We start from the raw sequence: 288358 nt of genomic DNA on the forward strand, positions 1-288358 counted from the left end.
TGTCCTCCTTCTCAGGCACAATCCCACGGGGGCACCACCATTCCCACAGCAGGATTTGCTTTGCAGAGAAAAGACATGGGGGACTCTTGCTTTGTAGGCAAGATGCAGGGCATGACCTCTATTGCAGGAGAGACACCCTGGGGCCAGTTCAGCCATTCAGGATTAGCTCTGTTAGCACTGCTTGGCCTGGCACAGAGCAGAGATAGTGTGGCAGGGCTGTCCCCACCCTGGCTGTCCCAACAGCAGGATGGCAACCATGCAAGAGCTGCTGGCAGCTGTGGAATAGTGCCTGAGCATCAGCATGGGATGCAGCAAATCCTCTGCCTCCACATCCAGCAGCACAGCTCTGCTTTAGATCATGTATTTGTTATTTGTACCCAGAGGAATCGGTCTAGGGTGTGGTAAGGAAATAGTGAAAGTTTATTTTCCATGGAAAATGATGAAACCCACATGGAAAACCAAAAGCACACTGACACCTATGCTGTGCAAATCCTTGGCATAGAGCAGCTCTGCTTTCTGTCTGTGTAAAAATATGTATATCTATTTACTATGCTGAGTTCCAGGCAGCACTGTGGTACATCCAGAGGGCACAGTAGGCATCTCAATTAGGCTACAAGCATCAGTTCAGTGCATTTTTTGTATATAGTTACTGGCAGATTATAGGCTTACTAGACATTTCTTCTAACTGGCACAGGGAGAAACAAAGAGCTCAAAAGCCATTTCATAATAAATCTCTCTTAACACTTACGTCTGCCCATGAAAGTTATGGTCTTTTAATCTGTCTCTGACGTACTGAACTTCTGCAACATGCTCATTGTTACTGATTTACAGTTCTTGCAAGTGCATTCAGGGCTCACAAAAAAGTCCAACAAGGCAGAGGAGGGCAAAGCAAAAGAGGCTGCTGCAAGCAAGGGCTGCAGGCCCCTTCCTTGAAGCAGCCACTGTTCCCAGCTTGGGGGGTACATCACGTAATGCCGTGGGCTGTGCTCATGCAGCAGCTCTGGGGGTGAGACAATGCCCTGCCCTGGTCCTGGGGGGCTGTTTCCAGTCTCCCTTGGGCACCTGACTGTCCACTCAGGATGGGCTGCACCTGTATCCCTGGGAAGCATGAGACCTCAAATCCTGTGTTCAGTTTTGGGCCCATCACTGTGAGAAAGACACTGAGGGGCTGAAGCATGTCCAGAGAAGGGCAAGGAAGTTGGAGAAGGGTCTGGAGCACAAGTGCTGTAAGGAGCAGCTGTTGGCACTGGGGCTGGTCAGCCCATACCTTGACTGGCCAAGCCAGGCCAATGAAGAAAGCTGCTCTGTGGCCACCAGCAGGTTCCAGCTGTGCACAGGCACTGTCTGTCACTGCTGGCAGGGAGCCGTGGTAGCAGCACTCACATATCTCCTGTGAGAATACAAACACTTTACTTTTCATCTTTAAGGGTCTTGATACATCAGGGTAACCTCAGAGGGGGCTTGGAACCCTGAGGAGGGCATGAGAGAGGTGGAAGTGTTTCCCTGTGCAGTGGAGGGGTTTGGAGTAGGTGCAAACCAGCAGCACCTTGCTGTGGACGTGACTTGGGCCGACAAAATGCTATTACTGGATCTGGCATTTCTCCAGGACCCCAGGATTAATGATCTGATTCACTTGAAACCTATTACCACCCCATAAATACTCAACAACATTTTAAAGAGTTAATTTATTTTCCTCTCCTCTTGTCTTCTTCTGCAATTTGCATTATCTGTTGCTAAATATATTATGGTGTGCTTTACCCCAATTCACCACTTCAAAGACCTCCCTGTAGCATTTCATAAGTAAATCACTACTTGATCTTATAACTCAAGCACATAGTGTCAACCACAGGAATTTTATTTCAGTCCAAATCACCATGTTTTTGAAAGCTAATATCCATTATTTTCCTCTAGTAGTTTCATCTGCTCTACAGCAGTAGAAAAAAAAATTCTGTCTAGCTGAAACCATTAGATCTGTTTAAAGGAGGCATCCCAATGCTGCCTGTTAATCTCTCCTCTGGAGCTGAGGTCATTTGAGAAATATGAGTGTTTACTTTCTTCACCTCTCCAATCTGAGGCATAATTTCTTTTTCCTCATGGACCCTGGAGCACACAGAAATGATCATTGTTTAAGCACATTGGGCACCTTTTCTCCAGGGAAAAAATATGATGTGAATTTATTACTCAGGGATCCTCAGCTCCTCGCTGGCCCACAGGTGACTGATGTGGTGGCATGCACCACAGCACCAGTGACCACCTTCTGTGTCAGGCAAATCAATATCTTCCCACCTTTTGACCCTTTTACAACACCAGTTGGCCTTGTACCAACCAAATGTGCTAGCAGTTGTCAAGGCTCCTGTAAAAAATAGCTTTGGAGGTGGTCCTGTGTTCTGAATAGAGTCTGGCCTTTACCTCTCCAAGTAGCAGTGCCAATATTTTATGCTGTTGGCAGTCTCTTGTGCTTTCTCCAGCCAGAGAATGAGAAAAATGGCTCGTCTGGCCTTTGCTCCTGGACTGCTCCACACTGAAGTGCACCTGGCCAAGTCACAATTATCTCACAAGTGGCCGAGCGGCCGGCACACCTCGGCAAGGGAGCAGCCCCAGAGACAGATGCTGCTTCACCAGTCACCACCTAGAAAGGGGCTCAGCTGCTTGACAGAGAAATTACTATGACAACAAAATTAATATGGATTAAAATCAGCATGAAACAAATTTTAGCTAGGAGGAGAGGGATTTCTCTCTTGGCTCAGCACAGGAGCTCACAAAGGCCCATGTACTTTGGTGTGGGGGAGTCAGCAAGAGCTGCATGTTGTATATCAGTAGCCTGCACTGATTTATGATGACAATCATAAATAAAAGTGCTTTTCAAGAAAATAATTAGCTCTTGAAGAAAAATATTTTCTGTTTTTCATGATTCTGTACAGTTTTTAATTCCTAGGCTGCCCAGAAAACCTTGGGAGGGGTCTTATTTAGTTTCCATGGAAATATTTTCAAGATATTTCTTCAGCAGGAAATTCTCTTCCTCATTGGTGTGCAGAGTGTCCAACCAAGAGGGGCAGCATTAAGAGCACAAGTGACCACCACTGTGCTACGAGGTTGCCTACCCCAAATGTCCCTTCAGGGCTTGCACAAGGCTGCATTTATTCCAGTCTGATTAAGATGAGGTGAGGCAAGTTTTGCCTTGATGATACACAACTACAGAAAGGAATCAGGTTCTAAACATACCCAAAAGCAAGATTAAAACACAAACAAGGTTAAATGATGGTATTCTAAGTGATAATTCAACTTTGTTTTTTCATAAAAGAGGAAGGAAAGAGACAAAATAGTAAGGTGAGAAATACTGAGAGTAATTATGGGAAGCACAGGAAGGGGGTTACCACCACTGTGGGCCCAGCATTGGCTTGTAGAGTGCAGGAGGGAAGATCTGTGTTGGGTGGGATCCCAGCAGGGCAAGGCACGGCAGCCTGGGACCAGCAGCACAGACAGCAAAGACTCTGACACTTGGCAGGTTTTGCAGCAGCCTCTGGCAGGCAGGGCACTTGCTTACAGGGGGTTTTGAGAGCAATTTCCCCTCATAACAACAGCACATCAGTGGAGAAGTTCTTTGCCCCATCGAAGTTCACTGACTGCTATTTGGTACCCAGGGGAAATTGACCTGGTGTATCCAAGTGTTCCTTGCTTGTTTGCATGAAGTATCAACTACAAGGCCTTTAAAAACCTTCACACAGGGCCTCATTTCCTAAAATGACAGTTCAAAGCTTTAACTTTCAATCCTCCATCTTCAAAGAGACAGTGGAGAAACATTGTTTACTTTTTACTCCTTCACTACAGCACTTCTCCCTTTCCAGCACTGGGCACTTCCAGGAGTTGGGAAGCTCCTGACAGGGTCCCAGCAGACCCCACTGCTAAATCCAAATTTGCCTCCTGTGAGCTCTCTTTTTCTGTTCATCTGTTCACCAGTGTGTTGGTCACAGGTTCCTCCTCTTGACTCACATATAAAACCTAAGGTAAGGTATTGGTGAGATGCCTGGCTCACAGTTTAGTGCTGAAGGGGAGAACCACAACTACACATTTTAATGTTTGCCATTAACCTTTAATAATTGCTTCCCTCTTATGGGGCCTGTCACTGCAATAAATTTCAATATACTAAATACTCGTGTTAAATCCTCTCTAACAGTTCCCTTGTTAGGCTGAATAAAAGTCAGATTTCTTCAATATGTCCCACCAAGATCCCTAATCATCTCCATTGTTTTTCTCTTGGCTTCCTTAGTATTAACAGTATGCAGTTGAAACAGGAACTGCCAGCTTCCTCATCAACTTTAATAACAAGTGTTTAATAATTGCAGGTATAATTATTCATAGCACTGACAAAATTTGCTATTCACCACTAATTTCTTCAAATTACAGAAAGCATAAAGCAAAAATAGACTAGTTAGAAAGACATTATTTTTTAATCATTTTCATTACTGTTGTTTAATGAACAAAATCTGCAACTCAGCGTTCCAACAGTATTTCAATACAATATAAAAAGAAAGCCAGCAGGATTCTGGGTTGCATCAACAAGGGCATCACCAGCAAAGATAAATATGTCATTATCCCACTTGTCAGGCCACATCTGGAATACAATGTCCAGTTTTGGTCCCCACTATGCAAAAAAGATGTGGACAGGCTGGAGAGGGTTCAGAGAAGGGTCAGAAAGTTTAGAGGATTGGGAAGCCAGCCATAACAGAAAATGCTGGGAGAACTGGGTTTGTACGGCCTTGGGAAAAGAAGGCTTAGGGGACATTTTATTGCCATGTCCCAGTATTTAAAGGGTGGCTACAAAGAAAATGGAGACTCCCTTTTTACAAAGAGTCACATGGAAAAGAGGGGAGGTAACAGGTATGAGTTTCTTCTGGTGAGATTGGACAAAAGAGGAAAATTTTTTCACAGAGAGAGCAGTCAGTCATGGGGATAAACTCCCCAGGGATGTGGTGGACTTCCCCAGTACTCAACATTTTTAAGATTCAGCTGGACAGAGTGTTAGGCCATCTTGTCTAGACTATGCTTTTGCCAAGAAAGGCTGGATCAGGGTTCCTTGCAAGCTGGCACTATACCATAAGAAGAATAAAGATAATGGTGATCTATATGCACAATATGCTTTGGACTTGGCTAGAAACACTTATCCCAGACCTCTGTCAGGGTGTGTGCCCAGACCAAGATGGTGCAGTACCAGCCAACATTGTATTTCCTCATCTTGGTTTTATCCTATTTGTAAGCTTTGATTAATCCCACAACCAGAAATCAGGCAGACATGGCACAGAACCCCACACAAAGGACTGGCATAAACCCAAGTCTCCGATGCGCTGTCACTTCCTCCTGTCTTGGAGGTTGGTGCATCTGAGAGGACATTTCCCACATGTTCCCACCTAGAACCCTTTTCCAAAAGAAATCTGGCAGCAGGGGTGCAGCTTCCAAGTCACTCCAGGAATGTCAGTGCTGGATGATCTCTCCCATGGAATCTTGGCTGCAGCACCAGGTAGGAGCAACATCACTCGGTTTGGGGAGGCGCGCTCCTGCCTGTCCAAGAACCAGCCAAAGCTGAGCTGTCAAACACCACGTGTGTCCTAGCAACAGCCTCAAACTCTTCCTGTGTGTTGGACCTAACCTGAACCAAAGTGTTTTCTATCCTAGTGAACTGCCTTGTGTCCTGGTCTGGCTTGCCATGATTCTGTCTGGGCATCACTATGGCAGGGAATTAGGGATGCAGGGCACAAGTCCAGGACCACAAGGTATTTCCCAGCCTATAAACACACCTTACCCAGGGGATGTTTCAGATATTAAGGGTACAGTCTTGTAGGTGTTTGCAATTTCAAATGTGGAAGCCCAGAGGGATGACTGAGGAGGTTAGAGTTGACAGTCTCTTGTTCAGAATATCCAAGCATTGCAAATTCAGCTGTAAAATCAGTGTGTAAGATGGATAAATACATAAACATTTGTTTTCAAAATAATGTCCAAAAAGCTTTTTTCCAGGCATCCTAAAAGATACAAAACAATATTAAAATCAATATAATCCTATAAAATATCTAGGTAGCAATACTGAAGTGTAACAACACAGCTTTCCTGTCCATTTTTTGGTAGCAAACCCTTTCTGCTTCCCTTGCATTTCCAAGGAGCTGCTGTGCACATGACAATTATTTCATTCATCTCTTCAGATGAGAAGAGATGCCCTGCTGTGGCTCAGTGAAACCCCATTGCTGCCAGAGGGAGTGGTAGCAAATCCAGCAAAATTGGGCGTCAAGTCTTGGCATCCCTGAACACATGGCAAATAACAGCTCTGCTTTCTCAGGGAAGGAGGCTCCAAAATGAAGGCTCTGCCTTCATGCCTGGAAACCTGGTGGCATTTATTAAATCCCTAGCCTCCAGCACGGCTTGTCTCTGCTCCCCTCTGGAAACAGCTTTGGGGGACAACTTGCAGCTCCTGCAGATGGCTGTAGAAGTTTATGGAACTGGCTGATTTTTGCTGATCAAATAAAATTAATAACAAAATGAATAATAAAATTAATAATCAAAAAATCAATTTCAGGGACCAAGCAGCTCCAGCTGGAAGTCCTCTTTCGTTCTGAATGATGGTGGCAGTGGCTGAGCAGCACTGCTCCATGCAGTGCTCTCTGCCTTTAGATATGAGAGGTTGGAAAAGACAAAAATAAAAGGAACGCTGACAGCAAGTCAAATAAACTGTCTCTACAGAGAAAGAACCCTTGGAATGCCCAAAGCACTTCAACTATTTTTTAGGCAGAAGTGTCAGAAAATCAGTCTCCTGTGAGCATTTCTTCTAATTAGCTCTTTGCAATTCAGGAGGCCTCACAGTTAGCAGGCAGCTCCCTTCCCAGCGGAGTCCTGGCTGCTCCTGCAGCCCCGCGCTCAATTTGCTCAGCTAAGGGGTGTTAATGCTTCAATATGCAGCAGGCATTTCCTTAAATGTTGAAAGACTTAAACAAATTATAACCATCCTATAATTTGGCAGGTTAGAAAAGAAGCTTTTAAAGAGCCTTGTAAAACGAATGACTTAAACCTTCACCCCAGGCTATTTTTAAAATTCATTTGTCTGCAGTCCAGCAAGAATGAAGGCACAAATATATGCATGATCCACGTCTAAAATTTTTATTTCTGAATTAGTTAGAAATATGCTTCAATCTTTGTGGCAACTCATAAATGATTTGGGGAAATGGTGTTGTTATACTGGTCATGGAAACAGCCACAGCTTCATACCCTTTCTCTACTGAGCAAGGCTTGAAATTAGATTTATGGAGGAACTTATGGCAAAGGAAAGAAGCCATAGCACATCACCTCCTTGCAGTAGAATCTTAATGACTAACTTTCATGCTCCTTTACACTGCAATATATGTGCTTTTAATCACACTGATTATGAATTGCCCACTTGTGATGATGCTGCAAATCAAGATAGGCAGAAAGAGCTACACAGAAGTTTACATAAAAAAATAATATTGCTCTATCTATCCCATCCCATAAGGCACTAAGTGGGATAAACTACTGCTAGAGAAAGCAGAGGCCCTTCTCTTTCCCCAGGAAACAAACAAAATCCTTCACTATGTATGAATGCATTTGGTGTACCCCCTGTAAAAAGAGTTCCTGTAAAAAGAATTTGAATGTGCTTAAAACTGACATCTGCAAATGCTTATAAAGACACACCTCAATGACCATTAATCCCTTGACCTCTACAACAATTAAATCAATATAATAACCCGCTATTTTTCTGTGTAAAACTTTTAATGCTGATATCTTCTTTATGAAACATGAGGCAGGGAGCACAATTAGAAATAAGCAGTTCTCCATTCCCATTTTCATTCCTAATGTATCTGCTTTTAACTGCATACCTGAAACCTCAAGGTAACATCTACTATGGAAAATAAAAATATATTAAGTCTGAACCTGCAATCTGTGGGTAGCAGAGTTACTAGAGGGAAGGCCTTCAGGTTTACATTACTGGTATCATCAACAGCTTTACTGAGTGAAAGATGTGGCAACCATTCAAAATATTTTTGAAATAGTCTTTGAGACCTCCATCTTATTCCTAACAAAACCTGAATGTATCACATCACCCGTGCATTCATCCTGCACCACTAACATCGGTGGGACCTCTCTCTGACAGGACATGTCAGACTCTTGGACTGCATTTGGACATTGCACCAACAACTCTCCTTGACAGAGATGGCAATCCTCTCCTCTGGAAAGCTCCAGACCAGATATTCCCCTTCCTTTTACCTTCCCAGAACCCTCAAAGAAAAACTATAGGAGGCTTTACAATTACAGTAAGAATATGAAGCACCTCTAAAGCACCTCATTGTTTGCAGGCCCTAAGTCAACTGTAGAAACAACAATGAATTTGGTCTTTAGATGAAACACAAAAAACCAAGCTGGATTTTACATCATCAGGCAACATTGACATAAAAAGACAAAGTACTTGGAGATTAAACCATCCTCAGAAGCCCAAGGGCTCAACTGCATGCTCTTGACATAAAGAGTAAAATAGATTTTAACAGAACATATCAAATTAGCATTCACTGCCATCAAGTGTAGATCAGACACAATGCAAGTACACATCTCTACAGTTAAAATCTTCAGAGATGGCATCGTGTCACCTGTCAGCATTGCCCCAGACCTGTGTGCCACCATCCTAATCCAGGCAAACTGAGGTTTGAGCTCTGCAGAGAATGCAGCTATGGCCCTGCTAACGTGTTTCACCTGCCATACACCAGCACCTACCCTTGTCAATTCCCCTTTGCCAACTGTCCGCTCACACACAAAAAAGCTGCAAACTCATCTGTACACTTCTCCCTGCAGTTGCAGTTTCCAGCTCATGATGCTCCTGCACTGGTCCCCAGTCCACAGCCGTGGTCTCCGCTCTAGCCCCCAGGACCATCCTCCCAATCTCAGCCTGCACTTCAGTCACTGCAGCACTGCAAACATTACCCAGATTACACCTTCAGCCCAGCCACTGGACCGTAGTTCATACTTAGCTCCTCAGACCAGGGCTGCTCTGCCCTCGACCTGGTTTTCTAACTGGTTTATGTTTCATACCCACCCCTTCTGCTTTGCAGAAACATGATACAGAATCAAACCCCAAGTGAGAACATCCTTCTGCAGTTGCTGCATGCTTCATCCACCCAAAGTGCCAAATCTAGCTGCAAATCAGAGCATGGATCCAATATTCCACCAGAAGCAGATCAAGGGCTTCACTGGAGCAGCAAGGACTCCCCATAGCAAGTCTTCCTGTCCACACAGCCCTCTATGTATAACATCTGACAGCAGTGGAACAGCAGGCTACATTGTTGCATGATGGAGGTTGTCACTTCAGTCCTGTAAAAAAAGATCCATTATTACAGAATGTACTGTAATAAGGCAAAGATAGTACAGCAGAAAGAAAAAAAAATCTAAGTTTGTTTTAGAATAAAGACAAAAGTATAATGAAATAGCAAATTACTCATCAGCGTTTGGAAAGGCAGCTACTCCATATGTGTATAATATAAAGAGTAAAAACAAACAAAATACAATAAAAGCAGCTAAGAGGGATAAGCCAAGACCTTCAGGAAACAGCATCTCTAGTTTGTTTGGAGAAGAAATCAAGTGAGTTTCATTGCAGCTTTGAAACTACCCCAGCTCTCTCCTCAGCGTTGCTTCTTGCCCTCTCTCCGGTGGCTGCTCCACATGCAGCAGGCAATGGCAGCCCCAGGTGCCCAACACCCTCCACCCCCTGCACTGCTCTCTCTCTGGCACTGGCTACCAGCCCCCCCCGCTCACAAGCCCACCTCTGCATCGCCCCACTGCCCCCACCCCGAGCAGGGCTTCACCCTCTCATCCCCACACCCCTCCTGTCCGGGGCAGTTTCTCCTTTGCCCCACACAACCCACACTGGCCCCAGCATCTGAAAGGCTTTGGCCTTCAGGATTATTTCGCCTCAAATCAGTGACTCCAGTGCGATGAAAAGAAGAAGCACTTGTGATTGATCAATCCAATTGTTTTATTTTCACCTGTTAAGAGAACCCTCTGCCTACTAGCAGAGTTGAACATAGATAGGCAGACAGACTTGAATACAATTAAATACAGGAAAAATTTAACTATATACAACAAGACAGACATCTACGTAATATAAAGATTTTTTTCATTTTCTATGAGTTCTTGTCAATGTGAAATATTGCTGGAACTGAAATACATCAGACTTTTTCCCTTGAAGAAAAAAAACATATAATGAATTTCCAATTTTTTTCCCATGTACTGAGACATACTGTTTTGAGATGCACAAAATTTGTGGCACTTCACAGGGTACACAAAAGCTAAAAACTTTTTGTTATAGCTTATGATATCCAAATTTCAATTAGATCTATTTATTGAGACACTAACTCTAAAGTGGTATTTACATGGAGGAAGTTGTGCAAAATCATTTAGGCTATGGCTAGTAGACTGTGAAAGATGCGCGGTTAAGTGACTCATCCTTATCCTCAGTAGTAATCCCTTAAATCCTCTTCTGATCATTCCTTTCACACAGCAGCCAGCCCAGGAAAACCAGACATTACTGCTTCTTTGTTAAGCTACTGGGACAAAGTAGTTTCTGTGACCCTTATGGGTCTATACAGTTTTAATGTTGGGCTGCTACTCTTCACACAATTATACTTTAAGCATCAACTCTCCGCTTTTTTGGGACACAAATGTAGCCATCACTGGCACCACAGTATTCTGAGATAGCCACAGTCCTTGGTTGTAATTTATCTTACCCATGGGAGCACACAGCAAGTACCTGTGTGTAACTCTGTAGGAGTCACCCTATTGCCACAACACAGAAACTGCATATTCCTGCGAACAGCACTGAACCAAAGCCAGTCCAAACCAGGGTGGGGAAGGTACGGCATTTCTTGAGACAGCCTTCATGTAACAAAATTCCCTATTACTATATTCAGAAATATCCTAATTAAATAAAAAAAAAGTCTACGTTGGGTTGCAAGGCAGCTGGAGACAGCTAATTTAGAAGAGCTTCTTTAATTAAAGGCTTCCTACAGATCCCAAGGTTAGCAAAGACACATGTGTTATCAACATTAACTAAACACATCCTTCAATTGTGCTGCACCAGGGCACAGAATAGTTCTCATAATGGTTTTTATAAGCAACAAACTGCCAAGAGATGGCCAAGTTTAATTCTGGAGTTTTTCATAGATGCACCTACCACAGCTGTAGATCATAAACCACTGATTTTAATTATCTTGTCTACATCAGCCTGTTTGTATCAGCGCACCCTGGATTCCACATCAGCTTGGACATTTTAGCTGTAAGTTTAAAACAGACATTTAGAACTCAGTCCTGGGGAAAAAATGACTGGATAAGAGTGCATAAACTGGTGTATTCCTGCCTTCTAAACTAGAGGAATTGTCTTTCCTAGGATATCTGACTTTGTTATTAAAACTGCATTTAAAGAAAACTGGACAACCCTCAGAGCAAAGGGAGACGAAACTTTTCTCTAACAAGCTGCCAACATTGCTACCAAACGCTTTTTAAAGCCTCCACTCCATAATGGCAGTACAGTTATTTAATTTTCAATCCTATTCACCAGGCTACATCCAGTCAGGTGTCAGTGTAACCACTGAGAACAACAAAGTGAACACACTGAACTTAAAGCATTACACCAGGAACAGCTGATACAGTAAGATGATCTGTAGGTAGTTTGGTATTCAGCATATAGATGAATTTTCTTCTTGTTCATCACTAGGAAGCCTAGAGAAGACTGTATTCTTGATAGTTATTAGGAGAGAGTGTTACACCACAATTAAACCCAAGAGAGCATCTCATCATGTTAGAAAATAAATTCAGTGTTTGGATTAAAATACAGGAATTATTGGCAGTTCAAACAATTAAGGAATTATGTTCATATTGTACATGCTGCAATGTGTCTATGTACTTGGGATCTCATGGAGTTCATAAAAACATCTGCATGTTCATATCTTCTGTCCAAAATACATGACTGCTGGTTAACAGCAGTTTACTTTATTGCATAACCTTTGTTGTCAATTTAAGACTGATTTATGAAAAAACAACCCATCAGTACAGAACACTCTACCTGGGCAATAATATGCAAGAATGCAAGAGTCATGAGCTTCTTACAGGATGAAAAAAAAAACGGTGTAATGAAACTGTAAATGGCTGATCTCTCTTCTGAAAGGAAACTATTCCATACCTGTATGTGAAGGTAGGAATAATTTACAAGAAAGAACAAAATATTCAAACTCCCTCATTGAAGCATTAAAAAAAGTAGAAGGAAATGGATTAACTGCTTCCTTCCTGGTCTAAGTTGCTGGTGTAGCTTAGACACCGTCATTGATGTAGCATGATAACCAGGAACATAACAAGAAGTAACTAGGACCATAAAAAAGCTGTCTAGATACGTTCAAGTTGGTCTCAAAAAAAAAAAAGTTTTATTTGGATTTGTGCACAACCTGCTGCTCTTTAAATCTTCAGAGCACTGAAAATATAACATTTCCCCCAAAATCCATTTGAGTCTGTCCTGAGAAATAAAAGTACTCATATATAAATGGGATGATACTGTCTGTGAGTGAGTTTCTTCCTGCAAGTTGGGCAAGAGTTGGCATTCCTAAGGGAATCACGGAGGCACTGACTGCAGAAGACATGGCCACATTTTGTTGACACAATCAGTCGTCCACTTTGCACAATCTGGAAGAAAAGAAACCACAACAGGCATTGGAAGTAGAGAATTCAACTTTGCTGGTTTACTGCCATCACACAAACAGGACTTAGAATATCTGGAACTGTCCTTTACTCTTAGAACACTAAGGAACCTGAAGATCTTTAAGTGCCATCCTGCCAAGGGTTCCCTCTACCCCCACCACCACCAAGTGACTTAGACTGACAAGCTACTGTGAGCTTCAAAGCAAACTCTGTGCTTCAAGCCAGCTCTCTGTAACATCCCACACCAGCCAAGTGAGTTGTGCTCTCTCCCTCAGCCCCTTTCTCCCTCACACCAAATATAAAGAATGACAGCATGTTAGTCCTTACCTCTGAGTAGACATCCATGCAAATTGGACAGCTAACAGTACCAGATGGCCTTGTGGTACAGAGAAAAGAGCAAGAAAGAACACACAGCCATTAATTTCACTGCACAATCAAGGGTTACCCACACACAAAATGTCACGTCACCATCAGAGTGCACTGACCAGCCATAATGCATTACTTTTCAAGATTCCTGTGTATCTTTAACTGCTCAGTTTGTGGCATGTAATAACAAGACTGGGTCTCCTTGTCCTAAAGGAAAGATTTTCCCTATGGGGAAGATGCACTCAGTCAACCTGGTCTAGCAGAAGAACTCACAGCAGTCTTTTGCTCTAATCTCCAACAGGCCATCAATGACAGCTCTGTAACAAAAGCACTGAGCTGTGCCTTGGAAACGAGTCATACTAGAAAGGGAAGAGGCTGTCAGAAGTTCGAAAATCCTCTGCTCTAATTTAGCAACAGCCCAGTAACATACACATTCCAACAACTCCTCCTTATAAAAAGTAGGTCAGGAATACACTAACATGAGGAAATACTCAACCCCAAATTTCTAGTTCTGAGGTAGAAAGACTGACTCAGTGTCTGTTACTGAGCTGTGGTTACAGACGTGCCTCTGCTGCCTTCAGCCTCCAGGACAGCAGTACTGCACACACACGTAGCAACAGCAACAGCATGGCTGCCTAGGGAACATGAGCCAGCCCAAGTGCTGAGTAGTATCAGCTAACAAAAACATGAGCTTCCTGACCCTTCTCTTTACAAACTAATCTCTAGTTTAAACCTTCAGAACTCTTTACCCTAGACACCTGGCTTTCTTACATCACCACCCACACTGAATCACAGTTTTTTATTTATTAATCAAACATGGATAGAAAGCATGAGATGGCCTTTATCCCTTTATCTTCAATTCAAGCAGGGAGCACTACTAACATCTACCTCTAGTTTCACCTACAGAATTTAACTCCACTAATTCTCCCATTTTTACTCCTCAAATTCTTGAGGCACCAGCTATAACACTTCAGAAACAAACCACAATTGATGATAATCTTAGAAGGATGTAGAGTCCAACACTGCAGATGGCTCTGGCTATCCCCAGCACCAGGAAGGACCCTTTTGTAACATCAAATGCTGAAGCACTGAGTACTTTCAGCCTTATCTACACAGAGCAGGAAGGTGCAATCTTTAACAAAGGAGGCTGAAGGAACAAACTATTACTTTCTTACATGATCCAGTTAGTGGTATTTATTCTCTGAAGTACTTAACAACCAAAATTTCAACATTTACAACTCCTCTGGCAAAGCACACTATGGATTAGAATAGCATAGGACTTTTTGGTAGCCTATTTATGACCTGGCACCCAAAAACTACATACTCAAGTTCTCTCCTATACTTATTATTTTCAGTAATCCAAAAGGCTTAAAGCACATCAGCTTTACTTAACCCAGTATTTACCCTGCTCTCCACAAAAAAAAACCCAAAACAACAAAAACACTTTAAAATAAGTTTATACCACAATTCTTATGTACTTCTGATGGTTGGGGAGGCTACCTAGAACAGAGGCTAGACAAGGTTAAAACAATAAAGTAGGTATTTATTAAAAGGTCTTCAAAGGATAAACCTTGGGCAGTGCAAAGCCTTGCAGACGCCACATCCAAAATGGACAACAGTCCTGAAATTCTCAGAAAGATATGTTTGGTCTATTTGCATATCAGAGGTAATTGTCCAATTATAGTTTCAAGTAATGAAATGACATTTCCCTGGTTTGCTTCCCCCCAAATTCATTTTTGTTTACACTTTCCAGGACCTGAGGCAAATGGTGCAACCTTGGCTCCCAGACCAGAAGTATTGTTTAGTCTGACCAAAATGGGAAGAAAGCTAACTAGCACTCTCTATAGAGAGTTCAAAGTTACACACTAATGCAGTACAGAATCTGAAAAATGTAAAGCCAAACAGTTAAGGCATCACTTCAACCTGCATAGTCACATAGACACCAGATTTCATTTCCTTAGTCTAACTCGCTGCAGCAGGATTTACTCTTTCTCTGCAGAATGGGGTCTTTACCGACTCAAACAGAAAGACTCCCATCCCACATGCAAGCATACCCATGAGACAGAACAAGAATTGACCATAAGAGCATAACCTTCAGGATCACCTCGCAAGTATACCTAGGCAAGGACTGCAGCTGCTTTGAGAAAGGCAGCAATTGGCACACTATGTAAAAAAAGCAGGGAAGGCATATGTATTTTTACCAGAATTTGCCAGTCTGCTGCTTGCCAGTCTTGTGATACCAAATCTCAGGGACACCAACGGAAGTATTTTATACTTCCAGTATAAAATACTTATATGTTACTATGTCCAGTAACGTAACTACTGGAGCTTTGTAGGAAAAGGAAATGCAATATATTATGAGCTCTGGCCTGTGACTAATCCTCACTTCCTTGCCATACCCCATACTCATCTTTAAGGCTGAATACAAAGCTGTAGATCTGTTTTGGGCTGGCTTTTCATCCTGAAGTGAAAATGGTATCACTTGACTGTCATGCAAAATGGGATGTCATACTCATTAAAAGAGGGAACTGAATAAGTGAAGGCTTCAAAGAAAGTCAGGTGTCTCAAAAGAAGCTCAACTCAATGTTGGGTAGGTCATGAAGCATACATACTTAGAACTTGCAGTTTCCTCTTCCAGTGGTCCCAGTTCTTGAGGTGCTTTATCAGCCACATACACATCATTATCTCTTGTTTCATCTTCATCATCACTACTGAGTACACAGCTGTCTGACTGTCGCTGGCTTCTTAGTCTGAGATTTCTCCTTTGTCGTTGGTTCTCTGTAATTTAATTTTGTTAAGTTAGCTATACCATTATTTCTCTCCCTAGAACTATCCTTAAAATGCAAGAATAGATCCTATTCAGCTGGGTTAAAAGCAATCTTAAACAAACTGATTTCCAAATATTAAGGCTGAACATGTTCAGGCATTGTGAATATTCTGCTACATACTGACACAAAACACTTGCTCTCTTCACCCTACAAACAACTAAAGCTTAACATTGAAGTTCCTCAGTGTCACACATTCCACGTAATTATACTACCTGTGAATTAATCTCCCCCATAAAGATACTTCTTCCAATCCTTACTGACAGAAACTGCTACAAACTGCAACAATTGCTGTGCTCTGGAAGGGAGAGGACTGAACTCAAGTTTATCTCTGCAACTCCAGCATCCATGTAGAAATAATCAAGCTACTAGTCAATGAAACAACAAAAAAAGTTGCAAAATTAAAACCACTTCCTGCCTAAGTGTTCAGCTACTACTTTTAATGCAGGCATTTTTCACTTACTCTTGCTTCATTCAGAGCACAGGACAGATTACATTCTAGATAAGTAACTGACAACATACTAATACATCTCCAATAATGTAATCAGAAGCACATCTGAAAGATGTAAAACATGAACTTCTTTAGACCTGTAACTATTTTAACATCTAAAGCAGAAAAACAGTTAATACTTCTCACTGCAAAATTAGAGGCATGTTAGACTATTGAATACTATGAGCACAAATAATTTTCTTTAGTTCCTTCACTGCAATACAGGTTAACAAAACTTCTGACTTTTTTTTCATTCACAACCCATATTCTAGTGCTAAACAAACTTATGGTCAACTTGGGGCTTAAAGAAATTCTGTCTTTAGAAAATAAGAAAAAGTATTTAGAGCAGCTTTTGATATATTTTATTTCAGATACTTTCTACAAGCTCTGATACTAACAGAGACTGGATTCATTCTCTAAGGCACTGGCCAGATGCTTTAGCAATGTCCTTGGCCTTTTGCAGTTTCAATAAATGCTGCTCAAATTCATTGGAAAACGCAAACAAAATAATAATAATTATTACATTTAGGAGAATTCTGTAAAAGCTGATGGAGAGATGGGGACTTCAGATGGCTTTTCTTTATAATGCTGTTTATTCCAGAGACTAGGTAACAGCACAGGATTGTGGGTCGGCCTACAGCTGCTGGCTATAGGCAAGCCCTGTGTCCTGAAGCCCCTTTGGTTCTGGTTACAATGCATTATATCTCTTTCTTTTGCTGTGCATATTATTACATAACAACCAATCTGCATCATACACAATACTTTTACATTTACATATAGCCTATCAAAACTACTAAAATTACCAAACTATGTTAGTGACTAACTAATCATCTGAGTTAGTAATTACATGTTAAGCTTTGAAGCTTGCTTTGCAGTGGAAAATTATTTTTGCTTTGGTAAAAAACATCTGTCTGCCTATGCTTTTTTACTTGGTAGCAAACATGATTTGTTTGAAGGTCATGTAACCTGCTGGACTTCAGCCATAAAACTTCCTTCTGACTAAACCTTTGCTCTAAACCTTCTAACCTGACTAAACCTGTGTTCTCTCAGCTGTTTCAGCATCAACTATCCCTAAAGACATCTTTTTATATATCAAAGCTCGCTTTCATTTTTAGACCATCTTCTGCTAAGCATTCATATCCACAAAACTTTTCTGTTAAATTCTCATCCTTCCCAACAGAATTCCCTTATCAATTTTAAAATGTCAACTCACCTTCAACAATCTTGCATCAATACATATGGGAAGGGAGAGAAAAGAAAATACAATTAGACTTTGTTGTGCATCTAGGCATGGCAGTTCCAACAAAACAAGCTAAGAGTGGTAGGCTTATTTTGATTAAGAATATTAAAAGTAGTATATTAAATGCATTACTGTACAGAACTATGTGGATGTTGATGGTTCTGCCCCACTGCTCCAAAGAGGCAGAAATACAGGTAACTTATGAATCACCTGAATCCACTCCTCCCTGCTCCCCCATTTTAGTTCCATGCTTTAGGGTTTTAGGTGATTCTTTCCCTTTTTCTCCTTTAACAGGCCAGTTCAGCAGTGATGTCCATAAACACTTCATATTATGCCAGCTGCTGAAGAAACCAAATCCCCAGCCTGCTCTTGGTGGAATTGGAGCAGGGTAAGCGCAGATTTTGTTGTTAAGTTTGAGGCCTTTCCTTTGGAAAAGCTCAGGAATAACCCCAGACAGAAATACTCCCTATGCTATTCCTGTTGCTTGTTTCTGCTTGGCACAGCAGCAGCGGCATCCCAAAACCAAGGGAATAAACACTGTCAGCTGGAGTGAAGACCATCCTAACTTTCAAAAGAGCAGAAACAAAAATAATGTTTTTAAAAGGCTTCTTGGAGTATTAATCTGAACTTCTTATACTTACTCTTCTTTCCCTTGGCTTTTTCTTTAAATCATTGTCTTATAGGGCTATTAGAAAAAATTCTTCACCAAGAGTTGTTAAGCATTGGAACAGGCTGTCCAGGGCAGCTTGAAGTCACCATCCCTGGACTTATTTCCAAGACATGCAGATGTGGTGCTTATGGATATGGCTTAGTTGTGGGTTTGGCAGTGCTGGGTGAATGGCTGGACTCGATCTTATAGATCCTTTCCAACCCAAACAATTCTATAATTCTACCTTTAATACATCTAGAAAAACTTCACCTATCAACTGCATCTCTTTATATTAAACTACTTATGACTGATTCATATAAAGTAGGTTCTGGAGCAAAAAGCTATTTTATACTACCCTATCACTAACAGCAAGTGCACCTCCAGAACCTTTTTGTTATCTGTAATACAGGACCTTCATGCCCTCACAAGCCAACTCTGAACTTAAAACTTATCATTAAAATCAGATTCTATCAGGCAACACACGACAAAACTAATTTGACTACAATATTTAGACAAGTGTGCTATTCACTACTTACCACAACAGAGTCATTATGAGTTAGATCTACGACTACAGGATCAGAAGATTCACATGTGAGATCTACTACTTCTTCACCAGCTGAAAAACAAAGTTAGAATCAAGGTCAGAGACTGCAGAGGAAGTAAATTGCTTGCCACAGTGTAACAGCCTGAGATTCAACCATCTCCAGTCCATCTTCTCTTCAGGAACGAGTCCAACATTTCACTCAAGCTTTGCCCTCAGCAATCCACAGAGAGCTTTTCCAGTCCTGTTTTCAGAAAGCTGAAATGCAAAAGAGCAGCTAAGCTCCTCACATTGTTCACATGTTGTTGTTGGGTGACAACAGACAATTCATCTGACACAGGAGAATGTTTATCCCACAGAAATATAACATGAATCATATAGGATTTAATAGTACTGTGCTGTGCATGTCCCCTTGAGGGATAGTGCAAAATTAATGATAAAAGGTTTTCCTTATTTTCAAACTTTGGGAGTTCCCAAATTTAGTTTGTCACTCTGTATAGTGGCAGCTGCTGTAACTCCCATCTCATCTGAACAAACATGCAGATGTTTGAGCAGTTCTTGAGGACCTTTCCTGTGCAACTCATCTATCACTAACAGTGAATGCACTGTAGCTCAGTAACCAACCAAACCAATTTTCAGTTGGCTTGTTGTTTAGCAATGCCATACTAGGCACGTCCTAAAATCATGTCTCCCTTCTTCTCCAGTAAACAGCCTAGAAACTGGCAAAACACATTCAGTTGGACCCAAACCCTCCAGAAGTACTTTCTGTCCTTATCACTTCAAAAGAAAGCTTACCACTTTCTTCAAGTTCTATTGGTTCTGCTTCTGAAGCCATTTCAGCAGTAGAAGCCATAAGCCTGTTTCTTTTTTGAGTTTGCCTAGAACTAACTGCTCCTCCACGGCGCTTCCGTTGAGTCTAAGAGAGAACAAAGAATTAGCATTTTCTGTGCAAGCAATATTAACATAGCCCTCAATTTTGCAACACCAAGGAAAGCACACAAGGGTACAGAAAACACTCCTGGAATGGCTGTAATGCTCACCAAAAGGTGGTATGGGTTATTCTTACCTGAATTGATTCCAGCAAGGAAAAAACATCAGCCCAGATACAGATCTCTTACCAGCTGCCTCACCAAGAAAAAGCTTATCATGATAGTTTGCAAATGAGAAACTAGTTCAGAATTTATCAGATTCTGCTGACATTGTGAGCATTTTGGTACTACTGCTAGCACCTAGAGTGATTAAAAATCTTTACTGAACTTACATGAAGATTCAATATACTTATGGTCCTGTGTATTAGCTATGAACTCCTAAAACAGTTTGCAGAAATACAATGGAAAACATGTTTCAAGGGTCAGGTTTGCATTGAGTAGCAAAATACTTACTGTGCTCATAGTGTTTCTTGATCTAAAACGACTGAAAAAGTGGTACAAACACCAAAAAAGTAATGGCAAGGAAGCTACAGCTATAATTTCTGTAGATTCCTTTACATAGCTCTCTGATAAGAACTCCAGGTTTCTGAAGTTCAGAGGATGCTGTTCTTCCAAACCTATCAAAGAGAAGGGAGAAGGTTAGCTGCCTGCAATGCTTGTACTCTCCAACACCCCCTGCTGCAAGATTCCCATTCCTGAGCCACCAGTTTCTGCCAAAGTCAGAGGAGGGGAAAGACAAGTTCAGTACCTGCAGCGGGGCCTGAAGCCTCATTTTCACCCATGAACTAAACACCTGAAAAAGTGAGTTTGACAGCAAACTCAAAGAATATTAAGCAATCCCAATGACAATGAGCTGAAAAGCAACTGAATGATACTCAAGGCAGTATCAGTGGGAATTTTGTCATAAACAGCCATCTTCAGAGAACCTAAACTCTGGATGAGCAGCTTTCTTCTGCAACCCATCTCCAGATTTCAACAGCTGGGAGCCAAACAGCTTGAGAGGAATTTAAAGCAAGTGAAGCAGACAACTTTTAGATTCAAGATACTTGCTGATGTGCAGGAGAACATGAATTCACTGTAGCTGCTCTGTTACCTGCACGTGTGCATGCCCAGCCAAGGAGGAGAGGTGAAAAGCACAAGGACAGCTCTGTGTAACTGACTGAAGCTCCCATCTTGGAGCCTGGCTGTGGTACAGTTATAGTTACCACCTGTCCAACACACAGTATGGAGCTGGGGCTGGGCACAAGTGTACACAGTGGAGGGACCAGGAAAGTAATAACTATGTGTCTTGGGGGACTGTATGGTCCTGTATCCCCTATAGATATCCCAATATCCATATCTGCTCTGTGCTTAGGTATGAGTCCTGTAGCTTCAAGTTAGAGCTGAGAGAGAGGGGGAGAAATAGTGGAATTATTTTTATTTTGGCACCTGTGTTCAAAAACACAGAGATAAGCCTCTCAGTTTCTCCCAGCTCTCCACTTTCTTTCTCCAGGGCGAGAGAGAGAGAGAGAGAGAGAGAGAGAGAGAGAGAGAAAGAGAGAGAGAGAGAGAAAGTTTTTTTCCTGGAACTGTGGCTTCTTCTTCTGGAACTGTTCAGCTTTTCTCGGGTCAGAAACAGAACACTGCCTGGCTCCCCACCCCCAGCAGCCTGGAGGGGGCCATGATGCACCCCAATGCCAGAGAGAAACAAGCCACACCTACAGAAAGGACTCTGAATCTACCATCTCAGAGCAGTGAGAGGTTTTATTATTTAACATTATTCATTCTTTTTTTCATGCCTGTGGAGCAATCCAATTGTTAAATAAACAGGGTTTTTTTCACTTTCTCCAAGGGAATTCCTTTTGAACTTGTGGGAACATGTGGGGGAGGGGTCGATAAAATCAACCTTGTTAGAGGAGACACCCTTTTGGGATGTTTCCTCCTAAATTTATCCAAAACCAGGACACTGATTTTTGCCACATAGAACAACACACACACTGTAGCCTACTCCCAGATGGGGAAATGTGTGAACGTGCAGTGGGATGGAACAGCATTGGTAGTCAATCCCAGCCTTCAATTAAAGGAAACCTGACTGATCTTTTTCTGCTTCAACTTACGCCATTTCTTAAATCACTTTCTTAAGAGACTCATTAACACTGAACTGTGACATTATTAGAACAAAATACACTTGATAAAAATGCTTACACTAAATTTGGTACTTATTACGAAGCCCAAAGATATAGTTATGTATGGTTTTAAGCAGCACAATACATCACTCATCAATTTTCTCATATTTTATCATTTTAAAACCAGCACAAAAGCCAAAATGAAAGTCAACATGCCTTTGTTTTCCCCCTAGTTGAACCACATATGCCAGACATAATGCTTAGTGAGTCCACGGGCAAAAGAGATCTCATTTTCAAAACTATTATGCGTAACACTCCCAGTTTGTTTTTTTTTAAATCTAAACTGACACGTTCAGCTTTTCTGGTAGATAAGAAATAGTCTTATGTTGTCACCTGGGATGTTGAAGAGTCAGGCTACCAGCAAAGGCAGACTGACTTCAGTCTCTTGGTTCTTCAATGCAGGACTCACCCATGCAATCATTTCCATAACATTTTGCATCCAGCTAATGAGAATTCTCTTTTAACATTTCATCTCACTGTTCTTGAGGTCTAGATTTCATTTCACTCGTTAAGAAAGCAAGCTTCTCAGCTAGCCTTATCAGCTTTCTTGGGAAGATCCTATTTTACTCACTTTACTGAGTTTCTGGGATAGAAGACAAGAACTTTTAAAACCAGACCATGCCTAATGCTGCAAGCATACAAAAACCCAACAAAACAAAAACCAGAAGAACAAAGAGACTGTTCTGTGAGCATATTTTCTAGGTGCTATACAAGCTCCTAGTTCCATATGACTATTATTCATGGGTTTGGAGGTTTTAGGAGACCAGGGGAAGAGGGAGGGGAAGGAGGAGACATAGCACAAGGGATGAGGGACAGAGGCAAGGGAGAGAGCCATCCCTAAACCTTACATACCTGCTCTTTCAAAATAATTGTTTCAAGACAAGTTACCATCTCCACTGACCAGCTACAAATGAAATGAAAAATTACTTAGGTAAACCAGTTTTTTGCACACAGAAAGAGGATGAACAGGACTGAGCAACAAATGAGGTATATTAAGAAGTCAGGCCATTAGATTATTTGTAAGTCTTTTTTCATCAAGAAAGCCAAGAGACATTTTCCTTGTTTCTCCTCAGATACTGAATTGGAAAAAATACCTGGACATTAAAAAGCTGGGAAATCTTAGTTAGTGCACACACCTGACAAATATAAAGGAACAAACTTTATATAAGCTTATTTTAAATTATAAGTTGTCAGAACTGATTTTAAATAGAATCTTTCAGAACAACAATACTGACATACCTGCATTGCTGAAAGACAGCAAAAAATAAGCCTACTGTATTCATCAGGCAGCATAAGTTTGCATGTAAAATACCCAGAAGGTTTCACAAGACCTGGTGCTTTTCAGACTTAACACTGAATACAACCCAGTGCAATGGTTTCAGCTGTGATGACTCCAAACAAAAACTTGCACTGATTCTCTTTGGCTATGAGTGACTTAAATGCCAAAGGAGAGCTGTAACAGAAGAAAAAATGAAGCCAACCAACCAACAAACTTAAATCTTAAAGTTATGGTGAAACCTGAAGTAACACACAACAGAAGACATGTTCAGACCATCCTATCCACTTTAAATACTGTAGTAGTTTAGATTTGCCAATGCAATAAATACCCACAGGGAAGCTCATCACTGAAAAAACTACCTCAAATCATCAGGTAGATTAATCAATATGGCTCATCTCAGGAGAGTCCTGTTTACTAAGAAAATCAGACTGCTGGAAATTATTAAGACTCTGGAAGAAGTCTTATGATCCTGTAACATTTTCGTTTTGTAAGAACAAACATTTTCTGAGTGGCTATAGACTTCCACATGTTATTGGCTTACTTGGGGAAACCTCATTGAACATCAGCTGCCCAAACATTCTGAAAACAAAGCAGAGTTTACTTTCTTAAATACACCACAGATCAAGTTTAGTAACGTACAGGAACAGGGTATACACACTGCATATTAAGAGATACGCTAATTTCAAACAATTTGTTAAAATTCAAAACTGCAGGACCACTTAACAACCAAGTTTGTTACACAGGACTGGACAGCCCAAGTTCATGATAAGACCTATAACACCCTTCTTCCAGCAGTCACTATGAAACCAGACAGCACCAAGACTCCCAGGAGTTGATAATAGAAAAAATTACAGCAGCAACCTCCCCTGCCTCAATCCACAGACATCCAGTGACCTCAGTCACAGCTTTAGCTGCAGTTATCTGTGAGACTTCCAGCAAGATGCATGCAGACATCAATTCGAAATTCTAAAATTATGACCTTTTAAAAAGTAAAAAAAACTTTACTTTGTGTAAAAATTTAGCAGATCAACTTAGCAAGGCAATACTTTCAACTATAACACACTTTCTATGGCTTCACTGCAGGATGGTACAGTACCAGGCCACTTCCCTTCCTGTCATATGCAGAGTTCTGCACATGCAGTTATTGTTCCTAAGCAGTGCTACTCTCAGAACAAATAGCATTTCAAAGACTACAAGTACCAACTTTTCTCTGTACCTGAGAAAAATGAAGATCAAACTATTTAAATTAAGAATGTTTACACTAGGAGTGGTAACTACTGCTATTCATCATTGGTCTTGTTTTTTTCTCTACAAAAAAGTCAACATTTTCACTGAGTTCAAGCTGAGCTAATTAAACATGTTTTAATTACCACTCCAAAACAATTCTCTAGAATACTGGAAACTGTCTGAAGCAAGAGATAGATATTTTCCCTGTCTCACTAACACAGACAAGACTTAAGTTCATATTCATCCTAAACATGACAAATACACTGAAGTACCTACTTAAAGACGCCAATGTCAGTCCAAACCCTGGGAATGTGCCAGGCACAGCTAACAACACATTTGTATAACAATCATATGTTGAATTTGGTGAAGTGGGATATCTGAATGATGCCTTAAGTTACAGTTTTATATTTTTCAGATCCTATACTGGGTTAGTGTATAACTCTGAACTTCATATACAGTGCTAGTAAGCTCTCATAACAGTTGGGTCAGACAAAACAATCCTTCCAGGCCTGAAAACCAACTCATCATCACAGCCCCAGGCCCAAAAATTACAAACAAAAGTAAATTGGGGGGGAAGCAAACTGGGGGAATGTGACTTCATTACCTGAAGCTGTAACTGGACAATTAACCCCTGATATGTAAACAGACCTAGCTTAGATCTGCCCGAAAAACTCCTGACTGTCCTCCATTTAGGATGTATCCTCTGTGAGACTCTCACACTGCCCAAGGTGTATCTGTTAAACACCTTTGATAAATACCCATTTTATTCCCTAACTCTTTATAGCCTCTCCTCTAGGTAGCCAGTCCAAGACATCACCGTGCCTTTAAGACTTTGCACCTCGTTTCTACTACAGATGTTTCTGTACTCCTTACAAGATACACTGTATCAAAGATGCGTCTGCATAACGACATTTTTGTCTTTAGAAGATGCACATACCAGGCACAAAGCGCTAGTCTCAATTTTTTTTTTACTATGCAGAACACTAATTTTTCACTCTTTTAAACCTTCCTATCCTGTATTTCCAGTACTTTTAAAGATGCTCTCATTTTCTCAAATGCACTACACCAACTTTAGTGAAAAAAGAAACTGAGTCGCTGTTCCCCAAATTAGGTAAAACCTTCCCATACTTAAAGACCTTGGTGAGAGGCACCGTAGAAAGAGTCAAGATGAGAAATAACCAGATATAAACAGACACACCAGCCTGCCTGCTCTAAGCAGGCAGCTATATCTACAGAAAAATACAACATGTTCATGAATAACCTAGAAAACCCAAAACAATTCCAAAAACAACCAAGAAATCCAACAAAACAACCAAATCCTCCCACAGAACAAAACAACACACTAAACCTTTTCATTGGCCGTATGTCCTATTCCAGACACAGAAAAGAAAAATGGATACTGGCCAGAAAAGCTCATTGCTCTTACTTGCACAACTTTTTGCGAGAGACGCCACAACTCACTTTCGATAGTCCCAAAAACAGAAGAAAGCAAAAAAAACTAGTTGAATCTTTCCACATCCTGTAAAGAAGTGCAGGTGCGGGCTGAGGTAGGCGAGGAACATTCTCCCCACTCCTGCTGTCACACAAAATGGGAGGGCACAGCGACAACTTCATGCAGCTACATCCACCAAACCCCGGCGGAGAACAGGGAAGACGGGACAGGACCGGCGGTAGCCCAGCCGTGCCCGCACCTCGGCGCTGCGGCCGCCCGCCGGTTCAGGGCAGGGCACGGCAGAACCGCCGGGGCCGACCCGCGAACCGGGCGGCGGCGGAGCCGGCCCCGGAGCACCCGGCCGGGCCGGGAAGGGCGGACCCACCACGCAGCTCTCGGCGGGGGCTGTGGGGAAGCGCCTCGGACAGGGCCGCACCCAGGAAAGGGGCTCGGGCACCGTCCTCAGGCCGGAGCGGGGGCGGCGCCGGCCCAGCCCCGCGCACCGGCAGGAACGGCCGCATCTCCTCCGCTCCCCCCACTGCGGCCTGGAACGGCTGCTTCCGCTTCCCCTTCCCTTCCCGTTCGTCTCCCTCACCTGCCACCCCGGACCCTCAGGCGACCGGGAGGGACGGACCCGCTAGCGCCGCTCCCCCCGGCCGAGTCCCCGGCCCGCCGCGCTCACCTCAGAGCGGGCCGGCAGCGGCGCACGGCAGTGCCCGCCCCCGCGCGCTCACCATTGGCGGAGCCGCTGCCCTGCGCTCTCCGAGTGGCTGACGCGCACGTCAATCAGACTACGACTAGACGAGCAGCCCCACCTCCTCTGCTGCCGCAGGGTGTGCTGGGAGTTGTAGTTCCGCGCGGGCGTGGGGCCTGTGCGGGGTTATCGGGGCCCGCTGGGTTCTTTCGCCACCCCTCGGGAAAGGTCTCCTGGTCCTCGAGTTACTTCGGCCCTGACAGACCCTGAAAGGGGCGCGCCAATCCGTGCTTTTGCTGTGTTCTCTGGAGCTGGAGTTCTCTGGAGCTTCTGGGGTGGTGTTCCCCTCCCCCGACTTCTGGGAACGTTTCACAGAATTTCAGAATCGTTGAATCAATTAGGTCGGGAATGATCTTTGAGATCATCAAGTCTAACCAAGTGACTGGACACTGCCATGTAAACCAGAGTGTTATAAACTGCTCATGCAGAAGAAACAGTTAATTGAACTGTGTGGTTGTTACTGCACTTTGGAAGGAGCCAAGTCAGCCCAATCTAGTTCCTTCAGAAACATTATGCAGCTTTTATACCAAGGACAAAAAACAACACTGTGTGTGGGAGACCACCAAGGGTTCCTAGAGACCCTCGAGAGACCCCTCTGAGGCTCACTGGACAAACCCCAGCAACTTCGTATCTAACGCTTCTCTGATTATGTACACCACAATATAAGGAAGATATTAAACTAATAGAGGGTATCCAAAGGAGGGTGACAAAGGTGGTGAAGGGCCTTGAGGGGAAACTGTCTGAGGGGCAGCTGAGGGCATTTGGTCTGTTCAGCCTGGAGGAGACTGAGAGGACAGAGACCTCATTGCAGTTAGAACTTCCTCATGAGGGGAAGAAGAGGAGCAGACATTGATCTCTGCTCTTTGGTGAGTGACAGGATCCAAGGGAATAGCATGAAGCTGTGTCAGGGGAGGTTTAGGTTGATTAGAAAAAGGTGGTGGTTGGGCAGTGGAACAGGCTCCTCAGGGAAGTGGTCACAGCCCCAAGCCTGATGGAGTTCAAGGAGTGTTTGGACAATGCTCTCAGGACATGATGTGATTCTTGAGGATGGTGCTGTGCAGGGCCAGGTGGGCTCAATAATCCCTGTGGGTCCCTTCCAACTCAGCATATTCTGTGATTCTGTGATCCCTGGCTAATAAACACATATATCATCTTAAGCCAAGCATGAACATTAGGCCAAATTACCCCCTGGGCATCTGGTGCCATAATAAAGTAATGTCTGCTTCTTAAGGAGTTTTATTCTTGATTTTTGCTGATAATACCATGGCTGTGTCCAGTCTTTCCATAAACACCCCAGGGATGGTGACTCCACCACCTCCCTGGGCAGTCCATTCCAATATCTAATCACTCTATCTGTGCAGAAATTATTTTTCTCAATGTGTTTTCAAAAGACTGAGCAAAATTCATCTGAGCCATCAGCATGGGAGATTGTTACCTCTTACCCATGGAATAATTACTCCAGATCCAATGTCTAACTCATAAACATTTGCAGAGGTTTTTCAAGGCCTTCACCTTACTATCAAAAAGGGTTTTCCCCAACAGTTTTACCTTAGTGCAATAAGCAGCTGTCCTTCTCTGGATTCTTACTGTCCTGTGCCTGACAATTGGGCTATTTGTAGATGAACTGGTAGCTTGCCCTTGTGATTTGTCTTCCCTTCTCCTCCTCTGGGTGCGGAGTGCTGGAGATTTGTACTAGGTATTCTTTTTCCCTGCCATCCTAACATAACCATCTCTGTCTTTAACTTCATTTAAATAATGGCACACTTGTGTTCTCTAGGGCAGCTTGGATTACCCGGCATGACAGTCACTAAGCGTGAGCTTTCCCCCATTCCTGAAGCTGATGTGGAAGAGGGAGCCAAATGCCACCAGCAGTGACTGTGTTACCTGAGTGGGGAGTTCCCTGTGTCCAGTGCCTGTCATATGGCAAAACCCCTTGGTCTTCCTCAGGTAATCTGGGCTTTGTTACACCTCCTTACACTGTAGTGGCATGTGAAGGCTTCTGTGGTCTGGCTGTTTGTGCTGAAATGAGAGATTTCTGGAATGTGCAGCTTCTAGCACTATAAATGTTTCCTTATGAGTCTGTCACTATGAGTGCAACCTCTGATTTTGGTATTCTGTTTTGATGGATTATTTTGGAGTCAGCCTTGTTCACTCAGGCTCCTCTTCTCAGCTGCAAATGGTGTAACAAATGTGTAAATGAATGAATCATGAATTATTCATCCACCTGTGTTTCCGTGAAGCAAGTATAGAGGCACTGCTCACTCAATTTTCTGAGTGTGGCTGCACCAGGTGGTGGATGGTCCCTGCCACAGACACCAGCTGAGGCAGCAAGTCTCAGTGAGCTGTGTGGCTTCACAGCTTACCTGGCTTCAGTGGCATTGCAGCTGCTTTTGTAACACAAGACTAACAAGTTCCACCAGTCCTTTGATGGCTCTGCATTGCTCACCTCAGGTTTCCATACACCACAAAGGAATACTAGGAAATGTGCTCTAGAAGCCAGGGGAAGAGGGGTTCTGGATATGATCTGCTGTGTCCAGCATCAAGTAATACACATTTGTCAGGAGCAAGGTGGTATTTTTAATGTTATTGTGTATTCTATTACAAGGCCTGCCATCACTGAAAAATCAATAGGCTATATCGATACAAAAATACCATATAGAATTATATTGGTATTTTCTTCAAAACACATTCTTCTACATTCCTCAAAATGTTGATTCTGAAGATGACTTTATGCATCAGATCCCAAAGTAGCAATAGGGCTACTTGTGACCTCTGAAGGCAAAAATTCCACAGTTGCATTGTTGGGGTTCCATTCCTCAGTCTTTTCATTTGTGAGCAAAGAAAATATGGAGAAGGAAATAATTCTGAATCATCTTGATTGCAATTCAATAAGAATTTTGAAAATTTGGTCCAAAATCACAGGGGAAGAAGCCTGAAGTGTGATGGGGTTTTGAAATTTCGACAACCTCAATATCTGTTTTATGATGCTTTTTTTTTTCTTTTTTAAATTCTTATGAAAAATTTTGAGAACTGTTCAGCCATGTAATATCCTAGACCATGAGTGTCAGCTGGTAATTTCTGTCTTCTGGAAAATCACGGTGTTTGAGTCACCAATTTGTTGCTGTGGAACACAGTGCAAAAGAATGCTGAGCAACCACTAAGGAAGACAAATTCCCTGACACCAAGGGTTTGTCATTTAAAGATATGCAATAACATACTAGACATGGTATCACAGTTCCCTTTTCTGTGTAGTTCTACTTCTGTGATTCCTTCTCTTCACTCACCTGTGTTCCTTAACTCGTGCAATGGAGCATGAGCCCTACCTGCACTGCCTTTGTGGACTATTGTTGCATTGTATTAAGACACATGGTATATTCCTGAGGCTCTCCCTCTGATGTGTAATGTGTTAGTTCCTTCCCGGTCACCCCTCCCCTTTGATTCTTCCTTATTGGTTGTATCCTGCCCTCCCTACCCCCTTCCCCTCGGTTCAAAAGTCAACGCGGGACATGATTCTTCCTCTTTTCCTGTCCTGGACATCTTCTGATTAAAGCTGGAACTCCGTCCCACCAGGAGAGAGCCTCCTTGTATCCCTAGTCCTTGCTATATTAACTCCCCCCTTCTCTGGACCATGGCTGGGCGGACGGAGTCCCAGAGGTCAGGGGGATTTTAAAATAGCAGACTACTATAGCATATAGTATAGCATTTACTTGGAGTGAAAAATACAGCACATTTTATCAACTTGTGGGTTGTGGAAGTGATCTTCACAGCTAGATGGCAATAAAAGAATTCCATTAGACCTCCTTCAATAAAAAGTGAGAAATGCAATGTGAGAGCATTAGAAGCAGCTGCCTGACTCTAATGTCAGTGAGTCTCCTTCAATTTAAATATTTGCAATAGCCATAATTAAACACTTAGTAATTGGCACTGAGTTAAAATAGAAATACATTACAGAGTCTTACTGCTTGGCAGATTTTAATTCTGATTTATATCATCCTTGGCTTTGTGCCTGGATAAGTTTTGTGATTTAAAGGCTGTTTTACACAGTATAGAAATTGTCAGAGGGCGAATTACCTTCTAGGTGAGTAACAGAATTTTTACTTTTTCTGGAAGAATCTCTCTAAATAGATTAATGTTATGTTCTCCTTTAACTGTTTAAAGACTGAAGAAATTTATGTCTGCAAATAGAGGGATGGTCTGCCTGGGTCACTGAATCTAGACTCTAACTTCTGGAGGCTTTCATGAAATCCAAACCTTCTAAAGAGTTTTTCCCTCATCCTCTAAAACAGTATTGAAACTGGCAATCCTCTTACATAGTTACTGTCATGTAAGAAGACATGTTAGGAAATTGAGCTGACCATGCCTTCTGAAAAGATGCATAATGTAAACAAATATTCATTTGGATTTGACCTCACTTTTATTCTTTTGGAAAAATGAGTGTAGCAAACCATGGCATAGTATACAAAACCAGAAATACAGGTCTCAACATTCTTACACAGATATTTGCCATTATGCTGTAGGAGCTCTGATGATAAAGTTTCAGTTTTTTGAAGCTTTTGATTCTAGCAGAAAGAAATCATTATAGAATTAATTATTATATAAAAGAACATAAAAAATCAAATTATATTACAACACCCCCCACCCCCCATTTTTACTCTGTTGTGCCTGTAAGACCCACATTTTCCTAGTCACACTATAAAGGTGAAATAAAGAATAAAACTCAACCTTGGATATTTCCAGCAGGCCTGAGTTTGTTCCAAATGTATTTTATTTTAGATCAGAGCGCAGTACACAGGCTTTGGCTCCACTTCTTGCTGCCACAATGAGCTCTCTTTTCTGAACTGCTTCTCTGTCCATGAAGCCATGTTGTAGGGCTCTGAAATGTCTTTCCCGACTCTCTTCCAGTTCTTTCCAATGGTTCCATTGCAAAGAATCCTGTAGAAAAGACACAGAGATGATCAGATTGCAGGTGATACAGTGGTTCTCTTTAGAGAATACAATGAACTTCTATTTGATAATCCTGCTGGCTGACAGCATGGTTTGTTTGCTAACATGATTGGGAAACTTGTTAGCATCGAACTTGGTGTGGTGAACAGAAAAGTGAGCGGAGTGGGTTGCCCAGTTTAAGATGACTTAAACACTGCTGCAACTCTCCACAAAAGCATGGGAATAATAAACTGTAACATGCCTTGGGTGGGAGAGGGGTGAGCATCCCAGTATGGTGTGATGGGACGTGTGTGATAGGAAGCTGGGAAAGACAAGAGTTGGAGATGAGGTAAGATGCTGTCTTGATGGAATGAGTGTGTGGTGGTAAGAGTGGAAAGGCAGGTGTTGAATGGATGAGCACTGCTCTGTAATAGCAGAACATGTGAAAAGAAAGTGAGGTCAAGGCCATGGCTGGAGAAATTGTGCCTAGGCAGGAGGCGGGGTGTTGCCAGCCATGTATGGCACCATCTGCCTCTGCCTCCTTGCCAGTGCTGGCAGTTGAGCAAAGGTCTGTGAACAACAGGTCTATTGCAGAGCTTTTCTCCTTATGTAATAACCAGACCTTGCTTGACACGATTCTGGTTTTCTTGGGGATAATCTTCAAGAGTCCTGCTTGCTTTTTACGTTCCATTGTTTTTTCTACAATCTTCTTCTGCAGGTTTAAAATGCGTTCGTCTTTCATGGGCCTTTCACCAGGCTGGAACTTTTTCTTTTCTTCTTGCCTGGAAAGCAAAAAAGAAACAATGAGAAGATAAAATAGTATCATGCCACAGAGTAAGTCCATCTGAGCACATATTACCTTGGTAATAATGAATTTGCTCTTGCTTCTGAGAACCAGTTAGACTCAAAGGAGATTTAAATCATATAACTTGCATGTGGTACTCACAATTTGCCTCTTCTTTACTGAACAGCATTACTAAACCACATATATTTTTTTCTCACAGGATGCCATGATGACAATATCTGAAGTACATCAAGCCTGACATAACATTCTTTAGAAAAAAATGTGCAAAATCTGGGACACTACTGCAGCTCTTTGCTTGTGTGAACTATGGAGTTTGCCTTATATGATCATTAGTATTCATCTTGATTGATGTATTCCTTGGCAAATAAAAGATATCTTTTTATGTGTAATCCAAATGCCCAGATACAGAATCGATGGGATGGTGATATATTAATTAAGGTTAGTTGTGCTGTGTGAGCATAAATTGATAGCAGCATGTGCAGCATAAAAGTAAGACATACCAGAGGTGTTATTGGATAGTCTTCCTTTTTCTCACCTTTCTATTGTAGCCACTTTTCTGTCCCCTGGAATTTACATTTTGTCTGGTTTTACATATTTTCATCTAATTTACTCACAACTTCTCCATGTAGGTTACACCATGCTACAGAGTGACTCATTTAATATCCAGCTTTCTCTTTTATTCAATATTGCCCTCAAATTTAGCTTAGTAAGATCAAATCATAGAGTTAATATTATGTCATGAGCAGCTGTGATTCTCTGGCTAAATTCAGGGCTAAAGCATCAGATCTTCCAAGGAATGTACACAATTGTATAGACACGTTAGCATTGCTAGGTGCAGCTGGCAAAGGGTAATTTCATAAAATATCTTTTTATGTTGCAGTGGTGCAACATTAAAATTGCTTTTATTGGAAATCAAATAAAGACTCCAAATGACCCAGAGCAGAGTACTGCACAGGGGCACTGTCCAGCTGATTCTGTAGCTGTCAATTTGTCAGTGGCAGGACTAGCTTCACAGTTTCAAGTTGCCTTTTGAAAATAAATGTTTTACAATTGAACTCTTTTCTTATATATTGGGTGTTTTCAGTATAAGACACACTTTGCAAGAGGCTGGCAGATGGGGAAGAAGGAAGAAGTTCCTTCTGATGCTAAACCCATCAATTTGCCTTTAAAAAGTGTCTGTATCAAGAATCCAAGGATCCAAACACTTCTTTCATCTTGGGAGAGATGGCTTTTGCCTGCCTTGTTAGCTTCATCTCTGCTTATAGGAAACTCTCTGTGACATCAAGTTTTCTTCAGTACAGCCATTCCAGACTAGAGGCACCCAAATCCTTAGGAACTGGATGAAGGAGAAATATGACCTGTGTTACATTCTGAAATGTGAGTGTGAACTCTAAGTAAGGGACACAGTTAAGCTTGGCTTCTCATTTCCAATTGCTTTCCTGAGACACTCCCTGAACCCCTCTGCCCTGTGTCATGCTATCTGGTTAGGATAACATTTCCTTATCCTCTTTAAGCCTGTGATTTACTCTGCTACACTGCGATTAATTTTTAACACAGTATTTTAAATCTAAAAATTGTGTACTATCACTTAATCTAATTGAGGACGTGATTTACTTCTATTTGCACTGTATCAAGGCATTGCATTCCAAAGGATATAACAAGAATGTAACAGTAAGGTTTTAAGTAAATACTTGATGATTAAATCTTGTCAGATAGAATAAACAACAAAACCTTTCCTTACATGCAAATCCAGATTCTTGTAAATACAATTAAAGGAAATACAGCAAGAGGTTTAACATCAGGAAGTAGCAGCAGCTGCTTCTATATTAACATTGTAAATTGTTGTTTATTTCCAGAGTAATATTAATTCCTCTTCTACATGTAGTCTTGTGCCAGCCATCTACACTATTCCAAAAAACTGCCTATCCCATAGATTTTCAGATGCCACATAACAGAAACTCCAAGAGAGGAAGGAATGAAAAATAGAAATTCTAAAATTCTGGTTTTCTGTCATCAGTTGAGAACTTTGAGGGCTCAGGATAGAAAAACCTCTTATGATCTCTGTCACCTCATGTCACATACTTCCTAAGGAAGTAAGGTAACAGGAAGGCAAAATGGGCTAGCACACAGAAAAATCCCCTCCAGATCAATAGAAAATTATGTGATAATTTATGAAAATTCTTCTCAGCTATATTTTAAAAATGGGGAATTTGAAGATCTGCACAGAGGTTTCCTCCTATAATCTATATTTGGCTCTTCATTTACATTTTCAAACTCCAGCTTTGCATCAAAAGTATGAAGAGACGTATTTCTTGATGTCAGCTCTTAACTGACTCAATACTTGCAGGAGGTTGAGTAAAAATGACCACTTGACCATTCTAGGCATTAAAATATAAAGCAGCTAAAGCTGTATTCATAAGCTCACCTTAAAAAATGAAGTCTTGTACAAAAAGCACAAATATTTTTTTAAAAGCAGAATCGCTTATAGTGCAAATAGCAATATTTTAAAAAAGATTCTTGTAGCCTCAGTGAGCAGGGCTGCCTGTACTTCACAGTACCTTGCCTCTTGCTGTCCTGCAATATATAATTCTAATCTACTGCAGTTAGCAAAGTGAATGTATCTGTTAACTGTTCACTATTAAGGCAGTCACTATTTTGATATTTAAGAACACTACACTATTAGACTGATTACTACTTTGTACTAATGTGAGTGATTTAAGCACTCAATATCTGACTCCCAAAACAATTAACTTATTAAGCACCTAATTTTAGGTGGGGAAATGATTGTCATTCACAACAGTGTTTTCCTCATTTGAAGTAAAAAAATTTGAAGCTGCATAATCAAACTTCAGTTCCTGAATCAGAGAATGGCTGAGTCTAGAAGGGACCTCTGGGCGTTATCTTGACCACGCCATCAGCTTAAGCAGAGCCACCTTGAGCTGCTTGCCCAGGTCTGTGTCCAGATGGCTTTTGAACATCTCCAAGGATGGAGACTCCACAACTTTTCTGAACAGCCTGTGCCAATGCTTGGTCACCTTCACAGTAAAAAGTGTTTCCTGATACTCCTCTTGTCCTCTCAGTGACCACCGTTGAGAATAGCCTGGCTTTGTTTTTTTTACAGCTTCTCTTCACATCTTCATATTTCTGACCCATCATTATTGATAAATTTCCCCCTTCTGTTTCAATGATAGTGAAGAACTAATTACCTCTTCCTCCTTCTTCTCCTTCTTTTCCTGCTCTGGCTGCCTTCACACTGTGCCCATCCTTCCACACCTCAGGCTAAGAGAGAGAGATTACCCTTCTCTCCGTGTGTGTGGTCAGTGCCCCTTGTCAGGGAGGGATTTCAGCACTGGCAGTGGCACAGTGTTGAGATGAAAAATGAGGGATGGGACCACCATACTATTTAAGATGATTTATTGCTCAAGTAAGCCATATAAGATATCAGTCTCAAAGGTGTGAGATTTGGAGAGAAGCAACAAGTCAGCCATAGCTCAAGGTAGTCACAGGTTTCTTCTTCACCCAGCAATATAGAACATTTTGGTCCAATAGACAGTTAACACGAAACTTGTTTCTACTTAATAAGCTATCACCTTTGCTTAATTCTGTGGCACTGGGTCTGTCTTTCAGCCAATAAACGGATAGATCATGTACCCCCACACACCTCTAGTATAGCTTCTAGATCCTTAGCCTACCTATAAATCACACTATTACAGCTTGAACTATTTTACCTAATATAATTTCTTACTTACTCAAGTAAGTATATATTCTTATGTACAACTATAGGAACATAAGTTTATAATTTTTCTAGTAAATGTTTGTGTACCTTTATAATTACATTAACCCAAGCTCTTTCCAGGGCTGCAGATCAAACCCTTCAGCATCTGTGGAGGTTTCTATTTTTCCATTTCCCACAGCAAGGAGAGAAAAAGGAGTACTCTGCCATTTTGGCAAACATACCATCATTTATAATCCAGTGCTGGCATCCCAGCATGCTATACCATTACCACAGTGTGAGGTGGGGATGTAGGGACCTTTTGAGTTGGTGGGAGTCTGTACATCTTCCTCATGTACAAGGAAGTCAAGGACAATTAATGCCACTCTCCTCTGACAGCTTTAGATGACCTGAAGGGTGAGATTGTCAAAATCCCAGACTTTGACACAAAGTAACTCTCCCCTCAAACCACAGATAATGTGGATGGGGGGAGCCTCAAACCACCTGGTTTGAACTATTGTGTGATTCTTAGGGCATTAGATTCATTGCAGTAATAATGTCCCTCACTGGAATGAAAGGGAGTTGTACCTCAAGTACACAGGCAGGTAACTTGAGTACATTAGCATGTATTCAAAGACACGCAAATCTGCTGGTGCTCTAGTTTGAAAGCTGAGAACAGAATTGCTTGTCCACTTCAAATGACAGTGCTTATTTTCAAACTGTGTGAAATTCTAGCAATTAAAGGGATGTCCTGCATATATACCATTCTGCAAGCACTCTCAAAGCCACTGCTGTGATAGATGTCACGGCTTGTAGTCTATTAAAGGCCAATGTTTCTGTAATTCTTCCTGTTCCATTTCCTATTTTGTGTAATATAGCTCATTATATGCTTGCACAATGTGCCTCTTTTGTGTTGATGTACGTCTGTAAATGATATTGAAAAGAACTTGCTTGGTAGGGACCCAATTAAACCCCAGCTGTCACTAAAGCAGGTTTGTTTAGCAGAGTTTAGCTGCCATACTTTAGCTGATTAGCAGTAGCCTTCCACATAATGCAATTTAAGATATAACACATAATTTTATATTGATGGATAAGGCTAACTTACGAGTACCATTGGTAAAATTTTCTTTTCTATCCCTATAATGATGAATCAATTCTGTAAACATAAAAATTAGCTTTTTATATCTCCTGTGCAGCATATCCAGAATAGAACCCAAACAATTAATCACTCACACTGATTTGAGAGGTATTTCAGGATTCAAGATCTGCAAATAAGGTTTAATACACAAAGCCCATAGTTTGTATAGAGAGAAATAAAACCTGTATGGAAGTGTCTAGCATTTGTAAATGCCATGGTCAGCATGCCGCAATTCTGTATAAATAGAAATAACACCAGAGATTTGGATTCTCTATGAAAATGCATGAAATACACTCCCAAAGAACAACATTTTTGCTATACTATAATGATGCCTCTTTATAGGAGTTACTTCCAAGTTACATACATAAATTGCCTAGGAACCATGGAAGGAAACTATCTTCTAACATCTATAATGAAACATTTTATTTCTTTATTTAGAAAGCACACAGGGCTTCATTAAAATTACTGTGTAACTTATCAAGAATCTGACCAGATTGACTGATTGATTCACAGGCTTGAAATTTAGTGTATAATTTAATTTGGATTCTACTATCTTTGGCATGTCTGTTCTAAAAAACATTTCAAATGGCAGAACAGAAAGTGAATCAAAGCTTCCCATTCAAGCATAGCTTATTTTGGGATCAGAACAATTTTACTTCTGAATTAATCCAAAGAATCTAGTTTAAAGGAACCTAGTCCTATACAAAATGCATGCACTGCATATCTAGCAGAACAGGTGATTCTTTAAGCAGGTGCTAGTGGAACAGATTTTATGTAGTTCTTAATGCTTAGTTTGCATCTCTAGTGGAAAGCAGTGGCTTGAGTTGTTCCCACAGGCTTTCACAGTACTGAGTGTTTAGCAAGAGGAGTTCATTTCCAGCTCCAGCTCCATTTCAGGTTCTTAAGTCTTAAAATCTTTTCTTGATACATGCCATAGAAAAGAAGGTTACTAATCTGTGCAGTCAATCCACTGCAGCTGCACTTATCGATTCATTAAAGACATTAAACTATCTTCCTAACTACTAACATAGTAAAACCCCAGTCTTTGGAGATTAACTATCAGCAACAAACCAAATTAGAGCTGAGACAAGTGAAAACTAAAGGAATACATCAATACTGCCTTCTGTAACTGAGATGTAGAACTGGAGGATAAATGAATAACATGAATTGATCTCTGAGAAGGCACCTTTGGCTATAAATGTGAATCTAAGACACATCTAAAAACATGTGTTTGTAGCCTGATAGAATATGTCTTCTGAATGTCAGCCTGAACATCAGTTAGCAAAATAAATATGGCAAGACACAGACTTACCTCTCAAAGTCACAAAACAAAAAAGATGAAAGACAATTCAAAAGAAAATAGTGGCAAATATTTAAGATGCAATAAAAATGGTACAAGATCAAGAGGCATGCCATGCTGTGTACTTTTACACAGGCTTTCTCCTTCTCAGCTTTATTTGTAAATAGCTTTACCTTAGATTTGAAAATGTTTGTGGAAGGGACCTATCTTCTGCATATCTGAAGCATCTAAGATAGCTATGGATCCTTTATGACAATGATTAATAAATATGATAATTAATATTAATAATGAATGCATAAGTTGATCAGAGTCTGCAAGAAAAGAATTTCCTTTTTTGATCTAATTCTATAACATATTTAATTATAACTTATTGTCGCTATTACAAAATCTTCATCCTAAAATATTTTTAACTTCTAGAATAAAACCTTCTTTTTCACATTACAGATAAAATTCAAGGAAGATAACTACAGCCCTAATATTGATTTAGATGAGAATGAGAAACAACTTCAAGTGGCAAGCTAGAATGATTCTAATAACATCAAATTAGTTCTGATTAGCTGAAAAGGAACAGAAGAAAGGCAAAACTTCTTTCTAAATATATATTATTGGCTCTGAATCCTGGGGCAATACTGTCAACACTTGCCTATGGAGTGTCTTCAACCATAAATAATGAAAACGATTTGTTTAATCTGATGAAAATTATTTTCAAGATTTAAAAGGAAATTCTGGCCCCAGTGTAATCCTTCACAAAAGTCATACAGATTTATAAAAGGGCTGTATTTTGCTCTCTACTTGTTCTCCTCAAGGGCTGGTAAAATAATAACGAAGTTGCAATGTCTTAAACGTCGCATGCTGTTTTATACTGACTTTAAAGCAGCTTCTCGTCCAAGTTCTGCTCTGAATTGGGAAATCTGGTCCAGTGTGTCTAGAAGAAGCTGTTCCTTAGCTTGTTTTTCATGAATTATCTGGTCTCTCTTCTCTTCCTCTGCTGCCTTCTGTGCTTCCTTGAGTAGGGCAAGGCGTTCACGCAGTTCCACTATTGACATTTCACCAAATAAACCATGGCCACCAGTCTAGAGAATGTGAAATGTAGGTTTAAATAATATTGTAAATACCAAGGGGAGAGTAAATTAGTAAAACCAGAATATTTTGTGTTCCAATTCATGCTAAATATATTCTGATTTCTAGAAATATAGGGATGGTCCTAAACTAATTGGTACTTAAAAACTGTTTTTAAAATCTAGAGCATATATTTCATAAAATGTTTAAAGAAAAACATTGGAAAATATATAGAAGAATAATCATAAATACAATATATCTGCTGTCAAAAAAATTCTACTTGACTTTTAGTTTTAATTAGACTTTTGAATTTTTAAAATGTGTAAAACTACTTTGTTTTTTTATGTGTGAAACCAGAACAGATTTTACACTAAAAATATGCACATTTTGTATTTATCTATTTCTAAAGTATGCATTTGATCTATAATGGTATCTACTATTTTTATCTGAAATGACTAGGACTAAACAATGTTTTGTACCCAGAAAATCCAGATCATAATGCCCAAATTTAAAATATTCAAACCTGAATGTTTAATGAAGGCTTTTTAATATCCACTTTGCAAGGTGAATGATAATGAGATTTTGACATCTAAAGAGAGACTTCTGCACTTTAGTTTGCAAACAAAGATGGATTGTTTGCAAACAGCTTTGTGAAGGCTTTAAGGTTTTGGCCCTTGCTTTTATATATTCTTTTTCTTTCTTTCAAGTCCACCATTAAACCATGTCCTTAGGTGCCACGTCTCATCTCCAGGGATTGCAACACAACCTCTGCCCTGGACAGTCTGTTTCAAAGCATGACAATCTTTTCTCATAAGAAATTTTTCCTAGTGCCCAATATAATCCTCCCCTGGTGCAATCTGAGGCCATTTCATCTTGTCCTATTGCTTGTTACTTGGGAGTAAAGAACACTCACCTTGCTACAACCTCAGTTTGCCTGCATGTATGGAAAACTTGTATAAACCTACACAAATAGTGAGCTCCTGAGTAGCTTTCTTTGCAAAATTTAATCCATTTCACTCCAACTAATATTATTTTGTCTATCTCGACATGGTATTGGTACACACCTTTAGTGAATATCTTGTACCAAAGCACGTTAAAAAAATCCCCCTCTTATTGAATGCTGAGTGTGCTGTTGACAGAATAGTAGTGATCTTTCTGTTTGTGATGTTTTCTCAAAACTGAACATGAAAGGGAAGGAAAAGAAGCTAGAAAATAGAAGGATGCTCCATCATAGATAGATACTCAGACAATTCAGTTTGCCTTGAAGAACTGACTGCAATTCCCTCTTCCCTGGTCTGGGATGCCATCTAAGCAGACTAGTCAGGTGCTCATCCTCCAGTGATCATTGCCTGGCTCTTCCAAGCATGTCCATGAAACAGATGGAAAGCCAAGAGAGATGAAGAAGACAACAAGGGGACTGGGGGATAAATGGCCAGCAACAGTAAAGACACAAAATAAAATATGACAAACAACCAGGCTTGGCTTTCTCTGCTATAAGATTTCCAGTAGTTTTGGTCTTCATAGCTTCTTTTCCTAAAGCTTCAAAAGCTGAGTTAGTAAAAAGAGATCATCATTATTTTTCATTTAAAAGCTGGTTGTGTAATATTGTCTCAGTGGTTTCTGCTTCTGTGCTCTGTGTGTCTGCCAATCACCTAAACAATGATTACCAGTAGCATCAGTAGATAATTGGTAAAAGAGTTCAGTGTTAGGCAGTCTTTATTTTTACATAAGAATATGTATTTTTGAAAAAGATGTACTACTATAGGTTAATGAAATAGTATTATGATTGTTCTGGGTTGACAGTTGGACTGGATAATCTTGAAGGTCTCTCCCAGCCTTGCTGATTCTGTGATCTTCTCAGCTTTCACCTGAGAGTGATTTGCAAATAGCAAGTGCTATAATACTTTGCTTCTAGTTTAAACTAGTCAATGACCTTTGAGTCATATTCACAGCAAGTGAAAAGGAAATGTTTTACAACAGGGTATATATCTATATATCTGTATATCTATATATCTGTATGTCTGTATCTATCTATCTATCTCAGTGGTAGTGTTTGAGCATGTCAAGCAGACATCAAAGGCATCTAGGAAAGAGAATTTGCTCAAGGCATAGAGTGGTAGAAGCTGAATGTTTAGAGTGTCTGCATTTCAAAAATGCTCAGTGAAGCCAGTGAAGTGGTTCCTAAAATAAGAAAAGTTCTATACTTATGCAGCAGATACTGCTGGTGTTTAAGCAACTAAAATGCCATGAAGAGAAGAACTGGTACTTTAATAATTAGGAGAATGAATGGGAATTTTATGGACAAATACTTCATTTCACTAAGCCTGAAAAAGCCTTTTGTAGAAAGAAAAACAGGGCGAGCTATCACCAAAAGTGTGCCAATTCACTAGAGTCCTGCTGTAGTAGTAGTATAAAAAAACAGTGAAGTTGTGATACAGAACCACAGAACAATTTGAGTTGGAAGGGACCTTAAAGACCAGCTAGTCCAAATGCCCTGCCATGGCCAGTAACATCCACCTGACCTGGTTGCTTCACGCCCCATCAAGCCCAGCCTTGAACACTTTCAGGGATGGGGCATCCACAACTTGTCTGGGTAACATGTGCCAGTGGCTCATCACGTTCATTGTAAAAAATGTATTACTTATGTCCAATCTGCTAATCTGCTTCTGATTAAGTTAACAAATAAAATAACAGTTTTCTGGATGCTGCCTAAGTCTTGGCATTGCAGAGCCCAATCTCAGGCATATGAGTTGTGCATCAGCAGCAAGTCCAATAAGTTTGAGATACAGTTAATACAGTTACTATAAACTGTAGACTTACACACACAAGTCATTTACACAGAATTGTAACAGCTCAGTAAGTTTTGGTTCTCTTGACAATCTCTTTCATATACCTGAATGTAGACAGTTTTGAAAGCAAAGGAAATTAATCTTGCTAATTACCATGGCCATGGCCATCACCACTGCAATATAACTAAGTATACATCAGTGCAAATTTTGTGTTGACCCAGTTCTTACCCTGACTGACAAATCTTTGAATTTGTGAAGGTGCATAGAACATCTTGTAATCACTGTCCAGTCTCTTTTTGGAAGATATTGGGAAACTCAGATCCTATTGGCAAAATTCAAAGAGGGTTCAAGAGGACTAAGATTTCACTTGCCATCAGAATATTCTTCTTGATAAAATTTTCATTTTATAGACTTTGTTAATGTTCCATTTCAGATCTAACTTTTGTCATGCAATATGAAAAAATACGACATGTATGGCGGTCACTTTGTATTTCATCCATCCAGACAGTGATATATCTGTAGTACACAATCCCTCTGAATATGTGAAACATATACAGTACACATTTATGTAAAACCAGTAGTTTTTCCTTTTGAGCTTACCTCTGTTAAATCAACAAACTTGTGTCTGATGGTAGGTATAGACTCAATAGCTCGTATTTGTTGAATTAGTTCATATCTTTTCCTATTCTTTTCCTCCTTTTCTTCTAAAGCTTGCCGGAGAAGTTCTTCACTTTCTTCACAAACCTGCTGAACTGAAAGATAAGAATTAATCTCAGTTAGCTCTTTGCCTATTTTAACAAGTAGTCCATCTAGAGGAAAATTCATATGCATTCATGAATAATGATAACAATACTGATCTAAAGGTACTTGAGGGAACAGTCTGGTATTGGTGGAAGGAATCATTAAAGAAACAAATGAGTACTTCCCATCCTCACCATCTATCTTTCTATTCAGCAGATAAACATACTATATACATACACACTTTGAATTACTGCTTTGTAATTTCTGTTCTCATTTGTACATATGGTTTCATTACTTAATAAAAGGATATTATAAAATAGAAAATATTTGTAGTCTTCTGAGCTATGTATCTCCTTGAAATGACTGAATTGCAAAGGCTGGTAGGCTCTGCTAGTCCATTTTGGAGTGACTAACACTCTTTGCCTGCCTTAATCCTGGTGAGTACAAGTATGAAGATACACAAGCAGAGAAGTCTGCATTTGACAAAAAGTAATCATTTACATGTACTACTTTTAGATGGAAGGGAAACTGTTTGCAGGACATTAGTGATGTATTTATCCTGTTTAAATGCAGAGTGATTCCCATGACCAGTAGCTTAGATATTTTGATCTACCCATTACTAGCTGATTCCTGAATTCATATTCATACATTCATGGATCTTTCCCTCAATTTCACTTTCCCTTCTGTAAAAATTGTAATTGGTCCACTAAAAGAAAGATAAAGTTAGTTTGGGATATTTAACATCACCTCTCATTTTTTTGGCAATATATATACCTATCTGTTGTTTGTATTCCTGGATCTTTGCTTTTACTTGCTTTACATTCTTGTGTCCTTCCATGACTTGTTCCACCAGCTCCTTCATTTCTTTCTGTTCCTGTAGACGTTTCTCTGCACACAGGTGCATCAGTTCTGCTTTCTAAATCACAAACAAACAGGTGAATACAACTCCTGATAAGTGGTGATCAGGGTGTCTCAAATCATTGAAACAAGGCAAGGACAATTGGATTCAAATTATTACATCATCCACAAAAGTAGTGAAGGACAGTGGCTGGGGACAAGAAAGAGACACATTTTTCTCATTTCAACAAGATAAAGAAATGAGTTATATATTGTTGATTTCAATGCTAATAGTGCTTAGTATCTCAGTATCTGTTCAAAAAGGATTCGTATAATGACAGAATATAGGAGAGCATGCTTTGACCTTCTGCTTTTATTCAATTTACTTCATAAGTGTTAATCAAATAAAAAAAAAAAACTTGTAGAAAGTACTTTCATGTATAAGCATTTCTGTATCTGGAAGTTATAGCCCTCTTTTTCCTTTGTTTGCAGACTCCAGTGAGTAAAGACACGGCATAGAATTTTACACCTCTAATAGTAGGTATCATCCGTGCTATGATTTGCACAGATTGGAAGTCATTGAAATTTGAGCATCCCTGTATGTATTACCTCTTCTCTCAATAGATCAGCCTTCTTCTTATTTTCTTGGATTACATTCTGATGGGCTAGAACTGCCTCTTCATAACTTAGTTTTCCTTGAAGCCTCCTACACTCTATTTCAGCCAGCTGTTCTTCCAAATCTTTTCCACGCATCTGTTTCTGCCATTCCAGGAATTCAGATGGGTCTCCAGCCCCTTGCTGCAAATTTTCAATTCTGCAAGAGAGGAAAAAAGTATACTATTTTAGGGATCTGGCTTCATAGCCCTGCCTTGGTTACTAAAACCTTTCCAGTAGCCTTTGATGAAAAGTGTTTGATCTCTGCAGAGAAAAAAGGCAGTCATCACAAAGTTGTTTGACAGATGTATTTTAATTCTGGTCTAAGAGGTGTTCCTACTAGGTGTAAAGCCTGAGAAAGCCAGAATAAAAAAAAGTATATGAGAACATGGACCTGAAAGTTTTCAGTAAAACAAAGCCCCAAGAGAGGGCAAACTTTAGCTATGTAAGGATTCTCATAAAGAGCAGACAGAATCAGGGATGTACATTTTCTCAGAGGACTGCTTTGCTCAGAGGTAGAAAGAACAAATAACTTTTCTCTTTGGCAATCTTCTTGTCAACTTTAACACTGAGAACAAAAAACTTCTGCTTAACACTATTTCTGTTTTCTATTTTTTCAATTAAATAATATTGCTGTAATGAGGCAAAGAAGTATTCAGCTGTTAAGAAAAGTCACATCCCTATTTCTTGTGCTCAGCTGAGACAGAAAAACATAGCAAAGCCCTGGGGCAGGCCCATCTAAGTCCTGCAGCAGAGGAGGGAATGAGCCAATAACTAGGGCAGAGACACAAACATGGAGTGAATTGCCTCCTAATGCCGCCCCCCAATGCACGTACATGTGATACATCTATCTCTCCATATATCTATATATATATTTATCTCTCTCTATATGTGTGTATATATATCTATGTGTGTATATATATCTATATATCCATATATCCATATATCTATATATCTATATCTATATCTATTTATATATCAGTATTTTTGTTAAATTAAAGTTGAAGATTAAAACTCATTAAGATAAAATAGTATCAAGTTATGGGGAACTATTCCTTAGTGATTCTGTGTGATTCTCTGATTTTGCTGAGTGGAACAAATTCTGCCAGCTGGAGTGAACAGTAGCATATGTAATATGGAAGAACATCAATATATATGAGAATAGCTGATAACAGAACCTGAGTGATGTTTAATATCTACCTGCTAAAATCCTGATGCATGAATCAAAACCTGCTAGGTTCAAAGATCAAATCCAAACTTACACAGTCTTTCCAGGACTTAAAATACCATCAATATTTAGTGCTTAGCCTGCTAAGACAGGTGGATTTGAAGTTATACTAAAGCAAGATAACATAAGTTTTATCTTCGTGAAGTTTTTTGTGAAAATGTTATGTGATTCTAGCTGTAGAATACAACCTTCAGTGGCCATCCAGGATTCATCCTCTCCTAGTAAACATCCTCTGAAAACCTGTGTTGCTGAATAAGGAGGAATCCTAATGTCAGGATTTCTTAGAGTGCTAAATGCACAAAAGGACCTGCAACCTCTTATTTACACCCCTTCCCTACTGCTCTGGATTCAATGCTTGTGTTCAAAGACAGTTCTGCAGTGTGTCTAACACTGGATGGGACTGGAGTGAAAAGAACGGTGTTAGGAAGAGCTATGAAAAGTTCTGGTTGGTATGCGTGTAGTTTCTTCCCAGGAGACACATTTGAGCCTGGCTTAACAGCCTTGGTCCTTGCCTAAGCTACTCTATAGATGAGCCTGCACCCAGCCCAGGGCCGAGTTGACCCTGCCTTGTTGACTTGGCTTCCTGGCTGGACCTTGGCCCAGACTTGTCTCTTTGGACCCTCATAGCACCCTTGGCTGACCCTGCTGTCTGTCCCTGGATCTGTCCTGCCGCCTGCCACGGTACCATGGAGCTGCTGTCAGGGAGGACACTGTCCCTACATGTCCTGCTGTCACTCTCAGCTCTTGGCTTATCTTGCTTTAAGGAACAGCACATTCTTATTGTCCTATATCTTAATGTGATAGAAATGGACAGGTATTTTTATGTACATATAAACAAGTTCAACTATCAAACTTGGCATGTAGCTGACCACAACCATTGAAGAAAATGGAGATATATGAAATTATTTGGCTTGATATATGCATCTTGTACAAAGGACACAGAAATAGATGTGTATTCGGGTCATTATTTAGTCTGGAAGATTGGAATAAATATAAAAGTGATCCCTCTTGGACTTTGCAAGTGGACACTAGCCAGAGTGCTAAATCAGTAACACTGTAGAGCATCTACACAAAAAAGAATTACTTTACTGTACACTTTTTCTTCAGTCCACTTCAATCCACTTCTCTCTTCATTTGTCAACTTTTTTTATAGAATGGAACGCCCTACAATAGATCCATTAGTTTAGTTTACCTGGAATTTACATAATTATTTTTGATGTAGTTCATTATCCTATATCCAGGGATGTGAAAAGCAATCCTAGGTGGAGCATGGTCATACCTTTTGAGCTCCTCTTCCAATTTCCGCTGGTAGAGGGCACCCTCCCTCAAAATAGCTGCTGTGTTTAATTTAATGGGTATATTGTCAATCTGTCAGGAAAGGGAATGTATATTCCATAGTTAGTGATGTAAACCATAAAACAGAGTATAAAAACATCTCAGTGGGTTAAATAAATTGACCCAAGACAGCATAAATTTTGCTTAAAGCATTCATCTAGCATTAATCTGACATTCACAATGAAATTGCATGCTGTTCATAAACCACTCAAGCTGCTTAAGAAATCAGCAAAGTCCCCCAAGTGGATTATAAATTTGTAATCACTCTTGGACCATGTCAAATCCCATAGAATGTCTTCACTTCCTTTCATATTTTCCATTGCTCATATACATTGTGCGGAAGGATTTGATCTGTTTTGGACAAAAACAATAAACTGCCTCTCTGTAAGAGTCAGTTAGCCAAAACACTGAAGTAAAACAAAAGCAGCACCTTTCATAGGAAGATCTTAGAAAAAATTTATAAATAATCACTACTACAATGTAGAAGTATTTCCAAGACAACTGGAATCACCCATTGCTTTATCTATTTTCTTGACAGTAGAAGTGGAGAACAGTCCTCAATGACTTTCAGGCCTCAGGGTGGAGGACTTGGACTAGATCCTGTGGCTGCTTTGTTAACTCTTCAAAGTATTGTGTTAAGAATGACTCCCAGACAACTTCTAAATACTGAGGAAGGAAAGGATCAATTTCTCTGCCAGTTAAAATTGTTCCCTGCACAGGTAGGGTATTCAGAGAAAATGGGTCACCTTTGCAGACACATGTAAGAGACCTGATCTGAACCAAAGCAAAGCAGTGCTGCTGAAATAAGAACTGGGATCATTCCTGCAGAAAACAAAGCTTAATCATAACACGTTTGACTTAAATCCAGACAAGTTCTGTGTTCAGAATTCAAACATGTATTTAAATTCCAAATGAGGAACTTAATGAGTAGCTGAGAAATAGATGCACAGAATCACTCAAGCTACATGCTGCAAATATTGTATGCAGAAATATTAACTGAAGTTTCCTGATATACATAACTGAAAAAAGCATATGTTATAAATTATATTAATTAAGTAGGTTGAGGATTGCAAACACATTCCATCACCTAGAATTCACTAAGTAAAATTACTGTTTTTACATTCATAGCATATTTTAATGCAAAAAATGAATTACCTGTCAGTTTCTTGACAAAATGATGATAACTTGCAGAATTTAGGAAAGAATCCAAACCAATGTATTTTGTTTATTTTGTTTGACTTACTATGACTTCCTAATGTCCAATGTCATTTTACCTTTTGATCTGCATCTCAACACATCTCAAAGGCTTCTGCATTATATGAACAGTTTGTATTTTAAGCCTGTACTGTGTATAACATGTTTCCTTAATGAAGACATTTTCTTTGACACATGTAGATGTTTCCATACTTTTGACAGTTTTCTGTGTACACAGATTTCATGTTCTGTATTTACCAACTGTAATTTGGATAGAGAACTGAACAGTTATGGGAATACCTTAAACTTCAGTTTCACAGTCTATTGGCCAGAAATCTGTCTGACAATGAAACAGAAATACAGTGATATAGTCAAAATAACTAGGACTCCCAAGACATGTGCAAGCAGGTGTAAGTAAAGTAAGTGAATAGATTCCTCTGTCATATAGTATCAAGGAAGTTCTGAATTTTACTCATTCTCGTCCTATCGTGAGATATCTTCCCTTTTTTCATGATGAGAAAATGGAAATAAGTGGGAAAACTACAGAACATTAATTCTTGTGGAAAAGCATCATATTCACTATTGCCACCTAATGAACATGCAACAGCTCACTAAAACAAATAAATATGCAAAGAGCAAATATGATATGAGCAAGAGGCAGACTGAGACAGAGTGGTGATATATTTGTACTGTCTCATTCTCCCAGTGAAAAGGATGAATAGATACTTTGGAACAGCAAGAGAAATAATTTGCTGCTACACATAATATATTTCTCTAAAAAGAAAAAAAAGTTCATATACTGTGGGTGTTCTAAAAATAGGAAAGCAAAATACTAGTTGGTTAAAACATTTTATAATTTCATTAATTTGAAGATAGATTAAAATTATATATATATACCTTGGATAAACCATCCTCTTAGGATTTATCTACTCAGAGAGTTGCACAGGCAGGAAGGCAACAGGAATAGAAAGTATTTTAAAAGTCAATAACAATATGCCTATCTCTGCTTGAAAGTTACAGCAGCATCTTGAATATCACCTAAACAACCTTAAGGCAAATGTGTTTAGACAAGATAAAACTGTTTATGCATCTAGAGGAGATACCAGCAAGTTTTAGAAGTGGCCCTAATCAATAACAGAGGATGCCAGATCCATATTTTTCTTGATGCAGTTTAGTTAGATGTCTTGACTCTTGTTAAGTCTGCACTAAAGTTTTATTATTTTATATTATCAGGAAGGGCAATGGGATATACAGTTTTGAACTGAGCCCATGTAATTACAGGTCACATGTGTTTAACTATGTAAATATTTCCTGTTTTGGGGTTTTCTCTTTCTTTTTGTGCAAAATTAACTAGGATCTTATTACCTTGCTGTAATTTAAATGCTGCTGGACTGTAAGCAAGCAGACTGAGTAGCTGATACTGTTACTAAAGATAACTTCAGTGTGTGATAAATGCCAGAAAGGCTTTAGAAATACTTGCCAGATGCCCAGTCCCCTAAGTGGAGAACCAATCTTCTCACAGCGTTTATGAGCTGTACCTAAATACATAGTTTTAAAGAGTAGGCAGACCTGCTCACAAGATATTTGAGACTACAGTACAAGCACAGCTGAAATTATTCTGCATAAGAACTTGAAACAAATGAAACGTGTCAGATAGAACAATATAAGGCTGAAGATTATCTGTAGTGCAGTTATTGCAGAAACAGCAATGTGAGTTTTCATGTGTTCCACTGTTAAAGCTGAATGGCTCTTTTCCCATGTTTACAATTCTCTGACCCTTGAAAATTCTACAAGGGAAGAAATCAGGATAGTGGATTTCATGACCTCAGTGTGTGTCTGAAAGAAACAAGGCAAACATCCAGCCTGATTGTATATTGTGTATCAGACAGTTGTTAGCTGGAATGATTGCTCAGCATTCTTTAGGATCTCATTTTGAAACAATGATGTACTGATGCAAGATTCTTCAGTCCTTATGCTGAGTTCTTAAACCAAGGTTCCACATTTCTTTTTTTTGCTGGAGACAATTCTCATTTTATACTATTTTACATAAAATCTTCTCCCTTTGTAACTGAAAACACTGTTATGGTTACATTGTGCAACTGCGCACAACTTACTTCAGGGACCAAAAAGGTTTTGATCACCCTGACCAGTCTCACCCAGGACCTTCATCTACACCCTCTAGTCCCTGGCCTGGGAGCACCAGTTGGACTCAGAAATGGGCTTCAGTTTCCATTATGCTGGGAATTCTTCCACTCCTGGTTGTGTCTCCATTTCTGTCTCCTGCTGTCATGGACCTGGGTTGCTGTTGTAGCTTTGTCTCCTGACTCGAATTTTGGGGGGACCCCAAACCTGATTTGTTACCTTGTTTTATCCAAGGGTGAGTTGCTGTCAGCAGAACCTGTCACTGCCACCAACCTCCTCACATTCAGATACTGTGTCCTGCTTGGTGAGGGCACTGCCTGTGCTCTCATCACCTTTGGCTCCTTATTTTTCTTTTGTCATGGAGTAGCCCTGCTCTTGTCACTCCCTGACCATTTCTTTACAGATTATTAAAGGTGCATAGGACAAAATCTATTAACCATAGACCCAATCCATCCCATGCTCTTGGCCAAAGACCTTAGTGTAAAACCATGGATTTAAGTTGAGTTTCCATCATCACAAGATTTGCATGAGTGCCAAATTTTCAAGTACATTTGACAACAGTTCCTTAAATGTTGCTTACCTTGCTTTGGATCCTTTGAGCCTTGAATGCTGGTTTACTCTGCATACTCTCAGGTATGATCTGCAGTTCAAACCAAAAATACATTATTTAATTTCAGAAACAAATTTTCAATTACTCAGCAGAAGATATTACATATTTATCAAAACTAGCACTTGAATTTTCATCAAATATTTTTTTGGAGAGTAACAAATACACAGGGGACATATCTTGGAATTGTAATATACTCAAAAACGTGCTATGTACACCCAACCTAGTGGGAATATGACCATACAAAGGTAGGTCCAAATATTGACTAAAATAATGCTAGTGATTCTTTCTTTGACTATGAAATATTACTTACATATACATATATATATATATATGAATATATTCATCTTTTAACTGAAATAGATACTGAGAGGACAAAATAGGATGTCAAAACACACTTCATGAAATTATTAATTAGTGGTAGAATTCTACTGATGCTGATTAATTTAATGATGTTAGCTATAGATACTGATGTGAAACTGTCTGGTATCATGGGGATGAACACACTGAATAGAATATGCAGCACTGATGCTGAAATGAATATATTACATACATAGTTTGGTGACGAAACTGTGAACTGGGAATCAACCAAAGCAAGGATTTTGTATGAATGGGACCATTATTCCCTCAGCTTGGCTGCTCTGTGGCATCAAAGTTAATGGAAAAATAATATGAGGATTTAGAGAAATATTGCCAGTTTGGAGATTTGTTGGAGCAGTTTCACAGGAAGGTTGCTTGTCTCAAAATTAAGAAAATAATAAAGCAGCACCAGAAGTATAAGAAAAGGGAGCAATGCATTATGCATACAAAGAGGCAAATGCTGGCATAGGGATGTGAAATGACACTATAGCTATAAATCATAGCACATAATTCTTAGGCTCAAATAAACATTATTTTTCTAATATTCTAAGATATCTTTAAATACTCCAGTCATTTTTCATCTCACTACTGGGGGATTCTTGGGCATGTGTTTTTCAGCATACCTCTCTCTTTTCAGGCTTGATGGCTGCACAACGGAACTGGTTAGTATTTGCTTCCAGGAGCAGATCCTAAAATTACAACAATTGTCTTAAAGAGTGTGGTACATTTAAATTCTCTAATAATAAACTTATGTCTCAAAATGTCTTGTAGCTCCAACCACTATATTCACAGAATCACAGAATGGATTGGGTTGGAAGAGACCTTAAAGATCATCTTGTTCTGAAAGAGACCTAAAGATCATCTGCCATGGGCAGAGACACCTCCCACTGGATCAGATTGCTCAAAGCCCCAATGCAAACTTGAACCCTTTCAGGGATGGGACCTTTGCAGGTTCTCTGGGCAACCTGTGCCAGGGCCTCACCACCCTCATGGTAAAGAATTTCTTTCTATCTAATCAAAACCTACCCTTCTTCAGTTTGAAGCCATCCCTCCTTGTCCTGTCACTACCTGCTTGTGTAAGAAGTCCTTCTCCATCCTTCTTGTGGGCTCTCTTCTGGTACTGGAAGACTACAGGTCACCCTGAAGCCTTCTCTTGTCCAGGCTGAACAATTCCAATTCTCTCAGCCTTTCCTCATAAGAGAGGTGCTCCATCCCTCTTGGTGGCCTCCTCTGGACTTGCTCCAACAGGTCCATGTCCTTCCTGTGATGGGGCCCCAGAGCTGGATGCAGCACTGCAGGTGAGGTCTCAGCAGAGCAGGGCAGAGGGGCAGAATCCCCTCCCTCCTCTGCTGCCCACGGTGCTTTGGATGATCCCAGGGCAGGGAGGTTTCTGGGCTGAGTGCCCATGGCTGGATCATGTCCAGCCTCTCACCCACAGCACCCCCAAGTCCTTCTCAGGGCTGCTCTGGATGTGTTCATCCCCGGCCTGTGCTGACCCTGGGAGCTGCCCTGACCCAGCTGCAGCACCAGCACTTGGTCTTGTTACAGCTCATGAGATTCCCATGGGCCACTTCTTGAGCTTGTCCAGGTCCCTGTGGATGGAATCCTGTCCCTCGGGTGTGTCAGCTGCACCACCCAGTTCGGTATCACCTGCAAATGTGCTGAGGGTGCACTCAATCCCTTCATCTGTGTCATTAATGAAGATGTGAAACAACACTGGTTTCAAGACTGATTCCAAAAACTTGACTTAGTATTTACATAAATTTTCACTCCTGATTAAAGACCTGAATTAAGCAAGTATTGATTTTCTACACAGTTCTGCCTAGATGTATCCTTTGCACAGGACATCAGGCCTTTGATAGACCTGCCCATATAAAACATATTATTTGTTCAGATATCAGCTTAAAAATATCATAATTATCCATGGCACATCAGTACCATAGGCAGTAACTGCCAGACAGCTGACAAACAATGGCTTTGGTTTGAAGTTACATTAGAGAATTATGATCAAGGGATCACTGCATTAGGGGTTGATTCAATAGGCACATCTCAGGCATTAATGACCCAGTCATTATATAGGAAGTACAGGCAACCACATTTCTAGTTTTTGAATATTTATTTTGGTTTTAAACCAAATCTCTAATCAAAGTTGTGAAACAGACTAGATTTTTTAATGTCTTTCTGGGCAGCAGCTGATAACATCTGTGTTTCTATAACTGTCTAGAGTGTGGCTTCCAGTGTTCTCATTCCTCACAGATGCTTAGATGTAGTTCTTACAGTAATAGCTACAGCTTCTGCAAAAATGCTATGAAGTAAATGGCATTTTTCATTCATATTTCTGCTAGGACCCATAATGTGAGCTTGCTTAGCAAACAGTCTAGAGGGAACTGACCTTTGTGAATGCTTTGGATGCCTTTAATAACATTCCAGAAGTGATAAAAACTGCCGTTATTGCAGCTATAATTTCTGTGATGGTTTATCTTTGTTTCTTGTATTAATGCATTTTCTTTACTGAACAATGTGGCTGGTTGTTAAGTGATTTTACAGTTGTCATAGATTTTTGATGGCATGTGCACTGTGCTTTTCTTTCCCAGTTTTTCTAGAAAGTTTTTAACATGCAAATAAGCACACAGACAAACAGATGTGCTTTTTCCACAATATTGAAACTATAAAAGAATAAAAAAATAATATCTAATTGTTTATAATGAAATATCAAGCATAGGTAATGTGATGGGCTAGGAAAAGGAATGAAAGGTTTATATCCCTAGAATCTGTCAAACATTACAGCTCTTACTATAGTTTAGGAACAGAATCCAATGTATCTTTCACATGGACAAGAGGACAGCCTAGAGCTGTAATGAATGGACTTGACTGGCTAAAGAAAACTGGAGTCAGGCATTTTCAGAATGGGGGTGGGAGACTGCTGATACAAAGGAGTCACATGGTATATCTTTAATCAAGTTTATATTGTTATTTGACTGGATATGGTGACTGCAGTGTGGGAATGGGGAAAGTGGAAATGAACATTCAATTAATTCCTTTCTGAGGAGAAGACAACAACAATCTGCTTAAACTATGAGCTACTTCATTGAACAAGATTCGTGTCAAAGTTTGGATCAAATACCTAGATCTGTTTGTATTTTCCCTTCCCTCTCCAGGCCCTCCCTTTTCCTGCTGTCTTAACACACAGACCATGTACTCTGTTTCTTTACAAACCAGGATGACTTTACACTCTGCTGAATGGAATGTATTAAGAATATGTAAGAGTATGAAGTCTGCACAGAAAAGAGGAATCTGCTGATATTTTACAACAGTGAATAACATGTGGTTATTTTTAAATTACTACAGAAGAAAACTCCAAAAATACTGAACTTATTTTGTAATTTGAAGCCTTAATAAATAAATTAATACCTTATATATCCACATGTCCATGGGACTAGAAGAACCATTGTGAAGAAAAGAAAGTAATCATCTTCTCCTACTTTATATGACTGCTTGAAAAATTTCTCATATGGTACTTATACAGTGAGTAATAGGAGGACCTTGTCCTGGACAATTAATAATAAAATAAAGAAGGTGGAAAAAGAGTGCTAAAACAGAGTAGAGGATACAAACTTCATGATTCTAGAAAAAAAGCCATGAGCTATTTAGTTGCAAAAGCAGATATGTTTCAGGTAAGTTCTAAGATTTGTGAAGATGAAATAATACAGAAGAACCAGTTTAGAAAAAAGGAAAGAAGAAGAACAAAATACACTTACTTTTGCTTTTTGGATATTTTTTGTTTTGATTTCCTCTAGTTGCTTTCTTTCCTTTGGAGGCTTATAGGTGCTTGGAGGAACCTATATTAAAAGACAAAAATCTCTAAAATATGGGATATAAAACGTTTCAAGTGACACATTCTTGCAGACAAAAAAAAAAGCTCATTCACTTTTATTGTAGAACAGCAGTGTTGGGTTTTTTTGGTTTTTTTTAATATTGATTCTTTTCTATTAGTGCTACTCTAGAAGACAGGGGCAGATTCCAATTAGTTGGAACTATCCAGCTTTTCAGTTCTGTTCAATATAACATAACCCCATGTCAAAAGACCAGAAAAAAAGACAAATTTGGAACTAGTACAAGAAGGGCTAAAGCAATAATAAATCCTGTGGGCCCTATCAAAAGGAGTAAAATGTTTCCAGAATTGGAGCAGTTCTGTTTGCCATTTCATAAACTTCACTTTCAGAGCAACAACAGCCAGATAGGGCAGCTGAATAAAGTTAAGCTGTGGCACTGTGTGTGGTAGTAGGAATAAGTTACAGATTCTAAAGAAGTTCAGGGGAAAGAAATCCTTTAAAATTTAATAAATACCCAGGAACTTCATTGTAATTGAGGAGGTCTTTCAGCTGAAATAGTGGGATCCTGAGAAGGAAGCTGGAGAAAATCAGCAGATGTCCCATCCCTCTGGTCTTCCCAGACTTCAGTGTTTAAGCACTGCTGGAAAAGATACACTAGGAAAAATGGGCCTTTGGTCTGGTTTACCATGGCTGTCCCAATGTCCTTGTAAGGGAAAACCATTGGAGGTGTGGATTAAATGTTTAGGAGGTAAAGGACTCAGAGTGTTTTTGTAGCATTAGTCAAAGATCCGGGAAAGCAATCACACGTCAGCTAAAATGACCAGGACATGACTGGCTGTCAGCTGGATCAGCAGGACACTAGGGACTTTAGGCTGATTTCTGTATTTGCTTGAGTAATAAATTTATCCCAGAGTAAGCCCTGAAAAAAGACTGGATGTCTCCTTCCTATGTGGGTGAGATAGTCTGACAGTTTACTGGACATCTGCCTAAATATTTGTTTTGATAAAAATGTGCTAGATCAATTAGAAGTTACAGAACTAGTGCAAGAATTAGTGGGGAAAATATATATTCTGTCTTGTACTGGAGGTCAGTTCAGGGAACATGGGAATCCCATCTAGCTTTATTGGACTACATAATGAACTACTCTTTCAAAAAATCATGAATCTGACGGCCTTTACACCATATTTGCTATGTGACATCTTTAGGAACAGGTAAAACAGCACAAACAGAAGAAGCTAGGAATTAAATGCACTGGTGATACTGCTCAGATTTTGAGAGCTTTTAAAGTGAAGTAGCAGTGAAAGTATTTCCCAGAAGTATCTAAGAATTTTTATTATGCTTTTATAGATGGAGAAATGAAAGCCCAGAGGATTTGCAAAGGGCTCCACAGGCAGTGAGTATCAGTTTATTTCACTCCTCTTCCTACTCATGTGCTTTACCTACAAACTGCACTCATCTGCCAGAGTAAGCTGAAAATCTCTCCTCAGAAACTGCTATGCTTATTCCAAGTAATTGAAGGAGGAGCTGTTTCCATCAGCTGTTTCAAAAGCATTCTTTGCCTTGTGATGTAGCCCACAGGGATGAGTACCAAGCAGATAGACAGACAGACAATACAGCAATTACCCAGTTGTTGAAAGAGAATAAAAAGTCGCTATAAATAAATTGTAAATTAGGGCAACAGAGAGATCAAAAAAGGCCAAACTGTAGCTACTTATTCCAAATGTGAAAAAGGGGGTTGGGAATAAGAGACACCAACTTTGCTTTCCTTCCCCAGGCAGTGGTCAGCCTCACATAGCCTGTGTGACATCCCTTAACCAGAGGATTATTTAGGGAGTAGGTACCACAGGAGGTTTAAGGAAGAAAAAAAAAGAATAATCACTTGGAACTTTGGTAATCATCACTCTTCAATTTTTTTAAGTTACTGTCATAAGATGAAGAAGGAAAAGCTAATGCAATGCTATTGTATTATGGGTTTCTATTTTTATAGATAAGATCACAAAAATATTGGTGGTTCTGTATATTTGCAAACAAAATCCTCTGTACTGGCTAAATGATTTCACCCATTTAATTATTTTGAACAATCAGCAACTTCCCTCATGAAACACAGCTGAAATAATAGAAAATATCTAAAAAATACATTAAATTTGGATGAATGGTGTTACAATAACATCCCATTGCAGCCTTTTTTTTTTTTTAATATATGACTGGTTTACAGAAAATTTAATAAAAAAATAATTGCATAATCTTATTATTTTAGTATAGTGCTGATATTAAAAGAATGGATTTTGTTACTCTAGGCCAAGATACCCAAGAAGGTTGAATGTTTCTAAATAATTTTGCATGTTATCAGGTTTATGCACCTGTCCTCATTTGTTTCCTTTGCAAACCCCAAGGTAAAGCACTCATTTCTCTTTGTAGAATTGTATTTATTTCCTTTCCTTTTTCCTCGTAGAATTGTATTTATGAATGTGTGCATGAATATGGGCACGCTTGTGTTTGCATCCATGTGCATGTGTGCCAGGGCCAGTGGAGACACGAATTTATAACCTTTAGACCAAATATTTGGAGTGAATTGTTTTATTATTAAATCTCAAAATTAGAATGTTTTTCCTTTTTACCTAGTGACCCCCATTTTTGATGAACTTTTGTGATGATGAATGATTATCCAAAGCTTCTAGGCTTACGTTACTCCAAGGCCAGTTACTTTCCAAGGCCAGTGGGGAGACCTATCTCATTACAGGTCACTAAGACAATTTCCTGCCTTCTGCAGTAGCCCACAGCCCAGCCCTCCCCTGGGAAGGCAGCGAGTTCTCAGTGCACAGGACAGCAGTGCCATCCCAGCTCCTGACCCAACGTATGTGACACATCTCATCTTACTTGGAAAGGAATGCCTAGAATAAAATTATGCTAGAAAGCAATACCTAAAATAATAATCCTGTTAATCAGAATGAACTAACTGCACCACAGGGATGCAATAACCTATTGCTCAAACTCCAGATGCTTCTGTAGAGTTCTGTACAGCTGTTCCAGTGTGGAGCAGTAACTGTGGGTAGTGACTGCAACAGTCCCTGCTGATAAACCACATGACAAGTTCTTTGACAGGTGCATGAGAACCATGAGTAAAAAACTGATATCCCATAAAATGAACACTTTTGTGAGAAAATGGATGAGAACATTTCTGCAGCAGCTTATGGGATGTAACGTAGAAGAGCTTTATTTCTTTGTGTTCCTCTGAATTACAGACAGCCCTCCACCATAGAAGAGCCACACCTATGGCTGGCTCTCACCTTACTGAGCCTTTCCTGCCATGTGTGCTTTCGGTCTCTGTTCATTTCACTGTGTAAATTGGTGATACTGGTAACAATGTGGCAAGGTAAAGCGAATTCTAATTTGCTGAGAGAGGTACAGAAATGAGTAGAAGATATGTCACTACTTAGATTCACACAAGCTTTAAATTTGCAAACCTGGACAGAATGTAAACCAAAGTTAATATAATCCAAACAACACAAACTTCACTAAATGCATCTGCATTAAAGCAAATTTATTCTAAGAGGGGCTGCACAGCATAAAGTTTTAAAATGACAGCAACATGACTCATTCCTATACTGATTAAGTAGTTATTAAATACAATTTTTCAGAGCCTGGTATTAAGCTGTTTCAATGTAAAATCCCATTAACTGTATAACACACTACCATTAAATTGCTCTGCCATCCTAAGATGTAAATGGTTTCTAAGAGCATTCAACACATGTATTATTTAAAACATGAAGTGCTAATACAAGGTGGAAGATAATGCCCAAAACTGTGACTTCAAAGCTCACTTCCCACTGCATTTAAATATAGATGATTTTGAAGTCTTTATTAAGTTGGTCATAGTAGCTTGATCCCAGATCCTGTTTGCTTTACCCCAGTGAGATAACATCAGCTGTGGGTCTCTAATATGTACCAGTGTAACTAAATCACAATCTGAGACAATAACAGCATTTCAAAGACAAATATGATCTCATTTTTACATAAGCAATGAATTTAAACTGAAAGCTTTAATTTTGGAGATTCAGCATTAAGACAAATAAAAATAAAATTCCACCTTCAAGGAGGAGCTGCAAACTTAGAGTCCATCTCATTTCCAGTGAAACTGCTTCTCCATTTATTTTAATGAGAATTCATTTACAAAAAAATCTAAATTTATGAAACATTTTCATTTGATTATCCTTTTCTTACTTCCTTCAGTGCATTATCCAAAGAAAGCATCTTAGAAAGCCAAGGGCAATCAGAAACACTCATTTCAATATTGTCATCAATTTATACCCATTTTATAGTTCTGCTTCTGAAAGTCAAAAAAATGACTGCAGGAACCAAACTTTTCCCTTTTCTCTGGTTGGCTTATAAATCGCTTACAGAACACTCACTGAAATGAAAATAATTAGTTTGTTGTTTTTTTTAAGAAGCCTGACCTTTAATAACATAGATAATTGCCAAAGTCCTGTTCAATCTGTCAAAAGTTGTAGATTTTCTATAATTGATTTAAAGAGATTATTAATTCCCCTACCAAGATTTTGTGCACAAGCATACATGAAATTTAGTGTCTTTCAAAAAATAAACCAACTTACAGGTTGTCTTTTTGGCAGTACTGGCAGAGGTGCTGGTGAAGGTGGAGGAATGGCACGTGGCTTGGGTACAGTCAAATTAAATTCCTCTGGCTGAGTGACTCTTGAAGTCTTGAGAATGGTGGTTCGATTATTTAATTTATCTGTGAGCTTTTCAATCAGTTGCTGCACTTTTGGCTGCCACCTTCAAATAAATCCAGATTTTTCAGTTTTATTTTGTTTTTCTGTTTCATAGAAACTTAGAAACAGTATATGAGGTTGGCATTGGTGCAAATTCTGTAATGCTTTCTGCCATTCAATTTTAATAAAACTGACCTTTGAATTTGTATTCAGGATTTAGCTACACTGTGTTACTTCACCTCTTGATAGATGCTATCCACCCAGATTACTAGTAATGAAATAGCCACATTTTTTACTAAATAAGCAACTATCTGGCCAGTTTGTTTTGTGGCAGGACCAGATTAGGAGTCAGAAAAGCAGCTGCCATAGGCTGATTACACAAGTAATATACTTAGATGAAGAGACTATGAACAGTGGTCTGAATGTTGCCACATATACCAAGAGCACATGCAGATCAATCTTGAAGCACAGGCAGTTCTAATAGAAAAAAAAGAAAGATCCAAGGAGTTTGGTGAATTATCAAATGAACTCTGAGTGAGCCCTGGGGACAGACAGGAAGATTTTGATTTCTGCAGCTTTGGTCTTGTATCAAGGTTCAGACTTCTTCTAAGGAATGACAGGAAGATGCAGATTAAAGGTAAAACACAGCATATCACACTCTAATTACACTGACAGCTTCATACCAATTATTCTTCCTCTATATTCCTTATATTCTTATATATTACACATGCAATGGAACTTTCCTAGAACTTAAAAAGCAGATGACAATGCAAACTCACAGTAAATTGTTTATATGACTGTTACCTTAGGTACCACTGTCATTACAGAGTAATGCAAGTAACTTATGCAAGTAATGAAGCCCCACTAAAACAAATAACACTCTTTATGTTAACCTCACTGATATTAGAAAGAGGAACAAAAATACATATTTAAAAGAGTTGCAGCAACAGAACTGACTAAATTCATCACTGCATCCTCAGACCCCTGAAGGATATTTCAAACCCAGTAACCAAATCTGGTCTTTAACATTCTTGTGTAAACTTAGATTTGCCACTTCCAGGCAAAATGTTTCATTACACTGAGTGTAACTGACTGTGAAGGACAGTTCCAATAAACGTAGTGCTAATGAAACATCCTCAGCCTGCATGAATGTGTATGTGCAAGAACTGTGTGGGTATGGATGTGTATTTCCATACCTCTCTATGCATTTTTATACTATACTAAGCATTTGCTCTAAATAGAATTACTACAATGGAATATTTTCAGTCAAATTCTGACTTCAGCTATATCAATGTCGTCCCTGTAGAACTTGGAGTAGTGCAAGCCAAATCTGTTATATATTTGCTAAAGTGCTAATGAACTACACAGTGTGAAAGAATTGGTTCTAGGGACTTTGATATGAGAAAAACAGATGAAAGTCCTTTTCAGCTGATATTGTTTGTGGCACATTTTTTTCTAACATTGTTTGCCATCATCTGGTTTAACCTATACTGCATTGAGAAGGATGCGTGACTAAAGCCACACTGGTGTCATTTATCTGTTCTGGGTAAAAATGACAACAAAAAGTGACCCAGTAGGCTGCAGTTACTATTGCTCCACATGGAAATGTTTCTGTTTGGCAAGGGTACAATTGCTACCATAGCACCACCTAACCAATAAGCAGATGCACCTCAGAGCATTTGAGCTGTTAAGTGGTTCTGCAACTGTGTAAATAATAACTTTAAAAGACTTGTTTATATGCTTATCTGGTTTGCTCAGAAGGGATTTTATGGCCATCAGTATTAACAAGTCTGTCCATAAATCCAAAATCAGGGAAGGCAAACATTTTTTCAAATACCTAATGTCATACAGATGTTGAAGTGACTGATGAGACATGACTCTAAGATAATTTGAACCTTCTATTTTACTTTTTTTCAGAGTATGACGTTTTATCTATTCAGGGACATCAGGGAGCAAATGTACAACAGCTGTGAAAAGACTTTTCTGAGAGAGAACCTTGCCTCTGGGTAAGTAAAAGGGATTGCTAAAGACTTGTGTAGACAAGAAATGTTCAGAGTGACTTCAATAGGAGAAACACTTGAAGAGAAACGTGAGCTTTCAGTGGAAGCTTTCCCCTTCTTTTAAACTTTGAGGAGGCCAGAGGCTACTTAAATACTACTTACCTTAGCAATGGATCAATCCAGTTCTCTTTTACATACACTGAATCGTAGAAGTGGCTCCATTCATCTTTTATCCATGTGTTCAGATACAAGTCATTGAAGAAGAATCTAAGAAACTAATAATAAGTGGTTTCTGTTGAAGAACTTGCTTGTATTTGACCTTGTAATTACAAACATAAGATGCTTGGTATTTTTAGGTTCTTATTAACTGGTGGACAATCCCATGTGTTTTGGCTCTACTTTGTGAAATGCTAATAGATAATAAAATTTTTTTTGTGTGAAAACAAAAAATGAACTAGAGGCTACAACATAGAGATGTGTTGATTCTTTAATTTGCTTCAAAAATTGTGAAACAAAGGTTTTATTCAAAACTAATTACTACAGGAATACACTGATTTTAGCATAATTTACAATAGAGTTTCAGAGTCTAATATACCCAAGGTGGACTTCTGATTATGGGTAACTGAAAGACCCGTGAAGCCCAGAAATATGTCAGGCCTGGCACTGCACCTGAATGACTTAAATACTTTTCATCTCCATGAGAACTGGGCAGAGAGAATTGCTGAAAACTATAGCAAGCTCTATACTATGTGCCTTTTTCTTTTATTGAAATATAATTAATTTGCGTATTCCTATTAAAAGAAAAGACTGAAATTCGGCACACTTATACATTGTAGGGCTCTACATCCTGGATAACAACTAACATTTGAACTTTTGTTTACCACTCCAGTTCACCAGAAGGTCAAAAACCTTTCTCTAAATTTTGAAGTATGTAAATGGCCTTTTGAAACACTCTTGAAAAATGGCACTCAGATTCAGCCTGTATCATTTACAGCAAAATAAATTCCGAACTTGAACTTTAGCTCTTCCATTAAAATTCTTGGAAATGAAAGTACAAGCATGACGCTGAAATAATCACAGTAAAAGCAAAAAGCTCCAGGAAATAATTTTGACATTATGGGACATACTGGGGAGCAGTGCACTGTCACTTTGAGAAGCTTCAGATGGAGACTTGCAGAGCTTATTAGATTAAACTTAGCATCAGCCCCATCTCAAGTTTTTACACAGAGCCATAGAGTTCTTTGTATTCAGTTTTTAGTTTTGCCGAACTACCAAGGAGCTTCTTAATTCAAATGCAGTGCCAGGCCCAAGGTGCCTCAGAATAATTCAGCTACAAACAATTCAGATTTGACTCAAGGTGTTTGCTGCAGACGTTCAACAGGTCTAGAAAACCTGCTACTTGAAATCCATAGTCTTGATATAATAATTTTGAAGGAATTAACATTTAAATTTAATTATATTTGAATCTATAGTGGTTTTGGTAGTCAAAAGACTGATCAGCACTGCAGGGCTAAATGAATATTACCTTTTTGGATTTCCATTCTTATCTAGAAACTACTGCTGTTTCCTAAATTTGCAGGAGTCAGCACCATCCAAAAGAAGTTATTTTATCCCTAAAAGCTTGATTATACACTAAGTGCTGAATTATGAAGAAGTTGGGGTTTTTGATGTTTCCGGATTCTGTGGTGTTTAATAAGCATATGGTGAGGGATGCATTTTACCCCAATGGTCTAGAAAGAGATTCATTGTCCTTAGAGAGGATCTTCCACTGTAGCACATGCATATTGGATTCAATTTGTCACCTAACAGTAATGTGTACTTCTGCAATGTGTAAATGCAATGTCAAAAGTCTAGACTGAATTCCTACCTTCCACCAGAAAGGATGCACAGTGTAGACACTATTTCAAATGGCAATATAGGATGACTGGACATCATTTCTGACCAGAGTGTGTCTGGGCCAAAGGCAACAATCTTAGTTTTGATAATCCCTATCACAGATGGCGATAGGACAATAGAAACTTTTGTGTTTTGTGAACTGAATTGATAGGAAAAATCCCTAATATTTCTATTTTGTCTTTGGCCACATATGACACAGGTGGAAAACCCACTATCAGCAGTCATTGCTTTTACAGCAGCAGAATGGGGCTTCTCTCAGATTTCTCTTTGGATGTTACCGGGCTCTGTCTCCTTAGCAAAGTCACAGGCTGTCATTTTGGTAACAGCATTATTCTGCTTACTTCTCTGTCTTGAACATTCCCAAACTCTCACTACTCAGACAGCATGATAATGAAGATCCATTTCCCTTTTGGAAGTGATGGAATTACACCAGCAATGAATTGTACCCATGTTTATATTCTAATGTATACTCTGGCTGTAGTAACACAAGTGTGCATAATTGAAGACTATTTTGTAATGCATTTTTACAGGTGGACTGAATTAATATAGTGCTTTTGAGAATTTGAACTTAACTTGGTATTTTTAACACACTTTTACACAGTGGGATCATACAGATTTCTAGAAAACAAATAAAAAATGGGAAATTTCCTCATCTGGTATTACCTTTACATCCATGCAGGCATTTGCAGAGCTGAAATGCTTGCATTCACAATATAAGCCTTTGACTCTTGAGTTAAGGAAGTAACTGCAGGAAGCACCATTTTCTGTTTCTCCATACAGATCAGCCACTGCCTGAATACATTATTGACCCAACTTGGACTGGTTTTACCCACCATCCAGCATGAGGCTGAACATGTCCTGCTATTCCTACCTCATCTTAAATTCTATTACAATGCCCAGTTCTTATGTAGTGATACTCCTTTGATGATCTCAGAAGTTCTTTAGAACTGCTTTTAGAAGAAATCAGAACATGAAACAGAAAAAACAGGTTCTTAACTGCTAGAAAGAAAACACTATATATTTTGTATTTTTTACAAGACAATTCAGAAATTACAAAGCTGTTTACTTCAACTTTTTATTTCAATTGTGTATTTTCTCTAACACACAAATCCTTAAATTTTAAAATAAATATAGAAGAATAGTCTGTAGAATAATAGAATAGAAAAATAGATTTGAGCCAGCAATGCATGGCTAATTTCTTAAAAGGATAATCCCACTAAAGTTACACAAATGGGTTTTATCCTGTTGTTCTGTAATTATATCACCATAAATTTTTTTTTCATGTGTTCTTAACATTACAGAATGAGAGCTTTTGATTTTCTGTTCAAGCAGATGAAGATGTGTAAGCGAGGTAGCACTGTTATTCTGCCTAAATGAAAATATGTGAACATTCATCAAACATAGGGAAACAAACTGTGACTTTGAGTTAAGGAATTCCATCCTACAGGTCTTAAATCTCGCACAGGTTGACATCGTTCACCTGAAGATTATTCATTTGAGTGAAAATTCCACTCAGCCTGTGATGTGCTAAATTTATTTTTAATTAAAGTATATCTGTCCTACACAAATACATGTGAATATTTTTTCAGTGTCTTAACTAAACTCAGACACAATAGTCATCAGGCAAAATCTGGAGTTCAGCATCCTGAAGGAGGATCCCAAATTTCTGATAACTTTTGTTGCTAAGGCTGCAGATCTGCCTTCTGCTCTTTTGTCTCTGTTGCTGGGGGGACAAAATGCTGCTTCTAAATCCTCTTCTGCAGGTGCATTAATCTAATCTAGCATCACTTTGGAGACAAAGAAACTGTTCTAATGGAAGAGAAGAAGAACTAGGTACCATGGTGATGAGGATCTGGTAAGATTCTTAAAGAAACCAAGTCATACCTGCTACAATGATAGCAGGTGCACGACATTGGAATATGCTGCACCTCCCTATCAGAAAAGAGTTATTCCAGACAAGGCAGGCAGTATTATCTAAACCAGAACATCAGGGCACTGATGCCTAAGCCATATAAAGCTAGATGAATGGAATCAACAAGAGATAATTGGCATGATGTGAGAAAATTGTGTTGCTAGCTGAATGAGCTCAAGATGCATCCAATAGCTTGTGTCTAAGATGTTTACCAAAGAAGGGGCTGGGAGAGCATTTTAGACAGAGTGATTTGTCTGTCTACCAGATTATGATAATTCTTCCAGCCACTCCTCTGTTCTTTCTAACTGTTAATGAAATATATAATTTTTGTCTCTGAATGGAATTAATAATAAGCATTCCATAGTAAGTGCATCTAAAACCAGACAACTTAACCTACTCTGTCCCTCCATATTGCAAAACAGCTCTACTCATTAAAGAGACACTGGCATCCAAATGAACATTCAAAGTAATCACTATAAGGATAAACCTTAGCCTTTTGAGCATTAATTATTAAAATTTGCCTATCTCCTTAATTCCATCTTTGTTATTCAAATAGCGTGTTCGGACTATACTTGGAAACATCTGGATAATCAAGGTTACAGATGCTGTGTCACCAGTGATTTAATTTTTAGCCCATTTTCCTGAGAAAACAGGGCTTATGAGAAAGCACTGCTGCTCAGTTTATCTCTCTGCTCCTCTGTACAACAGAGTTTTTAGGATAATTAGCACTTTCATTTTGAAAGAGAAGCAGAAGATAATTATATTTCTACAGTTATAATGAAAAATAGCAAACAAATAGTGAAGCAAACCCTGAATTTATTACTCCAGAAAAGGACAGGGAAGCAGAATTTTGTTGTCCTGCTTTTTATTTGGCAGCAGTGGTTTGGCCAGTTGCATGTTGTACTGGGGCAATGGGTACATGCATAGCTCCAAGCCAGCCAGTGTTTCTTGGGAAGGAGAAAAAGTGATGGAAGCAAAATAGGCTTGATAATGAACGTGGCAATGGGATGTTCAGGGGAAGGAAGAACACTAAACAACAAGAACTGCAAGTTTCAATAGATTTATTGCATATGAAAAAAACATCTCTTGTCTAAAGTCAAAGAAAGAATGTGAGCAGAGGCAAGAGTGAGTGTAAATTATATAAATTGTATATTATGTGATTATTTGATCTCCTCAGATTATATAAAATAGATTTTTAATTTATATTTGACTGAATATAAGAATCACCCTGTAAGCAAAAAAATTGAATGGTTTCTTGATAACAAAATACTAATTTAATTTCTGAATTTTAACAGAAAAAACAGTAATTTCTCCATTTAATTTATTCCCAAGGTTGAGAAAAGCCATCTGATTAATTAAATACAATGAACAGATAATTATTTGTTTTAAATGTTTTGTACTTTGATTACCTGTTGCATTTTTGCAGTGTCCAAGGATTTCACAATTCTGCTGAAGTGCTGAAGACCGATCTCTTCTAGTTGAAAAGTAGCTAGATAGCAGATAACTATCAAAAGATACATATATTTAAAAGGTATGGAAGGCAGGAAGCAGGAAGTTCTAATAAACCTATACCCTATACTCAACATATTCTGGGATTTAGACTGTTACCTTAATTTTAAAGGGTTTTGATAATGAATTTTTCAACATACTCTGGTTTTAATGTTTTCAGAGAGGATAGCTCTTACTCTTCTGTTACAAATTTATAGTCTATTATTCATAACAATATTATAGTTAACAAAAAATTTAAACATAAAATTTAATATTTCTAGTATTTATTTTGCTTTGTTTCTCCAAGTGACCATATTGCCTAAAATATTGTAACATTTGTTTTTATTCTGAATTGGAATAAAACCAGGTTTTTAAATTGTGAAATTTCAAACCTGAATCTTGGACCCTCTATGGCAAGTACACAGTTCAATGATCTTAGAGGTCTTTTCCAACCTAAATGATTTATGATTCTATTCTATGATACAGGAAGAGGCACAGTCAGTACTGTGAAATTTTAGTAGACCTGTAAAGTTCATGGGCTCCTGTATCAGCTTTCATTTGTCCCCAGCCACTTGGATCAATCAGGCTTCACTTACAGTGCAGTGTTTTAGCTGCCACCAAATTGTAATGATAGAATCAGGAAATTCTGACCAATGTGCTACAGCCAACTCAGTGTATCTTTAGGCTTCAATCTCATGTGCTTTAGTACAGCAACGTATTTAATCAGTCTTAGCAGAATATACATTTATCTCCTACAAGCTTTATTAAATTCAAATCTGCTCACACATAGCAACAGCCTCTATAAGCAGCTTTGATCATTTAAGTGTCAATGCAGCTTGGCAAAGGGAATCACAAGCAGCTTAAAAAAATGTAAGCCAATGACCTTAGACTCTCAACTTGTTGATAAAGGAAAATTTTCTGTTCCTACCCTCTGCCTATGATTAATGGAGGCTTTTGAGTGGACCAGTCCTGACAATCCAATTATAGCAACACTCAGCTTAAAGGTATAATTTATGTGCCCCAGACAATGAAAAACATGGCTCTGGAGAAATGGAGACAATGAAGCATTACCATTTAGAATAAACTCAATACACTAATAATTTCATCCTCGACAGTTTAGGCTCCCTTTTGTTTGTTGTTTGATTTAGATCTCTGTGCTTTTCCAGATTGTGACAGAAGTGATCAGAATTGTAATAAAAATTTAGTAGCTTTTAAAACATAAAATATAGATAAATTTATATTACATAAGTTTGTATTTCTCAACCACTTTGAATTAACTTGTTTTTAAATATACCTAGAAAATTTCAGAACTTATCTGACTTATAGAACCAGTGACAGGGGTATTTGTGATTCCAACTTATTTAGGGACTTAGTAGATCAACCTCAGCATGTGTGTATTAAATAAATAGCATAAATATTCTTAAAATTAATTTTTCATGTGCTTCTCGAGACCTGAAATCATTTTGGGAGTAGTAACCAACCTAATTAACTGGCTCATACTATCAGATATAGTTGTATCAGAACTGATTCTAACCAAGTAACTAATAAAATGAAAATAACTGACCTTACTCCTGGAGACAGATGGAAGTTTACTTATGTCATTGTGATGGTCAGTAATGAAGAAACCCATGTATGGATAGAGACAATTGTCTCTGCATACTGTGAGATGTGCTGTGTTCCTCAGCACACAGAGCTTTGCTACACATTTTTGTATCTGAATGGCAGAGGTGCTGGGTTGCATAGAAGAGAATAAAGGGAAATCACTGGAAAATATTTTTGAAGGGATGGTTAAACTTCCAAGATGCCTCTTCCAGTCACTGATGCTATTTTCCAACTGCATCTTACCTTTCTTAGGTAAAATTCCAGTTAACACCTGTAAGATTATAGACTAAATAAAAATTTCATGTTTTGGACTTCACACTCATTAGGATGTTGGAAAAGGTCCTGAACTTCACACTGCACTAGGTACAATGACAATGCTTCCAATGTAATATAATACCAAGACCTACATTAGTAAAATTATACTTTTTTAAATTTTGTGGTAAACACATTTGGTACTGTAAAAACAACTTACCTATATAAAGATTACGCTCAGAAATTGGGCAGTATCTCCCATCCTGAACATAAAAGGCATTGACAACCACATCCAATATGGATTTATATTCTGTGCATCCTGCTAGTGTATCCAATACAAATTTTTCTTCTGTTACATTAAGAGTCTATAGAGATACAAATTTAGAAATTATTAATGTACTCTGGACAGAAAATAGCTCTGTACAAAAAGTACAGTCATTTTGAAGTAACTGGAAAACATGAACAATGAACAGCAGTGCCTTTGGTAGGGCTGCTGCCCTTCAAATGCTATCAAATAGGGGCAGTCCTAGCAAACTAATGGCCCTTGTTAAGTAAAACGTAGCTTTCTCCAATGTTAAGTGTTCATTTTACCTGCTGACATAAGCATTGAGTTAAAAGACCTTCATGTGTGAATGTCAGTAGTTGATGCAAAGAAAATCTGAGGTCTCTGAGCTATCAGCAGTGATTAACTTAGTCAATAGTATGAGAAAGTTTCAGTAAGATTTTGTTTTCCCTCAGGAAACCTCTTCTTTGTGGGTGAAATCTGCTACATAGGGAGACTAAACTGAGGGGAGAAGCTGGACAGAGACTATGGAAAAGACTCTTAACTGGTACTGAAACCCAGCTTTGGAGAACATGACTAGTTTAAGCTAAACCAGTGAGTGTCAGGATTCTTTTTAATGCAGAATCTTTCTTATCCAGCTAATGCTCCTGGTCACTTGTAATGTTCATGCAGCATCCCAAGAGAACAGGACAGTAAGATGTTCACTGCCTTCTGGATCCTACCCCATAATCCCTTTAAAAAGTCTGAATACTCCTCAACTTTACAGAGTTTCAATCACAATAAATAACCTATGCAATATCTGCTACTATATGAGAAAAACTTCTTGTATGAACCACCTCTAAACGCTGCAGTAAAATTTGAGGCCCAGAACAGTTTGTTACTACATGAATTGAAAATGGCCAGCTGAGCTATGACAAAATGACAAACAATAATTATTGTTTGATTTAAGGAGGTTAGACGAGAATCAAAGAAAAAAAGGCTAAGTGCATCTTATGAAAACGTGTAGTCCACATATGATGTATGATCTCTGCTAGAGCTCTGAGGTGTGGGAACAACTGAACTGCAATAATACATCAGATAAGACATTCACCTTGCCTGGTAGGCTGTCTGCTACCCTCTTGATTGCTTTATTTCCCTAATGTGATTAATTTCCAGTTTATGGGTATTATTAGAGGTTGCTAGATGGAACTCTATGAGTTTTCTGATGAGTGATACTATACAGGGCTTAGAGATCAAGCAAATATAAGGCAAACTTTAAAATTACCATTCTAATATTTAAATGTAAATAATTATGCAGAAGAATTCAGTGTATTTTCTCAAGTTGTCATTCAGAGCAAGCATACATTTTTTTTCACTACTCCTGCTCAAAACCCAGATTTCCTTTTAATTTTTGCATCATCACCAGGAAAGATGAGGAAAGAGACTGAAAAAAACTTAAAATATGCAAAAAAATTTAAATATATGGGAAGTATGGACTCTATCTTGCTAAGCATTGAGGATTCTTGTTCATTACAAATATACCTTTTGTGGATGAAGATTTATGTCAGTTCTTTCATGAAACTAACAAAGAAAACCCATAAATCTAAGCCCCCACTAAATTATCATATATATATATATATATAGAAGATTTATGTCAGTTCTTTCATGAAACTAACAAAGAAAACCCATAAATCTAAGCCCCCACTAAATTATCATATATATATATATATATACATACACATACATACATACATATATTTAGATATATATAATATTTGATATGAGCTCTCTGAGAATTTACTACAAAAGGCAAAAGCAGACCTAAATAACTGAATGGCAAAGTCAGAGAGGACGTAGTTCCAGCGAAAGCAGGATTGTGACATTTTGAATCTAAAACAATTGCTTCCCTTGAGCAAATGGTGTTATTTATGAAGAAACTGCAGAAAATAGTAGCTCTGTTAATAAACAGCAAGTCCATCGTAAAACTGGTCAAGCCTGTTGGAAACAAGGCCAACAGAAACTCTCTCAACTACCTCTGCTACAAAGCTAAAATTTCAGTTGTTTTGAGGATCTTTTTTAGATTAGAAATTTTGCATTCATGTTCTGTGTAATTTGATATAAAATGCTATGGCAGCCCTGTGCTTTTCAAATGTACTTTGGAGAGGTGGCCAAAAGTAGACAAACAGGTAACAACAGGACACCACTTGTGCCCAAATCATCTATACAGTGGAGACTACAGCATAAAAATGCAATTACCTGTCTACATTTACTCTACTTTTACTGCTCTGAGTTAACAACTGAGTCAGAAGTGTTAGGATGAACACAGAAGTTCTTGCTCTTGCTTCTACCTTGAGCAAGAATCTATATAATAACTACATGGCCTTGAGATAAGCAACAAACAGGGTGACAGGAAGAGCAGCCTGGGGACAGCTGTGCCCCACAGCATCAGTACTGACTGGCAGTTTTGGGGACCACGGGACAAAACTTCTTGTCATGAAACATAATCAGTCGAATCTGCTTTCAGCCACAGAAGGTATTAAATGTTGTGTTTCTGCATGTAAAAATCGAGAATAGTTGAGCAGCTGTGTCACCTAAGGAAGTGATCTCATCCCTACTCAATCAACTAAACAAGACTGGGCAGGAGGAGTACTTGAATAGGGAATCCCAAAGATGAGGATTGTTGGTTAAGCCCTGCAGATAATCTAGTGAATCAAAACCCAAGCCAGTGCTCTAAACTAGTTAGGATACTCTCTCAATAGAAAGTGCATTGTATCCTCTACAAATTTCACCAGGGATATTTAGAGTTTATCTGTGTATCTGAAATACTAATGGCTTTGGGAAAGTAATGTGTTGGGGAGGTGTAATTTCTAACACTAATTCTTAAATGCATTCTTTCTGTAGAGCTTTGGGCTGTGTTTTGTCAGTGGGATGTATTTCAGAGTGGGTCAAGTGATCCTGAAATGATATGACAGATTGTATGTTTATAGTAGCTTTTGTATGAGGTTTTCAAAACACTTTACTAGCTTAAATTGTATTTAATGAGATTGCTTTTGGCTAATATAATTTTGTACATGCAGGAACTATGGCATGGAGCAGGTAAGAGATCTGCCCCAGGCATCACACTAAATCATTGATGCCAACAAGAATTAATAAATGCTGATTTGTGAGCATTTATTCTGTCCATCAGAGCAACTTTTTACCTTTTTAAATATACTTTAATCACGTATTTCATGAAACAACTAGCAGTTAGCAATGATGTGTGAGCCCTTCAACATAAGGAAGGCCAGATAATTTACAGTGAAAGTAACACATGCAGTGATCATCTTCTGTTCATTGAATATTAAAAATATCAGAAGACAAAACAGATCTTGAACAGATACAAATGTCTGACAGTATTCTCTCTATAGCATCCAAGTCCAGCTTTTTCTGTTTACTAGGTGTTTAAGTTGTAAAAAAAAAACCTGATTCTGTCTGAATGTATCCTGAATGGTCCTGGTGAAAAATGTGGTTCTTGTCTAATTATGTGCTGATTGGCGTTACCTTCCCCTTTTGGGAAAACCCAATTCCTGCAGCCTGCTTCCATGGAAATATTTTTTCCTGCTCTCTGACACACAGCTGTAGCTGGAAATCAGTCAAGTTTCCTCAAGAAGAGGAGAGTCTGGGTAAGAAGAGCTTTGAACACAACTTCCAGCAGGGGTTAGTAAAAGAAATAGCATGAATTAAATGGAGAAATATCTGCAAAAGGGAAGCTTTTCCACCCTGGCTGTATCATAATAAGGCTGATTACAGTGGGACCTGTTTGAAGGGGCCAGAGAAATCAGAAAAGGAGAGAAAGGAAAGCTCTTCTCTCTGGAGAGAAAAAAGGAAAGAAATACCAGCCATGCTCTGTTTGAGACTTCTCAAGCAGAGGACATAATTTAGGTGAAACAAACGTTTTAGAAAGAAGATAATATTTGATGAAAAGATAAAATAGCTTTCACCTCCTGAGATAACTGTGCAATAGTATGTAGTGAACTTGTCTTCTTCTAAGAAGAACGTGCACATTTTGCAGATACAGTCTGATTAGTTTAGAGTGCTTCAGTTATCAGTGCTAGTCCTCTCCAAGGGTCTAATCAAAATGCTGTGAAAATGAAAGAAAATATTCCTACTGACGTAACAGAACCCAGTTTTCTTTCAGAAGTCAGTGGGGAAAAACCCCTGGGATCTTTGGATATAAGTAGGAAAATATCCTGCTTCTTCTATTCACAATCTATGTTGCAGTCACAACCTAGTATTTTTCATTTTCAGCAGACAGTGCTGACCAATGCATCTACTAAGAGGTACCCTGAACATTATTTTCCCTTGTACTTAATATTAAGTACCAGAACATTGCAGAAAACTCAGATTCCATCATTTCCTTGGAAAGATCCTAATTTGGATTTATGTCAGTAACTAAAAATACAAATTAAAATTCTATAATTTAGTACGATTTTTTTTTCACCAAATATATCATTTTTACATTACATTGTCTTCATATTTAAAGCTATGACTTTTGAGGATTTTATTCCCAATTGAATAAAATCAGTTGAGTGGGCATGTGTGAGACACAGCTGAACCAGCACAAACGAGAACTATGAAGAGTTGTGCCAAATCACACCATGTTCTTGTGAAATGGGAAGCTCACAAACAGGCTTATCTTGCTATCAGCATGACAAGGATAAAGGAGCAGAACAGTGATTTTGGGGTAGCAGTTCTGGTTTTACAGAAATGAGCTTTTCTGTAGCTGGGATGTATGTAGGAAGATCAATATGATGGGTCTGATCCTGCAACTCTGATTGAAGCAGATAATTCCACTGAAAATAAAGTGAGTTATTCGCATAGAGGAAGGCACAAATATTGCATGGTAAATCCTGTGTTAAATCTATCTCTTGTTATCATAGCCAAAGCTTGATTCTAACAGTCACAAGGAAGAACAATACCTGGGATGCTTCAGTTAGGTACAAAATTAATTTTTTTTTCAATATGAACAGATACAGTCCATTTCTATAAAAGGTCTGATGAAATGATATCATGTACAACATGCACTGGATGAAAAATCACCTTTGGATATGGATCATTTTTGATAGATTAAGTAAGGAATGCTTAAAAAGAAGGGGGTTTAGTACCCAAGAATTAAAATACTATCTGGACATCTTTTATCATACTGGGACATCATCAGTATGACAAAAGGAATATTAAAAAGCATTTAGGAAGCTAAACAAGGAGAAGTAATCTGGCCATTCAAATGAAGAACAACAGGAACAGATGTAAACTTGAATGTGTATATAATAATTTAAAGATCAGAGACAAACTTAAGAATTATTTTAATTTAATGTGTTATTCAGGTTAATTCATATTGAATTCTGTTTTAATAGCAACAAGGTCACACTATTGAAGCAAAAACATTTAACTGGACTTATTTGTTTTTAGGAGGTTTGAGTGAATAATATGATTCTTTATGATTGAAGGTGAGGTTTTGTTTGTTGTAATTAGGAATCATCCATCATATTGCTAATGAATCTGTAGTTTTATTAAAAATATTTGCAGTGAAAAACAAATCCAATTTTATGTCATAAACATTGTAAATTACAGTACAATAAACATGAAGACTGTAAATAACTAAATTACAACTCCAAGTTCCTAGAAGAACATAAAGTCTGATCACTCACTGAGAACAATAAACAGAAATTCCTTTTATGATGTAAAGTTTACATGTAGCAGAAATATATGCAGTTTAACACCTCTAGACTGATTTTCATCATTTGACATTCTAATTAGAGGAAACTGTGTTATTCATGTCCCATTATTCAATAATTAAAAATCCTTCTGTATTTTATCTCTTTTTCCCTAAAACAAGAGGCTAATAATCAGTGAGTTTTTCTCACTTTACTTTTATATAAAAGGCTGAACTAGGAGTTAGAAGATAGGAACTGAAATTTGAATGTGTCTTTCCTGCTTCCTGCATGGCCTTGTAGAGATCATGTTCTCTCTTGATACCTTGGTTTTAAACACTGACAGCTACCTGGCATTTAGCAATTTCTTTATACATTTCCATCACACAAAAAAAAATTCTATCATCTTTATAGGTACAGTGCTTCAGACAGACCTGAACTACTGTCCCAGTAATAGTTTACCTTTCTTTAATCTCCCTTTCCTTTTATTTGGCACTAATTTTCTGATTTCCTATTTGTATATTAAAACACTGAGTGGCTGCAAAGTGCAACGTGTGAAAAATGTATCCCAGTGGTTATTTGATGTGGTATCTGCTTGATCTACCTCAAACACAAAAATTCAGGGGAAGAAGGGTGCTTTTTCAGAGCAGCACACAGGGATTAGGTGCACAGCCGTCGCTGCTGTAAATGGGCTGTGTAAAGCTAAATCCCTCACACAGCTAGGGAAAAAACTTACCTCTGGAGAGCAAAATCTAATGCCATAATTTCCTACAAATAAACTTTTTTTCTCATGTACACTAAGGTATGCATGGAGTTATGATTCTGACTGTGGGCAGCGCCTCTGGAATATACTTGGAAGCAGGCTGTACAGCCAAATGTTCTCCAAATGGATTTCTGTCTCAAAGCTTGAAACAAGATTTCCTGCACTGAGAGAATATGCTCAGATGGAACACTGATATTTGAATAAAATTATAAAGATGCATTAAGAAGTTAAAATAATAATAATCAAGAGGTTGATTCTGCTTCTGCTGAAGTTAATGGATAACCTCACATGTTATTTGAGAGGAACAAGTTGAGAGCAGCTCACATGGCCTCATACATATAACTGATTTTTGACAGGAAGTTGTCAATTTTAAGGTTTTTACCTAACTATTTGGAAGTGTTTAACAGTTTCAAACCTAATGCAGGGAAACAGCTGGGGATGTATTTTCAAAGTGGCACACAGGGGTCAGCAGTGCCTTACAAATTTTGACTTTTTGGTTTTCTTATGAATATCCATACATATTTTGCCAAGTGAAAAATAGACATTTCATGTGTTTTGTGTAAATTGAAACTGTAGCAGTGAAGATCCCTGAAGATTCTGTGTGCCCCTACCAGAGCTTTCACTACAGTACAGGATGAGCCTGGGACAAGCCATACTGGGTCAGTCTGGGAGCTGAAACTGATAGAAGAGAGCCTGTCTCACCTATCTTCTCTGTGGCATCTGCCTCTTGTGGGCTTCAGTAGGAAGAGAGAGATTTCTCATTTGATTTAGGTACAGTAGAGATTGGAACTGAATGTGCAAGAACTCTGAGGTGAGCAGAACAATACCAAAGAGGTGAGCAGGACCTGCTACACAGGGATAGACAATAGTACTGGAATCAACCACTTGAAGAGATGGAACTGAGACAGGTTAAATAAAGAGACCTGGGCAAGTAAACTTGAGGGCAAGAGAAAGGACAGGGATAGCAAAATGATGGAGCATAAAACAGAATTCATTTTACCCTTCTCTGCCACCCACTCAGTATTTGGCTATCAGAGTATTCCAAACCTCTACAGTACAGCCATTGTGCACTGTCAAAATATAAAAATTTCTCCACTGTCTTTATGAAAGACTAAAATATACTATTTCATAATCATGTTTTGACTTTTATTTCAATTATTCATGTAACCTTATGTGCATCTAGAAATTAAAAATCTTGCTGAAGATTGACTATGTTCTGAGTTGTTGTTACCTTTGCAGCAGCAGAGTGAAAGCAAAAGAAACCTGCTGCATTTTGATCAGAATATTCAACAATGACTCAATGTATAGTTAGTAAAAGATACAATATGGAAAGCTATTAATGCCTTCTTACTATCATTTGCAAAGCAAGTGTATTTTCAACCTGATGGCTTCGACCCGATTCATTTCTTTTTTTCATACATTCATATTGTAAACTCCTTCATTTTAAAATATAATTGTTTGCCCACTTTCACTTCTTTTCCCGTGCCTCAATTCACCAGCTATTTTTACTGCTTTAATTTGCAAGGATTCCCACATGAATGCTCTCATGCTGCTGGTAAATTGTTGACAGGGATATCTGGATCAAGACAGATTGTGCCTTCCAGACTCCCTCCTGCAGCACTGCATCCAACTTCCTTTCATAACATATTCCCATTTATCATGTACACAAATAAGAACCCTAAACTTCAGTCTAGGATGCTGACCTCTCTCTCTGACATTTCCTTCTTGTTGTTGTCAGTTTAATTTCAACAGTGCAAAGCCAAAGCTTCAGTGTTCTCATGCTACTTCTTTCCTCAGTTATTGGTTCTATTGCCACCCTGCCTGTCAGACAAGCCCATAACTCCAGAGGTCACCTTTCATGCAGATTACTCCCCAGGATATCATCACCAGTTTATGTGCACATCTTCACTTTTTTTGAACAGTACATTTAAAATAGTATTTTCCTATCACTTCCTAGCTAAAAATCTAATGTAGTGTCTCAGAATCTTCTATTTTACTGAGATAAGTGTCTCTTTCGTGGGTTTAACCAACCCTATCTTAGTAAACCAACCATCTGGAATGCTACAGTTAAGTTCATCCTGCTAGTCCATTGATCTGACCCACTTACTCCACCTACCATCTCACAGTTGATGCTAGCACATAAAACTAAAGCTGCCTGTCAAGATGCTTCACAACTCAGTTCCATTCTGCATTTCATTTCTTACTCTTTATTGATGTCTTCCTCATTTCTGATCAACGAAGGATACCCATCTCTTCACTTCCTTTATTAGATTTCCAAAGAAATAATTTTGTTTAATTTCAATCAGTTCCTACATATACTTCTATTGCACTTAAAAGATACTTTATTCTGACAGAGATTTTGCTCTGCAAAATGTCCTTGGCTCCTGGCAGTTCAGGTGACAATGTGTGGCTGTCAGAGATACTTACTTTGAGGATCTGGCATTTGACATGACTGGCATCATAGTGCCTGTGTGTATTTTTTTATTTTGAGTGAAATAATCTAGCCCAAAATTGTTGGTTTCAGCAGGAGCATCCCCAGACAGGTGAACAATAGGCTAAGGAGGATATTTTATGGAGGCCATCAACAAGTTATCAAAGAACTAAACAAGACACCTCAGATATCACATTAGAAGACATAAAGACTCTAAGCCATCCAAATACAATGAAGATATACCTTATGAACAAAACATACAGTATTTACATCTGAATGCACTGTAAGGGGATGGAAAACTATTAAAAGAAAAGAAGACTTGTAGAGAAGTTAAGTGTCATATACTGCACACCTAAGTCAGCAAATAATACATAGAGCTGTGTCTTATAATAACTTAGATTTGGTCTCTTGGAATCTGACTTTCCTGATGTTTTTCTGGTCAGTAAACAACATGAGGTTTGCCATTTGTCATGCTGCTGGCATGAGACAAACAGGTATGAATCTAGTCTGTGATTTAGAGCCAGGGTGTTAATCAGGAGCCAGGGTGTTAATCAGGATACAAAGTGAAGGAAGTTTCTACATAGGTTAGTTAATATCAGCTAATTGGTAAGTTACCAAACCTGGAAATCATGTGTACAAAAATGCTACAACATTTTTAGGATCATATGCCTCTTGAAACAGAAAAGAAGCAAGTGAATTTTTCATGATGAATTTTAATCACCCATTTAGTACTGAAACAAAACTGAATTTTATGAAAATATAAGTCTTACTTTTTACTTTCTTTGATAAGTCCTATGTAGTGGGTGACCTGAAACTAGCCCAGAGAAAGATTTTGGCCATACCTTTGGCATCAGCTATCCTCCCTGTCCTTCCCCTTCTGAAAAGGATTATCATGAAACTTTAGATTAATATTTCTTTAATAGAGCTACTGCTTCTTTTGTCTTTGTATCACCTTTCCTCGGCTGAGAACAATGATCTGAAGACTCCTTTATATAAGTATTTGTTTTGGCAGCAGTGGTAACTGAACTTACCTGCTTTCTGCCCAGTGAAAAATTATTATTTTGAAACTGGATCAGTTCCCTGATGTAATTCAGGATATGAATACACAAAAGGTTATGCCAGTACTACAAGGCAGGAGGGCAGGGCCGGAAAAAAGGGGCCTCAGTGGCAACTGTTTGAGAAGGCAAGCACCCAAGGAATGGGTGTGAAGGCACTGCTCAGCCCCTGGATATCTTATCACACCTCCATGCTTTTATATTATTTTAGTCCTTTGTATTTATGCAAAATCAATGCAAAAGACTATTTGACTGCAATAGCAGTGATTTATACTTTACTGTCAGGAGGGCAAATGAGCACTGGAGCCACATGGCAGTGGGGAATCAGGGCTCCAGCAATGCCATTTGATAACACATGGCACACACAGACAATAGCAGAATAAACAATGTTACTGTCTTCCCATAGTCATTTGCTAAAGCTGATTCAATCCACTAGCTGCTTCAGCACAAGTCAGGGTGACATTGAGGACAAAGAGATAGGAACAGGTGACAGACTATGGTCAGGAAAGGATGGGAACTGCTTCAGCCAGAACAGATAGAAATTGGAAAATCATGGTCTGGTTACCTGCAGTATTAAATTAGAATCTGCTGGCTGATTTATTGTCACTGTCCTTCTATTCCACTGTTCTGGTGGTCACTTATGTCCTCAAAGAAAGAATACCTGATTCTGTGATTCAGCTTCTGAACTGCATTTGTACATAAAAATGGGTGGTGCAGTCAGAAACTTCTACTTGGAAGGAAGAAAGGAATAAGAACCTACAAAACAGCTTAGTCAGAAGTGGAACAGAAGTTTTCCCTATCACTATTTTCACTATCTCATCAATATTAGAAGGTTGCTGCCTTTTTATTTTTTTTCTTCTTGTTGCTATCCAAGCAGTTTCTCAACTCTTCTGATCTTTACTGCCTTGTTTTCTGGTGATAACCATAAGAAATTTGGACTTTACTCATGAACAAAAAATGTCACTGTAAGGGAAATCAATGGAAGTTACAACAACATGTTAGAAAATAGAACATGATAGAAAACAGATAAAATCACACAGCAACAAAGTAAGATCAACCAAAATGAAATATACCTGCAACATCATAGCTGATTCATTCAAGAAATCCTCCACATTCTGATTTTCAGGATTAAACTTGTTAAGCTGTTGCACTATTAGTGCAATAAGTTCTCTATGGCTGACCATCTTCTCCACGGAGAATCCTATAAACACAAAAAAATCACGACTTTTTCATGCCTCCTGCAGTTGTGGCATAATGCATGGTGGTAGGCTCATACAGAAGTTACACTGCAGTAATGTAGAAGAGAACATTTAGGTCAAGCTTTCAAAATCACAGTTACTCACAAGAGCTGACAGAAGAAATGAAAATACAGTACAAACATCAAGAAAATAGAAGACATTATTAAATATTGTATATATCTCAAAATATCTTAAGGATAAATGGTTACAGCACCAGGTTATTTGACAAAATATAATTAAAGATAATATAGAGAAAAGTATGAATTTTTGCCTGTGTCCTATTTAATACACTGCTCTTCCCAGTGAGATGCATCAGAAAGCAAAATTTTGGTCTTAAATCTCATCACATGTTGCTCTCAACAGCCTGGTTTTCAAAAGCAACAAGAGAACAGGAACAGAGAGGAATTATAAGGAAGCAATGACTGTTGGTCAGCAGGCTGGGCCATGATCACAGCACTTGCAGTGGTCTGGGCCACTGCCAAGGTTTCTGAAGGCACAGCAGTTGAGTATTTATGTTTGATGCCTTGCTTGGGAAATGAGTGGATTTTGTCTATCTCAAACAACGTCTTACCCATATGTCTGAGAATGTGTAGGATTATAATGCATTTGTCCCTACATACACACGTTGTTGTGTATGAAAGAACAATGACAGCAATTATCAGGACTGAAAGTCATTAATCTGGTTTAGCAATGGGAAAAAAATGAGCACAGAAATAGTTTTCCATGGTGAAAATAAAAATGTATTTTTGCATATAGTTCTTGTATTTTATATATCATCGTATTTTGTTGTCAGAAAAGAATGCCTGATCTAGATGATTCATTTTCACTGTGGTAAACATAATTAATTTCTTCCTTTTAAATATTATGATAACATTTCCAGACACAGTGGTATTGTACTCTGCTTTTCTTACCATCTTACCCAATAATTGCCTAAATAGCACTTTTCATTACTAAAGCCCTGAAAAAAACAGTTTGTCTGTGATTATGTTCAATATAGGCATTTAGGTGCTTTTTATGATCAAGTCAAGTGAAAAAAATCAAATCAAAATGTCCAAATTAAAAAAAAAAAAAGTCCAGCAAAACGGGTTGGATCATGACAAGGGATGGCAAATGCAGAAAGAGGCATCACTGTGCAAGGGAACCACTGTTACTCCAGTCCTCTGAGAATCATTTGTTTCTCAGATAAAAACCTGCCAAGGTTCTTACACTCACAAGGGATTTTGGATAAGCGAGAGAGAAATATCTCTGTACTTCAGACTGAATCATAATTCAGGCTCCAACAGCTTTACCAGTAACAAATGTTTTTTTTCCTGGCATACCAGTAAGAAATTTGAGCTCTCATGCTCTGATATCCACCCCTCCCCCCAAATAACAATCATTAAACCCAAAAACTGGAATCTGAAAACTAAGATATGTAGTAATGGCTTCAGATCTCTGAACATACAGGGGTTCTTAATAGAAAGAGCCCCACTTCTAATTAAAGAAGCTGCCATTATTATTGTCAGTGTTTTAAAACATACACATCAGGAATAAAATGCTTTTGGTATGATATGCACAATTATTTCCACACAGTTGATTAGAAATTTACTCAAATTATTATGTGTAAAAATGATATAAATTTATACTGTGTATAAAAAGGCAGAATTCTTCTTCCATTATCAGCTGTAGATTTCAGTTAAAGGAGGTGAGAACCTGACTTAACCTTATTTCATGGTGGAGTTTGAAAGCAATTACATAGGATAAGAGTGGCCACAATTGTAGGAATTGGTTTCAATGACCTGAAAGGTTCTTTCAGGTTTTACATCTGGTCCTACATTCCTGGCCTAGAAAGAATGTGATTGCATTTCCTCTAATGAAAGCTGTCCTTCTTAAAAAGAGCTGAACTAAGCCTCCCTACAAAATTCAGACAGATCAGATAGAAAAAATTCACTTTGAAGATCTTAGTTTTCATTTTCATGTATTTCAATGTTTTGCATACCTACTGCAAGTGTTTTCCTTAATACGACACAGTATTTTTTTATATCTTATCTTGTAGAAATTTACAATTAAATACTTATTGTACAAAACCTTCTGCAAGTAAGTTCCATTAAGAGGTGGGTTAGCTAACAGACACCAAGGCTGGCTACTTGCCCAAAATTTCAGGGAGCAAAGCCCAGCAACCCTTCCACAGTGTAACAGAGGCCCCCTTGATGTTTTTTGTTGTACTTATAAACACCTAATAAATATGAACACTGAAAGCTTTAGATTAGATATTAGGGAGAAGTTCTTCCGTGTGAGGGTGGTGGGACACTGGCACAGAGAAGCTGTGGCTGCCCCATCCCTGGCAGTGCTCCAGGCCGGGTTGGATGGGGCTTGGAGCACCCTGCGATAGTGGAAGGCATCCCTGTCCAGAGCAGGGGCGCTGGAAATAGATGAATTTTAAGATTCCTTCCAACCCAAACCATTCTGTGGTTCTATGGTTGCATGAAAATAAAGGAACGAAGGAGTCACGAGCCTCCCAGGGCACCCGTCACTTTCACGCCATCGGGAATTGCACCCGGCTTTCTTTCCGGAGGTGTCACGTACGGCCACATCTGCCTTGCACCGCTGCTCCCGGTCCCGTCCCCGGCTGTCCCTGCCGCTCCCGTTCCCGGCTGTTCCCGGTGCTCCCCATCCCGTTCCCAGCCGTGTCCCGGCCGCTTGCCGTCCGTGTCCCGGCGCGGTCCCTCCACCCGCAGAGACCCCGCGCGCGCCGTTGCCAGGAAGCGCGAGGGCTGCTGGGAGCTGTAGTCCTGCTCCGAGCCCGCCCCAGTGTTGAGAAACGGCGCGACCGGGAACCCGGAACTACACGAGCGCGAAAACAAGATGGCGGCAGTTGTTTGCTGCCGTTGCCAAGGAGCAAGTTCCTCGCCCCCCCCCGGTGTTTCCGCTCACGAGCAGCCAGCGGTCGGTGACCCGCCGGTTGTCGGGACACAGGCAGCTCTGGCAGGCGCAGGTAGAGTCTGCGATCCTAGAGCGGATACACGCTGCGAGGCCTGCGAAAAACTACAACTCCCGGCAACCACTGCAACAAGGAGTTCGCCGGGGCGCGGCCTGCGAGGCACGCAGTCTCCCCGCCCCGTCGCGTGTTACGCAAATGAGCAACCGGGTGGGCGGGGCGACTGCGCGGGCCCGCCCCGGGCCACCACCCGATTGGGTGGGGAGGGGAGGGCGCGGGGGCGGTGTCGCGCATGCGCCCTGGGGTGGCGCTGCTGCCGGCCGCGCAATGTTTTGGGGGCGGTCGGGGCGGCGCGGAGCGCGCGGAGCCGCCGGACGATCTTTGCGCTGACGGGAGCGCCCGGCGGCCGCTCCGCGGGAGGAGGCGGCGGAGCAGGAGGAGAACACAACCCGGCGGAGTCTCCCAGAAGAGGGGCACGGCTCGCCTCGGTCCTGTGAGCGGCGCGGGCGGGGAGCCGGCACCCCCCGTGGCAGCGGCGGCGGCAGCGGGGTGTCAGCGGCCGCGGTGATGATGAACAGGTTCAGAAAGTGGCTGTACAAACCCAAGGCAAGTTGCGAGAAGCCGCCGCTGCCCGGTGCCGCTGCCCGGGGTCACCGTCACCGCGCGGGTGGAAGTCGGGACGCGGCTCCCGGCGGATCCCGGCGCGCAGCCGCGGGTCGCTCCGCGGCCGGAGGCGCCGTGTGGGGCGAGCGGAGCCCGCGGGCGCTCGCGCGGGTCCCGGCGGGCGCGGCCGGAGCGCGGGCGCGGGAGCGGCTCCGGCGGCGCGGAGCGCGGCGCCCGCTGCGGCGGGGGATGACAAAGCAGAGCGGGAGCCGCGGGGCTGTTCCGACCCAGGGGAGCGCGGCCCGGGCCGGGCTCGGGGCTGTGCCCGGCACCGCGGAGCCCGCGGAGGGGCTGCGGAGCTGGCGGCTGTGCCCAGCCGTGCCCGGGCAGCGCACCCGCTTGCGCTGCGGGCTGCGGGGAGCCCGGACCCAGGGAGATGTTCGGGCGCTCCTGTTGTGCTGTTAACGCGGTGTGTGTACACCTGGAAACTTCATAAGTTAGGAGATTTATTGGAAGGGACTCTGTGGGTGTGCGTTTTGTGCCCTTCTCGCTTTGAAATTCTTGGAATGAATCCAAGAATCGCAGTTTGCTTTGCAATGAAATTATCTTCTGGCACGAGTTAAGTAACAACTGTCTGGAGAGTGATCTTGTCTGGCATGTGATGTTCGGATCGTAAATCAAGGACATTACTGGTTTTGAACGTCTGTAGCCTCTTTTTCTTGTCCAGGCATCACAGCAGTCAGTATAGTTATTCACTTTCTGAAGTATTTGATTTAATTTTGGTTCCTGTTGGTCACTGTCAGTCGTTTTTTCCTATGCTTTCCTATCAGTAATAGTGTTGAGTCTCAGTTTGTAAACCTTCTGTGTACTCAGTTCTTTTGGCTGAATTACGGCCAGCGTGTTGTATTAAAAAATAAAAAAAAAAGGCCGAGGTGATGCTGCAAAATAAAAGTTCATATTGTCTTGCCTTTATGGATTTTACATGTAGTCATAACTCTTGAGTACTGCTGAACACATACTTATCAGATACTGCTGCTAATATTTGCAAAGGGAGATAATGTAGAGAATTAGTAACCAAAAATAGAGTAACAAGTTATAGATAACTTTAACTGAATTTTATTATTTTTATGTTTTATCGAAGGGAAGACCAAAGGGAGGAATAGTTTATGAACAAAAAGAAACACTGTTAATCTTAAAAGAAGAAGAAATGTGAATGTTTCTTTTGTCACTGTTTTTTTAACCAGAACTAATTAGACTTCACACTGTTTTTCTTTCTAAAAGAGATTTTATCTTTTTGTGATGAAACTTGTTTTTTAATATTCCGTGTCTTTGTTGTAAGGTGTGTGTTTGGCATTCAGGTTCTGTAGCAAACAATGTTAAGTAAATTTTAAGTAAAAGTTCTGTGGGACTTCTCTGGGGTGAAATAACTTTTCAAGCCTGTTGCATGACACTGGAACATAAATCATAAAATGGAACATAAGTTCATAAATCAGGAACACCTATTGCTGTTGATTTGAAACCAGCTCCACTGCTTTTTTTTGTATATTTAAACCTTCTTTGCCCACAGTTTTTCTTAGTTTCAGTAGCTTGCAACAACGTTTTTGTTCTGCTATTTAGAACGGGTTTGATGGCAAATTGTAAGAGCTTCAGAAAAAGGCTTTTTTCCTGGTGTGCCTGTTGAGTGGGTGTGGATTAAATACTCAGAAGTTTGAATAGCACTTCTTTTATAGAAGGTGAGACAGAGGATCTCACATACAGAGACTGTACCTTTCCTGGTTGTATTGCTTGCTTTTCTATTTAAAGGAATTTGCAAGGATTGCTTCCCATAAGGTCAGTGGGTTCCAGGGTCTGTTTTGAATATAATGCATTTTGAAGAGGAGTTCCCTGAATATTTATTCTGGTGGGGGCTCTCAGGACTTATGTTATTTATAACCCTCTGTTAGTTACTGTGGGTGCCAGGTGCATTTTATCAGGTTTTGCTATTCCCAGTGATGGGGAATGCTTCTTCTGGAAGCATTCCAGGTCTTACTGCCATATAATAGGACTTGTGCATGGCAGCAGATTTTGATACCACTGGATGTTTGGCCCAGAGATTTGATGGCCATTCAGAGGTCTTTTCGAAGGCAAGGGGTGGGATGACATCAGAGTGCAGAACATTCATAATACAGCCTGCTCAGAAGCCTAAATATATGGTTTAGCTTAATCCTAGGGGAACTGTTTTGTAATTCATCCCTGAAAAAACAGAGCCCCAAAATATGTAAAATAATTCCGCTCTTTTTAAATGATGGAGACATGGAAATGGACTAGAACAGAGTTCATAACAATGTGGATTCACAAAACTCAGGGTAATCATCATTTACTGCAAGATGCAGGACCGGCATCGAGGCAAGGATATTTACTTGGTAACTGCTGCGTTTGTTTGAACATACCAAGAATGGGAGAGAAAATGTGGGTGTAGGAAGTGGAAAGTCTTGACTAATGTTGCGAGTGTGTCACGAGAACAGCATGACTTCCCTAGATCCTTGTTCAGTCAGTGCTCTTCCTGCCCAGCTCTGCTCCTCAGGTATGCTGATATGCCAGATTCTAATAAACCAGATCAAATGCCAGTGGTAGCGGTAACCAGAGAATGAAATAAATAGCAGTGACATGATCTGTAGAGCTGCTAGGAGGGAGACTTTTAACTGATGTATTGGAGACAGAGCAGAGACAAGATTTTGTTTCCAGCCTCCTGTGCAGCATTGATTATTGTTTAATTTTTAAAATGTTGTCTGGCATATGTGTTTTGCTTTTGGGGGGGGGACTGTGGATTCAATGCGTTTTAAAGTGTTTGGAGGGAGGATGGTGTTTGCTCCTGACCACTTTTGTAGAGGGGTGATTTGAAGCAGTAGTGTTGAATTGCAGCACGTTGGTGGAACAATAGTTCCTGTCTTTGACCTCCTCAGGACACTGTAGGCTTCCCAGGCATCACCACCTTCCTGAGACAAAAGAATGATCCCATCTAAATCAAGATACTTGTCTTTATGCACAGATATAATAGAAGTGTTCCCTGCCACTTCAGGGAATTTCTTATCTTGTACCGTCTGCTGCTGGAGCATTCCACAGGTGTTTGGTCAGAACCTGCTCCCAGGCAGATCTGAGCGTCCAGCAAAAATACAGAACTGGACTGGTTTTGCAGAAATTTGGAATTCCTTTGATATCGAAAGAATTCGGAATAATTTCTGTGAATGTTGCTGCTTAAATCTGGAGACTAGCTTGAAAAATGCGTGGGTAACTAGCTCACAGGGGTACCTGCTTTGAATTGAGCTCATGTTTATTGATATTTTGAAAGAGCTGTTTTGTGTATGATGGGAAAAAAATGTCTGTCTCTAACCACAACTTGAATATGTTTGTAATCTGTTTAGCATAACAGACTGAAATGTCTTCAGTGTGTGTTTATTTTTCATATTTTCATTTTAAAAATACTGCTTGTTTTGTGTTTATATCTCTGATTTCTTTCCTAATTTCTTTCACATAGTAAATATGAACTTCTAGCAGTTAAGATAAAGAATTTCTCACGTTCCTGTAATTCAGTCGAAATTCATAGCTGTTAGTGGTAAAGCTATTGCTTTTCTGAATGCCTTGCCCCGGTTAAAGGATGCTCACAAAATATGCATAAGGTCTAGAGGTTTTGTAGGTGTGGTTTTTAACAACCCTCTCCTCTAAGACAGACCAAATTGTGTCTGTGCCCTCAGTGCCTGTTTTAAATAAAAGGCTGTCCAGCTCCCAGGGGGATGTGAAGGTGGTTTTATGGAAATGGCCCCAACTTGTAGCTAGGAGTGAACACTTACTGACAAGTGGGTACTCAGCACAGCTCTTTCACACCCTTCAGAGGCTGTGCATCTTCTCCCCCTGGAGTGCTTGAGATGCTGACAATTGTAGTTACTTTCTTCCTGTGTGTTTGTTCTGAAATACTGTTCATGGGTTTTGTACATCTGATAATTACTTTCTGCAGCTGGATTAGCAGATAGATATTGAAGAGGTTCTTGCTGCCTGTTAATGTGTGTCTGCAGCGGTGCTCTGTGATCAGAAATAGCATTTAGGGATAAGTGGAATGGCAGGCACTTGGAGAAGGTTTGTTTCTGTGTTTGTGCCTAATGCCTTTTTCTTTTTTAAGGATCTTCTTAGCTATATTTCTATGAAAGTAAGCCTTAACTAGTAATAATTGTTGCTACTAATAGTTGTTAAAGGACTTGGAACAGCAGATAGGGATGCTACTTTAAAAAAAAAAAGGCCTAAATAGATAGTAAAAGGGTGTCTTGGAACAAGCAAGTAAGATGAAGAGAGTATGCCTAGCAAATCTAGAGCAATCACCTAAAGTAGAAAAGTGAGAGCCAGTGGCAAAACTCAAAAATAGCCAAATAACCTGTAGGAGGTTCTGTATTACTTTGCACGAGGAGAAGTGTTCAGAAAAGAAGGAAAAAAAAAGTCCTAGGTGAATGCTGAAGATCAAAAACTTCCTAAAGAGTAATCTTTCTCAGCAGCCTTGTCAGGGTTGCTTAGAGCTGACTCCAAAAAGTAAAAGATGGGAAATATGGTAGGAAATAGCTGATTTGGTTTTTTAATGGTGAGAGAAGAAACAAGTTTGCAGGATCTTTTGTAGGAAAAGATTGAAAGCACAAAAAGGATTTTAAATAGGAATAAAAGTTCGTTAGAAGTTTGTTAGAAGAATGGAAGATAGTAAAAAAGTACACAGCTGTGCTTAACATAATGCAAACAGCATTTTAAAAATTGGGTTGGTAGAATGAGATGCAGGAAGAGAGAATTATTTTGAGCTGCATTTAAATGGATGGAAATGGTTAGGAAAAAAAAAAAAAAAGACAAAGCTGCTGGAATTGCCAAACAGCTATTGATACTAGTGTTGGGGGAGAGAATGCAAAAGGAAAGATGATTTCCCAGTGATAGATGGAAAGCAGCTAGTGTCTTATTTTAGATATGATTTCGAAATCTTAAAAGTGAAAGGTTTGCTGTTCACAGAAGAGAATTAGAGGGAGTTTATTCTTGGGAAAAATGTCTTACAATGAACAGTGAAAGAACAGGTAAATGCTATTTATAACTTACTTTTGTTTGACTGGTACCATACAGTATTCAAAACCTTTGGGCACAGCAGTTTGTGAATAAAATTTATTATTTGGTGTAATATTTATATTAGCAGCTAATGACTTTCCAAGACAGAAGATTGAGGAGTTTTTCTTACTTGAGAAAACAGCTGTTACTGGTTCTTTGAAAAGTCACTGTTTTAATGATCCAGCTCTTTGATCTCACTTATCTGTGTAATTATTCTTGTTGCCCCTCTGTGATCAGAGGCTGCAGCTATTTAACTACATTAATCAGTGTTATTGATAACAATCCTGAGGAAGGCAACTTATAAATCATCATGCATTATTCAGAGTTTTGCATATTGAATTACTTCATTTTAGAAGCACCATCTAGTGGTTTGAACACAAGTGTGGGAGCTAATAATTCTTTGCTGATGTATTGTAGCACTGCAGCTAAATCAAGACAATTACCTGCAGTCATATTGTTTCTTAGACTTGGTGTACCTGTAGCTGAAAAAGGGAAGGAGGCCACTATTGCAATTGTCTGAGAATTGCATGTTTGTTTTTAATTACTCTGATGTGAAATGTATTTTTACCTTGTGAAATTATTTTTTGATGTGGGTTGCTGTGAGCAGAGTCATAATATATCTGATCAAAGGTCCATCTAGACTGGTGTGATGTCTGGTGGTTCTCTTTCTCTGTCCTGTAGCAACAGATGCCTAGGGAGAAAGAGGAGATGAATAGAAATTGGTATTTTCTCTGGGCTGTTTTTAAAAATTTCATAGTCTGCAGCATAGGAGCTTGTTGAGGTATAGATTGTGCTCTTATAATTCAACAGCTCATGAAGTTGTTTCTTTTAAATTACTATTAATTTTTCAATTAATTTACATTTTTAATCTCCATAATGACTGCTGGCTTCTAGTGCTTAAAACTGAATTTGATTCCAGTGAAGTAAACATTTTCTTTAGAAGCTTTTTCTTTTAGACAGTGTGACCTAATGTGTCCCTTGTTCTGCAGACTCATCTGGTGTTTCTCCAGGAAGCCTGATTTGGATGTTTAGATTCTGTTACTCACCTCCCAGAATGTGGTGGTACTTAACAGAATTTAGAAAAAATTACTCCTTAGAAATGCATTTGTCCTATGTTATTTTAGAGGAATGACAAGAATATACTCAGGATTGGACCACAGTAGAACATTTTCTTACTGAACTAACTGAAAAATAAACAGTGCAAATGCTGTTGATGTGCTTCATTTAACTGCTTTAATAGTTATGATGATCTACTTTCCTGGCAGTTATACTGCCAACATTGACTTAAATTAATTCAGTAAAATTATTTTTAAATAATGGTGTTAAAAATAAATTAATTCAAGTCTGTGTATGTTTATTTGGCTCACATTTGATAAGACTGACCCACCTTCATAGTGCATGTGAAAGAGCAAGTTTCTCCACCTTGGTGGTTTTACTGGAAGATGATGCTGAATTTGAGTCTGTCTTACCTGTTCTCAGCTGAGTCTTTGTTTTCATCTTGAAAGTATGCAATATTCCAGCTATTTATTGTGTCTCAAATGACAAGCTAGGATCACTGGTGTAGTGCCATATTGCATTGCAATGGCCTGCTTGCAGTCAGGAAGTGCACTGCTGCATTCCCATTCCATGCCAGCTCAGGCTCTTGAGTCCTGTGAACTCGAGCTGTCCCTAAGTCAGCTAAAGCAAAGCACTTAGCCTGGGTCTGGTGGACAGCTCAGTGTAATATGATATGGTTTTCCTGTGAGGCACTGTCAGCTGCCTGCTACTTGAAAACAGGTGAGTGACAAAAGTTGTGGTGCATTTTCTAGAAGTATAGATTTAGGGTATGGCAAAGAATGAGTATTTTTGGGACATACGATGTTTGGACAACTTAAATATAAAGCGTTCCTGGCTCAGTACACCTTGCTGGTGTGACTGTAAGGTCTTGCTGCTACTTATTTTGATGATGTGGGTCAGACTTACTGCATCCTTTCTGTCTGTTCTACCCTGCAGCCTGTAGGGTTTTCCTGCTTGTCACTCCAGTAGTCAGTGGCTTTTTTGCATTATTATTTAGGCCTCTAACCTGACAATTCCTCTTGACCTTCCTGATCCGGTAGATGGTGCTTCTTCATCTGATCCCTCTACATTCATCACCCTCTCCTCCCTTACTGTTGCTGCTTTTGATACTGTTTAGGAGCAAGATGCCCTGAAAAGCTGATCAGCAGGAACTGAATTGTAGCTCTACTTTTCTCAGTCTCTGTAGGCCATGAGCTTATAGGGTCTTTACTCATACTTGGCAGTCATTCAGAATGAATAAAAGTGAGCATCACATCAGTACTGGGTACACTATTCTGGGTGAATGAATGAAAGAGAAGCAGGTGGGGGAAAAGAAACTGGGGGAGACAGGTGAAGAAGATGGGGTTGAAGAAAAGACTTGGCACAGAAATGTAAGAAAAACAGTTTGAGAGAGGAAAAAGGGAGGATGACTCTCCTACTATTTCAAAATGCCTGCTCTTTATTTTGAATTGGAACACAGGTTAATTTAAATAAGGGTGATGTTTATGCTGGAATGTGTTAATTCCTGTCATCAAGTGGCACTTTGATCTCTGAGAATTAGAGGTGGCTGAGGCTAAACTAACCGGATGCTCAGGGTGTTCTGCATTTCTGTTTTGCATTCTTCTAATTCTCACCTTCCTTTTTAGCCTTTTAATGTAGGAAACATTTCCTGACATTCTGAAGTTCATCAGATGTTCAAAACCACAGTTTTTTCAGGTTTTTGTTTCCTGCCAAGAAAGGAGCTGCCCTTGAAAGGGGTCTTGAGTGTTTATCTGTAAATGGCTTTCGGATGTTTGTCATCTAATAAACGTTTTTACAGATGGTGTGGGCTCTCATAGGAGAATTTGTCTAATTCTCCTTCTGTAAGCACCAATCCCCAGACATAAATTCTACCTTTCTGTCTTGGTCTAGTTGTTGAAGTTTGTGTGCTCTTACAGTACAAATGAGAACATACCAGCATTCTTCTTGTAAAGCCCTCCAAATCCTCTTAAAGCAGTCTGCATTTTCAAGATGCGTATGTAGAGAGTTGATGTCTGCATTCCTAAACGTTTAATGTTTTTTTCTAAGTATTTTTTGTAAAGCTGGACCTAGTCAACAGCCTTAAAAAAATATCTTGATGGAATTAATGTCATTTTATGGTGCCAGATGGATGGAAGCCCTTCTAGAATAAGGAGAAGTTAGTATGATGTAAGAAACAGGCAAAAATGCAAAGGGCCTTCAGATTTTACCTGGAGTCCATGGTTCATTTTGCTTTGTATTTTAACAAATCTTGCAGGTCCTGGAGGCGTAAGAGATGAAGTGGGAATGGCAGCAAGGTTTTTCTGTTCCTTGGTGATGAGTGGTGGTTGTGTGGTTACATGAGGTCCTGTAAGGACATGTGCTGCCATAGGTGTTTATTGCAAGTGTACACACAGGTTTTGTTTGTGTGGCTGTAATGACATATTAATTTTTCAGTGATTTTTCTTTAAGTCTGTTTTTCTGTTATGAATTTGGGGAGTTTGGCTTGATCTAAAGGTTTGTTTTGACGACCATGGATAGCAGTGTGTTCTTAAGAGGAATGATCTTCCTGTGCACTGCATGGCTATCTTACTGTTTTTTGTGTATAGCTGAGCATAAGGAAGTTGCATCATGATCAGCAGGAAATAATTGGAAGAGGCCTTATGTTAATAAGTGCTTATTGTGCACTGACAGGTGCTCACTGATGTTAATTATTAATTTGGCTAATATTTTCTTCATATTGAAGTGACTGAGAACTGATGTGTTCATGTTGGAGAATCTGGTGTGAGCTACTGTGGTGGTGGTCTGGAGTCACTTTGTGGAAGGGCATCTTTGGGAGTTTTATTCTATTTTGATAATTCCTTTGTTAATGGTTTTGTTGAAGCAGCTGACTAAGTATATTTGATGAGAATATTATATACACAACAAGTATTCTCATGTTCAGTAAGACTGGTTTTGTGGCTGGTTTTTTGTTTGCTGCCTTTTTTTTTAGATTTTTATTGGTTTCTTTTTAATTTTTTTCCCCTAGGCTATATCATACCCTTGTGTCCAAAAGTTTTGTTTAGTGCTTGCTATATCTTCTGTTCCACCTATATTTTTTGATGGGGTTTTGTGCATAATTGCAAACTTGCTATAAATTAATTTCCTTCTTGATTTCAGGATACTTGACAAATACTTGACCTGATAGTAATGGTGACAGTAGGACGACAGGGACTGAAGTAGAAAGGCAGTAGGCTTTTTTCTCTTCACTTCTCTCACTAGAAGAGACAAGGAAGCAAGGAGGCTTGTTATTGGACATTTAGGCATTTATCCTTATTTTAGATTCTGAATTCCGTTGGCAATTTAATTGTTTTGCCCAGTTATTTTTAAAGTTATACTTCCTCAATTAATTAGCCACACTATTTCCTTTGACAATTAGTTTATTTCAGGAAGCCTTAGTCTTAGGTTGTAACTATTTTCCAGTTTATTTCTTTTTCTATTGAAATTTGAGAGTTACTGTTTGTCAGTTTCATAATAGACAGTCCTGTGTATAACTGATGCAATAAACCAAGAAGTTAATGCTAAAATAACTCTTACTTCTGAATTTTGAAGTATTTTTAGATATGGAACTGGGATGCATTTTTTTTTTTTTCAAAAATGAGTGAATCTTTAAAAAGACAACATGCTTTTCAGTATGAAAACATTAAAACCATGTTTTGCTGTGTATTAGGAATGTTCTGGTAATTTCTTGGTGTAATATATGTGTATCTGTCTTCATGGATATATAGTCTACTGTTCTGATGTTAACAAATCAGTGTTGGTGAATTGTAGGTGCCTCATTGTGTTTATTTCCTGTATGAAACAAAGAGGTTGTTACTGTGTAATGTTATCTGACTTGTTCAGTGCATTTGATCAGCTTGATTAGCTTTTTGATTAATTTAGAAAAAAAATGTGTCTGGTAGAAATTCATACTTTCCGAGAAATCATACATTGTTTAAGACTGTCATAAAGAATAATTCATGAGTAATCCTGAGGTGTTAATAGGTGACATCTTTTCTCCTGGAAACATTAATTTTACTGAGGGAAAGATAAGCACAATTTTTGCTTAAGCCTAGAGTCACTTGTTATCAGTCAGGTTAAGCAGTGAAATGTTGTGAGGTTGATTCCAGCTCTTTTTATAGTTATTTCTCTGTCTATATATATCTACATGTGCCTGCATGTTGTGTGTGTTCCAAAACTTCTGCATTTTTCAAATACACGTAGTCATGCTTCCTATCTCTGAAATGGGGGACTGAGGCATGAAGGTGTCAAAGGTGAGAAGAAGTTATCTGGTGCCCTAAATGTAGGTCAATAGCCAAACTAGCCAGAAAAGCTTCATTTGGGGGTTTCTCAACCATTTTATTCCTCATTTGCCATTTCTTTCTATCTAGTGCTTTTTATTGAGATGATTTTTCCTTTTGGGTTACCCTGCAATATCATTTTACAGCTGAAGCAATAGACCAGATTGTACGTACTTTGCTATTCTGGAGTGCAACTTACTGTTGCCATATGTTTAGATTTAGTGTCCAACTCTTGCTTACAAATGAGAACATATGGGAGATAGGTAATGGTGATTTTCAACTGTTAATTAGTCATGGTTAAAATGATGCCTCACTAGCCGTCCCTCCAGTTAGTTCTGTCTTTTTCATCTCCCCCTCTTGGTAGCGTCTCTGGTGTATATGGACTTGCAAAATTTCTGATGTAAAAAAAACCCAAAAAAAGTTACCTTCTATTAAAATGGTTCTGTAAATTGGAGGATGTGAGGCCTGAACTGAGGTGGGGCATTTTACTTCCAGATTTTATATTTTGTTGCCTTTTTGTGAAATCGAGTTGCTTATGTAATGCTGCATAGTAAATCAGGAATTAGATACTAAATGCTGGTACCTGTGATGCAAATAGGCTTTACAGTGTTGGATAAAAATGTTATCAGTAATGACTAATTTAGTCTTTGAACCTGTTCATGCAAACTCATGATAGGATGTGGATTTTACTCAGCCGTAGTCTGGTTATTTGAGCCCTGTTACTACACACTGTTTATTACTACCTTCTTTTACTGCTTATTAGGCAACTTTTCTATTGCAATGACTGAAATCTTCTATAAACGAAGATATGGTCAAAGGTATTGGTGCAATAGTATTTGCTTCAGAGCAAAGAGAGACATATTCGCCTGTCTCCAGTGTCCAGGATACCTGGCTCTTAGTAAGAATTTTTGCGCACTCCCCTTGTGAATTTTAAGTCAGCCCGGACAGTGAAGAAAATGCAGAAATATTGCTGATGCTCAGCTGGTTTTTCAGCTTGCAGCCATATACTCCTGTCTTGCCTCCCTGATGTTGGCGTTGGAAATTGTGTAGCTGTGTCTTGCACTGGATCATCTTAGCACAGGTGGGAACTTCCTTGCTTGGTTTATATAGTTTTACAGGCTCAGTTACCAGCTGAATTGGGGAGAGCACAAACTCCTCCTTTGGTGGCAGAATGCTCTTTATATTACCTTGTACCAGCTATGCAGTTGCATCTTCAGTGTCTTTAGGGCTTGTGTCTTATGTTCTACTCGTAATACAAACACTGGTAAAATGAAACCCCAACCCAAATTACACCAATTCTGTTGCTCCTTGTTTTGTATGGAAGGCATTCATTTCTGTAACATAGAGGCCAGCGTGAAACCCAGGTGAAGTCATGTGGGACTGAGTTGGACTTCTGATTCAGTTCTTTAGCATAAAACAGGCTCACCCAAAGTTATTTTTAGGTGACATTGAGGTGCAGACCTTGTCTAAAATGTTAGTGCAAGTAATCTTGCAGCGGCAGAGGCACAGGTAGCTTGTGCTGAAAGCAAATCTCTGCAGAAGTAGAGAGGCAAGGTAGTGAGCTATGCAAAGGGCAGGGTTTCCATTCTTGAACTCTGTGGTGCTTTGGGCTAGCTGTTCTTACCAAAAAGTGCTGTGAAGGTTTTTTGGTGAATGCTCTACTATGAGTTTGGCATATCTGTTCTCTGTTTCAAGCTGCATATTTGAATTGTCAGACCTAAAGCTTGTTAATTTTCAGCTTGGAACCAGTAGAGTAAAAGATCAGCTAATTACACTATTTAAACATAAAAAATAAAAAAAATTAAATGCTTTAAAAACGTTTCCTCTGTTTAATTTTCATCAGCTGGCTCAGAATTACTATATTGAAATGACAGTATTGTCATATACTGTAATATTTTTCACTGTATGCTTACTGTAATGAGATTTTTAAAACTGTAAGAAAAGAGAATAAAAATCATTGTTAATTTTAATGAAAAGCAGGGATTTTTTTCTTTCTTTTTTTTTTTTTTCCTTTGCACTTTCTTTACTTGAGAGCTAGCAAATAAAACTTCTGCACAGGTAAATGAAAAAGCAAGATCTGGGTTACCCATAGAGGTACTCCTACTTGGTAGATTCCTTCCCCTACCCCTCCAGTAAAGTAAGCAGTACCTGCACAAGTCACTGCATTTTGCACTGCATCACTTTATAATGGAATTGAGTGGTCACAAAAAGACCTGAAAGTTTTGCTGTTCTTGAGGAGCAGCTCTTAGAGCAGCAGAAGCTGCTCCTAGGGACGTTATTTGCTTAAACAACTTCAAAGCAGTATGGAGGATGATATTACATAATGTGTTTCCATATCTAAGTGCCTGCTTTCCTGAGTCCCCTGTCCTTTAGATCCATGTGGAGCAATTAGGTGCAGGAAAAAGGCAACATGATGGAGAAGGGCTGCATTCCTGATGTTTTTTCTACTGATAAAACCTTGTTGCTGGGGGGGAGGACAGTTTCTTTTGTGATTCATATCACTTTTCTCTCTGCATAAAACAAGGTGTTAAAGGAAGACTATTCTTAACCAGCCTTCAGAATTATTTCCAAATCCTAATTGTTTCAGTGAGGGATTTGCTGAAGAATATGGGGATTGAATAGAAACTGTCTATTAAGCGGTGTCGGAGCACCCTCTGCAGCCTCATAATAATATTTAAATGAGCTTTCTACATTTCTGGTGATAGATTAATGGAATGAATATTCAAAAAGAAAAACGAAGTATCCAGGTGCTTTATGCTGCTCTCTAGGTCCATCAAAGTACAATAGTAGATCCGCAGGGAAAATAATTAATTAGCATGTTGTAGACCATTTGTGCCTGTTATCCTGCTGCACCTTTCCTGAAGAGAAAACTCTCAGCAGTTCCTGTAGGTTCACTGAAGTTCAGACTGAAAAGTGGAGAATAGCATGTCCAGTGGGAATGGTGTGAGAATTAGATCTTTGTGACAGGCAAGTTATAATGCTATTTAACAAATTGAAGGGAAAAGCTTAAGAAGTATTCCCTTTTGAACTGCCAGTTTACTGCCTTGTGATCTCAAGTTTCCAGGATTTGGTAACCTATGAGTCAAGTCACAGCTCCATGTTCAGCAATGGGCTAATTGCTGGTGTCATGCTGGGATATTGGTTCAGGTCAGGTTGGGAAAGCATGTGACCGAATGTATTTCCAGTGCTGTGGCCTTTTTGCAAATGTTTGCATTTCTTCTAATTCACTGTTGAACAGCCTGACTCCTTAGCCTGAGCTGCAGCAGTTTGCACAAGAGTGTGGTAAGGTATGAGAGGGTACACCGCTGAACCATCAACATGGGAGTTGTCTTCATAGGTGAATGCTCTTCTAAATGTACAACAGTAATTTAATTTTTGTCTATAATTTCTTACTAAATCAATCATAATATTTACACCAGGATCACATCAAGCCTTCTTTGTGTTCCTTCAATATGTTTAAAGGATTCATTCAGGATATTGCAATGATAGCTAATGAAGCATACAGGAATTCTTTGTGTCTGTGAAGAATTACCTGGCTTTACTATCATAGCTTGTTGTACATGATAGATGACTTGTACCTATGATAATCACAGAACTGGGCAGAGGGTGAGGTTGGAAGGGACCTGTTAAAATTGTCTAGTTCATGTCCCTTGGGTTCTCAGGACCATGTCTGGTCAGATTTCAAATGCCTCTGAAGATGGAGACTCCACCACCTCTGTGAATAGCCTTGACAATGCTCACTCACCTTTAGAGTAAAAACGTGTTTCCTGATGTTGAGATGAAATTTCTCATATTTCAATTTCTTTCTACTGCCTCTTTTGCTCTCATTAGGTATCACCACAAGTCTGTGTGAGTATTCTTTCTGCCTTCCAGATATTTATAGACATCAATAAGATCCACTCTGAGCTTTCTCCAGGCTGAATTGTTCTACTTCTGTCCTAGCATGGCAGATGTTTCTAAGCCAGAATCATCAGTCTTAGATAAATTATTTCTAGTATGCCCATGCTGTTCCTCTACTAGGAGGTCCAGAGCTGGACCCAGCACTCCAGATGCCTTCCTAGTCCTGACTGGCAAGGCAGGTTTACCTCCCTCTCCCTGCCAGCAGCGCTCATGATGCACTGCTGCCACTGTGGTGCAAGGGCCTGTTGCTGACCTGTTCTTCAAATTTGGCAAAAATGGTTTTCACCATCTCTTTGGATTATTGCTCTGCCTTCATTACTAGTTCCCTTCCAACTCCCAATGCCACTCTAAGCCAGTCTGACAGCACTGTGACATTTCTGGCCTCTTTCCCACTGCTCCTCCAGCTTTGGCTGTGGCAGTTGTTGGAGCCCCTTGAGAGCTGACTCTGCTGAGAAGAAAGCAGTTTGGGCATTTGTAAGGAGAACTGAACGCTTTCCCACTCCTCTTTCTGCCCCTTGGAAAGCCTCTCCCTTCCCCCACATTTGCTGATTAAATCAATTTGACAGTGAAAGGCCAGATGAGCTGTAGTCATCCAAGAACTGAGTGGTAGCCAGCCAGGTATGTAGGAGTGGAGGATTGAGAGAAATGGGATTACTCTTGGCAACAGCAACTCCGTAAAGTTCATCAGTGAAATTGAATCTTCTGTAATATTGGGGAAATGAGTATTTCCAAACCTGTGGATTCACAAACTTCTTACAAAGTGCAGTTAAAAACCTCAGATTCTTCCAGATTGAATTAGATTGCCTTAGGTGAAAAGCAGAACATGAACAAAGATCTGAGAGAGAACCTAAATATACATGGTGTGACTAAAGTGAAGCAGTAAAGTTAGTATACTTTCTTTTTATTTTTTAAAAAAGTCAGAAAATGAAAAGGCTGATTTTTTTTTAAACTCCAGTCCTTTTTTGAGGAAGGACAGGTTTTGACAATTAACTTTTCATGTTCGATGACTGATACTTATTGGACTACACACCTTGAAAAAGTTTTTACTCTGTTTCATTCTAAGTCTTCTTGGCAGGTTTACATGTGGGTGCATGGTGTGGGTGTTTTTTTTATTATGAGCATTTTGGTGGGGAAAATTCATCTGGTAAAATAACTTTTTTACACAGCAGCTTTGACTCTGGAATACAGCTGCATCTGCTGATTTAGGTTTTTGTCTGCTTTGGCTTCTAAAATGTCATTTTGAGGCATCCTAAAAGGTTTTCTTTTCATGAGAGGTTGGGTAGGCTTTAGGCTATTTTTAGAGAAGTCTCTAAAGAAGGTTTTCTCTGAAGAGACAGTAATGGCTTCCTCTCTATAGTGAAAGTAACTGAAATCCAGAGTGGAGTTGTTTATTCTTATATATTATTGTGATAGAGGTTTCCAGAAGGTACGTGTGAGTTGATGAAAGAATGAAGAACTGAGTAATTTTACAGGTGATTGCTTTGGAGATGTTGGCATGTGAGGAGAGCCTGCGCCAGGGCTGCTTCTGCCTCTGCCAGTCTCCTGTTGCAACGTCTGTGTGCTGCTGTCATAGAGCACACCTTGAGCAGCCTCATTTTCCAAAACCATAAAGCTTTAAAATATAGCTACATTGACTTTTTCTGTCTTCTCCATTTGCAAATAGTCTGAGAGTATTTGCAGTACGTAGGCTTAGAAGAGTTGCAGAGAGGGAGGAACACTGCCTCCGTTTTCTAAGGGAAGAGGTATTGCCAAGCTATTCAAAGGCTAACTTTAGCCTGGTGAGGCTTGTCTGCTTCCCACATTGAGGAAGTGAAAGACACTTCTGCGGGAGACAGTCTGGAGCATCTGTAGCTAGTTTTTAGTGTGACTTTTCTCCTAGGAGAGCTTGTCTCTTACTCTTTCTGCTGACTGCTTAGCATGGCAAGTCACACTCCTGCAAGTCTTGCGTCTGTGGATGCTCCTCTTAGAATTCCTAAAGTGAGCTGGCAAATCTGCTTTCAGCAGTTGAAATTGTAGTATTTTCTCTGGAAGAGGCACTTCTGTGTTTTGCACAAAAAAAAAAAAAAATTAAAATTTTAGAGCTATCAGAGAATGGAAATGTCATAGCTGTCAGTTAAGTTTTTATGGGCTATGTAGGAGTCCTCCAATTTCTGACCTTTCTTGAAGTCCCATTCTTTAAGAAAAAATTAAACAAGCCTGAAAACAGAGAATGTTCACAATAATGATCATGTTGTTTTAGTCTGTTTTTCTCTTCTGACTTTTGTCCTTTTATCCTGAGAACAACATCAGGTATCCTGAATTGTTGTTTAGATGGTATAGTGGCTTACAAGAAAAAAAAAGGTTTGTTAGAAGAGCTTTTTAGTGAGATTCACCAAAACTTGGTTTGAATGCTTTTGTGCAGCTTTTCTAAGTGGAATTCTTGTTGGTACCAGAATGCTCTTAATGGCAGCAACTGCCTCAAGGTGAAATCCAGTTACTCTTTCAGAAAATTCACACTTTGGCTGATTTTTGTAGGGGCTAGAAAATACTGCATCTATTTTAATGCAACTTTTCTGGTTAGTTGGGATGGCTGAAAGAAAATAACTTTCCAGGATTACAGTGTTGTATTTTAATATCATATTTTAAAATATTGCATTTTTAAATTTTAATAGTATTTAACCACAAAATTAAATGCCAAATTAGATTATATTAGTAGGTATAATTTTCTTGTTAATTTAGCCATGTCTGCAGAGAAAATTTGAGAAAGGATCATTATCTTTGTTTTCTGTTTTATGCATTTTTTTTTCCTCATCTGAACTGCAGAGTGACAGAATGGCTGAGGTCGAAAGGGATCTCTGGAGGTCAGCTGGTCCAACCCCACTGCTCAAACAGGCACATCTGGAGCCAGTTAGCCAGGATCATCTCCAGATGGCTTTTGAGTATCTCCAAAGATGGAGACTCCACCATGTCTCTGGGCAAGCTGTGCCAGTGCTCAGTCACCTTCACAGTAAAAATGTGTTTCCTATGTTTCAGGTGCCCATTGCCCCTGGTCCTGACACTGTGAGCCTCTGGAAAAGCTTCTCCAGCCTTTATGCCCCCTCCCTTTCCGTATTTACAGGCATTGATGAGACCTTGTTCTCTTCTTCAGGATGAGCAGTCCCAGCTCTCTCAGACTTTTCTCATAGGAGTAGTGCTCCAGTCCCTTCATCATCTTAAATTTAATTAAAAGTGTTTGTGACAGATTCTTCTTAATACCAGAACTAGCCAAAATAGCTTTTTTGAGGAAGATAGTTAGGGTTGTCAGGCCACATTTATCATGCTCTCATTTGTCTTCCCTCAGCAGAGGAAAGGGATTGCTCTTGTAGGGTTTATATTATAGCATGAATATTGAATTGCTGTGGGTTAAAAGAGTTACCAAGATTTTGTTGGGCATCTCCTGGGGTTTCTTGTGCTCACTATCTTAATTTCCATTGCCTGTGGTGGTTTGGCTAAAGGTCGCAAGGTTTTATTGCACTGACCTTTTTGATCATTGTCTGAGTAGATGAAAGTCGCATAAAAGACACTTTAAGAAATGTCTAGGTCAAGACTTCTGCACAGTTTTGATCTTTTCCTAAAAACAGAGTGATCTGAAATTGTATTGATTTCAGTATTTTATGCTACTTTGCATTTGTATATTTAATTTGTAAACCTTGAGGGTAAAATAACCACCCTGGGTAAATAATTCAGATTATACAAAAAGGCTGGATTAGCCCTTCTTGTATCCCACTGTCTCACTCTTCTGGACATCACCAATGTTTGAGTTTTAAGTGATATTTCTAGCAGTTTTTTCTAAAGAATTGTTAAATTTGAACAAAATACCTTGTGACAATGGAATACCAAAATTGAATTACAGCTTGAAGTAACAATATGGTTAAGCAGAGCCCTCAGTTTGTTGCATGAAAGACGCAGAAGTTTGCCTCTTACGAATTAATTGTAGACTAATCATCCTAAATTTGAATACCTATGGCTGCTGCTTACTTGTGCTTTTCCCTTCAACAAATTTACTGTAAGTGTAGTTCTGTGTCTTTTATCTACCTTGTTCATTGGTCTAATTTTTTTATTGATCTGCTTTAAAGTGATCAGATCAGCCCTTCTTAATGAATTAAGTTTCTTGGAAGTCATGGCCTATTTTTTTCTTCAAGCAAGACTAGATTTGCCCTAATTTAGTACTAGATTAATGTTAAATTGTGCTAACAATTGAAAAAATACATATTTATTTAGAGTGATCTCCTGGTCTTCTTCAAAGTCAAAGGGAGCTCTTGTCATTCACTTCACTTGAAGGCAAAATTTCATACCCAGCTTTTGGAAGGTACTTGAGCTAAGGCTTTGAGGCTAGGCCTCCTTAGTTAATGTTTCATTTATGAAAAAAATAAAATAAAAAGTTGTGTGATCTACCTGCCCTTCAACCAAGTGTTTGTAGCTTTTCTGTTCCTGTGGCATTCCTGATGCAGCTCACAGAAGATTTGGTGCAGCCAGTTGAAGTGTTTTGCAATTTATCAATTTCATAGCATCAGGTAGCCTTGCAGTGATGTGCAGAAACTGATTCTTCAGACCATGGCAGTGACATCAGCTTCAGTTATTCTCAGAAGGTATTTCCTAATAATTGCATGTGTAAATCCCCATAGGTAATTAGTAATTATAAATTAGATACAGTAATTAATTCATGAAATCACTTAGTACAGAAACTTAATGCATATCTCAAGTGGGGGTGACTGTGTGTTGACAACTGAACGTGAAATATATCTGAGCTAGTTCAGCAAGTAACAATACTTCTAATCAAATATTCTTGTTGTTTTCTTACTAGCCAGACTTTGCAGTTTGAGGTGAAAAACAGATACCCATCACCAATTGTCTGAATAAGTTTTACTATAAAGAAACTCTCATAATTTGTTAGACATCCAAATATTTCAGTTTTACAAGTTTGCTTACATAATTTGCATGCTCTGTTGACATATAAATTGCAAAAATGCGTTCTAGTTGCAACATGTCAGCTTTAACATGTATTTTTACTTTTTAGTTTTATTGAAAGTAATTGTACATCTTCAAGCATGCATTCATGCAAGGAAACTGGGTAACTTTTAGAAACAGCTAAAAAATGTAATCTTAAATCACTTTTTTTCTGTCTTACAATTTAACATTTTATGTGCAGATTTTAGTAGGCTTTAGGGATGTGTTTTAAAACAAGTAAAATGCAGCAGGTAGAAAGAAACCCAAATGTCTCATTTGTATTTTAATAGTACAAGTCTCTTATTAGGCATTATAAATAAACAGTGTTTTAAAACAATAACCTCACTGAAAATCAGTCAGATGTGTTGGGGGTGTTGTTTTTTATTGATTTTTTTTATGTTTGAAGTGTTTCCAGCAACTCTGTAAGTGAAACGTTGCTTGAAATTGTTTCTGCTTGTGGTTGGTACGTGTAGCAAAGATTGCAGGGAATTGGGTCCTGGTTTCTTTGGTTTCCTTTCAAGTTTTAGCAGGTTTGTTGTATTTCTTGGTATATGTTTTAATACTGTTCATTTCCAGGTAAACAGATTATTATGGGTGAGAATTGAATACACAGCATAATCTAGCAAATTTTAATCTGTATATGCATTGCTTAAATAGTGTACAAGAGAATTGGATAATTTAAGGTTTGTGAATATCTCAACTTCCCATGAAACTGATTTCTACTAGTTTCTCCTGGAATTCTTCGTTCTCTTAAATGCTTAGCTGGGCAGCAGATGGAGATAAAGAGTACTCATAAATTGTGTCTTTTTTCTAGTTTCTTTTTCTGTCTGTCTCAATAAGCAGCACATATTTTTATAGCTGGGTAGTATCATAGTCTTGATACATGGACAGTGTTAAAGGCCACCTGTTGATAAGGTCGATCTATGGCAAATGTGTATCTATGCTACTTTCTCATCTTGCCTGATGACTTTTGTAATTAAATTACAGAAACCAAAACATGAACACTCCACTGCCCTTAATCCTTTAGTTGCAATCTATTTTCTTCCTTAATGTTTTTCTTTGAAGAAGTAAATTTGAAGTTTGTTGATATGTCCTGAGTCTTCAAACCAAGATCTTCATTGTAAGTCTGACTTCACCTCCAAACCCCAAAAAAATTTGCCACTACAGGTAGATACGCAATATGTCAAAGGACTGCAATTACACCTTATTTTCTCATGTTTCAGGGACTGTATGCCTGGGAATTTTCAAACACACAGACACTGTGGAATTTGGAGCAAATGTGATGATAGATGATAATCTAGTGGAAATGACGTGGTCACAGTGAGGTTCATCATGTGAAGTACATGGAGTGTGCAAAACCTCCTAATACTTGATTCTGTCCACTGAATGACCATGTTTTTTGCTGGAAAAATCACTCTCTTATGTTGTTTAGACAGAACATCTACAGTTGAAATGTGCACTGTTTTGTGCCTCCTACTGAATGGTTTGTATTTGCTGTTGGTACCTACACGTGGGCAATCCACCTGAAAACTACCTGGAACAATACAGCTTTTCTGCATAAAATGTAACTATTAGAGTCACCACATAAATTTACAATAAGATGTTTATGGATTGAAAGGATTCGTAGCTTCTTTTTAAAGGTAGAGTATGTTCTTGAAAACCAAGTCTTTTGTGCCCTTTTGTTTTCTTTAACAAAGAGCTAAAGCTGGTGTTGTGGTGAGTTTTGTTTTAGTAGGTTAAATTACTACTGAATTTTTACATGGATCCAGAAGCCAGAAGTTCTTGAACGCTGGTGTTTGGTTTCATAACAGATTTTACTTGTTGTAGTCAAGTCACATAAAATTACTATCTAGTGTATGGGGGTGATGATCAGGCACTTTGGAAGGTAGGTTCTGAAAACCTTAATCAGGAAGAGTCGTTTGGACTTACTTTCTAAAAATCTCTTTCCAAAATAGGTACTAGTGAATAGGGGGAAATCCTACCTCTGAGTAAAACTGATATGAACATTTTTCACAGAATTGGTTTCAGCAGAAAAAAGTGTGAGCTTTGTTGAGATATGTGAGCACATTTTTATTCTTTATGCTTTTCAGTTTTGTTCTTTTTAGTATTCTGTCCTTTATGAACAAGAGTAGTGCTAACTTTCTGCTGTCATCAGTGGCACACTGCAATAATGTGACTGAATGATTGGACCCAAGCCTTGCAGGAAGACACAATCATTCATTTGCAATTACTGTTACCTGCCATTTTCATGTTGTGAAGAGAATCTTTTACTTTTTTCAGCAGTGGCTTCAGGGCTTGGTTTGGGTTTGCGTGGCACAGTTTGGGTAGCAGGAGGCTACAGGGGCATCTTCTGTGAGAAGCTGCCAGAAGCTTCCTTGCTATCTGGCAGAGACAATGCCAGCTGGCATTCAGTGAGAATTTAAATATATTCCTAACAAATTATAAATTAAATTAGTAGTACAGCATAGTTCTGCAGAGGGTTTTCTGATACGGGTAACTTTTGCAGAAGTGTGGTAGTGGCAGATTTTTTGATGTGGATTTTTTAATCCATACTATGCTATCTATGTGTAGTTCATTTAAATCAGAACTGAAAAAGCCATGTGTAGAATTACCTGCTTCTGGTGGACTGTAGAAGGAGTTCTGCTCCTTACAGAGCTTGTCTCTGGTTCTTTAGCAGATACTGTTACAGCTTGGTTAATTAGCAACCTCTCAGATTTCTGCTTATGTACAAAGGACCTTGAGTTCAGTGCTGTGCATGACACTGGTCATTTTAGATGAGCAGAGGTGACATTACTGCATTGCTGCACTGAGATAAGGAGTGCCTGTCTCACTGAGTGCAGAGTAGGGCTGGGTCACACCATCCCAGCCAGCTGCCCCTTGGTTTACCTGTGTCCCAGTGGAAGGAAGCTGAACTTCTGTATCAACAGGTTCCAGTTTAGCATGTTTTATTGGCTAATGCTCATGTTTAGGATAACAACATGAGTTGGGCTTTCTGCTATGTGGAAAATTGTTGGAGGTATTTTTTCAGACATATTAAGAACTTCTGTTTCTAGTTTAGCTAGTTTGGGGTCCTAAATTATTCACATCTATTTTTATCTTCACTGCACCTCACATCTTTAGTGGTGTTGCAATTGCAGTGTGCTGGAACAGAAGTTGCAGAGCAAAAAGAGGAAGGTGAGGGTTGAGGAAGAAACCAAGCAAGAAAAGAATAAGCAGGAATGTTCCTTAACCTGTTACTGATTTAAAAGTTCTAAATTCACGTTAGAGAAACATGTTAAGTATCTCAGTTAGCTTTCACCTGTAGTCTAGTTATAATAGGAGATTATAATGTGTGTTTAAGTCTTAGTTCAAACAAACGAACGAAACACAAAAAACCCAACCAAAACCCTATTCTGTGGCTAGAAATATGGGGATTTCCTTGCAAAATGTGGTGCAGTCAACAAGATGTTGAATATCTACATTTGCTGCCATTCACAGAAAATTTTATATATATATTCATAGCTTGTTATTTTTTATGGAATTACTTTTGCAGAACTGATGGTGTGCTTTACTCACTAAGTGCTAATATTGTCAGAGCTCAGCTCTGATCTGTGTTAGTTCTTGCTGTTCTGGCTAAATTGCAATAGAAACTTGGATGTGAAAAACTGTTATTTGACCAAAAAGCCACATTTCCACATCGTAGTTGTGAATTACAAATATAATTATTGAGGATAGTTTACAATGCTGTATTTTATCACAAAGCAAACATTGCATTCTTTGAAATGCTGTGTTTTCCATAGCCTAAAATTTCACATGGCATTCATCATGGCCTTAGCAGAAATCATGTGAAAACAGCTGAGAAATGTAATTGCTTTCTTCTGAAAATAGACTAAGCAGAAACAAGAATAAAGCTGAATTTACAGTGTAAATCACCATCAGTATTTTTGTGTGATGATCTAAGGTACATCAATAACATTTTTAGCTTTTGCTTCAGTGATAAAAGGCAAGACCTTTCTAGATTGGGATCTTGGGAATCATGAGAGGAATAGTGACCTTCCGCCAACTGAACATATTCCTCTTAAAAGAAGGAAAAAGATGAAAATGTGGTAGAACATATTTTTGATGGAATGGTTGTAGTGCTGTGAATACTTCTAAGATGATTCCTGGTGGTGAATAAATTCAGATAGTTGTAAGCACCTCCCTAGTGCTGCTTCCCTGTTCTGGGTCATTGATTGTAGAGATGTTCTTTGTGGATACTGGCTCCTCTCGTGGTAAAAGACAACAAAAAGAGCTCCCTAGGAAATTCCATTGGTTTTTTGTTGAGATTTACTTCTTCCAGTGGAACAGTATCTCTCATGCTGCATCACCCAATTCTGAGGATTTGGGGTGATCTTTGGAAGTGTGTGCTTTTTTTTGTGGGCTGTTTCAGTTGTTCTGGGCATCCTTTCACTTTGTTGTTCAGAAATAACCTGAATTATTGTTTTTCTCTTGTGACTGCCTTGGGTGTATTTGCTTGTAAACTTACATGTGCATATAGGTGTGCACATTTATCTATACCCATATGTCACAATATCACTAGAATTTTGTAATAATACAGTGCTACTTAGGAGTTGCAATGTGTGCTGGAGGCTGACAATCTACTTGGGAGATTATTCCACACCTAACTGGACTATTGCAGCAGTGGCTTCTTATTGCTGGGCTCGTGGTGGCCCACACCTGCAGCATTTGTTGCCTGGGCTGAGGAGATGTCTGGCTGGATGTTCACACATCACATGCAGATGTGGGCAGGGCGTGCAAATGCTTGAGTAAGAGCTTTTTATGGATGAAGCTGTCACCAGCCAGGACAGAATGATCATTTCCTCAGCAAGAATAATTTTCAGATTTTTTTCTGTTCAAATAAAAAGGTTTCCCATCTTATTTTTTGGGGCCAAGTAATATCAACAGGTTATTGCACATGAAAAAAAAAATGTCTAGCAGTTCTTGTAACAGTAAAGTTATTTAGCTTATCTGTCTTACATTGAGTGAATCCTTACCTCTGATGGCCTGGCTATTGTGTACACTAAACTTTGAAACCATCTCTTCCCCTCCACCCCCTTCTCTTACAGATAACAGAACCACACCACAAATCTGCTGTAAAGAGCCTGGAAAAGAAATTAACAGAGATACAACATTAACATTTCACTGGTGATTGTGTTTTTCTAGCCTTTTTATAAAAGCTTTAAAAATAACAGGTCCTGCAAATACTGAGTTAAAGGAGATGTATGTATTGTCAAGAAGTTTTAATTTCTGCTTGTAGAGCTCATATTCTCTTGACTGTCAGAGTTTGAGTTTGCAGTTGGGAACCAAGGATGGTGCATTAGAAGCAAGACAGAAGAAACCACTTTAGGGTTTATTCGTGACTTAAAAGAATGTGGCTTGTGGTGGTGTGTTGGAGGCACTGAAGTGGTGACTCATATTGTGCATCATCAGTATCAAGGAAGAGTGCTTATATAACATTGATTTTTGTATCTTGGTGAAAAATTTCAGACAAGTAGACTACATTTAGAAACAGTGAATGTGATGTTTGAAGAAATACCAAGCTGGAAGTTTGAACAATGCACGAGTAACTTGAATAAGCTGCTTTGTGACAGGGCAACTGGGAATTTCATGTACTTTTTCCAGCTTTAGCTGTTATAAGCAATTTGTAATTCCATGATTATTATAGTTTTTGAATAGTTTAAGTACAAAATGATGGTCTGTGATATTATTTATGTCAGATTCTGTACTGGATTTATCATGACTGATACAGTGATCACATTTTCCTTAGCTTTCTGTATAGCACGAATAGCATAAAACTTGATCAGCTGGAGCTGTTTTGGAAATAACATGATTTGTAGATCATCAATATACTGCATCATCAGAAGGGTTTTTTTCATTCACTCTCCCTGTAGCTTTTTGTAGACTTTCTTTTTATTGTTAATAAACAATATAACTGTGACCAAATAAACCCAAATTACCCAGCCTCAAAAAAACCACAAAAAACCCAACACCAACTCTGGAACATTTTGGGAAATTGTCTAATATTTCCATGCTGTAAGAAAAGTAGAAGACAAAAGAATAAATAAAACCAACACTTCTTAGAGTTATGAAGCTTCTGTTGGACATGTTCAGGAAGTTCATAAAGAAATTTTGTCCACTTTCAAGGAAGTGTAGGATGGTAGAGCATCTGAATGGCAATTTATGCACTGTGGTATAATGTTTATATCTGTACTTTTCCTAACTTTCAGTCATCTAGAGTTAATATGATTGTTAATAAGGACTCATAATATGATTGAAATCTGTTTGAAGAAGTCAGATACTTTGATTATTTCCTGTGGTTTCTTCAAGTATTTTTGACTGTCCACCTTTACTCAAGGAGCATTTGAACTCTGATGTTTGGGAGATGATACAAGATATTATCTCCTGCTTTTCTTTACCTTTTAGGTCTCAGGAGAGTGAGGTGTGGTTCAGTGCCATTTACACCTTCCGTGTCTTGTTCTGGTTTTGGCTTCCATGTCACCACTTGAAGCCTTGTGCTGCCTTAGGATTCAGAGGTTTAAAAATTATTATTCATATAAACTGCTTATAAACATAATTTTTAAAAGGAAAATTTATTTTTCCAGATAAATGGATATATAAACCTGCTCATTTAAAAAAATGAGTCTGCAGTAGAAATAAGGAGGAAAACAAAATACCTGAAATTGAATGATCTTTTTCAGTATTGATGTTAGCCTGCTGTTTCTCTTGTTTTTGTGCAAGCTTCAAGAAGGAATGAAATAGGTTTTTTTTATTCTTCATTTTCCTTAGTAGTCTGATTTAGTAGGTTCTGCTTGTTGGGTAAGAGAGAAGCCTGCAATCTTTTTGGAAAATTCTATTTTGTGTATTGAGACTTGAGTTTGGAGTACAAATGCACACAATTGGATTTAAAGAACTGAATCCCTTTTCTGGTGCTTTCTTGGTGAACTTCAGAAAAATTAATTTTTAAATTACATCTTATTGATTAAAACTGATACAGTATCTCCTTTGAAAGGCTTTCATATCTATAGGTGAAGATGAACCTGATCTCCAGTGGAAAGCTGAAATGGGTGGTATAGGGCTTGCTGAGGCTGAGCTGAGATTGTAACCTGCATCCCTTCACTCGTTCTGACACAGTACTGTTCTACCTTGACTACAATCTCACCTCCTCTGTGGGTTGACTGATGAATGAACTTCCTTTGCCTAAAATCTTGTGTGTTGCTTGATAAGAAAAAGCTCTGATAAGAAAAAACGTTTTTCTTGGAAATTTCTTGTTCAAATCTCGTGGTGAGTGCTGTGAAGAACATGAGGCTTTTTGTGGAACATAGATATTGGAATTAGTTATGGAAATCTCTGAAATAATGTTATACCATATGATCTTTTACATTACATCTGAGCCCATTTTTATGGTTATTTTTTTAATGTAGTGTTTTTAGTACTGAACAAGAGATTAATACCAAACATTGACACTCACTTTAGGAAGAAGGTTGGTAAAAGTTGTCAGACTCAAAGTGTTTTTTTAAGGCCTTGACATTACTATGACAATAGAAATAAATATGGTTCCATTGCAAGTGTTCAAGAAAACAGCATTTGGAATGATTGTGAGACATATATAGAATGTGAATAGAATAAGCATTCTATATATTGTGAGACAATATATAGGATGGCTTGAAAGTACTTACTTCTCTCTTGTTTTCCTGAAACTGTAATGGTCACTTTTATGAGGAAGCATGAAGATTTCTGAATGCTTGCTTTTAACTTTGCTTTTGTTTATAAATAACTCTGAGAGGATCTGAAAAGAGAACTTTTGGTCCAGTGAATAGCCAAGGAGATTAAAGAGAATTGTGAAAATCCAGGTGTATTAATTTTACATGCCTGGCTTTCCCTTAAAGAACATATTCTCTAAGGTAAGTGTGAATCTTGATATGAAATAAAGCCTTTTTAAAGATGTCAGACATTAAATGTAAGTAGTAAAGGTTTCCTGAGTTATCTCTTCTGAAAACCTTTTCATGATGTTTTAAGGCTAATACATCTCTTCATTTCTTTTATCAATTAAATGTAGTTCTCTAAAGTATTGGGGAATTAATTCTAATTGTGATATATACTGATTTTTATTTAATTTTGTGAGAAAAGCCTCCTTCTAGTTATTGTTTAAAGGGTTTAAATTTTGTAGAAACATTTATAAGGAAACTGGAGTGTTTAACAAAAACAATACCCTAAAAGTGAATCTTGAAATGTGGTGGGTTTAGTAAAGTCTAAATGGCAGGCAAGCTTTTCCTTGCAGGTGCAGTACAACTATGAATGTTCCAGAATATTGCAAATGTTACTGTGAAAATTACAGATTCACAGTAGCTTCTGTGTTTTTTAAAAGTACACAGTTACAGTAAGTTGTCATAAAATCATCATAACCAGCAATAAGATCGAGATGTTTATGGAGCAATTTCCTTGTCTCTTGGCTTTCCCAGAGGTAGATATTAACATGCCAAACTTGATCTTTCACAGTTCAGAATTATGAGTGACTAGAACTGCTTGTAATTGTTTCACATTTCAAAATTTTCTTTGTGAGAAAAGGTTATTTTTTTCTTTTTCACTTGCTTTAACATAACTTTAGTTTAAACCTTTCCTTTTTGAGGGGTGAGAAATAATGTTTATATAAGTGATACTCTTCGAAAAATATTGATTTGTAAGCTTGCTCTGGAGAGTTGTGATAAATTGAAAACATCAGTATTATGATAGAAATATTCCTGAAATTCCCTTAGTGCTGGCAGATAGTGTGGTAGGTACTGTATAGTGTAAGGTAGTGTTAGTCTTTTTGAGCAGTACAATTTTTCTAATGATAAAATGATTTTGTGTCTTCTGTATTTTTCTCTGTGTGGTTCCCAATAGTACACAGCTTTTTGTATTCACCTTTAAAGGAACTAGTGGTATTCTTATCTGCAAAGCTCTATTTTCTGCAGTTTAGCCCTGAAGGCATTTAAAAATAAACTTGGCACACTACATCCAGCTATAAAGAGGAAATTTCACTGTATTAAAAAACCCTGCCTGTCTTAGAGCTTTTTATGTTTTACTCTTCTATTTGTTTAACAGTTCAAGTCACTGAAAAGATGGAGTTAAAAGTCGCTTGATACTTAAATGTAGGTGAAAGGCTGGAGAGAGCTTGTTTTGCAGGAGAACGTGGTGCTGACACCTGCCCCGAGCCCTGCAGTGCTGGGAGAGGCAGCACAGGAGGCCCCTTCCCACCCCAGAGTCTGGCTGGCTCAGGGAGGGTGCAGGATTTGCTGGTAGCTTTTGGAGGTGAGAGTCCCACTAACAAAGAGGTGACAAGCAGCTGTGCCACCCTCAGAGAGATCTAGAGCTCAGATCTGGGAGATGTCTCAAAGTGTAGCTGCAACACGATGACACCGTGCTGGGGGTCACCTAGAAGGGAAGATGATGTCCTTGCTTTCGTTGTTCCCTGTAGCTTTCTCTGTCCTGGGTAGATTATGAGTGTGTAAACTCACTACAGTAAAAAAACCTTCCTGAGCATTTCAGTTCAAGTTCAACATGTGTCCAGTACCTCCTAGTGTTTTTCTACCTTAGTTCTTGCCTGCCGTATTTCTTTATCTTTCTTTGGATAGTCCAAAGATTTTCCACCTGATTTTCCACCCGATTCTCTTGGCTTTGCTATTTCAGACCCTGCATAGACTTTGCCTCTAATCTGTGTCTGTTTTTCCAAACTCTTTGACTTAGGATCAGTATGGTACAGTGTTCCTGTACACATTGAGCAGACTGCTGCCATATTAATCTCTTAATTTATTCACCATCAATTTAATTGACTTCAAATCTTTTTTCATTTTCCATTTAGACTCATGTGGTCACTCTAGGCACCTGGATTGGTTACTGTGACCATGTATACTTAAGTGGAGCTGCTTTCCACTGTCTCCTTCTTCTCTGATATAGTAGGCACATAAGTTATTTCCTTTGTTTTCTTTGCTTTCCTGCCTGAGCCAGCTATCCCACCTAATTCCAGTATATGTAGGAGATTTTGTTTAATATGGAAAGGTCAGCTCTGCAGCTGGACAGTAATACCCAGCTTGTGTTCTTTGCTTCCCTCCCTGGTGCTCCCTGACAAGAACTCCTTGTTGGTTTTTTTTCTCCTGCAGTGTAATCATAAAAACATTGGCTGTAGCTAAACTGCTTCTGGGATTAATTAGCATGCTAGGCATATCTTGTTTCCCAGTTTATATGTGAAAGTTCTAATGCTCTTTCTCTCTCCAGATATTCAGAAAGTTCAGATTAATGCAAAGAAGTGTTGAGGTGGATAGTTAGTTGGGAAAGAAGATGCATGTCCTAGAGAAGTGAGAGATGAGAACATGTACTGTTGGCTGGAAGAAGGAATTTATTGCATGTTCTCATAACCAGAATTATGAAACATCACCTGGGTGAAGCTCAGGGCAAAGGGAATGCTGCAGCTGCTGGCAGGTCTTTGGAGTAAGAGGAGACCTTGCTTATTTTGCTTATTTCCTTTTCCTTAAACAAATAAACACAAAACACTTGTGGAGCCCAGGTGTCTGAGTAGGAACTTTATCTTAGCCCTTTTCATCTCCTCTAGTCTAGCTGGAAGTATTTATGAAGTTTTGTGTTTGTAGGATTTTTTCCCCCTTTGAAGCAGTAAGATTCTGTAACATCTTGTATCATACTGGTAATACTGGTTTTCAGATACCACCATAATGTAATTCATAGAAGCCACACTCTTTTCCAAGTCCAAGTAATTTTGTTTAATGCTGTTTCAAAAGAACCAGACAGCCTGCTTTGCTGTTCTACCAATGTTGATTTGTACCAAGTTTTGGAGGCTCAAGATCATGATAGATGGTGATAGTTAATCATCATGTTTCATGCATGGACAAGAGTTTAGGTCTTCTGATGGATAAATAAATCTCATTGGATAGAAGGGATAAGTTCTCATCAGCATTTTACTCATAAAGCCTAAACGTAAAGGTAGCAAAACACCACAGCAGAGCGTGAGCTGTTGTGGACATTGCAGACCACTGATCCCAAGTGTCCTTATATCCCTGGTGCCACACCTGTGTTTTAACATGAGAAATGTCTTCCAAATATTTTTTGTGGTTTCTGTTTAGTTACTCATTTATTATTTATTAGTTATTCCTTCCACCAGTCCCTGAAAACAATACAGAATTACTAAAACCAACAGCAAGATGGGCTGGAGAGAGTCTTCTTTTCTAATCTTGGATGAGTTATTTGTGAAATCTACTAGTTTTGTGGAGTGTAATATTTCAGTTATGTTGCTTTACTGTGGTGTTGGAATAGTCTAATTACAACTTTCTAAAGCAACTTATAAAATCATGTTTATTATATTTTTAGTAGAGCTAAATGAAAAAATTGTCATAACTTTTATGTACAGTTTGAGTATCACATTGTATGTTGGAGGAAAATGCACCATTTAAATCTGACTTTATCAAAGAAGCTTCTGGTATCAGTTCTGGGATTTTTTTAAAGGTCATTTTAGCTTGTGTTTCCTCTGAGCAGGATTGAAGGCGGCCTATTGTGATTTCAGTTCTTTCTCTGCATTGGTATAGGCCTGGTTCCTAGAGCAAGTGAAGTTAAAAAATGGATGAAATGCAAACCCGTGAAGAAAAATGGAAAAAATTAGTTTGTCAATATCTGCTATATTAGAGGGAAATCCATGGATGCTATTTTTATTTTCACTGTGGCACTTCACGGTTGTGCTGTTTCTCATGGCACTCTAAGACAAATAATTTGACTTGAAAGTGAATGATGTTCAGGGAGTTATCCTCCAGGACACTATTGCATGGTATTCACAAGTTAAATGAGATGATTCTTATATTTAATATGAAATCACTCTGTGTCCCTTTAATTATCTAGTAATTCTACTTTTCTTCAAGCTGTCAGTAAACTTTGCCAAGTCTCTTCTTTTATATTTTAAATGATATGAGTAATATCTAGCTAGTTTTCCTTTACTCAAATAGTCGGAATGAAATTTTCCATCACAAGCTTCAATGATGAAAGTAAAACCAAGGAGATATATTCAGAACAACAATGGAGCAGCTTTTTAAAATCACATAATCTTAAAAAAATAAAAGGTAACAAGAACAAAAAAGGGCAACAGAAGTTGGTGGGCTTGTATGGTTTTTGAAGGGTGATGCTTGACTTGTTTTAGACTGATGGGGAAGGTAATTACTGCATACAGCTTTCTTCTGAGCATGCTGCCTGTCACTAGGCATTTGTGTTTTGGAAGCACCAGTTGAAAACCTCACTTCACCCTTTTATTGCAGCACGCACAAGTAATGGGTCAGGGCTCTGTCAGTGCTTGGAAAGCACCAGGAAGTAAATAGGAAGTCAGGATCTGTGTCTGAAAATGACTTTATTATATGGTTCTAGTAATTAAAACTGTCAGACCTGTTTACTGCACTCGTCAATAGCCCAGCCTGGCAGAGGTTTCCTTCAGTTCCTTCCTCTGCTCTTGCCAGAGAGAACTTCTTCCACTGACTCGGGTTTGTAGATTCGCAGACTTCCTGTGTCCTGCACTTTGAATATCAGGGTCACTCAGGTGGCTTCTGCTTCTCACTCCTGTGTTTGGCTGGGCTGTGTAGCTGTTCTTGCTGACCCTGTGTGGTGCCGGCCGTGCCTCTGACCTGTAGCAGGCTCACCTGGACCGTGGCAGCTCCCAGGAATCCCGGTGACCCTGAGCCTTTCCTGTGCATCATCCCTTGACTGTTGTGCAGCCTGATATGATATTAGCCATAAAACCAGAAGACAGTTGAAAATTGTGTGTCTTGCAATTTTTTTTCCTTGACTTCAGTCCTGCATGATTTGGTAGCCTTCTGGAAGAAGGCAGAAAAAGGAAAAATGTAGCTAAATCTCATACACAAAAGAAAAAGCATATAGATGAACACTTTTGAGTGACTCAAAACATTGGGACTGTGTGTGTTCAGATGAACTTTTGCTCAAGATTTATTTCGTAGCTCAAGAATTCATGCTTTAAGATGCAACATGTTCAAACCCATGTTACTTGTTGCTTATTGCTAGAAAAAGCCTTTTGAGTTTTCTTTTTGATCTTACTTTTATTCTCTTCTTGAAACATTCTGACATTCTTTTAAGTAATAAAACAGGTTTTCTTGTTTGTTCATTTTTATCTTTCTTCTTTCACCAGGAATTAAGCATCCTTTAGAATTTTGTTTTAGAATTCCATTTTCAGAATTACCAATACCTTTTCTTTCTTTCACCTCTTTGGACCTCTGCTTATCTCCATTTGACCTTATAAGTCTTTTTCAATCTGTTCTGTAATTTTCTTTGTTACAGTTTTTATTCTCGTATCCTTAAGAGCAAAACAAACCCTCAAAAGACAGCTGAAATCTATGGGAAGGCTCAGGACATGAACCTAATGAACAAAATTATCCTAAGTCTAATTTGTGGTGTTTTTTCTTCTACTGTTCTGTTCCCTCTGTTTTCTCCTGTGAGTTTGCATAGTAAAGTCCTCTGAGGGGGATTTGTTTAGTTTTGCAAAGCAATGAAGCCTTCCCTGTATTTTAAATCTAATGTAATTTTAAAAGACACAAACAACTTCATCAGTAAAATAGTAATAAGCTGTAATACGTTGATATGGGTGAGTTAAGCTGCGCCTCTCATTTCTTTGGTTAACTTCAAGGAACAACTGCTGCATGCTTATCACAAGCTTTGATTTCTTTGATTTAATGTTAAAAGCAGTTCTTGCTTTGCAGCTGTTCAAGACTGCCTGATTTTGCTGGGATGGAACTTTGGGGAGTTCTTGGCTTCCTGCCTGGTTTTCAGCAGCTTGTCAGGGACAGATGTTGTGCTGTCTCCTTCTGAGTATTTTAAAGCTGCTCAAGTGAATTCTTCAGACAGCACTTATAAATCCACATGGAGGCTTTTGAAGGCCAATAATTTAAACTGTAAGGCTAAAAATTTAAAAGCTCAAATGGCATATTTGACATGCTATTCAGTGAGAACATGTACAAAAAAATCAGTGTCAGCATTTGCTAGTTTAAAAGTACATTTAGAAAAAAACCCCGAATTCTAATAAACTTTGGTAATTATTATCTGGTAATTATGTAAGAATATGAGACAGGAGAATATTTAACTCTTCAGTGAGGAATATGTACTTTACAGAAATCATAAAGTAGAGCAACAACATTGAATATTCTTGTTTTGAACCTGCAAGTGATTGTCATAAATTTCCCTATGCCTATTTCACATAATTCCAGCTTCATGTACGGACCTGAATAAGTAAAACGATTACGCATGTCCATAACTACTACGAGAATTTTGGAATACAAATCAAGTCTGACAGTGATGTCAGTCGTAACTATTGTCAGTGTTTCATGTAATTATAACTTTGGAAATACAAGCCTAGAGTATATTTGTTTTAAAATTGCTCAAGTCTATACCATACTAAACCATACTGGCATAAGGATAATTTCAAATTGGTAGTAAGAACTCTGGTTATTACTGGACCAAAGGAAATTCTGAATAGGATGGCGTATTTTGGAGGTCTTTTTAAATTTTATCCCAAAATTTTTTTCAGAACACTAAGGATACTAAATTTCTTCTTAACCTATTGTATTTTGCTAATCTAGAGAAACTGTTATGTGAGAGAAGGGATAAGATGTGTAAGAAGGAATTCTAAACAGTTGGTGACTTAAAGAATGGAAAATTTCACTTAAACAATTTAGTACCAAAACTGGCTAGAAATATTGTCCTGGTTTATCTCCCATCCTTCTACTTTACTTTAATGCCATTTACCATCCTGATACATCTCCTTTATTCTGGGAGAGTTTTGTGGCATGTCAGCCACTAAAGCAAGTCTCTTGTCAAGATCGGAAGAGGACCAGAGTACGTGACTGTAAGTGCATAGGCTTCAAGAGAACAGAAAATACTTTCATCAGAAATTAGTTTGGTTTTGGTATTTTTTTCCCCTTCTGTATGCTACTTGAATACATAATATTTTCTGCAGTTATCCCTTTCTCTTATATTTTTTTCTGTGAAAAGAAGTGTAGGGATTTTGTGTAAATGTGCTTTGTGTTCTTTAGTGTCTACTGAGGCTGTAAGAAAAGTAGATAGAAGAGATCTCACCCATTCTTTATTTAGTTTTTTTTTCTTGTGAATAGGCATGAAAGATGATCCTCAAGTTGAACTAAACTGAGTAATATGAATTTGTGTTGCCTTTGTTCCCTTTAAAGGGAATTTAAAGGTGTTTGGGCTTTTTAAAATGCATTTATCCTTACATCAGTTTTCTTAGTGGGCTTTTATTGCCACTGTTGTCCATGAAGAACTGATTTATAAAGCAGCATAGTATTTCTGCTTGCTTTATTTTGAGTTCTAGCACAGTGCATTGAAATGCAAGGTTAAACTTACTATGGGGTGATCTGGAAGTTCTGCAGTAACTTATTCAGAGGCCACAGGATACAGTAGATTGCAAACAAAATAAACTGTTAATCACATATTTGCATTAAAATTGTCTTTCTGTATGACCATACTTTATTTGTTCTGGTTTGAATATAACCAAGACTTAGGTCAGTATTTTCAAAAACTGAACACTTGATACCTGAAAATGAGATGCAGATAATTTTGTAAATGAGGTATGGTAACGATGGCGTTGGTGCATGAGGGGAAAGAAAGTATCGCTTCCTAAATCATAACTATTCTAAAATCTATGGTAACATGAATAAATTTATTCAGTTAACATGTTCCTCATAGATATGCTCAGGGATATATACATGGAGCTGAGGAGGGAGATGTGAAATCTTTCATCCTTTTGTGTTTGCTAGAATTGCTGGTGTTTTATGAGGGATCTTTTTGTTTATTTTGGTGTTATTTTGGGCTTTTTGTTTTGTTTTGCTTTTAATGCATGTAATGTTCTGGTGTGAGTCACTGGATACTCAGTGGGTATGAAGGGGAGCTTGGCACTTCCCCTGACCCAGAGCTGGGTGAAGCAGGATCGGGGTGCTCAGCCTCTTGTGGTAGTAGAATGACAGAATGTGCAATAGATCTATTTTCTTTCACTTCTTAATATGTTTTTTTGTTTTCTCTACTGAACCATATGGAATTTACATAGCTCTTATCTTTGTGTATACAAACTCAGCTCTGGGGCTTTGCTATCACTTCTGTGAAGATTTGTCTCTTCTACTGTAACCTTTATAGTACCTTTGGAGTTTGTAAACATATAGTGCTAGGATAATGACCAGTTATTACAGACTACAGTGTGTATCTTCTTCTCTTCCAGGTTTTTATCTTCATCTCTTCCTGATATTTAAACATACAACTGAAATTTGAATTGTCTATTCTAATTTATACATAAGAAGAAAGTTACAAATCTAATTTATACATAAGAACGTTAGAAATCTGAGTTCATCAGTTTGAGTCATCCTTCAGTCACTTCCTGATTTCCCTAAAGAAATCCCTTTCCCTTATGTACTTCTTTCTGCCTTCAAAATTGTACAGTTGCAAACGGAGTTCTGCACAGTGAGATGTATTAATGCAGCAGTACATTTTCCGTTCCAAATGTAATCCATGTCGAATAATGAAAAGCACAGGCTGATCTCATTTGTGATAGATGTAGTGTTAGCAAGAGATCATTTCTTCTCTTGTCCTTGATGAAAATTAGGCTGTCAAAGATACTAGCTGTCCATATGTTAGCAGATGGGTTTTCTTGGTGCTAAATGTCACCAAGTTTTATTATGGTAATTGCTCAAGGAAGAAATGGTAGGGAATAGGTTGTCATTAGCTAAGCAGAATTTAACAAAGAAAAAGCATCCTGACAAAGTTTACTTAGAATGATGTCCTATCATTTTATAGATTGTCTTCTTTGAGGTTTAACAGTTCTGTGGAAGAAAACAAAAGATGCAAAGGTACATTATTAAAAAGGATCTTGTTCATCACCTTTAGTGTCCATCATAATGAAACCTGCCTTAAGTTGGCTAGTTTATGTAGCAGATAATTGTCAGTTTTGATTGAGGAATTCTCTTCCAAACCCTTTTTAACTGAAAATCCTGGGAATTAGCTATATGGCAGCTGATTGCAAAATCTTAAATGTAAATGTCATTGGTTTAACTTGGATATTAGCAATAGACAGTGTGATTCATTTGAAATTGGAATCTCTTTCAGATTTGTAGTAAATTGTTCATTAGTTCTGATAGGTGGTGCCTAAAGTATTCTAAGTTTTGTTTTTAATGTTTTTGTATTAACTAATGGATACAGTCACAAGGTGACTCTAAAATATATGCAAAACTCTGAATTTGAATGTTACAGGTGGTTGATTTTCTGCATGCCTTCTCTCATGAAGCAAGCATTAGTGCATGGCTTCAGTACGGAACACAAGTTTAGAGTATCTGCTATTCAACAGGTCCTTAGAGACAGTAACTGCATTCAGGGTAATTGAATGTGAATAACAAAATGGTTTTGAGTAACCTGTGCTTAACCAAGTAAGACTGACTGTACTTCAGACTGTCAAATATTTACCTCCTCCAGCTTAGAAATGCTTGTGCAAACTCCTTTGAGTGTTCTGAGTGCATCATCAATGAGCACCAGGGCAAGATTAATACACTTTTGGGGTACCCTTGCTGCCCAAAGAAGAAATTAAAAGAAAATAGAAAAAAAAGGCATGCATTTCTCTTCTGCTTTCTGCCTAGTAATGCCTATGTATCTTGTGATGAATTCGCTGTATGGTTTTGTGGGGTTTTTTTTAAGCTAACCAAGCAACAACTCCTCCAGCAAAACAAACCCTAAGTGTGTTGCAAGTCATAGGTCGCTCCTGTGAACCTTTTTGTCTCATGCCTGCCTCTGCCATTCACGGTCCTCTGGTCTGTGGTGGGCAGGTCATGAAGTGACTTCGAGAATCTGTCACTGACTTCTAGCTAAGAAAGTTATGCACAATAAACATGTTAAAAAGTGTCTGAGAATGCCTGTGAAGATGGGGAGACCCTTTTAAAGGTCCCATCCTGTTCTTTTGTTTTTCAGGATAGTAATTCCTGGGACTGAAGAAGAAAGTCTTACAGTTGGAATCTCAGAGAAATCTAATAATAATGCTGTGCTGGGTCTGGCTGGAGTGGTATTACAAAGTTTTCTGTCTGCTTAGCAGTTGTGGGGCTGTGTCTCACACTGGTGGCTAAAACAGTGCTGGCCACAAGGTTGTGAGGAGACACAGCCAGGGGAACTGACCTCAGCTAACTAAAGGGATGTTACATGCCATGCCATATGATGCTATACTCACTAGTGGAAACACAGGGAAAAGAGGAGCAAGGGAGAGGATCTTTCTGGCTATGAAAGTCAAGCGTTAGCAGTGCTGAGGCTCATCTTCCCAGGAAGCTGCTGGACATCGCAGAGTAGTGAATGAATTCCTTTATGCTGTTATTAAACTGTCATCATCTTGATCCATGGGTCTTTTTACCTTCTTTTTCACTTCATCCTGCAGGAAAGGATAGTGGTTAATGCCACATGGGTGTTTGGCAGCTGTCTGGAATCACCTCACTTCAAACTCCCTCAGTGGATGATGGGCACTGAATAGGCTCAAAAAGCAAATTGAGGATGAATGTGAAGCCTGGCCTGTTCTATGAAGTAAGATGAGTAGTCTGCTGCTCAGAGGCAGGGATTTACCAGGAAAGTTGCAAGATAAAGGATATTTAAGTATGCTTAAGGGAGTTTGTGTAGCTGGTTAGGATGCATGGGTGATCACTTGTTTTGTGCTCCCCAGCCCTAGCCTTGATCAGGTGATGGTGTTGAAGGTGTAAGACAGGCTTTTAAACTAAGTTCTCTGGAACGGAAACAACAAAGTGAGGCTTGTTTGTTTGGTTTCAGTTTGTTTTGGTTTCTTCAGAGGAAGTTGATGCTAGTGGTATCTGCTGTTGCTTTTTGAAAGGGTTTATGTAGTGAGCAGATGTCACTTGGTGACTGTCAGACTGTTTTGTGCTCAGCTGAATGAGTAAACAAACTATTGGAGAGACTGTGCTTGAGGATTTGGAGTTCGTTTCTTTAGAATGCCATGTCTTTGTAATCTGTATTTACAGGGTGAGAGTTACAGAATGGAAGATCGCTGTATTGACTTGTCAGTGTAGGGAATTATTAATTAAAGACTACATCTTGTGAGCAAATTGATATAATCTAACTGTAGAGCTCTTTTTTTTTTTTGCATGGGTAAGCAAATGCATTGAGCTATAAACAGATATATCAGACCTTCTTTAATATGGGAAAAATTTAAAGTTGGTGAGCAGGTTCAACAGTAAATAAAATTACTAGGTAATCAGATAAATGTTTAATGCAGAATGCAGTTCATTCAGTATCTTAACTCCTGAGATAAATAAGATACTTGATGCATTTTAGTGTTCCGTTCAAATTCCCTTTAAAATGAACCAGATGCAGCTTCATCAGTTTTTACTTGGGAGACTTGTATCATATTGCTACATATCAGCATAATTAGAGATACTCAGTGATGTTAAAATTGGATGTTTACAAGATGTGAATGCTGTTCTGTAGTCATGAAGTCCAGGAATTAGCTGAATTAATCTGGCAGAAGCAAAGTCAAGAGAAATTATTGAAATAGAGAAAAGGAAGTCTGAAAGAAACTTGTTTGGTTTAGTTTCATACTGTCTGTTACTGACTGGCAAACAGTAACAGTATAAAGCTAAATCATAAAACAAATCAGTTACAAGGCTCTGATGAGCTCAAGGCTCTGATGAGCTGTGGGAAGGGCTGAGAGTCACACAGAACTGATCTGTTCATCAAGTGAATCCATAATAGCTAAACAACACCACAAATATCTGTTTCAGCTGTTACTATCGATACCTTTTACATATTGATGAAAAAAATGTAATTTCTCAATCTCTAATCTCTGGCATATTTATTAATATTATAATTGTATTTTTTTCAAGGTGTGCATAATGAGAACACCTTAGGCTGCTGAGAAGAATATTAATAACTGGCCCTGAAAAATAACTTAGATTGTTCCAGCTGCTCTTTGTCTTTCTCTTTCAAAATGGTATTTATGCTATCAGTCAGCATTAGTTCTCCCTCTCGAAGAGTTCTGCCTGAGACTCCATGGTGACCTGCTTTGAGAGACTGTATCTTCAAATTTGTATTTCAGTTCAGAATGAGTTTTACAAAATGTCATGTCAGTGCATTTGGATGTTGTACTCTAAGTTGAAAGCCTTTGAAATGCACAGTAAATAAGTAAACTCTATCTGACACCTTAGGAAGGTACTCGCAGCAAGTCAGGAAGTGATAAAAAGATGCTTTAGTCTGCTGATGTAATTATAGTGGGAGAAAAATCTTAGAAGGTGTAAGAAATAAGATAATGTGGGAATAAGTTGCAAAGCATATGAAAAATTTTAGATTTAAGAACACAGTCCATCCTAAAAATGTTAAGGGAAACTTTATATTTAACAATATGTCAAAAAATGTGGTCACTTCTCTCAAAATGTAGCAGTCTTGGTTTATATCCTACCTGTTTCTTTCTTTTCCCCTCTCAAGCATTATTTCAGCTTACTTGGAAAAAGGTGTTTCTTCAAACTGCGTGAGTCTGTTTTAAAAATATTTTATTACTTTGTGATTTATTGTAAACAGGTCAAAATAATAAGATGCTTTTAGGTGCATGTTTTAACTTGAAAGGTTTTAACTTTTGAAGTCATTAATGAATTGCATATTACAGCTTGGCTCATTTAGTGTATTCCCAAGGAGGAAAACTGAATTTCTCCTCCTGTGTTCAGCTGTAGTGGAATGTGCATTAAACTCTGCCTCACCCCCTGTGCTATTCTGAGCTTCTGCATGCAGACAAGCACTGAGTTCAGCCAGGTACACCAGCAAAGTCTTGATGTCCTGAGGATGTTGTCTACGATGGGATGAAATCACACACCTTGTGGTTTTAACAAATATCAGAAAAAAAGACTTGTAAAAAGTCTGGGGAGTTTTTCAGGGCAAGAGTTGAGCTGGTACAGTGTATGGCCTTCAATTTGGCTCACACAAACACTGCAAAGATCATATCTTGCCAATATGACAAACTTTTATTGCAGGAATTGGCAAAGGCTGAAATATAAGTTGTGTTAGAATTATAGTTGGTAAATCCCTCCTGACTCCACTTCCAGCCTAGAGCCCCACCGGTGGGTGTAGAGCCAGAACTGCACAGCCTACTTCTTGTAGTTGGGCTGTTGTGGCTGTGGTTGAGCCCTTGGATTGCCTGAAGTCCCACAGTAAATGAGTGAGCTGTGTTCACAGACACAGCAAAGCTCACTCTTGAGGTGGCTAAATGAGTTGACTTGAACTTGGGAATAGGAGTTTCTTTCCCACGTATTCTGGAGTGCTTCTATGGTGGCTGTATGTTTGTTACTTTTAATACGAGGTTTTATGTTAAAAATAGCATTTTACCAATTTTTGTTAGACAGGATTTTGTTTTGAATGCTGAGTGTTACTCGTATGAGCTTTTAGAAAGAGAGCTTAACTGCTGCAAAAATACCTCATGCTAGTATTGAATTACAAGATCTGATTTTTTTTTTTTTAATGGTCAAATGCTTATTATCCTGAAGTTAGGTAATTACATTGTGTTTTCCTGTACTCCGTGTACCTGGCAGTGGGTATATCATATTTATAGGTAAAAGCAAACTAGTGATGAGTCATGTGATAGGAGGTAAATATGTCAATTTCCATTCTGTTCTATTATAAAAATAGTTTGTTACTTAACATCTAACGTGCTTGATTTTGTACTCTGTTTTTATAGAGCTTGTCCTACCTAGAGGCTTTGTATATGCTCTAACTGTTGCACTTAAATGTGGAAATATTCTGAGTTTAAGATAGTTTGAGAGGCAGATCTAGTTAAATAAAGCTAAACAATGAGTTGGTCTTTGAGATGCAATCCAGTGCAATATTTTTAGCAAATTAAAAAAGTACAGTGAGAGACTATATGACAATGTTTGGAAAACATACCTGTCTGGCAGAAGGACTAACACTGAATAAATGCAGTATCCAGGTAGATGCCTTTTGGGGTAGATAATCATGAAGTGATACCCAGTGAAAAATGAGAGAGGAGCCTCTAGATTTACTGCAAGAGGGAATAAAAACTCCCTGATTAGTTGAGGCCGTAGCACTGAAAAGCTGTTATTTCTTTCCTGTGGCTGTGGGTGTGTTTTAGGGAAATGCAGTCGGGCGAGTTGCTGCCAGCAGTTTGCGATGGGATTGTGTCATGTTTCCGACAAAAGCTTTGCTGTGCAGCCACATGACTGCGGCATCCAGAAATAATCACATAATCTTGCTGCTAGAGGGCCTGCCTTACACTCGCAGCAGAACTCTGTGTTTGGAGCCTAACTGATCTTTCCTATTTTTTAGGTTTTTTTTTTTTTTTTTTGTTTTAAGCAGAAGGTGGAAGGAACTTTACAAATGTACCAGGCTCCTTATATTGCTTGCCTGGCTTTTATCTGCCAGATGTTGTAGGAAATGAGTTGTATATTTAAAAATATTTGAAGTTGTACAAATCCATAATACATTTTTTTAAATGGAGTTTTGCTTTAGAGGGTGGGTCTTAAAATTGAAAATATTTCCAGGTTATTGCTTATGAAAAATAATGTATCTGAGAATAGTTGCAGATAATAATTTCTATTTTGCTCCCAAGGTTATGTTTTTTACTTCTGCTAGCATTTCTGAAAATCTCAGTAATTCTCTTATGCAACCACTGGCAGCAATAATACGCTCTGAAAAAGCATGAGAGACCCAGTCAAGGCTAGGAGAGAATTTAATGCTTAAAATAGGGAAATCTATTGAGCAACCAGATCCAGTGAAAGATGCCTCTGCCCACGGCAGGGGGGTTGGACCAGATGTCCTCTAAAGATCCCTTCCAACCCAGCTTGTTTTGTGATTCTGTCAAGAGTTAATATGTTCAAAATTATACATGTTTTGAAACAATTGCTGTTTTTTACTACTTGTCTTTCCTATTTAGATGGCAAAAGGAGGGAGATAATATTTGTAAAATCTGCCAGGTTTTTGTGTGAAGTGTTTTTTTGTTAGTTTATTTATTTTCTGTGGTACTGGGGTTTTTTTTAGAGACGGAATGTAATGTTATATAATTGTAAAAGACATATATGGGTTTGGTTGGTGTTTTTTTAGTTCTGTATTCAGCACAGCAGCTTACTTTCCCTGTTGTATGCAACATTTAGAAGGCTGTTGGGATGCTTTAGCTTTTTTCAGGGTAGATTTTTCTTGTCAATAGAGATTATAAAGACAGGCAGTTCTCCTATTTTGCCTAACTGAAAAAGAAAGAAGGGAGGCTGTCTGCCCAAAACTTGGCTGTGTAAAAGCTGAAAGTTGTTCTGCAAGTTTTGAATGTTCTATAGGAGGGGAAAAATAGGCTTGTTAGAGCTGCCAGAGTTTTATGTGGTGAAGTCTTACAGGCTGACTGATGTAAATCATTATCTTCCGTCTTGGGTGGATTTTCTGATTTTTGGCATCTAGATTGCCCTTGTCAAACATGTATTTATGAACACTCGCCACTGTTGAAGGATGCTTCATAACCAGGTATCCAATGGCATTACCTGAATGCGTGACATCTGTAGCCATTACTTCCTGGGTATCGTGATGTTTGTGAGTCCTTGCTTGGACTTGGAGTTCTGCTCTGCCCTTGTGAGTGTGAGAGGGGCCACCCTGGAGTGCCACGGGCAGCTCGGGGACCCCAGCACAGAGTCCAGAGGAGGCCACAAAGCTGCTCAGAGGGCTAGAGCTTTCTTTGATGTGGTGACAGGCTGAGAAAGTTGGGCTTGTTCAGCCTGCACAAGAGAAGGCTCCAGAGACACCTCATTGCAGCTTTTCAGTGTGGAAGGGAGGCCTAAAGAACGATGGGGACAGACTTTTTAACACGGCCTGTTGTGGTAGGACAAGGGGTAATGGCCCTAAGCTAAAAAAGCTTTGATTTAGATTATATGTAAGGAATAGATACTGTGAAACAGCAGAGCAAGTTATCCAGGGAAGTTGTGGATGCCCCCATCCCTGGATATATTGTAGGCCAGGTTTGATAGGGTCTGAGCAATCTGATCTACTTGAAGAAATCCCTAGGGATTGGACTAGATGACCTATAAAGCTCTCTTGCAACCCAAACCACTCTAATTCTGGTTCAAGCATGGACCAACTTCCCCATTCACTTTCAGTTGCCTGTGAGGTCTTCAGTGAACTGATTCTGAAGTTGCTTTTTTTCCAGACACCTCTTTTGATGATAAAAGCAAATAAGGAATAACTTTTGATGCTTCCAATTATGCAACAGCTGATGTGTGTAACTTTTATGGTTATTGCTGTCCTCCCCGTGTTCAGTAATGCCAGGAGTCTCATTTTAGAGTTGTGTCTTTTTAAGAAAAAACATAATATACATATGGGTAGCTGTGCAATAAATTGTTGATGTCAGTGCCACTTTAAAACCCTTTTACTTTCAGTGTAGGGACCATTACAACATGTGCGTAGGGTTTCAGATGTAGTGGGCTTTAAAATGTGAAATACAGCTTTTCTGTTGTATGAAATGATTGCTGTATACATGAAAAATTGTTTCAGCGAAGCTTTCTGGGCTTTTTAAACTTGACTCACAAGTAATAAAAGTGCCAGATGATAAGAAAAATTTTGTGAACATTTTATTTGAATGTCTCAGTAACTTTTCTTACTGCTTATTCATGATATTTTTTCTGTAGGTATTTATTGTTTGAAATTATAAAAAAGTTATAGTAGCAATACATTTTAAGCTCACTGAAGGATTACCACATTGATTTCTCATCTAAGTGAGACTGAAGGCTTCAGATTTAGTGTGTTTCAGTCTTAGTTACATGAAAGAGCTGAATTTCCTTAGGTGCAAGAGTTTCAGATTTGTAACTTGAGGCAGAATTGAATTTTGAAATTAGCTTAAATTCTGTCTGCAGGAGCATTGTAGCAGTGGTGCTGTGTGCGGGGGCGTGAGCCCTGTTAGGGAAAGGTGCAAAAAGCCTCCCACTAGTTTAGAGTAATTTAATTTTTAATTATAATATCTTTTATCCAAGAATCTCCAAATGCTTTATAAACACTTACAGCTTTATTCTCGAAATGTTCTTCTGTATTGCAATGCTTTCCCCAATAAGGGAGTGCTGGGAGAGTGAAATGTTACCTTAATTTTGCACATACGAGATAGGCATGTTGTGTGTCTAGTGCGCCAGATGTACATGATGACACGAGAATGTGAGTCACCGTGTAGACCACAATTTTATTAAATTAATCATACAGTTGCAGGTGAAAATTAAAGGCTGTAATCATATTGTTAAAGTCCTTGAACTGTTCCACAGTCACAGAGGGATTCAGTGCTAATGCTGGCAGTAGACATTGATACAGCAGTTGCCAGGCCCAAAGCTGATAGTTTTCTCTTCGTTCACCAGCCATGAAAGTTAAAATAGGATTAAAATCAGAGATGTTCATTCCTTAATTAATCCATTTGTTGGCTCATCCTGCTTTTTCATCTTTTTTTTTTCCTAATACTATTTTGTACAGCCTCTGAGTAATGAGAAAGTTTGTAAAATGGCTTTTAAAGAGCTGCAGTGTTTAATCACTTGAATAGAAGTTAGAAATCTAAAAGAAACAGAGTAAGAGAAAACAAACTAATTGAATGATACTACAAATCTCAGCTACAAGAATTAAGAGGATGCAAGTTCTGCTATTTCTTTGGGTGCCTCTTCATTCCTGTTTTCTTTTTTTTCCCCTTGTCTTATTTTAAAAATGTGGTTTTCAGCTTACTGCTTCTTTATATCATGGTTCTTTACCAAAATGTCACCAGCCTAGCAGGTTACAATCTGTATCACATCAGCTGCCTAAAACTGTAGCTGCTGTTACTGGATTTTGCTCCTACCTGCCCAACATGGCCATTTAATGATTTACTTGTAAAAAGCAGAGAACTTGATAGGAAAACCTTTGCACTCTTTTTATGATGTACTTTTTTCCCCCAAAACTAGGTAACCCTTGGTGGAGGAACAATTTTATTTCAGTGAGAAATCATTAGACTAAGTTTCTTGGAGACATGGTTGCAGCAAAGGGGAGGTTTTGTGTAATAAAGCTGAGAGCTGTCAAACACAGATGTTTGTAACCAAGCTTTTATGAAAAGAGTGAGGAATACGAAAGCTTCCCGTTAAATACTCTTGATTTAAAGGATCTGCTTTTCCTTTGAGGTTTGTGAACACCTCTGTATAAACAAGGAAAACCAACACAAATAAGAAGTTTCCTTGTTTGGCTATCTTACTTGTTCTGTTGGTTGTGTTCTCTCTAATCATCATGCTGCATCAACAATGTTGTGTATCTGTGAACATCTGTAAAATTGACTCTAGTGAAAAATTCAGGGAAGGAGAAAGGCATGGCAGTGCTGCAGAACATCAAAAAAATGAGGTTCCATGGTTTCTTAGGTATCCTGGATTGTTTGGTTCGTTGTTTTTTTTTTTTACAAAGAGGAAAAAAGTTACTTGTGAAACTTGAATTAATTCAAGTACTTACATTGTTTGCATACAGATTTCTTCTTTACTTTTGAGTAAGTAATGAGGAAAGTTGTATGTAACATTGTATAGACAAATTGTGAATTTGTTTGGTTCCATGCTTCCACTTTGGCTTGGACACCTTTACATGAATCTGAAAATAAGTTTATAACTTCCCATTTTCAGGTTTGGATTTTGGCTGCTTTTTTGCCCTGAAACTTTTTTTTCATGTGTATGAAGACTTTTCTCACCGTTTTTTCCAAAATATTTTCTCTTTCTTAATTCCTATTGTATAGTCACATTCCTCAGAATAAAGCCACATTTTTTCTGTTTTCACCTACAGTGAGGAAAATGGGATTTTCCAGTTCTGCAATTTAGTGGCAATTCTGAGTTCCATTGGTTTCTGTGCTAAAAATGCAAATTTCTTAGAACATTTGTTGTCTTGAAGGTTCATTTTAATTCAAATATGTGATCATGAGCTGAGATTATTGTGCATTGAATTACCACACATTAACTGTGAAAGCCTTCTTCTTACCTCATTTTCCTGAGTCATGATTTTTCTTTTGTGCTTTCAAGCGTGTAACAAATGCTACTGCAAAACACTTGATATGATTGTCCCTGAATTGTGTAAGTGCTACTCAGCTCCAGGGGTGAAATGACCACGGTATTGGGCTGGCAGTGATGCTTTCTGCTGGTTCATGCAGGCCTTGCCTGGGTCTTTCTATGGGGTAGCAGTGCACCTCTGACCACTCTGAGGCTTCCTAGGATGCTGGGCAAAAAGGGCATAATTTCTCTGTGAAGTCACTTGCTAGACTTCTGCCTGCTTAAATATGATTTTTGCCTTTGGTTTATCTCAGAGTTGATGTGTGATGTTCCTTTGAATAGTGGCGTTTTTCTTGTATAAAGGTAAAAAAAAGACTTAATGGGTTCTTTACTTTGTAGACAGTAATTTGTCTTAATTTCTTTGGTTTTTTATTCAATTTCTAGTCTGCAAATAAAAACCTGTCTTAAGTGTCTGTGTGTATTTAAAAATATTTTATTTACATTGCCTCTGATATAAACAATATGCAGCAGCATCTTTCAGTATCTTTTTAGCAGAGGATGCCAATAAAGATTGGTTTACTAGAACACTTAGTTGTGTTAATTTCCTTCATTATTTGCTGGAGAGAGCCAAGTATTAAGGACACAGGACTCGAGGTGAGGCTGCCCCAGCCCAGCACAGAGAGGGACAATTCCTCCCTTGCCCACCTGGCAATGCTGTGCCTGGTACCCCCAGGACAGGGATGTCCCTCCTGGCTGCCAGGGCACTGCTGGCTCAGACCCAACTTTCCATCAACCAGGACATGCCCAGGTCCCTTTCCATGGCCCTGCTCTCCAGCCCCTCATTCCCCAGCCTGTCTGTACATCCATGGCTGCCCCACCCCAGGTGCAGAATCCAGCATTTGCCCTTGTTGAAAGTCACATGGCTGGTGATTGCCCAGCCCTTTCTTTTGTGCAGGTCTCTCTGCAGGACCTCTCTGCCCTCAAGGGAGTCAACAGCTCCTCCCAGTGTTGTATCATCTGTGACCTTGCTCAAGGTCCCTTACTGTCCTGCATCCAGGTGATTAATGAAGATGTCCATCACATGATGTTTTTATCCAGCTGTATGTTGGACATTTTATCCAGAAGGATACTGAGAGATGGCACTGAAAGCTTTACTGAAATCCAAAATGGTTATGTCACCTCACTTCCCTTGATCAGCTAAGTGGGTTACCTTGTCAAAGGGTAGCACTGCTTTATGAATTGGCAAAATGCTAGCTGCTGTCTGATTAAAGAAAAAGGGGAGGAACTTGAGCTGTCTTTCTGTGTTCTGTAAGTTGTGTATCATCATTGACCTTATGAATCTGATACCAAGCATGTGCTAAAGGCTGCTGGAATACAAGGTTATATTTTTTGTTTGCTAGAGAAGCTTGGGTAAAAGCAGAGGTGACAACTCTAGGTTCTCTCTTCTGGCTTGTTCTCCATTGTTGGATATTCAAATAGTAACATGTCTGTAGTCACTTGACAGAGAAGTCAAATCTAAGTAATTGTTGCTGCAAAAAGTAACTGCAACAAATTGGTGTGAAGGCTGTAACTACAAGAAGAAGGCAGCTTCTGAAAGCAAAGTGTCTTACTAGATCTGATAATATGTTCTTAGACTTTACATATACATGTCATATACAAATAAAGGTATTTCTCTAAAAGAGGTGAGCAACAACACAATTGAACACCTGAACAAGTAGACAAGGAATTCACTCAGTGTTGCAGAAGGTCAAGGGAGGAAGAGCAGTGTGGAGCTGCTGGCCTGTGCTTCTTGCCAGTCTGATTCTTGCCTTCTCTTTTTTGGGGTTCTTCCTTCTGGCTTTTTCTTTAACACTTGCTGTGAATTCTTGAAGCTGGAGATGGTTTCTTGGAATTATTTGTGAGCACTGTAGCATAGCCAGATCATGATGAAGCCTACAGTAATATAAATATTATATCAAGGTTGGTTATTAAACTGTAGAAAAGGACACAGCAGTTTTTTGAAAACTCTTAATTACTTAGGTTATTGCCAAGCTGGAATGAAATTAGTTATTTTACCAATAGCCAGAAGATGGAAGATAAGAGTTATGAGCAGTGGCATAAAACCTGTGACTGCCCACTTTTTTTGGTGTTAAAACTTTGTTCTCATGTCCAACTGAAATGTGTTCAGAATTGTGTTTATAGCCACTCTTTCAAGGTAATGCTGAAAAAGTAGATGTTGAAAAAAAACAGTTTTATGTATGTGAGATACATAGAATAAGCAGAGAGTTAATAAGTTTTATTTCAACTTTGTAACAGGCATTCTGTTTTATCAGTTCATTATCAGAAATCAGTTCAATCTGTCAGTTTGGTGCTTTATGTGAACTTTTCCAATAGCAACTAGCAAAAATTTTTTCCCCTTGTATATAAATCAGTAAATCTGTCAAAGTCTGCCTTCAGCCTGGCTGTTCATCCATATGCTGCAGAATGCTGAAAGAACAGGAATGCAGCTATTTCTTAGACAGAACTATTTTACTATGTTCTGGAATGCTGGATGTGGAAGCTAATTAGCATTTTTTTAAAATTTCTTTGTAGTTTGTTATTACTCTGTGCAAAATTTCACCTGGGTATATGCAAATGAGTTCATATTTATCTTGGTAGGGTGGTACAATGTCTGAATGGCAATAGCTTACAATAAGGAACAGGATGGGTTCATTTTCTAGCATCTTGCAAAACAGTTTCTCTAAGCAATTTAACCTTTTCTGTGTGAAGCAGTCACTGGGGAACCTTATGTATAATGCTACATTATAATAGGCTCTTGCACATAAACCAGCTTTATACATTTTTTTCCCCAGTATGCTGCAGAGGTTCAGTAGTTTGTTTTTAAACTGAGCCAAAATAACCATAGCAGCTTTTTGTAGGTTTAGAAACCAGATGTCAAGATTCTCTGAGATGTCTCACTGTCCTAGTGCTGTATTTGAATTTCTGCTGGTGCAGATGTGAACTGTGATGGGCTAGTGCATCATCCGATTCTCAAAAATTCTTTTGCAGCTATCATATCAGAAATTTATATAATATAGTACAGCTTTTTATGGCAATATAAATTCTAATGAGAATCTACTAGTTGTTGATTTTAAGGAGAAACAAAAGAATAAACCTGAATACATGTGAAAACTTTTTCTTCTCCAAGAACTCACATTTATCTTTTCTTCTCAGTCCTCTGAATTTGCTGCACTCTAAGTTTTGCCATCATGTCCAGGAGACTCAGTAATTTAATGGCATTAGGAAAAACAAATCCACCAGGGTATTCACTCAAATGAATGCATCCTGCAATATGTTACTACTAAAACTGCTTTCACTTAGAGCAAGTAATTAAATTCCACTGACTAGATTATTTTTTTTCCTCAGAATGGGAAGTGTCCTTTTCACTTTTCTGTCTTTCTTATAATCAAAACAACATATGTTGTAATTGCTGCTTTCTTGATGAATTCACAGTAATAATCATGAACTGCTGGTTTTGGCTTGATGCAAGAACATTGGTGTTGTCTTGAATGAGGTATTGCCAATATACAAATAAGGATTAGATTTTTAGGAATGTGTTTAGTATATTCAGTGAAGCAGTATTACAGGCAGAATGTGGCTTTAATCCAAGGTTTTCCCATCAGTTATTAGGAAAAAAACTGACAAACTTTGCCTCAATATTTTTTTTTTTTGTTGTAGATACAGTTTTGAGGAGATTCTCCTCTATCTCTGCCATTTCTCTCTGTATCACTGTTCCACCAGTGCTTTAATCTTGATTGGTTTGATCTCAGTTCATAGGCTTCTCTCTTGGTGCAAAGATTTCATGGCAGTAGCCTCCTAAACCAGTACATCTGTCTCCCCTAGCACATGACTACTATTTTTTCTTAAAATTAACCTTGGTTCTTTATATTTTACCTGATTTTTTCAGTGAGATTGTTGGTTTTGTTCGGGTTTTTTTTTTTTGTTCGGGTGGTTTTTTTGTTGTTTTTTGTGGTTGGTTTTGGTTTTGTTTTGGTTTTTATTGTTTTCTTTCATGGTTGGTTGGTTGCTTTGGGGTTTTTTATAAGCCAAGACTGCTAATCTATGTGTAATTTTAGAGACATCATCAGGTATGATGTCAGCTTTTCCACTTCAGTCTGTTAATATTTTTCTGAGGAGAAAGAACATGTTGGCAGAGGGCTGCCTCAGCAGCCTGATCTTAGAGGACAAATGGGAAAATCAAGTAACAAGAGCTTCCATGAATGAACACATCTTGTACTTCAGAAGTGTTTTGGTGTAGCTAAGCCATCTGCTGCATAGAACTGAGAAGTTCTGAAGGCAATGTCTGCAATATGTTGGTTCCAGGCTACGCTTTGTCTTTGCAGGATTTGGTCTTTTTCCTTTGTCCTCATGGTCTCATGTGGGGCCTTTCTCCTGCACAGGTGAGGACTCATTAAAACTTGACCAGATTCTTAATGCCCAGTTCTCAGAGGAACGGGCTGTGATTTGACTTTACCAAACTTTGGTTTTCCCCTGGGCTCTTTGGCATTATGCTTTTTTTCCTCTCTCTTTCTGGGGTGCTGTGGCTGCTTATGCCTAAGTGCAATTTTTCTTGGCACAAACTGACAGACAAACCTGAGAAATAGTCTGAAAAACTGCTGCTTTTGACTCTCTTCCCAGCTAAGGAGCTGTGCTGATTTTATGAATGGGGGAAAAAACCATAGTCTAGGTGGAGTTTGTGTTTAGGTTGGGTAAGGGTTTAGAAACCTCTGAAAGGACTCAGTAAGTCATGTGGAATGTGAATTAATAAACTACCCCCTTAGGAAACTCAAGGCATATTTAATTTTTCAGTAAGAATGTATACTCATATGTCTTCAAAGTGTATAAAAGAACAGTAGTGACTGAGGTCCACCTGAAATGTATTCAGAATTGTTTCTTACAGCCACTTTCAAGGTGCCGCTGAAAAAGTAGATGGTGAAAAAAAACCTGTTTTGTGTGTGTGAGATCAGTAGAATAAGCGAAGAGTTAAGAAGTTTTATTTCAGCATTCTAAGAGGCATTCTGTTCCATCAGTTCATTATCAGAAAATAGTTCAATCTGTTAGTTTGATGCTTTATATGAACTTTTCCAATGGCAACCAGCAAAATGTTTTTCCCTTTGTATATAAATCTGTGTTGTGGCAGTGTGAAAGAGACTTTGGGTTGTTCCAAACAATGAGTGTAAAGCTTGCCTTTGTAATTTCAAGCGGTTTGCTCTAGTTGCTGTTAAACAGTAAGTTTTTGTGATACTATTTTGTTATAGTGGGGTTTTTTTTGGGAAGTTGACATGATTGAGTAGGTTTAGTTATAAGGACAGTCTCAGATTGCAGTGTCCTGTACTGAGCAATGTTTGTGCCCAGGTACTAAGCACAAGACTTACTGGAGTGTCATCCACTGTAAGTCAGAATAAATTCCTCAGCATGTAAAATGAAATGTGTGAGAGTCATGTTGTCCTCTACAATTAATTGCTGAAGTGTATAGTGCTGCTTTGCTGGAGAGTTTTCCCATCTGTTGCAAAGGACAATATGTGCAGAGGAATTCTGAATCAGTGCTGGCCTGAGCAGAATGAAGAGAAAAGGAACTTTCAGAATTCTAATTTTTGGGGTTTTTCAAATTTTTTCCTGCAGTAACTATTTAGTCAGAGAGAAATTAAACATATATGAGGAATTTCTCCCTTTTGTTCTCTTTTGGGAATCACAAGGCCCTGTTGGGCTACTTGAAATACTGGGCTGAGTGCAGGTCCAGCTGGGCAGGAATAAAGTCACTCTTGTGCCACAACAGAGGAACAAATGGCACCCTGCTGATGGTGGGGTGTGGGGTGGCAGACCACAGCCTCACTAAGCTCCTTTGCAGAAATTTGGGGTGTTTAAGAGAGGTTCTCTTATGTCTGTGCTTCACAAGTGCAAAAAACTCTGTGGTAAAAAACATAATATATAATCATTAGGAGGTCTAGCAGTCTCCTGGTTTTTCATATTTTGCACAATGAAATTATTTCATGGGAGATAAAGATGTTTGTAATAGCTCTTCTGGTAATTTAGCAAGTCTCACTTCACAGGTAATTTAGTTTTTCCTTTATGGAATAAAATAACTTGCATAGCTTTCTTGACGTTTTCCTTTACTAATACAATTTCATATATACAAGGCCTATTAATGTAGTTTTCATAATTCAAATTATTTCATTTACAGAATCACAGAATAGTTTAGGGTTGGAAGGGATCTCTGGAGGTCATCCAATCCAACATCTCTGCCAAGGCAGGGATGCCTCTAGAGGAGGTTACATAGCTATGTGTTCGTGGATTTTTAATCTCTCAAGAGGTGGAGACTCCACGACCTCCCTGGGCAGCCTGTCCCAGTGCCCTGCCACCCTCAACGTAAAGTTCTTCCTCATGTGAGGTGAAACTTGTTGTGTTTTATTTTATGGCCATTACTGCTCATCCTGTCCCTGGGCACCACTGACAAGGTCTGGCACTCTGGGATTTCTCTTGTCAGGAGGCCTGCATTTGTCAAGTTTTAGAATTTAGCTTTGGGATTTGATGCTTAGAAATTACCAGTGAGAAGGGCTGGGTTTACTATGGAACTTCAAGATGCTTTTCAAAGATGAGAGCTTGTGTTGAGGTTATAAATCCATCTTTTCTTCTGTTTCCTATGTTTGCTCTATTCTCAACACTAGTACTGATTTTGGCTCTTAGTGCTTTTGGTTGTTCTTGTATTTTAATCTTGTACTTCCTCATTGCAGCACTTGCAGCGTTCAGGGCCACGTTAAACAGTGTCCACGGTATTTCATATGTGGATTTTCCATGTGGAGCTGCCTATCTCAAACTGGTCATTCTGAAACAATCTGCATTCATGTAACACCTGGGAATTTTTGCCATAAATTTTTGGCAGATTATTTTGCTGAATGTGAAATTAATACATAAATACATGTTCTCATAATGAGTCATTGTGTTGTAATCATTCAGTCCTTTTACCATCTTACTGTAATTAGACCACCCCCCCACCCCCCCACAGGTAATGCCATTTTTTTGTCTAAAGTAGAACTGGGTCCTGACTGGTCCTTACGCTGGTGTAGGTAGTAACACAAACAATCAAGCAGTAGCTGCTTGGAGAGTAGAAATATACTGCCAACTTGATTTACATTTCTATTTTCAGTCCATTTCAAAATCATAATTGTGTTTTGCTGAATATAAATAATCTTCGATGGCCCTTGAAAATACATGCATATCCCCAGCCTTCATGAATTCCAAGTTATATTTTTGCCTGTCATTTCCAGTTGATAAATTCTTGACTTCCTTTTTTCTCTCAAATAAATAAACAAAAAAGTAAATGAATAAAAATTTTACCAACACATACTTTGATTATAGATATTAGTCATGGTTTTGAATCATGTTTGTGTTCACAGCACAATTTTGGGATGTGATATCATCTCTGAAGCTAATGGATCTTGCTGAACAAAACCTTTAATTGGATGTACTCTCTTTTAGCCTATTTTGTAATGATTTTCTATGTATATCATTAATAATTACAAATAATGTAAAAAATATATCAAGGAAAACAAGTAGCAAAAAAGTCTGAATTATGGTATATTGGTATGAATATATGCAGTTAAAAGAAAAATCCCTGTCAGTCTTCACTACGTTTTCTTTGAAAAGAAATGCTGTGTTTCACCTATAACTTGGTAAGGAAAAGCAATACAGTGTTAGAAGTTGTAAAATATTCAGTACAAGAGGAAACTGTTGCCTGACTAAATGAAGTGACTGCTTGGAGGAATAACCAAAAACATTTTACTCTAAGACTTTTCAGTTAATTGCTTTGACTGTGTTTGCAGGATGCAACAGAAGTGTAAAATACGGGTCTCCTTTAAGTATTTTCCCACAGTTCTTTGGGTCATGTGTATTAAAAGCAGGAGGTTTGTGTTTAATAATGCATTGAGGTTTTTTTAGATCATCATTGGTAGTCCCTGAAGGTCTGCAGGCATTTTCAGCCTACAGGCTTGCCTGTGTCATGCACACTGGATTTTGGAAATTAAAGCAGAGCTGTGGCTCAGGTGTGGTGTAACCACTGCTGGAGGAAGTAAAACAGAAAAAGCTGGAGCTAAATTCAAATGCGAGGCAGTTTGTCTCTAAGGTAGCAAAAAAGGGATTTTCATTTCAGTATGCTTGAACTGGTGTCTCTTGCCTTCAGAAGGAAATTGTACCAGTATGCTCCTGGCAGATCTAGAGGGATCTGGAGATGTCATCTTTAAACCTTGGAATGGAACAACAAAATACTGATTGGACTGGAGAGATTTCCTGTCTGGTTTAGGTGAGACCACTGTGGGAAAATACTTCCAGGTTCTGACCTTCACTTTGCATTTGTTACGCAAAACAGAAAGGCTAGAACACAGAAAAAATGAGGAATAGGAGATTGCCTATGGTTGTTCTTGCCTATTTTAGAGCAAATTCACATGTTTTAGGCAAGTAATGTGATCGTGTGACATAGGTTAGAAAGCTGTGTAAGTCAGGCTGGATGCAACTGTTACTGACTGTTTTCAGAGCTGTCCTAAAGTTAATTGCAATAATTAAGAACCTGGATTTCAGAAATGTCAATAAACCTTTGACACCTGTATCTTAAGTTTTCTTAGGGAAAAAATATTCACTGTTCAGCAGCTGAAAAGAAATTAATAGCTTTGATCCAAGACTGCATTTATGCTGAACCTTGTGTCAATTGCAGTATTCACAGTAAAACCGATGGAACAATTTAACCTGTTATGTGATTGAAGTACAAGCTAAAGCTACTTCAGCAGGTGTCCTTTGCTTTGAAAGCGCTGGAATTCTTTGCCCCATTACACATGAGGTGTCTTGAGTCTTTCTGTGATTTTGGTATGGTCCTTAGTGTTCATTTCTGGAGCCTCACGGGGGTGTAGAGCCTGTGTAGTGCAAAGATGGTGTTGAAGATATTCAACTGTGCTGAAAGTTTTCTACTATCTGCTGATAAAGGCCTGCAGTAGGTGTTTATGTTGAAATAGAAGTGAATTTTCACTTGTATGAGCTAGTATGTTTGTGTTACTTAAGCTAGCTTTGTTTTTCAGACATTATACTGCTCCTTTTTTGTGATATCTCCAATGTTGTGTTGTTTTGCAGTACTATTAACAAATACAGGAAAGGAAAACTAGTTTGAATCATATTGTTTCCAAAGCATTGTAAGTGTTACAGTAAGCATTACTGGTAATGCACTTGCTTTCAACAGCAGTTCTGCAATTAATGCCTTTGTCTCTTTTGTCATTTAGCATTCTATAGAAATACCTGCCAATCAGAATGCATTTGGGGACAACCAACAGTTATGTGAAAGTGATATTGCTGGTCAATAAAGGGTAATAGGCAATAGAGTGTATGTGTAATAGCTTTTCTGAAAGCTGTTGTTGAGAATGTGGAAGAAGTGTCCATTCATTGAATAGGTAGTGCCATAATTATGTTGGCTTTTTATGAGTACCTAAACAGTCATCAGCCAGGTCAGAGGAACTTGATCTTGCCAGAAGAAACAATATGTGATTTTTAAATCCTTGTATGAATCACTGATACATGTTGACTAGAGGGCTTGGGGTTTTTTTGTGTTTTGTTTTGTTTAGATTTTTTGTTTTATTGTTCCTCTCAGTAAATGGATATAGAACTGTTCATATTAAGAGAATATAAGCCTGAAAAGCATTCATGGTTGCATTTAACTTCTGCTTAGTTTTTGCTCATTCTGTGTCTTGATATAAAAGGAGCAATTTGGGGTGGAGAATATCTGAAGACTGATACAGCTTATCTAACATGCATGCTGATGAGGAGAAGTGGTCAAACTCAAACTGTATGCTGAGCTAGCACAGAAAACAGGAATAGCTGTGCAAACCCATTTGTCTCCCAAGAGAGATTTTCTGCGTGACCAGGAGACCAAGGACAGACCTTGAAGATATTGTCTGAAAAGACCTGTGAATGCCTAATTGAGGGAAAAAACTACTCAATTCAGCAGGGAGTGGGAGCAGGGATGCATGGGAGCCTTCTGCCATGCACTATCATCCAGTCAGTTTCCTGTCTCCAGCAAATACATGCTTTTTGTATACTTGAATATATTTTGTTGTTGTTGGACTGCTTCAAAAGTTTTAAACGTGGTTTAAAGTCCTTTGTAGTCTTGCTGTTGGTCTGTCTGTCTGGTGTCTTTCCTCTCTCTTTTTGCTCATGTTCTGGTAGTTTTCAAAGCCACTGTTCATGCTCAGGTGTTCTTGGAAAAAGGATACTAATCATAGTATCTAGTCACTGAAATCAAAGTTTCAAAATTCCCTGAAACTTTAGGTAGGCTCTGCCTACAAGGAAGTGGGGACTTTGTTCAAGAGAGATGGTGTTAAATCCTTGGACTCGAGGACTCTGTCTGGAGTGTTTTCCTTGTTAGACTTGGGTGAACCTCCACAGACGGGTGCTGTGGTAAACATGGGATAGGCAACCACTGAAACTTGCTGTTACCTGGGGAACAGAGTAGGAAACACAGTGTGACTGATGATGGCACTTGGAAAGCTACTTGTCTGTATGATGTAGCTGAAATACTGGAAATAAGATCAAAAGATTTACTTATGCAAACATTCATTTGAAGTTATTGTCAGAAGGCAGAAGCTGGGAAAAGTTTCTGTGCTGAGGGCTGTACGAGCAGTTTCTTTCATCACCAGGTTTGAACAGATGCACTTCAGAACAAAGTTTTGATGAAATCTTTTTGTTGCAATGATTGATTGTGCTACTGATATGATGCCAAGGTACTTAAATCCCAAACATCTGTCAAGGTGTTCAGCTTTAGCTTATTGAAAGTCTCCTACAAGGCAAATGAGGTTATGTATGAGCGGCTTTACACAAATGATGGTGATTTTATTAAAATACGATATGGAACACCTCAGACTCACCGTAAGTTTGCTGAGCCAAAGGAAAATAAAGATGTGCTTTGAACATGAAAAAACTAAGAAATGTGCTATGCCTGTTAATACCTGAGAAGGACTATGGGGTAACTCTTTTACAGTCATCAGGCCTGAACTCACAGGGTCAGGTTTCCCTCTTGTTGGAACTTCGTTTATTTGGTTTTGTTGGGTTTCTTTAGAATAAAAGTCTGGTTCTGAAAGGAACAAAATGTTATAGCAACATAACTCATGAGAAATTACCAGGTTAGACATGTCTAAGAAGAGGTCATTGTTTGCCCAAATATTTAGGAGCTGTTATAAATATTTAGACACATCCATTAGACATGGTATAACATAACTGGAGTGGGTTGAAGGTCCTCTAATGCAGTAAGTTGTGAAGATGAGGTGTGGCAGGATGGTTTGCATTGCTGCAGGACAAATTGCTGGGTGCCTCTTCCAAATGCCACACGATTCCTCTGTGTAAGGTGAGGGTTGTACATCTGGAATTGAATGCAATTGATCAACAAGCCCAGGGAGCTAAATTGGCTGTTTTCCTCTTGATAGGTAACAAATCACTAAAATCACTGCAGGATCAATTTCGTTTGAAGAGATGCTTAGTGTACTGTTTAAATATAAAAATCTAGACAAATCTGAAGCAAACTGCAGAAAAGCATTTAGAAGAAAAAAATTCAAAGAGTGATTTGTGTATTTCAATATGTATCCTTACAAGCTGAATTTGTTTCTAAGTAAATATTTGTTCTTTAAATTTGATGTTCTTGCAACAGTTGAGAATGAAATCTGATTAGCTTAAGGTCAGACTCTGAGATATTAGTTGCTGGAGGAGGCTTTGGGTAAGAGTTTTAAAGTTCAGAGGAGTGGGTTGACCCTGTCTGGCTGCTGGGTGCCCACCCAGCCAGTCTCTCACTCCTGTTCACAACTGGCCAGGGGAAGAAAATAGGATGAAAAAGCTCATGGGTCAGGATAGACAGGGAAATCACTCACCAGTGGCCATCATGAGCAAAACAGACACAATAGGGATAAGGTCAATTTCTTGCTAATTAAAAATAGCCTGTAATAGGCTGGATGAGTAGGCAGCCTTGAAGGTTGCCCAGTCTTCACTTGGTAGAAGTGGCTGCTCCATCACTTCCCTACAGCAAAACCCGTCCTCTTCCAGGGTCTGTGTTCTTTCCTAGAAGTAGAGGTTGCGGCTCAGCTGCAGAGCACTCCTGTTCTGTAAAGTAGATGTCCGAAAGCTTCAGTAATTAGTATTCAGCATATGCTTATGTGCTTCCCCCAGAAAGTATGGATTTGAGCACATGCTTTTCCAGATTAGTCTGATGAACACTCAAAAATAGAAACTACGTACACTGACTTAATCTATCATGAGTGGAAACGCCAGCATGGCAGTCTCAGATGTTCGGTACTCTAGTTCAGCATAACCATTATAAGATTTTCCTTTTTGGGGGGGTTGGAATTACACCCAATATAGAGAACACTGGAAAAATTTATCCACCTGATATTTGTTCTATGAATCATTATCTCACTGGGGTTGTTTGTTTTGTTTGTCTTTTTGCTTAAGGTGCTGCTAGCATTTTATTGTGTTAACAAGCTGTTCACCTGTCTTTCTTGCTTGTGTAATGATATTCTATAGATAAACACAGAGCAGCTGGCAAAGCTTTAACCAGGCTGTAGCTTTTTCACAGTGCTTTTTTTTACATATCCTCGTGACCAATTACCAATTGTTGCCTTCATCTCTGAGTCCTTTTTGTTTTTATGCATGTGTAACACCAGTTTAAGACTTCATGACATTTTACAAAATATGACTGTTGAGAGAATTTTTTTCCTTTTTTTTCTTTAACAGATAGCACTTCAGATAGCAGATTAAAAGGAAAATACCACAAACTAAAAACCCAAACTAAACAACCCCCCTCTGCATACAGCTATGTATTTGAAACAGCAGTTCCTTTTTCATGTAGTATGAAGAAATATTTTTGCTGCTAAATCTTCTGACAGTTAAATGCCAGAATTTTTGACTCACCTGCATATTAGAGAATTATTGTTTCTTCTTGCTATTTATTGGCATTTGGAAATCAATGAAAAATTCCAAGTGCCTGTTCAATGGAAGGATGTGAATACACTTGCTTACATGTGAGATGAAAAATAAGCAGATGTAACAACTTGCTGGTATCCCTTTTTGAAGAAGTACCTTTAGTCTTTGGAATTCATCGTCTACCAGTTAAACTTACTACTGCAACTGTGACTGGTGTAGAAAGTTGTCAATTGACTAAGTTTCTGTTGCTGCAAGTACATTACATTTTCATAATGAAGGATAAATAAACTTTGGACATTGTGCCTAATTCCTGTCCCTTTTGAACAAAATTTTTTTTTCCTTCTTATATTGTTATGTAAATAATGTTAGTTAATGTAAATAATTGTTGGTTTAAATTTAATTAGCTTAAAAGTAGTTACATGCAACATAATTTGTAAGTTTTGAAAATACTGAGTTGGCTCATCACTGCCTTTATTTGAACTTTTTAGGGCCTAATTCTGCCTTTTGCACAGACCACATTGGCAACTTGTACAAGGAGTTGTTTTCCAGTACAGAGGCATCACTTTCTGTATGCTGCAGATAGAAGCAAGTTTGTAACCTATAGCTTTCATGAATTCTCATCCTAAAGGGAATGTGCCTTCATTTTAGAAGACCCTTTTTTAAAAATTTCTGTGCTATGAAGTAATTGTTCCTATTTGGAACTGTCTGATAATGGCAGCAGTTATTTTGGGGAATGAAAAATTTGAGGTTGATCCTGTGCCTCTTTCCTTTCCCTGAAAATATTGTAGGCAACAGATTTAGACAGAGAACAACTGGACCCTCCTTATTAGAGACACACTACTATTATGACTTGCCCCTGAAGCAGGCTGAGATTCCTGTTAATAAAATGCTCGGGCTGAATTAGAGTGAAAAGATGCTGAGTGAAATACACTGAGTGAAAATACACTGACCAGTGTATTTATGAGGCAGATATATTTTAAAACAATTCAATTGCAGTGGAAGGTATGCAGGCATTTTGTTTCTCTTCTATGAAAGCATAAAAATATCGTAAAATACGTAAGGAAAAGGAGAAGGATAAGATTAGATAGTTGAGAGGAAAGATGTCACCACCTGTGGATCCAGTGATGAAGCTTGATCACTGTTCTGCTGTACAAGTGGTCACAGACATCATCCCTTGGGAGTAGAGGCCCATGAAACAGTAAGTTTGTCAGGGTACATACATTCAAGCTGGCATGGAAATGCCTGGATCCCTTCCCAGGGAGGGGATTCTCCAAATCATGCAACACTATGGGCTATGTACAGTGTTCTGATGGAGAATTCCCAAAAGACTTGGGTCTTGGGTAGCCCCTCTATTGGTCCTGTCCTCTCCTTGACCCCACTTCCATATTTCTCCACTTTATTTTGTGTGCTCACCATGGACCTGAATGGGAAAATTAGCTCCAGAAAGGTGCTGCCCTGCATTTGCACAATCCCCATTTCCAGGTACATCCTGTTCTAACTTTCTCACTTGAGTGAGAAATTGGTGTTTGAGGCATAGCTCTGTATTCATTCCTTTATGGTCCAGGCTTCTCAAACCACCCTTTCCCTTACCTTTACCATAGGGGGAATAAAGGAAGCTGTGTAGATGCAGGATAGTTCCACTGATGGGAATGTGAAACACTCCTTAAAACCTTTCACTTTAGCTGTTAGAGCTGTAGCAGAAGAGGAAGGGTTGAGCTGGTTCCTGCTGAAAGAAGGGTTGTTTCATTTGAACCCTGCAGCATTTAAAAGTACTGCATGTGAACTGTCACCAAATAATCCTGTGATTGTGAAGGCATTTCATACACTGTGTAATAAAATACATGTATTTGTGTAAAATGCACCTTTTTCCAAGTGCTGCTTGAAAAGTTACCCCAATGGATCTAAGTTTACTTTGTTCCCATGTCAAAAGGCAATCTGGATTTACCATCAGTGAAAGCGTATAATTACTGCTTTTCTGTATAGTTTCTTTCCATAGGGATCAAGTCAGGGTTCCTGAGTGTGTGGCAGAAAAACAAATGCTTAGTGCTGGATGAGTGCCAGTGAACAGTGGGAGATCTGGAGCCTTTCAACTCCATGGACTTTATTTTAAGCAGGGTTGGGTTTTAGCTGTTGGTCTGAAGACTTCAGATCAGCAGTTCAGAAATGATGGATATTATTTTCAGAGGAACGGTGGCAGGCTTCAGCAGATAGTGCTATCACTAGCTGGGATCTTGCTAATTTGCATGGTTCCCTTGCTTCTGTCTGTTCTTTGACTTATTTGGGATCGTCATGTTTTCTTGTTATGGTGGTAGCTGCATTCTTATTGCGATCTCAGTAGAAGAAAAAGCCTGAACAAAATCTGTACTTCTCTACAAAGGATCATGGAAACCTGGAGGAAAAAATTCCCTTTAATGTTCAAATTACGGGCTGCTGTCAGTTCGAAGATGACACATGTTTTATGTTACTCAAAAAGAGGTGGTGTTGGTACTTGAAAGCTGCTGTCAAAAATAATGCAAAAAGTGCTTGCAATTTTCTTTCAAAAAGAGGATGTGTCTCTAAGAACCACCCTTGTATCTGTAAATGTGGTTTTCAAAGTTATTCTTAGCTTCCAGAATTACTGTATGGTTTGAGATTGGTCTGTTGGCACCCTGGCTTCTTGTTTATAATTTATTTTTTGGTCTCTGGCCCATGTTGGAAAGTCTGTGCTAGAATTTTTCCTCTCTGTTAGTTGTCACTGTTTTTTAGGGACAGTTTCTGCTCTTGGTGTACCAGCTTGTTTAAAAGATGTTAGAATAGCATCTTTTCCTCTGATAACATGCAATAAATAATTGTACAGACCTGTTATTTGTCTAATAACCTGTAGCTAACAGGTCTCTTAGTTTAAGATGTTTTTAACATTCTCTTGTAGTCCATTTAAATTCTGTTTGAAAAATCCGATCAGAATTCATTATGCAATAAACTGAACTAAGCTAATCCTGATCATTCTTCATTGGTTAGACTTGATGGGTAAAGCCAGAATGTAACCAATTCAACAGTTAATACATCTTTTTCATATGTTTTATACTGACAGTTTTATACTTTGTGGATGACAAGCAGGCATCTTCTGATTTTGGTATCTGACCTGTTGAGTGGAACTTAAAAAAAAAGTAAAAATCATTAAAATCAATATTCAGTGAGTGATCTTTCATGAAATAAAAGAATAGTGTATTATATATCATGGCTGAATGTGTACTACTTTGTTTGGTTGGAGGGTTTTTTTTCTTTAATTTGTGGTGTGCTTGTTCCTGTCTTGGTACTGGCTGGAATGAGAGTTTGTATATAGCAGGAATAGGCAGAAGGAATGCAAGGTGTAGTTGTGGTATGAGACTCCTGCCTGGAGAGCTCATACTCAAGAAGGTGTTGGGATGATAACAGCACTATGGCCACGTAAAAAGAACTTTCTGTGCAACCAAACAAAAATTGTCCCCAGAAATCCCAAATCCATAAGTGCATCCTACAGTGGTGATATGGTTAAAGGGGTTACTGCAGTCAGTGAATAAAGAAATAGGCAAGTAGAACTAATTGAGGTCCTTGATGCTGTAGTGGAATAAGGCAAAATGAGCAGTGTTTCTCAAGTCCAGCAAATCAAAACAAGAATGTTTTTTAATTTGTTAATTTGTTGTTAAATGGGATGCTTTCCCAAAACAAACTACCAGGATACGTGGTAGGCTTTCCATGAGATGTTTTCAAATGAAGTCTATTAATTTTAGTACCTAAGGACGGGAATTGCTAATTTGTATTCTGCCAAAGAATAGTAAGTGATTTGGATTAAATTATTTGAACCACATTCTGCATAAACTGAAAATAAAAATTGGTATTGAACATGGCACTGTCCCTAATTTTCTGTTACCTAGTGCAGTAAATTGAATTTGTAAACTTGTGTTTTATTTGCTTTAAGTGGCCCCCTGTGAAGAGATTTAAAGTTTCATGCAGTTTCAGCTTGCTAGGGAGCACATATGATTGACACAATTAATCAAAGATCACACTACTAATCCACACCAAACATAATACAGTTGAGAGAACTCAATTAAAACTTTTGTTGTTCCAGTTGAAAAACAGCCACGTGGGAGCTAAGTGTCTCAGGCATACTTGTTTTGCTTGAGATCGGTCTTAATAAATTTCCTGATTTTGCTTCTGCAATGCAATTTAGATGTTTAAAAATCAGCAGTCATGCTTTGTCACAATTCCGTACCCAGACTCCAGCATCTTTGTTTATTAACTTTGTCTAGAAGGTTTTAATGGTTGTGAATAAATGCTGAAGGAAAACATAAAAACAGAAATAATAAAAATCGCCAGGTAGGGAATGCTTAAAGAAATGCTTTACTAAAAGCTTTACTATAAATACAGAAATTTAGAACTAAACAACATAAAATTGAGTACTTCAATTATGTGCTCTCTCTCTTATTATTAATTTTGAATTTTGTTTGTTTCCCTGACCATATATCACAAGCTTTATCCTTCTCCCTGGGCACCTTTATATCAGTATAGTGAAGGCATTATTCAAGAGTGTAGATTGTTGACAGCTTACACTTAAGATGTTGAAACCAGAATTCCTAGCTGTTAATGTTTTGAAAAATCTTTTTATGATGTAAACCTTTACTGTTAATATTTCCCAATGTTTTTGAGGAGGTATTCCATGATTCTTTTGGTCTTTTTATTATAGATGCTGCTTTGTTTTAATGTGGCCAAAAATCCATTGTGATGAATCTGTTCTTTGCCACCTGAAAGACTTTGTGACATAGTTTTCTCCCTGTAATACCTTGTTTTAGTGATATTATTATTATTATTAGTGTTGTAAAGTGTTTGCATCTGTTTGGCCCTGGGAGATTCATTACCTGCGTTCTTGTGATGTTCAAAGGGAGGATTCTGACCATGTTGCAAAGGTTACCATGGTGCTTGATAGATTATTCCATTGTTTGATAAGTTTGGGGGTATTGTTTGTTTGTTTTAACTTGGAAAGCAACTTTGTCTTGTTCTGCCTAGAGCTGAAGTCTGCTTCTGTTTAATAAACAAGCCTTCTGATTCAGTTGTTTGCTCCTCCAGATAATTATGCTACAAGAAGTGAGAATGCCAGGGTGGTTTTGGAAATAATGGCAGCTGAGTAATGATTCACATTTATTATGCGAGATGGTTTTTGAGAGGGGTTTTTTTTCCTCTTCAAAGTAGAAAACTTTTAAATGTGTGTGTAAATAATCTCAATATCATTCTTTTCTGTGCTGCCGTACTACTTATCTGGCTTATATGTTCAAAAAAACTTTTGGTAAATACAACTAGCTGAAGTTGTTTTAGTTTTTGGGGTTTGGAGTTTTTTTTGCAAAAGTAATGTAATATTGTCCATGTTTCCAATACAGAGAACAGACCCACAGCTCCTTGCTCAGTTCTACTATGCTGATGAGGAACTAAATCAAGTGGCAGCTGAACTGGACAGTTTGGATGGAAGAAAAGACCCACAGAGATGTACACTGCTGGTCAACCAGTTTCGCTCCTGTCAGGTAATCAAAGTGGCAACTTCCTGATTTCACTGAGATTTTTATTTACATTTAATATATCCCTTTAATAGTTTTTGTATTAATTAGTTTTTATTGTCAGAGCTTTTAAAAGTAAACCTTTGTTAGATACATGCCTTTCCTAACTTCAAAGGGTATATTCTTGAAAATACTATCCGTAAGTTAAATTTCCTGCATCTCATTTAAGAGTATTGGTGCTTTCCCTGAATAAGAATACACATAATGAACTTTGTTTACTTTATATAAAATGAGCATACAGAGCTTACAGGACATGAGAAATATTTCAAAATTTCAAGCAGGAAAAAATATCCATGTCATTTGTAGCTGATCACCTTTCAGCCCTCATGAATCTCATAGTTTTTCATTAGTAATTGAACTACATTCAGAAGATTATGGGGTATTTAGCTAATTAAAGTTTTTAGAGGTAGAAAGAAACTGCTTTTGTTGTACCCATCGTATTTGCATTAGTGCTTTGATATTGAGAAATGATTGATATTGAAAAAAAGTTGATTGGAAAACAGGTGCTCTGTTTGCTTGCAAGAAAACTAAATTTTACAAGTCCAGCTTTTTCAAGAGTGCTTACAAAGAAAGTAGACTTGGAATGTATTGTTCTGTCAGAAACACTTTTAATACTTCTGTTGACTGTGATTGTCTTGACAATTTCCTACTGTATTGTTCCTAGAGAAAAATGTGAGTTTAAGGGATTACCAAACTGGAAACTGTAAGTTTATTAACAAATTAAAAATGCAGTGACTTGGAGTGAAAAAAAAAAATAGGCGTGAAAGTTATCTTCAGAGGAAGACTTTGAGTCTTCTGTGTGACAGATCAGCTGTGCCTAAACCATACTTGACAAATATTTATCTGACTTTTCCAAAACCTCCAGTAGTGGATGTTCCACAGCCTTTCTACTCTGTCCAGACTGGTGGGAAAGGTTTTCTGATATTAAGGGTGGATTAACAATATCATTCTACAAGACAAGTCTTCTTGGTTGTTTTATCCATGGCAGTGACAATTTATTCCCTGTTTCCCTGCAGGCACACAGGTTTTCTGATGTGTTTCCTGTAGTATAGGTAGACCTGAAGAGCTGTTCTATTCAAAAAGTAGCTTCTCTGAATGTTTCACCTGTAGGAGCACAGGAAATGCAGACTCTGACTGCTCCTTGGTCAGTTTGCTTGGCTTGTTCTATAGTGATTCAGTACCTTGTGACTCTTAATATCTTCTGATGTGTGGTAATTTAATTTGTTAAACAGATTGTTTTAGCACAAACAATCTGTTGCTAGAACTGAAAGAAAAAATGGAGTTTTTTTATGTAGCTATTTTGGTAATTTGTAGTTGTAAAAGTTCTGTAGGACAGATCAGATCATTGTCAAATGTCATGTCAAAACAAGCTTTGCTTAATTAGGTCATAACATTATTTTGTAGTACGTTGTGTAAATGCAGTGATTTTTTGATTTCTTTTTAGAATTTGTCCTGTAATTTCCAAACAAGAGAAGGTACAGTGTTTTAGTAAGGATTCAAAATGTAGGTGTTTGCTGACCAAATATCACACAGTAGAAGGAAAAATTGGTTTTAGCCTAAGGTGTGGTGGGCTTTGAGAATGATGGAGAGCCAACAGCCAGCTCTGGGCTCAGAACATTGCCCAGAATGTAAAAGCAGGGTAGCAGCTGCATTGTGCAATACCTCTGGTATCTGCAAAAACAGTCATGCAATTCTGGGACCTTTTGTTTAGAAATGTGCACTTCTGACTGTTCAATCAATGCTTTTGAAAAGTATTTTGTGACCACAGAACATAGTTCATCAGACTCCCAGTCTTTGCATGAATTTTTTTCTCCTATTTTGTGCTAGTTCATCCATGGAAACTTTAGTTTTAAGATACCCAGATGATTCCCAGTTTTTATCTCCATGAAATTTACAGAGGCATAGCATTTCTACCAGATTTTAGCATTTTCTAGGGACAAAGATTTCTAAAATTCCACATCCTTCTATCTTGGCATCTGTTTTTTAAATTAATTCATTGTTCCTGGGTTACTTATTTTCAGATCATTCACTGATAGTGTCTGCTTGATTCACAGATGATGGTTTTGAGTTTTATTTTTATCAACTAGAGAAGGGAAATGCCTGTAAATTAGTGTGGTTTTGTTTTATTTGTTGTTTTTTTTTTTATGCTGACAAATCTTACAAACTTATGATTCTTCTTGGAGAGAGGTTGGGTGTTACGTTGGATCTTGACTGTGTCTGAAGAGCCAAGCTTCAAATCTTTGTGTCTGCTTTGAACTTATGATAGTTTTGTTAAGGATCTCCAAGTTTATTGTTGTGTGTGAACAGACTCAGACAAACCAGAAGGTCTCTGCCTAAAGGATCTAATACTTTATAGTGGACATACTTTCAGTACTGGTAACATTAGTCAAGGCAAGTTGAAGGTATGCTGCATTGTGGTGTTCCTGTGCACATTCACAGAGAACTGCAGTCTTCAAGACTGTTGATGCTCCCTTAGTTAAGAGCTGCAACTCTGAATGTTGTCTTCTGCTTTGTCATAATACTAGCTGCTGATAAGAATCATACTTGTTACAGTCAATTAACTTTTCAAAATTTCTGAACATCTTGCAGCTTGGTTTTCAAATGCTGTGGGTTGACTGTACAGCAGGATGCTGAGTAGCATAATCCATGAGTAAGAGTGGTAAGATGAGTAAGATGACGGTTTTCAAAGCTTTTTATTTTCACAATAATGTGATGTAACACTGTTTTCCAGTTATGGTAGCCTATCATAAAAATGGCTCATCCCTCATTTTGCTTTGCTGTTTGGACGTCAGTGGTAGAATATTGTGAGAATATTGTAAGAACATATCTATCAGTACAGCATCTTGCATTTATTGTGTGATTAATGCCTATTCAACAGAATAAAACACTTCTCTACTGGTTTCTGTTAAGATTAACAATACCTAAAGTGTGCTGAGATGCATGATGAAAAGCTGTGTAAGTTTTTCTTAAATGAACCAAAAGGTAGGTAGAATGTCAAACTTTGGTTTATTGAACTTGATTGATAGTTCTAAAAGGAAAACTCTTCTTTCCTTAAGAAAAACATCTCTGCTTTAGTGAATCTTCAGTAATACGCAGTGCTTGTTCATCTGAGGTTTTTTCACTGCAACACAAATCATTGCAGTATTTTTATATTAGTGGTAAAACAAGGTGTCCTTTCCTATGCTATTCACAGCATCACACAGCATTGAGTTTTACATGAAGTGATGGTAACTCATACACTTCTGAGTTATTCACTCATGCATTCACTATCATTCTCTAAATTAATTTGCTTTGATTGTTGCTGTTTTCACATTGATTAGTGTTTTATTAATTGACTTGGTAAACTGGTTTAAAACAATTTATCAGCTATTTAAATGGAGTTAGGTTTATTGTTAAATATTACGTAATTTCATTTGTTTTGTTTAAGAGTAAAGAGTAAAAAACCTCTGTTGCTAAAGCAGATATTTGTTAGGAAGTCACAGGTAACGTGTGCATAAGTACTTCACATGGTGAGAATGTTTTTAGGATCATAGTCCTTGCTTGCTGTTTCAGTACACTGATAATTAATTCTCTGTGTACAGTACTGAGGTCTCAGAATAGCACATGAGTCAGTTCCAGCATGGTTTTATCAGCATTATTCCTGCAGATTGTATCTCAGCAGTGTGTCTCTTGATCTGCTGAAGTGCATGAGGAAGGAATTTGCCCCGTCAGGGCACTGACCTGAAGCAAGCCATAGACTTTCCCGGCTGTGCTGTCCTTTTGCACTGTTCCACAGAACAGTAAAATGATGAATTTGTAATACTTGTGAGACATGACTGTTTCTGGCTCTCTGGTAGGAGTCCTGGGCATTGCATTGACTGGCAGTACATTACACTGGTTCTTCACTCCTTTCCTGCTGGTTGCCTTCTTGGGAAGCACCTCCTGAATTACTGGAATTGGCAGCCCAGCGTTTCCAAGTCAGCTTTAGCAGTTCCAGTTTGCTGTAACATTAGGCTTCAAAATGTAGCCTTTAGTGGACTGCCTCCTGTATAGATCACTCCTTCATTTAGTCCTGGAGAAGCAGGCATCTGTGAACTTCATTATCCACTGTAGCATAAGTAAATGTTGCTGAGGAGTTGGAGCCCTTAGAGAAAGTTAATCATATCTCAGTGTTGTGTTTTATCACTTGTCTGTCTCAGTTTCTGTAGCAATGCAAACTATGTGGTGAATTTTATCAAAAATGCTGTTTCAACCACACTTATCTCCATATTTCTTCAAGCTCAATTTAACAGCTGAAAGCATCACTGCAAAATAAGTTGAGATACAAGTGTCAGTGGAAACAAAACTTTGCCCTCGCTGTAAAGGAATATGTTACAGGCTAAAGGAGCTTACTGTGCGGTGTGGAAAGAGTAAATTGGATATGGCAAACAAGGAGTAAAGGAACAGTGCTGCTGGGAGCATACTTGGGCAATCTGCTTTGTCACATGCTAAAATCGCAGTCAGAGAATAGTCTGGGTTGGAAGAAACCTTAAATATCACCCAGTTCCTGCCCCCTGTTATGGGCAGGGACACCTTTCACTAGATTTCCCCAGCATGGGGCAGGACCTTACACTTGGCCTTGCAGAATCAAACCTTTAACACAAAGAGAAAATATATGCTTTTTATCTTTGAAATATTTTTTGTGCATATTTGAAACACTTAGGAATGTTACTTGCTTTCTGAAGAGAGAGATGGATGGGTGTGATGAGTTTGGAAGGGGGGAAGCTTTTTCTGATACTGTGTAGTGTCTGACCCAAGCAGTGATCATGTTTGATAATGGCTCACTTTAGGAGGTGGTTACCAATTTCAGCTGATACAGGGATGGCAGTCCAGTTGTCTTTCACATCAGCTTACACCAGGTATGTGGGCAGATTTCTATATTGGCTTTTTATTTAATTAAGAAAACCCCACAAGACACCAACAACAGCAACACTGAAAAACCAAACAAGACAAAAAGCCACAAACAACCAAAACAAACCAAGCAAATGAAAACAGACCAGCAAAAATCTAACTCCAAACAAACAAAACTTTCAACACAACACCATCACACAGAACTCTGAAGCTGTTGCAGGGCTTGCAAATTGCTTAGTAACATTTCCAGAGTGAAAGAGAAACATGACTGAGTGAATTGTCATAGAGCATGCGTTGATTTCTCTGTAGTGGGAAATGGAAAGGCTCTTCAGTGTGTGACATTTGAGTTTTGTTATTATATATATTTAAAAATAAATAAAAGCTGATGTAGCATGAAATGACAACACAGGTGGTAATCAATAATGCACAAGGGTGAAACTCAATCTGGATTGACAAGTTGCTAAATAATGAAAAGAGAACTTATCTTTGTGTACAAAACACAATGAATTTTTTATCAGTGAAAAAGGGATGTGATTATATTATATTAAATGGTGCATGTTGGGGTAGCCATAGGTTGTTACTGAAGAGGCTGTGATGCAGGGTTATGCTGTACCATCTGCTCATGATGACCACAATCATTGCATGCAAACTCCTGTGGAAAACCACTGGATTTGGTGGAAGATGAGGTAGTCATCCATATAAGACATGAGGTACTAACAGGAGAGCAATGAATATTTTATCTGTGCTTCAATTAGAACAGTTCCTTCTTTTGGTCACACCTTTTATTTAAATTTAAAAATAGAGCATTTTCTTCTTTGTGAACAAGAACCCAGCTATAGAAGGCTCTTAATTTCAGAGGTATTGGAGTCTTCTAATACGCAGCTACTAAAGATAAAATTATTTTTCCTTTCTTAATATAAGATTATTTGCCCATGATCATTGTTTTTATATTGCTAACAATTGGCATATTGGTACCTTGACAGTATTGAGAGTGAACCTGCACATAGTGGTATAATTCCCAGAGTACTTGAAGGCTAAATGAGGACAATGGAGCCAGGTCATTTTAAGCCTGACTTTTCTCAGCATTTGTGAAGTAAGATACTATACTGGATCCAGTTATGTAGGAATTAATGTAATGTGACGTGTCTGAGTATCAGGGGCTTTATAGCTCTTCTACACTCTTCAGCAGTGCCATCAGAGGATTGCTGTCAGCTCTGCTATAGTATGATTGGCTAAATTTTAATTTATTTTTTTTTTACTGTTGCAAAGAAGGATAGATTCTAGTATCAGCCACTGAATTGTTTATGTAGTCTCATGACTTAAATATGCTGCAATTTTCCTTCTTTTCTCCATATGCACATGGTAGTGCCACGTTACTAAGATTAAAAATACGTGCAAATTATTTATTTTGTGATGTTGCTGTACTTGGGGATTAAGTCTGTTTTCTTCTGCTAGGAGCCTTTTCACTTAATCATATAGAAAAATCCATACCATTTATTTTTTTCTTTAATGCTGGTAAAGTATGATAAGAAAGACAAGAAGGCAGGTTAGTAATTTGTCGAGTTGGTTCTTAGCAGTAGAATTTAATTTTCACTGTGACCTTAACATACTTGCAAGTTAAATCCTGTTTTTTAATAAGAAATAATTAATTTCATAATAATGGATTATTATGAAGAATATTCTGTGGAATATTTTGCAATCTTGTTTCTCATGTGTCAGGTTGTCGTAAGTAAATTTTCATTAAACAAAATCCTTGAATGGAACATCCTGAGTTGGAAGTGACCCACAAGGGTCATGAAGTCCAACTCTTGGCCCCACGCAGCACCATCTGTCAAAGTCACACCATGTCCCTGAGAGCATTTCCAGACTCCTTGAGCTCCATCAGGCTTGAGGCTGTGACCACTGTCCTGGGGAGCCTCTTGTAGTGCCCAGCCCTGCTGCTGGGTGAAGAACCTTTTCCTAATATCCAACTAAACCTCCCCTGACACAACTTCAGGCCATTCCCTTGGATCCTGTCACTCACTATGGAGCAGAGATCAGTGCCTGCCCCTCCCATTCCCTTCATAAGGAAGTTATAACTCCAGGGAGGTCTCCCCTCAGTTTCCTTCTCCCAGGACAAGATCTCCAATTCATTTGTCCCTTAGTCCAGAGGTTCTCAGCTGTGCCATTGCCAGCTACAAGCTCTCTGCATTCAAGCCCCTGCCTCACCTGCCCTGCCTGTTCCTCGCAGAGAGCCTGAACCATCCAGCAGGACACTCCAGTCACAGAACTCATCCCACCAGGTTCTGCTTATGCCAGTGATGCCAAATTTCTGGGACTGAGCCATGGCTTCCAGCTCCTCTTGCTGGATCCTCATTTGCACCTTTAGATTAAAGCCTTCAGGTGTTAAATTTTTTAAATATATATCTATATATGTTAAATATTGGACAGAAAAAGGACTTCTACATATTGGAAGGAGGGATTACAGAATATTTTTGAGTTGATAATTTCAGACTGCCTTTTTGTTACTATTTCTGTATAATTAAGCAATAAATTACTAATTGAATGGCTGGAGTTTAAGGTGATGGGAAGAAAATAAATTGTTAGCCATTAAGGTGGCTTATTCAGTTGTTTTAACTTTATAATTAGCCAAAGAGAATGAGAAGTTTAAACAGTTCACTCCTAACTCCAAGTTCCTTTTGGAGTAAAGATGCAATGGTTGTCTTCTGCCCCCAGCTTATGCTTTTAAAATAATTTGTAGTAACTCATTTATGCACAGGGTTCTTGGTGAAAAATAATGTAGACTTTTAGACAGTAATTAAAAAAAGATGCATTTTTGAAAGTATTACATGTATTAGCAAGCTAGTGTTGCTTTGCAGAAGTTTGAAATGACTGATATGAAAACAGCTTGTGATAAGGATGAATTTGCTGTTGGAGAGCAGGCTTCAGATAGTAGGCTTTGTTACTGCATGCTTTTGCACTGTTTGCACTCATAAAAACTTCCCATTTTAAAGGCTTTGGTAAATCTGTACTTGTGTGAAATTAATTATGCAGAAAATGTGCTCTTGGTGAAGAAAGCTTACCTTTTTGCGTATACCACCTACTTTCTCCTGCTGGATTTCCATTTTGTAGAATAGTGCTATTTTTTCAACACTTTTTAAGCAACAGCAGCAGCATTACCCCAAGTACATGGTTCTTCACACTGTGAAGAAGGCTGGATACTTCTTATAAGTTTATACTGTTCCTTGTTCTATATTTCTGAGAGAAGCCCAGAATTGAATTCAGAAAATGTAGTACTCTTGATTCTAACATGTGATGTACACAATATAAATTCTTAGGTTTGCCCTGAGAATACATTTTCAGTTCTCTAGAGGTCTCAGGGTTTATGTGCCTGAAGATTATTTACACAAATACTGAGCAACAGATTTGTATTCTTTGATTTCTCAATTGCCCTGCAGTGTCTGTAGCTGCTGTTAAAGTTGTTGCTGTTCTACATACACAGTGCTCATAACAAACAGTGTATTAGTTCATGTAGAGGTGTTAAATGATGATCATCTTGAGGCTGCAAAACTTGTTGAATTGATTTGTGCAACTGAAGCACTGAGCTAAACTGCCTTTGTGATGTAAATTCTACTAATTCTTGCTTTAGAATTGTACTGATACTGTGAAAAGGTCTTTTTTGGTGTATTTTTTGTTCGCTTTTTTCTGTTTAGGTCTGATGCAGACATAATCAATCAGAGATTAATTCTGGCAGGCTTTCAGAGTCATGTTTCCTTTTGACTTACGTGATAACTGCTATGAAAATTTATTTTTCATTTTCATACATTTGTACAAATCTCTGGCCTCGATGCCAGCCTTGTTTATAATTTGTACAACTTTCCTCCACAGGGGTTTTGCTAATTTGACTGTAAAATATTTTAACCCTGTAGATGGAATGTGATGAGTTTGCTCAGTAGATCTAATTAATATATTTGTGGTTCTCTGACTTATTCTGCAATGCAAATATCATATTTTATAATTGAGAAAAGAAAATTAAGAGGAGATTCCTCAAACAGGAAAGCAGAATTATCTTGATGTAATTTTTTAGGAGAACTTTAAATCACTCATTTAAAATACTCATAATGTAGAAATGATTTGAAGCTTGAACACTCAAAGAACAAAAGTCTCCAAAGGTTTGGGCTCCTTGGTTTTGAGTTGTGTTGGATATAACTCTTTATTTGTGGTATAATTTCACATTGGCTTTTCTTTGTCTTTTGTCTACAGCTGCACAACTTCAGCATAGCTCAATTCATTTTGTACTCACTGAAATCAGATTTTTCATTGATTTTTCATGTTAAGTGTGTTCGTTCTTTCCTAGCAGGTAAAGGCTTTTAAATTTTAAGCAAGTGCTGTGGGTTACCAGCGAGCTTTTAAACTGTATTAATGGGAAGGCACAGAGTGATTTCAGAAGGAAATATTTCTGTAAATTAGAGTGGTTTTGGTTAGAGTTCTATGGTAGCTTCAGCAGCTGTTCATGTGAGTTGCCCAGTCTTTGATTCAAGCAAGCCCTTGGGCACTTGGTAGAAATGTTATAAACATTTGAGTTTCAGTACATACCTTAACTTTATTGCTTGGATATGTAGTTGAGCATGGGCAAACAAGAAAAATTAACTTAGATTTCATATAAAAAATAACCCTGTTTAAATGTGTATTTCTGTGTTATCACACATAGTTCCGTAGGCATTATTCCATGGTCCATTGGCAACATTGGTTTAAAAGTTTTCCATTCCAAATTTTCACTGTTCTTGTTGTTATTCCCACAGTTAAGCATGGCACCCCTCAAAGCACAGCTTTGAGAGAGCTTTGAAGTTTTAGATCCTTATCCAAGGCCAGTTCAAATAAGCTGTGGTCAGCTTTACCATTGGAAACACTTGTTCAGCTGTACCAGTGCACGTATCTGTAGAGTCTGCCTGTGACCTTGAGCAGTGAAGTGATGTGAGTTACTCTGGATCTGTGCACTAAAACCCTTCATAGGTGTCCCCAGCAGAAGAGCACAGAGTGCTGCTGAGACATGGGGACAGAGACTGCAGGGGAGGTGAGATGGTGTGATAAGGGGCCAAAGTCTCTCATTGGCCTTGCTGCTAAAGGCTGACCCTGCAAAATGGCCTGACACCAGTCTGTAATGAAAAGTGGCTTTCTGTTTCAGGTGTAAAGAAACCTTATCTGAAGGTGTCTCCCACTATCTGTTAAGTTGAAGTGGTATGAGAATAAGGAATTTTTTCTAGGAGGAAAAAATACCTGCTCTTTCATTCTGTGCTTTGTCAGAATTGTATCCATGCTAAAAGAAGCAATTTTTTACAAAGATAGGATCGAGGAGTATCCCTTGATGGAGATGGTACCAGTGAAGAACTGTTAAAGAACTCAGTGGATGGTGCTGTAGTGGATTGGCAGTGAGTTATCTATTAAATACTACTTGTATCATTAACATTCTTGACAGGAGCAAACTTGGGAGTATGTTCCATAATCACTGTGAACAATGAGACGTTCAGAGGTGTGAAGTTTTCATGTTTGATTGCATCTGTCCATTGAAGAACATTTTCTTGTAGAATTAGGCAGAAATAGATCTCATTAAAGGAGACAAATTAGCCAAAAGTGAAAGAAACTCCCTGCTGGGTTCTGAAACCTAATGATTGGTTGGAAGTTGGCAAGAATCTATTCCTGATGTTATTTTGTTAATTGATACAGAGATTGAACAGTGTGGATTGAACCAGGAGTACTTTTAGCTAAAGTAATGGCCAAGTCTTTTCTTGCCTGTTTAATTTGCAGCCCTGGAGACATTAAATTAGTTGTGTTAGTAGAGGTCAGTGAAGGAGACAGCAAGGTAATTACTGAGATCAAGGGAAGAAGTTGATTGAAATAAACCTTCACGTTCACAAACTTTAGAAACTGTAGCAGACAAAGATACCTTTTAACAAAAGGGGGAAGAAGGAAGACCCATTGAGGGTTCCTCTTTGCTCTGTGGTGGGGAGGGAATCCTGGTCATTTTCTGAATTGTATTTGTGCTTGAGGTTTTTGCTAAACTGGAACAGAGCTGATGGACTCTAGAATTAAATTCTCATAAGGTTTGTATTTAAGACTTCATGCAGAGGTAGGAAAGTCAAAAACTTGTGCTAGGCTGTTCTCAGACATGAGAGTGAACTAAGACTTATTCAGAGAAAATTATTTTCCTTTAAATAATGTCGTCAGTTTCATTTTGATGGGGACAGTGCCAGTCTAGAAACAAAAATCTAAAAAAAAAATTTAGAACAGCTATTTTAAAGTGATGATCTCAGGATTAAGCTTAAATCTGAGACAGTACACATATCTGCTTTATTCCTTTCCCATCATAGTAGAGCTTGTAAATTTGGGTGTTTTTCCTTCAGAGTTTCATCTCCAGTTCAGTTGTTTTATAACTGATGGCAACATTTGTCATTTCATTACTCCTGGTAATGATGACTTCTGTGAGTTGCATTGCTCTAACAGATGTCTTCTCAGTGCTGCCTGACATCTTCAAACAGTTGGTGTCAGGTACCTGTTTGCTATTTGGGCCTGCCATTGAGTGAAAGCTCTTAACATTTATTTTGCAAGCAGGCAGACTTGTCAGCCCTTTCATATGTTCTCACCCTACTTCACTGCAAATGAACTTGAGTATGATTGTTCTAAATACACTGAGGGACCTATAAGTATCAGAAGAGTTGGGGGTTTTTTGTCAGTTGGGTTTGGTTCACAGATTTTAAATTTGCCTTTTTTTCCTCCAGTAATGTCAAGTGATGAGTGGAATGTTGTAGTTGGGTAAAAACCAAATCTACGGAGCTAAACATTTGTTATCAGTAAATAAAATAATTGTGTCTTTTAAATGTTGATTTTTAACAGCTTTTCTTCATAATTTTTGGGAAATTTCTGGTTGCTATAGAATAATTAGCAAATGGCTATAAAATGTAAAATGCTTGACTGTAAGTTGGGCCATCAGTACAAGTTCATCAGCTAAATGAAATTGTATTTTCTTTCTACATTTCATATTTGATCTTGTATAAGGAGTGATTAATATTAAAATACATTTTTTCTTTGAAAAAAGGATCCTAATAATGCTTAGTACTGTAGTCTTAAGTTGTAGTTTCTCATGTTAACAAGTTTTTTCATGTGTTTCCACTTGCTTACATGAATCAAATAGGTCATTCTGAGAAACTGCCTGTTATCTAAGACTGGACGGAGTGGAATGAAAATGTTGTGCACTGCAGGTCAGGGAATTAATTTGCAGCAGAGAACCATAGGGAAGAAAGCTGGATCCATGCCAACTCAGCAATGAATATGTTGGGGATGCAGGATGCTTTCACTGCAGCAGGGGAAGGCAAAATGAAGATGGCAGTAATTCACGATGACATCTCCTTCATTCTGCCCTCTGTGAATGGGGATTCCTCTTTTATTTATTGAGAACTGTTGTTGCTGGGCTGAGGCAATACAGAATTTAAATTGCTAGATATCCAAGTTGCCTTTTCATGGTGAATTTGGGTATTACTCTGTAGTTGGGTAGGTTAAACTAGGAGCTGCTCCCCAGGATTCATACATGGAAAAATCCTGTTACTTTTAGAAGGTGGAGCCTCATGAGTTGCGCCCTCGATTTGTGGATGATGCCAAGTTGGGTAGAAGAGTTGATCTCCTGGATGGCAAGAAGACTCTGCAGAGGGATCCGGACAGGCTGGATCAGTGGGCCCAGGGGTCTGAGGTTCAGCAAGGCCAAGTGCCAGGTCCTGCCCCCAGGTCACAACAACCCCTGCAGCACCACAGGCTGGGACCGTGGCTGGAAAGGGCCCGGTGGAAAAGGACCTGGGGGTGTGCTGATTGAGAGTGGCTGAACACGAGCCAGGTGTGCCCAGGTGGCCAAGAAGGCCAGTGGCTCCTGGCCTGGGTCAGCAATAGTGTGGCCAAGCAAAAGTTTTTTGAGTGGCTGAGGCAGCTGGAGATGTTTACCCTGGAGAAAAGGAGGCTCAGGGGAGACCTTATTGTTCTGTGCAGCTCCCTGAGGTTGTAGCCAGGTGGTAGCGTCAGGCTCCTGTCCCCAGCAACAATTGATAAGACAAGAGGAAATGGCCCAAGTTGTGCCAGGGAAGGTTTAGATGGGATATTAGGAGAACTTCCTTCATGAAAAGCATTGTCAAGCATTGGAACAGGCTGCCCAGAACAGTGGCTGAGTCACCACTGGAAGCAATCCAAAGATGTGTAGATGTGGGACTTGGGCACATGGTTTAGCAGTGGACTTGGCAGTGCTGGGTTAGTGGTTGGACTTGATAATCTGAAACCCAAACATTTCCATGGTGCTACACTGCCAGTGCCAATTAGTGGATGAGGCAAAGAAGGTCTGAAAGCACAGCCATTGAATCTGTGCAAGATGGACTGGAGGGAAAGCCATAGAGAGGCTTTGGATCTCTAATGTGAAATAGCTGCCTGGGTTCTGGATCCAGGACTTTTGTGTGTGCATTGAAAACCTCTTGGTTACATCAGAGAGCACACCACCTTGCTATTGCTTTCTTCTGTTAAAGTAGCCTGTAAAACCCTAAATACGTACTAATTGCTTTAATTACTATAAAATCTTCCTTTATTTTTGGCATTAATTCACTTTCATCAATGACTTCTTATTGCCATAATGTGATGTTGAAGGAGTTCTGGTACTTAACATCAAGCTAGAAAAGGTAACAAAAAGTCATGGACTTATTTAAATGAAGAGGCAAAAATATCATCTATTAAGCTCATGGTGATATCATCACAGAGCATATTGCCTCAGCTAGATTTTATTGGTTATTCAAAGGATGGCTATTAGAGAGGTACTGAGCAGCACAGGAAGTTACCTTCCTTTGAAGAAGTCTTGCAAAAGACCTCAGGCCATATTAAATTTCATGTTGTGGAAGAGCAGCATAAATTTTATCAAGAAGATGTACTGAAGGGTAGATAAGTTTGCCTTTTGTTGATCTAAACATGTTTCATAGTATAAGAAAGATTAATTTCTTGGCAATTTTTGGTACCTATTCTGGAAGCTAATGCAGCAGTTGATGTTAGTTTTATGCTCTGATTATTTAATGTATGACCAATTACTGTCAGGTCAAAAAGAAACCAATTCACTGTCCTCCACTGTGGCTACCTTATGTACATTGTCTCACTAACACTCATTATCTTCTCTATCTAAATATAAGTGCTGACTATTATATGAAACTTTGATCTTTGTTGTCTGGGAAATGAGGAGTTTGGAGTAAATCCCAAAGCAGAATCTCTGCAGTGGCTGCCTGTGCTTCTGTAAAGCCTCAGCAGAACACCTGAAACAAAACTGCACATCCCAGTATGCAGATAAACCAAAAGATAACAGATAAAGCTGCCAAAGGAGGCATTAAAGTGTGGAGGCTTTTATATAGAAAGATGGATCAAGTGAAAGATTTACTGCTTCAGTTCTAACTAATTGATTTCTGTTGCTTAAATTAGAGCAAAATTTCAGTGCTACCATGTATCCAAACCCATTCATTATTAGCTTACAAAGCAGAATACAGTAATTAAATAAATTGAATGTTTCTTGAAGCTCTTCTAAAGAAAAGACTAATTTGCTTACAATGCATTGGATAGTCTGTCTAAATTGGCTGGCATCCTTCCAGTTTTAAAGCAGCTGAGATCTGAAATTATTATGGGAGCAAATATTCCAGATTTTTTATGTAAGTTACTCTGCTCTGGGTATCATAAGAAGAATGGAAGAGGCAAGGGAAGTGATGGAGAATTGTTGGTTTGTTTTGTTTTTTTTCTTCTGCAGGATGATAAAATAAACCCTGTAGAGCAACAGAGAATTTGGGAAATTGCACATCTTGAAACATCAAAAGCAATTTACCTTGTAGAGATCTTTCAGTATTTGTACATTATATATCAAAGTTCTATCAAGTGTTTTTCCCTAATCTTCCTGTATCCCTGCTGGACTAGGCAGGAAAAGATGGCCATCTTTTTAATTGGCTTTTTCACTTAGCTCTCTGACAGAACAACCAGCTGCCTCTGTGAAGCCAGGTAACTTTATACAAACAACTGCTACTGGAGAGGGAGCTATTGTGATTTATCTCCACTGGGAAGTGTATATTTAAATTCTAATTACCTCTGGTTTAGCTTAATACTGCTGCATGTATTAAAAAAACACCTGAGTCAAAGTCTGACATACATGGAGATTTGTTGGTAGATCTTTGGGTGCTCTGGAACAGAAGCATCTAGAGATTATAGGAATGTTGAAGAAATGAGAAAAAATATTAAATGGTTTTTAAGTGGGAAACAAACAAATTATATAATTAAACATCAGTGTATTGTAAAAAGTTGAATTATCTTCATTACATCATCTTGCCTTTAGTTGCAATATTTAAGTGCATTATGGTATAAAATTTCATGATGCTTGTAATAATTATCTTCAGAGACTATTTAGACAGCATCTTAGTGCTTTTTAGCAGGTAAAATGATTAAAAAACCAGAACAAAACCATGGAACAGTTTCTTACCAGCAATGAGTCCTCTTTCTTTATTCCATTTGCATAAAATGTTCTTTGATACATCAGGGATTTTGAATATGTATATAGGTAATTATGTAAGGGAAATTCAATCTGTCTTGTAGCTGCTGTCAAATAAGATTGCATTTAAAAATAATACATTGAAGGAAGATAAAATTTAGGGAGAAAAGTTTTTCAATATGGCCTTTCCTTTTATTCTGTGTAGCTTTTTAGGAAAAATAAGAGGAAGAATTGCATTTCCCCATATTAAAGTTACGTGGCAAGTAAAATAAATTGGAATATCATGTCCTAAAATAAAATGTAATTGGATTACTTAAAGTCTGATATATCCAGATTTGAAGAGTATTTTTTCCAGGGTTCCCTACCTTATTATTTCTCAGTATTTTGTGGAAATTTTGTAAAATTTTAACTGGTAAGATTGCTTTTTACCACTGTATCTCTCCAATGCAGAAAGGCCTTTGAAAACTTTGATTAATTCTCTGAAAACAGGAATCTGGCTTTTTCATCCTAGTGATAAAGACCAACCTGTAGTGCTCTGGTGATAAAGTGAGAGCTACAGGCAAAGCACCTGGTCTCAAAATAGATCAGAAATTACAGATTTGAAATACTTCATGAGTGACTCATGCCTTTCTACAATTTAAATGTTTTTATCCTCAGTTTCAGTCTTTGCTCTGTAACTTTGGGTAGGAGCTAGATAGTTTAGGAGTTGTTTTTCCTTATGAGATCTACTTTCAAAATACTTTGGTTCCCCAGGCAGATTTAGCTAAATAGTGGTGAGAGAAGTATACTCAATATCATGAATTAAGAAATGGAAGGAGAATAGGAAACTTCCTATTATTCTGTTTTTTCTGAGCCTAAAGTGTCACGCCAATTTGGATGTGATTGCTTGGCTAACTCGTGGTTGTTCTGGAGAGAGGAGGTGGTGACAGCGTTCTTCAGCCTGTGCTTCAGGATGTGCTGCAGCAGCAGGGTGTGGGCATCTCTGTTCTCGTCCAGGATTTGACCTCCACTTCTCCTTGCAACTACATGGGGGAGTATGCAAGGTTGTTTTTTCCCTCAGTTCCTGCTAGGGGCATCTCTTTGGATTCTAAGCGATTCTAGTGCCCCGCTGATCCTGGCAGTACAACAGGCCCAGCAGAGTGAGGGGGAGATTTCACCCCTAAAATCAGGTATTTTATGTTGGTGGTTCTACTTTTCTTTTCTTGTCTCTTCTCATACCTGCTGGCCATGGTCTGTGTTGTGATGCTACAGGGCATTTAATTTTCAGTCCTGTTTCTAGAGAAGATGGTTGATTGTTACAGTTACTCATGTGTTTTAACTGTATGAGCTGGGTGGGTTTTAACTGTATGAGGTGGGTTTTTTTGTTTGTTTTTAACAACTTTATTGAAATGAAACTTATTATCTCATTACAGCCTTGCAAAAAGTACTTTATTATGAAAGTGTTTTAGTTGTTAACACTTCAAGTACCTTTTACCAGTGTGTAATAAATATTGCTGATTGTTAATGTATTCACTTATTTTGGATGAAGACAATTGTAATTGTAGCCTTAATGTGAAGATTATTTTGTGGCAACAGCAGGTGTTGCAGTCTGTGCAGAAATTGCAGAAAATGTGGATCATTCTTTGTAGCTAAAGTAGATTTTGTCTTTTTTTGATAAAAACATATTTAAAGGGGCAGTTTTTTTCAAAATTCTCTTCTATTGCTTTTTAAATGCAGGTGAAAATAAAACATTGAAGTGTAGATTTAAAGCAATTATGTCTGTTAAACAATTTTGTGCAGACAGATGTGGTTGTATTTGTTTGAGAAATATTTCAAGCAGAATGTGAATTCTGTAAATATCGGAAGAAACATAAAACAGACTAAACATTTTTAATGAAAGCACTCAGCCTTTTTCATGCTCTCAATCTACCTTTATTATGTTAATCAAATTCCATGCAGTTCTCAGCAGGGGTATGTGAAAATTGTCTTTTCAAATAAATGAATATGCATTATTTACTGCATATCAAGAAACTGGTTATAGGTCTTTGATCACTGTCCTGGTGCAGAGGTAGATCAGAGCAGTTACTAAGGCTCTAATTTATGTGGTGTCCCCTTATCCTCCTGAGTGGCTGAGGGATGAGATGCTAGGTCAGTGTGTCAGTCCTTGCCCACTTGGGATTCAGGTGTGTAAACTGCTTTGGATTACCAGGATGAGTTTAAATATATTCAACCACAATGGTCCCAGTATAACTCAGCTTCTAACAACTCCAAGCTACCCTGTCAGGTGCTGTTTTTGGGAATAATGGGAGTGCATATTGTTTGGGCTGGTGAGAAGAAATGGAAAAAGTATAATTCACTTGTACTTTTAGTTTATTTACTGATATGTACAGATAGCTGGAGATAAGGAGCTCTTTATGTCATGCCTCATCATGAGAAGTCCCATTAACCTTTGACTACCTAGTCAGAGTTAAATACAACTAACCTGAGAAACGGTTTCTAGGAAGACTCGAAAGAGTGAAGTTTGCTGCTCTTGTTTCTGTGCAGTATTCTCCTCTGCTTTCACTGTGTGTATGAAAACCAGGAGAGTTAAATACTGCATTTGCTATCTTAATTGGTAGGTACCTCACTAATAAATTCTATTAAAAAGTTAGAAAAAATGTTTTCTGTGCAAAGAGTATATATATGGTATCCTGTGTTTTGATTCAGGATAATGTTTTGAACATCATAAACCAAATCATGGATGAATGCATTCCACATGAACGGGCCAACCGAGACTTTTGTGTTAAGTTTCCAGAGGAAATACGCCATGACAACCTTGCAGGACAGCTTTGGTTTGGAGCAGAGGTAGGTCTGTCATAATTCTGTTGTTTGGGATTAATAGACACTTTTTTTGTTGTAAAAAGCCACAGTACCTTTTCAGGCTTTGCTGAAAGAGGTACAAAAAAAAATTTACAGAGCCAAGTAAATGAGAGGACTTGCTCTGGATGCTCAGAGATTTGGGGTTCTTTAACTGTGGTTTTGGCTAACAGCATACCAGGTTATTTTTGTAATTGTGTGCTGTCAGTATTCTATAGTGAAAAACTCTTCTTTTGTGGGTTAGCATATTTTTTTTCTTTTTTTCTTTTTTTTTTTTTTTTTCTGATCAGCCATTTTATGTTTTGAAGATCTTGGAAACAAATAAAAGTGTATTAGGGAGTTTTATCAGGACAAAAGTTTATCTCCAGCAAATAGAAGTGCATGCTGTCACTTTATTTTATTGCTTATGTTATGCTGTAACTCATCCTAAATATGTAACTTCAGGCTGTCATTTGTTGCCCATAACTTCCTTGTTTCGTGTGTATGCCAAAAATAGAATAGTTTCTGTGCAGAACACTGAAGTCCACTTTTCTTCTCTTACCTGGTTTCTCTGAAAGACTTACTTCTAGAGCAACCTGTCAGAATAAGGAATTTTTGTAGCAAATAAGCTTCCATTATTTTAACCAAAGGAAGCTTGAAGTGTCAGAACAAAAGGCTATTATATGCAAGACATTTATTTATTAGTACTGATGTCTTTTAGCTTAAAAAAAAAATCATTGTGGCATCTTTAGTGATAAACTCTTTACTTTTACTGGTCTGAAGGTGGCTTAGGGCAGCACCATGAGACTTCAGAGTGATTAGTCTAGACATCCCACACACGTTGTAGTCCTGTTTTCAGTCTTGCCTCTCCTGTATTTGAAACAATCCTTAGCCTCCTGTTAATATCCTTTTTTTTTTTTCTCTAGCAGTTTCTCCTTTCTTTTTCATGTGCACGTTTTCCATGAAGATTTCCCATCTTGTTCAGTCCAATATGCCTCCATATGTTCTGTTTCTGAAACTTGCTTTGACAATTGTTAATTGCAGGCTACTCTGAGTCAGAGAAGTCTCAGATAGAATTTACTAAATTAATTTGGTATGTCAGTGCTTTGTAATCCTGTCCTCAGTCTTGTTTTATTCACTGCTGTGTTATATAATCTAAACCTGTTTCCAAATCAAACTTCCACTGTGCAGCCATCAGGCTGGAGAGACCTGTTGGTTTCAGAGAAAGTAACATATGCAGTGATGATGTAATGTGAACTCCTACTGCTGTAGGCACTGTCCTCCTGTAAATTCATGTAGCAAGAAGACTGTATGTGCTTTAGGAGTACACACTGTCAGTACAATCACTGAGTTATCAGACTGAGAATACCTATCAGCAGCTAACACTTTATCCATACTTCCCACAAATACTGCCCTCAAATCAATGCATCAGGCTGCTGAGAAAGGGATTGCAAGTCTCTCATACTGAGTTGCAGGTGAGGCTTCCATCCACAGGATGCCAGGGGAAAAGTGGGTGACACAGTTTCAAATGGAGGTTTAAAAAAGGGAAAAAAGACCTGATCTTTGAGAACAACCTTGTGTGTTCTCAATTAATGGAAGTATTTCTATTTACACCACAGGTGTAACTTATGTTGGTGCTCATTGTCTTCCATATGTATCCATAAAAGAATAAAGCCAGCAGTTGTTTTTAGTGGCAAGATTTTAAAAAGGTTTTATTAATGTGTTACAGTAAGAATCTACTATTAATGTCTTTGTCAGCTGGTCAAAGAGAGTCCGTGTATAATGCCTGGGGCAAGGAGTCTTTAAAAGAGTTGTTTTCCAGACACTGAAAGAGAAGAACCACTCGGTGACCTGATTTTTGTATATAATCATGATTTCAGTGGGAAGCAGTATGCTGGCCTAACTGCATCTCTGTGTGATAGCCAGTGTGAGCAGTTTCTCTGTAAAAGACATCACAGTTGCAGAATTTCTGTTCTTTTTATAAGGAATAGATTTATTTTACAGAGTCAAGCAGTCTAGCCCAAATCAAAACAGCCCGTGGACTGTAGTTCTGCTAGATTCCTATCTCACTTATGCAAGCAATCTGTGTGTGCATAGAGGATCTATCCTACTAATGCTTACTGCCTAACTGGTGGGGGAGAATAGCTTTAGTTCTTCTGTCAGCTCTGTGGTTCTTGTACTTCAACCCTCTCCTCATGTCTCCCTGGCTGAGCTGCTTCCTAACCTTTTCTGTGAAAAGCTTTTGACTCTTGACATACCAGCCTTAAGTTTTTCACTTGTTTCATAATCTGCAGTCAACTGGGGCTAAGTATTGCCCTTGTTCAAAAGCATATCTTACTAAATAGCACGTATTGTGCTTTGTTTTTAACTATAAAAGTATTTTTACTTTGTAAAAACTAATATTTTATCTCCTCATATCTTTCTTAGTGTTTGGCTGCTGGTTCAATTATTATGAATCGTGAAATTGAGAGTATGGCTATGAGGCCCTTGGCCAAGGATCTGACGCGAAGCCTAGAGGAAGTCAGAAATATCATTCGTGACCAGGCCTTAAGGGATTTGAACCTCTACACAGAAAAAATGAAAGATTCCCTGAAACATTTTGATGTCCTTTTTGCTGAGTTCGAATTAAGGTAAAAGAGATTAAGTAAATGTGTTGTGAGCTATGTCTTGGCCACTGCAGCAGTTTTGTGGCTTGTTGGGTTTTGGAAATTGGCCGTTTTGCTCTGTGTTTTTTGAGTGGGAAAAGGATGTAAATTTTTTTATAGTTGTATTTGAATTCTTTAGTAATTTGTTGTAATGTTAGATTTTTTCTTTCAGTGTAGCAATAATGAAAACTAAATAGCTCTTTAGCAATCAGCATTTGCTCTCTCCAACTAAACTATAATCCACCATTTGCATACTGGCATATGGCATTTGAGGGAGAATTTCCAAGACACAAAAGGAAACCATAAATCTCTTCTCTTAATGTTTTCTTTGTCACAGAAAAGGCAACAAACAGGAGATGCTTAAAAAGAAAAGAACGATAACAAATATTCTAGAGACTATGAGGTTTTCTTCTCTTGTGCTTAGTGATACAAGCAAGATGTCCCCAGTGAATTTAAGAAGGCAAATTGAATTCTGATGGAGGAAGAGCTTTTACACGAGCCCTAATTAACCACGAGGACTCGGTGATTTGAAAACTTGTGATTGAAAAATGACTTTGAGGTTTTTTGCTTAAGTAAAAATAACTGCTTTTTTTGGGGTGATGCTTTTTTTCATCAAGGGTCACATTGACCAGTCATGCATTGTGCTTCAGAGTGTAACCAGCTACCTGCCTGTGTGTTAGACACTTGTGGTGCTGGCCACAGACAAGATAATGGGCAAAATTATCTATGGATCTAGTACGATACAGTCACTGCTGCCCTTAGCAGAACATGTTTCTTAGAATTGTGTAGTCTTTTAAAATTTCTTGGGAATAACCTACAGACTGTCATGCCCCACATTACTGCTTGCCCTTCCTCAGAATTGTTATTTTCTTGTGTTCTTTTACTCAGGTAAGCAGGTTTTTTTCTGATTAGAAAGAGCATCATTATTCTGTAATATTGAAAACACTTTAATTAAAAACATTGTCTAAAAACATGTTTTTAACTGAGGGTTTGAATGCAGACACCAGTGACAATCAGTAACTGGTTCTTATCAGTGTCTGTGCAGTTTTTGGCCTGTCAATACCAACTGTCTAAATACAGCATTTTTATTTACCATTGTTTTGCAAGCAACTTCTTCTCTTTCTGGGTTACTTGTATTCTACAAATGACCAATTAAGTAATACAGTGACAGAAAACCACCAAACTTTTTATCAGTGTTTCTTACCTTGTTGAATTACTAGCTTTTGTTAGTAATTCCACATAGAAATGAAGCCAAATTTTAAGTGTCTTACCTGGGTAACTGAGTTTCATTAAACTAGTTTCAGGTAAAACCTTTATAGAAAAAATAATTTGCTTTAAGTCAGTTTTTTTTTTAATTAAGGAAATGCAGAGTAAATTATTCTGTCTTTAAGATGGGGCAGTAAAGATCTTTCAAAGGTCCTATGCCACACAGTAAACAGTGCTGTTAGCTAAATGTGCTGTCATAATTATATCATTATATCATAAGTGTGATGTATTGTTATAATATTTCTAAATTACTACTGACTTCCGCTGCCTCAATTCCTCTGCAATAAGTAATTTGGCTGTGTTTCTTGTAGATTCTTACACGGTACACAGTGGGAGCTGTTAAAATAAATACAAATTGGTACAGGAAATCATCTTAGGTTTCTAAGATGATTTGTCCTAGGTTTGGTTTTATTTCTAATGTTATTTGTTAAAGCATGTGAAACAATGGTATGTTATTTTAATCATTTTTGTAGTTATGTGTCAGCCATGGTACCTGTGAAGTCTCCAAAAGAATACTATGTACAGCAAGAGGTTATTGTATTGTTCTGTGAAACTGTGGAGAGGTAAGTTAAGGACTAGATCTTAATTTCTGTGTTTACTTTCTGTCTGAGTTTTTGTAGAAGTACATTAACTATAATCCTGAAGAACTGTCATAAAACACTAGGTATTTTGCTTTTCTAGTAAGTGTCCAAGTACAAAGTTCAAAGGTGTTAAGCATGCTTGCCAGGCACAAATCTGTGTTTTTTTGTTTTCTACATTAAAAAAATACAAAAAACCACAAGAGCTAATAATCCGACAATAACTGTATTGCTGGTATGACTAGTTACAGATGTGTACATGAAGACTAAGCATTTAAATAAGCTAAATCAGTTCAAGGCATCAAGACTTAATGATATTTTATGCTAGAATACATGGGGAGATGACTCAAATCATCTGTGAACCTCCAGTGATTATCATAAAGAACTCAAAAAAGCTCTTTAAATTCTCAAAAAAGCTCTTTAAATTCTCAAAGACTGGTCTTTGGCTCTATATGTATAAAGGGACTATGATGAAAGAAATTAATTCAGCAGTTTGTAAGTTCTGGAAGTATAAGGTGCAAAGAAAAGTGTGAACTTGTAATGTACTGTGAAAAACTTTCTTTTCTTCCCCCTTGTGACAGATTAACTAGCCTGCAGGTGGGCAGTAGAGGGGAACAGCATGTGAAATACTCAGCCTAAGCAGTGCAGCACTGTTCTTAAAAGAAAATTAGTGAATCATGTTCTGTGTAGAATTATTAGACACCAGTTGACTGTAAAAGGCTCTTAGAATAAGTGTTGGTTTTACTGTCATGTTGGGAGAACTTGTGAAGTAGGACCCCTGGGTCTGGTGCAGTTGATCCTTTCATTAAGGAATGGGGGAGCGCAGAGCACACTGCCACAATCTGTACATGACACCAGGATCAGGGGTGTTTCAGGCATTTTGGGAGACAGGATTACAACAAGGTCACAACAAGTAGGAAGAATGACCTTTCATCAGTCAGAGAGCTACTACACATACACACAGTCACCTATGGCATATATGTGTGTCCAGCAGAGGCCACAAACTTGATGAGGGGTCTGGAGCATCTCTCTTAGGAGGAGAGGCTGTGGGAGCTGGGGCTGGTTAGAGGAGGGAAGACTGAAGGGATGTGATCAATGCACACAAATATCTCAAAGGTGGGTGTCAATTGGATGGTGCCATGCTGTCTTCCATGGTGCCCAGGCACAGGACAAGGAGTAATGGCCATAAGTTACAACATGAGAAATTCACATCAACATGGGGAAGAATTTCTCTCCTTTGACCTGGCAGAACAGTTGTGCACAGAGATTGTGGGGTCTCCCTCTCTAGAGACATTCCAAAACCACCTGGAGATGATCCTGCCTGGCAGGGGGGTTGGACTGGGTGATCTCCAGAGGTCCCTTCCAACTCTGACAATTCTGGGATTCTGTATTTGATGAAGAAGATGAAAAAGAGATAGTTTATTTCTTGTAGCTTCAGAAAAATCTGTCTGGGCTGTAGGAAGGAACAGGGAGTGAGGACGGGCTACGCACTCCGTCCAGCGTTGGCACCAGCCAGGGTTTGCTTCATGGTCGTGTCCCATCCACCACCAGCAGTACTGGCTGGACAAGTGCTGACAAGGAATAAAGAAAAAGTTACTTCCATTCTTCTGGGGACCAAATGCAGGACTAATGTGCAGTTTTCAGTGTCGTCTTAAGCACTGATATGTACAAGTCAGAGAAGAAATTTGAGGGTGTTATGAAACATATGGGGTGAAATCTGGAAAATGTGAAGAAACTGGGAAATATAGCCAGGTAAAAATGCAAACAAAATGGGGTTTAATTAAAAAGGAGCTGAAGATATTTGAGAAGTTTTTTGAGGACAGTGCAGTGTCCCCCAAATATTAAATCCTTAGACTTCACTAAGAGTTACTGTGTAGAACTGGGCTGTTCTTGGGTGGTTTTTTAGGTTTTTTATTAGTTAAGAGGGAGATTAACCTTGATAATTAAAGCAGTTTGTATTTGAAAATGAAACCCAAGTACTTTCCCCTATTATTTTAAAAATGTTTCTTTTATTTGAAAAATTGTCAGCACCAGTGATTTTTCAGTATCAAGCTGAAGCTTGACATGAAATAGTAAATAGAGAAAATTTCATAAAACGGAATTGGGTTTTGAATTACTATAAAAGCTTTAGGTGTTCAAAGGGATTTTTTTTTCTTGCATTTGTTTTTATTATACTATTCTTTAAAGCAGAGACTTAAGCAATCAGTTATATATATAGTGATTTAGACTCCACAAAACCAGTGCATGAGTTAAATACTACCAGTTTTGTTTGGCTTATAACAATTTTTTCAAATTTTTCCTCAGTGAAATGTTTTCTCCATGACTTTGATGTTTTACTAAATAATTTTATTCTTTTGCTTAGAGCCTTAAGGCTTGGATACCTCACTCAAGATATGATTGATGACTATGAACCAGCTTTAATGTTTACAATTCCAAGATTAGCCATTGTATGGTGAGTAATTTTTAACTACTCTGCTCTGCCTCATTTAAAAGTTTATTGAAGATTTGAAAAGCTGTGTTTAGAATTTTGATGGACTGTCTTTAACCTGAGTTTGCTTTAAAATTCTTCAAAAGAATTAAAGAGGAGAATTGTTTTGTTCTAAATCATTACCAGTTTAATGTAGAATATCAAGACAAAAAAAGAAAAGATGGTAGATCTCTAAACAGAGAAGGCACTAACAATTGATCAGGCATCCTCTAGCAAAATTTAAAAATTAGGAGCATCAGTCTTTGCAATGTCATGTTGTTGGAAGTCTTTCTTGAAAGCCCATATTTTGTGACACTCATAAAAAGGATGACTTAAGGATATAATTCTTGAAAACTGCAAGTTTCCAGTTAAATTTGTGTGTTCTTCTCAATGGCTCTAGTTAAGAAAGAGTTACCATGGCAGACTGCGTTGTGACTGAGTTAGGCATAATTCTCTTGAAGGAAAGTATTAATATGTGTAACTTTGTGTAGATTTGTGCCCTGTGTTGACTACTCAAGGCAACTAAATTATAACAATGTTTTTTGCTTCATGCAGTTTTTGCAATATTGAACAAATCAGATGCATTTTTCCTAATGAGTCTTCATGGTTTACTAAGGCAGCAGCTTCTCTGGAGTAAAGCCAGCATATTTTTAATATTTTACTATTGTGAATGTTTTAAAGTTAGCTAATATAAGTAGGATAATTGAGGGAAATAAAAAACCTCAAATCCTGAGTGTAATACACTTCTCCTCAGGAAATCCCTGTGGCCTGTTGTTCCTGTTAAATAGTACATTGTCTCTAACTGTCATTCTAAAAATAATAACAGTAATTATCTGATTATTGGAAGACAACAGGAATGTGAGAACTCAATTTGAAGCTTCTGGAAGACACAGTGAAGGAGAACACATCATGGCTTAACTGGAAAACCAGGGCTCTCTGGCAAATAGATCATGTCTATCCCAAATTACAAATAAGGATAGAGAAGGAGAAGAGAAGTTTAGCTGCTCCTAGTTATTCCATGATAAGAAAAGAAATCACTGTCATGTGAAGTTCCACAGAATAACTACCCCATCCATATACAGTTTTTTCTGGAAGAAGCACAAGCCTTGTAGGAAATAATAACATGTGAATTTTAGTTCTTTCCAGTGCTACAGCTATATTCAGGCTTTGATTTAGAGCTCTTTCAAATGTTACACATATATAAAAGCCATTTTATAATTTTTTTTTCTCTGTGCTCTAGCCCACGTATTTCTTTTTAAATTTCTTCCAAGAGTTAAATTCTGTGGCAGGCAAACTGCCTGAAAACCAGAAGAACAGTGACTTGGCATTAGGTATAAGTTGGAGAATAGCCTTGAGCTTTCACTGAGCAAAGTAGTAACATTTGCTTATGCAGAACATAAGACATGAGTCAGCAATAACTACTTCACTTTGTGGCAGCCTGTTGGTTGAAGCTTGGAAAGCATAGGGAAAAAAGATTAAATTATGTATCCTTGGCAACAAGATAATTTGTCTTAAGCCACAAAAAAATAGTGACTTGCAGAGGAAGCAACTTTTTCTGCCTCTCATCTCCTCTTCCCTCCTCCTGCCCTCAAAACCCTAATCCCCTGCTCCTTTTTATTTTTTTTAATACTTCAGTGGAACTCATGTAACCTGTGACATCAGCTTTGCTGCTGTGTTTCAGAGAGCCTTTGGTGGTCACACGGGTGCTTTCTCAGGAAGAACTGGTGACCAAAAGACTTTGGCAGTCCTGTTAGCCAGGGGTCACTTTACTCTGGATGATTTGGATGCTGGATAGCTCTCTGAAGCAATATGTAATTTGAGTTTAAGAAAAGGAAAATGCCTTTGAAATAGCTTGGGTAACACAGCACTGACACTATGGACAGAAAGGGGAAAACGGCCTTGGAAAAAGAAAACTGATGTAATATCATCTGTGAGAACAGGTTGCCTTTGGGAAATATACGTTGTTTTTGCAATGGGCAGAGGATTAAATAGCAGAATGGTGCCTGGTGGGAATCCCCCCTCAGGCACAGTATGGTGTGGCACAGCAGATACAAAGGTAAATTTTGTTTATTGTTTTGCTTATTTTGTTTATTTTGTTAATCCCTGACACACAAACAGATTTGGGCAGTGGTGATTTGGTCAGGAGGAGCTATTGAGATATCTACTGTGAAGTACCTGGAGGCTCTCAGGATTATGAATTTACCTATTTCCAGGGAAATTTATACAAGTGCTGAGTTGATGTAGAAGCATGGTTTCTTCCAGACATGTTTTATGTGATTAAGAAAATATCTTTTCTGTTTTTATCAGGATATATTACCAGGTTATATTATTATAGAGGTAGAAAACTAGGAGCTCAGGAGTGAGCTACCTTACCTGGAAATTATTTAGACTGGAAAGGGCAAGTCATCTGCAATATCTCAAATCAGTAGACCTTCCCCAATGTACTTGATAATAGGTTTCCTTTGTGGGGTTTTTTGTTTTGTGTTTTTTATTCAGGTGCAGCATGTGTTCTTCCCTTTATGCTTCCATTGCTTTTCCTACCATGTTTAAGAAAGGGGAACAGAGTGTAGGGGATCTTTTTCCTGTTACTTTAAATAGCATCTAATTCTAGCTGTGGATGAATAAGACAAAAATAAGATAACGAGATGTAGTTAAATGTTGTTCTAATATTTATGTACAGTTGCTCTTCTGACTATTCAGTGGTTGCTCTGTGTAATAAAATTTTCATTTTGGTGTGTGTTCATGCATGTGTTTGAATTACAGTGGCCTTGTTGTCTACTCCGAGGGACCATTAAACTTGGACCATAAACCAGAAGATATGTCTGAACTCTTCAGACCTTTTCACACTTTGCTAAGAAAAATAAGGCAAGTAATAAAAGATAGTTGTAATTGCTTCTCTTCTGAAGCGAAAATCAGAGGCCTGAAAACTTATAAATGCTTTAAAAAGTGTTTCTGTTTGCTATGTTAACCATAAACTGTGTTTTCCTCTCATCAGCCTGATATACCCGTGAAATAACTAAATGTAGTTTTTAATTTCATGGTAGTTTTCTGAACTTTTAATCTCTGTGATAGTTTCTTATTTTTTTTAAGTATCATTTTATAGCATTTCACATTTTCCTTGTGGTTAGATGATGCCTGAAATACTAAAGTTAGAGTTTATTTTTGGGAGATTCTGTTTCTAATTAGCATCAATGTTTCTGCTTAACTAGGCTTATTGCATTTTCTTGTTATGCTGTGATGCAATACTCAGATAATTCTTAACCTAATAGAAATGACTATTAGTTTTTCATATTGTAAATTTGTTATTTACAGGATTCATCACTTTATACTTCTTTCCATAATGCTTCAGTGTTCAGTGCATCATTGGAGACGTGGGCTTTGGCTCAAGTATAAAGAATGTTAAATTTTTTTTTTCTTAGCTGAGATCTTTAGAAGACTGATCTGTTACTTTGGAGAAATTAAGCTGTATCTTTAAAGGATCTTTATGCTCACCCTTCAGGTATTTTATTTGGATGTTAAAAATTTTTCTTAATCCTAAACCCTGTTATTTTCTTAGAATTTGGATTTATCTACCAACTGCAACTTTTGTTCCTAGAAATCTCTAGAGATAATTTGACAAGTTTGGGGCTTTTTCCCCCTGTGTCCAATTTTCAGCAGTTTTTCACCTTCCCTGGATCTCATGGTGGCAGTTTAATGTAAGAATAGTTTTCAGACAGTTTATCCAGATTGATCTCCTCTCATCCATTAGAGGTGAGGCACCTCCTGAGGGAGAATGTAAGTTCTGTCAGGGATGGTTCAGAGGGGAGCTATTTCTGAAGTTAGCCTTTATGAATATCTAGACCACATCCTCATGTGTCCCTTGAAAACTTGCTAGGATTTTTGTCTAGAAGTCTTATTTTTAACTACATTAGTGATACTCATACTGAAATATGAGAATTAAAATTGACAAATCAACATGTTTGGTTTGTTGGGGTTTTTTGAGTAATTGTGGTTTTATAAAACACTGGGTTAAGAATAACAGCATGAAGTGAAGGGCAAAACTGAAGTTAGGAGGAGGAAAAAGCTTTATTGTAACTAAAGCTTGAAAAGTCCATGAAGTTTACATTAAAATGCCTTATTCCCAATATGTGGCTATTGCAGGTATTTTCACCAGCATTCCACTCGCTGTCTAAAGCCAAAAGGATATTTAAAAGCTAATATTCTTCTCATAATCTGTATTTTCTGATTTATCATATTTTACAACGTGGAAAATGAAAATCAATGAAGTCTGTGTATTGCTTAGCCCATTTAATTTTCAGTTACTGTGAACATAGCTCTGGGGTTGAAAACAGATTTGTAAAGTGCTTGTTTGTTCAGTAACTACAGTTTTCAATGCAAACTTTAAAAAATAATCTTTCAGATTCAGTTTTGGAAAAGTTCTGATATACTTTAAGAATTGTATTTATTCTGTGAAGGAAAGGGAACATTAAAGAATGTGACTTCAGTTGTCTAGGAGACAAAGTTGGTGAAATGTTCTTAGCGAGATAACATCTATCTGACCAAAAATTCAAGCAAGAAGTAATATGAAATTTCACGTCTGGCAGTCTCTGAATTGAAGGAACTCAAATACTGGCAAGAACTGAGCTCAAAAAGATCCTTTAGTAATATTCTTGGATGAAAAATATATTGAAGAAACATTACAATGAGATACAAATAAGTGTGCTGTTCATGTAAGGTAATTGAATTACTTTTGAAAGTACCAAAGCTGTGTAGGGTTTTTTTTCTTATCAGTTTTTTTTTTTTAAGCTCATCAGACTGCAGTCATACTCTGTGAGAAGGTTCATAGAAACCTATGAAGAGGATGGAATGATATTTGATACCAATATTTCTGCTCCCCAACAAAGGAAGAGTGTTTTTCTCCTGGAGTCTTTCTCCAGTCTCCAGCACCAGTAGTTAAGGCTTGAAAATAGATTCAGAATTCTTCTGTTAAAAATAGCTGCATTCCAGTTGTGTGCCTGTTGTAAGAAAATAGAACATCTTACTGCAGAATGTGATCACATCCCAGTCAATTTCTCTGTCAAGTTCTGTAACTTTTTAGCCAACTAAGTATTTTAGCTCATGGAGTAACATCATATGAAGAGCTGATTATTTTGTAGGATTACAGGTAATTAATTTTTAAACTGTATTATCCTAAAATACCCATAAGGCAAAGATAAGTACTGTATTTTAATTATGTTGATCCACATAATTAAATCAGAACTAGCAGGGAAGATAAATATCTATTAGGTATGAAAATTTTTGGTGTCCTACTGGTGGCTGACAACTTTGAAAACAATAGAGATTGTTGAGACTGTGAGAAAAAGCAGTAAGGGTTGTTGCTGAGTTTTTGGAAAGGTTGAGCAGCAAATTATGGCTTTGAATGTTTTAATTAATATCTAAGCCAGGTGCTTGTGTTGACTTTTATTTTGTGTGTAAAACATCAGCCTTGGTATTTTATGCATCTACCAATGCATAATTACATAGTAGTGCTATCTCTGTGCTTTTGAAACTAAAGTGTTTGAACCATTTCTGCCAAACTACTGCAATCTAGTTAGGGAATACACAGATGACATTGTCTGCTCTGTGCACAGATATGTAATTTAGGTGCCTGTGACACTGAACAGTTTTGTGATAAAACTGCTTATACTATATATACATTGGAGGCTACTGTACCAAGATTTTTGAAAGTCAGCAACTTGGGATTTTGCAGTACTGCTTAATTCTGCTGTATTTCAGAGCTCTTTGCTTTCCTCGTGCTTGTTTCTGCACCATTACAAGTGATGGCAGGGTCCCTGTGGATTTTGGTGGTGCAGAGTGCACACTGCACAACTGGTGACGAATTAGAGGTTCATACCATTTTAAGTACACTTGAAACCTTTCTGTATCACTGACTAGGAATTAAATGCAGTATACATACTCTCTGTGTGTTAAAGAACTGTGTGGGGCAGTGTGAAATTCGTTTTCATTTAAATTAAGTGTGCACAGTGGTTGGGGAAAAACTGATCCGTTTTTCCGAGGTGGCTGCGTTCAAAACTTTGAGTTGATTCAAAACTGTGGCAGTAAAGGAGTGCCAGTGCTGTTTGTTCCATATCTCAGTGCTGGTTTCTCAGCGTGGGTGTGTCAGGCAGATCTGTGGACTTGGGTGTGCAGAGCTGAGCACAGCGGGAGGATGCGCGTGGCGTCCCTGTACCTGCACCAGGCTCCTCCGGTGGCAGCTCCATTGAGGCAGCTGGTCATGCTCCCTTTGGAGCATCAACTGAAGCACAGGCTGGCAATAACAATGGAGCTATTCTCTGACAACAAGGCAGTTTAAAATTCTAGTCAGAGTAGGAGCAAAGTTAATGGAAGAGGCTTGAGGAATGTGCAGGATTAGGGGGTTTGTGGCCCTGTCCTCTGCAGAGCCAAACTTGTCTCGAAAGACATCTGGCTTCACATCTTTGAAGAGCTCATTTCTGTACCCTGGATATTGGCAGTAGAGTAAAATATGTTCATTGGTTTTGCAACAGGCAGAGCAAATCTCTACTGCTGCTTGTAACAGGCAGAGCACATCCGAAGAACTTCTTGTTTTTCTGCCAGTAGCTGTAACCACTGAAAGGAGAATGTTCCTCTTTGGAAGCTAGATTGCCTGTCTGTGATACAATGCCAAAAAGAGTAAAAGCAGATGAAACCTCAATATGCACTTTTTAAAATTCAGTATTTTCTGAAGCCCCTCTGAGAAGAAAGCACATTGCTGCTCATCAGGGTGGATTGCAGAAGCTGACTTTACCTTTTCCTGTGGCTTCTGAATAATGTAAGCAGAGGGAGAAATCCTTTTTGTCCGTATGAGCACAATGAGTTAAAGGTTCTTCAGCAGAAAGGAAATGAACCACTAAAGTAGCTACAGTTTAATTAAACCTTATAGTTTACTGATGACACCTGATGTTTAGTTTTTTAGTAGTGAAATGTCAGATTTCTTTTCATATATTGGTTAACATTAATTTTTAATATCTTCATAGGCATTTTACAACATGGCAGATTGGCAGTGAGTCCTGTATAATCTAATGTACAGTGTATCTAAAAGGTGACTGTTGATCAAACATTTGTCATCTTTAAAAATGACTTGTGAATCCAAGGAAATTATCTGAACCTCTTTTAGAATTAGTTGTATTTGTTAATAGCAGAATTTCCAATGTTTGGATTAGGAAAATGGGCATATTCCCTTTGAATTTAAAGCAGATTTCTCTACTGAAATTATAGGGCTGGTAGACTACCATGTGTAATTCAACTGGTTTTGTTATTCTTCCAAAGCTGCAGGGATCTTACTGACCTAAAAAGACATGAGGACTGTCAGCCGATTTCACTGGTGGTGGTTGTTGTTCTTGTTGTTGTTGTTGTTATTATTATTATTATTATTATCATCATTTATTTATTTATTTTATATATATTTTTTTTAATCAGGCTTTATTTACTGTCCTCAAAACTGCATGCAATGGCTCTTAAATTTTGAGGTGTTGTTATTGGCAGAAATAGAATTCATTACTCAATGCCATGGAGCTAGCCAGTAGAAAGTAAATGTGTTTCCAGCACTGAATTTATAGTGAGTGTGTGAAACCTGAGTTGGGTACAGGTTTCTGAGCAGCCATGCTCTCTGACTGAGCCTTTGGAAAGGAAGCAGAGTAGCTCTGGACACCCAGACATTCAGTAATCCTGGGTGCTGCCATGTGGTGGTGTGGAGACTGAGTAAAACCCCAGAATAGATGCTGGAAGTATGAAAATTCAATCTCTGGTTTTCCCTGGGCCCAGTGAATCATTCTCAGTTATGCTGATGGGCTTGGATGGAAAGCAAATTCCTTTGAATGTTGCTGTTGTAGTGTCTGTTTGTAGAAGTTGCTGATGGACCCTGGCCCAACCCAGAAGTTTCCTGTGTCTAATATCTTTGTATATGTGAGGGACGAGCATAAACCCTTCACTGTTACATTTGTGTACTTACTCTTGTTTGTTGTATTTTTTAAAATGAAAACCCCAACTGTTTTTAAAATCTCACATTACTTTGTTTATGCCTATAAAATTCTATGTCAGTGTTCCTGTAAACAGTAAAAATATGGAATTCATAATACAAAGCCTCATGGCAGCAATCATGTTATCCTGTCTTTTAATATAAAATATATTCTATGTTTTTAAATTACTATTGGTATAGTTATTTTAAAAATAAATTATGATAATGCTACTGTGTTTATGTTGACCTTAAAACTTAAGCAATTTCAATTTGTTTTTAAGGTGATGTTCAAGTGCTTAATATCTTAAAAAAACTGGTTAAATACAAGATCTGAATAATAAGGTGGTATCATTACATACTGTGTAGACAAAAGAAAGGAATGTGTAAGTATTTAAAATGTGCTAGTGTGCCAAATAGCAATACTGGTTTATAGATTATTAGGCAGGTGGATCTAACAAAGATTGCCCATTTTCCTTTCTTATTTATGACTGAAAAAAATGCTCAAACTTCAGATTTAAAGATGCATATGGAATGACTCTGGGAAATTCTGACTTCTCTGTTTCAGAGCGTGAAAAAGGAGGATACAATTGCACAGTTGTTCTTATAAGTGGTACTTCTGGAGGCTTAGAACTTTTTTCAGGGTCATGTTACTCCTATACAGCAAGATTTTTTAAAAAAATAAAATGTTAATCGTGTGGAATGTATGTAGCCATAATTTTTTTCTGACTTACGAATGCTTATCTAAACTATTAGTTTTTGCAAAGTATAAAGCTGATAAACAGATCAGATACTAGTGATGTATTTTTTTAGCTATTTGAAGAATTGGTAGTACTTGCAAAAATCTTTGGTCTTTGAGTTAACAGGTTTAGAAGGTAAGCCATTGACTGGAAATTGAGATGTGAGATGTGTTGGATGTTTCTTTGGCTTTTTTGGCCTCTTTTTTACACCCAAATTACTCCTTTAAGGGAATTCTTTTAATATGTGCATATTATTATTTTTATTATGCCAACTGTTCACAAATTATTCCTAAACACATGAGGAATAATGGACTTCTAACCTCTATTGAACAGGTCTTGCTTTTCCCATCCATTTCTTTATGATAAAATACAGTTACTGATCTTTGAAAATGGTGGCAGCAGTTCTTGACAGAGGATATTTGTATATTTGGCTTCTGTTTGAGAAGGATAGTGTAAATCAAATTCAGACTTATATTACATGATGTTGTGTCAAACATGATTTGTTCTTATCGAGCCCTTAATAACACTTTGCTTTCAGGTGCCCACAGTCCTAAACTGCAGTACTGAGGACACCTGGTAACACTTGAGATGTTGCATGTCTATAGAAAACACCATTTACTAAATTGCTCAGTGTTTGCTTCTAGACCTGCCTTGTTGTTAACATCATGCAGAAGCTTTACTCTTTGATGACCAATGTCATGTTTTAACCCCAGCTGGCACCTCAGCCCCACACAGCCAACTTGCTCACCCCTCCAGTGGGTTTGGGGAGAGAATCAGAAGAGAAGAAGGGAGAAAAGTCGTGGGTTGAGATAAAGACATTTTAATGGGTTAAACAAAAGCCCCAAACAAGCAAAGCAGAACAAGGAATAACTCAGCACTTCCCCAGGCAGGTGTTCAGCCATCCCCAGGACAGCCGGGCTCCACCACATGGAGAGGTGACTTGGGAAGGCAAACGCCACCACTCCAAACACAACCCCCCTTCCTCCTCCTTCCCCCAGCTTTATGTACTGAGCATGATGCCATATATATGGTATGGAATATCCCTGGGTCATTTGGGGTCAGCTGCCCCAGCTGTGTCCCCTCCCAACTCCTTGTGCACCCCCAGCCTCGCTGCTGGGGTGGGGTGAGGAGCAGAAAAGGCCTTGGCTGTGTGTGAGTCCTGCTCAGCAATAACAAAAACACCCCTGGGTTATCAGCACTGCTTCCAGCACAGATCCAAAACACAGCCCCACAGTAGTTGCTGTGAAGAAAATTAAGTTTATGCCAGTCAAGGCCAGAAAACTGAGTTCAGTGTTTGAGGCAGGAAAGAGCCAATTTCCAATCCCTGTTTCAGTGATCTGTCTTCCAGATACCAGTGTTGCATAAACAATATTACTGTTTTATTGAATTCTTTTGTCCAACAGTATAATGCTGCAAAACTTCTGCAGTACTCTTTTGTAGAATAATTTTCTGAATCAACTTGAAGGATGGAAAATTGGTTTGCTAATCAAAGTTAAACTTGTGAATTAAAAAAGTAAAATGATAAAATAAATCTAATTGTGGGCGACATTTTCACTGTAAGTGATGGGGAGGGGAAAGGTTCCATTTTTGTGTGTGTTTTGGTTTATTTTGAGGCTTCACTGAAAGCATGTATATAATTTTATGCCCTCTATTTGCATGAGTAATCTCAAATTCAGGCATCAGTAGTCATGTGCTCTGGATATGAAAGCCAAATGCATCTTGAATTACACAGTCAAAAGTATTCCGTGCCCTCATGTTCTGGATTTTACCCAGAAATTTCAGTTTTTAAACAGAAGTTTTAAATTTCTAGATTGCACTAACAGTAAAAGCTTTTTTAAAATCTGTAACACGAATGCCTCATGATTTTAAATGTCAAGTGATGTGTCTGTTTCTTTGTTTTCAGGGATCTCCTTCAGACATTGACTGAGGACGAGCTGCACACACTGGAACGTAACCTGTGCATCTCTCAAGATGTAGATTTTCCTGTCAGAGCAGATCCTGAAGTACCCTCTGTCATTGCACCAGGCATAACTGCAACTTTGCCTCCTAAGGAACTTTCAGCAAAAGCTGAGAACACAGAGGCTGAGCTGGCTTGTTCCATGCAGTATGATGAGCAGGAGCTGGAGCAGCTGAACAGGATGGTACACAGAGTCGGCGATGAAATGTCTTCTCTGCTTTCCCCTCCAAGCATCTGTCAGTCTCCAGCTCACAGACCTAGCCTAAGAAATAGTTCTAGCACAGAAGCTTCACCAACAAGACACCATCTTGACAACTTAACTGATGAAGAGGACAGAGTGTTTTTTATGGATGACCTAGATGGAGCAGGAGAAGCTCTGGCTGGGTTGGATTCAGTAAGTGATACTTTTGCTTGGGTGAATAACCCTTGCCATGATTCAAAACAGAACCTGCAATATAGAGATGCTTTGCTTTATGAGAATGGCCATCAGACAGAGGAAACTTTGCTTTTAAAAGATGCTGAAAGTGACTTAAGCAATAATAACAATGTTGAAGATGGAAAACAGATGCCTGGCATTTCAGTTCCAAATTCATGCAGCTGTCTAGAAGGTCCAGACTCACAGTTATACCTCAATGGCTGGGATGCGTATGCTGATGATGCAGAAACGGCGGAAGTGATAGCCCACAGGACAGGGGGAATGAAAATATCTGCTACTGTAATATTCAATCCTAAATCTCCTTCTAGCTCAGAATCCCCAGTAACAACCCCAGAAGCAGCTATTAGTTGTATTCCTGGATCTGCTAATCCATTAGCAAATGAGGAGGAGGATGAATCCCATAAACTCAGTATAGCTGCCACAAACTGTCTAATTAATTCCTGTGTGTGTTGTGGCAGCTGTGAAGACAGCAGGGAGGACGGTGTTGAAGGTTTAAAGACTAAACATTCTGCAGGAGGTGTTGTAAATGCTTCATACACATTAGTAAAGTCTAAGGAAATGGACCATGTAGATAACTTGGACAATTCAGTCCCTGAGCAGGAAACATTAAAACCTGAAACTTCTGCTTTGTTAGCAGAAAGAGACTTTGGCAGTGAAGAGCAAAAACTGCCAGTCTCCTCTAAGTGCCTGGCACATTCCTCAGGTTCACAGGTAGGAGCAGAAAGTGACTCCCAAGGAGAAACAGAAAGCATCTCAAATCAGCAGAAGAAGTGGGAGAAGAGAAAACAACTGTGTGATAAAACAATGGACTACAATGAAGATGCTAGTAGTGAAAGGACAGCAAAAGAAGATGTAAAGTCACGATCTAGTTCAAGGTAAGAGCAACTTGATGTCTTGGTAGTAATCTGCATGTACATAAATTCCTGCATCCTTGTACTGAAGTGATTGGTATATCATTAATGTTGATTTTAAGGACAAGAGTGTTGCAGGAATTAATCCATATATGTATTTTTAATGCAGATAGCTTTTTATTGGACGTCAGCTTTTCTAAAAAAGGTTTGGAAATCATCTGACTTTTAATCATCCAGAGTCTCTGTATCATTGAAATTGATGTTACATTACCTGCTTAATGTATCCAAGAGGGCACTGCTGCTAAATGGTACCTGGGTCATTACTTCCATTGTACTCTGCTGTTTTATAGGAGAAGTGTGTCTGGAAAATACTAAAAAGTTAACTTTTGCATCAGTGCATGGGATTGAATTGTTATCTAAACACATTTTACCTTGGCTTCATTTGAGAGAAAGGGGTTGATATGACCATGTTGCCTGTGGGTATCTGTGAATGTGTGTGTGCTGGAGGAGCCTAACAAAGTGCAGAAGTGGCTCTTAAGCCTGTTGGACCATTTCTGCCAAAGCTGATAGAAGAGTAGAGGTCATGGATTATTAGGATTCTGCATATTTAATGACAATAAGGAACTTGCTAACATCATAATACTTGTAATAAAGAAAATGCCATGCTTCAGCTCAACTTTGATTGGATTTGATTAGGACCTTATACAGACCAGTAGAAAACCTGACTTTGTTTTGCTTTACTGTTTAGAGGATAACTTGTTTTGTAGAGTGCGCTCAGTTTCCCTGAAGTATTAATATCATGAAGCAGAGGCAAGACATTAGAGATAATTACCTCTGTTTTCTGTATTTCTGTTGCAGTTGGCTTTATTTGTGTGTGAGATGCAGATCTCTCATTTCATTATGTTCACAGAGTTCAGGATAACACAGTGGAGGTAGCTTGAACCACGAAGCATAACCACAATATAAAAGCTACAGAATAATGTACCAACTGAATTATGAAATATTTTACTGGTAGTGGAAATATAATCATGAGTTCTTTGGCCTGGACCTAATTGCTGTTACAGGTTAAATACAACTTGGCGTGCACAAAACTCAACTTTCTCATTATTCTGTTTGCTATCTTAGGCTTGCAAGTATGATCATATTCAAAGACTTACAACAGGGTTTCTAAGTGGACTTCCTTTTAAGATGTAATTCACAAATCCCTTTGACATTTTTGTACCACTTCAAGTGGAATACTATGTAAAAACGTAGTGATTACTAAAAGTAATCACTGTGTTTAATCAGTTTCCTCATAAATGATAAAATATTCAGACTATTTGCCTACCAGTTTTTGCCTTGGGTAGGATAAAAAATGAATTTTTGAGATTAGATCTGAAAAATATAATAAATCTATATATATATCTATAAGCTACTGTTTCAGCTTCCCATGCTTTGTGAATGTAGTAACTTCTCTACTGACTTGTCCGACCTCTGTTAATATTTAAATACTTTATCTGAGAATTGTCCTTTTACAGAGAGTTCTGTAAGTCTGTCTTCCTGTTAGCTTTTGTTTGCTCCTGATTCCTGTCTGGCCTCTCCTGCCTGTTGTGATTTTGTAGACCTAAGTCACGTTTTGTCAATGTGGTTACTTTTTCAGGTTGGAAACTTCAGAGCCTGCTTGATCAGAAGTTGTCCACAAATTGTCCATACCTTATCATGCCTTATCTCTTGCCCTAAACAGTTTTCAATTATATGATTTCCTCTTAGCAATAAGTGAATCAGAACTGCACTTACTCAAGATATGAGCAAACTGTGGATGTGCACAGTGGCATAATTGTTTTCAGTTGTTTTTCAATTATTCTCAGTATTTGACTTGGAATTTTTACTAAGTGGTGTGCTGAGGTTCTTTTACAAGTTGTCTTGTATCTGTATCTTTTTGAAGTTATCTTGTATTTGATGCTAAAATTATTCTACATGTGTTTACCAGTTAAGTCTTGCTATTTTATTACCTTTTATTTAGACTTTAAGATCATGGGCAGTTGTGCAGGCTGTTCTGGTTATTACACTGAATAATTTTGCATTGGTAGTAACTTGTCAGAGCTCATTGCTCTCCCTGGTTTTGCAGATCATAAAAACAAAGCTCCCAGGATGCTGAAGAAACTCAGCCATGACATCCCACCCTTCTGAGAAGTGATTGTTTAACAGCTGCTCTCAATTTGTGATTAAGAATTATCTATCCTTTTTGGGCCCCTCCCTCTTAGGCTGTAGGTCCTTAGTTTTCTTAAAAGCCTTTTTGAGGTATTTTGAGAGAACCTGTTTGGAAATCCAGAGGCTTGACAGATGAATCACCATTCTTCACAAGTTTCTTGACCCTTTCACAGAGCTCCCAAGAGGTTCCCTCTGCAGAACTCATGTTGTTTCTTCTCACACAGATCTTCACATTGTCTACGTATTTTAGCTTTTGATACATTTTTAAGTTGTTTGGTATGATCATCAGGCTCACAGAGCTAGAGCTGTTTGAATCCCCGTGGAGTCCTCCTTATTTTTATGGATGGCACCTTTAGATTCCAGGCATCATGGAAGTTTTAAAAGAGAGCTTAAGAATTCATCTCATTCATTCTTGAGTTCTAAAACTCTTGGGTGAATGTTTTTGAATATTTTGTTAAGAAGTTGGTGGGATTTGTCTGTTTTCACCATAGTCTCTTACACGGATACTTTGTTGATTACTTCTAATTAGCTGAATTCATTTTTGAGGCTACAGTACATCTGTTACTAATTGTCAAGTATTCCACCTTTGCAGCAGTAGAGCAGTAGAGATGGATGTATTTTGTTACTAGATTGTTGCTGCTTTATGGAAGCATTCCAATTAAATACCAACTTCTTAAGTATATTCTGTGAAAGGTGGAGATGCTGGGTTCTACTGAGAACTAGATTAAAAAATTATATATGGATATATCTCATTTTTTCCATATATATATGTATATAAGATTTGGGTCTTGCCTCTGAATCACTAGTCATGCTATCAGCAAAAGAGATAATTCAGTTACAAAACAGAACTTTGTGGACCTTTCCTTACTCATGCTGCCGGGGCAATGACTAATCACTGCCTTTTGATGGTATTTTTAAATTGGAAGATCACGTTGGGCTTCTGTGACTGCTCCCTATTACATGTTTGTGAATGCCAGCTTAACCATAGGGGAAATGTTGGAGGCAGTAGATTATTTTCAGAATGATGGACCCATTAGCTAAAACAATAAACAATCTCATACACATGGAATAGCTGCAGGATAGCTCATACATCAAGCTGATAAATGTATTAACTTCCTAGTTACTGTAAGTCACAAAGTAGAAGAAAATTTTCTTTCCCTTTTCTGAATAAAGCAGCTCTCAAATGTGTATGTTGTGACACAAACTGTTTGTTCTAGTGAGTCAGTCATCTTACTACACAATATGACATTATAGGTATGATCTCTGTGATCTTGATGGGTTTACCATAATCCTTGTATCTGAAATAGCCGGTATTTCAGGCTTCTCTGTCTAGCCTCAAGATTCAGTGGAGTTTAAAATACAGGTTAAACACTCTTCTACTAAAGATTTCATAGACTCATAGAGTGGTTTGGGTTGGAAGAGACCTTAAAGATCATCTTGTTCCAAACCCCTGCCATGGGCAGAGACACCTCCCACTAGATCAGATTGCTCAAAGCCCCAATGCAAACTTGAACCCTTCCAGTGATGGGACCTTTGCAGGTTCTCTGGGCAACCTGTGCCAGGGCCTCACCACCCTCATGGTAAAGAATTTCTTTCTATCTAATCAAAACCTACCCTTCTTCAGTTTGAAGCCATCCCTCCTCGTCCTGTCACTACCTACTTGTGTAAGAAGTCCTTCTCCATCCTTCTTGTGGGCTCTCTTCTGGTACTGGAAGACTACAGGTCACCCTGAAGCCTTCTCTTGTCCAGGCTGAACAATTCCAATTCTCTCAGCCTTTCCTCATAAGAGAGGTGCTCCATCCCTCTTGGTGGCCTCCTCTGGACTTGCTCCAACAGGTCCATGTCCTTCCTGTGATGGGGCCCCAGAGCTGGATGCAGCACTGCAGGTGAGGTCTCAGCAGAGCAGGGCAGAGGGGCAGAATCTCCTCCCTCCTCTGCTGCCCACGGTGCTTTGGATGATCCCAGGGCAGGGAGGTTTCTGGGCTGAGTGCCCATGGCTGGATCATGTCCAGCCTCTCACCCACAGCACCCCCAAGTCCTTCTCAGGGATGCTCTGGATGTGTTCATCCCTGGCCTGTGCTGACCCTGGGAGCTGCCCTGACCCAGCTGCAGCACCAGCACTTGGTCTTGTTACAGCTCATGAGATTCCCATGGGCCACTTCTTGAGCTTGTCCAGGTCCCTGTGGATGGAATCCTGTCCCTCGGGTGTGTCAGCTGCACCACCCAGTTCGGTATCACCTGCAAATGTGCTGAGGGTGCACTCAATCCCTTCATCTGTGTCATTAATGAAGATATTAAGTAATTCTGGTCCCAGTAGGCACCCCGGAGGGACACCACTTGTTACTGATGTCCCTAAGATTTGAGCTGTTGACCACTGCTCTCTGGATCTGATCATCATCCAATTTCTTATCCATATAACAGTTCATGCACTGAATCCATCTCTCTCCAATTTACATAGAAGGATGTTCTGAGGGACAGTGTCTAAGGCTTTAGAGAAGTGCAGCTAAATGACATCCCATAGCCCTTCCCTTCTCTGCTGATGGAGTTACACCATAACAGAAGAACCTCACTGGGTATTGACAGGTCTCTGCTACTTGGGTTTTTAAGTCTTAGCTCATGTTATGCCTTTCCTTGTTATCTGCTTGTATCTCAGAGATACAAAACACCGACAGCACACAAATCCTGGGCAGCAGTGCTAATGAGATGCAAATATGAGAAAAGCACTAGCAAAGATGCAGTATCTGATTTGCTGAAAGGACAGGGTGATAAATAAAGGCTGTCATGTAGCAAAACAAACTGATAAAGGGGAAAAGTCATGTAAGAATAGAAGAGGAGAAAACTACGAAAAAACACTATTTGGTGTTTTGGGGTAAAAAAGGACATTAACCCTAAAACCAAGCTTTAAATCTGTCTCTAGTATTCTTGGTTTTTCAACTGAAAGAAAACTACACAGATTTTTTTTTTTTTAAAGTTCATTTAAACATAAAATTCTACTGTCTCTTTTACAGAAGAAAGAACACTACAAAGAGGGAAGATTTTTTGTGTGTGTTTTGTAAATATTTGTCTTTCTGTTCTTTCTGGAGCTGAGGAGTCCATGTAAACCTGCTAATGTTTTATGAAACTTGGCAACTTGTTTGATATTTTCATACAATGCTGGTGTTTTCATGTTTTAGTCTTAAATACCTGGTTCTCTTGCATGTTCGTTTATCTACATACTGACTTCAAAGAAGTTCTGATATAAAAAAGGGATTTTTAAGTAGTTTCTTTCTTTTGCACTGTAGGTCTACGTAAAATGTCTAGCTTAAGTTTCACAATTTTATTTTATTTTTGCATTTTCCTTGATCTGATGAATGTATTCTTGATAAAGCCTTTTGCAGTGCATGTGACAGTTGGCAAAAGGAGCTGCAGTTGGTAGTGAGGAGAATCTCTTGCCTTTACCCTTCCTGCACAGCTCTGTGCTGACACTGTTTGCATTTACTTGTGGGGGTTAAAAAATAGAATATTTTGCCATATGCTTTTGCAGTGTAAGGAGTAAGTATGAGGCATCCTTGAAAAGCATGTTTTGTTATTTGTTGATCTATATTGCAACTCTAGAATAAGAGGAATAATTTATTCTTTAGCTTGGTATTCAAGTTGCCTCTTTTCCTAGTCTTGCAATTATTTAATCCTAAATTGTATGTATTGTTCAATATTTATATGATGTACTATATTAAGAATATTATTTCCTCAGCAAGTTAGAATAACTCTGTAAAAAAAAATGAACACCTGTTTCAGACAGTTGGTTTTTAATTTTGATTTTTTTGGCCTGTACGTTAATTTGTTCGCTCCTTAGCATCATGTGACATCCATGTTTTCAGGAAAGCAACTTTAGGATAATTCATTCCACTTTTATAAATGCATGGAAAAGAGCCATTCAGCCATTTGTATTTTGGGGATGGCTAACATTTGCTAAAAAAAAAACCAAAACAAATTCACACAAAGTACCTTTCTAGCTTGTCTGAGTTTCTAGCTTTTCTACAAGTATTCCTTTATCAAAACAAGATTAACTGATACTGAAATGCAAATTAACTTGATTAAATGTCTTAAATTCATGTGTTTCTCTAATATTCCCATCACAGTAGGATTTAGGAAAATTGTGTGTATTTTTACATAAAAATGGTTGCCTTTTCCATAAAAAATTAATGGGCAGCTGTGCAAGCTCACATAAACAAAAATATGTCTGTTTATTGTGTTGTACTGATTAGTCTTTTAAGGAGCTGTTCAGGAGAAAGAAGAATTCTCATCAGCAAAAAGCAAATAGTACTTGATTGGGAATCAAGCATCATCCTTTTAACTGCAAAACTTCCCTTAAGCAATCCTTTATCTGGCTTTTGATTGAAGTTCTTTGTTCCCCTTCTAGTATTCTGTTTATTGCCTTTGTGCAACTAGCCAAATTCAGATTCAGTATAAATTAATCTTTTCAGTCCCTCCTCCTCTTCTTTTTTACAATGCAAGTCTCAAATTTGAAATGGCAGTGTTTTACCTTGCCTGTTGAACACTGATTTTGTACAGTATCCTATAACACAACTGCCATTGTAAAGCTTTTTTAGTGTCACTGTTTTATACCAGCTTCCCTTTTACTAGGTCCAGATATCAATTAAAGCAACAGTGAACTACATTAGCTTTCAACACAGGGATTCCTGAAATAACAGGTTAAAAAGTTTCAAAAGATAATTTTTGAGTGGATTCAGTGTGACACATGAGGCTTTAGTCAGCCCTCATGCAGTGAGCCAGTCAAACACTACTTATGCCAATTAACTATTGTAATAGGAAATGTAATTGTATTCAATTAGTAGCATTCATGAAGAAATTGTCCCCTGAAACAGAGGTTTAATTAAATGTAAGAGTCTAGAAATAAATTCTAGTAGAAAAAAGCATGGATAAAATAAAGGTGGCTTTCAGTTTGATTTTTCTTTTTAGAATAGTTACAAAAAGTGGCCAACAGCTTTCAATAAATGGTTCATTGGTTCAGTCTGTCAGTCTTCCATGAAAAGAGGCAGCCATATTACTGCCACATGTCACTTGCTCCATGTCCTCAAATCTTTATTCTGTAGTTTTATCAGAAGTGCTGAAGAATTTAGCTTTGATGAGCATGGATAGTGGTTTTATCCAGTGCTAGAATGTAATTTTTAAAAAAGCACTGTAGGCATTTAAGACCTGCAAATAAAAGAAACTTTTTGCCACCTTCCCCAGTTTAAGCAGTCCCATGAATCCCAATCCAAAATAACATTATTGCAAATGAGCCTGAGGTGGAGAAGCTCAGGTCACCGGTGGGCTGATGTGGGAAGGAAAGGTTAGCAGCTCTCAGCTGCAGAATGTGGCTTTATGCACAGACTTTCTCTTATAATTGTGCTAATGAATGTCTGTGCTGAGCCATCATCAGCTGATAATGGGAATCTTGAGACGTGAAAAACAGGTCAGTTCACCTCAGGGTCTACCAGCACCTTAGAGAAGCAGAGAGGATCTTCACGCAGACATTAGTAAGAAGAAAACTCTACATTTATCCTGAGACTATGGGTACTGAGAGGGAAAGCAGTGAGTATATTAGTTATTTGTTGTTTGTAGTTTTTTGTTTTGTTTTTCTTGTATTTTTATAAGCTAGTTAGTATAACACTTAAAGTATAAAACAGAGTTATCATTATTGGATTCCCATTTCTTGGTACTAAATAAACACAGAACTTCTCATTTGACGAGTTACAGCCTGAATATGAACCAGTAATAAACACTGTAAATCATAAATACTGTTTCTGGTACAGTAATTCAGTAATATGGAGTATTACAGTAATTCAGTCTATATGGATACACAGGAATGAGGAAAAATGTTTACATGTTGTAACTGCCTACACAACACATAGTTAATTACAACAAACTAATGTCTGTGAGCATGGTTTGTGTCAAGTGTGTAGAAAGAGTTTGCATTTCCAAATGATAACTGACTGCATGGATAGCTAACCCTGAAGTCAGCAGATTGTTCAGCATGGTCAGGTTTGTGCCCCAAGACAAAAATGGAGGAGTGGAAAATGAAGGCATTTATAAAACAGTTTAGAATGGCAAACAGTGTTAATACAAGGCTTAAAAGCCAATGGGATGGTGGAACTGGTGAGAAGGAGTTGTGCTGATAGGAACTGATAAGGAGTGAGAGAAGATTGAAATGAGAGGCAAAGTATGGAGAAGAGATGAGGTGAGGCTTACTGTCTGGTCAGAAGACATCTGTGAAGATGAAAGTAAAGACTGTGTCGAGCTAGTTGATAATACCAGCTGGCTGTGGGCCATTATGTTCATTGTGCTCACTGGGTTTACTTGCTATTAAGATCCTTTATTGTTTTGCTTGCTTTCTCAGATTGTCCATTCTGCATTGTAAGCTGATGGTAGAAAGTGATTTCATGTCTTGGGACAATGCTGGCAATAAATAATATCTGCTCTTAGCAGAGAGGTGGAACTTCAGGGTCATGGTTGGTTTAGTTTATGTCTCAGCCTAGAGAATTTAACTCCCCAAAAGTGTCTATGAACTTTTTGAGTTCTTAGGAAAAATGCAAGTCCTTTGGGTTCTATGTAAGAGCTTAAAACCTTAAATTCTTTAGAACAAAACAAAAACATAGAAAACTAGAACCTAAGAAAATTGCATTTAAGTGCTTAAATACTTATATTAATATATATTAATAACTGAAATATTTTGATTGGACTGCAAATGTATTAGGCAGAGCTTCACAGAAGGCACTGAAGGATACCAAACCTGACATCCTTCAGAAAAATTATTACTACCAAAATCAGTTGGCAGGATTATTACACTGGAAAAATCTGGAAATGGTGGGGTGGTGAAAGAGCATAGAAGATGCTGAGTTTGCTACTTGTTCTTGTTTCCTGGTTCTGCTGTTCAAAGGTTAGTCTATTCTGAACAAAAGAGTGATGTGCTTTACTTGCAAGACAGAAGCAATGATGTATTTGCTGTAAGACAATGAGTTAACAAAATTTGATGGTTAAATGTTTGTAAGAGAGGTTTAACAAGGTTTGATGGCAAGGTACACTTCAGAATTTAGTTGCATAGAGGGCAGGGTCAAACAATGCTGCCAGAGAGACCCTTTTATTGAGTCTTGAGGTTCAGAGAGGAGCGTGGCTGCAGCTGGATCCGGACTTAGTCCCAGATGTGAGCAATGGTTTATGTCTAAAGGATTATTTTTATATGTGCAGTCTTTTTATCACTTAGCTAATATTGCAACATTTCAGCATGCTTATTCCCAATTATTTACTCAGTATCTGGTGTGATAAAGGCTTCACTTAGCCTTGAGGAGTAATCATGAGAGGCATCCCAACAGGGGAGGCTCTGGCGTGCAGTCTGCTGCCATGCAGGAGAGCTCAGCAGGCCCTGGACTGGCCACTACTTTTGGGCTAAGATGAGTGGCTTACAGTCATACTTGCATACCCATTGTGTTTTGGTTGGTGTGTGCTCAAGTAGCTCTCAGCTGCTGTGCAAGATTTATGTCCCTTTGGCTACTGTGGTGTTACCTGTCTCTCCAAAGCCCAGTTTGGGTACAGACATTCAGACTGCCATTTCTGGCTTTTGCTTAAAAAGAAAAGGGGGGTGAGCATACCACCACACCTGCCTAATCATGGTGAGAAATTGTGTGCTAATGTTTTTTTTTAATATCATTCAGCTGCTGTAAAACAGATAGTAAAATTATATTTTAGTAGCATGACCGTATTGTAAGATTGGATGGGTAAAGGTGATGAGCTATAAAAGAGTAAGCCTTTGTTTAAATGCATATATCTCTTCATAATGAGCGGAATTAGCAAGGGAAATTACATAAAACGAATGAAAGTTAAATAGATTTTTGTTCAAGTCTGATAAAATTATTTTCCGCTTGTGAAGTCTCTCCTTTCAACTAAAGCATGGTACACTTGGGATTTATTTTCAGATTGGCAGTCAGAAATGAGAAACATGAAGGGCACATTTTCTGAGTGATTAGTGGGAGGTATGCAAACAAATCCTATTATTTCTTAGTGGGATTAGAGCACATACCTTCCATACACTGCTTTGAAGAATTCCCCTTAAGCGTTCTTCCAGACTTCTAGCTGAAAAAATAGCTGTAATAGTAAATTTGGTAGAAGAAAAGAGTTTAGAACAAAGCTGGTTTGCATATATCTAAAAGCAAAAGAACATAAAAAAATCTGCTAATATTTGTGGAGAAATAAAGTAAACCCTGACCTATATAATTACCTCTCTCTTAACTGGAGATGGTTCTTAGATTTCTCTTTGCATTGTCCAAAGATTTGTTGACTGAATATCTGAGTTCAGCTGGCTTGAATGAATCGTCTGCACTGCGTAGAGCAAATACAACTTTGATATCTCTGCTCAGAATTACATATTTTCTAATCTCATATAATTTAATTTTTTCTCAGCTTGTGGAATTTCCAGTAGCTGAGCATAAATTGTTACTCAAACAATAAATTAGTCTTTACAAGGTAGTTTTATAAGTGCTTATGAAACTATTTTTACTCCTCTAATCCTAGTTTATGTTGATAATATGATATAAGATCTGAAATGGTGTGTTATTTAGAGGCTTTTCATTAGTCCAGGGATGCCAGAGACAAGTTGTCTACCATTTTTTTTAATTAGTCATTCCCTTTTACTTAGTAGCTAGTGGATTTCTACTAATGAAGTGTCAGTGGTTTGCTATGGGACTGCTCATGATTATCTGTTCATGGTTATCTGTTGGCTCAAAGCACAAAATTTGTGCTATGGTACATATGTGGCACTTATGGGGACTGAGCAAACTTAGGGGGAGGTGAATTATCTTCAGCTCCATCACTGAAGTGTCAACTTTCTGTTTTTTAACAAACCTTTTCCTTCCATTGGGGAGAAAATGCAGGTCAAACTTGTCACAGTATTCAGAAGTTTTTGAAGCATATGGATTACTGTGCCTTGGCCTGAAACCCAAGATGACTTTATGAACTTTCAGTTTTGTTATGCCTTCAGTTTTAGGTTATACCACATTCAGCAGCATGGGAAAGCTATTCCCTCCATCTCCAATGAAAATGTAAGACTTGCAGTCATTTCCTGAATGTTTTAACTGTGTGGTGTGAATTAAATTGAGGATTGCTGGAAGATGTGTGCTCGCTGACTTTGCTGAATTCTTGTCCTTTTGGGAAGAAAACAGAATAGGTTTGTATAATTTTCTGAAGAGCAAAAGATGCAACTGCCACTTTATTCTTATTTCTGTATAACCCATGAGAAGCCGTGACTTATCGCAATGCTCTGTTTTTGCCTTTGCTCGCTTCAGCAGTTCATTTTGTTTCCGTATGTTTTTTCAGTTCTCAGGATGGCTTACGTGATTCCCCCCTCAGCTCCATCTCCAGCAGTGACTATGAGAGTGTTTCTGTCACTACATGTAGTCTCTCCAGCATATACGCTCTGAGGTAATAACGTCACTTTGCAGTCAGATTTGACGAATGCTATTGAGTTATGCTTGGTTAAAAATTTTCATTGAATTAATCAAGTGACAGCAACACTTCAGAGTATTCTTCCTTTTGAACAACAGGTGCTTTTTGGTTTGTTTTTTATTTAACCTGCCAGCTTTCTTCAGTGCTGTGACAATATGAGGCTACTATTTATGGGAAAGTTTTTAATGCATGCAGGGAGCACTTGCATATGTCCATGATCTCACTTTTATTTATCCATATAGCAGTTCTTCAGAGACACCTTAGGTTGTAGCTTGACAAGTTACAAATGTTTTTCTCAGCTAGCCCTTAGCTTTCTAGAAAACATGTTTTTCCATTTTGTTTTGCCTGGTAAAATAAAAGATGTTCCAGTTAACAATTTGACTTACACCCTGCTGCTGGCCAACACTGGTAACAGTACAGTGAAGAACTGCTTCTGACTTCACAGAATATTCCGAGTTGCAAGGACCCCACAGAGGTTGTGAAGTTCAATTTGTAAGTGAATGACCTATACAGGGATTGAAACCATGACCTTGGTGTTACTAGCAATAGTATTTTATATTCTCATCTTCTGAAGCTACATGGGAGTTTCAACCTCAGCTTTACTCAAAGCACTTAATGAGAGTGATAGAGGAATTAAGGTTAGGGCAGACAAATGTAACTAAAACATAAAAATGAGATCTTTGCAGTTTTCAATGTTTGCATAATATACATGTACGAGATGTATTGCATACACTGTATGCAATAAAACTTCTGTTCTGGTACAGATAGATTGAAATGCCACTTCTTCAGCTGATGTAGATCATCCTCCGCTGTTTCTTTTCCTCTCTTTTTTATCTGTTTCCCTCTCCCCAGAACTTCACTTGAACTTAATGATTTTCAAATTTCATCTAGGTTTGAGGATGAAAAGAGGAAATAAAATGGCTTTTCTAATAGTGATAGATGCAATACTACAAATAATTGGAGGGGTTTTATTAGGATGTACCTGTCTTCAATTCGTTAGAATTCTTTGTTTTTAAAATAAGGACAGAAAGACACAACAAAAACTTTTTTCATTGTTTTAATTTTGAAGTACATTTCCTTTTGGCTGTTCAAATAAAACCCAATTTACCTGCATGCAGTAGTTGACCTGTCAAATACTGTATACATTGAAGTCTGTTTCACACAGAGGTGTCTGAATGGATGGTAGATGTAGCCTCAGTGACTTCAGGAATTACTGGAGCAGTGAGAAGTCTTGATTAGATGCACCATCTCCTTTGAAGGCCTTACTGGACTGCCTTTGTACATTAGTGTTGCCACTGTATTGGTAGTTAGGTGAAAAAAAGTTTTATTTATAAGGCAGTATTTGTCCACGTGCCTTTGTGCTCTTTTCCACTGAAATACGGCATTGCAACATCCCTGGGTGGTTTGATGAAATCTGAGTTTCCTGTTTTTCAGCATCTGATGGAAATTACCAGAGGTGTAGCTATTGTAATTTGTGGTCCAGTAAAACAAACTGGCAAAGTGCCTGCTTGACTATAATGACAGGAGTTTCCTCTTTTGAAAGACTTGGTTTAAAAACAGCTAAAACTTTTTAGTAACTCATTTTAATGAAATAAAAGAAAAAACCCAAAACTCCTCAGTCTAACTGCTTCACAGTAGTATGTTCCTAGATCTTTGTGCATAGAAATGTAATATTCAGTGCATGTATTTGTATAATATTTTAACTATGTTATTTTTAGGTGCTTCTCTGTTCTCTCTTCAGAGAGTTTTATTTGGCCATTAAAGAGCTTCTCTAGAGTTGCATTATTTGCTACAGCAAACATGTTCCTTGCAAAGACAATCGTTAAAATGTTCTTTTCTGAAATAACTAGGTTTTCCATGATGCCATATGCATATCTAAAATAATACCTAATTTGGGAATTTCTTTTTCTTCTGAAATATGCCATTTTAATGTATCTAATTTTTTGCTGTTTTGCACTTCACAACAATTAGACCTTAAATGTAACATTTGTAATTTTATCTGAAAAATAATTGGCTAAAGATAGAATTCTGGAAATGCATTTGTGGCCTTTCATCCTCCTGTGAAACGTAAACAACTCCTTTGTGCTTTTAAATAATCAGTACTGAGACTGACAGTCATGTTGTCAGATTGCAGCATGTTTTGGGAATATCTTCAGAAAATTTAGCTGTGATAGCAAAACCAATTTAACTGCAGTAGTAATGTTGAACTAATAGTGTATTAAATAGCACAGATTTGAAACAATGAAGTGTTGTATATATGGAATTCTGTATAAATGTTCATTTATTGTTTAACAAATGGAGAACCAGGGAGAAAATTTCCACTCTTTGGATCCCAGAGCACTGTTCAAACCGGTGGTTTGGGTTCTCAAATGGTTTTGCTAAGGAAAGTTTGATTGTTTCATTGGTACCTAATCTGTGTAAAATGTTCCTTTTTCTAGTCTCAGAGGTCTAGTGGTCAAGAAGTTACATGTTAAGCCCAGTTCAGAAGATAATTTTTTGCAAAATGTTCATTATTCAGACTTGAGATGCCCATACCAGTAGTCAACCTCCTCAGCAAAGAACAAATGTGTTCTATGTATTTTAGAAGGTTTCCAAGAAACTGTGGTTTTATGCAGACTTTGAAGGCAATGCAGAAGTCTTTTGTACATCAGTGTGATTGTGAAATGACATTGCTGACTGGAGTGAAAAATGCCCTACAGTGGGAAGGTGACAATTGGTCCAGTGATTGTAGGAGCTCCATGAAAAAACATCCATCCAGTTTTTCCTTTTTAATGGTTTCTTTCCATAGATGTTATTTTTAGAACCATTTTAAATATAACTGTTACTTACTACATTGTAAAAAGGCAGCACAAATACACTGCTGAAATCTTACCCATTTAAATGTTCAAAGTAGTAAAGTCAGTAGTTCTTAAAACAAAACTGCAGGAGTTTGTCTGCTTTCAACATGTGTTTGAATTACTGGACAAGATCCTGACATAACCATTAATTTGAGTGGAAACCTGAGCAAAGCCTGTCCATCTGCTTGAGAGGCCTTGGTATGGTCAAAGATTGAACCTAAATTCTCTGAACTTGAGCTTCTTGAGTTTCTTGAACTCAAGAAAAATGCTGATTTGGGAATGGTGAGGAAAAATAAGTGAGACAACAGAAGAACAGAGTAATTACAATTAGTTGAATTTGAATCTCATTGGAGTTTTTGGTGTAAGACTGCCAGGGAGAAAGAAATACTGATGTATCTGTATTTGAGTGTTTGCCTTGAGTAAACTTTACATGGTAAATTCTGCTTCTTCATTTTAAGGTTATAAAGAGCCAATAAATGAGAACTTGAAGTAATAACTCTTAAAACTAACCTTAATGTTATGCTAGATGCTTTCTCTAGTCAGCAGGTTGGTTGTTTTTTTTTTATATGTCATTGCAGCTTAACTACTGGTGGGTTTTGGTATATTTTTCTACTATTTTAAGCATTTACAAAAATTGGTGGTGAAGTTTTAGCACATTGTTTACAGTCTGTTAAAGGCAGTATCTGCAGTGAATTGTGACTCAAGTTTATGCCAAAACAGCAAGACTCTGCCAGCAATTAGAGTGTGATATTTATCTGGGTATTTCAGTTAGAATATCTGTATTTTGTGTATATGTGGGAAGACATGGATCATTCTTAGTGTAAAATATTTCTTTGTTATATCAAGATGAAACCTCACCTGGTACAACTTGTCCTCTTCATGTGGCTCCTCTTGGAGAGTCAGCCTCCATCCTCTTACAGCCACTCTTGATGTACTGTGATGAGGTCCCCTGGAGCCTTCTCCAGGGAGTAAAATTCCTTCAAGTCTCTTCCTGTAGGACAAGTTCTCCATCATCTTCATGGCCCTCCTCTAGATGCTCTCCAGTCTGTGTCTTTTCTTGAACCACACAGCTGGACACTGGAGAACTCCAGGTATGGCCTGATGAGCTCTTGGTAGTTTGGGATGGTCACATCTCTCATCTCTGCTGGTGGTGCCCCTGTGGGTGCAAACCAGCATCTGATTTGCCTTCATTGCTGCAGCAGCTTCACTGCTGAGCCCTGTTCAGCTCCTGTTGTGCACCAGGACCCCCTCAGAGAAGGATCCCAGCCTGTGTCAGGATCCTTGGTGTCATCACTGCTGCATGACCTTGCACTTGTCTCTGTTCAACTCCACACTCTCCTTGCCAGCTTGCAGTTCCAGCCTGTATTGGTTTGTGAGATGGCTTTCCCTGCTGACCCATCCACCTCACCACCCAGGGTGCTGTCACCAGCAAACCTGGTGATGGTGCTCAGACTTGTCATCCAGATTGCTTTGTTGAACATGCTGAACACATGGGGCCCAGTGTCCATCCCTGGGGGTCCCACTCATGCCAGCCCAAGTACAGACCATTGATCAGCACTCTGAATGGGAGCTCTGAGCCAGTTTCTTGCCCATCTCTCAGACCAAGCAAAATTCATGTGGGTGGACAGTTTCCTACAGAAGCAGGTTTTATACAGTGCTTTCTCATCAGTAGACCCGAGTGCCTTGAAAAGGATTCAGGAAGGAAAAAGAACTTGGTTGTTCTCCAGGACTGTGAATTGCAGCAGGAGAATTCAGTTCTTTCATCTCATTGTCCAGAGCTTAAGCTATCAAAGCTACAGCACAAATTACATGCCTACAGATTTGAACAGAGACCACAGCTACTCTGGGGATCTTGTAGATCATAACGTGGAGTACAACAAATACATTAACAGTGTATTTGATCAGTCTACCTGATCAGCTCTGTCTCCAGTCCTTCTGTCTTGCACTTTTACCTTTGTTAACATGGTCAGGTTGCATTGAAGCTATGCAAAATGACGGATTTGTTCTGCATTAATGTTTGGTTTTGGTTTGACCAGTGCATTACTGTAGATTTTCTTTCTCCTTTTTTTTCTGTAGAGCTCTTCTTTATGGAGAGGTTGCTCACAATCAGAAAAAGGCTGTTAGTAATATCTTTACATGTACTGTACTGGAGTCCTGAAAATGAAGAGCTCGGTGAGCAGAGTTGTGGGAAGAGGAAGGGGTTTATACCCTGAGCAGATCTGAATCACTTCCAGTATAGATGCTATTCCTGCCTAATGATTTTGAGCTGCAAACTGTGCGTGTCTCTGAGGCAGTGACAGTCTGTGCTGTTTTTTGCACAACTGTCACTCAAGGAGTGTGAGGGCAGTGTTAATACAGTCAGAAATAGGTTGCTGTATACAGTCTTTTTGTTCAGCTGCTAAATCCCTTGCCCCAACAACCAGCTGAGCAGCACCAGCAAAACAAAAAAGTCAGTGTTGATGAGGTCTGTCAGCTTTTGCTTCTGATTTTAGTCAGCAAGACATATGTGACTGAAGCAGATGTCTCTGGGTTTTCACCGCCAGGATTCTTCTTGATGTGTTTCATGCCTATCTTGTTCTTCACCCTGCAAGACAAAAAAATATTGAATCTCCAAATGGTGCAGCATTTTCTAAGTAACAATGTTCCTTTCTAGGGTATTCTACAAGGTATTTTATCTTTTATGCATATCTTTGTCTTTAGTAACAAGTAACTGAATGCAGATTTTATTTTTTCCAAGGAATAACCCAGGCAGCTAGTATTAACAAGTGCTTTTTACAGTGGGAAGGTGAAAATTCAGTTGTTGGAAGTTTTTTGGTCTTTCCCTATTAAAATTATACATTTCATATTTTAGAGGTGTTAAAATGTTGAAGTAAATATAGAATATATTGCTTTCTGTATAAATCAAGGGCAGTATTTTAGGCTGACTAACATCAGTGGCAGAGGCAATAAGACTGTTCTGGCAGAATTGGTAGACACCCCACAATTTGCCATTTGGGGGCTGTATTCCAAGTGCCATATCAAACATACCGTATGGCTGGAGACTGACACAAAGTGATCATAATGGGCTTGTGTTCTTGTTTCTACATAGCTCAGCTGCAATTTTCATTTTTAGTCATTTGGCCACAATTATAATCATTTTCATTTTAGTGATGTGTAAAAAAATCTGCTGTTGAATGTCACTTGGTGTTCCCTGTGATAGTAATAGAACAAAATTACTAGCTTTCAGAAATTAGGTTTTATTTTACAGATTAGGGTTTTTTTTCCCCAGTAAAACCCTTAGAATAGCATGTTTGGGAGTTTTCAGATTATGTGTAATTAAAATCACTATAGTAACTGCAGTTTTTGCAGAGTTTTTGTCCATGCCTAAAGATACACTGTAAAACCACAAATAGATTGGAGGAAAAAAGAAAGGATTTCCTCAAACTTACAGCAATATTGAAGGTGAAAAATAAAGAGAAAGTTATCTTTTCTAATTAAAATGTTAAGGTTCAGCCTAATACTTTAATTAGCTTTTCTCAGCTTTGACTACTGTTTCTGGATATGGAATTTTTGTGGGATTCTCCTAGACCCTAGGATGCATTAATACTTCTACTGCTCGTTCTGTATTATTTTTTGAGGGAGCTGGTGGAAACAATATGAAAACCTTGTGCTACTGTTTCCCTGTCCCTCAAAGTTCCGTATACTGGGAAGTGTTTTTGAAGCTGTGTCTCCATTTGCATTTCTGCCATACACACAGGAGTTGCAAGTCAAGAGTGTATCTGCAGGAACTGGATGCTAAATTAATTAATTCACTTGTAGCGATGCCATGCAGAACTGTGGCTTTCCTATGGCAGAGGACATTGTTCATGAGCTGTATAAAATTATTCTTTGTCCTGAAATATTTGTATCGGGTATCCAAGTTCTGCCTGACCTTTGTCAAGTTCTGCATAAAGTGTAAAAGCTGGGACTGATACAACTCTCTCCCTGTCTTGGGTACCAGAGCTGGTTTTACATACCATTTCATCTTAAGTCCTATACTATTTGTGGTTTTCACTTCCAGTTTTTCCAGTTCAGTATATATTTTTGACGTTTAAATATTTTTGTTCTCTAATCTCATTTTATTTATCCTTTTGCAGTGTGAGTGAATGATTGAGAGCTTTAAATGCAAGTTTGATTACAAGAAAGTGGTGGAAAAAATGTCATGGTGGAATTGAAAAAAGTCATAGTAGAACCCAAGCAATATAACAAACAAACTTCTTTTTTCCCTTCTGTTTTTTCTTCAATTTCACAATAGCTTTATCTTGCAGGTTTTATCCCTTTTTAGCTTAAACTTTAGGAAAAGCAGTAAATGTGGTGCCTTGGAAGTATCTGACATTAAATTTGATGGTTAGAAAGCACCACTGTTGATTACTAATGCTCTTTAGGTTTGTTTTTTTTTTCATATACACACTTATTGAAGCTTTATCTATAATGAACAAAAAAAGCTGTTTGGGAGAGAGCACTGTTAAAGTTGATAAATTCTGCACTGTCACTGTTGTTTATTTTAATTTCCATTTGAAATACTGTATCTTTGCATTCATCTGAAAATCCATTCCAGAGTGTTAATGAGTTGGAGTAAGCCATAAGTTCTCTAGGCTGAGTTAAAAGCAGGTCTGTTTAGCAAGATGCTGCTTTAACAGCTGTGGGTTTTGCAAAGTCCAAGTGAGAATGCTCTGCAGTTTGAGGTCTGAACAGTTGAGAAAACATTCAAGATGTTCTTCCAGCAGAGTGGGGAGCTACAGAAGTTGCTGGGGTCTGGAGAGAAGTTCTTGCTGTTGATTTCAAATTCAAGAGTTCAGTGCTCAGGACCTTTTCCTGACTGAAGATACCACCTAGGACATATGGATAATGCTGTTAGCCAAATTCCTTGTTTTAATGAACCAACCTCGAATTGCCCACCTCTACAAGAGGCAAGAGAAGCTAAAAACAGGTTTCTGCAAATCTTGCAGTTTAGGAAAAGTAATTCCCCCACTGGAGAATTCAGAAGGTTGACAGCAGATGGGGCTTCTAGCACATGTCTTGTGAATGGAGCTGGACATTGTTCATACATGGGATAATACTGTTCTCTAGTCTAGTCCAGTTCTTTGGGTGATTCCTAGCTAGAGGGATTTGCATGCAGTTATATTATTTGTTTCTCAAGATAAAGTTCTGAGGCCTTGCTGTGCTTTAAGGGTGGGTGGGTTGATTGGTGGGGTTTTTTCACCCTCTTCAGCTGTTTCTCTTAAAAGAGAGAGGAAATAGCTAAGGGGTTGTATTTTAAAACCCTCTTGACTTAATAAAATACTAGGGTTTGAAAGACAAGAAACAAAGTTCTGCATTGAAGCTTTTTTAAGTCTCCTTTAAATGTAGCTTCTGGGGTCATTCCTTAAAACAGTCCTTAGCTAAAAAAACTATATACTCTTACCTAAATAATAGCATATAATGTTCTGGCTTGGGTTTAAGTGACTCTAAAATTGAGTGTGTAGCCACCCATTTCACTTAACATAATTCTAAGAAGCCATGATTCTCAGAGTTTCTCTTCCAACCATATCAAAACTAGCCCATGTTAGAAACCAGATGGTTTTAGCCTACTGTGTATTGTGTTTCTTGTGAGAGTATCCAAAAAGAAACTCTAGAGGTATTGCAGAAAGCAGGATGAGAAGTAGATTTGGGGTATTTTGTTACTAATATGGGAATTACATATCTCTTAACCTAAACTCCTATAATTTTCCTCTTGTGATTCCTCATGTATGCAACCTTTGTATTCCCTGAACTATTTGAACCTTTGCATGGCCTTTGGAGCTGCTGTTTGTTCTTTTTAGCAAATTGGAACCCAGAGCTCACTTCAGCCTTCTGAAGTAGAAGAGTAAGAGTAATAGCTTGGCTGACAGGTTAGTGGTGAGATTTCCAGTTACAGCCTACACAAATGTCAGTGTGAGCAGTGCACCAACTTGCTGAAGTTGTTTTAGAAATTGTATATAATCAATAACATAGACTTGCCTGCAAACATTTTGGTTTGGTTTTTTTTCATTTACCATAAGGATGAAAAAATTCTAATTAAATATTGTAGATGGAATAAAAAGTGTATGTTATTCATATTGTACACAGAGCATAAGGTGGCCTTGATGCTAAACTCTGTATGAGCAAAAAATGAGAATTGGTGAGCTCATGGTAATGTGTTTTGAGAAATATTTTAAGAACAAGAGTATTCTAAATGTACCTGTGTATATGGGGAAATTCACATATATGAGACACCTACAGATGTATATATCTTTATTTATTCAATACATGTGGTCTTAAATAATGGACATGAGAGATGTGTTAAGGCAAATAGTGCAAATTAATTTATATCATTTAAGTCCGAAGAACTGCACTTCTTTATAATGTGTAGACAGTCTCTCATCAATTTTTAAATAAACACTAATTTATATTTAAGAATTGGGCTGCTGACCCTTTGTAAAAACTTTCAGCATGGTTTATAACTGTAATGTCCTTCTGGGTAGAACATTAGCAATGTCTGAAATCACAGAAAACTTTTTGCAAAGTTTTCACATTTCTCTACTGTCAAGGGTCTCACCTGCTACTGTACAGCACTTACCAAACATTCCTAGAGAGCACCTTGGTCTTAAAATGCATCAGAATGGTACCATTTAATGCATGGGTTTTGAATTCACTGTCAAGTGGATTGAGCAGCTTTAAATTCCCACTACAGCAGGAAGGTGTTACCTGTTTTGTTGCAGAGAGTTACATTCTACTTCTGCCCGTGCTCGTGTAGTTTGCTGGAGATATCCAGAGGAAGTGAATGGGAATCCCTGATGTCAAAGGTATTTGGATAACATAAATGGTAAGGTTAGTCACTGGATTATGTATTAATGCTTTTCTAGTAAGCATTTGTAATATTGTTGCAGAGTTTTCTTTTTAGACTTAGTTGAGATGAGTTTGTGTGGCTGAAACTTGAGCCCTGTCTATTTACAGGCACCACTGACAGTCTTCTGAGATCTTTTCCTGAAAATCAGTTATCATTGAAGACCTGAAATCAGAGACTTAAATGGTGATCTTAATTTCCTTTTAAATTTGGTGACATAATTGCATCACATATTTCTGTTGGAGCTGGATAATCTTCAAGCTCTCTTCCAGCCCTAACTATTCTCTGATTCTGTGGTATAGAGTAGAATGGGTCATTTGGGCTTTCTTCTTTGCAAGAAGTGACCCTCTATTACTTTTGTTTCAAGATCTTGAAAGATAAAGAAACAAAACCAAACCATGTTTTTTTTTAAGTTTTTTTGTGATTAATTTGAAAACATGGTAATTCAGTTGATTTTTTGTATTCATTGTATTTGAAACATAGAGCTTTTAAATTCTTTTTGTCTGTCACTGCTGTATATTTAATGCATTTTTAAGATACTCTGAGGGTTGGTTTGTGAATAATGAGAAATTCTTTCAGAGAATCTCATACATTCTGCATTCATGCAGAACAGATTTCAGGTTTAAAGAACCAAACATTTCTAGACAAATTTGAAAGGAGACATCTGTGAGTGGACAGAGATTTCTACAGCTGTTGCTGTATTTTGAGCACAAACATGAAATATTTAAATTTGGACCAAGGCTGAATTGGTTGACTTTGGTTGTTTGGTTTTAGACTTTGCTGCTTTCACTTGTTTTGGATGAGTGTCAGTGACCAACAAACACAGCCTAAAGCCTACAGTATCACAGATGGTTACCTAAAATGTCTGTCCACTTCTGAAAATATCAGTCATAACCTCATTGTTCCACAGTCCAGTTTTCCATTATATATGAGTACTGCTACTTAAACTGGCTCAGAAGTGTCCTTTGGAACACAAAAGCTATAAAGCAGATTGCATCTTGGTGAGAGATTATATTATGTATAATTACATTATTGGCTTTTGTTTGCTTTTACATATTTGGCTAAATTTCACAGTAAAGCCTTGAGACCAGGCAACCATTCTAGAGATACACCTTGAAATGTTGAAAGAATCTTATGACTCTTCTAATGTAATAAATGAACTTTAATTTTAAAATGGTGGCAGCAGCCAAGCTAAGCAAAAAGCTAATTCATTTTATCAGCCACAGGGTATCTGTTCCTTTATAAGGTAAAAGCAGATTTACTGTTTGGAATCAACCTTTGACATAACATCTTATTTCTTTATATTCACCTTCAGATATGTTAGCTTTGCAATGTTTTTACAGTCTGAAAAACCAATGCATGATAAGCATTGTGTATATGATAAATGTTTCACAAGGGTAGTTCCATGTGTATTTTGGTGTTACCTCTTTGTAACTTAATTCATTGGGTCATTCAGGGTTCCTTTCAAGCAAATAGTTGAGAAAATGAGGACTTGTCTCAAGCAGTAGTATGGCTGTTGGTATTGTGCAGTGAGACATGACTCTGTAGATACTGGCTGTGAAACATTCCACATCCAAGCGTAGTCTGACGTTAATGAAATGCTTCCTAAATATCTGGTATTGGCTGAGAATGTTGATCCAAATTATCCATGTTAGATAAGCCAAGTAGGAAAGGTATTCTTTATAGGGGCAAAAAAAAAATTAGGTAAGCTGCATGGTGTAGATCACATTTCTGGTTTGTTCTCTATAATACTATTTATAAAATCATGAGAATCAATGTGCATGGATGCAGTCATTGCTGTTTGGGATACTCTGTTATATAAAAAAAAGCTGTCTCTTTTGCTGTTTATCTGAAACAATTCCAGTGTTTCTGTTCTTACAGTATTTCTGACTGTCTCTACAATATTGTATTTTTGGCTGCATTCTTTAACAGTTAGAGATACGTTAAATAAAAAACAGATGGTTGTTAGTTGTTCTTTGAGAGTCATTTTTGACTAAATGAATTAAGTTACATTTTTGTCTAAGTTGGACTTGTGTTAGTAAAGGCAGAGCAATTGTTTCTAACTCTGTAGCAATTCTTAGGTCCAGTTTTAAATTTTTCTGAAACATTAATTTATTTGTTTTATAGTAGCACAAGCAATCCCAAGTACAAAATATCCTCTTTTCTGAACCTCCTGTATGTGGATACTGTAGTTTACAGTATGTCATGTTTACATATGAAATTATGTCATAAATGTGAGTGGGCAGACATGCTGACCTTCCATCCCACAGTGCTGGAGCAATTCACAGTTGCTCTGTGTTGGGGTTTTTGAGGACAGAACAGTCCCAGCCAGTCTTAATGACACACCACAAAATCTAACAGAACAGTCTGCAATGGAAGTAGGTCAAACCACATTCCCTGAATGAAGTAGGTAGAACTGTATTCCTCCCAGCTGGAGGCGGCTCAGAAAGGTGAAGATTATTATTAAAATTGGTCAGAATTGTGGAATGAGCCTTTATTTCTTTCTTTAAAACAGCAAAAGACCAAGTAGCTTATATTCTTGAAAAGCACTCTTCACAGCTCTCTGCCCACTTAACACCTTCCTTTGAAATATTTCTTCAGCTGTGATTTGGAGGGAAAAGTCATCCTTGATTCAGTGGTCCTGTTTTCCTCTGCACTAGAGTTTCTGCGTACTGGGAGTTTTGAAGAGTCCTTTGTATTGGGGTTATATAATTACACAGACTGCATTTGGCTTTGTCAGGAGGTCCATGCTTGCCTTGGAGAGCAATTTGTGGTGCATATGTGTGCATCACTAAGAGAATCCTTCCATAAAACAGAAAGTAGAGCCTATTTGGCCATGTTGCAAGGCAAAGTCCTTGTGAACAGGCATCCATCCTCTTACTGCACACCCTTGTGAGTCAGGAATCGCTTCCTGGCTCTCTCTGCCTTGCAGTTAGTTCCTTCATAAGCCTCATTTGTACATGACCTTTTCATTGTCTTGAGCACAGGCCTTTCCAGGCTGACAGGCTTGCTGTTGTAATATCTGCTATATCCCCCTATGGAAACACAAAGGAAAATTGAAAGAGAATTTTCACTTCGTTCTCAGCGTCTTTGATAAGCCTAGTCAGTCATGGTGCTGCTGGAACTGTAAACATAGAAATAGCATCTCTTTACAACAATTTCCCTTTGTTAGTAGCAATTGATAACATGAACAAAATGAGTCTCCTGCAAGCCTAGTCTTTACTCTGTGTTTGAAAGAATGAGGGGCCAGTTCATGCTACACATCTTCCATTGATATTTCTATCAATAACTAATCTCCAGTACTTACTTATTTTCAGTCTGTTTTTCCTAGGGCTTTTAAGATTGTATGGCATAATTATTTCTCTTTTATATTTCAAAGGATTACCTGTGGAGCCAACAGGTAGAATTTGAAAACTATATCCTGTAAAATTTTGTTATAAATAACTGTTACCTCTGTGTCTTCTCCCAAAATAACTATTCATGCATACTGCCATAAGGATGGGGTCTGCAAGATGGTGAATGTTTCTGTACCTGATAAAAGTAGATTGAACTCAAAATGTGTTAGAAATTACTTTTTTGTTACACGTGCTACTTATACAAGCAGGTAGTAATTCTTCTTTTAACATGGTAGTTGTCTGTAAATTGAAGAGTGCTGGAGTTTTTGACAGCAAATGTATGATTTTAAGTAAAATAGTCTAGTTTTTTATAATTTCTTATATATTAATGTCTTTCCAATAATAGTGTTCCCTCTGACTTGAATGTAGTGGAGTCAGAAGACTCCTGTCTCCTTTGGTCAGCACAGTGAATCCTTAGGACTGCAATGTAGTTACAACCTGTGCTCTAGTCCCATTTAAAGGTTTTTAGGGGCAAAGTGCTACTTCTCCCCTAAGTACTTCCTGTTTTAAACATCTTGATTTACAAATGCTTAAGGTAATTCCTGTTATTTGAATTCCTGATATTTGATTCTCCCCAAGGCTTCCCTGCTGTCTCAGGTTGTTTCAAACTTGTTATCTGTAAGAGAAAAATGTTAGGGATGGTGGTGGTGAAAGTATAGGAATGTCTGGCATCCAGTTTTTAACAGAAAATTTCAAGTTTGAGTAGACTTTTGGTGGCACATTTAAATCTCTTTATAGCTGATGAGCCATTCTTTACAATAGTTTGACATTTCAGCGATTTCTAATGCTACATTTATAAGGGAATTAACCTACCTCTACTGTGTAAATCATATTTTATTGCTGCTCTTTCCATTTTTTTCAGTGAAGTTATATTTAGATTCTGTTCTTGCTATATTAAGGTTATATAATTGAGAATATTTTTTTTTTTTTTCTCAAATAATTTTCATGTTCGTAAATTTCCAAGTTGATTTCAGAACTGACCTTCACATTTTTAGGTTGATATTACCCTTCAGGATTTTTGGTGGAGTTATGGTCTCAGGACTGAGCTTTTAGAAGAAGTTAATGTGAAAAATGGCACAGCACTTTGTAGCAGCTAAGGAAAAATGTGGTGAAATACAGACAAGTGATTTTTCTTCTTAAAGTTTTCTTGCAGCTGTCACGGAGTGAAAATCAAACATGGTGGTGATTGGTTGTGTGCTGATTAACTTCAACAAGAATTTACAGCAATTAGTTCTGGTACTATAGAGTCTTGCCTGAGTCATAAATCCTTTAGGATTTGCTGAACAACTGAGTGAAGATTTACATTACTTTCCTTTACATTACTTTTTTCTCTGACAGCAGTTTAATGACAAGTTCTTGTTCATCTGATGACATCGATCAGGAAGAAATCCAGCTCGCTTTGCAGGCTGCCAAAATTGCCACAAGAGAGAAGATCAGATCTAGATTTCATGGCAGTAATGATCTTATTCACCGCCTTTTTGTCTGTATCTCAGGTATGAGAATCACTGAATTATTAAACTGGTTTTGGTGGGGTTTTTTGGTTTATTTTTGGGGGGGTTTTTGCACATCAAGTTGTGGTAGAAAGGTCTAGAGATGAAGTTTCAGAAATACTCTGTTTTTGGAGCCTAAGTTGCAGTCTGGTTTAGAAGGACCTGTTACATGTTTGGAACTTACAAAATCAGAGATGCTGACATCTTAGACCTGCAGTGTTGAAGAATTTATACTTGTATCATTCACCAATTTTACCTTGGTTGTGTTCCAGGAATGAAATTTGACTTAGCATTTCTGTTTTCATGCAAAATGAATCTCCCAGTATTTCCTGCCAAAGGATAAGGAAGAGATTGGCTTGCAGGTAGCATAAAAACCAGAATGTAACTTGGCCATTACGGAGAATTAGTTTAATCAGATGTTCAGTTTTTATTCTTAACATGAGCAAAGTGATCCCCTAAAAACAAGTGAGGCCATTACTGCTACTAACAGGCAGATTTAAATACTTTTTTAATAATGGTGTAACTGTCTAGAAATGATTTACCCATTTTTTCAAACTCTAAGGTGTTGCTGACCAGCTGCAGACAAACTATGCTAGTGATCTGAGAAGTATCTTAAAGACCTTGTTTGAAGTTATGGCAACCAAACCTGAAACAGAAGACAAGGAAAAGCAAAAGAAAGGTAAAAGATCTAAACATTTGTTTTCTATAATTAATTTCTGCTGGTAGCCCAGTGGGGATCCATAAACTATTTGACATGAATTCCCCTAATATATTGTTATCCTTTTGACAGTACTCACTGTACAGTGATTTCACCTAAGTTTAAAAGGAGTCATGGAAACAGACTATAAACAGGATGAAGTCACGGTGTAGGAACACAAGAGTTTGTCTTAAGGCAAATACTGAGAGTAAAGAGTTAAAGTCTTCAGAGCTCATCTGCTGTTTCCATATTTCTATATTTAACAGCAGCACAGTGTTTGTAGCCCATATAGTTTATAGCCCATAATTTATGCAGGGTTTGGACTTTGTGGATTTATTTTTTTCTCCCCACATGGGTTTCGTACTGGGTACATTTTAAGTTACCAAAGAACAGACTATAAGATGCAAATGCTCGGTAAAATGCTGAAATCTGTTCTGTCTTGAAGAAATTGAAGAATTTGGCTTCAAGATAGAAGAATACCACATTCCAATTCTAGATAATTAAAGTAAGGGAAACAGAACTAGATCATGAACTGGCAAAAGATTTTTTTCCTCTCTGATCATTTTTATTATTTATTTTCTAAGTGGCAAGTCTGCTAACTTATCTAAGAATAACCATGTCATCCCAGCAAGGCTGCAATTACCTTTGTCCTTTGTTATTATTACAGCTATCAGCATCTGAAAGTAACCAGAGCTCTTTTTTTTTTTCTGCTTTCCTTCCTCAGGATTGAAAACTTTTTCTCTCATTTTCATTTGAAAGCATTGAGGTTTTTATGTGAAAAACTTAGTTAAAAGTTGGATCAAGTTAGCAGAAAAAAAGCCCCTACACTCCAGTCCAAATTCGGCAATGGGATGATGCACAACATGCAATACAGTCTTCTGTTACTTTGGTTGAAACTTCCACAAGAGTTTTATGATGCCATCTGGTCGTGATGTGAAAATAGACTGGGGTTTTTATTGTTTAAAAAAAAAATAAATTAATAAATGGGGCTAGACAGAATTGCTAAAAAGAGAACCCAAAAGCTCCTGAACCTTCAAATAAGAGTAATAAAAAGCCTGGAGCTGTAGAGAATTATCACTGGGAAATATATAGTAATCAATAGTACTTGGATAGATGTAATTTCTAATGGATGAATTCTTCATTAAAAAAGATGATATTGACAAAAGTAAGCATAAACAAAATGAGCGAAAAAAAGGAGGAGTCTTGGGGTGAAGCTTCTCTTTGATGTGTGTGATTCACCTTGGAAATATCTCATTGTTCTCAAAATCTACTTGTATTAAAGGATCCAAGTCAAGAATTGGGAAATAAAATGTAGATGCAGCTGAATTAGCAGAAGTAAGAAGACTGCATGTCCTGTAACAACAGCATCTTTCATTTCTGTTGTCATCCCAAAGAAGAATAGGAGACTTGTAAATCATCTGTTTGTGTCAGGGTAGAGAAAAAGCAAAAAGTCTGAGAAGGTGCTACTGTGTTCTAATCTCAGAAGTTCAAACATGAATCTTTTAAGTGAAAATTGAAAAGAAACATGAGTACTTTTTAAATTGTTTTACAGTTAATCATGGTTTAAGGAATGCAGCATTGGAAGACTGTGCTTTATGTCAAGAAAGTATATCATCCTCAGAACTTGCAGCAAAAGCCAGAGATGGGGACTTTGAAGGTATTTTCTTTTTTCTAAGAATTAAAATGAGATAACACTGATGTATAAAAAAGTGATCATTAAAATGAAATGTCTTTTAATGTTAGGCTCTGGAAAGTGAGTATAAAATGTTGTCATGCTGCTTTAGAGGCAAAGTCAGAAGGTAAATCAAGCAGCCTCGTGAAACTCTTACCCACAAATTGTTGTGTGCAGTATGAATTTCTCTGTATCAGTGCAGAAAGGGTCTGTATAGTAAAGGCTTTAATACAGTGTGTGATACATCTGATGAGTTTCTGAGGGCTATGTGAGATGCAAGGCCCTAAATAAGGTCTTCTCAGCCACATCTTAAGGGGGTTTTTGTATCATTTGCTGTGTGTGGATGTGCTGCTATATCCCAAGGTAGAAGTACCTTTCATATTTTCTTTACTTTTGTCTTTGATTGAGATATTTTGGCTAGTATTTTCACATTCTTCACCCTATTATTTCAAAGGAAAGGGTAGTTTTAGGTAAGTCTGCTGAGGCTGTTCCAGTCTCACTGAGTACATGGTAAGAATGAAGAAAGCATGTAAGTCTTAAAGTTTTGGTTGAGGTTCAAGTATTCTGAAAGCTTATGAGTAGTTTTTCTTCTATTAATCTGAGCTTCTTCTGAGATAGTTATGGGCTGAAGTCCTATTATGGCAAACTCAGTGTAAAAGATGGATTAAAAGATGTCAGAGCACTCACAGTCAAAGAATAAGAAAAGAGATATATGAGATGGAGCAAACAAGTAAGCAATCAGCTTTGATCTTCAGGGCTAAGTGGTGGTTTCAACACGCCAGGAGCCCAATTATCAGGGCAATAATATGTCTGTGGCCAAGTGAAAAGTACAAGACAACCATCAGCTATTATCTGAGCTTCCCAGAAACTCAAGTTTGCAGTAATTTCCTTGTGCTTGAAAACTTTGATGTATTGTTATGTATTTGTCCACATACACCACTGTCCGTTCAGTGAGAGGTTTGGAATATAGCATGACAGAGCTGGGTGATAAAGCAGTGTGTGCTTCTGCTTGTATGTGGAGGGTGGTGACCAACAGAAAAGAAGTATTGGTTCATGTCATTTGTAATAAAGATCAGAAATCACAGGGGGGAAAAAAAAGAACTCTTAAAGATTAGATTTTAGAGTAATACTACATATTTATAACTTATTTTGTCCTTATATAAAACCCATAGTTTGCTTGCTTACCCTTCTTTTGAAGCTGCAGGCTAAAGGATCTAATCTGTTTAGAACAGCAGGGCTAATTCATGTATAATGCACTGTAGAAATATTATCTTTTCTGGAGGAAGATGATTTGGAGGCAGATAAAGAACTACTCAGTAGTCATTTTAATTGATTTTTCTATTGTGCTGTAATTCAGAATGTCACAGAAGGTGCAAGAAGGAACAAATCTTTAAGCAAAATCCTTACTGTGTGTAGGCTATATTGCAAACGAGAGCGAGATTATTACTTCCCTACCATTTCAATTCATCGTCTTTTGTTTTGGATCGATGCTGATGCTGTCAGTGAATTTGACTTACAGAAGTTGAAAGGCAGTTACTCTGAACTGCAGGATGCTACATAACCCTCTCACAGTGGATGTACATTTTGTCATAGCAAAGTCACTTCTCTTCCCTGGCATGTTGCTCAGCTTTTAAGGTTCTTGAGCCTTTCATGACAGCTGCTATTGGCACAGTGGATGTTTCATGTTTGGAGAAGTGAGTTGGGATGTTATTTACTGAAATAAGAAGACAATGGTTCTAGGTACTTAGGTGATGTTCTGGCCACTGCTGTACAGGGGAATCCTTGGAGGTACAAAAGGCTCTGCAGCACCCAGGCAGCATGAATCAGTTATGTCCCTGCCCTAAGTGAATGGTAAAACCAGATATGTAGTACTTACTGCATATGTATATAAATTCAACAAAAACAACCCCCTGCCTGCACCTTTATTCCAGAATAGCAGGTGTTTTATGTGTGCCTGCATGGTAGAAAGCAGACCTTTGTGGGGATAACCAAGTCCCTTTTGAATAAGTAGATGAGGATGCCAGGATGAGCTTGGCTGCCTTGGCCCAGTGTTGTCCCATGTGAACATATCCTCTTAACTGAGCCAGTTAGCAGGTGCTCCTGCAGGTACTCTGCTTTTGGTGCTCACACAGGCTCACTGGGAATGTCTGCACCAGTCTCCTTGCAGACTTTCTGTGGGAGCCTCCCTTGGATTATGTGTGAGTGGCTATGCTGTAAATATCTACTCGTACAAAACAGTGCAGCCCTTCCAACTGTGTAAACTGAAGAGTGTAGTCTGCTGTTACTTGGCTTCATTCCTGATGGTAGGAATTTTATGTATCCAAAAGAGACAGAGGATACTGAGGAGTATGGAGATGAGCTCCACCTTCCAAAACACAAGAAGTCACAAAAAGTCTACTAAAAGGAACATCTGAAGGTGGCCAATTTTACTGAATTTATGGGAACTTCAGAAACACTTCTCATCTGCAATACATGCCAATCCCCTATCCCTTCAGGTCACAAGTTGTCATTGCTGGCAACACTGTGCAGATTTTTTCTGCTGAGATATGCAGGGATAGCTAAATTGATACATGGTTTTGCCACCCCTATGGCTTCCAGCATGAGACATAAACTTCCACCAAGATTTTAACCTCAGCAGCCATGTGCCCTTTCTCCCTTTCAGCACCTCCCTGTATATCTTGTTTTTGCTGGTCACTGTGGCAGGAATAGCCCCTGACTTTGGGTGATGTTTGGGTGCAGGTGGAAGATGTCTGGTAGATAAGTCAACTTTTGGTTCTTGAACATTGTTCCCTATTTCTTGTAGTGAGCCTGGTGTGTTTGTCCTTCAGGCCAAATCTGGGCCGTGGGCCATCAACAGGAGTACAGGAATGCACCACAGTTATCACTGTAAATGAATTCAATGCAAAGACTGAGAGCATGGCATCAAAGTTAATTAATTCCTTTTTTGTACGTCAATTCTATACCTCAGGTCACTCAATTATTTCAGCTGAAAGTGAAAATAATTTAAAGCAAAGGAGCACATCAGTAGCTTTACACTTCTGCCATTGTGGCAGAGTGTGTATCAAATTGAGAAGATCCAGCCAACTACCTGCCAGGAAAGCTCTTCCCTATTATCAAATAAATCCCTCTAACTGAATGTAGCAAATGTTTTAGATTGTATTCAATCAATAGTATTAAACCCCCCAAAATGGAAAGCAAGCCCAGCAGCCTGAACAAATAAATGACCTTAAGATTGTACTGAAGGTTTCAGCCTCTCCTCACATTATGAAGATGAATCACTTGTTTTTGTCAGATTTCTCATTCTTATTGTATATAAAACCCACCAGCTGGCCTGGGCCATAAAACAAATATGAATGTTTATTATGAGCCAACTGACATTGGCAAGGGTTTAAGAGTTAAATCCTGTGACCCTCTGAAGGTTGAAATATGATAAACTACAGATTAATTGGCATTCCAAAACAAAAGCATGAGCCTGTGGTCTATATGTTAATCTTTATTGTCCTAATGGTGTAAGATTATTGTCAAGGAAGTATATACATTTATAGTTCGTGGAGTATTAAATATATATATATATTTATAGGAAGAGAATGTAAAACAAATTTTATTTTCCTATGGTAGAATATTAATCTATACAATATTCAATAAGTAATTTTTAAATATAGGGAAATTTCTTGTCCTGGTTGTATGATGGAGGTGATGGCCAGTGGGGTACAAAGTTCTGTGTATAAACTCAAAGCAAATTGTAGTGGCAGGCTGCAACTGGGCAAAAAGGTTGGGCTCTTGGCTGCCAGTGGTGCTTGCTCTGAATTGCAGTAACAGCAGATGGGGCCTGTGTGCTGGGACCTTCCATGGTGCTGCCTTTCTCTCTGTGCCCTGGTGAGCTGCAAACCAGCACAGGAAGAACCTTGTTGGGAAGTTCCTGAGCTCCAGCTTGGACAAACCATTGTTGGATGGGAGCTGGCTGAGAGTGGGCAGCATGGGTCACACACAACATAAAGGAAACCTCCGTGTTTGAAAATGTAAGAAAATTGCTTTTATTTAACACGGTGTAAATGCATCCTAATACTGCATATTAAAAATGACACAGCTCTCTCTGGATCTCTGATGCAGTACAGCTTTAGAAAGACCAAACACTGGGGAAGTAGAAGTTTGCTGTCTTTCTGCCATTTATGCATCTAGCATCATATTTCTAGCCGTACCAGAAAACTTGCTTTGTGTTTTCCAGCAGATTCCCATGTATGTACATAGGTGTACACATGCAGAGAGTAACTTAACTTTCTTGGCTTCAAAATTACTGCCTTTTTATGTTTTCATTTATCAGTTTGTTAATGGGATCAAGCATAAGTGCAACCCTGCTCACCATATTTGGGAGCATTATATTTATCCTTGTGAGTTTGATGATTTTAATACTAAACTTAGGCAAATCTGAGTTTTACTGTGTATGTATTTTGGGATAACATTATCAGGAGAATTGATCTGTTACAACTGAGGGAAATGCAAATATTTTTAATTATCCATTTAATGAAGTTAAAGGCAGGCTAAGAAAGTGAGTTACACTTCTTGTCCTGGAATAAGCATGAGATACCTAGAAATCTGAAGCTTTTCCTCAAGGAAAACCAGCAAGAATTATGAAGTCATTGGTGCTCCATGAAAATATTTGCTGTAGCATCTCAGCTCTCTCTGCAGCCGTATGTGCATTTTCATTCCTTATCCCTCTAGCATCTGTACAGAACTGCCTTGCTTGCTACCACCTACCTAAAGCTGCAGACATAATGGATTTGCTGTGGCTGCCAGTACAAATACCTGTTTGTGCCAAGTAGTGTTAGCATCTGTTTGCTTCACAGAACACACAATTTCTCCCTTGCCATCCTGGCCCTGACTGCTCTCTAACCAGCAGCACAAGAACAACTCAGAAGTTCATAGTCCCAGGGCTCAAACTCTTGTTCTTGTTGCAGTGAGAAGTCACTGGGTCAGAAGAACCCACCCATGCTCCTGTATGTGCAGAATATAATCACCATGGCTCTTGAAATAGCTGTCAGCCCCAGCTGAAATGCTTCCTTTTTATTTTTGTCCTCCATGTGCCTGTGGTTACTCTGTTGTTTAGAATGATGACCAGCAACACCTTGTAAATGAAGTTCAACTGTTGCACAGTTCCGTGGCCGAACATCTTCTGTCCACATAACTTTTCACTTTGTCCTTTTTCAGCAGCTCTGCTTACACTATGTGAGAGGAATCTAGCATCAAATTTCCATATGGAGGCAATGTTTTATAATCAACTGAACGTATTTAATCATGCAGTGTAGAATTACAGGATTCTTACGGGTTTTAGGTTGTAGTGCAATAATTCAATCTGACTTACATTTTAAGAATTGGCTCAGAGCCTTTTCCCTTCTCAAAGACTATTGCTCTTGTTGGCACTATGTGGAACTTGTTGAGACTTCCTCACAGTACTTAAGGGAAAACATCCCCTAAATACTGTAAAGAACAGGCTTATTCAATTCCATAACATCTTAAATGGGATTTTGATTAGGTTTGAAACTTTTTGTCTAATAAATACATGTTTTGACTGTTCTGGTATATTTTATGTAGATCTGCATTATCAAATTCTTTCTGTTTTATAATTATTGGTAGGTCTTACAGAGAATATTCCTACTGATGGTTATATGGAAGATCCAAGTCTCTGCTCCATCTGATTTAAAGTAAAAATTTGACCCATATCTCAATGGAAACCAGTGTTTTCCATGAGAGTTGCTCCATTTTATATAAATAATTGTTTTGCCCAAAGACCCAGTTGCTGATCATGTACCCGGACCGAATGGACACAGAATGATCTCATTCAAGGTGATGCTGAATCAGGCAGAGCAGAGGCTTGAGCCCAAGTTTGCAAAGCTCTGTGTCTTGGTGAAAGCTTTCTAGATTTGCACAGAAATTCCACCCTAAGAAAGCTATTTGACCAGAGCTGAAGCTAACAAGTCTGTACCTCTGTTCTCCCTTACTCCCAAAATTTTCATCAAATTATATTAAGCATAAAATTTATTTTTTTAAAAAAAATCAAGCTGGCTGTAATCAGCATTGAATCTGCTGAGCAAAGACAAAGATTACTTTGGTACAATTGCCTCTTAGAAATCTTACATCAAAGTCAGAGATTGCCCAGAATGACATGTTGAAAATCAGGTGTGATGAGGGACAAAAAAGGTTCATTTTCTGGGGGCAGTTTAAGTGAGGAGTAGAGTCAAGTCACCTTAGTTTTCTACATTCTGTGCTTAAAACTGTGAGAATTTACAATCCTGCTTTTATCAGAAGAGCTCCAGCAAGTGCATGTGACCCTTTTTTCAGCTGTGAGGGTGATGCACTGTGACGGCTGCAGCGGTGTCAGTTCCACAGGCTGCTGTTGGAGCAGCCCTCTGCAGGTTAGTTTGGTAGAAGTATAATCAGGGTTTATTTTGCATGATGTGTTCTGAAATCTAACACACAACAGTGCAGGAGGAACTTTCAGTTGGAGTTCTGCATTAGGAATACTTGATAAAAACAAAAGATGCAGAAAGGGGTCTTTTCTCTGAATTGTCTGGCTGTAACACAAACATCACCACAATCTGGGGTTTAGCAGCTGCTCTTCAACAGGGAGTTGTGGTGTGCATGTTTCTGATCTGTTTCCTACCAGAGTATAGATTTGCTAGCCTAGGCCTTCTGAAAGCTCCAACAACTTCTGAGGTTGTTTCTCTCTCTCTCTCCACATCAGTCTCTTGTGTTTCAGCGCCACAGAAAAAACTTCAGCTTTCTGGGCTAATGTTTCAACCATCATAGCTGATGGATTCGGGTTCATATTCTCTTCCTCTTGTGTTCTGTGACAGAGAGATGATCTTCTTGGTTTTCTGAGATTAGATCTAATTTTCTGAGATTAGGTCTAATGCACATATTTAACCCAAATAAATTAATGTATTCTTTTTGACAGTTTACAGTGTCTGCGATTTATTTATTATTTTTTTTGTCCATGATTATGGTTTTCTTAAAGCTCCAGCATCTTGGATTTATCTGACTTTTAACTTTAGGAGCAGAAAATGTTTTTAGCTAATGAGATAGCATAGACATGTAAAGGTGAATGATAAAAGCTACAGAATAAATAAAAAGACTGTAACATTTCATGATTTATGAGAAATTGTAATGCAAGATGTTTGAATAGTTAAGAGCCTTTTTCAGTCTTAACACTATTTCATTTTATCTTGCGCCTTTTCCTTTCTCTAAGCTTCTTATTCATTTAAATACTTGTTTCTCTTCATTTCTCTGCCTTTTTTTCTGTGCGTGCTTTTAATGTTTTCGTCTAAAATTTGTATCTGTAGTCTGTCTCATTAATCCCTTCCTTCCCTTCCTCCTCCTCTTTGATGTTTGTGCTGTGGACTTCATCCCTTTCCCAGCAGACTTCTCCAGACTCTCACTGCATGATAAAGCACTGGGCCAATTAGCCCAGGAAAAAGGTTTTCCCTCCCTTCCTTGTCCAAATCCCCGAGGCACAGGCAGATAATGCTTTAGAGACTGGGTGTTGCTATTTGCTGCAGCATGCAGAGCTAATGGAGCGGCGTAGCCTGGAGAAGGACTATAACATGAAAAGCCTGTGGATGAGGAGCTGCTGCCCTGCTTCCAGCACATCTTCAGGCTCATGCTCGGGGTTTAATTCGTGTAACGCGCTCTCTGCTCCTCACATTGAAGCTTTATCCCCTCCTGAGAGGGCTCCTTAGAGTGTTTCAAAAGCCCGTTCTATAAACAGCCGGTGACTCAGTCGTGTGCAAGTCAGAGGCCGCTCCCGAGGCTGAGCGAGATGAGGCTGGGGAAGGAAACCGAGGGGTGGGATCCTGTGGCCACCAGGGCTTGTATGGGCTCAAAGAGACAGGATCATCAGGACTTCATCCTTCCTTTCAGGGTGAGCGCTTTGGCTCCAGTCCAGGACTGCATTTTATTTCTAAGTGCATAATGTCACAACTCTGTGTTTGTAGTGGGTGTAAGGCCATTTTCAGTTGGCTGAAAGGAAAGGCATTGGGGTAGTGGGCCTAAGTTCCCTATTTCAAGTGTTACTTTAGTGCCACACCACTATGATTTTGTGCAAGACATCCCTCTCCTGATTTCTCCCCACACACTGACTGTAGCTGGGTGATGAGGATTAAAGCAATTACATTTGTACAGCATTTTGAATGTTAAAAGCTGTTACATAACCAAGTGTTACTATTTGGGGGTGTGCTGCAGTGCTGCAGATCTGGGAGGGCACTAAACCCCCTGAGGCAGTGGAGCACAGGACTGGCTGTGCACCCCTGCTGATGAGCCAGTGTCTGGGGAGAATGTGCCCTTTAGCCACCCTACTGACACATTAATTTAGTGAATCAGCTGAAGTGACACCAACGTGGAGGCAGAGAGAGTCCCTCTGCTGTGGGAGAGTGTTTTGTGGAGAGAGTTGTACTGTTTCTGTGTGTTGCCAATGAATTGTGAATTATTTTTTACAAAAACAAAGTTACAAAACCAAAGTTCTAAGATTAATTCATCTGTCAGTCAAGTGATTCTGTAACTGTAAATTATGGATTATATGATTATTATTAGTTTAAGGTCATCATCAAAATTTGCTGTGTGGGTTTTTTGGTTTTGTTTGTTTGCATAGTTTTTGTTCAGGGGTGTTTTTGGTTTTTGGGGTTTTTATTGCAGTTATTCTTTCTGTTTAGCATGGAGGTAAATCCATGGAAGATCAATTAAAAAATAAGGTTTTCAGCATTGCACTTCAAGGGCAACAACAGAAAAATATAGGGAGGTGGAAAGAAAAAATAACTCAGTCTTCCCCCTCCCCCCTAAAAAAAGCAAAGAAAAAAAGCCCCTCAAAGAAACCCAAACCAAAAATTAAACACCTGGTAAGAAAGGTGCTTTCTGTTAATGAGTTCTAGAGTCTTTGTGATGGGATTGTGTTGGCTTATAATGTGTGTGGCTTACCTGTGATCTGAGGGAAGGAGTGATGATGGCTCCAGCTACTGCAGAAGTGGCACATCACATTGGGATGCTGCAGGGGGTACAGAAAGGGCCCGTGCTTTTGTGGCTTTTCTGTGAATATTAAAATCAGTAACTATCTGAACCTGGTAGCCCACACTGCAATGCAGTTGATAAAACATCAATATCAAATTGAGCATCTTACCAAGCCTGCTTTCACCAGATCTGCAGAAGGAGACCTGGTGGCAGAGAGATTGAATAACTTCCTAAATTTTGCTGTCTTCAAAATGAGTGAGAATTAATGGATAGTTATATCTCTGGAAAATTAATCTATGTAGGGACAAGTTTTAAACAGGAACATTGTTATTGGTTCACATTTCTGCTTTTTGTTTTGGATATATGTGATAGATAACCCAAGGGGCCTCCTGGATGGAGAACATGGGGATGCTCCATCAGGCTTGCCATGGTTTCAGATCACAGAAAGTGACAAAATTTTTAAAATCTGCATCATAAACTGATATTAGGAGTAACATTCACTAGGCAAGATACACGTAGTGTCTAGGGAGATTGCAGAAAAGGAAAAGAACTGGAAAGAAAAATCTCTTGGTTCCAGTGTTATTAATGCTTGGCTTAAGCTGGCAGTCCTGCTTCTCCCTGCTGCTGAAGGAAACCCTGCCTTTGAACCAGCAATTTGTAGCCTTGTGTCCCCACAGAACATTTTCTGGTGAACTGTTCTCAGGGACGAGCTGAAGGCTTCTGTGTGCAATCTCCTTTTTTTTTTACCACATCGGCCATTTCTCTGCACATCAACTTCTGGGTTTGGTTACTGGCTCTGTAGGTGTAACCTTTATCAGACTGATGTGCTCATTAAGTGAAGGATAACTTCCTTAAGCTAGTTCAACCTCTAAAATAGTTTAGATAAGCCTATAAAAGCTGAGTTAAATTCTAAGTTCTCTTTGTTTTTATTAATCTGCTTTATGAGCAGTTTCTTACATTGAATGTTATATCCTTTGTATGTTTAATTTGACAAATGTTGCAATGTGACAAACACATGAAAAGTGGTCATAGTTATGTTGGAACAAAACAGTGGATTTTTCATCTAATTATCTTTCTGCCTGTAGCTATAGTCCTCTAAACCTCTGCATTAACTGCACCATATATTTTGTTGTTTGATAGTATGCTCCTTGAGGCAGGGATCTTGCTTGTCAGGTTTATAAATCAGCAATTGCATGGCTTGCAAACTGTACATAATACTCAGAAAGAAGCTGCATACAGGGAACTTGGATAAATACACCCAGCAGTTGATGTTCACCATGTCCATAGATTCCTTCTGGATAAAACTTGTTCTGCACTCATCAGATTTTTACCAACTTAATTAAGCATCATTATTTCTACACTTGCTTCATCTTTTCTACACTTGCAGAAATCGTAAGCTTCATCATTTCTACACTTGTAACTCCAGACTCTTTGAGGTCATGTCAGCCTGTTGTGAGCAGAAACAGCTTGACAGAAGGGAGCCCGGTACCTTCTGCCTTGCCAAAACCAAATCATTTCCCTGCTTGTCTTTTATGGGAGGTTGGAGAGCTCACAGGACGCATAAACAACTGAAACATGCTGTTTGTGATAATGGGCAAGTTCTTTCTCTGCTAAGCCTTGTACACTTGATTTTGTGGTTTTGCTGTAGTTACTGGTGACTTCCAGTAAGAGTCCTAATAATTTAGCAGATGGTAATCAGGCTTTGGGTTTATTACCTGTATAGTTGCTTGCCTAATTGCAGGAAAGCAGTTGGCCTTTCTGGAGGAAAGGCTGAAGAGGCTGGGAATGATCTCAGCTCTAAGCTTGTTTTGATGGTGGATGGCACTGACAAAAACACCTGTGATCCAGCTCTGCTTTAATAATCTCTTGTCTTCTTACTTTATTTTGCTTTTCTCCTTTTCCCTGCCACTTGCATTTGACTGAGATAGATTTTATTTCGAATCCAGAGCTGTCATGGACCATTTTAATGCCTGATGTACTCTGCATAAAGGTGGCTGCCTGGCAGAGAAGAGAGGAGTTGAGCCCTCCTGGACATCCTGAACTCACTCAGCTACTGTTTGCAAAGCACCTGGAGAAATGCAGATGAAACCAGCTGCTGTTACATTTTATTCTCCCTACTTCCTTGAGGATGTGGTAATCATGTGTTTGGTTTTGTTTCCTTTTGTTGCTGTGTTTCTGACAGATCCTCCTGACTGGGTTCCAGATGAAGTCTGCAGCTACTGCACTGCATGCAAGGCTCCTTTCACAGTCATTCGCAGGAAGCACCACTGTCGGAGCTGTGGCAAGGTAATGACTCAGACATGTGAGGAACGACCCACCAACGAGAGCAGCAAATTCATATGTACCACAGAACCCAGCTGCACAGCAAAATGTGTGTGCTCAGCCAGGGTTCTCAGTTCACAGGTGCTTTTGTGTGCCTAGACTGCCAGCTCTCAGCTTAGGTTTACAAAGGGTTGGGGAGGGGTTTGACTTTTATACAGCAATAAGCTATATAAAGCTAAAGGCAGAATTCCCTGCTGAGATCCTAGAACACTGCACCCCAGCACACAGTCACTCTGGACTACTGCTGTAAGCTCCAATGAGCCAGGGCAGCCTGCAGTGCCAGGGGTGATGCGCACACAGCTTAGCTGCAGGGACAGTGTGTCCCTTTGCTTTCTTTCCAAACCTTTGCAGGATCACTCTGATGTGTAGGGCTGCTGGTTTGCAAGTTTGTGGGGGTGGAAGAGGGAGTGAGGGAGAAAAAAAGCAGTCATGTACCACAGGAAGCCAGAAATCTGAGTCCCATTTCACTTGCTGGCTGGTGTACAATTCAGAAAGGAAGAGGGTAGAGAAGCTGCTTTCATTAACCACGTAGTGGACTTGCAGGAATATGAAATTTGGAGATAGTCACAAATATTCCCCTAGTCTTTCTTCAAAACCGAGGGGGAGATGCTTCTTTGCACATCTGATGCAACTGCCTTCCCCTGTGACTTGCAGAGGTGGACAGGCCAGCCTTGGCTCCTGTCAGTGCTGGGCACCCTCACCAGAGGGACTGGGCCCATCCAGATAAACCCCTGCCTGCTGGGGCCCTTCACTTGCTGTGCTGAGGACTATGCTGGTGCCAGCTCATACAGTCTTCTCTCCCCTCCCTTGAAATCAATTTTATCCCATCCTGTTCTTCAGAGGAGCTGAAGAGAAATTTCCCTCTTATTTTTCAGATCTTCTGTTCCCGCTGTTCCTCCCACTCTGCTCCATTACCTCGTTATGGCCAGATGAAGCCTGTCCGTGTTTGCACTCACTGTTACATGTTCCATGTCACTCCCTTCTATAGTGACAGAGCTGGTATCTGACATATTAAACTACTGGTGTGTCTTCTGGAGTCTTACATGGACTGGTATCTTTGACCTAAGCCAAGAATTAACTTGAAAGAGAGGCCCAGTGAGGGCACGTAGGCTTTGACATCCATTATTATAAATTTTGTACAGACAGTTTTTATTGCATTTTACTAAGCTGCTAAAGGGAACTACGAAGCGTCTGTAGCTTTAAGGCTACAGTACAGTCTTCCATAAATTTATGACATTAATGTTACGATGCCATATGCAGAACAAATGCACTGTGTGGAAGGAAATAGGGCTCAGAGAATTGAACAGGCATTGCTGCTTATCTTACATGCTAGGAACAGAGTAGCCAGTTAATTAGTCCATCCCTAGTGGATCAGTCCCAAAGCTCAGACACTCCAGTGCCCATTGCAATCCCAGCATGGCTATGGGCATCAGCACTCTCCCACCTGCTGCCATTTAACTTCCCCATTTCTAGATTTTTGCTACCTATGCTAGGATTAATAAAAGCAAATCTATTTCAAATCTGTATTCAGTATTTACAAAGGCAAAATTTTCAGTGAATCCCATAGGAAGCACTGAAGCCCTAAAACAGTATATTTGTGTCGCCTTTCATTTACCGAGCAGAGCAATAACTCCAAGTTGTCTTCTAAAAATTTTTACAACTTCGAGTTCCATAGTTTGGAGTTTTGGAAGTATTTATAATCTTAATCATTTATGCTAAATCTTGTTAATAAAAGTCTGACACAGAGGTTTGGTTTCTATATCAGCATTTAAAACGTAACAAACTTTAGAAGAAGTTACCAAATAAATTATTTCATATTAAAGTACATATTTTTAACAGTTTGGCAGCAAAATTTAGTAGACAAGACAAATTATTTCTCCCATAATACTGGGGTTTTTTTAAAAGGCAAATATGTAATGAGATATCCAAAAGGTCTTACAGAATGGTCAGCCAGAGAAGGGTACTTGTTGTCCACATTTGGCAGAGTAACCATGTAAAATAGTGCATACTGGTACTTCACTCATACTAACAACTCAGAAGACATTTGTGTTTATTTGAAACACCAGGGAATAATTCTTATCTCCACTCAGAGAGGAAAGAAATAAGACTCACACGGATTCATGTTATGATCTTGCACGAACTATTTGCAGTAAGAGCTCCCTGAGTACTGAGGTTTCAAAGGCATTTGGACCTGCTTTGAGTTGGCCACATGAAAAGCAAGACAGTGTGTGCTGTGGTTACAGAGGAAACAAGATCAAGAGCTCTTTGCTGTGCCCCCTTTCCTGACTCGTGGTGTTACACACTGTGTTTCAAAGTGATAAATACAAAAATGGATGAGGAAGTTGTTTGCAGTATCATGCTCGAGAAAGGTCGTCACTCAAAATGATAAGGCAAAACTGGCCAGTGTTAATTTTTTTAAAAAATTTTATTAATTTTTTGGGGACATTCCCTTTGCTCAGTTGTTTACTGTTCAGTGTTAATGAGCCATATAAGGGTGCTGAAGTTTGGCACTACTGTCATTTTTATTCAGATGAAACAGCTTCACTTAGTTTATGTGTAATGCACAAGCCTTATGATGCTGTTTGTAGACAATGTCAGCTCTGATGTGTTATCCTCACTTATTTATATTTTTTATTATTATTACTTCCCTGAAATCTTTCTCATGAAATTCTTGGGTTGGAGTGTCTGCATTCACCAGAGTTTGGAAAGGCATGGGGTTGGGTGATTGGTGGAAGATGGGTGATGTGGTGCAAGCAATGATACTTATTCAGGCTTAAATCTCAGGCTTCACATTGCAATGATTATTGCAGTTTTATTTTTAGGAAAAAAAAAAACCAGAAAAACACAAGAAATTTAATGCCTCTTTTATAGGATTAAAAATATTGCAACAAACTTCAATTGTGAAATAAATATGCACAAAAAGTTGCTTCTGTGGAAAAAAAAATCTTATTTAATGCACTGAATATTTATTTAAGCTTGTTTTTATTTTGTAAATGCTGTAATTCAGAATCATTTCCATAAATATGATATTTAAAGATCTCAGACACTATAGTTTCTTATGTAAATACAGACTCCTATTTCTCTTACTGAAAAGCACAATGACTATATCAATACTAATATACATTTGCCTCAAGGAAGACTTTCATCTTGTAATCTCTTCAGATAATTAAAGTGTCAGGACTTTCTACTTCCATGTGCTGGATTGCTCTTTCATTTTGGGGTCTGTTTACATGGAGTGACAGCTGCCATCTTGTCAAACAAACTGGCCTGAACTCTTTCTCACATGGCAAGTAATACAAATGAAATTAGTTTAAATTTGGAAATGAAAGTCACCCATACAGTGAGGGGGTGGAAAATCAGATCTGGAACACCAGCCTGTCACTTAGCATTGCCTTGTGCTATCTCTTGCCACCAGCTGAAAATCTCCCTTCCCAAAATATCTTGTGTCAATGGCCACTTCACACATCAGGCATGTTTGATCTGCCTGTGTCACATCTGAATAATCTTTCCTGTGGGGGATACAAATCTGCTACAAAATACAAAGTGGAAACAGTGCTCCTTGGATCTCTGTGCACAGTTATCCTTGGGAAGCATAAATGCCCAGTGCTGCTTTGTTCTGCCCCTGTACGGGATACAGCTGTTAAAGGTTTTATGAGAATTAATTTTCATTTCCAGGGGTCTTAATGCTGCATGGCTTTGGGACGCCATTTCACTGAACAGAAAACATATTGCAACTCTATGATGTTGGGATCTCAGCTTTGGTGGTGCAACAATGGGGAAACTTTACTGCACACAAATGTAAGATTGCATTTGAATTAGCATGCATAATGTTTATGGGAAAATAATGCTGCCTTCAGGTGTGTATGAAAAAGTGAACAGTACAAGTTTATGCTAAAGGGACTTTTTAATCAAAAAGGGGATTTCTCCAGAATACAACATGTTCCACAGCAGTTTTCCTGTTGGGGATATTACAATGGGAGTGAAGAGGATAATAAGGTAAGAACAGTGTTGGCAAAGGCAGCAATAATTCACGTGGTGCTGGACTCTCCTGTGTGGCAGTTCCCTTCTGAATCGTGGCTCTTTCCAGGGGAAAAAAAAATAATTACAGTAAACTCTGGAGTGATCCTTTCTAGGTCTGTACAAATTGTACAGCACTTCCAGCTCTCTCTGGGTTTGTACAAGCAGGTGGATATCAAGGCTTCCTCTGCAGTGGAAAGGAACTTCAGTAAAATAAAATTCCCTCTGCTTTCAGGGAATACCCCTGTCCAGAACATTCAAACAGACTGAAAAGCTGTCACACAGCATCCCTGTGAGAAGGAACCTGGATGGAAGTGATGGGTGAGGCGTGACCTTTGTGTGCATTTTCTGAGCTCAAAGGAAGGAGGAGGGAAACAGGCTGTGGTTGTACTTGTACTCGGGTGGAGAGATGAGAAAGGTGGGCTGTGGGAGCAGGACATTGACTGTAGGAAAGCCTCAAAAGCCTCAAACACATCACAGTCCTGCCTGGAGCTGGAGGAACCTGCTCTCAGTGCCTCGCTGAACTCTCAGTTCATGCAAAGTCAAAGCTGCTGGAGCTGCATCCACTGGTTTCCGTGGCAACCCCTGATAGCATCTCTGCCAGAGCCAAGACTGCAGCACTCTGTTCCTGCACAGGCAGGCATGGAGGCTCCTGTTTTCTGCTTCGTCAGAGGGATTGTGATGGCTCAAACATCTTCATTTGTAACCAGGGTTTGTACTGCAGTCAAAAGCTTACTGTGAACTCTATTTTCTAATGACAGCATTTCACTGCATTATGCTTTGTTGTTTGTCTGGAAGAAATCATCTCTGTAGGCATCCTTTTGACTTCATTGACGAGGGGGGATTTAGCTCTTTTTCCTTCTCTTTCACCCTTTACCCCACCCCATCACTCAGCTTTCAGTTTCTGCTGTGTATAAACTAAACTTATTCTGTGGCCCCTGTAGATATCTTACACACGGTGAAATACTAAGACAACTAAAGGAGCTTTCATCTATATTGCTTCCTGATCTTTTCCTTCAAGTTTCCATGCACAGGCTTGTTTCAGACCACTTGTTATCCTTGTACCTGCAGTAGCATCCTGCCACACAGGTCCTTCCTGGCTGCCTGAGATGCCATGGGTCTCGCACCGAGGTGTTTAAAGTCCTGCAGTATTCTTTTACTTCGTGGCAGAGAAAGGATAGATCCTAATTCTCAGGTTTTAATAGCTGTTAGTAAATTATAGATATTGCCATTTGGCTCTTTTTTCCTTTGCTCTTAAACCAAAAAAATGGTAAAGTAATAGGCCAGAAGGATGAAGAAGAGAATACTTGTTAAAGCAGCTTTGGAAGTGTGAAGATGATGTTTTAATGAAGTAATTGGACTCTTTGAAAACAAGCTGTAACTGCATGTGCTAGGAATGCTGGGGCTCATGCATAAAACAAACTGGGCAATTAGTCTTTCATGAACTCATTTCATTTCTTGTTTTCACTAAACATGAAGGCTGTGAAGTGTAAAGAACAATTTTTCCCTCATGTTTCACTTAAAGGTATGAAGCTGATTTTTCTTCTCAGTTTTTCTCTGCAAACAGCCACCAGAGGCCCTGTTGGGGCTCTGACTGAACTTGTCTGCAAAAGGGAAAATCCTGTGTCCAAAGCAACCAGCAGTGGGGCCTCTCAGGCTCCCACCCCTGAGGAGCAGTGAGAGTTGCCTGCGTGTACAAGTGACTGCAGAGGGGCTGTTGCTCATGTCCAGCTGCTGGGTGACACTCCCATCTGCTCCTGCTCAGGAGCATGCAGTGTCTGCCACAGCCCAGGATGTGAGGGACCACTGTGCCTGGGAATGGCAGAGCCAGCAAGCACTGACCTGTAACTACCTCACGTAATACAGAGATTTGATTTTCTGAAAATAACCCTGAGCCAGGCACTCACACCGCTTAAGCAAGCACTTAAACTCATGTCTTACTCTAGAAAGTCTTATTTATTTATTTCTGCACTTCTATGTAATTCTTCACAGGGCAATAAAATCTTGGTGACCATGACTTTTTTATTCACTGAGTTAATAAAAATGGTATAAAACAGCAGTAGGGAGGGTGTTTCAGGTAGCTGCTTTCCCCATAATATTTCACCAATGGCCAGCTTTCAGGTATTTAGCTGGAATTAGACTGTGATTCCAATGGGCCTGTCAGTACAGTGGAAGATGATGATAAGAGACTAGATAAATTCAAGACTAGGCCTGAATGGCATTTGCACTGGTAACCTCTCTGATGATGTTCTGTAAAGCATGTTAAAAATACCTTGTCTTTCATAAGAGATGTGTCTGAAAATGACACACAGGTGCTTCAGCCTTTTTGGACAATTTGAAGAAAGTTGTCCCTCAGCATTCCAGGGCTGGGCCACTGGTTCTGCATGGACTGTCCCAGTCAGATCCTTGGTGATGAGAAGGCACCTGTCAGGTATGTTAAGAGCAGTGTGATTATCTTGGCTTTATTACCAAAGGACCTGTACCATGGCATCTTCTGTGTTTGGGGAGCCTCTGAGATCAAATTTTGAGGGACTTGGTAATTATTTTTTCTGGTCAAGATCATTTGTGATTGCTGCTTCACTAGCATCTTTTCTGTTTATTATGCAGCAGTAAAGCCTGCCAGTTTTGGGTTGTTTTGGTTTCTTAAATTGATTTCACTTTCTTTGGCTTATCTGCAGAAAGCTGGAAATTAATAATTGAAAATATAAACAGAAAAATAATCACTCCAATTTCATAAATAAAAGAAACTACTCCATGATGCTCTCAAATACTGGGAAATTATACAGCAAAAACTGAACCCCAAGTAGTCCCAAAGTCGTGGGTGTCTGTCTCTGAACCATTTGCTTTTGTCTAGGAGGACTTGTAGCTGCTGGAAAGCTACAAATTTTGGGGACCAGAACTTACAGGTTTGAGCCAGTGATTGTAACTACTTTGTCTAGAAATAACTCTTCCTTAATTAAAAAAAAATAATGAAGTGAATTGCTGCACTTCCCATGTAAAGCAGCTCTGTTCAAAGGAGAGAATTCATCTCATTTGGTCCAAGTGTCTTGTGTCCTGGAACAAAATATAAAGCTACCACTAATTAATTCAGTGACCTCTTTTATTCCTCTCATTGCCATGTCTTTTAGAGTTTCTTTCAGGACAGCCTTGCTTGGAGAACAAAGCAGGAAAACTTTGTCTACCTGTATACCTGACAGGTGTTCTTGGTCATGTTTGTTCCTCATATTCTGCTTTCTGCCCTTTCTCTTGCTTTTTCTCTTTAAAGGAATGTTACTGGAGTTAGACTCTAAACTGAGTCTCAGGAAAAATGTTTCCATGTTCCTTTCCTGTAGGGAGCATTTGAAATACGACTGTGTCTAGTCTGTCTCAAAAAGGTGCTTTGTGAAAACCTGAGGATGCAGACTTGCATCCAGATGCTGCCTCCACGCAACTTTTGACTTACACTGGAACAAGAACAAAGTAAAGAATCCAAAATTCAGGCTGGTGTAAAGTGTGAAAGCTTACGGGTATAGAGTGCTTACTGAAAGTACCCAACACAAGTGCCAGCCTCTGCCACCGCCAGGCGCAAGGCCGCAGGTGGTGCAGCCCTGAGCTGGAGATCTGGGACCTCTCCAGGCTGGAGGGAGAAGCCAAGGAGCTGACAGCCCAAGGGACACTGCCCAAAGGTTTTTGTCTACAGGCTGTTTTGCTAAAAGCAACTTCCAAAAGAAATGCAAGATATTGTCTTACCTACTGCATTGAGGGTATTTTCAATGAGCTTGGAGAAAACCCATTGGGTGTGCTACTTCTCTCTTCCCACCCAGTGTTAAAGAAACACTGTTCCTTAGCAGGTGGAGGGGACAGAGAGGCTGTTGTCTTTTTGCTTGCTGATTATATTTTTATATGTATTTTCTGCTTGCTTGCTGAAGTAAGAAATGAAAAGGAAAAGAAGTGTTCACTTCCTGGAAATCTCAAATTCCCATTCATGGAACAAATAATTCTCATAGCGTGTTCTATATGCAAATAACTACCAATCATTAAATAATATTTGGTTGTTTTTAAACAGAAAAATCATTAACTCCAAATCAAGCAATTATGAAAGCGCTTCCTCTGAGAACAAACAGCTCAGAAGCCGCAGAGAACACCAGCGCCATGTGATAAAATCCTCTGCCCCGTGTGCTGCTCCTGGAGCCTTTCCAGTGCCTTCCCAAGGTTCAGATGTTGTCACAGCATTAGCTGCCAGAGGAAGTCTGTTCTTGCCAAATCGTGTCTTCTTGGCTGCTCTGTGCTCCTGTGCTGCTGGTGTTCAGCTCTGTCAGCCTCTGCAAGGTTGCATTTATTTGTGATATTTATAAAACGGATTAAGCACCTGGCACAAAGGAGGATGGAACTGAATGGGGGAAGGTGTTGAGCAACTGTCCTGCTAAAAATGTTCCTGGTGTGTTTTGCTGTGAGGGAAAAGCCATGGGAGTGACCGAGGGCTTGGAAATGTTCAGAGTTGCAATCTATTGAATGTATCAAAGAAATATGGTTGCAGACAACATCAGTAAATGCCTACACTGGGTGCACAGGTCTGGGAAGCCTCCTGACAGGGGTCTAATCAGAACCAGTGGCCAGAAGTTGAACAAACACAGGTGAGAAAGAAGGTTAAATCTCCTGTGCATAACCAGCTGTTGAACAGTGAGCTGATCGTTGTGGTGAGCTCTCTACCTATGACCACAAGTATTTTTAACAAACACAACATCAGGTGCTTCTTGCAGGCACAGTGGTGCAGCCACCCATGTCGGGACCAAGTTAGAAATAAGCACTCAGTGGGGCTGTACTGTAACAGAGGTCAAGACTCCTGGTGGTCTCAGTTTATAAACTGGTCCAGAAGTTACCAAGAGGCGGGATCTCTCTGTGGGCTGATGTGCAGGAGAGATGCAGCAGCACAGGCAAACCCACCCTGTGCTCTCCATCTTCCTGTTTCACCCCAGAGCTAATCCTGCACCAGGGCTGGAGTCACACTGGCATTAGGCTGTTACAAGCAGCAGGAAAAGAAAGGTAATGGATCAAACACAAGGAAGAGGGATGCAGGGAAGAGCACATTCCCATTTAGGAAGCCAGTGTCTAAAGGAGGGGAAGGAAAATCCCTGACCACAGAAATCTCCCTATGTGCAATTTTTAATCAGCTACAGGAATTACTTCCCAGTTTGCCAAGAAGAGTTCTGTCCTTGTGAGCGTGCTGTGATTTCCTGCAGCACTCTTTAATACTGGTGTCCTGCTGAATACATCACTCCTACACAGGCCAGGTTGGGCTCTGGCTACCAACAATGTGCCACGTGTGGGAGCTTAGCATGGCTATGTGGAATCACTGCTTCCCCACACCCTGCCTGCAGCTAGAGAAGAAATGATCCTTCTGCTTTGTTTTCCTTCACAAATGCTGGACACAGGGCAGCAGATTTGCCTGAGGAACCAGGCATGGAACCACAGTGGCCAGACCTTACAGAGAGGTACAACAGAAGATGGAAGTAAACTTTATTTTTTTAAACATGACAGGGATTTATTCATATCCTTATCCAGCTGTGAAGGACAGGAGGGGGGAGCCATGTCTTTCCTCTCCCTGAGCATGAGAAGGGGATTCTGCCCCTCCACCACTTCTGCTGAGCCCCTGTCCCAGTCCATCCCTTCAGAGATGCTCAGGATGAAGGGGCTGCTGTGAGCATTTGTTTGGGCCTCCCCACAACAGAGGTGTTGCAACACTGTGCTCCAGTAGAGTCTGTAGGATTTTGTATAGTAACTCCTTCCTCAGTTTAGCCTTGTACAATGCACAGTGCTCCTGATCATTCCCTGCCAACCAGGGTACCAGCATTGGTTACTGTGCCTCGCACTGCTGTAGGTATGTTATCTCCATCCTACAGAAGAGCTTATTAAAATACCTGGGAACATGAGATTGGCTCATCCTGTCCTGCTATCTCAAGCATCCATGAATAATCCCTTTCATAAATCACTTGTATCTCATCACAGAGGTAAGTGCAGTTCTTTTTACTGTACTCAGACCTTAATTTTCTCAGTAGACCAAGGGTTTTAGAGATGTTGAAGTCTCCAGACCCTGATGTTTTAGTGGTCCTTTGAAGCTTAACCTTGGATCTCAGAGTTGGTCATCCCTGTTCCTTCTGGGACGCATGCCAGGGGAGATTCTGCTCCCTGCCTGTCATCTGGCCTTATTTAGAGATGTGTCTGGTGGGAAGAAGAGAGTTTGTAGGAAATGCCTGCGCTGCTGTAAAGAAGGGTGTTGTGCTGTGTAAACTGAGGATGGCTCTGTGCCTGTGGTGGCTCTGGGCTTCAGATTGAAAATCACAGCTTCTCCTGATCCTCTGAAAGTGATCAGTGCCCTCTAGGTTCCCTTTCCCTCTGGTAGTCTGCTCTTGTCTAGAAGTAGTCTCTGGCCTTAATTTTGCTTGTTCAAACTTGCTGGATGCCTCAAGCACAGGTGCCTTAACGTGGACCTTAAAAGGCTAAACTCTGCTCTCACCTCCATCACTCCCACTTGGACCTACAGCTCCATCTCAGCAGGTGTTTGTAACACCATGGGGCAGCTCAGCTCATGAGGGTGCTTAGTGCTTGCTCACTGGAGTGTGTCAGCACACCTGAAATAGTGTGGGGTATCTAAAATCTGCTTCCAGGGACTGCGTGATGTGCAGAGTCACTGTGCCAGGCTGGGGGGTGTGGGTCATGCCTGCAGTCTGGAGCACAGTGTTTGTATCTTGGTATCAGTCTCTCCTTTTGGTAAACGCAGCAGAGATTGATGAGTTTGTTTTGCTTAGGTGGTAATGAAGCAGTTAATTGCACTCAGTAATGGCTGTCTCTGCCCAGCTGCTCAGGGAGATATCTTAGAGGTTTGTCCCACGGATCCTGGGCTGTGTAAGCCCATCCAAGCCATCACCCAAATCAGCTTTTTCAGCTCCCTTGTTGATCGTTTTGCTCTTCCCAAACACACATTTTATCTCCTTGTTTCACCAGCCCTCTGTGCTAAATGTTGTGTGCAGCGACTGGCAGCAGGAGCGGTTCCAGCGTGGGCTCCCCGTGGCACGGCGCTCGGGTGACCTGCGGGCCCAGGAGGTTGTGCTGCTGCCCAGCCAGCGCATCCCTGCCCTGCCGGGACATCCCCACCGCGGCTCCTCGCTGGCCCCGGCTGTTTCGGCTGTGCGGGGGCTCTGCTCTGCCGTGATTGATCTGCACAAGCCTTTCCAAGTCTGCCACGTACCGAAACGTTTGCCTTTCTTCACCGATAGTCCCCTGTCCCCCTGCTCTGATGGAGCATGAACTGCTGCTCCGGCATGGCATCCAGCAGCTACAAGGTTGGGTTATTTTTCTTCACTGGGACTTTTAGGTATTTTTAAGGCTCGTCCTAGTATCCTAAAGTCACCTTCTACCAAAACAAGCATATTTAAAATGTAGGAAAGCTGTTCTTTCCCGTTCTTCTTGCCAAATCACAATTTCCCCACCGTTAATGTCCCAGCCGGGCGGGACAGGGAGCAGGCAGCATTTTCACAAACCAGGCTGCTCTACCTGCTGTCACAGCACCGGGCTCTGGCTGTGCCGAGTCATTAGACTTTTAGGTCAAGTGCCTGAGCTGCGTGGAAGCCGATTGTGTTTGAGGGGGGTGAGTACCAAGTCCTTCCATCCTCTGCTCTGCTGTCACGCAGGAGCGTTAAAGCCAGCGTAGAGCGCAATATTTGGGTCAAATGTAAGCGGTTCAAGTGCTGAAAGCTTTCCCACCTGCCACAGTGGCAGGGATCACGCTGTCCTGCGGGGCCCCTGTCCCCAGCGGCTGCTGGCAGCTGCGCCCCGGAGCCTCCGATCCCCCGGGATGGCACCGAGGGAGGTCCCAGCGCTCCTGCCTCAAGTGAGAAAAAAGATTTTTCAATGCTCTGTGAGCCCATAGGAGACCACGACGTGAAGCCGCCGAGCCTCGCGGGGAGAGAGCAGCTTTCCCGGCAGGGGCAAGAGCAGCAATTCGTGTTTCCATACCCAAGCCCTCCAGACAGAAGGGAGCGGCGCTTGTCCCCTGTGGCAGGCACGGCTCCCGGCGCGGCTGGTTTGTCCCCGGAGCGGATGGTTTGGTTTGGTTTGTCCCCGGAGCGGATGGTTTGGTTTGGTTTGGTTTGGTTTGTCCCTGGAGCGGATGGTTTGGTTTGGTTTGTCCCCGGAGCGGCGCTGGCCGGGCCTGCGGGCCGGGGCGGCGGGCGCGGCGCAGTCTCGGTGTGACCCCGTGCGGCCGCCGGGCGCAGTGCGGGCCGAGCAGCGGGGCCTGAGGGCGGCCAGGGGGCACCGGCCCGGAATGCTGCGGCCCCATTAATGGCCAGCCCCACTTAAAAAAACCCAAAACCCCAAACAAGCAGAAACAAACAAACAAAAACCCAGCTGGCTCAGCGCCGGGCTGCCAGAGCTCATCCCTCGCCTGGGTCCCCTCAGCCCGGGCACTCACCACCTGCCGGGGCTCCTGTGCTGTTTGCCAATTAAGAAGGAAATGGTGGCAAGCCCCTTAAGTAGCCAGCATCCCACTGGAATTGCAGCTGGATATGAGAGGCCGTTTCAGTGTTTTCCCACTCTGAAGCCGTCTAGAAATGGAAATGGGTAGTTGGGATTGTTCAGGCAGGACTCGGTGCCCAAAGCAGCTGTTCAGTTTCCATGGCCTGGCTGTGCCCGGAGCCAGCCCTGTGTGTGGCTTCCTCATCCCTTTGCTGGCTCCATGAGGGTGAGGGCAGGAGCTTTGCCGTTCAGAGATGACAACCATGCCCACCCTGGCCTATGCGGGAGTCTGCTGGAGACTGTGGGCTGAAAAATCCACTCAGCCACTGGAAACACCAGAGCACCTCATGAACATTTACAGCAGCACATCCAAGGCAAGTTTTGGAAGTCTGTGGAGCAGGACAGCCTGGGCTGTTGTTGCTCCTGCAGTTCTGTGACAGCTGAGAACAGAAACCAGCTCTGAATGATTTGCAGTTCAGTCCTCTGATTTAGAGTCTGAAGGGTGCAAGAGTGTGTTTGCTGTGCTTTCCTTGCCAAGGCTCTGTTTAATGTCCTGTCCTGGGGCGGGAAGCAGGAAGGAGCTCTGCTTTTCTTCTGCCCTGTTACAAATCATTGGTATAGGGCTGTTTTTCCTTACAGTTTTCCACTTGTTTCTCTTCCTGCACTTGTCAGAGGTCTGCTCTATGGGTTTGGTTCACAGGTTCAGGGAGCGATAGGGCAAGAGATTCCTCTTGGAGGTAATCCCCAGCCCAGGGAGGAGCAGTATCCATGCACAATTGGCCACCCCTGTGTGTGAAACTTGTGATCATCTTTGCGTGGCTTTTACTGATACTCAGCATGACATTTTACACCCACCCCATGAAAAGATCACCACATGGCTGGGTGATACCAGGAGAAACAGGCAGGATGAAACTTCTCGGAAGAATGACATTTCAAGGCCTCCCAAGGCTTGTTTGTTAATTTATGCTGACAAGTATTTACAAAAATTTCCATGCATCCAGCCCAGAATGTCCTGCTGTCTCTGAATGTGCCATACGGCACAGTGCTCAGCTTCTGCTGCAGAAGCATCTGTGCCGCTGGGCACAGCACGTGGGACCAAGGCGCTGACCATGAAAACCTGGTGAGCAGCTGACAAGGCAGAGTGGGGCCAGGCTGCCCTGCAGGGCTCCCACACACCACTGATTAAATGCCTCAGCTCTTCCTTCCCCTCTACTTGAAAAACTCACTGTTAACTTGACTTAGAGCCTCCCTGTGGGTTTGCAAACTTGGAGAAATTTTTTTTTTCCTATGAGATGAGTTCTCCTTGTCAAGAAGGTTTTAATAACTCACCATGAAATTTATAGAGTTTAAATTTAAACCACACGTGGGAAAGTGGAGCTGTAACAGTTTAATCCAATTTAACCTTGAGCGATCTGTTCCACAGCATTCAGGCAGACAATTCACACCACAAGCAAAATTCCTCTGCAGGGTGGCAGACAGCAGCTCTCTCAACATGTGAGTGTCCTTTCTGAAGCAGAGAAGACCAGACTGGGCCATCTATGTTCCTGTTTCATTCTACTGCAAGTCTCCCCTTGGAAACAGCAGGAATCTAACTCAGCTCAGAGTTGGGCATACTCCTAGGCTAAGTCTTGCTCTAGCTGTCATATTTTCCTTCCTATGCAAAAGAATATCCTTTTCATGCCACCTCCTGTTCATGCCACCTCCTGTTCCATCACAAGAAGGTGGGACATTTCACAGGTGACCATATAAGTGCATCTGGTTGGGGAAGCAGTTGTCTGGGAGTCTTCTTGGTACTTTCCAAGGAGAGGAGGTAGGAAAGTTTCATTGCCAAATCAGCTAGATGATGAAAAGTTTTATTGACCTGCTTTGTCTTTTGTGACAAAGTCAGTTTTATATCACCACTGTTCCAGTGGCGATAAAAAGACCAAACATCCATTCCTAGCACCAGTCAGATATAGGACTGGCAAAAGCCTGTTGAGTGGGGATGTAAAATGCCTCCGCCCTGGGAGGATGCAATGACTGCATTCAGATGTGTGTTGGTGGCTTAAACCTGGAAGGGCTCTTCCATGGTGTCCAGCTAAGGTAAGCAAATTCAACAGTGAGGAGCTGAAGGTGCCTTTATGTATCATATGCACCCACAGCAGTAGTGGCTGTTCTAGTAACAAGAACTACACCAATTAACTCTCTGTTGCAGTCCATAGCAGGCTGTGCCTGTCAGAAATGGGCAGACACAATGATTTTCTGGGGTGGCCAGGAGATCAGAAATCCAGGCTAGAACTGTCATGGTTGACCTAGAGCTTTGAGGAACCACTGCATGAATGGCAGTGCTGTTTCTGATCCAGCTGTGTTTGTCGTGTTTCTGAACAATTACTTTTGGTGCTACCCTTCTTGGTGGTATCTCAGCCAAAAAAAGGTAGCAGCAAATTCTACTTTTCAGACTTTTAATCTTTTCCCTTGGGCTTGTGCATTTAACAGAAGGTTATCCGATAATTTGCTTTGATGAGATTTGCTTATGTGCTTTGTTTCTGGAGAGAGGGATACTCATCAGATAAATATTTTTAATATGCATTAGATATAATGTGGTGAGACCAGAAATGAGTTTCATGCATGTTCCCAGCTGGGTAGTTTCCCAGGGAGGTTAGCTGCTGGATGTGCAGCTCAGGTTGGAAACTTTAGGGTGGTAGAAAAGGAAAATATTCCCAAAACTGGATTGCCTTGCAGCTTGCCAGGTATACCAGGCTGACTCACCAAGGCGGAGGTTTCCAGAATGACTAATGACTGAGCAAGCATCTAATGGGACACATCTTGCAAAGTCTCCAGTTTCCAGACTGGGTGGTGTGCTTGCTCTTTGAAAATCAGATTCATGTATTGTCTATCAAGTTGACTGTACCAAAAAAGAAACCACAATCTTGAGACCAGGCAAGTGTGTCCATGGTAGGCTCTAGGCTGCCAACAGCAAGGTGCTGAGTCAGCTACTAAAGTTGCCCTCGTGTTCCCATGCTTCATTGTGGGCATGAGCAGGGCCTCAATTACAGACTAGACTTAGCAAAGCCTTGTGTCCTCATGTAAGGGGTTAATACACGCCCTGAAAGGGAGTTTCCTTCCTTTTCCCTCATCAGGGTGATATTTGTTCTTCCATTGCCATCTTTCTGCTGTTGATGAGCACATCAAGTTCTACATGCTTAGGCCTGGCAGTTCAGTGATGCTTCAAGTTGCTCTTGAAGTAGCTCCACGTCAGCTCCACAGCAAACAGGGTAGACACTGAGCTGGTAGTGAGAACAAAAGCTTTGTAATATTATATGTTATTTCTTATCATGGCAGTGGCCGTTTATACCTGAATCACTGTCACAGAAGAAATACAGAAGTTAGTCAGACTTACTCTGATGCCAAAATCTCCATTGAGCACCCAGATGACAGTGGCTTCACACCTGATCCAGGCTGAGGTATTCAGCTGTGGGAGTGGGGAAAGCCCAGCTCTGGCTTGTAAATCTGCCAAGCAAATCTACTGCCCTACACAATTATGTCCCCTACAGAGCACCCACTAGGTGTGAGGAGACAAGGGTTTGGGTTCTTTTTGGCCTTTCTTGTGCCCTGTTTCATTAGACTGTGGAACTGTGTGGCACCATGTGTGTGTACTCTGCTCTTTGGGGACAGTACCAGCACAGGTTCAGCACTTCATCCCTGCTCCCTGCTGCTTCCAAGGGCACAGCAGTGCTGGGGTGCCATGGACCTGCTCAGTGCCCTCTTGGGAGATGTGCCAGAAGGTGGATGGTTTTCCAGCCCTATCTGGGGACACGTCTCTTACTTGTGAGGCAGGTCTGTGGGGCCAGGTACTACTCCTGGTTTAAACCTCATTGGCTTTAAACTGCTCCCCCCACCCCATCCCTGAGGGGCAGCTTTGTGGCTCCAAAACACAGCACTGTCTCCCTGTGGAGAAGAAATGGGAGCTGCTACTACAGCCCAAGGAAGGGTCTTTCCACTCCTCCTTTGGATTCACAGTTACCCCTGAAACTGGATGTGTGTATATGGATATTTTAAAGCTGATTTTCCTGAGCTGGGGCAGCAGGGAGAGTTGGGCACAGTCACAGTGGACTGGGGATGTCAGGAGTGTCCAAGTAGCCTTGGCAAATATGACTGTGATCAAACCAAGCAGTGCTTTGTGGTCTGTGCACTGCACCAGCAGCTCATCAAACTCACCTTTTCCTGGGAATAAAAGGCATTACTAGTCTCAGGCAATGAAGGAGCAAGAGAGCATTAGGCTTTTAAGAAGCAGACTTCAGAGACTGCATCCTCAAATTTTCTGCCATTTAGAATGTTTCCCTAAGGTTTTACTGCATGTAAATGAAATGATAATTACAATATTTTAATCCAATTAGCTCCCTTCATGATCTGGCAGGTGCAAATTGGAGATGGATCAAACTTCTTACTGTGGATTATGCCTAGAGCCCCCTTAAAGCTACTGTCTGGCCCTGTGTGTACACGCTGTACAGCACGTGTTACAGGGGGACTGCAGTGAGGTCCTAAATTATGTATGGAGTATGAATTATTGCTGAAATGCATCACTAAGGCTTCACTCATCAAACATTTCCAGCTCCATGCGAGCAGCATGGGAAAAGCAAAGTATTTGCCTGTGGCGTGGGCAAGGTTTTCGTTTGCATGGATTTAAACAGTGTGTGTCACTGACAGAGTCACAGGTCACCTGGAGTTAATGCATTCCCCTACATCTTGAAGGAAATGTATTTTGCAAGCTCTCATCTGATTAGCATGGAAATTACACTGGGATTTCTTGTGAAAATGGGGACAGAGATGAAAAAAAAGAAGTATCTTGATGTGTTATTTAAAAACAGAAAAACTCTTTGAAGGCCAGTGCAGCTGCCCTTTCTCAGGCACGTCTCCTAGCTCATGTCAGGGAGAGCATCCTCTCTTCCTGCTGCTCATCAAAACCAGGCAGGGAGCAGGGAGCCCACCCTCTGCAAGGCAAAGGAGAGGGACATTTGCAGTGAGGTATCTGAGGATGGCCTAGGCTGGCAGCAACCTCTGGAGGTTTCACACAGGTTTTCCTAACACCTGTGGATATGACTAAGCTAAAAATGGTGGGGAAATGGCTGTTAACCCCATTCCAGACAGTGTGTTTGAATAACAGTAGGCATTTTGTCCCATGTCTCTGTCCTGATATGGCTCTATTGCCCCAGGGACCCCAAAGGGTATTGAAAGGATGAAGGAATTGCTTCTCGACAAAAGCCAGTGAAGTTGTTATGGCAGCATTACATGATTCCAGGAATAAAATGACAAGTTTTCTTTGACTGTTTTATTTTATTTTATTTTATGGAAGTAACTGCATTTGCTGAGAAATGACTGAACCTCCAGATAGCCAAGTTAAATGACACAACCGTCCCTTGAACATACTGGACTGCACTGGCTGGGTACCCACCTTTACTGCATGGATGAGATGAAGGATAACTTCCTTATCTTTGACCTATTTTGGATGGAGAAATTTGCCATTTATGTTCTGATTTCCCCTTGGAAATGTGCTGCCAGTCTGTGCTGAATGGAAGCTCTTGTGGGACAGAAAAATCTTCATTCCCTTTAAAATAAGGACTCAGTAAATATACTTCAGAATAAGGTTTCTTTTGATACTTGCTTTTCAAATCTCTGAGTGGTTCTATACCTCCATAATCTTCCATCTTCAGAGAGGTAGAAAGGGAATTTAAAACTGCCTTTCCTTTAGCACCAAGACCCAGCTGCAACAACAGTGCTTGTCATTGATGGGAGAGGAGCCAGGCCCAGGGAGATGCTGGAGCTGAGCTGTGAGGAGCAATCCACAAATTACATTAAATAATAATTAAAAATAAAACAAAACAAAAGGCACAGAATGTTTTCAAACAAACTGGAGAAAATGAGTTTTGTACATTAACAGTCTGTGAACATAAGGGGGTGAAATCCTGCTGGCAGTGGTTTACTCTGCTGTTGGCTATGTAGATGCTCTGTGGTGCGGTACAGCCCAGCCCTACCTTTCTTTCCCAGCTGTCACCTTGAGCTGGGACTGAGGTGGGGGAGGCTGTTTGACCTTGTGGTTTGTTGTCCACCACTTCAGCTATAGTTCCCTAGTGTCAGACTGACTCCTTCCCTGACCCTCCTCAGATGAGGTACAAATTGGGGGTGTCAAGAATCAATTTTGCCTGACAAGGCCTTTGCTTCTGTGGGAGTAGATGTGGTGGTGAATGTTCAAATCAGATTTGGGTTTGGAGTCCTTAACTGCCCCACAGTGTTAGTTGGTTTGAGTTCAGCTCTTGATCTCCACATTAATTTTTCAGCATGAAAGCAAAGAGCACAAGAAGCAGAAGCCTTGGCAAACTGAGGACACCCAGCCTGGGAGAGAGAGAAAATTTCACAGTTTGAAAACCCAGAGCCAACAGAAAATTAGGAGTAAGGCAAAGGGCAGGGGCAATGAAAGGTAAGAATAAAGGAGGTCTGTAACTGGTTTAGTAAATTCACTTGATGTCTGCCTATAAATTCATGTCCTTAATAATTTATATTGAAAAATGAAAATGAAACAGATTTGGAGAAAAGTATTTTTTATTTTGTTTGGGGTTTGTTTGTTTGTTTTTAAGTTTGTTTTTGTGAGTTTTTGGTTGGTTGGTTGGTTTGGTTTTTCTTTTCTTTTTTTGCTAACATAATAGATGTCTACCCCAGGCCTCCTGCTGGAAGGACTTTAGGAGGAGACGGGTTAAAACAGCCTTTCCTCTGGGAATGGGTCCCTATGGAATCATGCTGACTCTGAGGTTTGAGGAAAACCCTGTATTCATCAATATTTTGGTGGTGGGGGAACAAATCTTCTCTTTGGGCAAAGAAATGGCCACTCATTTGCTTGCCAAGTTTGCAGCACCTCTGCTAATTTGAAGCATCTCCTTACAGACAGTGCCCAAAATGTCACGTGTGGGGTAAGGGTCAGCCCAAAACTTGTGACAGTATCAGGCTCTGTCTTCCCCATGTTGCACATGAAACAAAAATGGATGCCAAAATGGTGGTGTTTCCATGGACCTTGGAACTCCCAGTGTCACACTGGGCTTTTCTCTACATCAGTTATTTAGGAAAAAGAAAACCCCTCAGAGCTGCACATCGTTTGCTGGAGGCAGCTGCTCAGGTGCATCTCCCAGTGATGCCCCTGAAAGGCAGAGACTGATGGTGACTTTCTAGTGGGACATGAATGTTTAGACAGTTTCTCATTCCTGTTACAGAGCTCCTGTATTCTTCTGGGAGCCTCCCTCCTTTCCTTGCCCGTCTCTTTACTGCTGCTGAACTGCGCTCGCAGTTGCTGCCAAAGGACCAGGACACAGCTTGGTCACAAAGGTGGAGAAAACCCCCTGGCCAGCACACCAGGTGAGATGGCAGGAGCAGCAAGCACTACCTCAACTCCCTTCCACCTCCTTGCTCAGCTGCTTTGCTGCCCAGAATGTCATACAAAAACCAAAAACAACAACCAAACCACCCCACCTCCCCAAACAAAAAAACAACCAAAACCAAACAAAACAAAAACCCCCAAAAAATGCTCTGGGAAAGACAAAACTACTCATCCCCTAGCCTGGGCAGGAGAGGGGGAGTGGGCTGAAGGTCACTATATACTGACAGCGCAAATTTCTGGGTACTTGGCTGCATTTTTGTTTCCTCCTTTCCCCGCCCTGTCAGGAGATCTGCAGAAGTTGGGTGTCTGAGAAGCTGTTCCCTCTTGCTCAAGCCGCCTGACGTTGGCCGGCCCGGGCTCTGACGCAGCACGGCGCTGCCACAAGCCCTGTCGCAACCCTGCCGAGATCCTGCCATCCTCTGGGAACCCGGCACTGCCTCTGCGAGGCTCCTGGTGGGAAAGAAAGCAGTCTGGTACTGACCAGAGAGAATCGGGGAGGGATGAGGGGGCTGTGAAATGCCTGAGCTAACTGGGAAGATGGAAGCGCTTTAGGTCCTTGTTTATTTATGTTTTACAGCAGTGGGGAGGTGGGGGAGTTTGGGTCCTGCCTGAACATTGGGCCTCGGAGAGAAAACCCCTGAGACTGCTCCGGCCGAGTTTAGGAGCAGATAACCACTGTGCTCCCTGATTAAATCCTTAACCCCAGAGAGGCCTCTAGCGTAGAGCCTCTCCTTAACTGTGGTGCCAAAATTGACGTCTCCCAGCTGCAAAACGTGGCTGCATAAATGACCTAGGGCAGCGGTCAGACATCTCTGGAGCTGCGGTCACTTCACGCAGACGCTTCCCTCTCTCCACTGACTATGTAGGAAAACTGGGGTGCCTCCAGGTGGCAGCCCTGTCCACTCTAAACAGGGCTTTGTTTTTCCCTTGAGATTATAAAGGAGCATCGTTAGTGGAATTAACTTGGGATTCAGTCCACGTTAGCAGCACGGTGGCAGGACAGTGCTGGATGTGCCAGTGGTGATGCTCTTGCTTTCATACAATGATCCAGCACTTGCAGAAGTCATCCCAAACAAGAAGATGTGGACTCTGGGCTCTGCCAGCCTATAGACAGAGTGAAGGATTGCAGAATTGATGCTGCAGCCTCCACAGCAGCCTTGGTCCTGCCCAGGACCAGGCTGGCAAGAATCACAGGGGTAGAAGGGTGAGTACAGGTCTTAGTGATTGCAGCATTCAATTGGTTGGTTACAGATCAGAGCCTGGAAATATAACATAAAAATGTAATTAGATAAACAAGCTCTTCCACCAAAAAGTGTAGGCTTGATGCTGCTGCCGGCAGCAAAAAGCAGCCTTCTGGCACTGTGTGGTAGAGTTCCCATGAATCTGTTTTTGTGCTTGAGAACACCCAACAGCTACTGGGAAGAGAGAGGTGGAAAGCTGCAGACAGCTCTACTCCATCAGCACATACGTGGTCAAGCACCCACAAGCACCTTCTCAGTAAGAAGGCAGAAATCTGTGGCTAGTGACTGAGAGGCTCCTTGCAAAATTTGAGCTAGATCCCTTTGTGAATCAAGTCAACAACACTTTGAAGAGTTTCTTAAAGGTGTTTTAAATAGCAATAAAACATTTACAAGTTGACAGCAGTAATTAAACTTATGTGTTCCCAAAATCTCCTGCTCAGTTTCTATTCCCAAAAGAAGGATTAAAATCTAAACGTTTTGAGGATTCAGCTAGCTTATTGATCACAGGTGCTTTATGGTATTCAGGAAAATGTCCTGCTTTCTGACCAGAAGTTAGACTTGTAGGCTGAACATGCAGAATTTGAATTTTCCTTTAGTGTAGTGGAAAGCAACACAAAGCTTCTGCCTGAATTCGGGTTAGTCTAAGGATAGAAATCCCTTTTATTTATACTTTTAATTAAGGATGAGTTTTTGTTTCTGTCACAATGCACAGAATTATTTCTAAATCAAATTTGAAACTTCCAGCAGAAGAGGTTAACTAATACTGTGAACTCATCCACCCAGAGGAGCTCTGCATTAAAGTGGTACTTAAGTGTGGAGATCAAAGCTTTGATACCAAATGAAATGCTATTAACAGTTTCGCACAAGCAGAAACCTTCAAGAAATTTCGGTGCAAGATGTTGGCTCTGAGGAACAACTGTGAGTGGGAAAAAAAGGTGGCTCCATCCCAGTGTTGAATTTATTTGATGGTCAAAGCAAGGGCTGACAGTAGCAAATTGCTCATTGATAGCCGTGGATGTTTTGGCCATGGTCAAGGCTGTAATGACCCCTCTGAAAGCTGCAGGGCAGAGGCATTGGCAGCACTCTGCTAACCTGCACCATCTACTCCCAGCTTCACTGAAGAAGACAAATGCTGAGCTGTCCTGCTGTAGTCTGATGTTTCATCTTCCCAGCTTGCACAATGACCCTTCTGATTCTTTTCTCATATTGTATCCCACTAAGTAGTTTAGGAAGTTACTCAGTGGCTTTTTTCACCCCCTCTTTTTAACCAGAAAGCAGCCCAATTCCTAATGTTCCTATCCAGACATGAATTCTGTTGTTGGTAGGAGAAGTCAAATTCTTTGACTAAACCAGGATTTGGTTGCCTTCCTTTCATCTCTTGTTGTTTTGCTAAAAAACCAAAAACACCACACAAATTTAAAAAAAAAAACAAAAACAATTGAAGAGAGAGACTATAATTTTTCAAAGTCTGCATATCTATCTTACAGCAATATTTTCCTAATTCCACAGCTGCGAGGAAGTCATCAACTTATAGGAGTGGGGTTAGACCACTAATTAAGCAAGAACTGTAGAAAATATTTAAGTGGCATCTACAGCATTGACCTGTCCTTTTTCAAATGCCAAGTTTATATACGTGACTGTGCATTTCAAATGGGTCAAGAGAGTTTGGTTGTAAGTACCCAACACATTGCTGTGAATTAATATTTAATCAAATGTACAACATAGGGCTGAATGTTAAAGATTACCTTTGATTTTGACTCCTATGATTTTCTTGGGTTTCTAAACCCCTCTGAAAATACTTCAGTATTTCATAATAGTATTACTCATACGATATGTTTCTTAGCTGTGATTAAAACTAGTGAGGATGTAAATCTACAAAGGGAAATCTAAGCAAGACCTCATCAGCATAAAGTATGTGGGAGACTAATTTAGTTACATCCCTATTAGTAATGACAAATCAAATTGTTCCTCCTTTTAAATCACTAATATAGCAAGGTTTTGCAACTCCGCACATAGCACGCACGATAAATCAGTTCAATCTGTACACAAACACTGAAGGCTGCCTTAAATCTGGGTTGATTTCTTATTCCAAACTCCTTCAGTGCAGTTCAGGTGAACCACCCTGGTTCCCTTAATACCTGGAAAGAAAAAAAAAAAAAGAGTTAATCTCTACCCCCATGTGCTGTATATCAAGCACTGAACATTTATAACCCTGCAGCTGATTGCTTAGCAACTGTCTTTGGGAGGAACGGCTCACCTGATGTGCCATCGGGAGCTCTTGTGTTGCAGGGAAGAGGCCGGATGAAATGAGGTCAGGCAGTGTAAGCTTACCCTGTGCTGAGCGGCACTCGCTCCACTCTGTAATGAAATTAATCAAGGTCATTAATTTGATCTTTTTTTATTGTTATAATTTGAAACTGTAATTTGAGGTGGCTCAAAGAGGTGCAGGCATATCTGTAATTATACCTTTATAATTACATTTATATTTTAAGGTAAACATTTTCATGTATTGCTGTAAATAGACTGTGTATGACAGAGAATAATGACAACAAATGAGGACTGTAAATGGGATGGGGGGGATACTGAAATCTGCCAGTTGTGTGCTGTTTAATTTGGTTTAGGTATTTCATGAATCTTAACATCTTAAGGTTAAGACTGAGCTTAAACCCCTAGACAGGCCCAAAACCAAAGGCTAATTGAAAGAGATACAGAAGAATTGCTGTTTAGGCACAATGACCTTTAAAAATTGCAGAGCCAAGGCATGAAGATTGTCCTCATCTGACAAAGCTCAAGGAGTTCATGGTGGCTGAAGAAGTACATGCCAGAGCCACCTCCAGACTGATGGCTGTGACAGGGACCCGCTGCCAATCCTGCAAGTGGTGGTCAGGAAAAATTGCATTGCTTCTTCTGAGTTTAACATCTCAGTGGGTGAGACCACAGTGAGGGTATGAGAGCACCTTTTGTCTGCACAGCCAATTTGGCTGCCTCTGTTCCCCCCAGGCTCTGCTCACTGGCTGTCTCTGTGGCATGCATATGAGCTCCCTCCTGTCTCTGCTCCAGAGCAAACCAACTGGTTTCTCCCAAGAAGAAACCTTGACATGGCTGACAGGGCTTTTTTTCAGGGTTTCACAGAAGAGCCTGGCATGAGCTGGACCAGGCTCTACCCTGGACAGTCCTCCAGCCATCCTAGGAGACCTCATGCCCACTGTCCTCCATGCTGTGCAGTAGAACCCAAAATGCCTTCAGATCCTGCAAAAAACATAATGCTGGCAGGCTGCAACCCAGTCCTTTCACCACTTAGAGAATTTCAAACTTAAACATCTGCCCAATGCAATTATTATTGACCTGGGGTCTGTGGGGCTCTGCAGGCAGCTCAAAGGAGACCCAGGCCAAGTGCTGCACAGCATGAAGGTAACCACTGCCCTTCAGAGAGCGCTGGTCCTTAGTGGTGTGGACACAAGCCAGCCCGTAGCAAAGAGCAGTGGTTAATGGTGCCTCCCAGGCATTTTCCACAACAGCAGCAGATGCACAGCCTTTGCCAAGTAGCCAACACTCAGCATTTCCTTTCTTCTCCCTAAGACTATTTCTGGACCTTACAAACCTCTTCTTCCCTGTGGCCCAATGCTCTGTCAGCAAAGCAGTGAGGATTCCCTGGGGTGGCAGAAGTGGGTGACACACAAGCGTGCGATGCACCAAGTCTGTGAGATCTCCAGAAGCAGGATAAGGACACCAAGCGTGGGGAGCCCAGAATGAGGGAATCACTGAGCCTGTGAAGGAACAAGAAAAATAGAGATATTTCTGGGAGAAAGCCCAGAAATTAATACCAACCCTACTCCATTTTGGAAGGAATCTCCTGAAGCATGCAAGAAATCTGGTAATTTACATTAAATAGTTGAAAAGAAAAAATTGAGATTTTTTTTAGTGTAGTAAAAACTGAATTCATAGATTTAGCAAGAAAGGGGGAATGAAAGTGTCCTGAGTTCTTTACTCAATAATAAACTTGGTGCAGCTACCACAAATACCTTCCATATCTGTCCTCCTCAGCAAACCAGTGGCAAAACTGGGAGCTTAACTCTTAAGGCCATTGCCCCTGGTTATCTGGCTTGTCTCTCAGCAAATAAACATTTTCCATTTCTCTTGTATATTTACCTCATAGTACATATATAATATTTGTAACCGGACATTTGTCTATACTTGGCTTGTTTCCCTCTCCATTTAAACACACACCTGAGAAGAAATGTGAAGCCAATCACCCATCTCCAGCAGCAAAAGCATTTATAGAAAACATTCTAGTACACCTCTACTGGATAAATATGTGAACATGGATTTGTAAAAGGTGAATGACAAAGGACCTGGCAGGCACTACATGAATAAGCCATACAGAACCTCAAGACCCAGCTGTCAGGTCAGTGTGCTTCATTTTAGCTTGCCACAATTTTTAGAAATTGTATGGTATTTTAGCAACCTTCATTTCTCTGTTTTTCTGGAATTTTTGAGATGGTTTTATATAAGACCACTGCTATGACAATGCTTGCTCACCTCCAGATAAAAAACCCCAAAACATTAGCTTCTAAAGGTTTTTCAGTTTGAGTACCCAAACTGAATGGTCCTTCCTGAAAATTTAGGCTGTGGAAATTATATTAGGGCTGGGACAGAGGCACCATAAAACACTGTGTTGTTTACACAACTACTTATTGCAGCAGGAGACCAGTAAGGGGCTGGTTTCTCAAGTAGGGCAGCAGATTTTCTAAGCAATCCAGGAATACTCTGTAAATTCAGCAAGTGTGATTAAGATGGGTGCAAGACCAGAAATTGACCGCTTCGGTCTCTTCCACTTGCTGTTTTGTCTCAGGATTCTTTGGAGAATGCAGTCCTCCTCCAAAGAATTTTGAAAATTTATAGAACCAAGTGGTATGGAGCTGGACTCAAACAGATGAAGCTGGAAAGGCTGGACAAGTTTTTTATATCTTGTTTCATACAAATTTTGAGTTGGCTGGGGTGATATCAGTGGCTTCACTGGCATGACCTCCAAAACTAAACACCCTGCAGTATCCTGGTCACTCTTGCACTTCTTCAGCATCTATATCAGCTGCATCCTTGGCTGTTTGAAAAGAAGTCTCCCCTGTGCAGTCTGTTATTAAATTCTCTTATGTCTTTATTAGATATTAGATGTGATGAAAGAAGGTGACATCTCCAGGGAAATCTTGCTTGAGGTGTGGGGATGGGATGTTAATAGGCTGGGGAAGACAGAAAGTCTACAAGTGTAATGATCCTGTAATGTCCCCTTGTGAGTATGAACATCCAGATATCTTTTCTTACTTTTTTATTCCACAAACAAAAAGCACTTGAGATGTATATAAACAAGGTACTTAGCTCTTCACTACTCAATACCTCTTGCTTCTGTTTTAAATATGGCTTTGGTGTCTTTTTGTTTATATTGCTATTTTTCCATTCTGCAATCTGCATCCTTTTTATCTCACACATTGGTACAACAGACAAGTTCTCCTTTCCAAGTGACAGTTTCATTTCAGAGAAAAATGGAAAAATCCCTGCCAAATCAGCATCTTACAAACTTGTTGATCAAATAGGAGAGGGAAAGATAGATGCAGACTGCAGGACTAAACCCCAAGAAGCCAGTGTGTGGATGCCAGGAACACTTTGGAGGCCTGCCTGAGGTAGGATTGAAAATAACATGGTTTGAATTATTTTAAAAGAAGGTGCTTTAAAGTCCCCATGCCTCCTGGTGTGCCCTGCATGTGTGCACATGTCCTACTCCTTCCCCCTGGCCAACAGGCATCTTGTGAGGATCTGCAGACATATTTGTGATACCAGCAGTATTCCTAAAGGTCAGTTTTGTTACCAAAACCCACCCTTTGTGTCACCGTGGCTGCAGGCTCCCCCCATGCTGATGGAGAGCCTGTGAAGCTCCCACCAGGTAGCTCCTGCCCTCCCACCCCTCTGCTCTGGATCCCAAGTACACCATGGCCATGCTGCTTGGGAACACAAGGCAAAGCAGCCATACAACAGAAGGGCTGTTGATGTAGCTTTCTCCTTAATGGATCCTTGCATTTTGCAGTATGGCCTGAAAGGTGCCACTGGGATGAACATTAGGCAACAACCCTTATTCTTAAAAGTCTGGGGTGTATTTGAGACTTAAAGTGAATTAAAACACCCTAGAAGTTTAACACAGGTTTTTCTTTTATTAAATTTCAAGGGGACCAAAGAAAGTTAAAAAAAAAGAAATCTTAAAGACTCTTTAAGGTCATCTTTAGCTGTTAATTAATTGGCAGTTTGTGGCTATTTCTAATCAGGAATGCGTTCTTCCATGCAAATGCTGCAGTGTGATGAAGGACATGCTCTGTCTTCTGGCAGGAAAAAGGATCTTCCCTGTCAGTGGAAACCAAAGTTGCATGGGATGAGTTCTTCAAGAGCTCATGTGCTCCTGGATCCCAGCTTGCACCATCTTGTCACATTTTCAGGTCTGGCTCCAGTTTGCTCTTTGTAACAGGTTTCTCTTGTGTCCCTCTGTTCAGGCAGACAGGCTCACAGCACAGTTGGACACCACACACCTCCCCCTTTTTGGGAAAGGAAACTGAAGGGCAGTGTGCTCCCAGGATGTATCTACATTGCAGCTGCTTTATTAGCTGGCGCTCGGGCTCCTCTGGGCTCAGGGGTCAGATGCAGCTGCTCCTTGGCTGCACAAAAACCTGTGTCTTTATGAGGAAGGTGTGTTGTCGTTGGCCAGCTGGGCTGTGTTTCTTGGATTGCCTCAAAAATAGTTTTCTGCTTTAATAGACCTGAGTGGCTGATGATCTTAACATTTGCTCTAATTGCTGTCTAACTTCAGAGCTGATTTAATGTGTGTAGCAGTAGTAGTCACAAAGAAAATACCAGAATCTAAATAATTAAAAAAAACCCCAAAGCCTTTATGTGTAAAAGGAGAGATTTCAATATGTGCAGAGATTTTTAGGCTCTGGCTTTAAAACAGTGTAATCATAGAAACAACAAAACTGGCCATCAGAATAAGGGAAGTGGTATCCTGCAAACCAGAATTACAGAGTGGTTTGGGTTGGAAGGGACCTTAAAGATCATCTGCCATGGCCAGGGATGCCACCCACTAGCCTGGGTTGATCAAAGCCCTATCCAACCTGGTCTTGAACACTTCCAGGGATGGTGCATCCAGAGCTTCTCTAGGCTGGAAAGCAAGCAGACTACAAATTACTTTCTAATTGACTTCTTAATGTGTTTAAGTTTGTTTGTTAATCTCAGATAAATCTTAGTTCAGTTTTTCTGTTGTTATGGTTTATTACAATGATAAGGAACTCAGGTAGCACTTCTGGAAACAGATACTACGAAACCCTATAATATTTTATCTGTATTGTCCAAGAAAGAAAAGTGAGCAGCTCTGATGAGGTGGTCGCTGTTGTAACCCAGCAGGGAACCATATGAAGACATGTTTTCATGGCATGTCCAGGTTGCAGGTAAGATGATGACCAAAATCTAGGTAATATGTAACTGAAAATTTAAGATTTTGCCTTAAGGAAACCTGTATGCCCAGAAGATTTCTGGGGAACAAAAGAAGCCCAATTACAAAAAAATCATAGGTGCTTTATGGTGACATAATTGTGTGACTTAGCAACAGGGTTCCCCCAAGCAATAAGGAATGCATCCAAGTGAACCCGTGATTTATTGCTGCAAACCCTGGCATGGACACAGAGGGACCCGTGCTTCTGCAAACAACCCTTTAGCACAAGCAGCTCAGCAAATCTTGTTGTCTTCTAGGAAATCACTCTTGTGTTACATCAAAGCCCCTTCCTTATTCTCCACACACAAGTCAGGGAGACCAGAGGGTGAACAGGGCATTGCTCTCCATCAGAGCAGAGTCTGCCTGCTGGGGCTGAGCTCATCCTGCCCTTTGGGAAAGCAGAGGAGTTCAGGTTCATCTCAGCCTGGCTTACATGCTTATGCAAGACAAAATATGTGTCTTCAAATCTCTTGTCCTCACCCTCACAATAAAGAATTTCTTCCCGATATCTAATCTAAATCTGCCCTCTTGCAGTCTGAAGCTGTACCCCTTGTCCTGTCACTGCATGCTCTAGTCAAAAGTCCTTTTCCAGCATTTCTGTAGACCCCTTTTGACAGACTTTTTAATGTCTTGGGATATGTATCTTTATTTGCAAATTATTTTCACTGAGAAATGACTGAGGACCTCTGGATACAGTTACTCTCTAAAATCAGTGACACTTTTGAGGCATCACCACTTCCATCCCAACTGTAATTTAGCTGTCCTGCATTGACTAAATACAAAAAAAGGAATTAAAATACTGGGACTGGGGGGTTTTCTTTTGTGTATTTTGGCTTATTTTAGTTGTTTGGGTTTTGGGGTTTTTTTAATTCCCACTGTGAAGCTTTATGACTTTCTGTCTTTGAGTTTAAACAAATGCTAAGGGATTCATTCAGTGAATGGTGCTAAATATTTGTTCAGGATGGGAACCTCCAGCCTTACTTCAGCTGAAAGATTTTCATCTGTGCACTCCTGACTGGCAGAGTTTTTCTCTCCCTTTGTAAAAAGCAGTTTTTCATGCTGTTGTTTCAATGAGACTTGAAGATTTTACACCCCTGGGGCTATTGTGTAGCTGCTGGAGCTTTCCTCCTCTGACCAACTTTCTTCCCTTAGAGGTTATTAATACTTTCTTCATTAGTTATTTAACATTGCAAAATGAAAACTGCTTATATCAGCCACGGACTAACTGGAGATAAGTTAGTGAATGTAAAACATAATCATGTCATCATGATGAGCAGGTAGCAAGTACCTGCTCTCTGTTCTCCCACATGAAGTTGCAGGCTGTCCAGCTTTTTATCAACCTGATTTATAAACTAAGCCCAAAAGTCCTTCATCATTGCATTTAAAATCCTTTCTCAGGTGTTTCTTCAGTTTCTCTTTGTCACTCAACAGCCTTCCCTGATCTGTGTGAGTCTGTGAAAGTGTTAATAAGGTGACAGGTATAAAGGTGCCCATGACTTCAGAGAGAACTATTTTCCTACCCTTAAGATGCCAGCCTCATCCTGGGGGAAAACTGCCTTTTTTTTCAGCTTCCTCTGGTCTGTGTTTACCCTCCACAGGCTCACCAAAACCTCTTAGCAGGAACCAAGAGGGATGGGCCCATACCCACAACCCATCATCTGACAGAGCCTCTGCCAGCTCTGGGGGTACAACAGGGGTGTGAGCAAGGGTTTGCAGTCCACCCCTTGAGTTTGCTCTTCTGGTAGATCTCATTCAGTGCAATGTCTGCAGCACCAGAGCAAGCACCCACACCTTTCAGCAGAGGTACCTCATTAAGCCTAAGAACACTAATTGCTCAGGCTGAGCAGGGAGGATAAAGCACCCTTTTGCTTGGGAATCATAGAAATGTTGCTCTCTAGGGCTGTGCAAGCTGAGAACTGTGTAAACAGAACAGATAAATTATCCCCCAAGTTACAAATGGGCTCAGAAGTAAAGTTACAGCCAACCTTTGCATTAGTTGGGAACAGCTGCATACAGCATAGCCTCCAAATTTCCATAGAAACTTGGATCAGCAATATATTATCTTCACTCTGTAAATGTTTTAATTATTATACTAGAACACTCTTTTGTGGGGATTGCAATACTAAAGCTAAGGCTACGTGGAAGCCACATTTTAAAAGCAATTTCCCCTGACCATATTTTAAGAAAAGCAAAGCTGGTTTAGGATTAAGACTTATGGTTTCTGATAGATTTGATTTTTATTTTTTTTTCCATGCTACTGCATGCACTCTTTTAAATAAATAAACTCCCACCAAGCTTGCTGCTCCAGTGGGACTGGATTGAACTTCCCAGGCATGCATGAATTATAAAGTCAGATATATGTTCCTGCGGAGAGAAGAATTACTTGCAGAAACCATCTCCCGATGCACGTAGCCTGCACTGGTCACTTTAAAAAAATAAAGCCCCGGGTGCGTGCGGGTGGATGGAGCCGGGGCCGCGCCCCGACGGGAACCAGCCCCGCATTGCCCCACACGGACGTGTCGCTCCCTGCGTGTCGCAACCCCTCTGCGCTGTGGCCAAGGAGAGATGGCCCTGCAGATTGCACAAGGGGATGACAGGATGTGGCTTCTGCGAGCGCCGGCGCCGATGTTTACAAGAGCAGGTACCCAAGTGGAAGAGGAGTCCGGCAGGCGGCCCTGGGAGATGTGGTTAGATCAAAGGCTTTCCCACGGCGAGGGCTCCCGGGGCGGCGGCAGCGAGCCTCGCATGGCAGCGCTGAGCCCGTCACCGTGTCCGTGCCATCCCTCGGCGACCGTGCCGGGAGAGCTTTCCTTGGCTCAGCTGTGGGAAAGCAGCCCGAGCATCCGTGCTGCGGGAGCGGCTGATGTGGATGCCACAGGTGTATATAGGGTGGACAAGGGTGTGAAGCTGCCCCGTGCAGCTCAGAGCCTGCCTATAGCCTGCGGAGAGTGATCCAGAGCCTGCCCATGCTCTGCCCCTGTCAGGCTCATCTCCCTGCCCCTTCCCTGCCTCTCTCCTGTGAATGCAAGGCCCTAAGAATCAAACCTACCCGTGTGCTCAGTGAAGCGTCCCTTAAATAACAGATCTTCCAGGACAGAGTTTGTAAAGTCACTCAGATGGGGTGAAGCTCTTTTCCTATGGCAGGGAAAGGTTTGCTTGCCTTTCAATGTGAGGCAGGTGGGCAGAAGAGGAGCTGAGCACCAAACCTGTTGCTTCTTACGAGTGTTGGGTCAGCCATGTGTTTTATGTGTCTTTTTTTGTAAAAATGCTGTGTTTTGCATTTCCAAAAGGAGCAGGGTTGCCAGTGGGGGGAGGATTGTGCAGCCCAGTGCTTGCACAATGTTCTTGCAAGGCTTAAATCAATGGAAGGTATTTGCCCAAGCCCAGCAAACTGTGAATCAGAAAACAGCTCCTAACAAAACAGAAATCCTCCTTGTTCATGCTTTGCTAGTCATCGATCAAGGCAGAGTGATGAAATACTCAGCCCTTCTCACCCTGATAAGTGTTTTATTTTTAGACTACCTTTAGCATCGCCTCAACAGCTGGTCCTGCAGGCTGGGCTGTCGCCTCTGGCTCCTGATGCATACTCAGACCCTCTTGTTGGTGTGTGCTGGACTGTCACCGAGCCCTTCCAGCTCCTAATTTACACTCCAGGACAAATGTCACTGCAAAACATTTGCTTTGTTGTGCCTTCATCTCCTTCTCACCTTCTGCTGCCGTGCTACATCATGTCCTGACTGTTTGAAAGAAGAGTTTTCTGGTCAGCTCAGCAAAATGCATCCTATGTGTTCACGTTTCTTCAATTCCATCCAGCAAATTGAATATTTTAGGGCACTTCAGGGTAATTTGTTGAGACAAAGAAAATGCCTGGCAGGGTGCTGTTGTGTGCAGAGGCAGCCGCGTGTGCGGTGCCCTCCGGCTCTGCCTGTGGTGACAGAAACCAGCCGGCCACGTGTGCCTGGCTGACGAGGCTCTGGGGGAATGCCTGGGTGTCTGCTCTGGGTATCCCAGGCAATCCCAGCATGTCCCAGCCAGGGCTCACATCAGCACATGGGGACCGTTCCCCAAAGCTGCTGCCAGCACGAGCCGCCTTCTCCGGCTTCAAAAATTTTAGGGATTTTTGAGCAGAGGTGCAAGAAGAACAACAGGGATGGGAAACATTGGGACCAGTGTTTTTTTCTGCTTGGAAATGCTGAGGTGTTGGGAAAAGAATTCTCTTGGAGAAATGCTTTGAATTGGACAAAATTTAAATAAACTCAAATTGCTCCAGATTTTTCTATATTTTGGAATGTTTTGGTTTGATGTCTTTCAGTTTTATAGAAAAAGCTAATTTATGATTTTTAAAGGCCTACATCAGATTTCATACATGCCAAATACTTTGATCTACCTCATGTGAAGCAATTTTGGAATTGCAATCCATGACAAATTTATTACCTGCTTCGAAGTAGAAAACAAATTCCAAAATTGTGGATTTTTTCCCATAAAACAAAACCCCCACCCATATCCCTCACCAGCTCACCCACTCACTCATTCTGAGTGAAATATGTATCTCAGTTCCCTGCAGAAACACAGAGCTCTATTTATGACCCAAGTGGTCCCTTTTGCCCTGTGTCTCAGCCTGATGGGTTTCCAGGTGGGATTTCTTAGAGGCGTCAGGATGACTGACCATGTGCTGGGCAGATGGTTTGCACCAGGGCAGTAAATCAGAGGGGTTTGGGATTCAGCAAATTTCCTGTGCCTGCTCTTGGTGCAGCCCATATCCACCTCCTGGCATTCTCTGATGGCATGGCAATCCCTGTTTATTTGATGCTTCTTGATTTCTTCTGATGTTTAGGGGTGTTTTGTGGTCTGTGCCAGCCTATGGAATTCCCTAAGCAGCAGAAAAGGACCTCAAATCCACCCAGACAAACTTTCCCAATAGAAACAAAGGGATTTCTCTGGAGTGATACCTTGAAAGTATTTAGTCACAGCATCTTCATTAAGCACAGGTGATCAGAGCAACTCCACCTTGTAATGCACTCCAGTTTTCTCCCAGGAGCTTTTCCCTCTTCTGCTGCTATTGCTGGCCTTCCTCCACCCATTCCTTTGCTGGTAATTAGATGTCAGACTACAGAGCTGCTGGCAGTCAAACTCTCAGCTGCCTCACTGCTCACCATGCACACTGGGAATCGTGCTTGTTGTTATTATTATTATTATTATTATTATTATTATTATTATTATTATTATTACTACTACTACTACTACTACTACTACACTTAGAGGGCTCAGAAACTGTGGCAGGTGTTTTGCAGACATGTAGGAAAATGTAAATCTTTCCCCCATGGATGTGCAATCAAAAACAAGTTTCAACAAGCGGGAGGCAAAATTAGAAGGAAGGACTGGTGTTAGGAGGGTTGGGCAGCCAAGCTTACCACCACTGCCCTTTGAAGCACTGGATAAGGCTGATAAGTGCAAACATCTCCATTAAAAAATAAAAAAAATAAAAAAAAAAAAAATTAAGTATTTGAAAAAAATTTCAAATACTTTTCAAAGTATTTGAAAATCCTAGGCTAGTTACAACCTTTATTTATTTTTTCCAGCTGTACTATTTTGAAAGGCTTTGAAGTCCTGTTTGCTGAAGTCACTTGGGCAACCAAAGTCCCAGTGACTTTCAGGCAGATGGGAACGCCTGGATTCCCCTTCATCTAAAGATTCCTGAATACTACATCTGAGGTCAAATGTTTTTGAGGTAAGATGTGCAAGGTAGGAAGAGAGTGAGGGTGATACATCTAAAAACACCCACAAAACTTCATCTCAAAATGTCCATTTATATGGTATTCGTGACTTTTTTCAAAGATGATGCTGCTAAGTACTTTTTACCAATGAAATGTGAGTTTATGTGACTTATGTAATGATTTTGATGCTCCAGGTGTGTTAATATTTCAGCCTGGACAGGCCTATCCTCAGTTTATGTCTTCAAAGGTATTTGGGGGAAAGACAGCCAGGTTTAGCTGTTTGTGAATGTCTAAGGACAATGTTCTTTAACACAGCATCTGCAGTCAGCCACCATGTTGTGTCCCTGTGATTCTGCAACACCATTGTGCCAGAAATACCTGTCAGTGTCAGGATGACCAGGAAGGGGTACCACACAAGGCTGCAACTGAACAAGAGCCAAGGTACTTTCTAAGCATGAGTTGTACTCTCTTACAGAGATCGAAGTTAATGTGTAGACAGGCAGAAAAAAACCAACAAAACCAAAGGGAAAAAAAAACCAAGCACAAAAATATCTTTTGAAAAATCACCATTCAGGTTGTGCTTTGGATTTTCATTGTCCTTTTTTGATGAGGGGAAGTGTTTGTGCATGTCCTTATCAAGCACTGGTATCTGAGACCTGACAGTCAAAGATGCAATACTGTAAAACCAGTAATGGAAATGGAAAGAAGTTGATCTCAGTAGCTGGGTATTTTTCAGGTGAATAAAAGTATGGCATGAGCGCTTTGTAGAGATGTAATTCTGAAAAAGTTAAACAGCTTTCATTCAGAGGCAGTAAATAAGAATTTTTAACTTAGTTTTTTTTCACTAGTAAAGGGCTGGTGTGCCCCGAGGACAGAGAGCCAAGGGACCAGGAGCAGAGGGATGAGCACTTGAAAATTTGGCTTCACTAATTGTTTCTTAAATTCAATGAGTCATGATTTTTTTTTTTTCTGTGCATGTGGCTCTCTGTGTATAAACTCCAGCCCAGCCAGAAAAATATCCCTCGGCCATTCGTGAGAGCTAGTAATGGTTTCCTAAGGATTAATTCCTCCTAAAAGATACTGTCTGCATTCCTTTGGAAGATGCCCTCCCACAGGCCCTCTCTTATAGCGCTGCACTAAAAATAGTGCTCAGAGCTTCGTTGCGACAGCTCCGTGTTGCAATTTTTATGGTTAGGTAGGTGAAGTCTCTTTAATTCAGCCAGCTCAATTCACTTAAATTTGCATGATAATGTGGTTAATTATCCATATATTTCAAATGAATAATGATTTCACAAAAAGATAAGAACAGGGTCCTGTTTTTTTCTTTCCCTATGTTTTAAAAATGCGCATAGAGTTTGCATAATTAAAATGTATTTTCTCTGGAGTGGAAATTCATATCTATTGTAGGTTGAAGTGCAAGCTGCTCTGCATGCTGGGATGGCATCCTCCAGTGGATCCATGTGCAAGGATGGAGTCCTTCAGGCACTCACTCAGCAGACCTGACTCACCATGGCTTGCTGCCATGTCAGTGCTGACCAAAGGAAGTTCTGGGAATGTGACTCCAGCCTGGTTAATAATCACTGTAAAGGGCCGTGCAGAACGAGCTGCCACCCAGGCCCTCAATGGCTTTGCTGTGGGGTGGCAGCAGTGCTTGGAAAGGGCAGCAGTCCCTTCCTCTTATCTCTGTGCAGATAAAGTGGCTGGTGGCAAAGGGCACTTCCTCATGTGCTGCTGCTCAGGCCCTTTCAGTCCCTGACCTTTCCCTGTGGTCTGTGCATCCAGGAGCTCCAGGGCAGGCTGGAGTTCCTGGATGGAAGTGAGTGCTTGTGATGGGGATGGGGTGGGCAGTACCAGGTCACTGTGGATGTTCAGCTCTTGCATAACCACACATCCCTGAAGCAGGGCACTGCTCTGGAGAGCCCCAAAACCCTTCCTGGCCCAAGGAGCAATAAGCATTGTTGATATTTTTCCACCTTTCCCTACATCTCTTTTTTTTTAAGAATTAACTCAAGTTTTTCAGAAAGAAAAAAGAAAAGAAGTATCTTTTTTCCATTTTAAAAAAAGACCCCATATAAATGGGGTTGTGCCCCTGTTTTTCTGTTGTCTGGCTCTGTTTGAAGCCCTTTCCTTGTCCTTTCTCCAAAATACAGACAAGGTGGCTGAGTACTGGGAAGCACCCCTTGTGCCTGTGTGGGAGGAGGGGGTGCCTAGTCCAGATGCCAGCTAGTTGGTTAATGAGATTAATGACATTGGGGAATTGAAACTACAGCCTTTGAAAGGGAAAGGATCATCTCTGCTGCTCCCTTTACACTGTTGACTTCGTTTGCTCTTGCATGAATGGTTACTTGGCTGGCATGTGGTTGGGCAAAAAAATTTATTGGCCCTTGGAGATGAGGAAACTTAACAGGGTGATAGAAGGAGATTGTGAGGGGGCTCAAGATGCATCCTTTCCTGTGGCAGAGGGAAAGGATGCTCCCACTGGGACCTGAGCAGTGCACAGCACCCCAATGTATCCGAGACATATGAATCTCCAAGTCTGCTAGTGTTTGAACCAATGTTAATTAAAGCATTTTAATGAGGATGTTTTGAGAACTGTGTGTTAGTCTGTGCATGCCCTTCGTGAAATATTAAACATCTCTGCCCTTTCAGCAGCATCCTCCTCCTCAGAAAGTCTTCCTGCAAATGGATTTTGACACTCCTGATAATTTTGGAGCTAAGGAACCCAGAGAAATAACCTTCTACAAAAATCTTAATATGATCTTTGATGTTGTAGTCAAAGGAGCACATGCCAGAAAATGTTTTGCTCTTTTCAGTTCATCCTCTGGTTGTTTGTTGTTATTTTACCAGTTCATCCTCTGCTTGTTTGTTATTTATATTTCAGGCGCGACAAAAAGCAGCTGATTAACTCATTAGGCACAACCATCAAAGCACAGGGTGAGAGCACAAAATCTGCTCCTGCAGCCGCTCCCCACAGCTCAGGGGGTTCTGCAGGGCCTGGCTGAGGTACAAAATACTCAGTTACTTGTGGATAGCAGTGTGCCCTGTCTTTCTCAAGCCTTGTCTTTCTCAAGCTGTCCTCACTGAGGGACTGTGGCTGTGCCAGAGGGTCTCAGGCTCTGTCCAGGGGGACAGCCCAAGCTCCAGATTATGTGTTCATCAGCCAGCAGGTACAGGTAGCCCCACAGTGGGGAAAGTCCCCTGTGGAGAACCATAGGCATGAGACAGAGAGGGAAAGTACTGCATGGTGCTGCTCCAAGCTGAAAGACCACTTGGTGGACAGGTAATACAGAGAGCACACATACAGATTTTGAAGGCAGCTCCTAACTATCAAACTCACCAGAGCTGCAGGAGCAACTGAAACAGATAATGCTAACTTTCTCTTGCAGGTTCAGCTCAGGTGGAATTATACTCAAGGCAGTAGTTTGCACCTGGGTGCTGCTGCCTTGGATTGAAGGCTTACCAAGATGTTTTCTCCCCTAAGTGATGTGCTGTGCAGCAGTGTGGCTGTCACCCAGCCTTGAAAGGACCAGCAGTGCCCCAGATCTCGCTGGTGGAGGGTAAGGTGATCTGTCTATTATCTGTGTATACCTGCAGCCCTTCAGAAGCAGAGGATTATCAAATAGGTTGTTGCAGTCATACTTAAATCTTGCAGACCCAGCTGCCTGTCTGTGCAAGTCCTACAGAAATGGCACAGGAGCTCAGCAAGTCCATGGCCTCTCGGGAGCCTCCCAAGAACCTTGCTGTACAGGAGACATCCAAAAGATCAGCAGGTCTTTATCAGGTACCTAGTGTGTCTCTTTTTTCACACCTCCTTTCACTCCTACCCAGAGATCACGGCCTCCTGCCCACCCTCCACCTCCAACACACGTCTCTGTTTTCACTCCACAGGTTTCTGCCTCCTCCTTGTTTGTACCCCTCAACCAAGTGCCTTGACTCTGGGTGTGTGAAGTAAAATGGACCAAGCTGGATATGCCCAGGGGCCTCACCAAATCTTATTCTGGCTTTAAAGCCTCGTGAAACTTCTATCATTCATTAGGTGTTCAGTATCCCACCCACAACAACTGTGGTTTACCTGACCACCTTGATGTCCTCCTCTAAGGGAATTACCACAGTCCCATGGGGCTTGAATGCAGTCCAACACCACCTTGCAGCTACACACACAGGAGGAGAACAGTCAGTATTTACTGGCAATTCTGAGTTCAGGTCCATTGTGCATGGCACTGCCACAAAGGGAAAAGACCAGATTTTGCACCTGCAGAGCTAAAAAAAGGGCTCATAGATCAAGTCCTTGTTCTCCTAGAGCACAAGTCTTTGCAAGGAGGCTGCTCATACTGGCAGCCCTGTAGGATCAAAGCTGATCCTGGAAAACTCACCAGATAGTTGATGAGTCTGTAGCATAACCAATGGCAAAATGAAGGAGAGGAGCCTGGATTAAAGTATTTTTACATGACCCAATCTTCAGAATCCCAGCCCTGGCAGTGATGCCACTCCTGAACTCCCAATTCTCCAGTGATCCCCTCTCTCCTGCAGCCCAATCAGCCTGTGATTCATTTTGCATTGAGCAAAAAAATCAAAAGCTGAGGCTTGGATTTGCACATCTGCCACATAAACAGGCCTGTTTGCAAAGACCAGTGTGCACTTGTACACCCACCATGGGCTCTGTTAGCACCTGAAACCATCTCCTGACAGGATGCTCCAGGGAAGGAGGAGTAAGGAGGCATAATCCCAAAATGAAGTCATGCCAGGAAATGGTTATGTTTTTTTGCTTTTACATAAGGAGGTGTCACAGTGCTGCTGAGAAATAGATACCCAACAGCCAGCCACAGGCAGTGTGAGATGACAGATACATGTTTAAATAATGTCTTTATTCCAGTTCAGCTGAAAAAATAATTTTTGAATTTGGGTCTTAAGCCAAGAAGTACCTTTGTATCTGAGAGCTCATTGATTAAAACAATTTGTGGTTTCAGCTGGGTTCTAAGAAAGACACTACATTACCCTTCACACAGAATATTAAAATAATATCTGTATTTGGGAGGACAGAGGAATTTAGAGTGACCTCAGTATTTCTTGAGATTTGAAGAATTTCACCCAGCCTAGAGAAGCTTCTACTTTTAAACTCAGGGATTTCTGCTAGAACAGGAAGTTTCTCTTGCATTGTTACCCGGCAAAATGAGCTCTGGATTATATTTAGCTCCATTCATTCAGCACAATGAAAAGTAAGACTCCAGCCAATTTCCTTAAGCAAGTTTATTAATAAGCACTAGTTGTTTGGTGACTGGTCATTTCTAGGTGGCTGGAGGACATGACATGCTGCAAAACCTCCCTCCCTCCCCTGAACAAGTTCCTAGTGGATTGGACAACTTGAAGCACTTTATAACCTGTGCTGGGTACCTGTGCGAGCCTGGCAGCCTGAACATTGTCCCAGGTACAGCTTCCAGTCCTGCCCTGGTCACTGTTGCTTGGTTCATGCTTCACTGGAGCTTCATCAAGGACAGCTGAGTAGCTTTTAAGCTTGAAGTAGGGGCTTCTGACTGCAGGCTCGAGGCAGCTGTGTGTGCATGAGACCACCATCACTGCAGCTGCTGAGCTGGAGGAAACCACACTCACTGCAGGTACAGCAATCACAACAAAGCCTCCCAGCACGTGGAAGCACATGCTGCAACCACACACAAGGAACTTGGGTCAGCCAGTGGCCTGCCCATAAATCCAGGCTTCATCCATTGCTTTCTGTGTATCTGAACACAAATTGCTAGGGGTGTGTACCTGCTGAGGGCTAGAAAACAACTTGAGGTGTTTTTAAACTTGACAAACTTCATGACCTTTTCATCTCTATTGTTTGCTCTCACTTGGTCTCAAAATATCTGTTGTGTTTTTAGGGTGGGCTGAGCTCAAATTATCTCCTGCCTGTGCTCAATTTAGATGCTGTGACTTGAAGTTTGGGCTTGCCCTAAAGCAGTGAGGTCCTTACCCCCCACCTCCATTTGCAGTCATCCAGGGGAGAGGTCTGGAGCTGAGTGTCCTTCTAACACTTCCAGTGGTGGGATGTACTTTCCTTGAGGTCTCAAACAAAATTCAGGCTATATGGTGACTTGGCTTTGCTTGGTCAGGAAAAACTAGTTGTTCTCCTACTGTGGGTGCTGGTAGAAGACTGTGTGGAAGTGATCTCTGTGCTTCTGCAAAAGCAAAATACAGCAATCTGTGGCCATCATCTCTCAGTCTAGAGCCATGATAGAATGCCTTCACAAGCTATGGGTGCAAGGGATGAGGGGACTCAGGAAGTAGCATGCGTCAACCACAAACCATCACTGTTGGGGGTCAAATATAAAGGAAGGAGCACTGCTGGTCTAACTTCTCCCTGCAGACTGCAGATATCCATGTAGAAGAAAAAAAAATTCTGGTACTCTGGAACTCAAATACCAATCCTGGGAGGGTGGTGGTCAGCATGGTCATGGGTCCTTTACTGGAACAGCTGGGCCAGTTGTTCCCTCAGTGCTCACCTTGCCTTTCTCAGTGCCCATCATGTCAGCAGTTGTGGCACTGAGAATACCCAAAGCTCAGGTTTGCACCTTTCTGCCTGCAAACTCTGGCAAAGCATGTGTTTCAACCCAATCTGGAAGATTTCAGCCACAAGAACTGCAAATGGACTTAACTTTTCCTAAGGACAGTTGAGACTTTGTGCCATCAGAGCATGGCATCTTCAAAACAGGTACAAAGGAGGTAGGTAAGGCCAACTAAGCCAGCTAAACCTATATTAGCAAGTTATAAAAGCAATAAAATGTTAAACCACAGAATTTCTTCAAATTCTAACCATTTTTATGTGTGTGGTTGGCAGTGCTCTGTTATTCCTGCCAAGCACTCAATTAGCACTTGAGTTAATAAGATGTTTTAATGGCTGTTAAATTAATCTCTGACATTAAACAGAAATCTCTGAAATTAAACTCTGACACTGCTTTCCAGTGTTTTCCAAAGGAAAAATATTAATTCAAACCAGTTCCTATGTTATCGTTGCCACTAATTATTTGTGTTTATTCTCTTTACTACGCTTATTTGATTTCATTTGAAATTAGATGCGGTGATAGGGGATGTGATTTGGTATTTTTCTCCAATGGGCTGAATAGATGAGGATTAGAGCTCCAGAGCTCTCAGAAAATGAGTCTTCACAAGCATTTGTTCAAATAGAAATCACAGAGCCTTTTTTTAGGACCATCACAGCCCCTTTGATTTGTTCTTCATCAGTGCTCTTGCAAGTTTGCTCACAGAAAACTTTGCCAAAAAATTATAGTATTGCTAAGCGAAATGAAAACGTACTAGCCCAGGAATACCTATAAAAATGTTTGGTTTGACCTGTGGCATGACTGCTTTGGGTTTTTTTTTGGCAGTTAGCTCATCAGCCACTTAAAACAGCTAATGTACTATAAATAGAAGGACAACACCAAGTAAAAAGCAATAGGCAATATATCCCCAAAACCAAGAAATTTACGATCGTTTCATCCTGAAAAATTAAAAGAACAAAAGAAAACACAATCTGTAGGCAGCTGAGAGCTCTGCCCTGGCTGGAGCACTGAGAATGATGTTCTTCCAACCCAGCCGGGAGTGGGATTGGTGCGTGGTTGGGTTTCGTAGGTCTCAGTCTGTGATATCTCCCTGGCTTCAGTTCGAACTGATGCTTCTGCTGGGAGTGGAATAGCCTAGGGCTGGAGCTGTGCTGAGAGAAATGAAAAGCTTTCATAAAATTATGTCATGTGCTGAATGTGCCAGCCTGTCATGTAATAATAGCTAAAACTTTCTGTAATTAAAACAAGTAGCTAGTTATGGTGTCTGACTGTGATCAAAGCTCTTTTGTCTGCTTTGGCAGTTGGCACATGTGAAGGATTTTGGCTTACATGGAAAATACTGTTGTGGTTCTTCTCTTAGTTTTAAATGGCAAGACACATACATCTTGGATTATCCCGAAACTGAAGGAAAACAGTAACGGGAAACACCAGAATGTGCATGACATAAAATGTCTACAGTTTCTGGCAGAAGGATCTCCTGCACCCAGCCATGGTGCCTTCGGAGTGCTTGACCCATTGCTGAAATGCAAATGGTTAAAAAATGTAATTTTATATTTCTGCAGAGATGGGAACAGAGCTCTTGAGAACATTCCCAAATATCCTGCACTGCCTTTTAAAATAGGAGTTTGTTTTGCATAACAAATATTTGTCTGAATTGTGACAAACCAGTTGTCTCCCATTTGAGGATTTTTTTTCATTGTTTGATTGTAATTGTTTTGAGACTTTTATGGATAAAAGGTACCTTTCAGTTCATGAGAGAAACCATCATTATTTTTCCATATTCATGTCTGGTATCTATATTATAAAAGAAAGGCCTTGATGAGTAAATGTAAACTGGTTTTGCTCTCAAATTCCTCTTCATCTTGAAAAAAAACAACAAAACAAACCAAACCAAAACAAAACCCAACCAAACTAATCCAGAATTCCTTTTACATCTCTGAAAATATCTACTACTGCTTAGAAAGTCTCTGGGAGGATAAATATGAAGTTGTTTTACAAAAAAAAACAGATGTGAACTGATTGGCTGAGGAACATCAGCCAATAATAGAATGTTTTAAACATTATATTAATCAATAAAACATCATCTGAGGGATGTGTCCAGCAGAGTATTTCTGAGCATCTGGATTTTTTAATCTCTTCTCTTGAAGTTCTGAGGCAGATTTGGTGAAGATTTGCTTCTTCCACATCATGTGTGTGATTGTGTTTTTTTGTGTTTCCTGTAGTTTCAAATCCTGTGAATGCAGTGGACCAAAGATGAATATTTCCCCAAATTCAGCTGTGTTTGATACAGATTGTCTTCTTATCTTGGTCATGGCTGAAAGAATTGGTTCTACCTTCAACTGTTACTCTGCAAGCAAGTGTGCCTAAACCCTGCTGCTTCTGACCTGAGATTTTTCCATGTTTGCTGCTTTTCAGAGGTGACAGAAAATCTTCATTACTTCTTATTTGGATATTTGGCCAATAAACTGATTTTCAGTTATCTTGGGCTACCTCTACTTCAGAGGGCAGGACCTCACAGTGCAGGCTCAGAATCCACCTCTTCAGGCTATGTGGTCCTTGAAGCAGCTCACACCCCATGGCTGGTGCTTTTGGACCAGACTGCAGGGCATGCAGAACCCTCTAGTCCCTGGAGGTTTAGCCAACTACTGCCAACTCCTGCTGACTGCTGTGAGGATCTCCAGCAGTTTGTATCTTGTTGATGTCTCGTGTCAGACTGCACCTTCTCTGCTTGTAATCTTGGTTCCGTATAGGACTGTCTACAGAATGACGCATTTTCATCTCCTCTTGGGTGTGTGACAACTGCTCTTCTGGTATATGAGGAGGAGATGCTTCACAAGCAGAGAGAGCCACCCAGGATGCTCATGTGAGCATTTCAGTAGCACTGTGGTCAGTACAGAAACAAACCTTCAGCTCAAACATGCTGAACCACAGCACCATGCAGGCTGCAGGCAATGGTGTCATTAACATATCCAGGGATGTTGCCTCCAGGTGACTACAGACAATATTACCATCATGTGCAATCACAGGCAATGTGCTGTGACATTCCCTCATCCCTGACTGGAAACTGTTGACCTATAGAGCTTTCCTATTAGATTAATTTATCCACAGCTCACCTTCAGTGAATGCTTTTAATTGACAACCTGACTGCTATACCTCTCACGGAAGATGAACACTGACATCTTGTAGACTGGTTTTGCTTTTGAACTGCAGACATTTAGAAAGAAACATATTTACTGCAGATGTCAATGCAGAAGATTTGACCCTGCTGTCCTCAAAAAGGACATGTCAAAGGCTATGGCTGGACCTGTTTTTGCTCCTGTGCTTGATCTGATTGCCTGAATGTGGCCACCTTGGTCCTATTACCGTGATTTCTGTCCCTGTTTCTAAGAGCTCTGTGGAATGCCACCTCACTTTGCTGCTTTTCCTGTGCAGAGCTCTGGATCCAGGCTTGTCCCCAGCTCTCATGGCAGCCAGCTCTCACTGTTAGGACATGCTTATTCCTTTCTGCAAAGGAACTTTTCACCAGGAGCAGGGAGCAAGAAACATCTACCTGGCCCAATGCACTTGGCGATCTCACATGCTAAGGGTGAAAGACTGGTCTCTGCTGTAGCTCAGTCAGGGTCCATGTGCAGCCTCAAATGGGTGGAGTATTGTTATTTTTACATTCCTTTACCTGAGATCTCATAAATGGTGATAGATATTTTCCCTTTTTGTCTATTACAGGCAAGAAGGAAGGCTCCCTCACCAAAATTCCCATGACACTGGGCGTTTGTCTACATACTGTGTGAATGTGCATATTGACTATTCACATACCTCTAACCTTGTTTACCATAACCAGCCTCTTTTTGCATACATCAGGCTTCTGTGGAGTTCTCTTGAGTCCTCAGGGATTCATTCCACTTAATGATAAAACAAAAGATCTGCAGTGCTGCTATTGTAGCTTCAAGTGTTTCTCAATACTGTATTGTCTCACACCAGGACATGGTTAAGAAGGATGGGAACTGTATTTCAAAATTGGCATGAGAAAACTAGATGTAATTTGCATGGCTGCACAAGGTACAGGAATCCACTGTGTATCTTGTCACTTTCTCAACCTGAGAAACTCTAAAAGAAAAAAGTTCCCAGAAAACCAAAAGTTTAAAAAACATTGCTATTTTACGCCATTTAAATTCTCATACAGAGTCAGGGTTATACAGTTCTAGTGGGCAGGGCTAGGAGGATGGTCTCTCCTATGATGATAACTGGATTTTTTCAGATACAACTTTCTATATTGATTCTTACTTTTCTTTCTGGAATGCAGCATATATATTTTTTCAATGGTTTTTGCATGGGTATAAATGCAGACATAGGTGAGTACATACATATGTGTCTATATGTACATACACACACAAGACCTGGGGGACATGCCTATGCACAAATTCTATTTGAATTCTGAAGACTTCTTCTATTAACTTTAACTTTCAGGTCTGATTAACGACCATTTCACAGCAGAGGAATTATCTCAGCTGTAACTCAAGGCAGCAGGGAACATCAACACTGTCCTTAGATCTCTTGGGGTCTCGTACAACATTTCTACTTCAAAAGAAAAGAACAGAAAACACAAGTGAAAGATTTAAGATACAAGATTCTACTGCAGAAGGCACAGACAGCACTCCAAAACTGAAAAAAACTCTTTCTAGAACCAGGAGATTGTCTGGAGATGGGTGGACCAGAGCTATGTGCTGTTTCTTGAAGGACACTGACTCAAAGATCAAAGGACACAAGAAGCACTAAGGGCTCCCAGAAAGGGTAAGACTTTCAGGTATTTATTGTCTTTTGGAGATGTTTTTATTATTTTATGGACGTTCAGAGTATAAAACAAAAGTGACTTTAGGACATTCCCCTGCAAAACCTTTGTGTACATTGATCCACTCCCACATGAGTTCCCAGGAGGGTGAAACTGGAAGAATCCTGATCTTGGAAAGGACACTGGCTCAGTTAGAGCTGCTGGTAACATCCACAGTTTAGATGGACCAGCAGTAAAGGACCCAGAAAACAAAGGATTTCTGAAACGAGTTTAAACAAAACCAGATGTACAACATTAGAGGAATATATATTTAAATAAAACCTTTTTAAACCTCAAGAGCATACTCCCCTGACAGTCAGTGAACTGAATGCAATATAAAACCCCCAGGTAATACAAGAAACATGAACAATTCCTGCAGGGAGGGATCCTAAGGTGTTTTGCAAGTGTAAATGGATACAGAGAAGATTAATAATTACCAGTTTGCCGTGAACTGGGGTCTCATCCTCTGGAAATCCCTGCAGAGAAGAATGGAGTAAGTTTCCCAGATGAACATGAAGTACTGCTGGTTTGATATTCCCTTCCTTCTGGTCATTAATAGTTTGAGAATCTTCTACCAGCTTTTTCAGTAAATCCTTCCTCTACTACTCATGTAATTCAATCTCTCCTGCTCCTTAGCTGAGCATGGTCTTTCTTGCCTGCAAAATCACTGACTCCTCAGGGTGGCTCAGCAGGCATTAGTTATACTTCAGGGATTTCTCTTTTAAAATTTTTGATCAAAATACATATAACTTTTCCAAGATAATGAACAAATGATGGGTCAGCGGCACAAGTACCTGTAATGAATGTAGTAGCAAATGCTAAGCAGGTGCTGTGGTGTGTGTTAGCTCCTTACAGAAAAAGCAGAGTAAGGAGGACTGGCTATGTCCTTCTACCTCTGCCTTCCACAGCAGCTGCACTGTGGCATCTCTCCAGCTTCTGGCAAAACAACTCCCACCCAGACAATTGTGAATATGTTTCATGTGGTCGGAGAGCACTGGAGAGACAGGCCAGAAATTCAGCCTGTTAAGTTAAACCCAACAAATAGGAAATTATCTGCATATAAATATAGTTTATGCTTTTCCACTTGAAAGGAAATCCCCTTATCAGCACAGTCTCAGTTGAAAACAACTGTGGACATTGTGGGCTGAGCCAAGAGCTCTTGCTGAGAGGAATGGGTGGCCTGCCCTGGCAACTGAATTCATGGCTTTACAGGCCTTTGAGGAAGGAGTTTTCCCATATTTTGTAAAATAAGTTGCCAGAGGGAGCTGTTGAAGGTCAAAGTGGAGCATGGAAATAGCACATGGCTGTTTTGCTCAGCCTGATACTGGGAACTGATGCAAAAACAGGGACGGAGATGTGAGGTTGGAAGAGATTTTTTTGGTTAAATGCCATTTATTTCCCTTTTAAGTAGAATGTCGTCCTGCTGCCACTTAAATCAATGAATATGCTGCTATTAAATTTCAAGAAAGTAGAAATCATTGGAAACTTTCTTGTTGTCTGAATCTTCAAATTTTAGTCCTTCCTCTGTTTTTGATTTCTATGTATTTTTGTTTCAAAATGCTCTGGGTCAAACTCATTAAGTCCTCTACAGCTGAAGACTACACAGGTACAGGTGGGATAAAGCATTTTATTTATTAAAAAAACCCAAACTGAACAAAACCAAACCAAGAAAGATACAAACTGAAGTTCCCTGCTGCAATAGTACAGAGCTATCTTAAAAATGAAAACAAGCAACAAAACCTCTGAAACCATCCCAAAGAGTACTGGATGGCATGAAGCCCTGGTTCAGTGCTCAGAAATTCAACACAGCCACATACAGAAGTAGTTCTCCATTCATCAGGAACACAGCAATCTCTGAAAATTATCCTAAGTAACTGCCAGGGAATAAACATTTTTCCATGATATCTGGTGGCCAGAAAAGTGTAGGTTTTTACTGCAGAAGTGCAATGATGTGGCTGATAACCAATAATTTGGCAACACACACTAATGGTCTCATACCACTATCATGCACATCTCATACAGGGTTTGAAATGTAAATTTTCTCTGCATCCAGCCTGATCCAAGGCATGGGAACAGCAAGTGGCACCTTTCACTCCTGGAGCTGTTCTACACTGCTGAACTACCTCGTCCTCACTAAGGCCATGCTCTCTGCGGGCTGCACAGGCAAAGGGCAGGACTTGCTGCTCACAGAGTCCCCACCAGCCCCGTCAGGGCAGTTTTTACAAATAGCTGTGGTGAGTCCCTCTGTTTTTCCGGGATGTCTCTTAATCTTGATAGTGATCCCAAAGACCCTGCACTGGAGCAGTGCAGGAGAGAAGGAACAGGGACTAAACGGGACTAGAAGGAAAAATGAGCTGATAGCACGTTTAAAATTCCTTTCAGCCTATGGTGGAGTTATGAGCAGCACCAATGGAGCCTTTCACAAGAATGGGAGCTGGTTCTGAGCTTCCCAGGGGACTCCATTGGGAGCCCTGGCCCAACAGTACCACCTGCCTCAGGCAAGGACCTGCCTTCTGGTAAGAACAAGGTTTGCATGGGATTCTCAGCATCCCTGGTCCCTTTCAAATCCTCTGGTCTGGGAAAAGCATTGCTTTCCCATCCTTATTCTGCCCTAACAATCAGAATTTGTTTTTCCCAGTTGAAGTGGGGAGCATTCCACCACATGAGCCCAAAGAAACAATTTTTATATATCTGTTTTCCACTGAAACAGCATCATCTTCCTGATGGCGTGGGGTCAGTTAAAGTTCTCAAGCTGTGCTGTGGAGGTTTCCTCCACAAAAGCGGGGGTGTTAACCATGGTGGCATGGCACAGCTCCAGCTGGGCTCGCACCACTCGGCTCTCCCGCTGCTCTGGCAGCCGGGGCAGCGCACCCCGCACTGTTTAAACAGCTGCCTCGTTTCATCTGGGAGGTGGCTGCCCTTCAGTCCTGGGAGAAGAGCTCATCGTCTGGATAGTTTGCATAACAATTAACATTTGTCAGCTGAGATCTGCCTGGTGAAAGATCACTATTTACAAGTAGGCGGTGAGTCTTTGGAGGTCTGCAATACTTCTTGAACCACAAAAAAGTCTGCTGAGAGTGGGGAGCCTGAAGGTGGGCTGATTTCACCCGGCAGGTTTAAGGAAGAGTTCCTTTTGCATTCAGCTTAGAGGTAGAAAAGCAGAGCTGCCGTGAAAGGGGGGATTCTTTAGCTCTTACAGATTTCATTCAGTTGTTCCAATGAAATAAATACATCCGCCTTAAACAATTGAAAGAGGTATTTACTGCCTGTGGTTTAACAACTGTACTAAGTCAAAGGGACCAGTCAACTAGAGCCTTATAATTCTTTTCTAAAGAGAGGATGAGAGAAAAGAATGAGACGACAATGCAGTATTTATAATAAAGATGAAATGAGTGGAACTCAATGGCGCCAGCAGCCCTGGAGCTCCTGCTGCTTGGGCTAATGCATTTTGCATTAGCACGTCTGGATATCTGGCACTGGAAGGTCCTGCAAATGCTTTTACAAAATAGCAGCATTCTTACAGCAGCAGCATTTCTTCCAAGCACCACCACCGACGGGTGCAGCTGGCATGGGCAGTCCCTGCAGCTGGGTGAATCAGCAGGAAGTTTTCAGGTGACTGAGACCTGTTTTGTTTTCCACTTAACTTCCCGCAGCCAGGTTGCTTTTTTAACTGCTCACTTCTGCACATTGTCAAGTGGTTGCACTATGACTTCCTGATGGAGCATTCGCTTGAGCAGGGGTGGTTGTAAGGGCAGCTGTCCCTGCCTGGGAGATCACAAAGGCAGGAACCCTGGCATCTCAAGTTATACTGGGGGGCTACTGGGCACAGAGACATCATGTTGAACATATAAAATTACATCTGTAAGAAGGTTTTCTCTGCATAGGCTAAATAAATAACATCTGTTTTACAAGAGCCCCCATGTGATCTCTATCCCATACTACTCCATTACTCCATCAGCTAATCTTGTATTTGCCTTGGAAGCAATACAAAATCCTCAAAGGAATTAATAGCCAGCAACTGCAGATCACCCGAGCAATTTATTTTTCATTCTTTCCCCCAACAGACTGGAGAGATATGTGTCTCTCCTTCCTGAAACCTCAATTTGAAAAGCTCTGTGTTGTCTCATCTTCTCATAACCTTGCAGAACAGTATTAGCAATAATGAGCAAAGCACAGCAGCACCTCAGAACAAACTCCAGGACAAGTGGAAAGATCACCTGGATGTAATGTTGTAAGAACCAGATAGCAAATGGTACCTTCTTTTTATAACTATTATGTTAGAAAGGATAAATTCAGCACTTCAGGGTTTTCTTTAGGTTTTTGACACATACAAATGATTTCTTGCTCTAAGAAATAAGTGACGTCAGAATATATCAACAATGTATACATCAACATGTATATATCAAAATGTATATATCAACAATACTTAAAATATGGACCTTAGCTGTTTGTTTTTCTTTCTGTCTAAGCCTCTCTTACATGAGCTTACCTCTGCACAGAAGCAGCACAGAAGTCTGGAGAAAAGAAAAATGGTGCTGGAGGCTGCCAAAAAGTATGGGAACAAGTCAATGATGAGTGAGGAAGGTAGAAGGAAATTAATTTATGAAGATGTTGTCCTGATTTCTCTATGCTTGAATCCAGCTAAGAACAGGACTTCTTTGCAAAAATACATCTACTCTCAGCCTCTTACCCAAAATGCTGGAGCAGCAGGTCTGGGGTAGCAGCTATGGGCCCTGACACCTTGATCCCAGCAGCAAACTTTGTGTTCATGGACAAATTACTTTTGACTTAGCTTTTCAGAAACATCTTTTGTTTTCAGTAGCATGTGTTGGTGTTGAACTCTACAAAATCTGCTCTTAATATCTTGACCTCCTATATGGAAAGTACTTTTGAGAGCCATGGATGTTGTTCAGTTACCATAGCACAATGCCAAGAACTTGTCTGGCAGTGTAAGTGCCAGGCTGCTTTTCACTGCTAACCTGCTCACACACCATGGTGACTTCACCCAAACTGGAGGGTGAAAAGAAACCAACACCTAACTTTGTTTTAAAACAATCCTGGTTAGAGTGTCTTGCAGTGAGTTACTTAACCCAAGGCAAGCAGAGACTTTGGAGAGGAGGATGGCACCCCAACAGAACCTGGAGCTGTGGAAGGTAATTAAGAAAAAGGTCTTTAAATACCACAGGTGGGCAGTAGCTCAGCACCAGGAATCCAGAGCCAAAGGGTTGGTCTCCAGAGCAGGCAGAGGCCCAGATTGTGACTCCCTACATTTAGGCTTTTGAGTCTGGTTAGGATATGGCTTGGATCTGGACGCGAGGTCTGGACTGGGGTTTTGACTTGTTGCTATTCAGAAGAGTTCCCTGAGGCAAATGTTTTATGCTGAGCAACCTCCGTGTCAGGTTTCCAGTGCATCTTCGAGTCTGGATTGGTGTCCATGAGGAATGTGAAGTATTTAGCAGCTCAGTCATTAGCTGCTTCCAGGAGGATGTGCTGCTGGCCTCGCTCCACAAGTTCCCTGGGGATGGGCTGAGCTTTAAATTTGCAGAATGTTTTAGAGAAACACTGGACACCCTGGGGCTGCAGAAAGCACACGTTGGGGCAGAGTCCTCCATTTCTTCATACAGAAAGGCCAAAATGTGAAATTGATGCTAAAGAAAGCAGCTCTTGGAGCCAGTTCTAGGTTCTCAGGAATCAGGAAAGCCCCTCATTGTTCCTGCCCTAACACATCCTCGGCACTACTTACTAGAGGGATGCATTTCAATATTTTTTTCATACATCAGTGCTTTTTTTACATATTTGTCTTCTTTCCAGTGTAACCACTGTCTCAGAGAGTCTGAGCTGCTGCTCAGCTGGGACTGGAGAAATGGCCACGGAGACATACAGTTTGTGACAGGTAATTCTGATTTATGCCACTTGGTGCTATCACACAGGGCTTTGAAAACAGCGTGTCCCAATACAGCCACATGTATTTTGCTGTCTGCTGCTCTGTGAAGCCAGGAACAGCTTAAGGCTTTGTATCTATCTTCCTCTGCCTAGAGCAGAGTATCCTGCTAATGCTAAAAGGCATTTTGACAGCTTGTATTCAGTATTCTCCTTCCTGCAGGGGATCTCAGCAGCAAAATTGTCAGAGTCACTGGTCCAGGCTGAATAGATACAGCTACAGGCTGTGCTGAGTGAGTTGCATTTTCCCACCTTCAGTTTACTGGGTGAGCTGGGGCAGCTGGTTTTCCTTTCAGGTGGGGCCTGGAGCAGAAGCAACTGACCTGGGAGTGAAAAGCCTAAGGTGTCACTTGCTGTTCCCTCAGGGTGAAGAACAGTAACTCATTGCTTTAGTGAAGAACCAGTCCTAAATAATGCCCTGGCTTCATGATGGGAGAGCAGGAATCCCAGTGGTGTGATGGATCTGGTACTGCCCTCAGAAATGGCCCAGGTGGATCCCACCAGGTAACAGACGTTGTGCAGGAAGGGAATTCTCAGACATGCAGCTCTCTGGGAGATTAGAGAATCACCTGAGACAGCATTTTGAAGATAGTCTGGAAGAGCACGAACAGTGGGTACTCTGCATGGCCAAGATCCTGGGAATGGGACAAAAGGAGGGGAAAGGATGGGTGCAAGATGACCTGATACTTCTGCAAGGAGACCCAGAATGAGGCTTCTGCATCCCCCTGCTTGTTGCACAACATGACTGTGAACAGCTGTACCTCAGGGGCAGGGGAGTGCCACGCTGACTCCAGGCACTGCTGCGCTCTTGGGGTGTTGCCCACTCCATGAAGTGGCTTTGGCAAGGCAGCAGATGCCATGTCCTCAGTCCTGAGTGTGCAGGCAGGGACTGTGCTATCCTGAGCATGCTGCAGATGATGGGATCCAACCATCAGGGCACACAATCAGCTCTGGATAGGTGCCAGCTGCAAGGGCAGCCCCAGGAGCGGGGTTCCTTGCTTTAGGATAGATCACCATATTACCTGACTTGTCTCTTTCTGTGGTTTTGATGGTTTTGCACATATTTCCATTGTTCTGTGCTTCGCCTTTGCAGTCACGTGTTGAAAACAGTCAGGATACATAAAAACAGGAAAGATCTTTAATCTTAGGGTCATGAGAATGACACTTGACCTAGCAAAGCTACTCATCCAGTTGCTTTTCTTCTAATATACTTGTTTTCTTTTTTCAGTACTGACAGTGTTTCAAGCATCTGGATTTCAGCCACAGCTCCTGATACGAAGTTTTAGACAAGTGATGGGTCAAGGTACGTCTTGAGGGGACTACCACAAACAAACAAATTAAACCATCTCAGAAAAGCTCAGGATTGCTCTTGATTTCTTCCCATCAATTTATTCTTTTGTCTTTAAATATATTCTAGAGTCTCTTAAGCAAACTGATGTGTTTTTGTTCATTGCACAATTTTCTTCAGCTAGTGAATATTAATTCCCCCATTGGGTCAAATAATTGGAATAATGCAAATAGATCCAAATAACATTTGCAAATTAAATGATGCCTAAGTACTTTACAATAAACAGGTTAAAAAAATACATTCATTTTAACACCTGAATTCTTTGTATAAGCAGAATCAAGATACAGAAGACCAGAAAGAATGTTGAATTTGCAATAACCCTAAATCCTAGGTCATGCAATTTGAGCTCTGCCATTGGAAAACTGTTGCATGTCACACACGCTGTGCTTTAAAAATTACTCTGATGACTCTGCACGAACACTTAATGGATTGACTTCCCAAAATCATCTGTTCAACTCTGTGTTCAAACTATACCAGTTCAGAGCATGGCTACAAGGCACAGATGTCACTTATGGAAGTCTCCAGACCTGGGCTGAACTTTGCAGTGGTGCCTCTCCCTTACAAATCCTTCACTGTCATTTACAGGAGGCATCACCCTTGCATAGCTCTCCCCACTTTGGCAGTGGACCAAGCCAGCTTGCATTTGGCATGAAAAGGGAATAGCCCTGTCCCACCGAAATCCAGAAATGGCACTTGGCATCATCAGACCACATGGACCTTTCCTAAAGCTGCATTGCAGGCAGGAGCAGAAACCCCTTGTTTCGAACTCCTGCATTATCAGAAAACTTCTAGAGTTTCTCAGGCATTCATCACACCCCCACAATCTGTCCAGCTGAGTGAGAGTGCCTTGCAGCGGGATCGGGTTTTATCCGGCACCAGGTACACTGATAACCCTCCCTAATCAGTCGCTGATCTCTGCTTGGTGAAAGCACTGCCCATGGTATTTCTGCTGAAGCTATTTTTAAATGACAGTGTGATATTTTGTTTTCTTTCGCTCATTTGTCAATGAAGAACTGGCTGTGCTGTGCGTCTGCTCTGACAAGAAACTTCCAGTTATTTTTCAGCCTGTTCCAGCTGGGCTGGAGGCAGGGCGAGAGAAAGTGCTGTCTGCAGTCAGGGTGAGCCCTCCAGGGAGCAGTGATCCTGCAAACCTCTGCCTGTCGGGGTCCCCTGGGTCCAGCTGTGGGAAAAGCCTTTTAGGTTTCTTCTGACTCTCGTCCTGATGCTGCTTTAGGCTGGCTTTCACAATTAGGGTTATATTTTGTTTAGCTGAGCTGCTACTTGCATGAATGTTGGGGTTTTATTTGGTTTGGTTTTGCTTTTTTGCCACTTTAATTGCACTAGGTTTTCAAGGAATTACATTTTTAGGTTTAGGTTCTGAAAGACCTCAGAGCATGAGCACCTAAAACTTGAAAATTAAAACCTGTCATGTCCAAATGGTGTCACTGCATGGACAATTCACATTTCATCTCATCAAACAGCTTTCCCAAATGGAGATGTAACAAGTTCCATCTCTTCATCTGAGCACTTGGACATCACTGCATGTTTCAAACATCATTTCTCTCAAAAAATGAATTACAGATTGACATTAGCCACTTTCCATCCCTGACAGTTTCTTCTGGATGAAAGAAATATTAAATCCCTGCTGGAATTTTGCTGATTCCCAAGCCCTCCACCCTTAAGCACTGCTGGATGGCAGTTGTGCCATAGTTCTAACCCAAGGTTTTCTAACCCATCAAATTCACACACAAATGGCTCACAGAAGATAAAACCCTACTGAGAAATAGAGGTTGTCTATGAGTGTGTGGGTATCAGATAAAAACATGCCTAATTAAGTTCTGGGAAGTTACATTCACTGGTTTTAAGTCCTCTGTTTATACCTGGGCCCAAGATTTCTCTTTAATCCCAGGATCATTCCATCGCCTTCCCTTACTTAAAACATGTTCAACACTGGTTCCCTACAGAGCTAATCCCACAGATTTCATCAAGATTATTGCTCAGGTAATTCATTCCAATCTAAGAAAAGGTGTTTTGACTCAGTTGAGACCAAGTTTTGGGAGGGGAGCCAGTCCCTGGGATCAGTTCTCAGAGCAGAACTACATCTTTACTAAAGTTAAATCTGATCCAGCAGATCCAGCAGCTGGGGCAAGAGGGAGAATTCTATCACTTCTTAACATGAGTTATGCCAGTTCCCACTGCTTACCAAAACTGGTTTTTACATTGCAGAGTCCAGTGGAACTAGATTGAAAGCAGCATGCTTTTTTTTTCCCACTGAGAATCTGACTGTTACTCTAAAATCTCTTGAATTTTCTTGTTTGTAACACACAAGCCATTGGGAAGACCAGATATAGCATGATTGGTTAGATTTTAAAGATATGTTGGACCCTAATAATTTCTGCTGCTTTTAGTTAAGATCCCTGAGGCAATAATAACGGAAGCTGTAAAAATATGTCCCTTATTCATCATGGCTGTACGTCAGAAGTTTACTGCTCTAATCATTAACCAGCCTGCTGCATTAACTATGAAAATTGCTTGGTAATATTTATGAAATGTGACCTTTGTTAATTCAATGTTACAAAGTGTTGGATTTGTTCTGTTTGCAAGTGGAACAGATTTCCAAATCACTCTGCAATTAGTACAGTTTGATCTAACCAGCCTATCTCTGCATGGGGTAGGCTTCTACTGAAACAGCAGGATCGCTGTCAGAAATGAAATGTGTTTTCCGTATGGCTGAAAGTACGGCTGTGACACCTGCTTGCACTACATCATCTTTGGCAAAGGTAAGTGCTGAATGAATATTCACAATAAGGGAAAACAGTAACCTGACTTAGAAAGATTTTTGTTGTGAGAAATACCTCAATTAACAAAAATTAAAATGCTTGTGGCCAAAAATGATTGCTATGTGTAATAGTACCAAAGGAAAATGGGACAATGTTAGGTTGAAATGGGCATGATTGTTCATTCCACCATGGATATCGATAAAGGAATTGCAAGAAACAACAGGAAGATGCAGAAGCCCCATGGAGTCAAGATGCTTTGCTGCATGATTCTCTAGTCCACTCCCAAGGCCACCATTACGCACAGAAAGGACAGAAAGTCCTTCCCCACCTAAAAAGTCCATGTTCCTGATCCTAATGCTTCCATGAATTTCTGATTCTCAGGGTCATACAGGACAACCTGCAATGCCTCAGCCTACAGGGTGTTTTGAAGGAACCAAGTTTCACCAGAGAAACAAACGTGCCGGACAAGCATCACGCAGTGAAGCCATGTGGCACCATTCAGTAGCAGATCGCTAGGAATGTGTAATATCTGCAGCATTAATATAATATAATATTTTTCCATTTCCCAAGCTCCATGTGGTCAGTGTCCATTTTCAATACAGGATAACCAATGCTGACTCCAGCTGGGACTGTCTGATGTGACAACCACACTGGGAACAAACTGAGCATCTCCTTGTCTATGCATAAGTCCCCTGAGCTTGTCCACTAGTGGTGCACAAAATTAGGGCTTGGTTTGATTAGCCAAGTTAAGCTCTGATGAAATCTCCATGAAGATGTGTAAAATATACCAATCTGGCCCTGTGTTTTATTTTCCTCTAGCATGACAACTGACTGTGCTTTCCTTTGCAGGAAATAAACATCCTCTTGGTTAAAGCAGGAGTTGGAGAGCCACAGAGATACCACCCTCATGTTCTACTCCTAGTGTGGAAACAGAAAGAGAGGCTGGGGCAGATTTGGGACAGGACAGTCCTCATCCAGGACAAGGTAGTGCAGCTGCTCTGCAGACAGCACAGCTCTACCAGGCCAAGGCTTTTTCTCAGGAGGAAGTGCTCAGATCCTCACAACAGTCTTGCCTTTCAAACTGATGTTTTAACACACCTTTTCCTTTATATTTACTGGTAACCATGTTAACCTACAGGAACTGAGTAATTCAATGTCAAAGCAGCAGCACAGGCTGCAGAAAGCCCTGCCCATGCCCTGCTTGTCAGTCCTCCAATCCTACAAGCTGCCTGCAAGACTGGCCAGGAGTGCTTGATGAACCTGCCCTCTCCCTTTTTCCTTGACAATGCACCAGAGAACAGAAGAGCTGCTAAGGAAACAAATGTGAGTTGTTGCTTGTGAATGTCATGGGTTTCTTGGCATCTAGCTGACAATTGTGGAACTCATTGCCAGAACTCACCAGAATCAGGGAATCCTCCTTCGTCCATGTCACTCTGCTGTTTCTGAAGGAAAAAGAAAAAAACAATACAGATATTTTAACAAGGAAATAGCAAGCAAGAAGCTAGAGACCTATACAGGCTGTTACGATATGGGAACTGGGGAAAAAATGGCTCTGTAAGTACTGGTACCATGAGCTGCAGCATTCCCTGCTAGCAGCAGGGCTCTGACAGGCTGCACTCACCACCAGACCACCTACTCTGCAGGTTCAGTTTGTTGGATGCCCTTCCCATTTCCCAAAATTACCAACCATGGGAAAATTCTGAAAGGATCAAATCGTGGTCTGAAGCAACTGGTAAGAAGGAGAAGATGGGAGAGTGAACATGTGAAACCTGGACGAAGGGAACAAGCAGCTGCACTGATGGGATGAACTCAGCCTCTCCAGGTGTCCCAGGAACACAAACATGTGACAGCCACGGTGAAGGCAATGGGACAGGCACTGACTGTGGCACTCAAAAATGGGGGAGCCACAGCACAGGCACAGCTGCTCTCTGGCTTCTTGCTAGGGCTCCATTTCATGCACTTACTGCAGTTGTTTGTGCCCACATTGGTGCAGAATGGATGAAGTCCTGGTTATTCCACAACTCTGAGGCAGGCACAGATCCAAGGAAAGAGGGAGGCTGGGAGAGAAGAAGTGGTCTGGCCAAAAACATGTCTAGAAATCCCCAGGGTCCTGCTGGAGAGCAGTGCTAGAGCCAGGTTCCTCCCCACTGAGCTGAGCAAGTTCCTCTCTGCAACAATCAACGCAATGCTTTCTCTTCTCAGAATCATGGATTGCTCCATCAGACAAGAGATTTTCCTCCTGATGGGTCCTTCCTCTAAGATGGGGCTCTCTTTACCATCCACACTGTTCTGTTTCAGCAAAACCACGTGAGTGTGCTGTGAGCACACCCCTCATCGTTGTAATATTTGACATCCCAGTGTGAAATCCCCATTTGGTTTCAGGTCTTCTCTTTGCCTGTTTTTTCCAACCACTTCAGCATTTTTGAGCTTCTGAAAGTTTAGGAGTTTTTATGTTTTTGCATAATTAGGAAATTGAAAGATGTGGTTTATCTACTTGTTTCCTGTGAAACACAAAGGACCGAGAGACTGGGGGAGTGAGTGGGTTGGGGTGGGGTGTGTAGATAAGACTCCTGGAGACTACGAGGATGACTGAGCAGTATGAGGAGAGATTTTCTGTTGGGCCCACTGGCTTAAAGTAAGAATTGCAGCCACATTTGTCTGTCATTGGAAATGGACTTCTTGTCCATGAAATGACTTCTGGGAAGTACCCGTCACTTCCAAGGTGATCAGCTGCAGTTTGTTGTCACTGCAGCTCTGGGGCTGCAGTGCAGTGGCCATGGCAGTCCTCCTTTCTTGTCAAGGGGCGCTGCAGTGCTGGCCAAGCACCCTCTCCTCCAACATGTCACCAACATTAGTGACATCTTCTGCTGTGAAAATTCTTTCCCACTTTGCAATGTTTGCCACAGGAGGGTTTTGTTGACTAGGAGGTGCTTTGAGCAGCTTGACAAGGAAGGGGCATGATCTGTGAGGGATGGTCTGTCTGCAAAGGTATGGGCAGCACGGATGTGTTGTAGTGCATCTAAAAATCTTGGTACCTCCCAAGGGTAAAACCCACCTCTGGTTTGTGTAATGTTAGTTCCTACCTGAGAACCTTCTTTCCCTTCCCCCTTCCCATTGGCTGTGACCTCCCTGCATCCCCTGATCACCCCTGCCCCCAGGTATAAGAGAGAAGACCCAGAGCACTTCGCTCTCTCTCTTGCCCTGGATAGATGACAGACAATAAACCCGGGATTATTCCAGCAAGTTTGAGCCTCCTGTGTCTAGATACTTTGAGTTGTATCCACTCCAGGACCCCCTCCGCCGCCTGTGCCCTGAGACTAGCAGGCTCTCACCACGGGGGGTGGGACAGAGGGGTCCCATCGGGGAGAAGTAGAGCAACACGGATGGTGAGTTTGGTGCTCCCCACCCAAGCTGCCCTTTCCCTTCCAGCATCAGCCCTGACGTGGGTTGGGACTGCTGAGCTAGAGGAATAGCTCAGGGAGAGCAGGAGGAAGACATGTTGTGATGCATCAGTGCTCATTTTCACAAACAGCTTTCCATCTTCCAGAACAAGGCAAAGTTCCCATATGAAAATGTTTTCAGTTGAATATATAATAAGAAGTAATAATAGATATTTCAAGATGTAAACAGTAGCTCTTTTCCTCTAGCAAAAAAAAAAAAAAAAAAAGGCAATTACAGCCTTTGCATGTTGTGTAGCTGTTTACTAACATGTAACATAACTCTAGGGATCAAAAGTGGGGGAAATAAAGTGGATTAAAGGAAATGTACGGTTTTTTTTAAACTGAAAGTGTTCTCCATAAAACTATTATGCTGAGAGGATGACTAATGTAACCAGTGTGTGTTTTGAAGTGTGTCATTAACACTTTTTATTCTTTCTGAACACACAAAGAAAAACCCCAGGAGAGAATTAATTTACAAATCTGATTAAGCATAGTGCCTAAGTGGCAAAAAGCATCATACAGTAAACAGTAGACTCCACAGGTAAGCAAAGCTTTAAAAAATAAAACAAACATACTCTACAGAGAGCCCAGATGTGTGCATTTTGGATAGTTTAATGTGTGTTTGATTAGATGTCAAAGTTACAGAAAATGAAAACAGAGGTCACACCGAGGTAATACCACTGACCTCTTTTTCCTTAAGCCATCATACTGAGATACTGCCTGTCTAGTGTAAAACATGTATCTGAATTTGGGAGGCAAAGACAAGAATGCAAACAGGAGAATAAGACCAAAGATAAGGATTTTCTTCCTGATGTCGAAAAAGACTTATAGATACCTTTTGTGTGGTTGTGTCAGCCTTTGCTCATGCACAGCTATAGAGTGGTTTGTGTCAGTGTTTCAGAACTAAGCAGTACTACTGATCAGCAATCAGAGGTTACCTCTCTTCAGGGACTTTCTAAGTTTACAGAAGTTAGGATGCTAATTCAAATACCTTGTAGCTGTAGATCAGGGATGTCTGCAAACTACAGATAGATGGTTATTAGATGTTAAAGCTTTAAGTCTCATCAGTGGACCTCTGAATATTACACCTATCTTTTTAAATAGAAGAATATACTACTAGTGATCTTCTCATCCCTTGGGATAACTGCCAATATACTTAGCACTTTTAAACAGCCCTCAACATTTCATTCAAAAACAAAAGAGGTGACAGAGTGACTTGGCGTAAGTTAGACTCCCCACATGAAGGAGTGAGTGGTGAAGTGCCCTGTCCCAATACTGCTGTGTCAGTTGTCTGGTACAGGTCCTACCTTCCACCCTCTTTAGCACATCTGAAAGGGACAAAAAAGTAAAAATCCATCCCTGTGTTACCCTGGTCCCAGTGAACAGAAGGACTGTTTTGTGGTGAAAGCCCTGAACTGGGTGTGAGATATCCAAGTTACTACAGGTATCATTTCCCTAGTAATGAGATCCAAGGATTTTTCTGTTTCTACTTCCCTTTGCATAGGGAAGGTTTATTCATAATAACTTTCTCATACCTTTATCTGTTTTCTCTGTGCTGACTGTAAGGTCTTCACATTAAGCAAAGCTCTCTTGCTGTGTGTAGATTATCTAGAGTAGTCTCCTGTAGATACCAAGAGACTAGCAACAATGAAGAAGAGGTGAAGAGCTGCCAGTGTCCTGAGAAGGTAGAAAAACAAGAATCCATTAAGTAATGCCCTGAAACTTCTTTTCTGTGGTTTGATAAAACACACATTCAGTTACACAATGCAGACGCTGTCAGAGAAGCAGGAAGTCATGTCCCTGGTGTTGAGACTGTGCTGTAACTGCAGGGAGTCCAACACCTTGGACGGGGCTCAGGCAGAGAATCTGTGTCACACGAAAGGAGAGGAATGGAAACAGCGTGAAACCATCGGCAACAAAGGAAGGTGAACAAAAACAGGACAGAAGGGATCAGAGACACAGAGCCAAGTACAAGGTAAAAAAATAGACCTGTGGAAAGCTGGAAGGAAAACAAATAAACCAAGTTAAATTCTCCATCCTGCCCCCCATTTTCTTCCATCTCACTAGTGCCTTGTTAACAAAATTTTCTCTCAATGCTAAAATCAACAAAAAGAACATGGCACTCTACATGACACTTGAAGGGTAAATATCTGCCTGAGGCTAGATCACAGAATCATAGAATATCCTGAGTCGGGAGGGGCCCAAAAAGATCATCAAAATCCAACTCCTAGGTCTGCACAGGACACTCCAAAAATCACACCATGGGCCTGGGAGAGTTGTCCAAATGCTTGTTGAACTCTGTTAGGCCTGGTGCTGTGACCACTGCCCTGGGGAGCCTGTTCCAGTGCCCAACCACCCTCTGGGTAAAGAACCTTTCCCTAATATCCAACCTAAACCTCCCCTGACACAACTTCAGGCCATTCCTTCAGGGCCTGTCATTGTCACCACAGAAAAGAGATCAGTGTCTGCCCCTCCTCTTCCCCTCATAAAGAATTTGTTACTTCAATGATGTCTCCCCTCAGTCTCCTCCAGGCTGAACAGACCCCTCAGCCTCTCCTCATATGGTTTCCCCTTGAGGCCCCTCACCACCTTTGTTGCCTTCCTTTGCATGCTCTATAGTAGCTTTATATCCTGCTTCTATAATGGCACCCAAAACTGCCCCCAGGACTCAAGGTGAGGCTGCCCTAGAGCAGAGCAGGAGAATCCCCTCCCTGTCCCCACTGGCAATGCTGGGCCTGACGCCCCCCAGGACATGGTTGGTACTTCTGGATGCCAAGGCACTGCTGACTCATATGAATGTTTGCATTTTGCATATGACACATTTTGCAGACACAGTGCTCTATGGGTCCTATAAGGCTGGGTCATAACCACTGCATGCTACAGCATCTCAGATTCTGGTCCACACACACTGCAGTTTAGGTGGCCTCTTTTTTTGTATGCAAGATTGTTTCCATGCAAGATGTGCCTTTTGTGGAGTTAATTTCTTTTCCCCTCCATGATGTCAAAGAAGTTTTTTGGGATTGTTGAGCAAA

General features: G+C 39.7%; 3 protein-coding genes and 2 long non-coding RNA genes across 13 annotated transcripts in view; 2 read left to right on the forward strand and 3 right to left on the reverse strand.

Moving 5' to 3' along the window:
• Positions 1 to 9997: 9997 nt before the first annotated feature.
• Positions 9998 to 26108, reverse strand: RNF4 (ring finger protein 4). The gene is given in 9 exon segments (XM_015625311.3): positions 9998 to 12714; positions 13057 to 13105; positions 15708 to 15873; positions 17624 to 17633; positions 18836 to 18915; positions 19636 to 19756; positions 20223 to 20386; positions 25902 to 25935; positions 25937 to 26108. Coding segments are annotated over 9 exon segments (840 nt in total). The 5' UTR covers positions 26003 to 26108; the 3' UTR covers positions 9998 to 12564.
• Positions 26109 to 30897: 4789 nt separating this feature from the next.
• Positions 30898 to 83652, reverse strand: CFAP99 (cilia and flagella associated protein 99). Of its 2 annotated transcripts, XM_015625838.3 has the most exons (17): positions 83165 to 83652; positions 80435 to 80562; positions 69381 to 69525; positions 67228 to 67322; positions 62173 to 62285; positions 59894 to 60074; positions 55209 to 55289; positions 52074 to 52139; positions 51064 to 51123; positions 47092 to 47180; positions 44540 to 44744; positions 43868 to 44009; positions 42953 to 43104; positions 39372 to 39577; positions 32172 to 32331; positions 31349 to 31558; positions 30900 to 31185 (listed from the first exon to the last, which is right to left on the reverse strand). In XM_015625838.3, exons 1-16 carry the CDS (start codon positions 83250 to 83252, stop codon positions 31391 to 31393), a joined length of 2079 nt encoding a protein of 692 aa, XP_015481324.1. In that variant the 5' UTR covers positions 83253 to 83652; the 3' UTR covers positions 30900 to 31185; positions 31349 to 31390. The 2 variants fall into 2 exon arrangements, with proteins under 2 accessions (XP_015481323.1, XP_015481324.1); XM_015625837.3 differs by having other exon boundaries at positions 30898 to 31558; positions 83165 to 83540.
• A 169-nt stretch (positions 83653 to 83821) lies between these two features.
• On the forward strand, positions 83822 to 229234 carry ZFYVE28 (zinc finger FYVE-type containing 28). Of its 6 annotated transcripts, none has more exons than XM_015625176.3 (14): positions 83822 to 84122; positions 148812 to 148952; positions 167053 to 167190; positions 169609 to 169811; positions 171566 to 171655; positions 174033 to 174122; positions 176901 to 177002; positions 184771 to 186135; positions 197650 to 197754; positions 212211 to 212365; positions 212925 to 213041; positions 214612 to 214716; positions 225908 to 226011; positions 226923 to 229234. In XM_015625176.3, the coding sequence occupies exons 1-14, from the start codon at positions 84084 to 84086 to the stop codon at positions 227052 to 227054; spliced, it is 2886 nt and encodes a 961-aa protein (XP_015480662.1). In that variant the 5' UTR covers positions 83822 to 84083; the 3' UTR covers positions 227055 to 229234. The 6 variants fall into 6 exon arrangements, with proteins under 6 accessions (XP_015480662.1, XP_015480663.1, XP_015480664.1 ...); XM_015625177.3 differs by having other exon boundaries at positions 212214 to 212365; XM_015625178.3 differs by lacking the exon at positions 197650 to 197754.
• Positions 229235 to 261586: 32352 nt separating this feature from the next.
• Positions 261587 to 266352, forward strand: LOC107203597. 2 transcript variants are annotated; one of them, XR_001521268.2, is made up of 3 exons: positions 261587 to 263996; positions 264073 to 264220; positions 264328 to 266352. It is a non-coding gene; the product is annotated as an uncharacterized LOC107203597 (long non-coding RNA). The 2 variants fall into 2 exon arrangements; XR_001521267.2 differs by having other exon boundaries at positions 264092 to 264220.
• A 5435-nt stretch (positions 266353 to 271787) lies between these two features.
• Positions 271788 to 288358, reverse strand: part of LOC117244297 — a 21103-nt gene continuing 4532 nt past the window's right edge. The window contains exons 2-5 of one of the 2 annotated variants that reach the window (XR_004497112.1): positions 286862 to 287003; positions 283286 to 283328; positions 272256 to 272294; positions 271788 to 272038 (exon numbers count right to left, since the gene is read on the reverse strand). This is a non-coding gene — a long non-coding RNA (uncharacterized LOC117244297). Of the gene's footprint in view, positions 272039 to 272255; positions 272295 to 283285; positions 283329 to 283850; positions 284321 to 286861; positions 287004 to 288358 lie in introns of those variants that run through there. The other variant, XR_004497111.1, reaches the window with a different exon arrangement.

This window comes from Parus major, chromosome 4 (genome assembly GCF_001522545.3).
Source record: "Parus major isolate Abel chromosome 4, Parus_major1.1, whole genome shotgun sequence".
NCBI classification, from domain to species: Eukaryota; Metazoa; Chordata; class Aves; order Passeriformes; family Paridae; genus Parus; species Parus major.

Excerpts from the sequence above, each read along its gene's own strand:
- ZFYVE28 (XM_015625176.3), top strand. The coding sequence starts at position 84,084 with ATGATGAACAGGTTCAGAAAGTGGCTGTACAAACCCAAG. Across the intron at positions 167,191-169,608 it reads AGCTTTGGTTTGGAGCAGAG|TGTTTGGCTGCTGGTTCAAT; the intron begins GTAGGTCTGTCA and ends TATCTTTCTTAG. Across the intron at positions 214,717-225,907 it reads CAGAGATGGGGACTTTGAAG|ATCCTCCTGACTGGGTTCCA; the intron begins GTATTTTCTTTT and ends TGTTTCTGACAG.
- CFAP99 (XM_015625837.3), bottom strand. The coding sequence starts at position 83,252 with ATGGGGAGCACCGGGAACAGCCGGGAACGGGAGCGGCAGGGACAGCCG. Across the intron at positions 62,286-67,227 it reads ACACTGCAAAAATGCAACAG|TTTCTTAGATTCTTCTTCAA; the intron begins GTAATCAAAGTA and ends ACTTATTATTAG. Across the intron at positions 52,140-55,208 it reads AAAATATCCAAAAAGCAAAA|GATCTGCTCCTGGAAGCAAA; the intron begins GTAAGTGTATTT and ends TTGTAATTTTAG.